Source organism: Dendrobates tinctorius, unplaced genomic scaffold (genome assembly GCF_039654945.1).
Source record: "Dendrobates tinctorius isolate UK_male_01 unplaced genomic scaffold, ASM3965494v1 ptg000158l, whole genome shotgun sequence".
In the NCBI taxonomy this organism is placed as follows: domain Eukaryota; kingdom Metazoa; phylum Chordata; class Amphibia; order Anura; family Dendrobatidae; genus Dendrobates; species Dendrobates tinctorius.
This window is the reverse complement of record NW_027361825.1, coordinates 4481837-4751302: the sequence shown is the minus strand read 5'-3', so window position 1 is coordinate 4751302 and position 269466 is coordinate 4481837. Positions and strand designations below refer to the sequence as shown.

General features: G+C 46.1%; 2 protein-coding genes and 1 pseudogene across 2 annotated transcripts; 2 read left to right on the top strand and 1 right to left on the bottom strand.

The window, feature by feature from the left end:
* The first annotated feature begins 63390 nt into the window (after positions 1 to 63390).
* On the top strand, positions 63391 to 83589 carry LOC141051782 (V-type proton ATPase subunit G 2-like). The gene is made up of 3 exons (XM_073548803.1): positions 63391 to 63613; positions 64378 to 64478; positions 83183 to 83589. The coding sequence occupies exons 1-3, from the start codon at positions 63532 to 63534 to the stop codon at positions 83357 to 83359; spliced, it is 360 nt and encodes a 119-aa protein (XP_073404904.1). The 5' UTR covers positions 63391 to 63531; the 3' UTR covers positions 83360 to 83589.
* A 4468-nt stretch (positions 83590 to 88057) lies between these two features.
* Positions 88058 to 88482, top strand: LOC141052173 (V-type proton ATPase subunit G 2 pseudogene; annotated as a pseudogene).
* A 39679-nt stretch (positions 88483 to 128161) lies between these two features.
* LOC141051780 (N-acetyllactosaminide alpha-1,3-galactosyltransferase-like) lies at positions 128162 to 258282 on the bottom strand. The gene is made up of 6 exons (XM_073548802.1): positions 258202 to 258282; positions 190488 to 190625; positions 185050 to 185123; positions 151624 to 151761; positions 149654 to 149924; positions 128162 to 131712 (listed from the first exon to the last, which is right to left on the bottom strand). Exons 2-6 carry the CDS (start codon positions 190488 to 190490, stop codon positions 131305 to 131307), a joined length of 894 nt encoding a protein of 297 aa, XP_073404903.1. The 5' UTR covers positions 190491 to 190625; positions 258202 to 258282; the 3' UTR covers positions 128162 to 131304.
* Between the last annotated feature and the right edge of the window lie 11184 nt (positions 258283 to 269466).

Here is a 269466-nt window from a genome sequence, read left to right as displayed (position 1 = left end):
CTCTGTCGCTGATAGCCAATCACGGCGCAGCCGCTAAGCTCCGCCCCCCCTTCTTCCAGCACAAGGATTTCCTGGTTTTTCACTCCTTCCTGCGCTGCTTGGGGGACACTTCGGCGTTTCTTCTGCTGCTCACAGAATCTCGGTAGGCTCGGCTCTGGCACAGGGATTAGCTCTCCTCGGCAGTTTTTTCCCTAATTTTTGCGGCCATTCAGTGCAGTTCACTTATGCCCAACCCTTCAGGGGATCTCTGCTTCAGGCCCACCGCTACCTATTACGCCTGTGCGCGCTGTAAAAAGAAGTGGGCATCGGGTCAGTCGTCCCCATTCGGCCCCCCCTGCAGTCCTTCCAATATGTCAGCATGTCAGGAACGCACAAAATCCCGGGCGGAGGGCGCTCTTCCCTCCTCTCTCCCTCCGGAGTGGGCCGTTACAATGTCAGTCTGTTTCTGACTTGACAAAAGTATCACAGTCGCTGGTCCAGGTCTTAGAACGATTACCTCAGCTATCCTCAGCCACCTCTGCCCCGACCACCTCTCGGGGTGAGTCGTCCGCACCTGACCGCGACCTTCAGAGAGACAGACAGGGAAGGACTTCTCGGAAGCGGGCTCTGTCCACTTCGTCTTCGAGCTCGCAGGGCCCTTCCGCTCCCAGGCCTCCTTCTCCTTCCTCGGAGGACAGCCTTCAGTCAGGCGATGATTCTCATTCGGAAGCTAGCTCAGAGGGGAACAGCGTTTCTAAAACGCGGGACATGGTCGATAGTCTTCTTGCAGCTATCTTCCAAACACTAAAGCTTAAACAGGATGAGGCTCCAGCTCAGGAAAGCTCGGTTCTCCTTAGACGAACCAGACCTCCGTCTCGAACATTTCCCAATCACAACGATTTCGATACTACCTTATCCAAACACTGGGAGCGCCCTGAGCAACGTTTCTCAGGCCGCAAGTACTTGGACGTTCTGTACCCCTTTGACGCAGAACTGCTCTCTAAGTGGTCCAAGGCTCCAGAGGTAGATCCTCCAGTATCCCGGATAGCCTCTAAAACTGTGCTCTCGCTGCCCGACGGGGCATCGCTCAAAGATCCTACTGACAGGCAGATTGAATCTCTGGCTAAATCTATCTTTGAGGCATCTGGCGCCTCTCTCTGCCCTATTTTCGCATCCGCCTGGGTGGCGAAGGTCATTTCCGCTTGGGCAAAAATTCTTCGCAGAGGCATCTTAGCGTCAGCTCCTCAAGACGAGTTGGCAGATCTTGCAGATCAGATTAACCAGGCGGGAAAATACCTTTTGGCCGCCTCCTTGGACGCGGCCGGCTGCGTAGCAAGGGCTAACAGCAACATAGTAGCTGTACGCCGAGTCCTTTGGCTAAAGTCATGGAATGCGGACACGACTTCGAAAAAGTCGCTTACCAATCTGCCGTTCCATGGCTCTAGGCTCTTTGGAGCAAAGCTGGATCAGATAATTTCCGATGCCACTGAAGGTAAAAGTACTTCGCTTCCCCAGTCTCGACCAAAACGTCCCTTCAACAGAAGGGGGTTTCGACCATTCAGGCCCTTTCGTCTCTTCCCTGCCACGGAGAGAGTCACTCAACAGGATCGGCCGCCTGCCACCAGGGAGCGGGATCAGAGGAAACCTTCCTACAAACCCGCTCCTCGCTGGAGATCTAGAGGACAATATTCCAGATCTGCAGGAGCCAATTCCGGCAGATTTTCATCTAAGTGACGGGTCACCCCCACCTGGAATTTCTTCCAGGGTGGGCGGCAGACTTTCCTTTTTCGCGGATGCTTGGCTGTCCGTTGTAGACAACGCTTGGGTCAGAGAACTCGTCGCATCCGGTTACAAGATCGAATTTGCTTCACTCCCGAACAGACGGTTCTTCCGGTCTCGGCCTCCGCGACAGCGGGCCCAGGTTCCGGGTTTTCTGCAGGCCATTTCCTCCCTCCTTTCCGCCGGAGTCATTGTTCCCGTTCCCTCAGACGAACGGTTTTCCGGGTTCTACTCCAATCTCTTTGTAGTCCCGAAGAAAGACGGCTCTCTTCGTCCTATTCTGGACCTCAAATTGCTCAATCGCCACGTGAAGATTCTTCATTTCAAGATGGAGTCTCTTCGGTCGGTGATTGCTTCCATGGAGCCCGGGGAATTTCTCTGCTCGGTGGACATTCGGGATGCCTATCTGCACATTCCAATATGTGTGCAACATCAGAAGTATCTTCGATTTGCGTTTCAGGGAGACCACTTTCAGTTCACAGCTCTCCCTTTCGGCCTAGCTTCAGCGCCCCGGGTTTTCACGAAGGTGATGGCGACCGTCATGGCCATCCTTCGCTTCAGAGGGATCCTCATCATCCCTTATCTAGACGATCTTTTGATCAAGGGTTCGTCTCGCCAGGACTGTCTCCGGAGCCTTCAGATAACCCTGGACACTCTCAGCCGCCTAGGTTGGCTGGTCAACAAGGAGAAGTCCATTCTGATCCCCACCCAGCGTCTGACCTTTCTGGGTATGGAATTCGACACGGAGCTAGCCCGTGTTTTTCTTCCAAAGGAAAAATTTACAACTCTGGCCAAGGGCATCAGAACTCTCAAGAGGCCTGCTCCCATTCCCATTCGGTTCTGCATGAAGGTCCTGGGGAAGATGGTGGCCTCCATGGAAGCAGTGCCCTTTGCGCAGTTTCACCTTCGCCCCCTTCAGCTGTTTCTGCTTTCAGCCTGGGACAAGACCACGAGGTCCTTGGACCGTCCTATTCGGCTTCCTCTCAGTGAGGCAGTCTCTCACTTGGTGGCTACGGCCAACGTCAGGTCTCCAAGGGAGGTCTTTCCTTCCGCCTCAGTGGCGAATCATCACCACCGATGCGAGCCTTCTAGGATGGGGAGCCTGTGTTCCATCAGAAAGCGGCCCAAGGCCGCTGGCAGCCACAGGAGTCTCTCCTTCCAATCAATCTTTTGGAGATCAGGGCAATTTTCCTGGCCCTTCTTCACTGGTAGCCCCTCCTCTCCGGCAAGCCGGTCCGTATTCAGTCGGACAACGCCACGGCCGTAGCGTACATAAACCATCAGGGGGGCACGCGCAGCAAACAGGTAATGTCAGAAGTGGCCAAGATACTACGCTGGGCAGAACGTTACGTTCCGACAATCTCCGCCGTCCATATTCCAGGGGTGGAAAATTGGGCAGCCGACTTTCTCAGTCGCCAGGGCCTAGCGTCCGGCGAATGGTCCCTGCACCCCGCGGTTTTCTCTCAGATATGCGACCGTTGGGGCACCCCGGATGTCGATCTCATGGCATCTCGGATGAACCACAAGGTGCCGCAGTTCGTAGGCAGGTCCAGGGACCCTCTAGCCGTCGCATGCGACGCACTGGTGACTCCGTGGTCCCAGTTTCAACTTCCGTATCTGTTCCCGCCTCTGGCATTGATCCCTCGGGTGGTCAAAAAGATAAAATCGGAAGGCGTACCAGTGATTCTAGTCGCTCCAGATTGGCCAAGATGGCCTTGGTACGCGGAACTGGTCAACATGCTCGCGGACGTTCCCTGGAGGCTTCCGGACCGTCCAGACCTTCTCTCGCAAGGCCCCCTTTACCACGAGAATTCTCAGTCTCTGAATTTGACGGCATGGCCGTTGAGACCGCAATTCTGAAGGAATCAGGTCTGTCCAGTCAGGTTATTCAAACTATGATCAGAGCCAGGAAACCAGCCTCTTCCCGCATTTACTATAGGTACTGGAAGGCTTTTTTCCGTTGGTGCGATGATAGAAGAGTCTTCCCAATGTCGTTTTCTATCCCGTCTATCCTAGGGTTTCTTCAAGCTGGGTTAGACGCGGGTCTGTCCCTCAGTACGCTCAAGGGCCAGGTTTCCGCTCTCTCTATCCTCTTCCAAAGAGAGCTAGCTTCTCTACCACAGGTCAAGACCTTTCTACAAGGGGTTTCCCACGTGGCTCCTCCTCATCGTTCGCCAATAGACCCGTGGGATCTCAACCTCGTCCTTAGCGCGCTCCAGAAGGCGCCGTTCGAGCCTCTCCAGGACATTCCTTTGTCCCTTCTCTCTTGGAAGGTCACCTTTTTGATCGCCATTTCATCCATCAGAAGAGTTTCTGAATTGGCGGCCTTGTCATGTCGTTCTCCTTACCTCATTCTTCATCAGGACAAAGCTGTCCTCAGGCCCGTTCCTTCTTTTCTTCCAAAGGTGGTTTCCGCTTTCCATATCAATGAGGATATCGTCCTTCCTTCTTTTTGTCCGGCTCCATCTCATCCTCTTGAGAAGTCTCTCCACAAACTGGACGTAGTTAGAGCCCTGCGTGTCTATCTTGCCAGGACCTCTTCCTTTCGTCTGTCCGATTCCTTGCTGATCATCTCTGAAGGTCGCCAGAAGGGCCTTCCGGCTTCCAAATCCACGATCGCTCGCTGGATTCGTTCTACCATTCTGGAAGCGTATCGTCTTCAGGAAAAGTGGCCCCCTCCGGGAGTAAGAGCTCACTCCACCTGGGCTGTGGCGGCTTCGTGGGCTGCTCGTCACCAGGCCTCGGCCATGCAAATTTGCAAGGCTGCAACCTGGTCATCTTTGCACACCTTCACGATGTTCTACAGGGTTCATACCCAGGCTTCGTCTGATGCTGTGGTTGGTAGGAAGGTTCTGCAGGCGGCTGTGGCGCACCGGCCGACCTGAGCCTTTCGGTTACTTTCGTTCCTTTTTGCTGTTCCCACCCTTGGGACTGCTTTGGGACGTCCCATGGTATTCTGTGTCCCCCAATAAGGCGATAAAGAAAGATGGATTTTTGGTTCTTACCGTAAAATCTTTCTTGGAGCCTTCATTGGGGGACACAGCACCCTCCCTGTTTAAGTTGTACCGTGTTGGGTCTTAGAGTCCCTTGTTGGGTTGGTACATATGTTTCGAGTTTTTTCTCGTTGCTTCTCCTACTGCTTTTTCACCAACTGAGGTGCTTGGTGCCTGTCGGTGGGTGTATACTGCCGGGGAGGAGCTAATTTTCTGTTTTTGCATAGTGTCAGCCTCCTATCAGCAGCAGCATACACCCATGGTATTCTGTGTCCCCCAATGAAGGCTCCAAGAAAGAGATTTTATGGTAAGAACCAAAAATCCATCTTTTCCACCCTGATCCTACACAGTTTCAGTGCGGTGTCTGTTAAATGGCCATAAACAAGGAATTAGCCTTATAAATATTCTTGGTTTCAAATCTACTGTTTGTACCCAGTCCCTATTCAGACCTATGTGTCTCCATGGTTACAGACTGCAAACAAACATTTTTGTAGTCGCAATTCAATTGATCTGTCTTTTACTTGGTAATCTGAGTGTGTGCTGGCAAAGGGGACAATGGATGGGATATTGAAATGGTTACAAAGGCGGACATACCCTCTAAAGCTTCTTCTTACCTGTTTATCTGGGCTCATATCCCTTGGACTTTATTGAAACAGGAAAGATGTATATCTTTGTACCGTGTTAGCCAGCATATAGAAAAATATTCAAACTAGCTGAAGAGCCTGGTGCTGCCCGGGCATAGTAACTAACTACGGTTAGTTATAACAAATTATAAAATATATAATATATATATATTATTACTGTGTAGAGCCCCGCCCACTCCGCATAGCCACATTCACTATAATATCCCACATCCTCCCTATCGGCCAGAGCCACCAGACTGCTACCTCTAATATCCCACATCAGCCAGAGCCACCGGACTACTACCCCTAATATTCCGTCAGCCAGAGCCACTGGTCTACTACCCACTAATATCCCACATCATCCCGTCAGCCAGAGCCACTGGACTACTACCCCTAATATCCCACATCGTCCCGTCAGCCAGAGCCACCGGACTACTACCACTAATATCCCACATCATCCCACCAGCCAGAGTCACCGGACTACTACCACTAATATCCCACATCCTGTCAGCCAGAGCCACCGGACTACTACCCCTAATATCCCACATCATCTCACCGGACTACTACCCCTAATATCCCACATCATCCTGTCAGTCTGGGGTCAGAACCAGAGCGCAGAGTGGATTTGCCCTTGCATACCAATGAGCCCTTTAATAGAACTCTGGGGTCAGAATCAGAGCGCTGAGGGATTTGCCCTATCTTCCATACAGGAGATCCCTTTAAGAGAGCCTGGGGTCCGTACCAGAGCATTTGAAGGCAATTGCCCTGACTTACATACCTGGGCTCCCTTTAAGGCTATGTGCACACGTAGCGTTTTAAAACGCTTACTAAAAACCGGACTCCTTCCCAGAAATCGCGCGTTTTTTTCCGCGCGATTTCACCGCAATTTTACCGCGATTATGATCGCGATTTTGCCGCGTTTTTCGCGTGCGTTATTCAAGCACTTTCCAAGCGATTTGAAGCATCGCTTGGAAAGTGATTGACAGGTTGGTCACACTTGTCAAACATAGTGTTTGACAAGCGTGACCAGGTTTTTACTATTGAGGCCGCCTATGCGGCATCAATAGTAAAAGATAGAATGTTAAAATGCTAAAAAAAAAAAAAAAATCGGGGTATATTTACCTTCCGGCGTCCCGCGCTGCATTCCCGGCCTCAGCGTTCCCAGTAATGCCTTGCGAGACCTGTGATGAGGTAGTCTCGCGTTGCTATAGCGATCTCACAAGACCGCTAGAGTCACGCGAGACTACGTCATTACAGGGCCTTGCCGCAAGGCATTACTGGGAACGCTGAGGCCGGGAATGCATCGCGGGACGCCGGAAGGTAAATATACACCGTATTTTTTTTTTTTTTTTTTTTTTTTTTTTTTTTTTTTTTTTTTAAATTCTTTTTTTACAGGGGTATGGTACCCAGGGCCTGGAGGACAGTCTCCTCTCCTCCACACCGTGGGTACCAACCGCACATGAGACGCTTAACTTCCCGCATGGTGGGCATAGCCACATGCGGGAAGTAAGCGATTCTCATGCATTCCTATGGGTGCGGAATCGCGGCAATTCTTTGCGATTCCGCACAAAGAATGAGCATGCTGCGATTTTTTTTCCGCGATGCGATTCCGCCGTGGAAAAAAGCGCAGCATTAGCACAGCATGTGCGGAATGCCATAGGAATGCATGGGGTGCGTTCTGTACACGATTTTTAAGCGTTTTCGCTCCGAAAATCGCAGCAAAAACGCTTAAAAATCGCTACGTGTGCACACAGCCTAAGAGAGGCATGGGGTCAAAACCAAAGCGCTGGATGGATTTATCCCGACTTCCATACCGGAGATCCCTTTAAGAAAGGCCTGGGGTCAGTACCAAACGCAGAGTGGATTTGCCCTAACTTCCACACCAATGATCCCTTTAAGAGACCCTGGGGTCTCTCTCTTTCCCCTTTTCCAGAGTTGTGTTCCTTTAAATTTCATACACTGGCTGCTGCTGCTGGATCCGGTGCATCAGTTTTTTGCAAATCTGCAATGGATCTGATTTTTCACACTTTGACAGTTTGGTATAGAGGGTGTGTGATGGGGTATATAGGCACAGGAGGGGGGATTCATTTGTCATGTGCTCGCTGCTCCTTTCTGGGGGGCAGACAATGGCTGGGAGCTTATGTTCCCAGGGATGCTAGATTTCTCCTACCATGTCAGTGACTGCTGAGGCATTGTCAATTGGGAAAACTTGCTCATAGCAACCAATCACAGCTCAGCTTCTTTTGAACAGCTGTGGTGAAATGAAAGATGCTTTGTGATTGGTTGGTGATACACATACATTTATATATATAATTTCTTTTTTTTCACAGATGGTTTAGTTTCCTTTTATATTATCATTTGATTTACTGTGATGAAAATTTGGTCCCCCCCCCCCCCCCGGTCACCGAACGTTGATTTCTTACTGACCTCGTGCAGAGCTTCTGCCTATACACAGCTGCCAATCTAAACAAGCAGAGCTGCAGTGTAAATAATGGAAAACAAGCAACGCCAGAAGGATAAATCACAGAAGTGTTACTCAAAGGTAGGGATTCCTGTATGCCATGTGAGGGCTAAGGCCATATCCTTCCCTTCTATATTAATATTTGGCTATCCGGGCCCTCGAGTAGAGCTGCTGCCCAGATGTCAGGCAAACTTATTGTTGCCTCAACTTTGGAAAAAATAGTCATTGCTTCAGAAAATTTAGTTGTATATCTATTAAGTGTTAAAAACTTTCACAAAAATTTAAAATATCCAATAAATTTTGCGCAACTTCACAATTGTGTCCCACTTGTTGTTGATTCTTCACCAAAAATTTACATTTGGTATCTTTATGTTTGAAGCAGGATATGTGGGAAAAGGTTGAAAAGTTCCAGGGGGCCGAATACTTTCGCAATGCACTGTACATATTAATGAGCTCACGTCACTTTCCATCATTTTTTTTTTACCTTGTGTAAAAGACGCTGTTTGCCTGAATCCAACAATGTTTTTGTTTTTTTCCTGCGCCGCCTCTTTCCGGTCAAGTGGACCTCCTCTTTCCGGTCAACAAGGGACTCTGTTTTAAGTCAAGTGGGCGTGGTCAGGAAAATCCCACTGGGAAGAGTTGAGGATCCCGCCCACTTAATTGACTTTAAAAAAAAAAAAAAAAAATTATATACAGAAAAAATAAAAAAATTACACCTTTTTTAGCAAGTGACGGGTCCCCTTTAATAGCATGAGATCGCAGGAAAAATGGAGGCCCAAGATACACGAGAATATTTTTAACCTAAAAGTTATAAAAAGGATGACTAAAAAAAAAAAGCCGGACTACAATACATGTAATCATCCAGCAACGTCGCCAACTGTATATAACAGCATCGACCAGTCAGGTCAATGAAATGATCACGTTATGTGGTATGCGCATGGTCGAGAAAGTGTGACCTATAGATACTATACAGGTAATGTCGAGTACCAGTTAGCACAGTTCCTTTTACATAGCACCTATCCACAAAGCAGAATACTGAGGGTGTAATCAGATGCCAATATCATAAATCCACATGGTGTGCTATACCCAGCTTATCCACAAGATGGTGCACTAATGCTGTATGTATAAAGCTCTGGCAAAAGAGACCACTGCGAAATTTTTCAGTTTGTCTGATTTTTCTCTTTATAGGTATATTTTTGAGTAAAATGTAAATTGATCTTTATTCTATAAACTACTGACAACATTACGAATTTCCAAGCACTAAATTTTGTGTTTATTTTCGGAAAATGAGAAATGGTCAAAAGAACAAAAAAATGCAGTGCTTGTAGACCTCAAATAATGGTAAGAAAACAAGTTCATAATCATTTAGAAACAACAATACTAATGTTGTAACTCAGGAAGAGTTCAGAAATCAATATTTTGTGGAATAACCATGATTTTTAATCATAGCTTTCATGCGTCTTGGCTGCTTTCCACCAGTCTTTCACACTGCTTTTGGGTGACCTTATGCCACTCCTTATACAAAAATACAAGCAGTTCTTTGTTTGTTGGCTTGTGACTATCCATATTCCTCCTGATTACATTCCAGAGGTTTTCAGTGGGGTTCAGGCCTGGAGATTGTGCTGCCCATGACAGGGATTTGATGTGGTGGTCCTTCATCCACACATTGATTGATCTAGCTGTGTGGCATGGCGCATTATTGTCCTGCTGGAGAACCAAGTCCTCAGAGTTGGGGAACATTGCCTGAGCAGAAGGAATCAACTGTTTTTCCAGGATAACCTTGTATGTGGCTTGATTCATACGTCCTTCGCAAGGATTAACCTGCCCAATTCCAGCCTTGCTGAAGCATCCCCAGATCATCACCGATCCTCCACCAAATTTCACAGTGGGTGCAAGACACTGTGGCTTGTACGCCTCTCCAGGTCTCCGCCTAACCATTAGACGACCAGGTGTTGGGCAAAGCTGAAAATTAGACTCATCAGAGAAGATTACCTTACTCCAGTCCTCTATGGTCCAATCCTTATGGACTTTGGCAAACTTCAGCCTGGCTCTCCTTTGATTCTCATTAATGAAAGGCTTTTTTCCAGCTTTACATGACTTGAGCCCTGCCTCTAGGAATCATAGAATCGTAGAGTTGGAAGGGACCTCCTGGGCCATCTGGTCCAACCCCCTGCTCAACAGTAAGATACGCTAAATCATCCCAGACAGATGTTTGTCCAGCCTCTGTTTGAAGACTTCTATTGAAGGAGAACTCACCACCTCTCGTGGCAGCCTGTTCCAATCATTGATCACTCTATCAAAAAGTTTTTTCTAATATCTAATCTGTGTCTCCTCCCATTCAGTTTCATCCCATTGCTTCTAGTCTTTCTTTGTGCAAATGAGAATAAATATGATCCTTCTACAATGTGACAGCCCTTGAGATATTTGTAGACCGCTATTAAGTCTCCTATCAGTCTTCTCTTCTGCAAGCTAAACATTCCCAAATCCTGCAACCTTTCCTCATAAGACAGGGTTTGCAGACCGGTCACCATTCTGGTTGCTTTTTTCTGAACTTGCTCCAGTTTGTTGATGTCTTTTTTTAAAATGTGGCGCCCAAAACAGGACACAGTATTCCAGATGAGGGCTGACCAAAGAGGAGTAGAGGGCAATAATGACTTCACATGATCTAGACTGTATGCTTCTGTTAATACATCCTAGAATTGCATTTGCCTTTTTTGCTGCTGCATCACACTGTTGACTCATATTCAGTCTGTGATCTATTAGTATACCCAAGTCTTTTTCACATGTGCTGTTGCTTAGCCCTATTCCTCCCATTCTGTATATGCTTTTTCATTTTTATTGCCCAGATGTAGTACTTTGCATTTTTCCCTGTTAAAAACCATTCTGTTAGTTGCTGCCCTCTGCTCCAGTTTATTTATATCTTTTTCAATCTTCTCTCTCTTCTCTAGTATTAGCTATCCCTCCTAGCTTTGTGTCATCAGCAAATTTAATCAGTTTACCCTCAATTCCTTCATCTAAATCGTTGATAAAGATGTTGAACAATACAGGGCCCAGGACAGAGCCCTGTGGTACCCCACTTGAGACATTCTTCCAACTGGATGTGCAGCCATTTACGACCACTCTTTGGGTCCGATCAATAAGCCAGTTATGAATCCACCTAACAGTTGCCTTGTCCATTCCATACTTAGCCATTTTGTCAATGAGGATTGTGTGAGATACTTTGTCAAATGCTTTGCTGAAGTCAAGATATACTAGATCTACAGCATTTCCCTGATCCACCCAATCAGTGATTCTGTCATAGAAGGAAATTAAGTTAGTCTGACATGACTTATTAGTTACAAACCCATGCGGACTCTGTTTAATCACTTAATTCTTATCCAGGTACTTGCATACATGTTTAATAATTTGTTCAAAGATCTTCCTGGTCTAGAAGTCAGACTCACTTGCCTATTGTTGCCTGGGTCCACCTTCCCCTTTTTGAAGATAGGAACAACATTTGCTCTTCTCCAATCTTCTGGGACTTCTCCTGTTCTCCAAGATTTTTCAAAGATTATGGAGAGGGGTTCAAAAATTTCTTCTGCTATCTCCTTCAGTACTCTGGGGTGAAATTCATCTGGAGACTTGAATTCATTTAGGATAGCTAAGTGTTTCCTCACTATATTTCTGTTTCTAGATATCCTGGATTCTTCTATTCCCTTAATAGGACAGTGAAGAACCGTTGATGTTACATTTCCTTTCTGTTACAAACTCTTCTTGCCATGCACTTCACCCCAGCTGCCATTTGCCATTCCTTTTGTAGGTCACTTGATGTAATCCTGCGGTTGCTGAGTGACATTCAATTAAGATGACAGTCATCCCAGTCAGTGGAGAGTCGTTTTCGCCCTCTGCCCGGCTGTAGCTTTGTTGTTTCCGATGTCTGCTGCCTGATCTTGTTGTAATGGACTGCCTTTTTAGAAATTTTAAGGATGGAGGCAACATGACGCTTACTGTATCCCTCTGCTAGTAAAGCCCAAATTGAGCCCTTCTTTTCCTCAAGACTTTTCTTTTCAACTCCTTTGGCATGGTTAAAAGTTATTTTTCATTCCTATTACTTTTGGGATATTACTAGCACTTGTTTTGCCATCCAGTTTGTCCTATTGCAAGAGGATTGTGAACCCCACAGCAGGGTTTTTTTTATACTTTCCTTCATTAAATAAGATTTGGTTCAGGTGATCACCTAATCAGAAACACATTAAGTAGAATGAGGTGTACTCTGGTTGGAATTCAATTGACACTGGAATGGAATGGCTGTCAGACATGTAGAGAGGCTGATTTTTATAAAACTGTGCAGTGGTCTCTTAATTTTTTGCCAGAGCTGTAGTTCTCCTGGTGTGCCTAAGTGAAGCATGAACCTTCATGAACTACTGTGCACTGAAACAAAGCAATATATATAGCCTGTTGCAACTTCCAGATGGATGCAGATGTGATGCTTGTCCCTGCTGTCCCAATGCACGTTTCAACCTCTTTCTTCATCAGGGGGCCTGACTATCGGGACTAAGGGGTTGGTGTGTGTGTGTGTGTGTGTGTGTGTGTGTGTGTGTGTGTGTGTGTGTGTAATATATATAATTTTTCCCAGTCTCAGCTGCGGTCACGTGCAGAGATGTTAATGAGGTGCGTCATGAATGGCGCACGTGTGTATGAGCATCCTTCTATGGGATACTTCACTTAACGTCACTGTAAAACACAAGCGGTCCACCATTGCCAAGCAGCGGTGGTTGCGCATGCCCCCTTTGTTTCATTGTACAGTAGTTCATGAAGGCGCATACTCCACTTAGGCACACCAGGAGAACTATACATACAGCATGAGTTCACCATCTTGTGGTGAAGTTGGGTATAGCACACCATGTGGAGTTATTACATTGGTATCTGATTACATCCTCAGTATTGTGCTTTGTGCATAAGTGCTATGTAACCGGGGCTGTACTACATTGAGCTTAAAGGGGTATTCCCATCTGTACGATCCTATCCCAATATGTAATAGGTGTAATAATAATATATAAGCAAATACCTCCAATTAGAAATGTAGTATAGTTCTTCTGATTTGCCATATCTCTTTCCTTATGTGCAGGGCATGGCAGGACCTTAGGTATTCATGGTTACGACCACTCCTAATGAAACTTAGCTAGTTGCTAGTGGTTGTAACCATAGATTCCTGAAATGCCCCGTATATAGCTGTGATTGCATGGGCTCACGCTGAATGCCATGGCGATCAGGTACAGGTGTCAGCTCTATGTAAGAGCTGACATCCTGCATCTACACCCATGATCGTTTAACCCCTCCACTGCCGCTGTCAATACTGACGACATCAAGGAGCATTGCACAGGGAGTGGGCTCTCTGCTCCTGTCAGCACAACGCGATGCGATCACATTATGCTGATGGTCTCCATGGTGACCCTGGGCCGCAAGATGGCCGTGGGGTCCTTACGGGAGCAGCAGTGAAGGTGGCTTGTGAGCGCCTGCTAAGAGCATGAGCTGGCATGCCTCCTTCCCTGCCTGTCAGACGCTGCTCTGATGCTCTGCACTGCAAAAGCATTGCATTGTATCAGATCAGCGATCTGTCACTGTATAGTGATGTCCTATTCTGGGACAATGTCGGCAAGTAAAAAAAAAAATAAAAATAAAAATATATATTTTATATACGTTATCATACCGCCAAAAAGCCAAGTTCAATAAAACGTGATCAAAAAGACGGATGTAAATAAAAATGGTACCGCTGCAAACATCATCTTGTCCCGCAAAAAACAAAAAAAGTTATAACTCTCAGAATAAAGAGATGCAAAAAAAATAATTTTTTCTATAAAGTTTTTATTGTGTAATCTTACTGACCCGAAGAATAAAGCTGTCTTATCAATTTTACCACACAGAGAATGGTATAAAAAGAAAAGCACAAAAACCATTCCTGAATTTGTTTTTTGTTCATTCTGCCTCCCTTAAATTGTAATACAAAGCGATCAAAAAAATCTCATGTGCCTGAAAATGGTACCAATAAAAACGGCAGCTCGTCCTGCACAAAACAAGCCATCACATGACTCTGTTGGCCAAAATATGGAAAAATTATAGCTGTCTAAATGTGGTGATGCAAAAACTAGTTTTTGCAATAAAACGCGTCTTTTAGTGTATGACAGCTGCCAAACATAAAAATTCGATATAAATCTGGTATCGCTATAATCGCACCGACCCAAAGAATAATGTTGTGAAATCACTTATCCCTCACGAGGAATGGCATAAAAATAAATAAAACCAATTCTTCACCTGCTGTTGATTTGTTCATTCTGCCTCCCAAAGATCATAGTAAGATTCGGCGAACATTTATCCTGCGCTCTGCGCTGAGTGCTTACACCAGAGTTTCCATGTAAATCTCTGAAATACGTGATTCAGACAGAAGATTCCTTATATCGAGGCAGATGGAAGCACTGTGGATGCTGTCTGACTTGTGATCCAGCAGTGTCCGTCTTTTAGGATTGCATAAAAGTGCCGTCGGCCTCAGTTTTGTGCACTTCTGAAAAAGACACCGCTAACTCTGCTGCCTAATTATGGTGAATGGATCTCTTGGGGAGCTTTCATCTGTCACATCACTCAGAGATTTAGATGGAAAATCCAAAGTAAGTGCTCAGCGTAGTGCATCGGATAAATGTGATCGTAAATGTTCTATAAAATGTTCCCAATAAAAGCTTCAATTCAATGCACAGAAAAGCAAGTCCTCACTCAGGTCTCTTATCAGAAATATAGGGACCTCCATGTTACTGCTAGCACAAACGCTCTGGAAAAGCAAAATGGCTCCTCACCCGCCAAAAGAAATTCAGCAAATTCTGCGCTCCCAAATCCAAATGCCTCCCCCCTTCTGGGCCCCAGTGTGCCTAAAGCATATTTAGCGCCCACGTGTTTGGCATTTTAGTGATGAGAGTCCGCCTAATCTACTCGTGCGTGTCTCCAGAAGCATGAGCTGGGCATAATGTACTGGCCACTACAAAAGCAGTTTGCAATTTTCACTCAGCAACATCCACTGCGGCCTGTTTCTGGAAAATACCCATGGAGTCAAAATCGTCACTACACCTGTAGATAAGTTCCCCAAGGGGTATAATTTCCCACATGGGGTCATTTGAAGGGGGTTTCTGCTTTTCTAGCACTTAGGGGCTCTGTATATGGAGTCCGCAATCTGTTCTATGAAAATCTGCGTTCAGGAGGCAAATAGCGCTCCGTCCCTCCCGAGTCAATCCGAATGACAAAGTAGTACTGTACAGCCACATATGGGGTATTTCTACGTTCAGCAGAAATTGTGGGACAAATTCTGGTGCCATTTTTACCTATTTCCCAGTATGAAAAATCTGGGGCTAACACGCATTCTTGGTGGTAAAAATGTAATTATTTTTCTTTACTGCACAATGGCATTAAATTCTGTTACCCACCAGGGGTGTCATTATGATCACTGCACCCCTAGAAGAATTAGTTGAGAGGTGTAGTTTATAGAATGGGGTCTGTTATGAATGGGTCACCGAGGAGGATGGCAGGAACAGGCTAAGGCTTCTTTCACACATCAGGTTTTCGGCGTCAGGCGCGATCCGGCGTCGCGCCGGAGCGCCGGATCCGGCAAATGTTTCGTAAAACCGGATGTGACGGATCCGTTTTTCTGCCGGATCCGTCTTGCTCTTGACAGACAAAACTGGATCCGTCTCATCCGGTTCATCCGGTTTTCGATCCGTTTTTCGATGGATTACGACGGATCCGGTTTTTAAAATCGCCCCTTGTGGCCTTCCGAACGGGATTGGCTACTGAAAAACTATATATAGCATGTTCCTACAGCCCTTCTTTGACAGGTTATAGAGGAGAAAGTGCAGGTTGGAGAGAAGAGCAAGTTACTGGCGAAGATGGATGTTATGATTGGAAATATTTTGAAGAATTTGGCGGATTTTACAGCGGAGGCGAATCGTTTGAGGGTGATTGTTCTGGAGAAGGAGAGAGCGAGACAGCAGCGCATCAGGCATCGTAGACGACGTTTGTGGATCCACCCCATCACAGCCAAGAGAATGACGCGTGGGGTCTATTCTACACTCTGCATGGACCTTAGACGAAACCCGGATAAATTTTTTGGATATGTTCGGATGAAAATGGAGAATTTTGATTACTTGGTGGAGCGCATTGCACACCTCATAAGAAAATCGGACACCTATTGTCGCTTCTCTGTTTCACCCGCAGAGCGTCTGATGGTGACTTTAAGGTAAGCCACATTTATTGGATATGCTCGCATCAGAGCACACTTTCACTGCAATCTTGTTGGTGGTAGTTTGTATCTCCAAGTGTTATAGCTGAGTTTTGGTATGTAATGCTGTGATTTAAAACTAATTGATTGTTTTTTAATTCCCCACAGATTTCTTGCAACTGGAGAATCCCTTTCGTCACTGCATTTCCAGTACAGACTCGGGATTTCCACCATATCTGGAATAGTGAAGTACACATGCCGTGCACTGTGGGACTCCTTAGCTGAAGAGTTTTTACCAGAGCCCACAACAGAGAGGTGGATTGAAATTTCAGAAAAGTTTCAACAGATATGTCAGTTTCCGAACTGCTTGGGCGCTGTGGACGGGAAACATATCCGCATTGTAAAGCCAGCCGGATCGGAATATTTCAATTACAAGAAATATTTTTCAATTGTCCTCATGGCCATCACTGACGCGGAATACAAATTTATTGCTGTTGATATTGGGGCCTATGGCCGCTCCAATGACTCTCAAGTTTTCAAACTGTCTGCCATGGGGCGTAAACTGTATGGAAACACCTTCCAGTTCCCACCCCCTAGACCGCTGTCGCAAACATCTGGTCCACCTATGCCATTTGTCTGTGTAGGGGATGAAGCCTTCCAGCTGTCAGAACACCTTTTGAAACCGTACGGTAGCAGAGGATTGTCAAGAACAAAACGCATTTTTAATTACCGCCTCACAAGAGCAAGAAGAATGGTTGAATGTACCTTTGGTATTCTGACAGCCAAATGGCGGGTCCTATTGACTGCGATCAACCTCAAGACAGAAACTGTGGACGAGGTGATCAAAGCTTGCGTGGTACTCCACAATTTTGTTATCTGCAAGGAACCCATTTCCATTGAGGACATCTCTGAAGAAACCACCTTGCAAGATTACCATGACATTACCACTAGAAGTTCTGTGACGGTTTCAGTAATGAGGGACAGTTTTGCACTATACTTTATGTCACCTCAAGGCAGAGTACACTGGCAGGATGACAGAGTGTGAAAGATTTGTGCCCTTAATGTGTACCTTCTGTACCAACAGTATATACCTTTGCCAACCAAAGTTGGCCATCTTGTCATGGTCTTACTATTTTTACCTTTAGGCCACAGGTGTGTACCTGGTTGTGTTTTATGCAAAGTATTTCACCTTTTAACAAAAGTTGTGTACATTGTTAGGAAATCACCAACAATAAACACAACTTTTTAGGTGAAATACTTTGCTTCAAACACAACCAGGAACACAACTGTGGCAAAAAGCTAAAATTTACCCACAGTTATATACCTGGTTTTGAATACCTTTTTACCTTTGAAATACCCTGTATTTAACCTTTTTTTTAAACATAGTTCGCCGCAGAAAGAAATGACAGACAACCATTGTGAAACGATAAAAGTTATATTATTTAAAATATTTTTTTTTTTTTTGTAAAATGTTTTTAAAGTGCAAAAAACTTTTTTAATAAAGGTTTTAAACCCAATGGGCATTTTTATTAAAAAACACACATTACAAATCTGTGTAGTGTGGGGTGGAAATACTGCTGGAGGGGCTGCGGGACACTTCGACACTGGGAGTGTGGAGAGAGGACTGGGATCGTGGTGGGGAAGGAACAGTTAGAGGTGAAGGTGTGGAAAAAGCTACAGAATGGGTGGACATGTGGGAGGCAGAAGAGGTGGTGGGCGGTGGAGTGGAGGGTTGGGCAGGGACTGTAGGAGCAGATGATGTTGATGGCAAGTTGTATGGGGAAGGAGTTTGGTACGGGGAAGGAGTTTGGTACGGGGCAGGTTGCTGGAAGTGGGGAGATGTCTGGTACTGGGGAGGTTGCTGGTACTGGGCTGGGGAGGTTGCTGGTACTGGGGAGGTGGCTGGTATGTAATAGGAGGGGGAGGATGGAAAGTGGCTGGAGGGGGTGCAGGTGGAGGAACTACTGTGGTGGGAGGAGGAGGTTGGGAGGTAACGTGCTGGAGAGCACCGTGGCATGAATGCATTACATGCATCTGCTGGGTAGGAGACAGCGTTTCCATGCGCTCCACAACAGACCTGAAAAAGGGGTGGTTTGGTGAAGATCTTGCTTCTGAATGCATGGTTTGCAGAAGTGTCTTCACCTCCAGAATGCTGGAGTTGATCTGCTGAAAGCCTGCGGCGATTTGCTCTGACAAGACTTTTAGACAGTTCTGGAAAGATGCATTCAGATGCAAGAACTCTGGCGCATAAGTCTTTTCCTGACCCCTCTGCCGCTGCCGCCCAGTACCCGCAGGTGTACTAGAGATGGCAGGGGCCGAAGGGTGGGGTAAAGGGAAAGCGATCTCCTCACCAGCAGCTTCATGTAATGTAGGCGGCCACAATGCTTCTGTGCTGGTGGATGGGACAGATGGGTCGAATGTGTGGGAAGGTGCAGATGTACCGGGGCGGTCGAAGTGTCCCTCGGTGCCGGTCTCAGGGATCGCCTCAGGAGGGTGCAATCATGCAGGCTCCCGAGTGCTGCTCACCGTGCTGTGGAATAAAGAGAAAAAAAAACAATTAAAATAGTGACAAGGCATGGCCCTGGCTGAAAAAAAATTGTTACATCTAAACATTTTTTTTTCACATGTGGTGTGTAATATTTACCTTCTGGTGACCATTGTATCCCGGAGGAACGACAGGGCTCGTGCGTACTTGTACTTGCTCCTGCGTCCTCCAGATCCACTCGGAGCCCGCATCTCTTTATTGAACTCCTTGAAACGATCCCTCACAGACCGCCACCGCTTCACAATTCTGTCCCCTGAAACGAGAAAGGACAAAGTGGTTAGTATACAACATCAGTGTTTCCCAAACTCCAGTCCTCATGGTCCCCAGGGGTCATGTTTTCAGGATTTCCATAGTAAATAGAAATCCTGAACACATGATCCGTGGGGACCACGAGGACTGGAGTTCGGGAAACACTGGTTTACATCAAGCAACCGGTACTTTATATACTTACGCTCTTTAATCTGGGCCCGAGCATCGAGGTCCTCCCAGCGGTCCACAAGGAGCGAACAGATTTCCTCCCAGAGTCGTCGGGTAACGATCAGGTCAGCATGGCGGCGGTCAGCCATATTCCATAGCGGCTCCCTTTCTCTGACGAGATCGATGAGGTGGTCCACATCAATTCCTCCATCCTCACCGTCTGAGTCGGGAGCACGCTGTGATGGCTGTTAAAGTAAAAGAGAAAAATAGCAAAATTAGTCACCACACTTAAGACATGAAATAAAAAGTGTACCAAAATTTCACTTAAATATTATACTTACACGCTGGTGACCGCCGCGTTGCTGTCGCCGACGACCCTGGGAGGCACTGCGAGGACCTCTTGGCCGAGCACCAGATTGGGAAGACTAGAGAAGAAAAGAAAAAAATTTGTGTTTGGATGTAGGCATTTGTTTGCTGTGTGTGGTCTGCAGAACATTGTTTTCTATGTGTTGTGTGTAGTGTGATGTTGTGTTTCTGCGTTTGATGCAAAACACTTACCAATTGTGAGCCCACTCCAGGTGTCTGTCCACCCCTTCCTTCTTCTTCTGGGAGCTCCCCTTCAGCTTGTGATTCCTGTTTTGAAATAAAAGGCAATGAATAGACATATATTACAGAGATGATGGATTTTGGAAATAAAAACTTACCGTCAAACGCTGACGATGCGAGGGAGGGCTCCCAGAAGAAGATGTGCTGTCTTCCTGCTGGCCAGACTCCATGCCTGTGGGTGGTGCTGCTGCTGCAAGTGCTGCCGGTGCTGCCACTGCTGCATCTCTTGGGCGGCTGTTGAATAAAGAGAAACAAAGGGCCAATGAATATCTTGATATTCCATGGCCCTAGTTTGGAGGAATGGGGGATTTGATAATTACTGTCTCTCATCTGCTGCTGGACTCCCCTCCCGTTGTTCAGCATGCTGCTCCATTTGGGGTGGTGGTGGTGCTGATGGTGCTGCTGCAGTAGTCTCCTGCCTTCTCCTGCGCCTGGTTGCTGTCTTGGGTGGCATGTTGGGTGTGGCTGAGGGTCCCACTGTCATGCTTTTATATGTGTCTTGTGGGCAGAGCTACTGAGCATGCTCAGACCAAAAAAAACAGATCCGGCGCATTGCGGCGCTCATAGACTTTCATTGTGTGAAAAAGCCGGACACACCGGATCCGGCGTGTCCGGCTTTTTCGCCGGAGACAAAAAAAACATTACAGTAGCCGTTTTTTCCAGACGCCGGATTGCGACACATTGCCGGATCCGGCAAAAACCGGACGAAACGCATGGCCATTCGGCACGATCCGGCGCTAATGCAAGTCAATGGGGGGGAAACCGGATCCGGCATTGCATTTCGCCGGATACGGTTTTTGTCAAAAGTGCCGGATCGCGCCTGACGGCGAAAACCTGATGTGTGAAAGAGGCCTAAGCCATCAGAAGACCAGAGAGGTTGGTAACTAAGTGGATTGCAGACCCCTGATCCTATCAACACAATTAGCAGTAGCCGTGGAGCATTCCTACGATGCCCTAGACGCTTCGTCACAGCCGGAGGACTAACTAAGCCTAAAGACAGAAAGATGAAATCTAAACTGCCCCGGAGCAGATCCCCAAAGGAATAGACAGCCCCCAAACATATATTTTCGGTGAGACAAGATGAGACACAAACACAGGCAGAGAACAGACTGAGCAAATGGTGGGGCCCAAGCTGTCTAGACAGGACAGGACAGAAAACATACTGTCTGCAATCACACACAAAACCCTGAAAAAGTCCAACACTTCTGATATACAAAAAACCTGAGGTCACACAACCTCTCCCCCGCTAGATCAGCACTCTGGTATAAACTGGCAGCAAAGCAGAAAGATACTAACATAACAGGGGACTGAACAAGCTGCAACATATGAAGCAGGGCCCAGCGCTGCCCCCAGCAGGGAGCACGCTGAACCCTAGCAGCAAAACAGAAAGCAAAAATAGACAGAACCAGATTAGATGCAAAGGATTAGCAAAAGAATCACTTAGCTGAACCATGCAGATCAGGCAGGGGACAAAAGAACTCCAAATGCACACAGAGGAAATCACCAGCAAACTCCAAGAACAGCCAGCTCAATTATATGCTCCCAGCCAGTAATCCCAGGTTCCCAATTATTGTCGTCAGGTGGAGAACTTCCATCCACCTGGCCAGCTCCACTACTCTCAATAACCACCAGAGGGAGCAGAGGGAGCTTCGGCTCAGAACTTCGAGCAAGGGAATTCACAACAGTACCCCCCCCTTGAGGAGGGGTTACCGAACCCTCATCCACACCACCAGGCCGATCAGGATGGGCCTGGTGAAAGGCACAAATCAATCTCTTGGCATGGATGTCAGAAGCAGAGACCCAAGAATTATCCTCCTGGCCATAACCCTTCCACTTGACCAAGTACTGAAGTCTCCGTCTAGCCAGACAGGAATCCAATATCTTCTCTACCTCATACTCCAAATTACCCTTAACCAGTACAGGGTCAGGGGGCACTGCCATGGGAACGACTGGCTCCACAAACCTTTTTAACAAAGATTTATGAAAGACATTATGAATCTTAAACGTAACTGGAAGAGCCAAACGGAAAGAAATGGGGTTAAGGATTTCCAAAATCTTATAAGGTCCAATAAACCTTGGCTTGAATTTTGGAGATGCAACCTTCATGGGAATATTTTTTGAGGACAACCAAACCATATCACCCACTTTAAACTGGGGACCAATGATCCTATGCCGGTTGGTAAACCGTTGGGCCTTTTCCTGAGAGAGGGACAACTTATCCACTGCTTGGTCCCAAATCTGCTGCATTCTCTCTACCACAGAATCCACACCTGGGCAGGCAGAAGCTTCTACCTGCCCCGAAGAAAATCGAGGCTGAAACCCAAAGTTACAAAAGGAAGGAGACATCAAAGTGGCAGAGCTAGCCCTATTGTTTAGTGTGAATTCGGCCAAGGGCAAAAATGAGACCCAATCATCCTGATCACCAGATATGACAAAAGCAAGAGAAAAGACCAATACATAAAAATAGCGCACACCTAAATAAGAAAAAAGAAAAATATATCTAATATATAAAGCTCAAGTGTGTGTGTGTGTGTGTGTGTGTATATATATGTCCGGGATTGGCATCCACACCGTCACAGCTACAGCCACAAAATTTGGCACAGTCACACGTCTGGACCCCGAGAGCGTCATGGGCTATGTTGTGAGGCGAAATTTTAACACCGCGCCTTCCAATTCACCAAACAATTTTGCCCCTATCTACATAATGGGGAAAAAGTGTGTGTATCAAGCCCCGCCCCTCATTATGATGTCATAATAGTTGCCATGGCGACGCTGATGTCATCATAGGTTGCAAGCCCCGCCGCTCATTATGATGTCATAATGGTTGACTATGGGAAGGAGGATGTGTGATGGGTATATGGGCACTGGACTATGGGATGGAGGATATGTATGACGGGTATATGGGCACGGGACTATGGGATGGAGGATGTGTGATGGGTACATGGGCACTGGACTATGGGATGGAGGATATGTATGACGGGTATATGGGCATGGGACTATGGGATGGAGGATATGTATGATGGGCATATGGGCACGGGCCTTTGGGATGGTGGATATATATGATGGGTATATGGGCATGGGACTATGGGATGGAGGATAATTATAATTTGTTATAACTAACCATAGTTAGTTACTATGCCCGGGCAGCGCCGGGCTCTTCAGCTAGTTTATATATAAAAAAAATAATTTTATTCAAATACCAGACCACAAGAAGACACATACATGATAAAACACCATTAAAAAACTACAGTGACAATAACACATCACCCAAGGTCCCATGCTTAATCAGGTGGTGCATAATCCTGATCCTACATGACACAGACATATTGTATGTATGATAAAATGACCAAAACACATGAAAATATGAATACACTCCAATAAATGAACCTTATGTTAGCATATGAATAAGTAATCCAAAATTGGGCGTCCCCAAGATTGGAAAAAAAAAAGTGTGCAAATGACCCTGTAAACCTAACAAAATAGCTCTGAACGAGGAGAATGTGATAATCAAGGATAGTGATAGACCGCTAATAGGAATATGCAAATAGTCCCGGGACCTGAGGTGAGTGGGTTAGAGGTGAGGTGAGGTCCCCGGGACCTGAGGTGAGTGGGATAGGGGTGAGGTGAGGTCCCGGGACCTGAGGTGAGTCATGATAGAAAGCTTCCCACTCACCTCAGGTCCTGGGACCTTGCGTTCTATCATGACTATTTTCTGACAGCCTGACTGGACTGTGGTAATTTGCCCTATAGCCTACTATCCATACACACATTTATTGTGCTTGGATGCTATTTTATGCTAGACCATTTGCATATTCCTATTATTGGTCTATCACTAGCCTTGATTATCGCATTCTCCTCGTTCAGAGATATTTTCTTAGGTTTATAGGGTCATTTGCACACCTTTTTTTTTCCATTCTTGGGGACTCCCAATTTTGGATTACTTATTCATATGCTAACATAAGGTTCATTCATTGGAGTGTATTCATATTTTCATGTGTTTTGGTCATTTTATCATACATACAGTATGTCTGTGTCATGGAGGATCAGGATTATGCACCACCTGTTATAAGCACGGGACCTTGGGTGATGTGTTATTGTCATTGTAGTTTTTTAATGGTGTTTTATCATGTATGTGTCTTCTTGTGGTCTGGTATTTGAATAAAATTATTGATTTATATATATATATATATATATATATATATATATATTTTTTTTTCTTATTTAGGTGTGCGCTATTTTTATGCATTGGTGTTTTCTCTTGCTTTTGTCCTTGCTATTTGTACAATGCATTATGCAGCACCCTATCAGCTAGTATTACCCCATTGGTAGTGCACCTTATATATTTACTGTTCAGATCAGCAGATATGAAACATCTCAAATAGGACTCCAACGTCTGGTTTGTTCTCTCAGTCTGCCCATTGGTCTGAGTATGAAATGCAGAGGAGAAAGACAACTGAATTCCCAGTTTGGAACAAAAAGCCCTCCAAAATCTGGAAACAAACTGGACCTCTCTGTCCGACACAATGTTCTCAGGAATCCCATGCAAACGAACCACTTGTTGTAAAAACGAGGGCACCAACTCAGAAGATGATGGCAACTTTGGGAGTGGTACAAGGTGGATCATCTTAGAAAATCTATCACAGATCACCCAAATAACAGTCATTCTCTGAGAGACAGGGAGATCAGAGATAAAATCCATTGAGAAATGGGTCCATGGCCTCCTGGGCACCGGCAGGGCCATCAACAAACCACTTGCACGAGAACAGGGTTTAGACCGAGAACAAGTCCCACAGGACTGCATAAAATTCCTGACATCACGAGATAAGGCAGGCCACCAAAAAGACCGACTCACCAAATCTCTGGTACCAAAAATACCTGGATGACCAGCCAACGTGGAGCAATAAATTTCAAACATTACTCTTTTCCTCCACTTGTCAGGGACATACAATTTTCCCATAGGGCATCGATCAGGTTTATCCTCCTGAAATTTCTCCAGGGCACGTCTCAAATCAGGCGAGATGGCGGAAAGAACTACACCCTCATTTAGAATGGTAGGCTCGGTCACGTCAAGAAAATCCGAAAAGAAACTCTCAGAAAGGGCGTCCGCCTTAGCATTCTTAGTGCCCGGAAGAAAGGAGACCACAAAATTAAAACTCGTGAAAAACAAGGCCCACCTAGCCTGTCTAGGATTCAAGCGCTTGGCTGATTCAAGATAAATCAAATTCTTGTGATCGGTGAGGACCACAACTTAATGTCTAGCTCCCTCCAACCAGTGTCTCCACTCTTCAAATGCCCACTTCATGGCCAATAATTCCCAATTCCCCACGTCATAGTTACGTTCAGATGGAGAAAATTTCCCAGAAAAGAAGGCACAGGGATTCATCTTAGAGGTTACCTGATCTCTTTGAGACAAAACGGCTCCTGCACCAATCTCAGAAGCATCTATTTCCACCTGAAATGGGACTGAAACATCAGGTTGCCGTAGAACCGGAGCAGAGGTGAATCTCTGTTTAAGCTCCTGAAATGCCGCGACTGCCTCTGGAGACCAATTCACCACATCAGCCCCCTTTTTGTCAAGTCTGTCAGAGGTTTAACAATACCAGAAAAATTACTTAGAAATTTAAGGTAGAAATCAGCAAAACCCAAAAACTTCTGAAGAGCCTTCAGAGAAGTGGGCTGAACCCAATCATAAATGGCTTATGGCTTGTACCATGGCCAGGTCCATTTCAATAGCAGATGGGAACAAAATGAATCCCAAAAACGAAATCCTCTGTACACCAAAAAGACACTTCGATCCCTTAACATACAGAGTATTGTCTCTCAAAATCCGGAACACAGTCTGGACATGTTCCACATGAGAATCCCAATCATTTGAAAAAATCAAAATATCAGCCAGATAAATGATCAAAAACTTATCCACAAGATCCCGGAAAATATCGTTCATAAAAGATTGGAAGACGGAAGGGGCATTAGTGAGCCCAAAAGGCATCACCAGGTACTCAAAATGTCCCTCCGGAGTATTAAACGCCGTCTTCCATTCATCCCCGTGCTTGATGTGAATAAGATTATATGCCCCCCTAAGGTCAAGTTTGGTAAACCAACAAGCACTTTTAACTCTGGAAAATAAATCAGAAATCAGGGGTAACGGGTACTGATATTTAACAGTGATTTTGTTAAGGGAACAATAGTCAATACAAGGCCTTAATGAGCCATCTTTTTTGGCCACAAAGAAAAAACCAGCACCCAAAGGCAAAGAGTATGATCTGATATAACCCTTCTCCAATGATTCCTTGATATAAGATCGCATAGCATCATGTTCAGGTATAAATAAATTGAAAAGCCTACCTTTGGGAAATTTACAACTGGGCATTAACTCAATTGCGCAGTCATAACTCCTATGAGGAGGCAAAGATGCGGACTTACTCTCACTAAACACATCAGAAAAATCAGCCAAATAGTCAGGAAAGTCTTGAGACTGGGGAGAGGTGGAGAAAACAGGAGTGTCACCAAGAACACACTGACAACCCCAACTCACCACAGACAGAGATTTCCAGTCTAAAATAGGATTATGGGTTTGGAGGAAGGAAAGGAAAACCCAGTACAATAGTATCATGTAAATTGTGCAGCACCAAAAGTTTACAATTCTCTTGAAGGTCCGGGGTGACCCGCATTACCACCTGGGTCCAAAACTGGGGTTTATTCTCCGCCAAATGGGTAGCATCAATCCCCCTCAAGGGAATAGGGTTTCTCAGGGGCACCATGGGGAAACCACAATGCTTGGCAAAGTCAAGATCCATCAGATTCAAAGCTGCTCCTGAATCAACTAAATTATGTGGGCAAAACTAAGAGATGATGAGTTTGTGATTTGATCTTTATCTCTCAATGGGAGATCGATATGCTGGAAGGTTGCCAGATTTTGGTCTGAGGCCTACTCGAGTAGCGGAGAACAAACACACACAGAGACAGGGTATGTATCTGCAGGATGTTCCCCCTTTCCTGATTTAATTAGGTAGCTTATATGCTCATTTGAGTAGGCGGTAACATTACATCATCACATTTCATTGGACAATTGATCATTCAACAGTAAGCATAAATGGTTCCAACCAATCATATTCATATTCGTTAACCAATCAGATTGTACTCGGCTGTTAATTATTAGTATTTGTGTAGACGTGCTGAAAGCTTTAATAGGTCTTGGGTAAATCACACAAGACCCCAATATCATTCTCATTAATCTAGCCTCATGACAGTTATAGCTCCATTAGCCTCATTAACCTGTCTTACTAAGTATTCATGGCCCCAGTATCTACCTAATATGTGGACGTGTAGTTTCAATGTCCAACTGGGTGCAGTAAACAGTTTATCCATCACGTACAAGTTCTTATGAAGAATAAGGTTATAGGTAATCATTATCATGAGACAGCATTTTCATATACAGAGTATGCATGTAAGACCCCAGAAATACATTGATATTAAAAGGACATACAGAATTCCCTGTCAGTCCCCCCTTTTGAGAACAGATATGACTCTACCATTCACATATAGGTACATTCAAAGGCCTAATGCCAGTGTCGGACTTCCTAACCCTTCTTCTGCCGAATTCCCCATAGGGAAAGGGAGATCATATCTAATTCTCAACCTCAAACCATTTGCTCATAATCATTATTGTAAGGTTTCATTGTAATATACATAGTTTTAGTAATAGACGCATCAATCAGTCTTTGAAGTAGTCCTCTGATACATGGTATGCAGCAGCATCCACAGGTCACAAGTACTGCTGCTACTACTGCCAGAGAGATGAGGAGGCTGGACACAAGATGACTCCATCTACCGAACCAGGATTCCAACCAGTCCATGAAGGGATTGTTGATACCCGAATTTTCTGCCAATTCTTCGGACAGGGATGTAAGACCCTCCAACGCCTTGGTGATACTCCCATCTGGACTTGTATTATTGGGGATGAAGGTACAGCAAAACGTTCCAAACATCTTGCACACGCCCCCTTTTTCCGCTAGCAACATATCCAAAGCCATCCTATTCTGATGTGTCATTAAAGAAGTTGGGCCTAATTGTTCAGCTATCCCTTTTACTGCATCCCTTGTGTAATTTATAAACCTTTGCTGATTATAGTAAATATAATTTATCCAATCCACATTTTTATTAATTGTCACCCACCAAAAGAAAATTGATTCAAAACCTGCTGCTATCTGGTTCCTGGCCTTGTACTCATCCGGTACCCCTCTGGGTACCCCTATATTGTCTATATAAACTCTAGGATCAAAGGACCCAGCAGGTACTGACCTTCTATTTCTGTGTAGGGTTTCAACATTCATTCCACCTCCTTTAATCTCTTCTGATGAAATTATTTTAAATGGCATGAGCACTTGAACTAGAGCACAGCTGCCAACCCAACTTGGTGGCAACCTAGGCCTCAATTTCATATCTCCACATAACCACCATATGTCACTCCTTGCTATAGTTTGGTTTTGAAACCAACTGGCTTTAAAACCTCCTGTATCTGTATTTATTGGGATGGTGTTGTGACAAAATTCTGAAGTTAGATTTCCTACCCATCTTCCTGGTCCTGTTCTCAGGAAGCAAGTGTAGTCACCTGGATATGCATAAACTCTAGGTGGTACCTGATCAATTTTTGCTATTGGATACCGGACTGATAGAGATTGACACAGAACATTATCACTAGGGTCATATGTGGCATTATACAAAGCTAGAATACACTGTAAGTCTACTTGATCCTGTTCTGAATATCTGAGGGGAATAGTCCCTAAATGGGGCCTAGCGGTTGCACATGCAATACAATCAGTTTTGTTATTTTGCTCTGTAGTATACTTCATCCATAGCAACCATTCATTCCTCTCTGTGTAGCCTGTTTCTACGGCTAACTTCTCCTCATAGCCTAATTCTCCAATTCCATCAACATCCAACATTTCTCCTGACCTTTGGGGTTTGTCCTCCTCTTGTTCCTTGTCCTGTGCAGGAACAGCTTTTAACCAAAATGTTCCCTGCTGAACCTGTCTACCTGGGGTATACAGTCCCAATACATAGAGACCTTCATCTCCAAGAGAGGGTTCATCCAGTGTTATGAGGAGAGGATTGCAAGAGAATCTCCAGTCCAAAACCTCTGGATCACAACCCCATTTTGGAATGGGTACAGCAATATTCATCCTCTTGAGGAGAGGCTTTCCTGATGAACTAACACGAGTCATGGCTTCCTCTGGCTTATACCCCCATGACGTTCCCGTGTTCCAAGCTGCATCTGACCAAGAATTACAGTTCTCATTTCCAGGTCTAGTTACACAGATATATATACCACCGCCCCTTCAACTCCTGTTAGATATTTATAATTGGGGTTGCTACTCTTCTTCCCAAATTTAAGATTCCATTGACACTTCACTATCTGACACAAGTCCACCCTAAATGTAGCTGTTGCTGCCTTGGTGTCAAACCACAAGGTTACTGATGTGCTGTTCTGAAGTGTCTCGTCCATTTGTCCTTCTTGCAGTAGAGCTGCCAACATCATCAGGGACAGGACCCATATTCTTCCACTCCAGGACCTCATAGTAGCTTGTGTAGACCGGTCTTCCGTTTAACTCTACGGATGTGGCTTAGCGGGGACCATCAACCAGTGGCTCCAGTGGTCTTCGTGTCTTTTGGTCAGCAACCAATGTCTGGATTAACTAAAATAGAATCAAAAAAACTTATTTGTACACAAATGGGAGTCTCTTCTGGACTCCGGACCTACTGCAGGGGTTGTCAAATAGTTACAACATCTATGTGGACAAAAGAGTACCTCAGTTGTGGTAGCTTCTGACATCAGGAAGGCCTCCAGTCCCCTGAAAAGAGATCAACACACACGAGCACATACTTCATACATCTTACCTTGGGCAGCCTGTATGAAGTCAATCTGCAGTCATTGAAACGGATAGGAGGGCCCAGGCGCACGTGTATGTCTATGGCATCTTTCTAGTCTATCTGTGTTGTGCGCATCTAATCTATGTTAATGTAAAGCTAAACAGGTGGACCCAGCATCTTTCTTCAGAGGACATAGTTTTTGTCTTCACTCACGTGCGTTGAGTCATGAGCCATCACATGGTGCAAGGATTTTGGCAAACATACCCACTGTCCCACCATCCACGGTTCTGAGCTCCAGCTTCCGACCAGACTTCAGTCTCTTCCCCGGTTGGTGACCGAGTCAGAGCCTGTAAGATACTTAAGTCTAACTGGTTATCTTTAATGCTCACCATGACCAGTGGAGGCGCCTCAGGGGTCTCCCAGTGCCTTGGTCTTCTGGCTGATTCCCAGCCACTTTGTTTGCTTCGTGCTCCACGGGTTCCTTCTCATATGTACCCTCACTTCCACTATGGCAACCTTCTTCCAGGGCCTGTTGGTGTAAGAAAAGACCTTTCCTCCCCATATGGGGCTGCAGTTGTGGGTTCACCTGAAAACAATGACTTGTATATGTGGTGTCTTGCTTACCTTAAAGCCCCCTAAACGCCTCAATGAGTGCCGTCAACTCCACCTCCCCTGTAGAGTTATGAGGGAGGAGTGGTTCTGCTTTCTACTATCTCATGCTGTGTGATCGCCATACAACCAGGTTCTTGGACCTTCCGGAAAGAAAAACTCAAAATCCAAATTAATGAGAGATACCTTTATGGATTAAAAATATTTAAAAAAATAGCTGACTCTCCTCTCTTCTCCCCCCCTTTGGAAATCACCATATTAATACCGAATAGGTGGCAGAGTGGTGGATTTCCATTACACATATAACGGGATTTCCTCTTTTTTTTTTTTTTCCTTTTCCTCTTTCTAACACATACTAAAAGCATTCCTTATCTTTACTACCTGACAATTGCCTTCCATGGATATCTAACACTGCTTCAAGTCAAAGGCAACTTTGTACCTTGAACCATCTGCCTCTCCTTTTTTTTTTTTTTTTCTTTTCCTTATCAACATGCATTCTAAAAAAAAAAAACTTGACATTATGAAAAACTAGCTGTATACCTTCTTCAAATACGTATTATGCTATAATGTGAATCCAGTGAGCAAAGCAGCAAGCTGCGCTTCAACCAGGTACGTCTCTGGTTGCCCGTTATTTAATGGACATCTGACAAGATTGTAATTTTCTATGTCACTTAATGAAATTCCGTCGACCCAGGGAATTTCAGGAATACCATGCACATTGAGCCTAAACACTTTATACTCTGGAAATCTGTCTGACAGAAATCCAAAACCAGTGAGCTGTTGGATATACCCTCCTGGTATAATTTTGACAATTCTCCAACCTTCAGGAGATATAAGCAACATTAATCCAAATGTGCAATTAGGGCACGACATTTTCTCATGGAATAGCTGGCTCACACACACCCACACACACGGCAAGCAATACAACAGAATTTCACACATGAGATCATGCACTTCCACTTATCAGCAGAGAGTCTCAAAGGTCATTCACATTCCTTCACACAGATTCAGTAAACTGTTAACTGCTTAAGCTTATCACCTCCTGGTGCTCCTGCTAAAAATCCTATCTATGTTTTCTGGTTGATACTTGACTGTATTGGGGCGAAAAATTCTCCTGGCTTGTCCTAAAGTGTAAAATGCCTATGGCTTGCGGACCCGTACTGACTGCACTTCGCTAACTCAATGTACAGGCCGCACCTAGACCGTATCTCTCTATCTGCCTCTTTCTCTGGTTGCTATTCACTTATTCTCTTAATATACGCTATTACTGTGTGCCCACATCTCAACAAGTCTACTTCTTCTTTATCACTCCTGCTTAGCAATATCTATGCCGACATAGACTGCATCCCGTTGTTATATGAGGTTCCCGCTCAATGTTTGAACTTGCGTGTCCTAAACTGAAACTGGTCAGTTGATAGGCATCAAACCCATGGGAACCTTGATAAGAAGGTTAACTATTTAGTGGTCTGGCCATGACCCTCCTGGTCATTTAACACTAAATCTCTACGTACTCAGTATGAGATGGCACTTCTCTACAGAGTTAGTCCTAGCGTATTCAGCAATTCTATATATCAACCAGAGAGCAAATCCAATTAACTATAGGCAGACTAATATGACCCAAATTTTCTTATTAGCCCAGTAAAAATCTTTTCCCTCAACTAAACCTGCTGAGCCTTGTATACTCAGAGATCTTATTTATCAACCAGAAGACTAAAGCTATCATTAGTATGCAGGCTAATGTAATCCCTATTACCTCAAAGTTCTTTAGCACCATTAGAGGGCAGTTTGTGCGTATCAGACAGAATAGAAGGTGGATAGACCTATCCTGTCTGTAACGGCGTTTTAACACCGTAATAGTACCTCTAGCACTCTCCAAGAGGACGTACGCAGCCTTCTTTATGCGTATGCCGCCAGAGACGTGTCCTCACATGAATCCTGGCAAGCCAGTTACCATGGAGAGACGCTCCCAAGGGGCAAAAGCACAGTAAAGAATTCCTAGTACCCTCAAGGTTGGTTCAATCATTCATGCGCAATCATACGTAGCAGCTTTTAGGTTTCTCCCTCCAGCATACGTATTATGTATCACAAGGATATTCTACGGTTCTTAACGCTGGTATGTAAGAAGACAGACTATACTGTACCCCAAAAGCCGGTTCAGAGCATTTAGCAGAGGGGAGACACAGAATTTGTAAGAATCAATGGCTCTTACCTTCACCGGTGATTTTGATCTGTGTGTCCTCTAGGCCGTCAGTCTGCGGGTGCCGGATTTCAGGATACTGGGGTCTTCTGTTGTAACCAGCCCACCCAGGGACGCCAACTGATGAGTTTGTGATTTGATCTTTATCTCTCAATGGGAGATCGATATGCTGGAAGGTTGCCAGATTTTGGTCTGAGGCCTACTCGAGTAGCGGAGAACAAACACACACAGAGACAGGGTATGTATCTGCAGGATGTTCCCCCTTTCCTGATTTAATTAGGTAGCTTATATGCTCATTTGAGTAGGCGGTAACATTACATCATCACATTTCATTGGACAATTGATCATTCAACAGTAAGCATAAATGGTTCCAACCAATCATATTCATATTCGTTAACCAATCAGATTGTACTCGGCTGTTAATTATTAGTATTTGTGTAGACGTGCTGAAAGCTTTAATAGGTCTTGGGTAAATTACACAAGACCCCAATATCATTCTCATTAATCTAGCCTCATGACAGTTATAGCTCCATTAGCCTCATTAACCTGTCTTACTAAGTATTCATGGCCCCAGTATCTACCTAATATGTGGACGTGTAGTTTCAATGTCCAACTGGGTGCAGTAAACAGTTTATCCATCACGTACAAGTTCTTATGAAGAATAAGGTTATAGGTAATCATTATCATGAGACAGCATTTTCATATACAGAGTATGCATGTAAGACCCCAGAAATACATTGATATTAAAAGGACATACAGAATTCCCTGTCAGAGAGAACTAAGGTGACGGATCGGTGACCATTTGGGTGACATACGTCACGCCAGGGATACCTCAATCTCCAGACATATTAGAGAGACACATCAGGGTGATCTGGACTCATCCTCATTTTGTGTCATTGAAGTTATCTCACCATCAATACGTTGTGGTGATTGGAATAAGAAAATCTTGCAAAAAGAATTAAGGTGGATTCATAGATTGGAGACAGTGTCTCCAAAGGGTTTGAATGAACAAATACAATTTAATTGCTTCCTTTAAATACACGGTCTGTTATATGTCTTCTGTCGCCATTGCCATTTTACCATACTGGACCATAGGATAGTTTTGTTCCGCCCCATGTCTATCGGCCTGAAGTGGCCATCATGGTTATATCTGCTCCTAATATAGGAAAATTGTATCTTGGGTTTCCACAAAAACCATGGAGGAAATATTTTGCCACTATAGAGTATGATAAGTGATCTTGTCTGTCTTGAGATCTCTAAATGCTACATGAATGGTTATATTTTATAAGCAAGGGACAAATATTTTGGTAGACTATTTGTTAAATCATCACTCTATAAGGGATCTCTATTATAATATCAAGGTAATTAGGGCTTAATTTTTGTGAAAAATATCAGCTATACATCTTAATCTGGTATATCTTCACAGAATACATGCCTAGAAGAGAAATATTGACTATCTCTGTGCATTAGCATAATTATTATGTAGATCCTGGCTGTGCTACTGGGTTCATGGATCAGGGGTGATGCAGGTGTGACAGACATACGTGGTCCACAGTCCGAATTCTGCTGTGGCTGGGGACATGGATGGATATATGGCCGGACATGCACAGCTCTGTGGTGCTTGTTATTGTTATGCATGGCGTTAATGGACATGCGCAGATTGCGGTTTGAGTCCTCACATGAGACGGGTATTGGCCTGGTGGGGACTCATTTCCGGTCCTGCGCACATCACGGAGGCATAACGCTGACATCTTAGTCCATGCGCAGTTCACGGTTTGAGTCCTCACATGGGGCAGATATGGGCATGGTGAGGACGTATTTCCGGTCCTGCACACATCAAGGAGGCATGACGCTGACATTTCAGTCCATGCGCAGTGGTGCTAAGAGGACTTGGACACCTCCCAATACACGTCGTTAATGGACATGCGCAGATTGCGGTTTGAGTCCTCACATGTTATTGTTATGCATGGCGTTAATGGACATGCACAGATTGCGGTTTGAGTCCTCACATGTTATTGTTATGCATGGCGTTAATGGACATGGGCAGATTGCGGTTTGAGTCCTCACATGAGACGGGTATTGGCCTGGTGGGGACTCACTTCCGGTCCTGCGCACATCAAGCAGGCATAACGCTGACACCTTAGTCCATGCGCAGTTTGCGGTTTGAGTCCTCACATGGGGCAGGTATGGGCATGGTGAGGACATATTTCTGGTCCTGCGCACATCAAGGAGGCATGACGCTGACATTTCAGTCTGTGCACAGTGGTTCCAAGAGGACTTGGACACCTCCCATCTGCAGTACTATCGCACGGTAAGCAGGGTTATACACTTCCGGTCGTAGGTATACACATAGTGTGGCCATTAATATCCTGAAACCGAAAGCAAAATACAGCATCCAACCAGCTGATATGCATGCTGGATAAACAGCTGATACGCGTGTCACATCAGCTGTGATTCACCCTCAGCACTTTATAAAATAGCGGACAGCGGTCGCATACTCTGTGCATCATACCAATACAGGGGACTGTCCCAGACTATCAAACTGCATCCTCCATCACTGCATACAAAAGCTAAGTACTCCGTTTTATCATCTCACTCCTGATGAACCTCGGAAGAGGGGAAACGCGTCGAGTTTACTTTTGGAGTCATGTTTGCTTGCTTTCTTTTTTTGAACTATTATCAAGTTGCTTAATTCAATGATTACATGCAAACCGTACTACTCTTTGTATCATGGGTGAGCTATCTAAACCCTCTTGTACTGTGAACCGCATGATTGCGTGCAAACCAGATCTCTACAGCTAGAATCTATCTTCAAAGTGATGGTTGGTAATCCGTTCTAGAATCTAATGTGTTTCAGTGTTAGGAACCGTACAAGCACATGCAAACTATACCAATCAGAGGCTATTTTATTTGTTTTTGACTGGGCTATTCAGCCTTGTCTTGCCATGAATCGCATGATTACATGCAAACCATATTATCATATCTATATGCTCTATTTTGTTGTGGACATGTGCTACTATTTTGATTGATGTACACAATGCAGGTTTGATGAATTTGTCACAGGTTTAGGGTTTTTTTTGTTTTCGGTGTTTTATACACTAATATATTTATCAGTGATTTGTGTGCCTCATACCTGGGGAGATATTTGGATTGGCTATTTGATATCTGATATTCTCTTGGCAGATATTTTATATGTCCTTATAATACCTACTGTATACCACTGAACAAATGCTTATTTGATCGCAGGGGGGCGTTATTGAGTATTTTATAGGCTCAGGAAACAGGGCATTAGATACGTAGGATCTTCATCAATATAGGTATCCACAAGAAGAAGATTTGTTTATTATAGGGACTAAGATAGATTTATTGATTCTGACAACATAGTAAGTAGAAAAACATCTCTGAAGATAAGCCAAGAAGATCTCATCAAGACAATTCTCTTCTTTCTCACCTAGCTATGCAACCTCTTATCAAATCCCTGCCACTATAGGGCCCTATAGGGGTAGCAGGGAGAGCCATCGTGGAGTGGGGGGGCCAATTGCGCAGGTCCTAGGGCTCCAACCTCTGCTGACAGGATGGGACACACAGGCCACAGTAGGGACAGGCACCTCCCAATGGTGGTCATTCCTTTTGGGTATGATGTAATACCAATTTTAGTGTTATTTAAGTTATATTTTTGCAATAAAATTTGATATTTTAAAAAGGTACATGAGACAACTGTGAGCCGTTGGATTTTGATCTCGTACCAAACCTATTTTTGGATACTGTGAGTGAATCAACAAAGGCCTTAGCAGAAAAAGTAGACAAGGAGCAGATCAAGGTAACTGCCAACAGGAACTTAGGCTGTACACTGCCCACCGCAAATGCGTGAGCAAAGCGTTTTTCTCGTTTAGGGCAGACAGAAATAACATAAGAGGCGTCTCCACAAAAGAAGCATAACTTATTACGCCTTCTGAACTCTTGACGTTGCGCCCTAGAAAAAACCTCATCACATTGCATGGGTTCAGAAGTTTGTTCAAAAGGCAACACCGCCTCTCGCGTACCTTTACGTTCACGTAAACGTCGATCAATTTGAATGGCTAATGACATGGAGTCGTTAAGACCAGAGGGGACAGGAAATCCCACCATAACATCTTTTACAGTTTCTGCCAGACCAAAGAGAGCTGCTATGGCATCATCATTCCATTTAGTAAGGACCGTCCACTTTCGGAACTTCTGGCAATATAACTCCGCAGCATCCTGAACCTGGTTCAATGCTAATAAGGTTTTCTCAGCTTGATCAATAGCATTAGGTTCATCATACAACAACCCCAGGGCCTGAAAAAAGCATCCTCACTAGCCAGAATAGGATCTCCAGGTTTCAGAGAAAAAGCCCAATCCTGGGGATCGCCGCGCAGCAGGGAGATGACAATTTTAACCTGCTGCACCAAGCTCCTGATGAATTAGGCTTCAAAGCAAGAAATAGTTTACAGTTATTCTTGAAAGTCAAACATTTTGACCGATCCCCCGAAAACACATCAGGAGTAGGGATCTTTGGTTCTACTGCAGATGATTGAGCGAGATAGGCAGAAATTCCCCGCACTTCAGCAGCGAGCTGCTCAACACGATCAGACTATTGTTTAGTCTCCATTAAAGAAAAAATCCTCCTACGGCCCCAGAGAAAAAGAGGAAAAAATATCTAAAAAAAATTCTGACACTTTTTTTTTTTTATTCTTTCCTTCTTTTGAGTACCCTAGAGTCTGCGGTTTGGCTGGTGATTCTGTTATGAATGGGTCACCGTGAAGGATGGCAGGAACAGGCTAAGCCACCAGAAGACCAGAGAGGTTGCTAACTAAGCGGATTGCAGACCCCTGATCCTATCCACACAACTAGCAGTAGCCGTGGAGCGTTCCTACGATGCCCTAGACGCTTTGTCACAGCCGGAGAACTAACTAAGCCTAAAGACAGAAAGATGAAATCTAAACTGCCCCGGAGCAGATCCCCAAAGGAATAGACAGCCCCCAAACATATATTGTCGGTGAGGCAAGATGAGACACAAACACAGGCAGAGAACAGACGGACCAAACGGTGGGGCCCAAGCTGTCTAGACAGGACAGGACAGAAAAGATACTGTCTGCAATCATGCACAAAACCCTGAAAAGTCCAACACTTCTCATATACAAAAAACCTGAGGTCACACGACCTTTTCCCCGCTAGATCAGCACTCTAGTATAAACTGGCAGCAAAGCAAAAAGATACTAACATAACAGGGGACTGAACAAGCTGCAACATATGAAGCAGGGCCCAGCACTGCCCCCAGCAGGGAGCACTATGAACCCTAGTGGGTCGCCCTTCCAGGGCTGTGGGGTACTCGGTACCGGGCCGGTATCAGTGGGACGAATCACAGCAGTGGTGACCCGGACCGTGACCCTGGGCGCCCAAGTAATGGGGGAATGTAGTGGTTTGAATGTATAGTTTGTGACGCCACCTGTGGTGCTCGGCAAGGGAGTGGTTAATCTGACGCTGCATGCAGATCCACTGGGACTGATGGTATGGTGCAGCAAAGATGTAAAAGCTCCCCACAGGTGAAGCTATAGTCCCAGGGCAGTGTAGATGTGGTTGTTACGGGGATGTAGCAGTGCCGGAAAGGTAGGAAGCAGACAAGACACAGCGGGGTGCAATTTCTGTACCTTTACTTGATAACTGCAGTCCAGTGTCCTGATTACAGATGGTATTGGAGCAGGCTAGCCTGGAAGCAATTCAGGGATTCTCTCTCAGCAGACAGGCTGTGCAGTCTCCTTACTAGCGCTTGTTTGCGGGATCTCCAGTACCGAGTTACACTGAAGTTCCTCCTGTCAGATGTTCTCAAGAACCTCACTTGCACGGCAGACAGCTGTAGCCTATCTTGGGGACTCTCTACTCCTAAGTCCCAGCTCACTATCCAAGCTGCTGTTGTGCCCTCAAGTCTTAGATGGGAGTAGGGCATTTTTAGCCTCCTACTCCTCTGGTGTCTGTTGCAGGACCGTTAGTATCCGTACAATCGTGGAGACCAGGCTTCAGTTCATGCGCTCTCTCCAGAGATGAGCTCTTCCTCTCAGCTCTATCTCAGCGCTCCTTCCACACATCTGCACACTTCACCCTCCGCAGACTAACTCCTCACTTCTTCCTCTTGGCCCTCAGAGAGCACTCCTCCCCTTAATCCTGGTTCAGAGTTCCCCCTGCTGGCCTGGAGTGGAACTGTGTTGCATGCATAGATTGACTGCGAGAGAGACCCATCATTGCCTCCAAGCCTGGCATTACCCTCCCCTGGAGGAAGGCAAAGCCACTGTGGTGACCATACCCCTGGGGGCACCACATTCCCCCCTAGTGCAAGTTAGCACTCCTGGGCTGATGAAAACATGAAACAGATAAACAGTTAGACAATAATAATTGTACAAGAGTTAAAAATTAAAAAGTTACAAAAACCAAGTGCTTCAAAAATGGTCCTATGATGACAAGTCCAAGCATCAATGTCCATGGTCCATTCCTGGGCAAATGGTTAATTATTTACAAGTTGGTGACCACACAAGTCCTGTGGTACAATGTCCATAAAACAAACTGGCAAATTTAAAGGAAACTCTTACAGGTTACCTGTAGGCACAAAACTTGAAAAACAGTTACATATATACACATACAATTTCAACATTTACATTCATCTATATACGATATCTAATGGGTGGTATCCCTTGTGTAATGCGGGTAGACCTGCGTAATGCTGGTGTAGTGGGTAATGTACTGGATACACTACTGGGGGTTCTGCATTGCACAGGGATCCTGGATTGACTGTGAACTCTTAGACTCACCAGGGGCATAGCAGGTTCACCACTGGCATGGCGAGGGTTCTCTGGCTCCACTGCTGGTATGGCATCTGCTGCCTGATTTTCCTGATCCTCAGGATTTCCTTGAGTCACGTCTTCCTGTGCTGCCAATTGGGGAAATGTCAACACCGGCACCACTATAGCATCATTCACTTTAGTCCAATTCACAGGGAATTCCCCAAGTATTGTGCTGACCTTCTCTTCTTTCTCTATGGGTTGGATGTTATCTACTTCTTCCACTCTTTCCTTCAGCAGGTCAGGACATAGTTTCAGGTGATCTCTTGATATTGCTGCTGAGGTTTCTCCTCCATCTTTGCTAATAAGGCATACATTGGTATTATCAAAGTTCGAGGGAAGAATGATATAAGGTTCAGCTTTCCATTGATCATCTAATTTGTGCAATCTTCTCTTCCTTTTTAAGACTTGTTCTCCCGGCGACAAAGGAACGGCAGGTGCATTTTGATTGTAAAGCTTTTCCTGCTTTTGTCTTGCCTGGGTTAGACTCTTTTCCTCGCATTCTTGAACTCTTCTGTACTGTTGTTGTCTTTCTGTATCCCAGTCAGCATCTGGTGACGTTACTTCGGGCGTAAGGACTCCCATGTCCAAGTCAATAGGCAGTTTACCAGGTCTTGCTCTCATTAAGTAGGCTGGGTTACAGTTGGTGGAGTTCACTGGGATATGGTTGTAGAGGTCCACCAGATCTGGCAACTTCTCTGGCCACAGATTCCTCTCCTCCAAGGGCAAAGTCTTCAGGAGGTCAATCACTACCTGTTTCATCTTCTCACACATGCCCTTGGTCTGTGGGTGATACGGTGTTGTCCGGATCTTCTTACAACCATACAAGTTACAGAATTCTTGGAACACTTCTGCCTCGAAAGCTGGACCTTGATCTGTCAGCACTCTTTCAGGATATCCATGTGGTCTACAGAAGTGCTGTTGGAATGCTCTGGCTGCTGTCCTGGCTGTCTGATCTTTGACAGGCACAACTACCATGAATCTTGAGTAGTGGTCCACAATGGTAAGTGCATAGGTGTAGCCTGATCGGCTTGGAACCAGCTTCACATGGTCCAGGGCTACCAACTCAAGGGGCTGTTTGATGATGATTGGCTGTAGAGGAGCTCTCTGGCTGTTTCGATCCTTTCTGCGCAGGTTACATTGTCCACACTCCCGCCACCACCTCTCAATGGCTTTCCTCATACCAGCCCAGTAGAACCTCTCCCGGAGCAATGCTTCCAACTTCTTCCATCCGAAGTGTCCAGCTCCATTGTGGTATGCTTCCAGGACCATTGATGCCTCTCTCTTTGGGACTATCACCTGCAAGACCAGCTCATGAGTACGGGCATTGATACTCCTCCGACACAGCTTTCCTTCATAAATGAACAGCCGGCCTCTCTCCTTCCACAACTGCTGGGTTTCTTCAGGAGCATCTGACTCTGGGCGTGAGTCAGCTTGTGACAGTAGCTCCTTCACCAGGCGGACTGCAGGGTCACTATCTTGCGTTTCTGCCTAGTCATGATGGGGCGATGGATTCAGGGTGACCTCCTTCAAGCCAGACCGTCTGTTTCTCACTCCTTGAGCACGCTGGGCCGCAATTGGCCGGTGGAAGGGAGGCAACTCTATTTCCTCCAGAGCCTCAGGGTCTTCTCCTGCATCTGGTAGGTTAGGCATTCTGGACAGCGCATCAGCATTGCCATTCTTGTGCCCTGGTACTTAATGGTAAACTCATAGTTAGATAGCCGAGCCATCCATCGCTGTTCCAGTGCACCTAGTTTTGCAGTGTCCAAATGTGTCAACGGGTTGTTGTCCGTGAAGATAGTGAACTTGGCAGAGGCTAGGTAATGTTTGAACCTTTCGGTGACAGCCCAGACTATGGCAAGGAACTCCAGCTTGAAAGAACTGTAATTATCAGGGTTCTTTTCAGTGGGGCGCAGCTTCCTGCTGGCATAGGAGATCACTCTTTCTTTCTCATTCTGTACCTGCGACAGTACTGCTCCTAGTCCCATGTTGCTGGCATCAGTGTACAGCACAAAGGGTTTGTCATAATCTGGGTAGGCCAGAACTTCATCTCCTGTGAGAGCCATCTTCAATCTGGTAAAGGACCTTTCCAACTCTTCAGTCCATTCAAAGGTGGAATTTTTCTGTTTGGTCTTCTTGGACTGCTCCACCAGAAGATTTTGCATAGGGGTGGCTATTTCAGTAAAGCCTTTGATGAATCTTCGGTAGTAGCCTACCAGTCCAAGGAATTGGCGTACTTCATGAAGGCTGCTGGGCTTCGGCCAGTCCCGGATGACTGTGACCTTATCAGGATCTGGTGCCACACCTTCTGCACTGACCACTTGACCGAGGTACTGCACCTTGGGCTTCAGGAGGTGGCACTTGGAGGGCTTCACCTTCAGGTCAAAATTGGACAAAGTTTCAAACACTTCAGCCAGGTGTTCCAGATGATCTTCACAGGTTTTGGAGAAAACAATGACATCATCCAGATACAACAGGACCGTCTCAAAGTTCATGTGTCCCAGGCAACACTCCATCAGCCGTTGAAATGTTCCTGGGGCTGTGCAGAGCCCGAATGGCATATAATTGAATTCACAGAGACCCATTGGAGTGGTAAATGATGTTTTCTCCTTGTTTGATTCTACCACGGGAACCTGCCAATACCCACTAGTGAGATCCAAGGTGGAAAAGTAGTTAGCCGTTTTAAGTGCAGCTACTGATTCCTCAATTCTAGGTAATGGGTAGGCGTCTTTATGTGTAATGCTGTTAATTTTTCTGTAATCCACACACATTCTCATGGTACCATCCTTTTTCTTTACAAACACTACTGGAGCTGCCCAGGGGCTACAACTGTCTCTGATGACTCCTGCCTCCTTCATCTCTCTCAACATACTCTTAGCACATTGGTATTGTGTTGGGGGTATAGGTCTGTACCCTTTATGGGTGGATGGTCTCCAGTGGGGATATGATGTTGAACCCCTTTTGCCTGCCCAAAATCTAGTGGGTGTTTGCTGAATACCCGCTCATACTCTTGTGTCACTCTGTAAACCCCATTTTTTTGGTAGGAGGGCGTAGAGTCAGTTCCCATCTACAGTTGCTGGAACCACTCCTCCATCTGCTTCACAGAGCCATTGTCCTCCACCTGCTCGGATGAGACCAAGGACTCTGCTGCCTGCAAAGAGTTGTTATTGACAGTGAGCAGCTTAGCAACTGTGGCGTACCGAGGTATTGTGGCCTCCTCCTCCCCACAATTCAAAAGGCGTACAGGTACTCTCCCTTTCGTACATCAACCACCCCTCTGGCTGTCAGGACAGTGGGCCTGCTCTCGGAGTATACTGGTTCTACCAACGCCTGGTAATCTCTCCCTCTAAGACCTATAGCTGCCCGACACCAAACCAACATTTCACATCTGGGGGGTATTGCAATGGGGAAGGGGTCACTCACTCTGACACTACCAATTTCTCCGCCAGAGAGTTGTACCTGTTGTCTTTGCATCAGGGCTCTGATCTCCTTCTGCTGGACTCGTTGTTCACTGGAACCAGCAGTCTCAGCCACCTGTTGCAACAAGACAATAACCTCAGACAGACAGTTTTCAATTACATTTGTACCAAGAGTCATCATGGGATTACATTCACGTCGATCAATATCAACAACTATTAGACCTTGAGACTTTAGCTCTACCCGCCCCACTTTAACAGTAATTTCTTTACATCCTATCTGCGGCAAAGACTGACCATTACTGGCAACTACTGTTAGTTCATCAGTTGGGCCATGGGTAAGTTCTGAATCAGCCCAATACCTCTTGTACAGAATGTATGGCATAGTGGTCACCTGGGAGCCAGTGTCCAGCAAAGCGTTCATGGGGATACCGTCAATCACCACTGGAAGGATTGGTCTCCCTCCAACATACTTGGCTCTCCAGTTCTTTGGGCCTTGGGATCCTATACCTGGGGGTTGGCCTCTGCCCCAGGGGTTGCTCGTTTAAAGGACAAAATCTTGCAAGATGACCGGCCTTGTAGCAGCGACGACAGATGGACGTCCATCCTGGTCATAGCGATCGTTGTTCCTCCCTCGAAGTGGCGGGGCTCTCATCCTCCGAAGCCACGGGACATCCTCTGGACTGGAAACAAGCTGGATCTTTTCCTTGGAGGACACCTGCAGGGACTGCATGGTTTTGGTAAGTGCAGCCATCCCTTTGGTTAACTCCTGGACCTGAAGACGCAGCTCCTCAGTTGGATCTTTATCCAGAGTCTGTGCATCAGCCTCTACCGGGAGGGAAGGGAAAGATGTTGCTTCCTGATGGTAGGTGATCGCTGGGCGCCTAGAGGGTGCTGGAAGGCTGTCAGTGGACTCCTGCAGTACCCGAATAGCCCTGTCCTTAAAATCAGCAAAGTCCAGATCAGGGTTTTGCAGGGTTATAATACGCAACTGTCCTCTGTGGGTACTGGATAGGAGTCCTTCAATGAACTGCTCCTTTAACAGCTTATCCTCGTCCTTCACACTATCAGGATTAACTTGCTTAACTGCTCGCAGCACCTCCTGCAGGTTGAGCGCATAATCCCTTATACTGTCCTGCGCCCTCTGTTTACAGCCAAAGAACCTCATCTTGATTTCAGCTGCAGGGCGAGTGTCAAAGGTGCTTCTCAGCTTGGCCAGGATCTTTGCAACAGTCTCTTTATCAGTGTCCTGCCAGGCTTTCACTTCTCTCTGCGCTGTACCCGTTAGCTGTCCAATCAGGATATTCACTTTCTGGCTTTCAGACAGAGGGTAGACTTTAAACAAACTGCATAGTCTCTCCTTAAATTCGCTCAGGGTATGTGACTCACCCGAGTACTGCGGTAGCCAGGCCGCTCCCGGTATGTAAGGCATAGACAGCGGCATTATGGGGACCACTGCGGCAGGCGCTCCTCCTTGCGGCGCGGCCAGGTTCTCTTTCTCTTCCTCCCCCCTAGTTAACGTTAGCCAGGGCCGGGGGTTGTGTGAGCTCACCGGCGGCCGCTTCGCAGGCCCAATGCTCCGGGCTGTAGGCCTCAGCTCCTCCCCTTCTCACGCGCTGTCTACTCTTCCCGCGCGGCACTTCACTTCTTCGCGCTCTGTGGCAGGCTCTGCCCACGAAGGCCTTCCCGCGCACGCCAAGCAGCGTGGCAATGGCGGCAACTGGCGCCAATTTCGCACACAGTCTTTTGCACAAACACAGTCTATGGCACACAGGACCCGGGGGGTACCGGGCTCCGTAATCCTGTTCGTGACGCCAAGTTGGGTCGCCCTCCCAGGGCTGTGGGGTACTCGGTACCGGGCCGGTATCAGTGGGACGAGTCACAGCAGCGGTGACCCGGACCGTGACCCTGGGCGCCCAAGTAATGGGGGAATGTAGTGGTTTGAATGTATAGTTCGTGACGCCACCTGTGGTGCGCGGCAAGGGAGTGGTTAAGCCGACGCTGCATGCAGATCCACTGGTACTGATGGTATGGTGCAGCAAAGATGTAAAAACTCCCCACAGGTGAAGCTATAGTCCCAGGGTAGTGTAGATGTGGTTGGCATGGGGATGTAGCAGTGCCGGAAAGGTAGGAAGCAGACAAGACACAGCGGGGTGCAATTTCTGTACCTTTACTTAATAACTGCAGTCCAGGGTCCTGATTACAGATGGTATTGGAGTAGGCTAGCCTGGAAGCAATTCAGGGATTCTCTCTCAGCAGACGGGCTGTGCAGTCTCCTTACTAGCGCTTGTTTGCGGGATCTCCAGTACCGAGTTATACTGAAGTTCCTCCTGTCAGATGTCCTCAAGAACCTCACTTGCCCGGCAGACAGCTGTAGCTTATCTCGGGGACGCACTACTCCTAAGTCCCGGCTCACTATCCAAGCTGCTGTTGTGCCCTCAAGTCTTAGATGGGAGTAGGGCATTTACAGCCTCCTACTCCTCTGGTGTCTGTTGCAGGACCGTTAGTATCCGTACAACCGTGGAGACCAGGCTCCAGTTCATGTGCTCTCTCCAGAGATGAGCTCTTCCTCTCAGCTCTATCTCAGCGCTCCTTCCACACATCTGCACACTTCACCCTCTGCAGACTAACTCCTCACTCCTTCCTTTTGGCCCTCAGAGAGCACTCCTCCCCTTAATCCCGGTTCAGAGTTCCCCCTGCTGGCCTGGAGTGGAACTGTGTTGCATGCATAGATTGCGAGAGAGACCCATCATTGCCTCCAAGCCTGGCATTACCCTCCCCTGGAGGAAAGCAAAGCCACTGTGGCGACCATACCCCTGGGGGCGCCACATTAGCAGAAAAACAGAAAGCAAAAATAGACACAACCAGATTAGATGCAAAGGATTAGCAAAAGAATCACTTAGCTGAACCATGCAGATCAGGCAGGGGACAAAAGAACTCAACAACAATTGCACACAGAGGAAATCACCAGCAACCTCAAAGAGCAGCCAGCTCAATTATATGCCCTCACTCCTCTTGGTATTTGTTATAATCTACTGTATGTGATTATTGTTATGCTGTAATGTCTATTGTCTGTACAAATCCCCTCTGAAATGTAAAGTGCTGCGGAATATGTCGGCGCTATAAAAATAAAATTTATTATTATTATTATTATTATTATTATATGCTCCCAGCCAGTAATCCCAGGTTCCCAATTATTGTCGTCAGGTGGAGAACTTCCTGTTGGCATATGCAACAGAAATGGACTTATTGTTTATGTGAAGGAGGACTTAACACTAGCATGACAGCAGATATGACAGCAGATGGCGATAGTGTGAACTTATATGTTTGCTGTATTGTGGGGAGGGAAGCTCTCTTGTTGTTGCTACTTTTTACTTTCACTTTTGACTGTATTATGCCAGCAGCACGGGCTGTGTGCTTCTGAATTCTTATCTCATGTTTACCCATAAGAAGTAAATGCTGTTCACTCAAGACTCCTGTGTACAGGTGGATTCTCAAAAGGTACACTCTGCTACAGGTTATGGGCCCAGGTGTTGTGAATTCACTTTCTGGCCTACCTCTGGTTACTAGTGAAGGTAGTGGAGCTGGTTATATTGACAAAGTGGTCACAAGATCTCTTTCCGGGCTCCCTCTGGTGGTTACTGGAGGTAATGGAGCTGATCTAATTAACAGAGGCCTGCCACCTGATAATAGTCACGCGCCCCGTCCTGTGAGACACGACCAGCAGGCTGGTAACTAATACAACAAGACACAGGGGATAGGGAAACATTTACAACAGTGGGCCCTGCGATAGGGAACGGGGAATGTGGAGAACTCCTGCTCTCCCCTGAGTCAGTGTCCATAACACTCCTAATGTTCCCTATACAGGCTCCTCACCTGTCGCCGATCAGGATACCTGTCACCCTAGCTCACCCTACACTTATTCCTTACTAGGGAGCTGGGTGGTGCAGGCACTGGCCCCACTGCTGTACTAACATCAACATTAGGAAAAGTGACAAACAGGGAAACACTTAGCTTTGCTCTGATGCACTTGCTCCAGGCAACAGAGTCCAACACCTGAGTGCATCTTCCTCCCACCGTGTCCAACACCTAGGCGCACTGTCCAGCAATGGAGTCCAGCACCTGAGTGCAGCTGTCCAGCAATGGAGCTCAGCACCGGAGTCCAGCACCTGAGTGAAGCTTCCAGCAAAAATGAGTCCAGCAACTGAGTGCAGCACTACACCATAGCTGCCACTCCACCAAGCTTTGCAAGAATTCTTCACTGACACCATAGCTGCCACTCCACCATGCTTTACACGAACTCCTCGCTGACACCATAGCTGCCACTCCAGGACTCTGACTGAGCTGTCATGGACTCTCCTCAGCTCCTTCCTTCACCCAGCATGGTTGGAAAAGACCAACAATATCACCAACGTCAGTGAGCACAACTGACACACCTTTATTGAGTAAACACACCTGTTAGTGATTCCCGTGCAATTACACTAACCACCACTGGGGGCAAAACTATCTCTAAACACACCAGTGCAATGACCATACTGGCCACCAGTGCAATGACCATACTGGCCACCGGGGCAAAACTATCTCTAAGCACACCAGTGCAATGACCATACTGGCCACCGGGGGCAAAACTATCTCTAAGCACAAAGCTTAGAGAAAGGAAAAAAAAAGGTTACCAGTGCTCTTATCTGACATGATCCAGCATGGATCATGACAGTACCCTCCCCTTAATGAGGGGCCTCTGGACCCTCAAAACCGCTCCTCATCAGGTACCACCCACAGAGGGGACACCCAGATCCAGAGTTCCCTCCAGACCACCTGCACTTCAGGTTTATGACAAACGCACCGCTGGTATTGGCAATATAAGTTCTGGAGGCACCACACATCTCCAAAGCGCCGTCCTGGGGAACGAGTTATTTATGTGTATGTTTGATATGAGCTGGTAAGACTCCACAACACATTCCCACTAGATGTTTTTTTTGGTGGGACCCATACACACTCGTTCACACACAGGTCCGGACCTGAACGTTTATTGCCACACATTCGTTTGTCAATAATCGGGGAACTCTCTCTGTGATTGACAACAGAGGCATCCCCCTGTGTCACCACCCCCCCGCACTCCACCAAGGGGTACACCCCCCCCAACCCTTTCCAACCATGAGGTCTGCCTCCAGGGTTGGCTAATGGCGAGGGTAGAGACTTGCCCCTACTCCCCCGCAGCGCACCTGCTGCTCACACCGGTGAGGGAGGGGCCTGGGATATGGAGGAAAAATACACTCCCTGGTCGCCTTCCTCCACACGACCAGGAGGGGGCGGCTTCTTCGGTGGTATGGAAGATTTGGCGTGAGCCCCACGGACTATAACACCAGTCTGCTCACTACCGGGACGTACCCCTTCACCTCGGGGAACCCCAGACAGCACCATGGGGACACCAACTCCACCCACCTGTCTGGGTGCGTCCGCCTGTATGTGCAAGTCCCGCTCCCCAGCAGCGACTCTAGGGGGCTTCATTGCCAGCCGCTATTTGATCTTCTGGATGAGCCAGAGGCTGGGCCCCAGACCCTGATTACTGCTGCTGGAACTGCTTCAACACACCATGCAGCTCCTCATTCACCTCAGTGAGGGCCAGCAGCAATTGCTCACAGGTCTGAACATGGCCCAAGGCTCACTAGAGAAAATGTATGGTTGGTGATAAATTTATTCATAAACAACCTGAGGCACAAACAATTTTTAATTTTGCAGAAAAATATTTATTAAACATGGAACATGAAAAATACAGACTCCCTAACGTTTCGGCTAAACTAAGCCTTTATCAAGGGTTTATCTATAAAAAAGAATAACCATAACATATAATCAGCAAAATATGTTTGGAAAATTTTCATTGTCATACAAAATCAATTCATTAATCAGATTATGTAGATAATTTTTTTGCCAGCATAAATAAGAAAAAGGGAAAAGAAACAATTCCATCCAGTAGGTGTGTCATAATTTTCTGTTAAGAAGAAAACACATCACATATGTAAGTATATGCGCACATATAAAAAGTAAAAATGTATATAAAAAAGCAAAAAAATAAGGTGAACGCCAAAATAATACCTGTATAATCAAGTGTTCCACTCTTAAATGTTCTAAAGGACAAAACAAAAGGAAGAATTCTAAGTGTCAAAATAAAGATATAGCCCAAAAAAGTGAAAGAAAGATGCCATAAACAGACCTGTATTAAATGAAAACACTGAGTACAGGGGACCACGCCGCCGTCTTGGTAGGAAGGAATGTGTACCAGACGGGGAGGAGGTTAATTTATTTAAAGCTACGAAAATCACCAAAATCGACTGCAGCTGAGAATTAAGTGATCACATATTGTGATAAAGTCATGTGCCCCATCCTGTGTGACACGGCCAGCGGGCCGGTAACTAATACAACAGGACATGGCACGTGTAATTGTCCAGTGTGATGTGGCCCGCAGGCCGGTAACTAATACAACAAGACACAGGGGATAGGGAAACATTTACAATGGTGGGCCCTGCGATAGGGGACGGGGAATGTGGAGACCTCCTGCACTCCCCTGAGTCAGTGTCCATAACACTCCTAATGTTCCCTATACAGGCTCCCCACCTGTCGCCGATCAGGATACCTGTCACCCTAGCACACCCTACACCTATTCCTTACTAGGGAGCTAGGTGGTGCAGGCACTGGCCCCACCGCTGTACTAACATCAACATGAGGAAAAGTGACAAACAGGGAAACACTTAGCTTTGCTCTGATGCACTTGCTCCAGGCAACAGAGTCCAACACCTGAGTGCATCTTCCTCCCACCGTGTCCAACACCTGGGTGCACTGTCCAGCAACGGAGACCAGCCCCTGAGTGCAGCTGTCCAGCAACGGAGCCCAGCACCTGAGTGCAGCTGTCCAGCAACGGAGTCCAGCACCTGAGTGCAGCTCTACACCATAGCTGCCACTCCACCAAGCTTTGCAAGAATTCTTCACTGACACCATAGCTGCCACTCCACCATGCTTTACATGAACTCCTCGCTGACACCATAGCTGCCACTCCAGGACTCTGACTGAGCTGTCCTGGACTCTCCTCAGCTCCTTCCTTCACCCAGCATGGTTGGAAAAGAACAACAATATCACAAACGTCAGCGAGCACAACTGACACACCTTTATTGAGTAAACACACCTGTTAGTGATTCCCGTGCAATTACACTAGTCACCACCGGGTGCAAAACTACCTCTAAACAAACCAGTGCAATGACCATACTGGCCACCAGGGCAAAACTATCTATAAGCACACCAGTGCAATGACCATACTGGCCACCGGGGGCAAAATTATCTCTAAGCACAAAGCTTAGACAGAGGAAAAAAAAGGTTACCAGTGCTCTTATCTGATATGATCCCGCATGGATCAAGACAATAAAGAAGAGGATGACTGGAGATCTGGAGTTTCTGACTGGATTTAAGACAGCCGACTCCCTCTATCCCTGCTGATGATTTTTTCCTGCCTCCTGAGGTCCTAGTTTCCAGCTCAGTCCCTGCTTGCTCAGCTAAGTGTTCTTTTGTTATTGTTCACATTTGATCTGGTTTTGTTTATTTCAGTTTTGTGTGGTCAGCCAGCTCTGGCTGGGGCTGTGCTGAATTTCCACAATTATGTTACTGCTTTTGTTTTTGTCCCTTATTAGATTGGCCTCTTTTTGCTCTGCTTTCAGAATATACCAGAGTGCTGATATAGTGGGCGAAGTCTAGTGACTTCAGTATTTTTCTATCAGACGTGTTGGGCATTTCTTGCAGGGTTTTTTGCGTGATTGTAGACAAAGTCTTTCCTTTCCTGTCCTGTCTAGTTAGTGTGGGCCCCATCGTTTGCTCAGTCTATTTTCCTACCTGCGTTTGTGCTTTCATCTTGTCTCACCGACAATATATGTTTGGGGGCTATCTATTCCATTGGGGTCTGCTCTGGGGCAGTTTAGATCTCCCCTTTCTTGCCTTAGACTTATTTAGTTCTCCGGCTGTGTCGAGGCGTCTAGGATCATTGTAGGTACGCTCCACGGCTACTGCTAGTTGTGTGGATAGGATTAGGGGTCTGTAATCCGCTTATTACCAACCTCTCTGGTTTTCTGTGGCTTAGCTTGATCTTGCTCTCCTCCTCGGTGACCCAATCATAACACCCAGTCACCCAGGACAGAGACACGCAGGAGATTGTCCCAGAACACAGAATCCCAGAAGATAATTACAAGCAATAACCTCAGACATGGAGAAGCAGATAAGCTCTGTTAACAGAAGGAGATAAAACCCAGTGAATGGAGACTGAAAAAAAAATCCAGATACAGAGGGACAAAGGAATTTATTTTCCAGGAACTGGATGACCGCACACTGGAGATCACTACAGAGAATCAACACACTCAGAATATACAGGAACTCTAAAGAAGAAGAATATCTTCATAAAACAAATAAGATGATATAAAAATGATGTGCAGCACTGAGCTGAAACTCACAGTAGCTAAGCTGAACAGTGAAAATGATCAGTTATGGAAATTCAAAGTAGAGATGTTGTTATCTAAAGATCATTTATGGGAAGTGATCGTTACAGATAGACCTGATGAAGATAATCAGACATGGGATAGAAAGAATAGAAAAGCTAGAGCCAACATTAGCTTATTAGTGGATGATGCTCAATTAATACACATAAGGAATGAAGAAACAGCGAAAGGAATGTGGGACACATTGAAAAAGCTATATGAAAGATCTAGTTTCAATCACAAGTTATTTCTATTAAGAAAGCTTTACAGTATGAGATTGAGTGCAAATGACGATATGCAGAAGGACATATTCTCAATGATGGAAGTAATATCACAGCTAAGGTCTATTGGTGAAGACATTAAAGAAAGTCATGTAGCAGCAATATTATTGTGCAGTTTACCAGATTCGTATACAGCCTTGATAAATGCCCTAGAGACAAGACCAGAAAAAGACATCACATTAGATTTTGTGAAAACCAGACTAATAAATGAATATCAGAGAAGAAAAGAACAGGCAAATGATTCTTCTACTGAAAAGGACAGTGGAAATGCTCTTAAAGCTACAGAATTTAAAAAACCCTATAATAAAGAGACAAGAGAATGTTTCAGATGTAAGAAAAAAGGTCATTTAAAGAAAAACTGTACTATATGGAAAGCAGATCAACAAAAATTACAACATAAAGAGCATACACAGAAAGTGAAAAACACAATTTCCGATTCATGTGAGAATAACTGGAATAGCATATTTAAAGTAACAGACAAGAAATCATCACTTGGTTGGTTTATTGATTCAGGAGCAACGAGTCATATGACAAGTGACAAGAATTTCTTCACTGATCTTGATTTAGATAAGAAAGAAGCCATTTATCTCGCAGATGGGAACAAAATAACCACAGAATGTATAGGACAAGGTATGATAAACTGTTCAAACAAGTTCTGACAAGATTCAAAGATACTTGTACAGGATGTGTTGTATGTTACAAAATTGGAAGGCGGATTGTTATCTGTGAAGCGTTTAACAGCCAATGGACTCACTGTAAAATTCAAAGACAATGAGTGTGCAATTCTAGCAGCAAACAAGGTGATAAACAATGTCAAGGCAGATGAACAATTATATCATCTTGACACACCAAAGGAACAGATGAAGGTATGTACACATGATCACAAGAACTGTATTCACGTGTGGCATAGACGTCTACAACACAGACATCCTGACAGTATAAGAGAACTACAAAGAAAAGAATTGACAAAAGATCTAAAGATATCAGACTGCTCAATTGCCGTAAGATGTGAATGTTGTATAAAATCTAAAGCCACAAGAATATCTATTCCAAAAGAAAGTGAGATGAAAAGCAAAAGACCACTTGATTTGGTGCTGTGATAAAACACTCCGGGATCGCCTTTGCTGGGGTCAAAGGTCACGTGCGTTCAGCATGAAACTCAGGCGCACAGGCGCAGGCTGGGTATAACTGACACTGGGTCAGGTTTATTAACGGTGAAAGCAATGCATAAAGAAAAAAACATAAAACAAATCCTTGCCTGTCCGGCACTAACTAAACAAAGGACACCCTAACTACCAACTGGCGGGCTTCTCCCGTCAAGCCAAACCACAGTTGCAGTGGGCACTGCTTTCACTTACGTGTGTCTCTCACACAGACAGGCTCTCTGTGTTCCCAGGCTGAGACACTCACACAACGACCTGGCATCCTTTTATATACGCCTCCCATTATTCATTAGCAACCAGGTGCGATACTGACCAGACTAGGCCACATAGGAAAGGTATTTGGGCGAGATATACCTGCCCTCATCCACTATTCCCACATGATTCTCACATATCCCCCCCTCTGCTCAGACCACTCTGGTCGAGCAATGACACCTGCCAAACAGTGCACTCGTGACAGGGCATCTGCATTCCCCATCTGTACCCCTGGGCAGTGCTCCACCGTAAAAGTGTAGGCCTGCAGGGCAAGGAACCACCGGGTCACCCGGCTATTCCATTCCTTGTTCAAGTGCATCCACTTGAGAGGGGCATGGTCAGTGATCAGCCTGAACTTTCGGCCCACCAGGTAATATTTGAGGGCCTCTAGAGCCCACTTAATGGCTAGGCACTCTTTTTCTATGACTGCATACTTTTGCTCATGTTTGTTCAGCTTCCTGCTGAGATAGAGGACTGGGTGTTCCACTCCGTCCCTCACTTGTGACAGTACGGCCCCGATACCGGTATCAGAGGCATCCGTTTGTACCACAAACTCGCTGCAGAAGTCCGGAGTCACCAGTACTGGTTGAGAGCAAAGTGCCCGTTTTAGGCTATGGAAGGCTTCTTCAGCCGCTAAACTCCATTTAATCATGACGGAGTCTTTCCCTTTTGTAAGATCCGTCAGGGGGGTAGCGATGGCTGCAAAATTGGGTATGAACCGGCGATAATAGCCGGCAATCCCCAGAAAGGCTTGCACCTGCTTCTTGTTGACAGGTTGCGCCAGTCCTGAACCGCCTGAATCTTATCGAGCTGGGGTTTAACAATACCCCTCCCAATTACATACCCCAAATACCGGGCTTCTTCTAGCCCGATGTGACATTTCTTGGGGTTGGCGGTTAGACCTGCCTCCCACAGGTCGTCAATCACAGCTTGTACTTTCTGGAGATGAGTCTCCCAGTCCAAGCTGTAAATGACAATGTCATCCAAATAGGCCGAAGCGTACTGCCTATGTGGCCTCAGGACTCGATCCATCAGTCTCTGGAAGGTCTCCGGTGCCCCGTGCAGTCCCAACGGCATATACACATACTGAAATAAACCTTCCGGCGTAGCAAATGCCGTCTTTTCTCTGGCAGCCTCCGCCAGAGGGATCTGCCAATACCCCTTTGTTAGGTCTAGGGTCGTAATATACCGGGCTTTTCCTAACCGATCTATTAACTCGTCGACCCGGGGCATAGGGTAGGCATCAAATTTTGAGACTGCATTCAGTTTCCTGAAGTCATTGCAGAACCGGATGATGCCGTCCGGTTTAGAAATTAGCACAATCGGGCTGGACCAAGCACTGTGCGATTCCTCAATGACTCCTAACTCTAACATTGCCTTCACTTCTCGGGAAACGGCTTCACGGCGCGCTTCCGGGATTCGGTAGGGTTTTACGTGAACTGTGACACCAGGTTCCGTTATGATGTCATGTTTCATTAGCGTAGTCTGCCCGGGTTTTTCTGAGAAAAACTTTTGGTTGTGAAGTAGAAACTGCCTGACCTCAGTCTTTTGCCGCTCCGAGAGATTCTCTGCAACCCGTACCTCCGGTACGGTATGCGAGCAGACGGGACGGGCCAGCTCCGCTGACAAGGCAGACCGATCTTTCCAGGGTTTTATCAGATTTGCATGATAAATCTGTTCAGGTTTCCGTTTACCTGCCTGGTATACTTTGTAATTTACTTCACCAACTCTTTCCTTAATCTCAAAGGGGCCCTGCCACTTTGCCAGGAACTTACTGTCCACCGTGGGGACCAGGATCAACACACTATCTCCGGGTGCAAACGTACGGATCTTGGCGCCCCTATCATAGATTCTTTTTTGGGCTTCTTGAGCCTGCATCATGTGTTATTTGACGATAGGCATAACAACCACAATACGGTCCTGCATTTGTGTGACGTTATCTATCACCGTTTTAAACGGAGTGACCTGACCCTCCCAGGTTTCTTTTGCAACGTCTAACAGTCCGCGAGGACGTCGGGCGTACAATAACTCGAAAGGCGAGAATCCCGTGGAAGACTGGGGTACTTCCCTGATGGCAAAAAGCAAATACGGAAGTAAATAGTCCCAGTTCTTCCCATCCTTGTCTATCACCTTTCTCAGCATCTGCTTCAGAGTTTTATTGAACCGTTCGACCAACCCGTCTGTTTGAGGGTGATACACGGATGTGCGTAACGGTTCGATTTGTAACAATCGGCAGAGCTCCTTCATTACCCTGGACATAAAGGGGGTCCCCTGGTCGGTGAGTATCTGTTTTGGTATACCGACCCGACTAAAGACATGCACCAGTTCCTTGGCAATCGTCTTGGTGGCCGTGTTACGCAAAGGGATGGCCTCTGGGTAACGAGTGGCATAATCCAAGATGACCAGGATATGTTGGTGTCCACGTGCAGACCGTGGAAGGGGCCCAACTAAATCCATCCCAATCCTTTCAAACGGGACTTCAATAATAGGTAGGGGTACCAAAGGGCTACAGAACCGGGGCTTAGGTGCAGAGGCTTGGCAGTCAGGACAAGACTCACAATATACACGAATATCGTGATGCATGCCTGGCCAAACAAAACAGTGTAATATCCTCTCGGTGGTTTTCTGGACTCCCAGGTGACCTCCCATCACATGTCCGTGGGCCAGGTCCAGCACCTGCCGCCGGTAGGGTTTTGGCACTACTAATAGTTGCACTGTGTCTTCCCCCTTTTTCTCTATCTGATAGAGTAAATCATTCTCCAGGACCATGTAAGGATATGCCAGCCTAGAGTCAGGTTCTACGGGTACCCCATTTATCACTTTTACATTTGTCCTAGCCTGAGAAAGGGTAGGATGCTTTATTTGCTTGCTTTGGAAGTCATCTTTCTGAACTTCTAAATCCGGCAAACGGGGAGGTGGACGGCTGTCGGCCTCCTCCTCTTCCCTGGTCTCCTCCGTATCACCCGCCATGACTGAAAACGGGAACTGCAGGTCTTTTCCAGCAGACTCTTCCCCCAAGTCTTCCGAGGAGACCTCTTCCAGGGGTTTGGGACCCACACGCGCCCTGGGAGAAGAATTATGTACACTATTACCCGAGGGCATCAACTGATTCTCCCACAATTGCCAGAAGTGGGGAAAATCCCGGCCCAAGATAACATCATGCAATAATGCAGAGACGAGTCCCACTTTATGTTGCACAGACCCATAGGAAGTAGTAATGCATATGACCGTGGTGAGGTACGAACAGGTGTCTCCATGCACACACGTTACAGAAAATTTGTCTGATGGTCCAGTCGGGGCTGACACCAGACTGGCGTTCACCAGAGTCACCACACTTCCCGAGTCTAACAATGCCACCACATTTTTGCCATCAACAGTTAAAGCACACAAGTGTTTTTCCACATCCTTTTGACCGGCATTCACACTCACTACCTGTGCAACCATAGACATGCGGTTTTTAGAGTCTGTGACGTCGCACTGCATGGGTTCAGTAGTGACCGGACAGTTCGCAGCAATGTGGCCCATCTCTTGGCAGCGGAAACACCTAACGGGCCCCTTGCTTAGACCATAGTTCGTTACTCTCGGCCTCGCATTGCGGGCAGTCCCGGTTTCCTCCCCCACTGTCTTAGGGATTTTTCCTTCTCCCCTACTCCCTGGAACAGTCTTACCGGTTCCACGTGGAGATGATGAAAAACGAGGCGGGGTAGCGTCGTTTCGGAGTCCTTCCGCCATGGAGTAATGTTCAACCAGATCCACCAGTTGATCTGCCGTCGTAGGATTTCCATGGCTTACCCACTTCCTCAGGGCTGGCGGTAGGGCTCTCAGGTATTTGTCCATGACGACTCTCTGGATTATCTCTGGCGCTGTCAACACCTCGGGTTGAAGCCACTTCTTCGTCACGTGGATCAGGTCGAACATCTGTGACCGCGGTGGTTTATCTGGCTGATAAGTCCATTGATGCACTCTCTGTGCACGGACAGCGGTCGTCACTCCCAGCTGGGCCAAGATCTCGGCTTTCAATTTGTCAAAGTCCTGCGCAGCTTCAGGTTCTAAGTCATAATACGCCTTTTGGGCCTCACCGGAAAGAAACGGGGCAATCAGGCCGGCCCATCGTGCCTTTGGCCATTTTTCTCGCACCGCCGTCAAACGTGGTCAGGTATGCCTCGACGTCATCTTCGGGCGTCATCTTCTGCCAGTACCGACTCACGTGAATCACTCTCGACTCTGCTTCCAGGTTAACCTCAGGTAAGCTTGCCAGGCGCTGCGCCACCTGCTGGAGAAGCGAACGATCGGTAGCTGTTATGTCCACCAACTCCTTCAGCAGGGCCATCATCACCCGATTAGCTTCTTGCTGGACGGCGGTGGACTGTACCAGCGCTTTCACCACGTCCTCCATGCTCATGCTTCCAACGTGATGCCCGCATTCTCCACCACAATGTGATAAAACACTCCGGGATCGCCTTTGCTGGGGTCAAAGGTCACGTGCGTTCAGCATGAAATTCAGGCGCACAGCCGGGGTCTGGGTATAACTGACACTGGGTCAGGTTTATTAACGGTGAAAGCAATGCATAAAGAAAAAAAACATAAAACAAATCCTTGCCTGTCCGGCACTAACTAAACAAAGGACACCCTAACTACCAACTGGCGGGCTTCTCCCGTCCAGCCAAACCACAGTTGCAGTGGGCACTGCTTTCACTCACGTGTGTCTCTCACACAGACAGGCTCTCTGTGTTCCCAGGCTGAGACACTCACACAACGACCTGGCATCCTTTTATATACGCCTCCCATTATTCATTAGCAACCAGGTGCGATACTGACCAGACTAGGCCACATAGGAAAGGTATCTGGGCAAGATATACCTGCCCTCATCCACTATTCCCATATGATTTTCACAGTGCATACTGACGTATGTGGACCCATGAAAGTGACTACATCAGGAGGAAATAGATACATGGTGACTTTCATAGATGACTACTCAAGATACACACATACTTAATTAAGAACAAAAGTGAAGTTTTTGATAAACTTGTAGACTATGTAACAAGGTCGAGTGACAAATTTTAAAGGAAGCCAATTGTCATCAGAAGTGATAATGGAGGTGAATTTACAGGTCACAAAATAGAAAACTACTTAAGACAGAATGGACTAGAACACCAGAAAACTGTTCCGTACACACCTGAACAAAATGGAGTAGCAGAAAGAAAAAACAGAACTCTGACAGAAATGATGAGATGTATGCTGACAGATTCCAAACTACCAGAGAAATATTGGGGTGAGGTAGCAATGACAGCTACATATCTACAGAACAGACTTTTTTTTTCCAGAAAACTGAAGAAAACTCCATATGAACTGTGGCAAGGTATGAAACCAGGTGTCAATCATTTAAAAGTTTTTGGATTTAAAGTTGTTATATTCATTCCAACAGAAAAACGTTCCAAACTTCAAAACAGATCCATGGAGGGAATATTTGTTGGATACAGTGAAAATTGCAAGGAATACAGAATCCTTGATCCCAAAACAGACAGAGTCACGGTGAGTAACAGTGTGACATTCATTGAGGATCTAAATGAAGACACTATGATTTCAATTGACACAAAAAATGAGAAAAACAACAGTGATATAGCTGAAGAGATATCTGATGAGAAAGTAGTTGAAATTGATGAAGAACAGAATACTGAAAATGAAGAAATACAACTAGAAACAGACACAGAACCAAGATGTTCAATGAGAGAGAACAAAGGTAAACCACCAAAATGTCTCTCATACAAGAAAAGCACAAGTAAAATTTATGAACCTACCTCTTGGGAAGACATAACTCCCTAAAGAAGAAGCTAATAAATGAAGCAACAGAAGCATAAATGAAATCCATGCATGACTCAAATACATGAACACTGACAGATTTACCAGAAGGAAGAAAAGCCATAGGATGTAAATGGTTTTTAAAGTAAAATACCAAACAGATGGCACACCTGAAAGATACCGATCAAGACTCGTAGCTAAAGGGTATTCTCAAAAATATGGAGAAGACTATTATGAGACATTTGTATTATGAATGGGTCATGAGGAGGATGGCTGGAACAGGCTAAGCCACAAGAAAACCAGAGAGGTTGGTAACTAAGCGGATTGCAGACCCCTGATCCAGCCAGAGAGCTAACTAAGCCTAAAGCAAGAAAGGTGAAATCTAAACTGCCCCGGAGCAGACCCCAAAAGGAATAAATAGCCCCCAAACATATATTGTCAGTGAGACAAGATGAAGCACAAATACAGGCAGAAAAATAGACTGAGCAAATGATGGGGTCCGAACTGACTACATAGGATAGGAAAGAAAAGACACTGTCTGCAGTCACGCAAAAACCCTGAAAAATCCAACACATCTGATGTACAATAAGCACTGAAGTCACACGACTTCGCCCCCAATATATCAGCACTCCGTTATGAACTGGAAGCAAAGCAAAAGAGACCAATGTAACAGGGGACTGAACAAACTGACACAGGCTGTAACATATGGAGCGATGGTCCAGCACAGCCCCCAGAGGAGCAAGCTGAACCCGCACAGCAAGCAGAGAGAGACAAAACCAGATCAGATGCAAATGATTAGCAAATGAACCACTTAGCTGAACAATGCAGGATGAGGGCAGGAGACATCAGACCTCAGAATGCACAGGAAAGCAATCACCAGCAGGGATTGAAGGAAGTCTGCAGACTTAAATACTCCAATCAGTAACCCCAGATCTCCAATCGTCATCATCATCATCAGGTGGTAGACCTCTGTCAATCTGGCCAGCTCCACTACCTCCAGTAACCACCGGAGGGAGCAGGGGGAGCTTCGGCTCAGAAGTGTGAGCCAGGGAATTTACAACACATTTGCTCCAGTTGTCAAACATACTACAAGAATTTACTTACAGTTGCAGCAATGAAACAGATGGAACTGGTACATCTGGATGTAAAGACAGCTTTTTTGAATGGAGATTTAACAGAAATCATTTACAAAGGAACAACCTCCAGGATTCAAAGATGAAAGAAATTCAAAGTTTGCAAACTACAGAAAACCATATATGGTTTAAAGCAAGCAGCTAAAGCGTGGAATGACAAAATCACAGAAGTGCTTACAAATGAAAATTTTCCAAGAAGCAAAGCTGATCCATGCTTGTACACAAAAAGGCTGATGAATAGATGGATTTATGTTCTCATATATGTAGACGACATTTTGATTTGTTCGGAACAAGAAAGGGATAAAGAAAACATTCTAAAAGTCCTGAAGCGACTTTTTAAAATCAAAGACTCAGGAAATGTGAAACAGTACCTAGGAATACAGATAGAAAGAGAAGACGGAAGTGTCCTACTGAATCAAAATCACATGATTCAAGACATAACAGAAAAGTTTGGATTGAAGGATGCAAAAACAGTAAAGTCTCCAATGGAAACTAATTATCTTAAAGAGATGAATAGTGAGAAAAATATGCTACCTAATAATGAAGAGTACAGAACAGCAATAGGAAAGCTACTGTATCTAGCGACTGTAACAAGGCCAGACATCGCAGCAGCAGTAGGAATCCTGAGTAGAAAGGTGTCAAAACCAATTAAAGCTGACTGGAAAGCTGTAAAGAGAGTAATGCGCTATTTGAAAGGAACCAGCAACGTTAAGCTCAAACTACCCACAAGTGATAATTGCATTTTAACAGGATACGTTGATGCAGATTGGGCTGGAGATCCAAGTGACAGAAGATCTACCAGTGGACATATTTTTTTCCTCTCTGGTGGACCAATAAGTTGGACAAGTAAGAAACAGTCAATTGTGACACTGTCTTCAACAGAAGCAGAGTATGTTGCCGCAGCACATGCAAGTCAAGAAGTTCTGTGGTTAAGACAATTGTTGACAGACTTAGTACAACCACAGTTGGAACCGACAAAATTGAAAGAGGACAATCAAGGATGTCTTGTTCTTGCTCAGTTGGAAAGAGTCAATCCAAGAACCAAGCATATTGATGTGAAGTATCATTTCTTGAGAGATCATCAGGAACAAGGAGTCTTGAAGTTAGAATATTGTCCTACTGAAGAAATGACAACAGACATCACGAAGACGTTGAATGCTGATAAACACCAGAGACTAAAAAAAAGTTGGGTTTGGCTGAATAAGTCCTTAATGTTGAGAAAGGGTGTTGGCATATGCAACAGAAATGGACTTATTGTTTATGGAAAGGAGGACTTTACACTAGCCTGACAGCAGATGGCGATAGTGTGAACTTATATGTTTGTTGTATTGTGGGGAGGGAAGCTCTCTCGTTGTTATTTTTTACTTTCAATTTTGACTGTATTATGCCAGCAGCACGGGCTGTGTGCCTCTGAATTCTTATCTCATGTTTACCCATAAGAAGTAAATGCCGTTTACTCACGATAACTTGCTCAGTGAAGTTCTCCTGTGTACCGGTGGATTCTCAAAAGGTACACTCTGCTACACTTCCATCCACATGGCCAGCTCCACTACTCTCAGTAACCACCAGAGGGAGCAGAGGGAGCTTTAGCTCAGAACTTCAAGCAAGGGAATTCACAACAGGGGTCACTTATGGGGGACTCTGCTGGTCTGTCACCTCAGGGACTCTACCAAACCAGTCCAGCAAAATCCAAACTCCAATATGGCGCTTCTTCCCTTCTGAGCTTTGCACTGTGCCTCAAAAGTAGTTTTCAACCACATATGGGGTATCGGTGAACTCAGGAAAAATTGCACAACAAATTTTGGGGTCCATTTTCTCCTGTTGTCTTTGTGAAAATGCAAAATTTGGGGCTGAAAAACATTATTGTGAGAAAAATTAATTTTTTTTTTATTTTTACGGCTCTACGTTATAATCTTCTGTGAAGCACCTGGGGGTTCAAGGTGCTCACCTAACAGCTAGATAAGTTCCCCGAGGGATCTAGTTTCCAAAATGATATCACTTGTGGTGTGTTTCCACTGTTTAGGCACATCAGGGGCTCTCCAAACACTACATGGCATCTACTAATAATGCCAGCAAATTTTACATTAAAAAGTCAAATTGTGCTCCTTCCCTTCCGAGCCCTGCCGTGCGCCCAAACAGTAGTTTTCTCTGACATACGGGGTATCGGCGTACTCAGGAGAAATTGCTCAACAAATTGTATTGTCCATTTTCTCCCGTTACCCTTGTGAAGGTAAAAAAAATTGGATCTAAAGGAAAATTTTGGTGAAAAAGTTTATTTTTTCCTCCTTCCACGTTCCATTAATTCCTGTGAAGCGCCTGAAGTGTTAATAAATTTTTTTAATGTGATTTTGCTGTACCTTGAGGGGTGCAGTTTTTAGAATGGTGTTACTTTTGGATATTTTCGTTCATATATAAAGTCACTTCACAGAATGCAAAAATTCAAAGAAAAAACACAAACATTTTTCTGTATGCATTTTGGCCATATGAACATACATTTATATGCTGCATGTGTACCAACTCAAACCAAGCTCAATTTTTGTGTTTTTTCTTTGTATTTTTGCATTCTGTGCAAGCTGGGGTGTGGCCTCCCTCTCCTGAGCTGGAAATTGTATTTAAAGGCTTCCCCTGACTGGTGTCCACTGGTTGGGACCCGGTCCTTGTCTGCCCTTATTCACACAGACATCAACTTTGACACATGATAAGGTTATTATTACTAGACAGTGTAGGACCTCCTCGACCACAGAGTCACCTTGTCGATGGTGGGACGGCTTTTATGCTATGTTTGATCAAATACAGTATTACTAAGAACTCTGTATGATTTAAATGCACTTTTGCTTTTTACTTATTTAATTATAGGAGGGGTTTTTCACTTTGTCTTTTGTAGGTCTTTTATACAGTTGGCAATATTACCGGATGATTACTTGTAATGTGTTCTTGCTTTATTAGCCGCACTCTTCTTTTTGACATTATGGTTTTTAGTATACCATTTTTTGGAATAAAGATTATTTTAGGTTAAAAATACTCTTGTGTTTCTTGGGCTTCCATTTTTGCATGTGATCTCATGGTTGAATTTGAGCTATTGACGATAATACAGATAAGGCTCCACATGGGAAATTGTTGTATCTTGTTTAGTACCAGTAGATTCCGAATGAAATGAATGTTCCTTTAGGTGTGTTGTTTGGGGGTCCCAGAACTTGTCCATATATTAAGTGTATGTAATTATATACTCCAGTGTGACATGTGTAATGCTTCCCGTCCCCTGTGGTGGCGCTGTTGCTTTCAGGTTTCTCCAAAAATTGCAACTGATAATTAGGAATAATCATTTTATTGGGTATGGCTGATGTGTATATAGAGGAAGGAAAAAAGTCTGTATCTGTCCGTGCATAGCTGCCTTGTGGGCACTAAAATATAAGCAGCAACCATCATATTTTATCGATTTCTAATTACTGCAGAAATGTAGTAAATTTCTCTGTAATGCAATGTAGAAGAATTGATGCTACCTGTCTGCAGACATCTTGGTGTGGGGGCGGGGGTGTGTGCAGCTGCAGAGCGGTGATTGTTTCCACATAATATGTATAAAGATGGTGGCAGCTGAGCAACCGTGATACCCAGATGTAGAGGAAGATGCTGAGGATGGAGGGAGGTTCAGTGTATAAGAGGAGGGGGGAGGGAGAGGATGATGCTGAGGAAGAGGAGGAGGAGACGTGTGTGACTGCAGCGAAAGCAGAGGACACCGAGCAGCAGGAAAATACACATCACAACCCGCAGGCCGCTGTATCTGTATATATTCTATATACCCTGCAGTGACGCCATGACCAGTCAGTCCCAGGGCATCCAGCAACTGCTGCAGGCAGAGAAGAGAGCGGCCGAGAGGGTGTCTGAGGCCAGGAAACGTGAGAGCATTAATCTATATATTATCTATCTATCTATTTATCTATTATCTATCTATCTATTATCTATTATCTATCTATTATCTATCTTCTTTCTATCTATTACCTATCTATCTATAGATCTATTATCTATCTATTGCCTATATACTGTATCTATCTATTATCTATCTATTATCTATCTTCTTTCTATCTATTACCTATCTATCTATAGATCAATCTATCTATCTAGAAAATCAGAAAAAAACACAGGAAGCGCTCCAAAAATTAAAGTGAAAAACCGTGGCTTTACTGATTGATTTGCAGCAACGTTTTGGCAGATTTCTCAGCGTTTCTCAAGCTTTCTCAAGACTTAAGAAAGGCAGAGGAATCTGCCGAAACATTGCTGCTAATGGATCAGTAAATTTTTGGAGTGCTGCCTGTTTTTTTTTTCTGATTTTCTATTTTGGACGTTTGGACATCACCTTAATAGGTTTTATTTCACTCGGTTTCTTTTGGAAGTGCTGCCAAATTTTCTTAAGTTATCTATCTATCTATGTATCTATTATCTGGTCAGATGAAGTAACATTGGTCTTGTGGGTCTCCCTTGACCTCCTCCATCATCTCCCAGGTCAGGAGGTCTCCTATTAATCACCAATCAGCCGCTGCGTCCACTATTTGCCCCACATTTCCCGTTCACCCTGTGTTATTTGTGGGCAGCTAATATTTATCTCCTGTGCTGAATTGTGATGTGGGACCATTGGTTCTAATTCTTTCATTATGTCCTATAGGTAAGGCCCGGAGGCTAAAACAAGCAAAGGAGGAGGCCCAGGGGGAGATCGAACAATATCGGATAGAAAGAGAACGAGAATTCCAGAGCCAGCAGCGCACCGTATGTAGACGGCGGGTATTACTGACTAGTTGGCGGTAGTATGTCAAGTGCATGTGGACAAAAAAAAACTCCCAATTCACAGCAGTAATCTAATCTGAGGCTGGTCCTTGGATTTCTGCCCTGGATTTGCAGTTAATGGGTCAAACCAAATGTGGTTCCCAATAAGGGTCACTTATTTTTTTTTTTATCATTTTGTGGTGGGAAACAATAAATGACAGGGTGATAGTGCACACTGATTTCCCACAGGTTTATCAGAGAAATTAACTCTGTGGGAGCTTATTAAACAACAATGATATAAGATTACTAATGGATCCTTGCAGACACAATGAAAAATACCAGTATTGCTCAAAGTAGCATATTTTATTTACTAAAAGACCGAGCCCCATAGCGGCCCCATAGTGCGAACCTGGTCAGTGACGTTCTTTGGACACTTATCTCCTGTCCTCAGTATCTAATAACTTTTGGAAGCAATTCCCCTTCTTAGACATTGAGGCAGAATTACCAATACTGGTGTAAAAAGTGCGCCACTTTAGATCATAAGTCAGTGTTCACATTTGGAGAAAAGGTTTGTTCTATTTACCATTAGTTGCAATTCTTATATATATTCTTTGTGACTTTTTGGTGAAATTGTGAAATTGGACATATGTACATTTTAATCATTTAACATCGCCCTAACCTTAGCTCTTACTCTAATTAGGGATAGGCCTACATAGAGTTAGAAAAACAGAAAATACAGTAAAAAAAATGTATATCTCTTGTACGTGGATACACTACTATAAGGCTATGTTCACACATTGCGTTTTTGTTGCTTTTTTTGCTGCATTTTTCAGGATCCCAAACTTCTGCTATGCTTCCACCACAGAAGCATGAACACAAGTCACCAATGCAAGACATATATGAAACCAGTTTGGAAAAAAAGGGCAATTTGATCAAATTATTTAGTGGCAAAAGAGTTTTATGTCTGGAAGAAAAATAGTGACTATTCTGAGCAAAAAAGTTCATGAAAAAATACAGAATTACAAATGTAACGGGGGGGAAGTTTTACATAAGACATGGACAGAGCATTGAGTTTGTAGGACATGGTTTACTTTCAAACTTTATTCGGCCCTTGAGTTGGCTAGGCATTGCTCAATTTCACACCTTGGTTGGCCAATGTTTACTTTGCACATATCACATATTTAATTAAATTGTACTAACCCTAATTGCCATTCTCAGGTGAGGAGACAAAGACATTATGGTTTAAACTTGGGAAAATCACAAAAATAAATGAATTTCACATACGCTGTACCTGTTTTTTTTTTTTCCACAAAAACACAGAAAAACCTTATACCTGCGCTCAGGGCTGCCACTAGGAATTTCGGGGCCCCATACTGGCAACATTTTAAGGGCACCCCTTGAGACTCCACCCAGGCTCCACCCAGCCCCGCCTCCACCCCTCGAACTGTCCACAGTTCCACCGCTCTCCCTTGGAAAAACTCCACTTCTCACCAATCACACATTAACAGTTTCAATCACCAGATCACAGATATAGCAAGCAGCTTTTGTTTTGGCCAAAAGATTTTTTTAATCTGCCACAATGACAATGTAGACTCTTTTGACCGGGCCTTACTCTACTCCAACCTTTTAAGCATTTGTTAAAATATCCAATACAATTTAGGTATATTTTTATTTATTTTTCAATTTTTAAAATGACCAATAATACCACATACAAGGGACAAATACCACCGCACCATGACCAGACACCATATTATCATCACACAGTGACCTATAATACCATCTACAAGGAACAAATACCGCCACACCATGTCCAGACCACATATTACCAGCACAGTAACCAAAAATAGCACATACAAGGAACAAATACCACCACACCATGACCAGACCACATATTACCACCACATGGTGACCAACTACATACAAGGAACAAATACCAACACAACATGATCAGACCACATATTACCACCACACTGCAGTGACCGAATAATAGCACATACAGTACAAGGAACAAATACTGCCTCACCATGGCCGGACAACATATTACCACCACATTGTGACTGAATAGTACAATACTGATCATTAATAATAAAAAAAAATACTATCACCATAAGTGCCATTATACACAGGAGATCTGTACTTAGTATGCAGTGTCTGTGTACAGGTAATACAGTGAAAACCGGTGACATTATACACAGGAGCTCTATATATTTTCTATTTATTCCCCTCTGAAATGTAAAGCACTGCGGAATATGTCGGCGCTATAGAAATAAAATTTATTATTATTATTATTATATATTTCTTTTCAAAGTGGTTTATGATGCATGTAGGCCTGGACATTGGTTATCTAAGCCCAACATTTATTGTACCCTGCTGTCCTAGTTTAGTTTGATTGATTGTTAACGAGAAGAGAGGAGAAAAAAAACAGATCTAAGCCTTAGGCTCCTATATATTCAAACCTAGCTTGGGGAAGGCATTTATGGCAGGGGGCATTTATGTACATTTATTCGAAGTACATTTAATCAAAATATGAAGCAGTTATAACATGGCAGTTAGACAGGGCAGGAGACAGGTAAGACATTTATATACGTTTATTCCCTGTACATTTGGATTACTACACTTTTACCATATGCATTTCTATAATTTATATCCTAGCCGCTGCATTCATTCACATCCACCGCCCTGGCATTAATGCTTTACACTCCATCCATTTTGGCCCCTCAGTCCTTTCCTCTCCTATGTATAGCACTCACGCTCTTTTCACATAGCTAAACAGCACAGATCCATTCAGTCCCACCATTCAACATCAGAGACGCTCTCACAAATCACTTAACCATCTGCTCACTCTTTCTATCCTCCTTCTCCTAGTCGCAGGAGTCATTGCTCCCAACCCTGGTCCCCATGTTATAAAAAGTCAAACCCCCCAACTGCTACACTCAGAAACCCCTCTATTTGTATTAATGTTCCCTGCATGCCTTCTGTCTCTCTTAATTTTGCCCTTTGGAATTCTCACTCAGTGTGTAATAAACTCTCCTTCATCCATGACCTCTTCCTTTCGAATTTTCTTAACCTTCTGGCTCTTACTAAAACCTGGACCTAGCAATCAGACACTACTGCTGCTCTTTCATATGGGGGACTTCATTTTTCTCGTACTCCAAGATCAGACAATCATAGAATCATAGAATCATAGAATCGTAGAGTTGGAAGGGACCTCCTGGGCCATCTGGTCCAACCCCCTGCTCAAAGCAGGATTCGCTAAATCATCCCAGTCAGATGTCTGTCCAGCCTCTGTTTGAAGACTTCCATTGAAGGAGAACTCACCACTTCTCGTGGCAGCCTGTTCCACTCATTGATCACTCTAACTGTCAAAAAGTTTTTTCTAATATCTAATCTGTGTCTCTTCCCATTCAGTTTCATCCCATTGCTTCTAGTCTTTCCTTGTGCAAATGAGAATAAAGTTGATCCTTCTACAATGTGACAGCCCTTTAGATATTTGTAGACAGCTATTAAGTCTCCTCTCAGTCTTCTCTTTTGCAAACTAAACATTCCCAAATCCTGCAACCTTTCCTCATAAGACAGGGTTTGCAGACCGGTCACCATTCTGGTCGCTCTTTTCTGAACTTGCTCCAGTTTGTTGATGTCTTTTTTAAAATGTGGTGCCCAAAACTGGACACAATATTCCAGATGAGGTCTGACCAAAGAGGAGTAGAGGGAAATAATGACTTCACGTGATCTAGACTGTATGCTTCTGTTAATACATCCTAGAATTGCATTTGCCTTTTTTGCTGCTGCATCACACTGTTGACTCATATTCAGTCTGTGATCTATTAGTATACCCAAGTCTTTTTCACATGTGCTGTCACTTAGCCCTATTCCTCCCATTCTATATATGCTTTTTTCATTTTTATTGCCCAGATGTAGTACTTTGCATTTCTCCCTGTTAAAAACCATTCTGTTAGTTGCTGCCCACTTCTCCAGTTTATTTAAATCTTTTTGAATCCTCTCTCTCTCTTCTCTAGTATTAGCTATCCCTCCTAGCTTTGTGTCATCAGCAAATTTAATCAGTTTACCCTCAATTCCTTCATCTAAATCATTGATAAAGCTGTTGAACAATACAGGGCCCAGGACAGAGCCCTGTGGTACCCCACTTGAGACATTCTTCCAACTGGATGTGCAGCCATTTACGACCACTCTTTGGGTCCGATCACTAAGCCAGTTATGAATCCACCTAACAGTTGCCTTGTCCATTCCATACTTAGTCATTTTTTCAATAAGGATTGTATGAGAGACTTTGTCAAATGCTTTGCTGAAGTCAAGATATACTATATCTACAGCATTTCCTTGATCCACCCAATCAGTGATACCGTCATAGAAGGAAATTAAGTTAGTCTGACATGACTTATTAGTTAGAAACCCATGCTGACTCTGTTTAATCACTTCATTCTTATCCAGGTATTGACATACATGTTGTTTAATAATTTGTTCAAAGATCTTTCCTGGTATAGAAGTCAGACTCACCGGCCTATAGTTGCCTGGGTCCACCTTCTTCCCCTTTTTGAAGATAGGAACAACATTTGCTCTTCTCCAGTCTTCTGGCACTTCTCCTGTTCTCCAAGAATTTTCAAAGATTATGGAGAGGGGTTCAAAAATTTCTTCTGCTATCTCCTTCAGTACTCTGGGGTGTAATTCATCTGGACCTGGAGACTTGAATTCATTTAGGTTAGCTAAGTGTTTCCTCACTATCTTTCTGTTTATAGATATCCTGGATTCTTCTATTCCCTTAATAGGACAGTGAATAACAGTTGATGTTGCATTTCCTTTCTGAGAGAAAACAGATGCAAAATAGGAATTTAAAAGTTCAGCCTTCTCAACATCCTGTCTTACCATTTCATCATTTTCATCCTGTAAAAATCCTATAGCATCTTTGACTTTTCTTTTACTTTTGACATATCCCCAAAATCCTTTATTATTGCTTTTGACATCTCTTGCAAGCCTCAGTTCATTTTCAGCTTTAGCTAATCTGATTTGTGCCCTGCAGGTTCTGCAGACAGCATTATATTCTTCTTTAGATATGCCTCCCTCTTTCCATTTTATAAACATTTTTTTCTTCCTTTTTAGCATGTGCTTAAGTTCTGTGTTCATCCATCCTGGTTTCCTTAAATGCTTCCTATTCTTCCCTCTTTTCGGAATTGTTAACAACTGTGCTTTGAGAATTTCATTTTTCAAGATTTCCCATCCTTCCTGGACATTTTTGTCTTTAAGGATATCCAGCCATTGGATCCCTCCAATTCTCTTTCTGAATCCCTTAAAATCTGCCTTTCTGAAATCTAACCTTGACGTCTGAGTCTTCACAGGTCTTCCACCTCTAGTTATCCAAAATTCTAAAATAGCATGGTCGCTACCTCCTAGGGTCCCGGCCACTTTTACCTCCTCAACCATTTCCTCCCTGTTTATAAGGATTAGATCCAAGGTAGCAGTTCCCCTTGTTTTCTCCCTTACCTTTTGGAAGATAAAGTTGTCAGCAAGAGAGGATAAGAATTTCCTTGACCTGTTAGTTTTGCCTGAGAGAGATTCCCAACAAATGTCTGGATAGTTGAAATCTCCCATGACAACTATGTCATATTTTTTGGAGAACTTGGCCATCTGATGCATAAAGAGTTCATCTATATCTTCGGCTTGCACAGGCGGCCTGTAGTAAATGCCTACAATGGTGTCCTTTCCATTGTTCTGTCCTTGTATTCTTACCCAAACAGTTTCCACAGAACTCCCAGTCTCTGAAGCTTCAATCTCTGTGCAGATATACGCGTTTCGAACATACAATGCGACACCCCCTCCTCGTTTATCAAGTCTGTTTCTTGAAAATAAGTTGTATCCTTCTAGTCTTGTATTCCAATCATGTGTATTGTCCCACCAAGTTTCAGTGATTCCAATTACATCATATTTCTTTTCCTGTGTTAGTAGTTCCAATTCTCCTTGTTTGTTGCCCATGCTTTGTGCATTAGTATAGAAACATTTTAGTTTGTGATTGGTTTCTCTTTCTCCAATATTTTTATTAATTAGATTCTTTCGTCTTTGTTCTTCCTTTCCACTTCTAATAGCAGAGTTCTCAATAGCATTTGTCAGGTGTATGGCTTTTTCTGGTCTTTTGCTTCCCTTCCCATGTTGTTCTAGTTTAAAGCTCTCCTTACAAGTGTAGCAAGGCGACTTCCAAATACATGCTTTCCAGTCTTCGTAAGGTGCACCCCATCTCTAGCAAGTAGTCCATCGTATAAGTAGTTCACTCCGTGATCCAGAAATCCAAATCGTTGCTGACGGCACCATCGACGTAGCCAGTTGTTCACCTGCAGAATCTTATTCCACCTCCTTGTTCCATGGCCATCCACTGGGAGGATGGAAGAGAAGACCACCTCATCGAGCATGTGGAGGCAGTGATCTGCTCCTATCACCAAAATGTACCTTTCAGGTTATCCCTCAAGTACCCTCACATGTCTTCCCTTCTTTTGAGGTCCATGCCATCAGACTCTACACCCCCTTCTCCATGCGAGTGGCGGTGATGTATCGTCCTTCCGTCCCCTCCCATCAGTTCCTGAATCATTTTGCCACCTGGCTTCCACATTTTCTCTCCTGTGACATCCCCACCCTCATCATGGGAGATTTCAACATCCCCATTGCTCTTCCCTTCTCCCCATATGCTACTCACCTTTTATCTCTAACCTCCTCTTTCGGCCTCTCACAGCTTACTAACTCTGCACCACATGAAGACGGAAACTCCCTCGACTTGGTCTTCTCTCGGCTTTGTGCAGTGGATGATTTGGCAAACTCCCCTCTCCCACTCTCTGACCACAACCTTCTTTCATTCTCTATCAAGAACTGCCATCCTGCTCAGGTCACCCCCAGTGTCCATACATATAGAAACATACAGGCCATTAACACCCAGAAACTTACGATGAACTTGCAGTCATCATTGGCCCCTATCTCCTCCCTCTCATGACCTGATTCTGCATTGAAGCATTACAATGAAACACTTCAAAGTGCCCTGGATGAAATTTCACCTCCTATACATAGAACAACACGACACAGACGGCGACAACCCTGGCACACCCTACAAACACGTTTCCTGCAGCGGTGCTCCAGGTGTGCCGAACATCTGTGGAGAAAATCCAATCTACACGAAGATTTCATCCATTATAAGTTTATGCTCAGAACATACAACACTGCCCTTCACCTCTCCAAACAAACCTATTTCAACACCCTCATCACCTCACTGTCCAATAACCCTAAACGTCTCTTTGACAGTTTTCATTTCCTACTGAACCCAAGCATGCAGGCCTTAACCACGGAGCTTAGAGCTGACGATCTGACCAATTACTTCAAAGAAAAAATTAACCATATCCGACAGGAAATTATCTCCCAATCCCCTCATACCATGCACTGTCCTCCCTCCCCCACTGCATCTTGATCACTCTCTGATTTTGAACCAGTCACAGAAGTAAGCAGGCTCCTTGCATCTTCTCGCCCAACCACTTGCACCAGTGACCCCATTCCATCACATCTCCTCCAGTCCCTTTCCCCTGCTGTCACCGCCTACCTGACTAAAATATTTAACCACTCTCTCTCTTCTGGTATCTTTCCCTCCTCATTTAAGCATGCCATCATACATCCACTACTTAAAAAACAATCCCTCGACCAAAACTGTGCCGCTAACTATAGACCTGTCTCAAATTTTCCCTTCATCTCTAAACTCCTGGAATGCCTGGTCCACTCCCGTCTTATCCGCTATCTCTCTGATAACTCTCTCCTCGACCCTCTCCAATCCGGTTTCCGCTCTTTACACTCTACTGAAACTGCCCTCACTCACTAAAGTCTCAAATGATCTACTAACAGCTAAATCTATTGGTCATTACTCCATGCTAATTCTCTTGGATCTCTCTGCAGCGTTCGACACTGTGGATCACTTGCTCCTCCTCACTATGCTCCACTCCATCGGCATCAAGGACACCGTTTTCTCCTGGTTTTCCTCCTATCTCTCTGACTGCTCCTTTACTGTATTTTTTGCTGTCTCCTCCTCCCCACATCTTCCACTTACTGTTGGGGTTCCTCAAGGATCGGTTCTAGGCCCCCTCCTCTTCTCTTTGTACACTGCCCCTATTGGTCAAACAATCAGTAGATTTGGTTTCCAGTACCATCTCTATGCTGATGACACCCAATTATACGCTTCTTCTCCTGACATCACGACTGCCTTTTTAGAAAACACCAGCGATTGTCTAAAAGCTGTGTCTAACATCATGTTCTCACTATATCTGAAACTGAACCTGTCAAAGACTGAACTTCTTGTTTTTCCTTCCTCTACTAATGTACCTATGCCCGACATTGCCATTTCTGTGTGTAGTTCCACTATTACTCCCCAGCAACATGCCCGCTGTCTTGGGGTCATACTTGACTCCGAGCTTTCATTCGCCCCCCATATCCGATCACTGGCTCGCTCATGTTATCTGCACCTCAAAAACATTTCTAGAATTTGACCTTTTTTTACTTTTGACTCCGCAAAAACTCTTACTGTTTCTCTTATTCATTCTCGTCTGGACTATTGTAACTCTCTTCTAATAGGTCTACCTCTTACCAAACTCTCCCCCCTCCAATCTGTCTTGAATGCTGCAGCCAGGATCAAATTCCTCGCCAATCGTTACACTGACGCCTCTACCTTGTGCCAGTCCTTACACTGGTTACCCATCCACTCCATAATCCAGTACAAACTTATTACCCTCACCCACAAAGCACTCCAGGGCTCAACACCACCCTACGTCTCCTCCCTCGTTTCAGTCTACCACCCTACCCGTGCCCTCCGTTCTGCTAATGACCTGAGGTTAGCATCCTCAAAAATCAGAACCTCACACTCCCATCTCCAAGACTATACACATGCTGCGCCAATTCTTTGGAATGCACTTCCCAGGTCAATACGACTAGTCCTCAATTCCTACAATTTTAAGCGTGCCCTAAAAACGCATTTATTCAGACTGGTCTACCGCTTCAACACGTTAACTTAACTATCCCGTGTGGCACAGTCAAAAGTTTTAACATAACCAGGTTCCCCGCATCATGTTCCCACATGCTTTATGCATCTATTAGCCCTCTGTGTCTGTACTATTACACACTTAACATTATTGCTGGTCCGAACAATGAAGGCAACTGTTACCACCCACCTTTCATGACTACCTTTTTTCCTCATAGATTTTAAGCTTGCGAGCAGGGCCCTCATTCCTCATGGTATCTGTTATGATCTATGTGATTATTGTTATGCTGTAATGGCTATTGTCTGTAGAAGTCCCCTCTGAAATGTAAAGTGCTGCAGAATATGTTGGCGCTATAGAAATAAAATTATTATTATTATATAATGTCAGTGACAGGTTATACAATGATCACCAGTGACATTATACACAGGAACTCTGCATATAGTGTATAGTGTACAGGTAATAGAGTGATCACCGGTGACATTACACACAGGACCTCTTTATACAGTATACAGTGTATAATGTCAGTGTACAGGTAACACACTGACTCACCAGTGATGTCTCTAGCTGAAGTCCTTCATCTTTGCATTTCTTTTTAATCCAGCGCAATCCCGCCATCACTTCTTTCGGCCAGGACTCGTCTCTGCATAAAATAACAGTTATCTAGAGTACCGCTTCCAGAGCACATTTCCCACTTTTTCCCTTCTACACTACACATCTGAATACAGATGTTCACCCACCATTAATATTGGTTATTATGCAACCCACCATTCCAAATATGAATAATAATCCACAACTGTGCACCCACTAACTGTAAATAGCCACTTTCCCTATTTAATATATAAATTAATTAGCACTTGTACTCTTTCCCCCAATTCATTACCAGTCACTTTATCCTCAACGCCCCCACTATGTACCTCCTGCTCTAACCCTTACCCCGATTCATTATAGTTACATGCCTCTTCTGCCCCAATTCATTGTCATGTCTTCTCTCTCCCACCCTCTATTCATTATCAACTGCTCTTCCCCATATTCAATACATCATTTACTCACCCACCCTCAAAATTCATCATTATTTGCTCTCCCCACCTTCAATTTACCATTTGCTCTCCCCACCCCCAATTCAATTGCTGGCCCCTGTCCCTCACACTCACTTCATTTGCAGTCCCCATCACCCCCACTTCATCATTTGCAGTCCCAATCACCCCAACGTCATCATTTGCAATCCCCATCACCCCCACATCATCATTTGCAGTCCCTAGCACCCCCACTTCATCACTTGTAGTCCCCCTCACCCCCACTTCATCATTTGCAGTCCCCATCACTCCCACATCATCATTTGAAGTCCCCATCACCCCCACATCATTTGCTGCCCCCATCACCCCCACTTAATCATTTGCAGTCCATATCACCCCCACATCATCATTTGCAGTCCCCATCAACCCCACTTCATCACTTGTAGTCCCCCTCACCCCCACTTCATAATTTACAGTCCCCATCACCCCCACATCATCATTTGCAGTCCCCAGCACCCCCACATCATCATTTGCAGTCCCCAGCACCCCTACTTCATGATTTGCAGTCCCCATCACCCCCACATCATCACTTGCAGTCCCCATCAAACCCACTTCATCATTTACAGTTCTCATCACCCCCACTTCATCATTTTCAATCCACCTTACTTCATCATTTGCAGCCCCCTATCATTTCATCATGTGCAGTACCCCCTCAAACACACTAAAACGTTTTTTATACTTACCTCAGCCGTTCCTGGGGCGTTTGGTGTGTTTTCAGCAGTGAAGCAGCTAGAATGTAAGGTGTTATGATTGGGTCACCGAGGAGGAAAGCAAGCCCAAGCTAAGCCACAGAAAACCAGAGAGGTTGGTAACTAAGCGGATTGCAGACCCCTGATCCTATCCACACGACAAGCAGTAGCCGTGGAGCATGCCTACGATGCCCTAGATGCCTCGGCACAGCCGGAGAGCTAGCTAAGCCTAAAGCAAGAAAGGGGAAATCTAAGCTGCCCCGGAGCAGACCCCAAAGGAATAGATAGCCCCCAAACATATATTGTCAGTGAGACAAGATGAAAACATAAATGCAGGCAGGAAAATAGACTGAACAAATGATGGGGCCCACACTGACTAGATAGGACAGGAAAGGAAAGACACTGTCTGCAATCATGGAAAAAACCCTGCAAAAAGGTCCAACACGTCTGATGCAAAAAATACTGAAGTCGCACAATTTCGCCCCCACTATATCAGCACTCTGGCCTCTTTTTGCTCTGCCTTCAGAATATACCAATCTAATAAGGGGCAAAAACAAACTGGCACAAGCAGTAACATATGGATGGTGATTCAGCACAGCCCCAGCCGGAGCTGGCTGACCACACAAAACAGAGATAGACAAAACCAGATCAAATGTAAACAGAATAGCAAATGAACACTTAGCTGAACATGCAGGGACTGAGCTGGAAACTAAGACCTCAGGAGGCAGGAAGAAAATCACCAGCAGGGATAGAGGGAGTCGGCTGTCTTAAATCCCAGTCTGAAACTCCAGATCTCCAATCGTCGTCCTCGTTATCAGGTGGCAAGCTTCTGTTAATCAGATCAGCTCCATTACCTCCAGTAACCACCAGAGGGAGCCTGGAAAGAGAACTTGCGACCCCTCTGTCAATTTGACCAGCTCCACTACCTTCAGTAGTAACCAGAGGGACACCAGAAAGTGAATTCACAACAGTAACCCCCCCTTGAGGAGGGGTCACTGAACCCTCATCCATGCCACCATGCCAATCAGGATGGGTCTGGTGAAAAGCACGAACGAATCTTTCGGCATGAATGTCAGAAGCAGAGACCCAAGAATTATCCTCCTGGCCATAACCCTTCCATTTGACCAAGTACTGGAGTCTCCGTCTAGCCAAACGAGAATCCAATATTTTCTCTACCTCATATTCCACATTGCTTTTAACCAATACAGGGTCAGGAGGAGCCGCCATAGGAACTACTAGCTCTACAAATCTCTTCAACAAATATTTATGAAACACGTTATGGATCTTAAACGTCACTGGAAGAGCCAATCGAAAAGAAACAGGATTAAGGATCTCCAAAATCTTATAAGGTCCAATGAATCTTGGCTTGAATTTTGGAGACACAACCTTCATAGGAATATTCTTTGATGACAACCAAACCATATCACCCACTTTAAACCGGGTACCAATGGTCCTATGCCGGTTGGAAAACCGTTGGGCTTTTTCCTGAGAGAGGGACAACTTATCCACCACCTGGTCCCAAATCTGTTGCATTCTCTCTACCACAGTGTCCACACTTGGACAGGTCAAAGATTCCACCTGCCCTGAAGAAAATCGAGGATGAAACCCAAAGTTACAGAGACAGGGCGACATCAAAGTGGCAGAACTAGCTCTATTGTTTAGCGCGAATTCGGCCAAGGGCAAAAATGAGACCCAGTCATCCTGATCAGCAGATATGAAACATCTTAGATAGGACTAAGTCTGGTTTGTTCTCTCAGTCTGCCCATTGGTCTGAAGATGAAATGCAGAGGAGAAAGATAACTGAATTCCCTGTTTGGAACAAAAAGCTCTCCAAAATCTGGAAACAAACTGGACTCCTCTGTCCGACACAATGTTCTCAGGAATCCCGTGCAACCGAACCAACTGTTGTAAAAAGAAAGGCACCATCTCAGAAGAAGATGGCAACTTTGAGAGTGGTACAAGATGGATAATCTTAGAAAATTTATCACAAATCACCCAGATAACAGTCATTCTCTGAGAGACAGGAAAATCGGAAATAAAATCCATTGAGATATGGGTCCATGGCCTCCTGGGCACTGGCAAGGGCATCAACAACCCACTAGAACGAGAACAGGGCTTGGACCGAGAACAAGTCCCACAGGACTGCACAAAATTCCTGACATCATGAGATAAGGCAGGCCACCAAAAAGACCAACTCACCAAATCTCTGGTATCAAAAATACCTGGATGACCAGCCAACACGGAGCAATGAATTTCAGACATTACTCTCCTCCACTGGTCAGGAACATACAATTTTCCCATAGGGCAACGTTCAGGTTTGTCCTCCTGAAATTTCTCCAGGGCATGTGTCAAATCGGGTGAGATGGCGGAAAGAACTACACTTTTAACTCTGGTAAATAAATCAGAAATCATGGGTAACGGGTACTGATATTTAACAGTGATTTTGTTAAGGGAACGATAGTCAATACATGGCCTTAGTGAACCATCTTTCTTGGCCACAAAAAACCCCCCAGCACCTAAAGGTGAAGAGGATGGTCTAATATGACCCTTCTCCAACGACTCCTTGATATAAGATCGGATAGCATCATTTTCGGGTACCGATAAGTTGAAAAGCCGACCCTTGGGAAATTTACACCCGGGCATTAACTCAATTGCACAGTCATAACTCCTATGAGGAGGCAAAGATGCAGACTTACTCTCACTAAATACATCAGAAAAATCAGCCAAATAGTCAGGAATATCATGAGACTGGGGAGAGGTGGAGAAAACAGGAGTGTCACTAAGAACACACTGACAACCCCAACTCACCACAGACACAGATTTCCAATCCAAAACAGGATTATGAGTTTGCAACCAGGGAAAACCCAGAACAATAGTATCATGCATATTGTGCAACACCAAAAATTTACAATTCTCTTGGTGGTCCGGGGCAACCCGCATTATCACCTGGGTCCAAAACTGGGGTTTATTCTCCGCCAAAGGAGTAGCATCAATACCCCTCAAAGGGATAGGAGTCCGCAGGGGTATCATGGGAAAACCACAATGTTTAGCAAAGTCTAAATCCATCAGATTCAAAGCTGCTCCTGAATCTACAGAAAATGTAGACAAAGAGCAGATCAGGGTAATTGCCAAAAGGAACTTAGGCTGTACACTGCCCACAACAAATTTGTGAGCAAAACTCTTTTCTCGTTTAGGGCAGACAGAAATAGTATGAGAGGCGTCCCCACAGAAAAAACACAGCTTATTACGCCTTCTAAACTCCTGACGTTGCGCCCTAGACAAAACCCTATCACATTGCATGGGTTCAGACGGTTGTTCAAAAGGCGGCAACGCCTCTCGTGTAGTTTTACGTTCACGTAAAAGACCAGAGGGAACAGGAAATCCCACCATAACATCTTTTACGGTTTCTGCCAAACCCTTCCGAAAGAGAGCTGCTAGGGCATCGTCATTCCATTTAGTAAGGACCGCCCACTTTCGGAATTTTTGACAATATAACTCTGCAGAATCCTGACCCTGTTTCAATGCCAATAAGGTTTTCTCAGCTTGATCAATAGCATTAGGTTCATCATACAACAACCCCAAGGCTTGAAAAAATGCGTCCACATTGGCCAGAATAGGATCTCCGGGTGTCAAAGAAAAGGCCCAATCCTGGGGATCGCCACGCAGCAGGGAAATGACAACCTTAACCTGCACAGAGCTCCCTGAGGAGTTAGGTTTCAAGGCAAGAAATAGTTTACAATTATTCTTAAAATTCAAAAATTTAGACCGATCCCCAGAAAAAACATCAGGAGTAGGAATTTTTGGTTCAACAGCAGATGATTGAGCAAGATAGGCAGAAATTCCCCGCACTTCAGCAGCGAGCTGCTCAACACGATTGGACAATTGCTTAATCTCCATTAAAGAAAAAATCCCCCTACAGCCCCGGAGAAAAAGTTGAAAAAATATATAAAAAATTCTGACACTTTTTTTTTTAACCAATTCTTTCCTTCTTTTGAGTACCCTAGAGTCTGCAGTTAGGCTGGTGATTCTGTTATGATTGGGTCACCGAGGAGGAAAGCAAGACCAAGCTAAGCCACAGAAAACCAGAGAAGTTAGTAACTAAGGCCTCTTTCACACTTCAGTTATTTGCATCAGTTACAATCCGCCAAAAAGGCAGACAAGTGGATCCGTTCTCAACTGATGTGAACGGATGGCACAGGATCCGTTTTGAGACGGATCCTGAAAATGAGGACATTTAAAGGAGAGAGAGAGAGAATTTTTTTTTTTTGGGTCCGGCACCCAGACAGATTTTGGGGTTAATTCAGTGTCTGGAGGATCCGCCGGCAAAAAAAACGTTGCAAGCTCCGTTTGGAAGTCTTTGAGGATGTTGACGGACACTAACTTTGTGGTGGATCCTCAAAAAAACGGATGCAACGGACGGCAATCAGTCAGGATCCGCCAATAATGAAAGTCAATGGGGAAAAAAACGGATCCGCAAAGAAAAATGACGGATCCGTTTTTTAAAAAAATTGGCGGATCATGACTGATTGTCAAAAACGGAAGTGTGAAAGAGGCCTAAGCAGATTGCAGACCCCTGATCCTATCCACACAACTAGCAGTAGCCGTGGAGCGTGCCTACGATGCCCTAGACGCCTCGGCACAGCCGGAGAGCTAACTAAGCCTAAAGCAAGAAAGGGGAAATCTAAAGTGCCCCGGAGCTGACCCCAAAGGAATAGATTGGCCCCAAACATATACAGTTGTGGCCAAAAGTATTGACACCCCTGCAATTCTGTCAGATAATACTCAGTTTCTTCCTGAAAATGATTGCAAACACAAATTCTTTGGTATTATTATCTTCATTTAATTTGTCTTAAATGAAAAAACACAAAAAGAATTGTCCTAAAGCCAAATTGGATATAATTCCACACCAAGCATAAAAAAGAGGGTGGACAAAAGTATTGGCACTGTTCGAAAAATCATGTGATGCTTCTCTAATTTGTGTAATTAACAGCACCTGTAACTTACCTGTGGCACCTAACAGGTGTTGGCAATAAGTAAATCACACATGCAGCCAGTTGACATGGATTAAAGTTGACTCAACCTCTGTCCTGTGTCCTTGTGTGTACCACATTGAGCATGGAGAAAAGAAAGAAGACCAAAGAACTGTCTGAGGACTTGAGAAACCAAATTGTGAGGAAGCATGAGCAATCTCAAGGATACAATTCCATCTCCAAAGACCTGAATGTTCCTGTGTCTACCGTGCGCAGTGTCATCAAGAAGTTTAAAGCCCATGGCACTGTGGCTAACCTCCCTAGATGTGGACAGAAAAGAACAATTGACAAGAGATTTCAACGCAAGATTGTGCGGATGTTGGATAAAGAACCTCAACTAACATCCAAACAAGTTCAAGCTGCCCTGCAGTCCGAGGGTACAACAGTGTCAACCCGTACTATCCGTTGGCATCTGAATGAAAAGGGACTGTATGGTAGGAGACCCAGGAAGACCCCACTTCTTACCCCGAGACATAAAAAAGCCAGACTGGAGTTTGCCAAAACTTACCTGAAAAAGCCTAAAGCGTTTTGGAAGATTGTTCTCTGGTCAGATGAGACAAAAGTAGAGCTTTTTGGGCAAAGGCATCAACATAGAGTTTACAGGAGAAAAAAAGAGGCATTCAAAGAAAAGAACACGGTCCCTACAGTCAAACATGGCGGAGGTTCCCTGATGTTTTGGGGTTGCTTTGCTGCCTCTGGCACTGGACTGCTTGACCGTGTGCATGGCATTATGAAGTCTGAAGACTACCAACAAATTTTGCAGCATAATGTAGGGCCCAGTGTGAGAAAGCTGGGTCTCCCTCAGAGGTCATGGGTCTTCCAGCAGGACAATGACCCAAAACACACTTCAAAAAGCACTAGAAAATGGTTTGAGAGAAAGCACTGGAGACTTTTAAGGTGGCCAGCAATGAGTCTAGACCTGAATCCCATAGAACACCCGTGGACAGATCTAAAAATGGCAGTTTGGAGAAGGCACCCTTCAAATATCAGGGACCTGGAGCAGTTTGCCAAAGAAGAATGGTCTAAAATTCCAGCAGAGCATTGTAAGAAACTCATTGATGGTTACCAGAAGCGGTTGGTGGCAGTTATTTTGGTTAAAGGTTGTGCAACCAAGTATTAGGCTGAGGGTGCCAATACTTTTGTCTTGCCCATTTTTGGAGTTTTGTGTGAAATGATCAATGTTATGCTTTTTGCTTCATTCTCTTTTGTGTTTTTTCATTTAAGACAAATTAAATGAAGATAATAATACCAAAGAATTTGTGTTTGCAATCATTTTCAGGAAGAAACTGAGTATTATCTGACAGAATTGCAGGGGTGTCAATACTTTTGGCCACAACTGAATTGTCGGTGAGACAGAATGAAAACGCAAATGCAGGCAGGAAAATAGACTGAACAAATGATGGGGCCCACACTGACTAGATAGGACAGGAAAGGAAAGACACTGTCTGCAATCACGCAAAAAACCCTGCAAAAAGGTCGAACACGTCTGATGCAAAAAATACTGAAGTCGCACGACTAAGCCCCCACTATATCGGCACTCTGGTATATTCTGAAAGCAGAGCAAAAAGAGGCCAATCTAATAAGGGACAAAAACAAACTGGCACAAGCAGTAACATATGGATGGTGATTCAGCACAGCTCCAGCCGGAGCTGGCTGACCATACAAAATAGAGATAGACAAACCAGATCAAATGTAAACAAAATAGCAAATTAACACTTAGCTGAACATGCAGGGACTGAGCTGGAAACTAAGACCTCAGGAGGCAGGAAGAAAATCACCAGCAGGGATAGAGGGAGTCGGCTGTCTTAAATCCCAGTCTGAAACTCCAGATCTCCAATCGTCATCCTCATTATCAGGTGGCAAGCCTCTGTTAATCAGATCAGCTCCATTACCTCCAGTAACCTTCAGTAGTAACCAGAGGGAGGCCAGAAAGCGAATTCACAACAGTAAGGGCTATGGTCTGGCCCTGCCAGGTGTCCATACATTCTAGCTACAGCTGAGCAGGAGCTGCACTGCCAACTAGGTTAGACAGCTGTGGGCAGCTCCAAAAAGGCTACGGGCTCCAGCGCTGACGTGCACGTCGCAGTGCACAGTATTTTAGCAGAAGCACAAGAGTGGGGCCCCGGACCTGCAGGCCCCTCTGTACTTCTGCTAACCGGGCCCCATACAGCAGTAAGGGCAATAATACCCTGATGGCGGCCCTGCCTGCGCTTTTTGCTGCATTTTTGAACTTACTGGATGCTTTCTATGTGTGAAAATACGCTGCAAAAATGGTGCAAAAACACTGAAAAAAGGGACATGCTGCAAAAAGCAACTTTAAATTTGCATTAAAAAACACAGGAAAAACTCAACATGTGAACATAACCTTATTATGGTGCAATTTGTATCACTTTCTTTGGAGCAAATTCAGTGACACCAGAGATGAGCTAGACCGGTATGGGGACTCCAGTGTATAGGGTGAGATCCAGTTTGCCCACAGCAAGTACTGTACGTTACCAGTTCCTCTCTCCATGAGTCATCACATGTTAGCAAACAGAGAAGGATCAAGTTGCCAACTTTCTAACATGGGAAATATGGGAGGCCAACAAATGCCATGTTCTCCGCAGTAAGGTGAATCAATCAACTATAGAAAGTGGACCCCTTTATAAAAAAAGTCTCACTTTTGTCTTAAAACGCGTCACATTAAAAAATACCACTGAAATTTTACTCAATTTGAGATTTGCAAAAAAAAAAACAAAAAACCCCTGACATTTGGTAAAAGTGTCTTTTCATCAATCTGTATAAAACATCTGGATAAGTAAAGTTGTTGGGGGGAGGGGGAATTTTGATTATTGGTTGGGTCTCTTCTACTCTATGTACTGTCCATCTTGTATCTCATCTGTGTTCTGATTGGCATCTTGTACACAGGCTTTGGGCACCCAGGGTGACCTGTCCTCTGAGATCGAGGCCCGAACCCGACATACGCTTCAGATGGTCCAGAGCAGCCATGGGAAAAATAAGGAGGCCGTGCTAAGGAGGCTACTGAGCCTAGTGTGTGACGTGAAACCCGAATTGCACGCCAACTACCGCTTCACCAACTACTGAGTGCCCCGCCAGTAACCCCTGTGCCCATGTGTATGTGGAGTGCAAGTGTCCATGTCGTGTATAGCAGGAGGGGCTCAGTGCCCACGCTGCTGCAGTCTCAGAAGACCACATATCCCAGTGGGAAGATTTTGAGAAGAAGCCCTCTTCCCTCCGGTCGCTGCTGTATCTTTACCCACAATCCTCTGTGTTATTAAATTCAGAAACAATAAAGGCACAACTTGTCGTGTAAACCTCTCGTAGCACTCCATGTCCATGACATAGGAGCAAAGACCCCGCTTGCATCTAATAATCTCACTGTTAAGGGTTTGTTTCAGTTTCGGAGTCTGATGGGCCCCTGTGCAACATTCGGACCGGGACCCCCCATCCTATTGTGTACATATATATATATATATATATATATATATATATATATATATATATATATACAGCTCTGGTAAAAAATAAGAGACCACTGCAAAATGTTCAGTTTGTCTGATTTTTCTCTTTATAGGTATATTTTTGAGTAAAATGTAAATTGCTCTTTTATTCTATAAACTACTGACAACATGTCTTCGAATTTCCCAGCACTAAATTTTGTATTTATTTTCAGAAAATGAGAAATGGTCAAAATAACAAAAAAATGCAGTGCTTGTAGACCTCAAATAATGCTAAGAAACCAGTTCATAATCATTTAGAAACAACAATACTAATGTTTTACCTCAGGAAGAGTTCAGAAATCAAAATTTTGTGTAATAACCATGATTGTTAATCACAGCTTTCATGCGTCTTGGCATGCTTTCCACCAGTCTTTCACATTGCTTTTGGGTGACCTTATGCCACTCCTGGTACAAAAATGTATGAATCCAAATAACCCTGAGGATAGAGAAAAAAGGGAACAACGCCACGCACGATCTAAGTGCAGTAGAAACTAGGTGTAAATTGCACGCTTATATAATTGCACTCACCTAGTCAAAGGCAAAAATTAAGCATTGAAAGGGGATCCGACAGGAATCCAAGGATAATGGTCTGCAGGAGAGAGAGAGAGAGAGAGAGAATTTTTTTTTTTGGGTCCGGCACCCAGACAGATTTTGGGGTTAATTCAGTGTCTGGAGGATCCGCCGGCAAAAAAAACGTTGCAAGCTCCGTTTGGAAATCTTTGAGGATGTTGACGGACACTAACTTTGTGGTGGATCCTCAAAAAAACGGATGCAACGGACGGCAATCAGTCAGGATCCGCCAATAATGAAAGTCAATGGGGAAAAAAACGGATCCGCAAAGAAAAATGACGGATCCGTTTTTTAAAAAAATTGGCGGATCATGACTGATTGTCAAAAACGGAAGTGTGAAAGAGGCCTAAGCAGATTGCAGACCCCTGATCCTATCCACACAACTAGCAGTAGCCGTGGAGCGTGCCTACGATGCCCTAGACGCCTCGGCACAGCCGGAGAGCTAACTAAGCCTAAAGCAAGAAAGGGGAAATCTAAAGTGCCCCCGAGCTGACCCCAAAGGAATAGATTGGCCCCAAACATATACAGTTGTGGCCAAAAGTATTGACACCCCTGCAATTCTGTCAGATAATACTCAGTTTCTTCCTGAAAATGATTGCAAACACAAATTCTTTGGTATTATTATCTTCATTTAATTTGTCTTAAATGAAAAAACACAAAAAGAATTGTCCTAAAGCCAAATTGGATATAATTCCACACCAAGCATAAAAAAGAGGGTGGACAAAAGTATTGGCACTGTTCGAAAAATCATGTGATGCTTCTCTAATTTGTGTAATTAACAGCACCTGTAACTTACCTGTGGCACCTAACAGGTGTTGGCAATAAGTAAATCACACATGCAGCCAGTTGACATGGATTAAAGTTGACTCAACCTCTGTCCTGTGTCCTTGTGTGTACCACATTGAGCATGGAGAAAAGAAAGAAGACCAAAGAACTGTCTGAGGACTTGAGAAACCAAATTGTGAGGAAGCATGAGCAATCTCAAGGATACAATTCCATCTCCAAAGACCTGAATGTTCCTGTGTCTACCGTGCGCAGTGTCATCAAGAAGTTTAAAGCCCATGGCACTGTGGCTAACCTCCCTAGATGTGGACAGAAAAGAACAATTGACAAGAGATTTCAACGCAAGATTGTGCGGATGTTGGATAAAGAACCTCAACTAACATCCAAACAAGTTCAAGCTGCCCTGCAGTCCGAGGGTACAACAGTGTCAACCCGTACTATCCGTTGGCATCTGAATGAAAAGGGACTGTATGGTAGGAGACCCAGGAAGACCCCACTTCTTACCCCGAGACATAAAAAAGCCAGACTGGAGTTTGCCAAAACTTACCTGAAAAAGCCTAAAGCGTTTTGGAAGATTGTTCTCTGGTCAGATGAGACAAAAGTAGAGCTTTTTGGGCAAAGGCATCAACATAGAGTTTACAGGAGAAAAAAAGAGGCATTCAAAGAAAAGAACACGGTCCCTACAGTCAAACATGGCGGAGGTTCCCTGATGTTTTGGGGTTGCTTTGCTGCCTCTGGCACTGGACTGCTTGACCGTGTGCATGGCATTATGAAGTCTGAAGACTACCAACAAATTTTGCAGCATAATGTAGGGCCCAGTGTGAGAAAGCTGGGTCTCCCTCAGAGGTCATGGGTCTTCCAGCAGGACAATGACCCAAAACACACTTCAAAAAGCACTAGAAAATGGTTTGAGAGAAAGCACTGGAGACTTTTAAGGTGGCCAGCAATGAGTCCAGACCTGAATCCCATAGAACACCCGTGGACAGATCTAAAAATGGCAGTTTGGAGAAGGCACCCTTCAAATATCAGGGACCTGGAGCAGTTTGCCAAAGAAGAATGGTCTAAAATTCCAGCAGAGCATTGTAAGAAACTCATTGATGGTTACCGGAAGCGGTTGGTCGCAGTTATTTTGGCTAAAGGTTGTGCAACCAAGTATTAGGCTGAGGGTGCCATTACTTTTGTCTTGCCCATTTTTGGAGTTTTGTGTGAAATGATCAATGTTATGCTTTTTGCTTCATTCTCTTTTGTGTTTTTTCATTTAAGACAAATTAAATGAAGATAATAATACCAAAGAATTTGTGTTTGCAATCATTTTCAGGAAGAAACTGAGTATTATCTGACAGAATTGCAGGGGTGTCAATACTTTTGGCCACAACTGAATTGTCGGTGAGACAGAATGAAAACGCAAATGCAGGCAGGAAAATAGACTGAACAAATGATGGGGCCCACACTGACTAGATAGGACAGGAAAGGAAAGACACTGTCTGCAATCACGCAAAAAACCCTGCAAAAAGGTCGAACACGTCTGATGCAAAAAATACTGAAGTCGCACGACTAAGCCCCCACTATATCGGCACTCTGGTATATTCTGAAAGCAGAGCAAAAAGAGGCCAATCTAATAAGGGACAAAAACAAACTGGCACAAGCAGTAACATATGGATGGTGATTCAGCACAGCTCCAGCCGGAGCTGGCTGACCATACAAAATAGAGATAGACAAACCAGATCAAATGTAAACAAAATAGCAAATTAACACTTAGCTGAACATGCAGGGACTGAGCTGGAAACTAAGACCTCAGGAGGCAGGAAGAAAATCACCAGCAGGGATAGAGGGAGTTGGCTGTCTTAAATCCCAGTCTGAAACTCCAGATCTCCAATCGTCATCCTCATTATCAGGTGGCAAGCCTCTGTTAATCAGATCAGCTCCATTACCTCCAGTAACCTTCAGTAGTAACCAGAGGGAGGCCAGAAAGCGAATTCACAACAGTAAGGGCTATGGTCTGGCCCTGCCAGGTGTCCATACATTTTAGCTACAGCTGAGCAGGAGCTGCACTGCCAACTAGGTTAGACAGCTGTGGGCAGCTCCAAAAAGGCTACGGGCTCCAGCGCTGACGTGCACGTCGCAGTGCACAGTATTTTAGCAGAAGCACAAGAGTGGGGCCCCGGACCTGCAGGCCCCTCTGTACTTCTGCTAACCGGGCCCCATACAGCAGTAAGGGCAATAATACCCTGATGGCGGCCCTGCCTGCGCTTTTTGCTACATTTTTGAACTTACTAAATGCATTCTATGTGTGAAAATACGCTGCACAAATGGTGCAAAAACACTGAAAAAAGGGACATGCTGCAAAAAGCAACTTTAAATTTGCATTAAAAAACACAGGAAAAACTCAACATGTGAACATAACCTTATTATGGTGCAATTTGTATCACTTTCTTTGGAGCAAATTCAGTGACACCAGAGATGAGCTAGACCGGTATGGGGACTCCAGTGTATAGGGTGAGATCCAGTTTGCCCACAGCAAGTACTGTACGTTACCAGTTCCTCTCTCCATGAGTCATCACATGTTAGCAAACAGAGAAGGATCAAGTTGCCAACTTTCTAACATGGGAAATATGGGAGGCCAACAAATGCCATGTTCTCCGCAGTAAGGTGAATCAATCAACTATAGAAAGTGGACCCCTTTATAAAAAAAGTCTCACTTTTGTCTTAAAACGCGTCACATTAAAAAATACCACTGAAATTTTACTCAATTTGAGATTTGCAAAAAAAAAAACAAAAAAACCCCTGACATTTGGTAAAAGTGTCATTTCATCAATCTGTATAAAACATCTGGATAAGTAAAGTTGTTGGGGGGAGGGGGAATTTTGATTATTGGTTGGGTCTCTTCTACTCTATGTACTGTCCATCTTGTATCTCATCTGTGTTCTGATTGGCATCTTGTACACAGGCTTTGGGCACCCAGGGTGACCTGTCCTCTGAGATCGAGGCCCGAACCCGACATACGCTTCAGATGGTCCAGAGCAGCCATGGGAAAAATAAGGAGGCCGTGCTAAGGAGGCTACTGAGCCTAGTGTGTGACGTGAAACCCGAATTGCACGCCAACTACCGCTTCACCAACTACTGAGTGCCCCGCCAGTAACCCCTGTGCCCATGTGTATGTGGAGTGCAAGTGTCCATGTCGTGTATAGCAGGAGGGGCTCAGTGCCCACGCTGCTGCAGTCTCAGAAGACCACATATCCCAGTGGGAAGATTTTGAGAAGAAGCCCTCTTCCCTCCGGTCGCTGCTGTATCTTTACCCACAATCCTCTGTGTTATTAAATTCAGAAACAATAAAGGCACAACTTGCCGTGTAAACCTCTCGTAGCACTCCATGTCCATGACATAGGAGCAAAGACCCCGCTTGCATCTAATAATCTCACTGTTAAGGGTTTGTTTCAGTTTCGGAGTCTGATGGGCCCCTGTGCAACATTCGGACCGGGACCCCCCATCCTATTGTGTATATATATATATATATATATATATATATACAGCTCTGGTAAAAAATAAGAGACCACTGCAAAATGTTTAGTTTGTCTGATCTTTCTCTTTATAGGTATATTTTTGAGTAAAATGTAAATTGCTCTTTTATTCTATAAACTACTGACAACATGTCTTCGAATTTCCCAGCACTAAATTTTGTATTTATTTTCAGAAAATGAGAAATGGTCAAAATAACAAAAAAATGCAGTGCTTGTAGACCTCAAATAATGCTAAGAAACCAGTTCATAATCATTTAGAAACAACAATACTAATGTTTTACCTCAGGAAGAGTTCAGAAATCAAAATTTTGTGTAATAACCATGATTGTTAATCATAGCTTTCATGCGTCTTGGCATGCTTTCCACCAGTCTTTCACATTGCTTTTGGGTGACCTTATGCCACTCCTGGTACAAAAATGTATGAATCCAAACAACCCTGAGGATAGAGAAAAAAGGGAACAACGCCACGCACAATCTAAGTGCAGTAGAAACTAGGTGTAAATTGCACGCTTATATAATTGCACTCACCTAGTCAAAGGCAAAAATTAAGCATTGAAAGGGGATCCGACAGGAATCCAAGGGGAATGGTCTGCAGCTCGGCCAACTGGGCACACGGAAAAGGATCTCAGACATCCGTGGTAAAACAATACATAGCTAGGAAAATCCCAGTATGTAGCCGGTGCTCCCGTATAGAGATTCTCATAGATAAATATCTGCTTTATTGAGGTAATAATAAATTACAGTACAACGTGTTTCAACTCCTACACCCTGGCGTCTCTTTCAGGTCATTAAAAAATAAATAATATGAAAAGATCAGCCACACTCTCTTTTTATACATTCAACTTCCAAAAGGATCAAATAGGGTGGAGTAAAGGGGGAGCGCTAAAGCCCCACCCAGATAAATGAAAAAACCACCCTATACCAAAGGGACAAATCCTCCCAGGACATGTTCTCATTAATGCACTAATTTGCTTGTGTCTGTATATACACTGTGTATAAGGAACTACCATATAAAATACCCAAAAAATAAAAAGCCAAAAAAAAAATAAAAATGTTCTCAAAAAAATTTATTTTTTTTAAACCCCCCCAATTTTTTTTTCTTTCACTCATCCGTTCTTTGTCTTAACTTTTCTCATTTTCTTTCTTTCCTTTTCTCTCTCCTTTCAATTTCTCAAAAACAAGCATAACTATTTATAATAGCAAAATAATCATAAAAAGAAGTATTCAACCAATATGAAAACCATTATACTGTCCCTTCTACAACATTATTCAGACTTTCTCTACCACATCATTCAAACCACTGGGAAACAAAGTTTGGAGCTGATAAATCCAGAAAGATTCTCTCCTGTTTAGCACTTGATTCCGATTTGGTATACATTATTTTCAGGAACATGTTCTACAGGAATCACCGTAATATTAAACTTTTTTTGATGTTTAATTAACAAGTGTCTAGATAAACTGTGTTGGACTAAGCCTACTTTAGTGTTGTGGCGATGTCCATTCATTCTAGCACGTAGGGTTTGGGTCGAGTGGCCGACATTGTAGGCCACACAAACAGATGACTACATAAATCACAAAAGTGCTTTCACAGGTTAAATGTTGCTTTAACATAAATTTATCTCCTGTATATATTTATTGTCTATCCTAATATATATATGTTCCCTTTCCTGGATGCCATCCTGGTATAGATGTCCCTTATCCTAGTCCCCATCCTGGTATATGTCAGCTCCTGGCCTCTTATTGGCTGGCAGTGTTTATTGCCACCCACAGACCTGACGGGTCTATGCGCCACAATACATTTCAACTAAATGTGTGTCCGAGGACGCACATCCAGTTGAAGTTTGTTCTGTGTCGGCGGGCGCCCACCTGATCCAACCCAGTCGTGCTCACAAACTCTGCAACTGCGGTCGTTACTCCCCTGCCCCTATCCATGAGATTGCTGGGGGTCCGACTTCTGGGACTCCTGCCGATCCCAATAACCGGGGCTCTGTTGATCACTGGAGATAACTGATCACTAAATTCGGTTGATCTTCAGCAGTCCCATAAAAAAATTATGGAGCAATGGTGCCTGTCATCGTCCACCACTTATTTCACATGGAGCTCTTCGAGTCCCAATTTCTTGGGATCCCTGGGTGTCCTTTTGGATCCCTCTGGGTTCCAGGGCCCAGATCTGACTGCAACCTTTGCACCTAGTATTTGTTATGCCCATTTGGATTAACTAGACAAGATACAACTGCAGCAAACCCTCAGATGTGAGAAGGATTAGAACTACACAGATAATGTAAGAGAGAATGTTTCCATTCACTGACATCAAGTGCAGCGCTTGAAAATGGTCAGTAACTGAAATACAAATGGGAAGATAAAAAGGTTTAGGGACAATAGGTTATGTGTGCCATTCAGGAGTCTAGGGAAAGTTGGGTATCAGCCGTGATGCTCTCCATGGTGGTTGTTGTCCAACTTTCCCAGATACATATGTAACTGAGAAACAAATACATATAATAGAAGAGGGCAACTCAGGCGAATATGTACCAGGAAATACGGTATACCCGCAGTCTGTACTTCTCTGCCCCCTTGAGGTAGAATGAGGAATTACACAAACTATAGACTGATCTCTATCAGGCTGACACTGAACAGAATTCAAACGCCTTTATAAAAAAACTCACATTCTTACAGTGCAGCGGGGTACAGGCTATTGTTCTTCGTTATCAGATGCGGTTATAGTAGTGCTGCATTTTTATAAGGCGTTCTCTTTCAAAGTCCAAATCTTGGTTTTTGCATTGACGAACAATGCAGTAATCTAATATATAAAGCTCAAAGTGTGTGTATGTATGTATGTATGTATGTATGTGTCTGTGTATGTGTGTATGTATGTGTGTGTATGTCCGGGATTGGCATCCGCACCGTCGCAGCTACAGCCGCAAAATTTGGCACAGTCACACGTCTGGACCCCGAGAGCGTCCTAAGCTATGTTGTGAGGCAAAATTTTAACCCCGCGCGTTCCAATTCACCAAACAATTTTGCCCCTGTCTACATAATGGGGAAAAAGTGTGTGTGTGTCAAGCCCCGCCCCTCATTATGATGTCATAATGCCCCTATCTACATACTGGGGAAACAGTGTGTGCGTATCAAGCCCCGCCCCTCATTATGATGTCATAATGGTTGCCATGGCGACGCTGATGTCATCATAGGTTGCAAGCCCCGCCGCTCATTATGATGTCATAATGGTTCACTATAGAATGGAGGATGTGTGATGGGTATATGGGCACGGGACTATGGGATGGAGGATGTGTGATGGGTATATGGGCACTGGACTATGGGATGGAGGATATGTATGACGGGTATATGGGCATGGGACTATGGGATGGCGGATATGTATGATGGGTATATGGGCATGGGACTATGGGATGGAGAATATGTATGATGGGTATATGGGCATGGGACTATGGGATGAAGAATATGTGTATGATGCGTATATTGGCACTGGACTATGGGATAGAGGATATGTATGATGGGTATATGGGCACGGGACTATGGGATGGCGGATATGTATGATGGGTATATGGGCACGGGACTATGGGATGGAGGATATGTATGATGGGTATATGGGCATGGGACTATGAGATGAAGGATGTGTGATGGGTATATGGGCACTCGACTATGGGATGGAGGATATGTATGATGGGTATATGGGCACGGGCCTATGGGATGGAGGATGTGTATGATGGGTATATGGGCACGGGCCTATGGGATGGAGGATATGTATGATGGGTATATGGGCACGGGCCTATGGGATGGTGGATATGTATGATGGGTATATGGGCACGGGACTATGGGATGGAGGATAATCATAATTTGTTATAACTAACCACAGTTAGTTACTATGCCCGGGCAGCGCCGGGCTCTTCAGCTAGTACAAGAATAAAGGGCTCAGTCAGATCAACGGTCACACCCAGGCCGTACCCAAATCTCCGATAATGCAGGAGCCATGACCTCAGATGCTCAAACACTTTGGGTAGAAGTCAGCAGAATGTTCATTCGGGTGAGTCACATTCGACCGCTATACACCCACAGAAGAGTACGGACGCTATGGAGAAACATATTCAGGCAGACGTCAGGATCACTGAATTCGGGGTTTCACTCAGCACCATTGTCCCTTGTGTATAACATCAGACCTCTCCTGCCTGGTGTATAACATGCAAAACCACTGGTCCTGGTGTAAAACATGCGGCCCCTCATCCGCGGAATATAACACCCAGCCCCATTGTCCCCTGTGTATAACACCCTTCTCCTCATCCCTGGTTTATAACATCCGGCCCCTCTTCCCCTGGCCCCATTACCCTTGATGTATAATACTCGGCCCCTCTTCCCCAGGTGTATAACACCTGGCCCCATTACACTTGGTGTATAACACCTGTCCCCTCTCCCCCGATGTATAACACCTGGCCCCATTACCCTTGGTGTATAATACCCGGCCCCTCTCCCCCGTTGTATAACACTTGGCCCCATTACCCTTGGTTTATAACACTTAGCCCCTCTTCCCCCCAGTGTATAACACCTGACCCCATTACCCATGGTGTATAACATCTGGCCCCATTACCCTCGGTGTATAACCTCCGGCCCTCCACCAAGTTGTCTGCCTTTACTACCATGTGACAGAATGGCCGGTGATGCAGAGTTCCTTGATCCCAGTGTAGGTAACAGCAGGTTCGCAGGATGCAGTGACGAGACGCAAGACTGGTTGAACTTTGAAAAGCAAACTTTTATAATTTAAAGCCGCTAGGGCTATACTAAGCAACCAAAAAGGGATAACAACAGTTGTCCTCGCAGGGACTCAGTACAATCAAATACTATTTGAAAAGAACACGACTAACCCGGCCGAGGCCGGTTACTATGGGGCCACGGTATGGCCGTCTACGGGTCCTTATACTCTATAATGTCACTTATCCATCCTGACGTCCCTCGGCGTCTCTGTGGAAGCTGCGTTGCTGGTGAAGCTGCTTTGGCGTCTTTGAGGAGGCTGATGTGGTGTCTTTGATGAGGCTGCTGTGGCGTCTTTGATGAGGCTGCCTTGGCGTCGCAGTCGCTGGGCCCAGCTGCTGAAGATTTGGAGTAGTCTTCGGGCGTTCCAACGCCCAGGAGGAGTTGGGGCACAACAGGCCCTGATGGAGTCTTGAGATGAAGTAACCACCTGTTGTAACAGTGGGGTTGCGTTTGTTAGCGAGTACAATGGGACTCCTGTCCCCAAGCAGGGTTGTGTCGCAGTGCTCAAGAGAGGCGGTTTACTGGCCACGCGCACAGCCTGGGGCTGTGTGCAGAGTGTCTCTGTTGACGAGTAACAGGCCCCCACTGCCGACTGCAGCGGGGTGAAGGCGGCTGTGAGCGGTGATAGACAGGCCGCAACCACGGGCTGAAGTGAAACGGCAGCGTACGTGGGTGGCAGCGGGCAGGCCGCAACCGCGGGCTGAAGGGGGATGGCAGCAGCTGGGAGAGGGAGTGGACAGGCTGCGGAGGGCTCGAGCTCAGCGGTAACGGTCGAGGATGACCTAGGGCAGATCGTTACCCGGGATTGGGGTGAAGAGGCAGTCCCCTGTCGGTAAGCTCGGCGCCTCCTTCCTGAGGGCCACTGCGTATCTACCCTCTGCTGCTGGTCTCTTCTCTGAACTGTCAGTGTCCTTCCCGTTCTATCACGCCTCCTCCGTCTCCTGCTCCGTGTCTGACATATCACCAACTGCCTCCTCTGCGCGCTCCCTGCCCCTTTTATACTCGCCCCTCCCCTTGCTGTCCTGTCACTCTCAGCAGTCTACTCTCCTCCTCTGTCCCCCGGGTACTGTTTCCTTAGGAATGCAGATGGCGGTCCCCTTGGTTCCGGCCCGGACACTCTGTGGGGGTCCTCCTCCCTACACCAGTGCGGACCTGTGATAGGAGCCACTGGGGTAACAAGTCCGTCCATGATATTTCTTCCTCCTGAATCTTCCCTCATCACCTGTGAGTGATATTATTAAGAAGTGGAAGGAACAGCAGGAACTCAGCCACGAAGTAGAGACCCCGTAACATTACAGAGCGGGGGTAGAGTGCTGAGGAACAGAGGGCAGAAAATTCACGACCACTCTGCTGACCCCATAACTGCAGAGTCCAGACCTCCTCTGGTATTAACATCAGCACAAACACTGCACCTCTGCCAGGAGCTTCATAGCTGAGCAGCTGAATACAGCCGTACATCACCAAGCACAATGCTGAGCATCAGATGGAGTGGTATAAAGCCACCACTCCCAGAAACATAGAAGCTGTTATATCTGCAGAAGGGCCTACTCCATATTAATGTCTATGGATGCTGGATGAGGGGTCAGAAAAGCTCCTCTAGGTGATTGTGATGGTGTTAGAGACGAGCAAACAGTTTCATGGTACCCAGGGCCATATTTGGCCCTCATGCTGCCCTAAGCACTTTAACTGGTCACGCTCTCTACTGATTATTCAGACTAATGGTATGTGCATACAGAACCTCTGTCAATACATTAATACATCACTAGAAGCACCATCAGTAAAGTAAATCACCAGAACCACCTTCAATACAGTAATACATTGCCAGAACCTACAACTCCAAGTGTGTCCTTAACAATGGTAAGGAGATGTTTGAAGTTGTTCTTGCCAGTCATCATCAGACTGTGGGCCATATAGAAACTTACAGTACTTCTTGGTCCTAAGCAGGGCCGGTTTTAGACAAAGTGGGGCCCTAGGCAAAAGTTTAAAGTCAGGCCCCAAATGCTAACATTGTAAAATCACACATTTAGGTTACATTACATGAGCAGGATATGGATACAGGTGGCAGAGGGGCCTGTGCTGGCACTGTGGCCCCCATATTCAGGGGCCTTATATCAGCCAATGGGTCTGGGGGATTTGGAGTGGGGGGTACATAATGTGTGGGGCATTTGGGAGTGGGGATGGGGGGTTATTTAATGTGTGGGGGATTTGGAGTGGGGATGGGGTTAATGTGTGGGGGATTTGGAGTGGGGGGTACATAAAGTGTGGGGGGATTTTGGGAGTGTGGATGGGGAGTTATTTAATGTGTGTGAGGGATTTGGAGTGTGGATGGGGGGTATTTAATGTGTGTGGGGAGATTTGGAGTGGGGATGGGGGGATTTAATGTGTGTGGGGAGATTTGAGGACACAGAGTATGTATGAGGAAACAGTATGGGGGTTGGGTGCAGCCAGTATGGGAAGCGAACGGGTTAATGTATGTGGACACAGTATGGGGAGTCGGGTATTTGTGAGCAGACAGTATAGATAGTGAGGGGGTAAATATATGAGGAGACAGTATTGTGAACAGAGGGATGATAGAAGAGACAGTATGAGGAGGGAGGGGAATAGTGTGAGGCGACAGTATATTGCAGATATTTTTATTCAGGAGCATTATAATGACACTTCTATCTTTAAGGGCATCGTGTGGAGATTTGCTGCAGAAGACCGGAGAAGATGGACGTCTGCAGAGGCCGCTGTGGATGAGAAAACTCATTATGGGGTCAGGACAAGAAGAAGAAAAGGAGAACGACTGCAGAGACGTCATCTATAAGGTACTTGGATGTAAATGTTATTTGTGCTACTGACTAATTCTCATGTTTTTATTTGTTAGGAACATTAAAGGGGTTGTCCAGGTTTGTGCTGAGTCTGCAGTCATTCTATGTGACTGCAGACTTCTGAATTCTCACAGTGCTCACTGAACGCTGTCAGGATTCTCTCGTGCCGGTAATTTACATACATACGGTCACATGCTGACTAGACATGTGTGGCCTCACTCAATGAAAATGAACGGAGCGAGGCCGGGCACGTCTAGTCGGAATGTGACCAGAAGTATATAAATCACATACTTGTGCTGACATGACTGTACATCGGCAAGGGAGAATCCTAAATGTGTGCAGTGCATTTGTTGTGAGAATTCAGAAGCTGCAATGTCAGGATTCAGCTCTGCAGGTTCCAGTAGTCATCACACGGACACTTCACTCATATGCGATTTTCATACTTGACAACGAGCTTCTCTTCCTGCTTTCAGTTTTTTACTGAACATTGAGAGCATTAGGGAGAGCGGCTCGTGGGTACATGGCTAAGTGTGCAAGTCTCATACAGTCATATGTTAAAGTTTGGGCACCCCTATTAATGTTAACCTTTTTTCTTTATAACAATTTTGGTTTTTGCAACAGCTATTTCAGTTTCATATATCTAATAACTGATGGACTCAGTTATATTTCTGGATTCAAATGAGGCTTATTGTGCTAACAGAAAATGTGCAATCTGCATTTAAACAAAATTTGACCGGTGCAAAAGTATGGGCACCCTTATCATTTTCTTGATTTGAACACTCCTAACTACTTTTTACTGACTTCCTGAAGCACTAAATTGGTTTTGTAACCTCATTGTGCTTTGAACTTCATAGCCAGGTGTATCAAATCATGAGAAAAGGTATTTAAGGTGGCCACTTGCAAGTAGTTCTCCTATTAGATTCTCCTATGAAGAGTGGCATCATGGGCTAGTCCTCAAAACAACTCTCAAATGATCTGAAAACAAAGATTATTCAACATAGCTTTTCAGGGGAAGGATACAAAAAGTTGTCTCAGAGATTTAACCTGTCAGTTTCCACTGTGAGGAACATAGTAAGGAAATGGAAGAACACAGGTACAGTTCTTGTTAAGCCCAGAAGTGGCAGGCCAAGAAAAATATCAGAAAGGCAGAGAAGAAGAGTGGTGAGAACAGTCAAGGACAATCCACAGACCACCTCCAAAGACCTGCAGCATCATCTTGCTGCAGATGGTGTCACTGTGCATCGGTCAACAATACAGCGCACTTTGCACAAGGAGAAGCTGTATGGGAGAGTGATGCGAAAGAAGCCGTTTCTGCAAGCACGCCACAAACAGAGTCGCCTGAGGTGTGCAAAAGCACATTTGGACAAGCCAGTTACATTTTGGAAGAAGGTCCTGTGCACTGATGAAACAAAGATTGAGCTGTTTGGTCATACAAAAAGGCATTATGCATGGAGGCTAAAAAACACAGCATTCCAAGAAAAACACTTGCTACCCACAGTAAAATTTGGTGGAGGTTCCATCATGCTTTGGGGCTGTGTGGCCAATGCCGGCACCGGGAATCTTGTTAAAGTTGAGGGTCGTATGGATTCAACTCAGTATCAGCAGATTCTTGACAATAATGTGCAAGAATCAGTGACGAAGTTGAAGTTACGCAGGGGATGGATATTTCAGCAAGACAATTATCCAAAACACCGCTCCAAATCTACTCAGGCATTCATGCAGAGGAACAATTACAATGTTCTGGAATGGTCATCCCAGTCCCCAGACCTGAATATCATTGAACATCTGTGGGATGATTTGAAGCGGGCTGTCCATGCTCGGCGACCATCAAACTTAACTGAACTGGAATTGTTTTGTAAACAGGAATGGTCACAAATACCTTCATCCAGGATCCAGGAACTCATTAATAGCTACAGGAAGTGACTAGAGGCTATTATTTTTGCAAAAGGAGGATCTACGAAATATTAATGTCACTTTTATGTTGACGTGCCCATACTTTTGCACCGGTCAAATTTTGTTTAAATGCAGATTGCACATTTTCTGTTAGTACAATAAGCCTCATTTGAATCCAGAAATATAACTGAGTCCATCAGTTATTAGATATATGAAACTGAAATAGCTGTTGCAAAAACCAAAATTGTTAAAAAGAAAAAAGGTTAACATTAATAGGGGTGCCCAAACTTTAACATATGACTGTATGTACTTGGTGTGGGGGGGGGCGCCGAACCAAATTCTTGCCCCGGGTGCCAGGAAGCCTAGATATGCCTCTGATGTAATGCCACAGATAGTCTTACTCTGAAACGCTATGGCTATGTTCACATGCAGCATTTTTTTCAGTAGCCAAAACCTGTTCTATTGGCAGTAAAATGTTGCGTTCAAAACACCTGTTTTTCAGCTTGTTTTCTGGTGTTCTTTACACTTTTTTCAGCTTTTTTAAAGTGAGGATATTTGCTTTGTTTACAGTATGTTTAAGGCCACGTTCACACGTTGAGTATTCGGTCAGTATTTCACATCAGTATGTGCAAGTCAAAGCCAGGAGGGTGAGAAATCCAGAAGTAGTGACGTGTTTCTACTATACTTTTCCTCTGATTGTGCCACTGCTGTTTCTGCATTACAAATACTGATGTGAAATACTGACCAAATACTGAACGTGTGAAAGAGACCTAATAGTTTAATTCACCAAACCACTTAAAAAATTGCAGCCAAAAATGCTGTTGCAATATCTGCAGCTTTCTTTTTTTATTCTTTCATTGCTTTCTACGGGTGAAAACACACTGAAAGAAGTGACACGCTGCAGATTTAAAAAACGCTACAGTTCTGAAATTCAGTCAGAAAAAAAACAAGCGCATGCTGGAGATTTCGGAAATCTCATATGTTTTGCTGGCACTTTAAACAGCAGCTTTTGGCCACGCTGATATGCAGAATTTTTGCAGGTTTTTCTTCTGCAAATAAGAAATTTACAGCATTTTATAGCACAAGCAAAGACTGAGATTTTCAGAGATCTCCTGCACACCCTTTTATTTTCTCCTGACTGAATTTCACAACTGCAGTGTTTTATAAATCCGTAGCGTGTCACTTCTTTCAGCAATATTTTTCACCCGTAGAAAGCAATGAAAAAGTTTTAGAAAAGCTGCAAATGTCGCAACATTGTTTTTCACTGCGTTTTTGGTGAATAAAACTAACTTTATTAAACATGTACTGTAAACAAAATGAATACTATACAAAAAAACAGCAAAAGCTCTAAGGGTATGTGTCCCCAATCAGTAAACTCTGGATGCTGCGTACATCCACAGTGTTGAGAACTCATTTTCTGGTTTACCTCTGGCTTCTGGTGAGGGTGCTGGAGCTGGCTGTATTGACAAAGGAGTCGTGAGTTCTTCATCCGGGCTCCCTCTAATGGTGACAGTAGGTAATGAAGCTGATCTAAATGGCAGAGACCTGCCACCTGAGGAGAGGACTGTGAGTGGACATCAGGAGTCTCTGACTGGATTTAAGACAGCCGACTCCCTAATTTTGTGCTGGTGATTTTTTCCTGCCCTGAGGTTCTGGTTTCCAGTTCTGTTCCTGCCTTCTCAAGCTAAGTGTGCTCTGCTATTTTTTCACATGAGATTTGGTCTGGTTTACTCAGTTTTTGTGGTCAGCTAGCCCCTGCTGGGGCTGTGCTGAATTTCCATTCTTATGTCTCTGTTTATGCCAGTTTGCTTTTTGTCCCTGATCAGATTGGTCTCTTTTTGCTCTGTCTTCAGAATATACCAGAGTGCTGATATAGGGAATTGAAGTCTAGCGACTTCAGGGTTTTTGTTATCAGAAAGTGTTGGACATTTTTTTGGCAGGGTTTTGTGCGTGATTGCAGACAGCATCTTTCCTTTCCTGTCCTTTCTAGTTAGTGTGGGACCCATCGTTTGCTCAGCCTATTTTTCTATCTGTGTTTGTGTTTTCATCTTGTCTCACCTTCAATACATGTTTGGGGGCTGTCTATTGCTTTGGGGTCTGCTCCGGGGCAGTTTAGATTTCCCCTTTTCTTGCTTTAGGCTTATTTAGTTCTCCGGCTGTGACGTGGCGTCTACGATCATCGTAGGTACACTCCACGGCTACTGCTAGTTGTGTGGATAGGATCAAGGGTCTGCAATCTGCTTAGTTACCAACCTCTCTGGTTTTCTGTGGCTTAGCTTGTTTTTGTTTTTCCTCCTCGGTGACTCATTCATAACACCGCAGCATCCAACCCGCAGCAGCCAGATGTTACAGCATAGTGGATGGGATTTCTAGAAATTCTAGAAACTCCATGTCCACTATGCGTGCACATACGCCCGCACCTCACCCGCAGAGATAGACATGCAGCACGACTCTCCAGACCGCAGCATGTCAATTTATCTTGCATAGATGCGAGTCTCTGCAAGAGAAATCTCACCTGTACAATGTATAGGATGCGGTGATTCCGCACTGCTCAATGAACACATGGGGAATCACCTGTGTAAGATGGCAGCATTTTAGACAGAGCACATGTCCGCTGCATCCAAAGTGCTGCCATTTCTGGATCGACTGCACATACCCTAAAAAATGGGCGTTTTGAAAGCAGTGTTTTTACTCCAAGAGAGCAGGCTTTAGCAGCAAAAAAAAATGCACCAAAAACGCTGATTCCTATGCACACCTGTACTATATATATGTGTATGGTTTACCCTTATTATTTCACATGGGAATTCATTTATTTCTATATCATAAATCCCCTGATTCAGCAGACAATATCCCTGTCTTGTGTCATCCAGACAGTAGTGACAGGAGGTCGCCCTGTCACGTTACAAGCAGTGATTAATGACTGTGGTCAGAGCTGATGCTGATCGCTGCTGTATGTGGCTGTGAATCTTGATCCTACAGCGATCAGCACAGAGCTCCGGACCACAGTGAGTAAATCACTGCTCTCTGACCTGTTATTGCTGCTCTTGCCAGGTTCTGTGGCTTCTCTAGGCTAGGGTTAGGCATCTTAGGCATATCCATTCTCAGGACATTGATCAGGACTCAGGAGGAGACAGAGCTTCAGGCATCTTGCTGGCTGTCACTGTGCTCTAATAGGCCCCTCCCCCTCACTCTCAACTTTTAACCTGACTGCAGGGAGAAAGAGACAGGGGGGCTCAAGGGGCTGTGCGAGAGACACTCCAAGACTTCAGAGCAATGAACAGCATTATTCACTGCTGTACACCCTCTGGGCACTTCATAAATGGAATGCAGATGCAGGGGGCCCCCTTTGTAGGTGGGGGCTCCAGGCATCTGGTGGTCTGCTTGGTCCAAATGCTGGCCCTGGTCCTAAGCATGAGCTTTTTCAACATTTAAAGAGTAACTTAAATTTTGGAAGATATCTTATATGTTTTATGTCCATTAATTCTCAGCAGATTGGCATGAGTCTGAAGTTGGCTCAGTGTGAATAAAAGGCATCATGGGGTGGGGCCTACCTGAGATCCATACCGATTGCTCAAAAGACCTCTTAGGCTAGTTTCACATTAGTGTTTTTAGCGCAGCGCTTCGTGCGCGATAGAAACGCATGCAAAAAACGCATAATGCATTTTGCATGCGTTTGCTATTTTTAGGCGCATGCATTTTAACCAGTTTCTAGCCATGTTAACTTTTAAAACGCATGCGATTTTAAACGCAGGTGTGCGCATATCCATGCGCACGCCTGCATTCCCATAGACTGTAATGTGATTTTTTGGCGCATTCCGTGCGCATGCGTTTTTTTGACACAGGTTGGATGGACCAAAAATGCAACAGGTTGCGTCCGGAGCGCCTAGGTGCACACTACAAAAAAAATATGCACACGAAAACGCATACGAACGCGTGCAAACGCTAGACCATGCGCCTCCATGTTAAACATAGGGGAGCATGGCGCATACGCATGGACGCACACGATGCGTTGCGCTAAAAACGCTAGTGTGAAACCAGCCTTAGAAGAGCACAGCTCAGGAGACAAGACTGTGACTTTCTACTCACTGGATCCATTCTGCGCTGTGTGTATGCTCTCCTGAGCTGCAGTCTTCTAGGACAGGGTTCCCCAACTCCAGTCCTCAAGGCCCACCAGCAGATCATGTTTTCAGGATTTCCTTAGTATTGCACAGGTGAAGCAATTATTACCTGAGCAGTACTAAGGAAATCCTGAAAACATGATCTGTTGGTGGGCCTTGAGGACTGGAGTTGGGGACCCCTGTTCTAGGACATCTTTGCTTAGAGACTGGTGGGAACCTCAGAACTAGGTGACCCACGATTTGTTCAGAATGGGTATAAAATATAAAAAAGATCCCAAAAGTTTAGATACTCTTTAAATTGGATATCTCAAGTTAGAAAATTATTTCTTATTCGCAGGATAGGGATTTATTTTTAAATCACTGGGGGTCCAAGCGCCTTGGTTCCCACTGATCCTGAGAAATTGGGATCTTAAGAGTCCCAGTTGAATGGAGCAGAGGCATCCGCACTACTGCTCCATTCATTCTGATGGGAATGAGAGCAAACAGCAGGAAAGCAGGATGCAGTGACAAGCAGGAGGCAGATCAAGGGTTAACGGGTAATTAATACAGGTGTTACTTGACATAGGGAGATAGATAGGTAAAAGAGGGAATTTGGAATTCAACACGGGTAAATATTCAACAAAAAGGTAAACTTAGCAGTCTGATGTTTTCAGAGGGTGGAGGCTTGAAGATCCCACGGTGGCGTCGCTGACGACGGGTGAAGTCTCTTGCCTGGTCCTGGAGAATCTGAGGCACTGTCTCCTGACAGTCGCAATGTGTCCTGACTCTCCTATACGTGGCTTCGCCGTCCCGGAGCAAGGTGTAGATGGAGAAGTAGCCTTTGGGGCCTCTTTGGATGGATAAAGTTCAGCGGTGGATGTCAGGAGTATACTGTCAGACCCCACGTGATCCCCCCGGTCAAGCCAGCAGCCTGCTCTGTATACAGTTAGCGGTGTGGTACGGGACGTCACTTCGGTCTCGGAAGTGAGCGAGCCCAAAATCATAGGCTGCTCGCGGTCTGTCAGCGTCTGGGATGGCAGTAAAGGGGGTTTTACACATAGCGATATCGCTAGCAATATCGCTAAAGCGTCACCGATTTTGTGACGCAGCAGCGATATTGCTAGCGATATCGCTACGTGTGATACTTACCTCCGACCGGCTCCCCCGCTGTTTGTCGCTGATCGCGGGAGATCGGCCGGGTCCATTTCTCGTCGGGCGCTTCCTGCTGGCGCCGACGAGCGACATGTGGACGCGGGCGGGAGGACGTCAGCATCGCTGCGTGTGAAAGGTAAGTAACGACCGCTGCTGCTTCGCTACATCGCTAGTGAGATCTGCCTGTTTGACAGCTCACTAGCGACCATTTAGCGATGCACCAGCGATCCTGACCGGGTCGTATCATGGTCGGATCGCTGGTGTATCGCTAAATGTAAAGGGGCCTTAAGCAAAACGGCTTGGCCTTCTGATATGGTGCTGCGGGGAGTGAGCAAACCTTCCCCTGCTATGCACGCTGCCTTCCCGTCAAAGACCCCGTCTTCCCACGCTGAGAGATTTTTATCCCTGACCCGCCCCCTGCAGTCAGGTGCCCAGTTCTGTCCTGGTCAGAAAGTCTCCCTCCTGGCAACAAGGGTGATAGCCCCAGTAGTTCCAGCCCCGAAACAAGAGAAGCACTGCCGGATGTATCACTAGGAATGTTGCTGAGAGAAGCACTGCCAGATGTATTGCTGGGGATGTTACTGGCCCAGTCCATCTCCCTACATTCCCCCTCCCCTTTTGCTCGCCATTCCACGGGCAAGGGTTTCGATAAAAAACATGAAAAGCCTTTCTCTTGAACAGTCTGCCACCAAACAAATTGATCTTGATTGTAGCGATTCTGGGGTATTCCATCTGTAGTTCGCTCGGAGTGCCGTAAGTCAGAAGGAATAGTTGAGTCTCCTAGAAAGGTCGAGTCTGGTTGCATAACAGCAGCAGAGGATGTGTCAGTTTCCACCGGGGTAATTTCTTTGAGAACTTCAGGTACTTGTCTTTCCTGTAAATTTCCAGGTGGTTGCTCGAAATCATCTTTCTCTTCACATTTTTCTACAGCTGATGGCGAAACTTCGGGGTATCTGGAGTTTCCTCCTGTTGAACGGGATCCCTTGACAAACAGGGCTGAAGCATTTTATGGTGGACTACTTGAGTAGTGGAATTCTCCTTTTCCTCGGATTGAATTTCATATACTGGGCCTTCAGCACTAATTCGCCATCTTATACGACACAGATTTTTCTCCCACCGGGGCTCCAGTTTGTCCCGAGGGCGTTTTTCCCGCAATAGCACACGGTCACCCGTCTGAGCATCTGTTCCCCTTGACGGGGCCTGTCCTGCATGCTTCAACTGCTGTAATTTGGTCTGCACTAGACGATGTAAAGTCTGTAACCGATGGCGATGTTCTCAACCCCAGGTGGACACCCCCGTCCGTGGGTAGTCCTCCTCTGGGTCCAGCTCCAGTTCGGTGATCCCTTTTCCTTCTTGACCAAATAACAAGGTGTAGGGGTGTATCCAGTGGTTCAGTGTACCCATTTATTGTACACTCACACTAATTCCGCAACATACTCCGGCCACCTGGCCTTTCGGTCTTCCACCAGAGTTCTTAGCATTTGAATTAACGTCCGGTTGAACTGTTCGCATGCTCCATTGCCCTGCGGTTGATATGGCGTGGTATGGGATTTCTTGATTTGGTACATCCGATGAAGTTCTTCCATTACTTTTCCTAGGAAGCAGGCCCCCTGGTCCAAATGAATACGCTTTGGGCACCGGTAAACCTGAATGAAATTTTTGGAGATGACATGTGCAGCGGATTCCGCAGTGTGATCTCGAGTAGGGGTCACGACGGTGAACTTCTGAAGTGGTCCACCATTACTAGACAGTGTTCATACCCCTGATGGGCCGGTCCGATGGTCAAATAATCTATCATTAACAGTTCTAGCGAGGCAGATGACATGATCGTTTGAATGGGAGCTCTCTGTTCTGGCGGTTTCGCTACTTCAGAAGTTCTGCAGTGCTGGCAAACCTCTTCCACTACAGCCTTCAGTTTGGGATGGTAAACAAACCACTGCAACCACTGAAAGGTCTTCTCCAGACTGAAATGTGCTCCCCTTTCATGCGCCTCGGTGGCCACCTCGAGTAGTAGTGTTTCTGGGATTACTACCTGCCAAGTGGCTTCCAACTCCTTCTGTAACTGGATTTTACGGTACATCAACCCATTCCTCATTCGGAGGCGTTCCCACTGTCGATTAATCTGTAGGGTCTCTGATGAAAGGGCATTTCTTTCCCCTAGACTGGGAAGTTTCTAGGATGTTTCTCATTGCCTCACGAGGGCCAGCTTCGTATTCTCCTGTTGTAACCGGACCCAAACATACCTTTCTGCACCTGAACTTGTGTCTGCTTCTGCGTCGCCACCACCGTCCTGGCAGGGTCCTAGAACATGGGGATTTCCCCATCTTCCAACTCCTCATCTCTATCTTGACCTGGTTTCACATGTTTCACCCTAAATAAGGCGCCGGCATGAGTATTTTCAGCCACTCTTTTATAAGCGATCTTATACCGAAACTTTGCCATTCTGGCTACCCATCATTGTTCCATAGCTCCCAGTTTTTTTCCAGGTGGGCCAATGGATTGTTATCAGTACGCACCAGCACTTCAGAGCTGGACAAATACTCCACGAACCTCTCTGTCATAGCCCACACCAACGCCAGCAGCTCCAACTTGAAGGAACTGTAGTTGTCCGGATTTCGTTTGGAATTGTGAAGGGACCGACTTGCATAAGCGATCACCCTCTCTCTCCCATACTGTATCTGTGACAATGCAACCCCAAGTCCATGCATGCTTCCGTCGGTGTGGAGAATGAACGGTTGAGAGAAATCTGCGTAAGCCAAGACCGGGGCTTCCGTCAGTGCTCTTTTCAGTTCCTGAAAGGTCTTTTCTTGGCGTTCTCCCCAACAGATGGCCCTGCTCTTTGCGCCTGAGGGCACTCCTTTCCAAAGTTCTAGCAGTGGATTCACTATGCAAGTAAAATTCTTCACAAAATGCCTGTAGTACCCAGTCAGTCCCCAGAAGACCTGGACGTCTTTCACCGTCTCTGATGTTGGCCAGTCCTATACCACAGCAATTTTCTCTCGGGATGGTCTTACTCCTTTGGCAGAGACAACATGGCCCAAGTACTCAATCTGTGTGAGTAATAAGTGACATTTTTGAGGTTTCACCTTTAGTCTATGTCTCTGAAGATGGCTCAACATATGTTCCAGTCTGTGTAAATGGTCCTCAAAGGAATCGGCGTATACTATTATATCGGCCAGATAGATAATGGTGGCCTCAAAGTTTAGGTCACTTAAGAACCTCTCCATAAGCCTCTGAAATGTTTCAGGGGCAGTGGCTAATCCAAACAGTATTTGATTGAATTCAAAGAGTCCCATCAAGAGTATAAAGGACATTTTGGGTCGATCTTGTTCCGACATCGGTACTTACCAGAATCCACTGGCAAGGTTCAAGGTTGAAAATAATTTGGCTTTCCCCAACGCCGATAAGGACTCTTCAATTCGGTGTAGCGGGTACGCATCTTTCACAGTACAGGCATTGAGCTTCTCATAGTCCACGCAAAAATATAGTGTGCTGTCCTTCTTCCGCACCAGTACTATAGGGGCAGCCCATGGACATTGACTCTCCCATATGACGCCCGTCTGCAGCATCTGACTAAGCATACTTTTCACCTCTTGGTGTTATGAATGGGTCACCGAGGAGGATAGCAGGCCCAGGCTAAGCCACAGAAAACCAGAGAGGTTGGTAACTAAGCGGATTGCAGACCCCTGATCCTATCCACACAACTAGCACTAGCCGTGGACCTTACCTACAATGATCCTAGACGCCTCGGCACAGCTGGAGAGCTAACTAAGCCTAAAGCAAGAAAGGGGAAATCTAAACTACCCCGGAGCTGACCCCAAAGGAATAGATAGGCCCCAAACATATATTGTCGGTGAGACAAGATGAAAACACAAATACAGGCAGGAAAATAGCTATGAGTAAGGACCCTCTAGTCCGAAACGCGTAAGCATCTGTCACATTGGTGAACCATATGTTTTTTATGCATCTATTCTGTTTTTAATCATTTTTTTGGAATAAAGTCTTTTGATTTTAACCATCCTTTGGTCGAAGTTGCTGGAACATCTCCCAAGTATTGTGCCTACAAGATTTTCCGGAATCCAAGTTCCCTGCACCGCCCAGGATTGATTGCATTCCTCCAGACTTCGCATTTGCTACGGTTTGGTGAGCTGACAAAAAACTTTTTCCTTTGTGTACAGGCAGGAAAATAGACTGAGCAAATGATGGGGTCCACACTGACTAGACAGGACAGGAAAGACACGTCTGATGCACAAAAAACACTGAAGTTGCACGACTTCGCCCCCACTATATCAGCACTCTGGTATATTCTGAAAGCAAAGCAAAAGAGACCAATATAACATGGGACAAAACAAACTGGCAGAAGCAGTAACATATGGGCAGTGATTCAGCACAGCCCTATCCGGAGCTGGCTGACCCGCACAAAGCAGAGATAGACAAAACCAGATCAAATGCAAACAGAATAGCAAAGGAACCACTTAGCTGAACCATGCAGGGACAGAGCAGGAGACATCATACCTCAGGAGGCACAGGAAGAAAATCACCAGCAGGGATAGAGGGAGTCAGCTGTCTTATATCCCAATCTGAAACCCCAGATCTCCAATCGTCATCCTCATTATCAGGTGGCCAGTCTCTGTCAATCAGATCAGCTCCACTACCTCCAGTAATCACCAGAGGGAGCCCAGAAAGAAAACTCGAAACCCCTCTGTCAATCTGACCAACTCCACTACCTTCAGTAATAACCAGAGGGAGGCCAGAAAGAGAATTCACAACATCTTGGTACAGCTGTGGAGGAATTTGTCGATACCGCTCTGGTATGGGCGTGGTATTTCCCACTGGTATCTCATGGGTTATGGTGGTAGTGCAGCCATAGTCATCCTCATAACGAGCAAATACTTCCCGATAACGCCCCAGTAGAACCTCCACCTGCTGTACCTGTAACAGGGTAAGTTCGGACAGCTCAGCTCACATCTGTTCCAGTATCTGTCGCCCTTCCTGAATATGCTGAGGCTCTGGTGCCAGAGAAGCATCTGCCGTCATGGTCCAAGGGTCTCCTTGAGTTACTGTCAGTTGTACAGCCTGAGGTGGTGTCACTTCTTCGGGCATGTCCACCATACGGGCTACTTCACTTCTAGAGGAGATTGCAATGTTTTGTTCTCCTAAGCTGAGGCAATGTACGGGAACCATTCCAACATGGACAGTGGCTAATGAACGGGCCCCCAGGAGCCCCTTTAGCAGTTGCTCTGAACCTGATGGTTCAATTTGTACCGCTACTCCTTCAAGCGGTGTGCGGGCAGGGTGAGTTCAGTCTGTCTTGGCGTCAGGACAAGCTTGGCCAAGGCTGGTACGATCACTTTCCCCAACATCCCCCCGGCACTGGAGGACTCTTGGGCATGCGCCCCGCAGATCAGCTGTTGGAACTTCTCTTCTCTCGGGAGTGTGCCGGCTCCACTGCTTCAGAACCCCTCCCGAGAGTTGATTAATGGGGAGGCTTCCGAACTCCTTGAGGACATCCATTCCCAGAGTGACGGCATGTCCGCTACTCACTTCTCCATGTGTCATTACCACCCCCTTTCGTCCCAAGTCCTTACCACAGATGGTTATCTGCATCAATACCACTCCTGCGACTGGAATGGGCAAGTGATTGGCGGCTGTCAACTTTATCACCGGGCCCCATTCAGGCCGCATAGCTTCCGGATAATGCCGAAGGAAATAGGCTTCCGGCATCGTGGTCACCTTTGAGCCTGTGTCTACCAGACAACGCACTGTTCGACTGTCCCTTTCGGCCCAGACCAAAGGACACGTTGAGACTGAATTTTCAGGATTGCAACTACTCCCTCGTGACTGTTCAGGTTTCGGGCAGCGTCAGCCATGCTTGGAGCCTTCTAGTTTAATGGAAGGCATTGTTGGGGCCTTCCCCAATATGTACACTCTCTAGCCAAATGTCCAAACTCCCCACAATTGAAACAGGTGTGCGGTCTCTGTCGACGGAACATTCTTGTTTCTTGTTGGGGGACCGGACCATCTCTGCTCTCTGACGGATTCGGGGGGTTTCCAGACTTCTTTACTTCAGCCAACTCCCCTATTATATCCTGAAGCACTTTCCACAGTTCTTCCACCCATTGAGGTTCAGTGATCTTAGTTACGGATACCTCTCCGCTCTGGACTTTCCCTACCGGGACTGTCACCCCCTGTTCTTGTTCCCGGGTGCGGGCTTTGCTCCCTATCTCAGAAAAGGTCAGGCGGGGTTTCATCCGCAATCGCTCCCATAAGGCCTGTTTTGTCAGCACATCCCGCAAGCCCGTCACCAACTGTTCCCGCAGCATTATGTCAGTGGGGCCTACACCCATGCCGTCCTTTCTAACAATGGCAGTGTGTAACTCTTGGAGAGCATTCATGTACTGAGTCACCGTCTCCCCTCTGCATACAGCTAAAGAGATGCATTCTCAGTTCCCCTACATCCATGGGGTCACCATGGGTCTCTTCTAAGATTAGCTGCACCTTACTAAAGGTATCTCACTCTCTGGGGGGTCGTAACATGACTGAGTCTCTGGCCTCCCCGTCTAATGCCATTATGACCACTTCGGCCTCCAAAGCAGGGGTCATGGGATGCATTCTCATCATCCCCCTAATGCATTCAGTCCAGCTCCAAAACATGGCATTGTCCCCATGAACTTAGGGAGATTGTTCAACATCGCTCCCAGGGAAATGCTGGACCTAGGGCCGACCCCATCAGCTTGATCTGCAGCCTTCATGCTAGTAGACTGCATCCTGCCGACTACACCAAATGAGAGCAAACAGCAGGAACGTGGGATGCAGTGACAAGCAGGAGGCAGATCACTAATGGTACACGGTCTCCACACTATTTTCTCCTATAAAGTACTCCTGGGTCGCCCTCCCAGGGCCGTGGGGTACTCGGTACCGGGCCGGTATCAGTGGGATGTGTCACAGCAGCAGTGACCCGGTACTTGGCCCTGGGCGCCCAAATCAATGGCGGTTGCGGTTTGTATTGTAATAGTTTGTGACGCCACCCGTGGTATTCGGCAAGTGGGATGTTAGGCCGACGCTGCATGCAGATCCTCTGGGGCTGGTGGTGTGTTGCAGCATAGATGGTGTAGCTCCCCACAGGTGAAGCTGTAGCCCCAGGGAAGTGTAGTATTAATAGATGAGGAGAGGCACAGGCAGTGTAGGAGCTGGTACCCAGATGTAGTGGTGCTGAGGGTGTAGGCGCGATAATGAATGGAGGACACCAGGGTCTGTAGTTCCAACGCTTTACTCTCAGTCAGTAGGGCACACAGGTGCCTGCCTCCATGCTGTGTCCTCCGGGTCAAGGACTCAATCAACCCCCAGGCAAGATGGAAGGCTCCTCTCCAACACTCCGCCAACATGTACCTTTCTGAACGTCTCCTCTATTGCGCCTTAAAGTGTGAAGATCTCCTAGCACTAAGTTACGCTGGAGTTCCTCCTTACAGATGTTCCTGTGTTCTCTACTCGTATGGCAGACAGCTGTAGCCTGCTTCGGGGACTCCCTTCTCCTGAGTCCCGGCTCTCTATACTGATGCTGTTGTGCCCCAAGTCTTAGATGGGAGTAGTGCATTTACAGCCAACTACTCCACCGGTGTCTGCTGCAGAACCATAAGTGTCCATACAACCTCGGGGACCGTGCCCCGGCCTTGCGCTGAGAACCTATAGGCAGGGTTCCTCTTCCAACCCACTTCTGTTCTCTACTCCTTCGTTCCGTACTCGACTCTCTTTCTTATGGAAACTTAGGTTACAGTTCTACGTCTTTCTCCTTTCTCTCCTCTCCCGTGCCAGCTGGCTCAGGTCACTGAGGCATGTGTGGGGTGCGAGTGTTGGAGCATGGAAAGGAGTTCCCACCTTACCTGGATGGTGGGGCACTACACCTTAGAAGAAGGTGCAGTACCTCTGTGGCGACTGAGCCTAAGGGTGCCACACTCCCACCACACTGTCCTTTCCATATTGAGCCCCCATGTTCTCCATACACACAGAGTCCCCACTCACCATGTTCTCCATACATACAGAGTCCCCACTCTCCATGTTCTCCATACATACAGAGTCCCCACTCTCCATGTTTTCCATACATACAGAGTCCCCACCCCCCATGTTCTCCATATGTAAGGAGTAAGACCTGGCTGCGGGTATCTGCATTGAGCTGGATCCAGAACTGTCAAGGCTACGTCCCATGTTGCCCGGGGGAAGGAATAGGGGACTGGACAGGTCCCATGACCCGGGAAGACTGGATGTGGTTAAGCCGGAAATAGAGCTGAAAGCACACGAAGCGGCAGGGAGTTTCCCGCCGTCAGTGAGAGTGCAGCAGGGTGAGCAGCGCGCTCCGCATCCAGCGCAGCGGAGCTGAGGCGTGCTGTGACCAGGCTTACCCGCACGCTCCAGCGGGATTGTGACTGAGGAGAGTGCCGTGTGCCCGGACAAACGTCGGGCAGCACTCACACGGAGAAGTATGGGCATGCCGTTCCCTCTGCCGACAAGCGCAAATCAGCCTACGCTTTATACAGGGACTCCTGCAGCTTCCCTCACTTTGTCTGCTCAGGCTTATGGACTATGGGCTCAAGGGGTAAAACCGGAGACCGCCCGCTGCCACCAGAAGTTGGACTGTTGACAGAGGACCTCTTCTGAGGACTCTACGCCGGCCGTTGCTGGTACTACAACCCCCATCGGATTGTATATCAAAAAGGACCAGCGGGAGTCACGATAAGTGCTTTTTAAACCTGAAACTTTCTCATTAATTCTTACTATTTCTTTAATTCTTGTTTACTGTTTATTAAGTCCCTGCGAGGAGATTACTCTCATCTTTACTGCTAAATTAAATAATATTGTTAGACCGCATTGCTCTGCAATACCTGTGTACTGCATCTCGGCATCTGCTTACACATACATACAGAGTCCCCACCCCTCATGTTCTTCATACAGAATTCCTTCCCCTATGTTCTCCATACAGAGTCCCTCTCCCCATGTTCTCAATATGGAGTCCTCCCCTGACCTCTTCATGATGTTCTCCATACAGCGCAATCCCACCTCTCATCTCCCCCATTTTTTCAATATGGAGTCCTCCCTTGACCACTCCATGTTCTTCATATAGCACAATCCTCCCTCTCCCTCCCCCTGTATTCTCAATATGGAGTCCTCTCCTGACCCCTCATGTTCTCCTTACATCACAATGCCTCCTCTCATCTCACCCATGTTCTCCATACAGCACAATACCCCTTCACATCTCCCCCATGTTCTCAATATGGAGTCCTCCCCTGACCCCCTCATTTTCTCAATATGGAGTCCTCCTCTCATCGCTCCCATGTTCTCCACACAGCACAATCACCCCATCCCTCTGCATCTTCGGTCTTGTGAGCGCTTACCTTCTCCAGGCTCCGGCTTGTCCTCCGCGGCACTCTGCACTGATGTCTGCAGCGTGATGAAGTCTCATCATGCTGTCATGACGTCAGCAGCGTACGCTTGCTTCCGTGTAATAACGTGCAGGAGGAATATATGTCACCACGGAGCAGGCAGACCAACAGTAAAAGGGGAGGTTTATTTATAGGGAGTAATACTGGTAAACATACAATATAACAGAGAAAATGCTGTAAAAGGTTATATCAGAAACTGGAGAAATAACAGAGGTGCAAAGCAACAGGAAGTTATTCTCTTATGGGGAAGAAACTTATCAGTTCCTGGAGGTCTTGACTGCAGAGATCACCCTTTTCCCACGTAGGCACCGAGGCACAAGTGGTGCTTGATATCCTCTGTCTCTGGGGTGCTAGGTATAGTCCAACTGGCGTATGGTTAACGTGGGAGCCCAAGGCGCTCTCTCACCAGGGTCAGGGGCTCTGCCTTGGATAGTCTCTTTTGGCAGGTCAGTGTCACGTTACGGTACGTCCCTTGGTCACAGGGAAGCGTCTCAGGGTAAGGCAGGTTCTCACTGCAGGGGAGCGTCGTCTTGTCAAGGCACGCGGTCAGTCGGTGTGGCAAAGTCTCTTACCAGGAGAGGAGCGACCAGCCCTCCAAGTGGTGCAGTGACAGGCTTCTCATACTCAGTCTCGTGCTCAGTGTTCACCGCCTGTGTCTGCGGAACCTCTATAGCCTCCAACTCTTCATCCCGGCTGGGCGCTGGGGGGGTGGTAATCTACTCGAGAAAGGGCATCCGCATGAGTATTCTCCACTCCTCTTCTGTAGGAGATCCTGTACCGGAATTTTGCCATTCGTGCTACCCAACATTGTTCTAAGGCCCCTAGGTTTGCTGTTTCGAGGTGGGCTAACGAATTGTTATCCGTACGCACGTGGACTTCCGAGCCGGCCAAATACTCTGCAAACTTTTCAGTCATCGCCCACACCAGCGCCTACAACTCCAGCTTGAATGAGCTGTAATTTTCCGGATTTCTTTCTGAATCATGTAAGGAGCGACTGGCGTATGCGATGACACGCTCCTTCCCGTTCTGCATCTGTGAGAGTACTGCCCCGAGTCCTTGTAGACTTCCGTCAGTGTGCAAGACGAACGGCTGCGTGAAATCAACATAGGCCAACACCGGGGCCTCAGTCAGGGCCTTCTTCAGGGCCTGGAATGCCTTCTCCTGTTGCTCTCCCCAGTGTACGTTCCTGTTCTTCGCACATGAGGGTACTCCTTTCAGCAATTCCAGGAGGGGGTTTGCGATGCGGGTAAACTCCTTCACAAAGCGCCGGAAGTATCCTGTGAGTCCCAGGAACGCTCGTACATCCTTCACGGTTTTTGGGGTCGGCCACTCCTGCACCGCAGCGATCTTCTTCTGCGGGGGCTTCACTCCCTCGGCGGAGACCACATGCCCCAGATAGTCAATTTGTGTTCGGAAGAGGCGGCACTTCTGGGGTTTCACCTTCAAGCCATATTTTTGTAGCCGACTCAGAACTTGCTCCTGTCTCCGGAGATGTTCTTCAACAGTGGGAGCAAAGATGATTATATCGTCCAGGTAAATCAGGGTGGCTTCGAAGTTCAGGTCCCCCAGACACCGCTCCATGAGATGCTGAAATGTTCCTGGGGCGTTGGCCAGCCCGAAGAGCATGCGGTCGTACTCAAAAACTCCCATCGGGAGAATGAAGGCCGTCTTGGCTCATTCTTGTTCAGACATGGTAACTTGCCAGTACCCGCTGGCCAGGTCCAGTGTGGAAAAATATCGGGCATTTCCCAGTGCTGACAGCGACTCCTCTATCTGTGGTAGTGGATATGAATCTCGCACTGTGCAAGCGTTGAGCCGGGGGTAATCCACACAGAAACATGGAGTTCCATCTTTTTCCGCACCAAGACGATGGGGGCAGCCCAAGGGCTCTGGCTCTCACGGATCACTCCCTTCTTCGGCATCTGTGACAGCATCCCCTTAACCTCCTGATACATTTGTGGGGGTATCTGGTGATATCTCTCCCGTATCAGTGCCGCGTCCCCAGTGGGTATCTCATGGGTAATGGCCATCGTGCGCCCAAAATCATCATCATCCTTTGCGAACACCTCCTGGTACTTCCCCTGCAAGGCCTCCACCTGGGGAACCTGATGAGAGGGAATTTCTGAGAGTTCTGCCCGCATTTGCTCTAGTATCCATCGGCCTTCGTGTAACACCCGGGGATCTGGGGCGACCTCCGCTTTCACCGTCACCAACCAGGGGTCTTCCGCTTTGGCAGTCAACTGCACTGTTTCGAAGGGCACCAGCTCGTCTGGTACGCCTAGAATGTGGGCCAGTTCTGCTCTGGGAGCCAGGGTCACATCTACGAAAAATTTTTTCTGGCATGGTGGTCACAAGTGAACCGGTGTCTACCAGGCATCGCACAGCTCTCCCGTTGATTTCGTCCTAGACCAAGGGGCACATGGAAACAAGGCTGGTGGGACTATTTTCACTCCTCCTCTGTTCTTCTCGCTCCGGGAGTTGTCCCTCGCGCTCAGAGCCCCCTAGTTTAACGGGAGCTGCGGGGATGGTTGGCTCCGCTGGGGACACCACTGGGCAATATGACCGGGCTCTCCACAAGTATAGCATGTGAGAGGGCATCTTCTCGGGGTAGCTGTAGCTTCTCTTCGGGGAACAGCAACTCTCCCCGCGTCCGTGGTTCGGGCCCCTCTACCTAGGTTCTCCTGGAAGTCGCCATTTCTTGACTGATCTCCATCCTCACGTCTTCCACCCATCAGGGGGGACTTTGTCTTCAGTGCTAGTTGCCTCCCCGCTCCGCACCTTTCCCACCGAGCCTGTCACATCCTGCTCTTGCTCACGCGTGCGCGCCTCACTACCTACTTCAGAAAAGGTCATGCCTGGCTTCACCCGCAGGCACTCTTGCATAGCCTGCTTCATCATTCCGTCACGTAATCCCGTCACCATCTGGTCTCTGAGCACCACATCTACTGACCCTACACCTACCCTGTCCTTTCTTTTGATAGCAGTGTGAAGCTCTTGTAGGGTGTTCATAACCTGGGTAACGGTCTCCCCCTCTCTTTGCACTCGATGGAACAGTCGCATCCGTAGTTCCCCTACGTCAGTGGGGTCCCCATGTGTCTCCTCTAGGATACGTAACACTTTCTGCAAAGTATTTCTTTCTAGGAGGGGTCTATGCATGACAGAGTCCCGTGCCTCCCCCTCTAGGGCCATAAAGGCTATTTCTGCCTCTAGTGCTAGTGCCAAGGGGTGCATCCACAATAACCCCTGAATTCTCTCCGTCCAGTTCCATAACATCACATTGTTCCCCGTATACCTCGGCAGATTATTCAACATGGCTTCCAAGGAGATGCTAGTCTTGGGGCCTTCCCTGACTGCTTGGTCCGCTCTGTCCGTGTCTTCGTGTGACATCCTGCCGACTACGCCAAGTGTAATAAAGTGCAGGAGGAATATATGTCACCACGGTGCAGGCAGACCAACAGTAAAAGGGGAGGTTTATTTACAGGGAGAAATACTGGTAAACATACAATATAACAGAGAAAATGCTTTAAAAGGTTATATCAGAAACTGGAGAATTAACAGAGGTGCAAAGCAACAGGAAGTTATTCTCTTATGGGGAAGAAACTTATCTGTTCCTGGAGGTCTTGATTGCAGAGATCACTCTTCTCCCACGTAGGCACCGAGGCACAAGTGGTGCTTGATGTCCTCTGTCTCTGGGGTCCTAGGTAAAGTCCAACTGGCATATGGGGGGTTAACATGGGAGCCCAAGGGTATGCGGACGGTGGTATCCCCCTGTACTCAAGGTCCTTCCCTCTGCTGCGGCAGCGGCGCTCTCTCACCAGGGTCAGGGGCTCTGCCTGGGACAGTCTCTCTTGGCAGGTCAGTGCACGTTACGGTATGTCCCTTGGTCACAGGGAAGCATCTCAGGGTAAGGCAGGGTCTCACTGCAGGGGAGCGTCTTGTCAAGGCACGCGGTCTGTCGGTGTGACAAAGTCTCTACCAGGAGGGGAGTGACCAGCCCTCCAAGCGGTGCAGTGACAGGCTTCTCGTACTCAGTCTCGTGCTCAGTGTTCACCGCCTGTGTCTGCGGTCCCTCAGTGTTCAGTCGCTGCACCTGTCTCCTCTCCTCTCCTGTGTCGGCGTCCTCTCTGCTCCCGTCCCTGCGCGGCTCTGCTGAAAGCTAGCGCAGTTCTCCCGCTCCCAGTCCTGCCCTGTTCCTGGTTCTAGTACAGTTCCCTAAAGCATCCCCTGGGGAACCTAATGCCCTGCTCGATGGTTCCGGGCACGGGGCTAGGAAGGCAACTCCCCCTCGGCTCGTTCGGTGCTTCACCCCCTTACATCCGCACGTGGGGTCAGGGAGCTGACTGAAGCTCCACTACCCCGGAAGTGCCGCTGAGCACGGAGGTTCATTTATATTCACATTTTAAGACACAAATTTAAATGAATGCGCCGCTCCCCATCCCTCTCCAGAAAGACGCCGGTTTTGTTAACGAGTCTGGAGGAGGAAGGTTGATTTAAATTTTTTTTTATCTTGACCCTGGCACCGCCCCTTGCAACCCACAGCCCTAGGACTGGACCTACAGTGCCTAGTGACAAATACGGGCCTGTATAAGCATAAAAAGTCCCAAAATATAAAAGTTCAAATCACCGCCATTTTTCAGAATAAAAAGGGTTGTGAGAACAATGAAAACAAATTATAACCTATCCACAAGATACGTGATAACTTACTGATTGGTGGTGGTCCGACTGCTGGGACATCCATCGGTTGCAGAAGAGGGAATTTTTATCCCCATTAGAATGGAGTGGCAGATCGGATGCTTGATTGCAGCTTCATTCATTTCCTATGGGATTGCCTAAGAACGTTGAGAGCTCAATGCAGCGCTTGGCAGCCCCTTATTCAGTGAAAGGAGCGGCGGTCGAGCATCCAATCTCTCACTCCATTCTAGCTGGGATAAAAGTTCACCTTTCTGCCAAATACAGGAGATCCCAGCAGACGGACTCCCACCAATCAATAAGTTATCACCTATCCCGTGGATAGGTGGTGAAGGGCTTGTCCAGTATTAAAAAAAAAAGAAAGAAAGAAATGACATATTTGGTATCTCGGTGTGTAACAAAACATACAATATGATAATATATGAACCATATAGTCTGTTTTGACACTTCGCCCCCAATCAAATTAAATTAAGAAAGATCAGAAAGTCATATCAAGCTTCAAATGGTATAATTTAAAAAAATAAGTCTCGTCCCACTAAAAACAACTCTATCGACTGAAAGATAAAAGAATTATGGCTCTTAGACTACAGTCTCACAAATTCATTTTGTTCATCACGAAATTTTAAAATTGGGTTATTCGCAGATGATCTCTTCCTCACACTTCTTGATCCCGCAAATTCCATTAAAGCCCTTTCAGATGAACTAGAAAAATTCTCTAGAACATCCTATTTTAAGATAAACCCACACAAATCCAAATTTATAACTCTGAACATGAAACAATCCGAAATTAACGAAATAAAGACTCAAACCCAGTTCATTTGGGAGGAGAAAGAGATTGTCTATCTAGGGATTAGAATAGCTGGATCAATCCAAGCCACAGTTAGGGCCAATTTAGACAGCATTATAAAGACTATTACAGGCAGGGGTGCTCCAGGTGCGCCGAACGTCTGTGGAGAAAATCCAATCTACACGAAGATTTCATCCATTTTAAGTTTATGCTTAGAACATACAACACTGCCCTTCACCTCTCCAAACAAGCCTATTTCAACACCCTCATCACCTCACTGTCCAATAACCCGAAACGTCTCTTTGACACTTTTCATTCTCTACTCAGGCCCCAACCAAGGAGCTCCGAGCTGACAATCTGGCCAATTACTTCAAAGAAAAAATTGACCAGATTCGACAGGAAATTATCTCCCAATCACCTCATACCATGCACTGTCCTCCCTCCCCCACTGCATCTAGCTCACTCTCTGATTTTGAACCAGTCACAGAAGAAGTAAGCAGGCTCCTTGCATCTTCTCACCCAACCACTTGCACCAGTTACCCATTTCCGTCACATCTCCTCCAGTCCCTTTTCCCTGCTGTCACCCCTCACCTAACTAAAATATTTAACCTCTCTCTCTCTTCTGGTATCTTTCCCTCCTCATTTAAGCATGCCATCATACATCCACTACTTAAAAAACCATCCCTCGACCAAAACTGTGCCGCTAACTATAGATCTGTCTCTAATCTTCCCTTCATCTCTAAACTCCTGGAACGCCTGGTCCACTCCCGTCTTATTCACTATCTCTTTGATAACTCTCTTCTTGACCTTCTCCAATCCGGTTTCCCCTCTCTACAACCTACTGAAACTGCCCTCACTAAAGTCTCTAATGATCTACTAACAGCTAAATCAAATTGTCATTACTCCATGCTAATTCACTTGGATCTCTCTGCAGCATTCGACACTGTGGATCATCAGCTCCTCCTCACTATGCTCCGTTCCATTGGCCTCAAGGACACCGTTCTCTCATGGTTCTCCTCCTATCTCTCTGACCGCTCCTTTACTGTATCTTTTGCCGGTTCCTCCTCCTCTCACCTTCCCCTTACTGTTGGGGTTCCTCAAGGATCGGTTCTAGGCCCCCTCCTCTTCTCCTTGTACACTGTCCCTATTGGTCAAACAATCAGTAGATTTGGTTTCCAGTACCATCTCTATGCTGATGACACCCAATTATACACTTCTTCTCCTGACATCACGCCAGCCTTTCTAGAAAACACCGGCGATTGTCTAAACGCCGTGTCTAACATCATGTCCTCACTATATCTGAAACTGAACCTGTCAAAAACTGAACTCCTGGTGTTTCCTCCCTCTACTAATGTACCTATACCCAACATTGCCATTTCTGTGTGTGGTTCCACTATTACTCCCCAGCAACAGGCCCGCTGTCTTGGGGTCATACTTGATTCCGAGCTTTCCTTTGCCCCCCACATTCGATCACTGGCTCGCTCTTGTCATCTGCACCTCAAAAACATTTCTAGAATTCGACCTTTTCTTACTTTTGACTCCACAAAAACTCTTACTGTTTCTCTTATTCATTCTCGTCTCGACTATTGTAACTCTCCTCTAATCGGTCTCCCTCTTACCAAACTCTCCCCTCTCCAATCCGTCTTGAATGCTGCAGCCAGGATCATATTCCTCACTAATCGTTACACCGATGCCTCTAACTTGTGCCAGTCATTACACTGGCTACCCATCCACTCCAGAATTCAGTATAAACTTATTACCCTCACCCACAAAGCCCTCCATGGCTCAGCACCACCCTACATCTCCTCCCTTGTTTCAGTATACCACCCTACCCACGCCCTCCGTTCTGCTGATGACCTGAGGTTAGCATCAATAGTCAGAACCTCCCACTCCCGTCTCCAAGACTTTAAACGTGCTGTGCCAATTCTTTGGAATGCACTTCCCAGGTCAATACGAGTAGTCCCCAATCCCCACAATTTTAAGCGTGCCCTGAAAACGCATTTATTCAGACTGGCCTATCGCCTCAACACATTAACCTAATCTATCCCTGTGTGGCACAGCCAAAAGTTTTACCATAACCAGATTCCCCGCATCATGTTCCCACATGCTTTATGCATCCATTAATCCTCTGTGTTTGTACTGTTACACACTTAACATTATGGCTGGTCCATACAACCAGGGCAACTGTTACCACCCACCTTTCGTGTCTACCTCTTTCCTCATAGACTGTAAGCTTGCGAGCAGGGCCCTCTTTCCTCTTGGTTTTTGTTATAATTTATGTGATTATTGTTATGCTGTAATGTCTATTGTCTGTACAAATCCCCTCTGAAATGTAAAGTGCTGCGGAATATGTCGGCGCTATAGAAATAAAATTTATTATTATTACTGGCAATCTATCCTTTTTGGCTCAGTTAGAGACTTCCATTTTTGGGAAGATACTGGCAGTCAAAGCCTTTATCCTTCCCAAAATTTTATACATATTTAGGACTTTGCCAGTTAGCTTTCCATGCCAATCCATTGATAAAATTCAAGAGCTCATCCAACTATTTATTTGGAAAGATAAGAAAGCAAGAATATCTGCAGACTTACTTTATAAAAATAAAAAACATGGGGGCACAGGACTGCCCAACATATACGCTTATTATCAGGCCTCGCTCATTAAACAGAGCTGGCACTGGTTTACTGAAAACATGACGCATCCAGCTTGGTATGGCTTGGAGAGAGATGCTAGTGATAGAGGTTCCACGTGAAAGCTTTTCTTTTACTTCCTTCTGCAAAAGCCCAGTGCAAACTCATCGCATCCTATATTTCGGTCGATAAACTCAGCCCGGAGGGAACTCATTAAGCGGACTAAAAATATCAAAAAAGCAGAGCAAATCTTAAAACTACCCCTATCTTCATTTGCACTGATGGATGATCTCCCGATGCCGGAGGTATGGGGGAAATCTGGAATCAAAAGGTGGGGGATGTTTTTAGTGGAGTGGAGTTCTTGAAATTCAGTGAGATCAAGGCTAAATATAATCTACCATCATCTGAGCTAGTCTTTTACACCATGTTGAAAGACAGAATTTTGAAAATCATAAAAGGGAAGACTTTAAATTATGAAATGCTAACTTCACTGTTGTGCAACCTTAAAAATAAAAACCTCTGGAGTCTGCGTAATTTGTATAGATCTGTCGTCAAGGACCTAACGAGCCACAAAAACATATACATGAAGAGATGGGAGTCCGATTTAGGTGCTGATATCCGTCTCGAGAACTGGAACGATGCCATCAAATTCACTTACAATTCCAACATTTCAATGGGTCTTCACGAGGGTTATTTTAAACTGTTAAATAGGTGGTACTATACCCAGACAAGGTTATCACATTTTAACACAGAATTATCTTCCTTGTGCTGGAGAGATTGTGGACATCAAGTGAACCTCTACCATATATTTTGGGGTTGTTCAAAGATCAAAAACCTCTGGTTCCAGGCAGTGGCGGATCTTAATAGGGGCGGATGGGGCGGTCGCCCCGGGCCCAAGGTTTTTTGGGGGCCCAGGGGCAGGGGCGGGCTGGGCTGAGTGTCAGAGAGGCAAATGCCCCCCGGGCCGCTCCCCCAGCACCTGTACAGTGCCGGCCGTGCCCTGTGCTGTGACGCCGCCGGCAGCAGACAGCCGCCCACGTCACATTCTATGAGGCCGGGGCCGAGAGCTGTGCACGGCCTTCACCTTGACGGCTGCTCAGCTCCGGCTCCCTCCGGCTGTACATCCGGGTCAGATGTCGGGCGTGCGCGATGACGTCATCCTGCACGCGCCGACATGTCCCGGAGGATGCTGAAAGCAGAGGCGCTGCTGGGGAGCGAGCCGGCTGTGAGGTAAGTATGGGGAACTTTATTTATTTTTTTTTATTTATAAAATGAATTAAATGGGGGAGGGGGTGAGTGGGGGCTGTACACAATGAAGGGGGGGTGACTGGGGGCTGTATATGATGAAGGGGGTGAGTGGGGCTTGTACAGGATGAAGGGGGGTGACTGGGGTTGTACAGGATGAAGGGGGTGACTGGGGTTGTACAGGATGAAGGGGGGATGAGTGGGGGCTTCACAGGATGAAGGGGGGATGAGTGGGGGCTTCACATGATGAAGGGGGGTGAGTGGGGCTACACAGGATGAAGGGGGTTGAGTGGGGTTGTACAGGATGAAGGGGGTGACTGGGGTTGTACAGGATGAAGGGGGGTGACTGGGGTTGTACAGGATGAAGGGGGGATGAGTGGGGGCTTCACAGGATGAAGGGGGGATGAGTGGGGGCTTCACATGATGAAGGGGGGTGAGTGGGGCTACACAGGATGAAGGGGGTTGAGTGGGGTTGTACAGGATGAAGGGGGGTGACTGGGGTTGTACAGGATGAAGGGGGGTGACTGGGGTTGTACAGGATGAAGGGGGGATGAGTGGGGGCTTCACAGGATGAAGGGGGGATGAGTGGGGGCTTCACATGATGAAGGGCGGTGAGTGGGGCTGCACATGATGAAGGGGGGTGAGTGGGGCTGCATATGATGAAGGGGGGTGAGTGGGGCTGAACATGATGAAGTGGGGGATAAGGGGGACTGCACATGATGAATTAAGGGGTAAGTGGGACTGCACATGATGAATTAAGGGGTAAGTGGGACTGCACATGATGAATTGGGGGTAAGGGGGACTGCACATGATGAATTGGGGGTAAGGGGCACTGCACATGAAGTGGGGGTAAGGGGGACTGCACATGATGTGGGGGTAAAATTAACTGCACATGATGATGGGGGAGTGGGGCTGCACATGAAGTTGGGGGGGAAGGGGACTGCACATGATGAAATGGAAGGGGAGATAAGGGGCTGCAAATGATGAAGCGGCACTGCAGATGAAGTGAGTGGGTGATAGGGGACTGCAATGGATGAAGTAAGGGGACTTCAAATTAAAGTGGGGACATTAAAGTGGATCCCCTATGGCCAGCATCACGTTGGGCGATTTTGTGCGTATTGGCCGTAGGCCTACAGCTTATGTGCAACGTCTTTTTAGGCCATGTCCACACGTGGTGGAATGGTGGCGGGTTTTCCGCATGGACCCGCAGCAAACCAAGTGCTGCGGTCCGTACGGCTGTCAATTCCCGCACGGGGACCGCAGCGCTCAGGTGGGAAGGGGGGTACAGGGGCCCAGGTTTTATGAACAGCCCCGGGCCCATAGTCCACTTAATCCGGCCACTGGTTCCAGGTCACACAGCACATTAACCTCATTGCTAAGGACTTCACAGTTACGCCTGAAAGAGCACTTCTTTCATTAGACATGGAACAATTTGATGATTCGGTAAGACATATTATCATCCACATCCTCTTAGGCTAGTTTCACACTAGCGTTTATTCCACGCAACGCACAGCGCAGCTAAGCCCCGCCCCCTGCCGGCTCTCTGCCCGCCCCATCCGGTCATCGCCGCCTACTGTCGCACATGGACGCTTGCGATCTGCGCACCCTATCTTTAGCATAGGGTGCGCAGATCGTGCGCTAGTAGGATTTTGGCGTGCGCTGCGCACTTTAGAAGGTGCGCCGAGCGCGCCGAAATGCAACATGCTGCGTTCGGCGCACACGGGCGCACCTTCAAAAGTGCGCAGCGCACGCCAAAATCCTACTAGCGCACGGCCAGCGCACGATCTGCGCACCCTATGCTAAAGATAGGGTGCGCTGCGTGGAATAAACGCTAGTGTGAAACTAGCCTTAGTGACTAAGACCATGTTAGCACAAAGGTGGAAGAAAGTCTAGGTTCCTAAGTTTTCGGACATACTTGATAAAATAGGCCAACATAGTGATTTAGAACTCAGATTTGCGATTAACTATAATCACATCCACAAATATACAAAAAATGGAAGACTTGGAACAACAAATTCCATATCAAATACACCTATTAAGAGGTATTATATTTTGAGGCCTAAACATGGCCGTTGTAGTACCGGGATGTTGTATCTCCTTCCAAGAATGTTACCCCATAATAAGGGTTGGCGATTTTCTTTTCCTTTTTTGTTGTTATTTGCTATATGCTATTTAATGCCTATTTGTGGGTTCTCTAGTTTTAAATTTTTTCCGTACCTGTACAAGGTTCTTTACTTCCCATTCCCTTTCCTCCCTTCCTACCTTCCTTCCATTACCCTGTTTAATGACTGAAAACCAATAAAATTATTTGAAAACAAATCCATTTTGTTTTAATTCATTTATTTTTTTAGGTAACGAAACAAAAATTAGATATAAAGTAGATACAGTAAAGACAAAAACTAATAAAAAACAATAACAGAAATAGTGTTTTTCTTGATGTTGTCAATGTTTCTTACATGGTATTTTTTTCTTGCTTTTCGGAATATTAAATGGTAAAGTGAATTGTGTCATTCAAAACTACAACTCACAGAGCAATAAAGGTTAAGGAGCCTTCAGGTTTAACAATAGAACGTCATCTGAACTTGGCAAGTTTTGCAGAACCGACTGATGATCTAATGTGTGTTTGGGGTATAACAAGTCTACCCCAATGGCCAGATGTTAGGAAAAAAAAGGGTTTGGCAGTCAGAATTCCAATATGCCTGATGCCTTTGATCTCAAGGATAATAACCAGCCCCAGAAGTTGCCAGACAGCTTACTCATTAAATTGGGGGGATGAGAGGAACAGCTGTCAGAAGAGCAACTGTCCACAATGCACTGGATGTAGTTTTTATGTGAACTATGTGGCTGGAGTAACCAAGAAAACAACTAATGTCATACAGATTAATATCATGGGTTTGTTTCATCAGGGATCATCTGTACACAAAGAGGTCTTATTGTTGTCTTCTAAATCTCCTACCTTGCAGAACATCATAGACTTCCTGCAAGAAGGTTTTGCCAAAGATGTCAAGCCTAATAATATCAGAGTGCAGATATTTGCCCTGTTAGCAATACTGGGGAGAAAATTGTCCCAGGAACCACTTATCAAGGAGTTTATGAAAGCGGTTCAAGGAATTCGGCCTACAATCATAGACCCAGTTCCCAGTTGGGAGCTATGTCTTATCTTGGATCAACTTTGTAAAGCCTGAACCTCTAAACCTCTGAAATTGGCAGATATGAAGTATCTATCCCTCCAGACCAGTTTTCTTGTAGCCATTACGTCTGCAAGGAGAGTGAGTGATATTCAGGCGCTGGCTTCAAGAGAGCCTTATCTTACATTTCTACAGGATTGAGTCCTATTAATAACACCACCTTGTAATAGATTCCATCAGATAGAGCTGCCAGATTCTTACATGGGTCCCTCTTACGATGAAGAGAGAATCCTGCATTCCCTGATGTTGGCAGAACTCTAAAGTCCCTTCTCCCTCTTACAGACATAACTTCATTACATGACACAGATGCTGCTGCCACTTTATATAACACAATAACAGTAACACTCGATTCGGCCGCCCCCTCACGCACAGCAAAACTTGTACAATCAACAGGCAACCCTGGTTGACCAGCCTGACCAAAGAACTGAGACGGGCTTCCAGGGTTGTTGAGCGAAGATGGAAGGGATCCCATTCTGCTGAACACTTTATCGCATACAAGCAGTCCCTCGCCAGCTTCAAGTCCACGCTCACTGAAGCAAAACAAACTTACTTCTCATCTCTCATATCTTCCCTGTCTCACAACCCTAAACAGCTTTTCAACACTTTCAATTCTCTACTCCGTCCCCCAGCACCTCCTCCCTCTCCTCTCATTTCTGTTGCAGACTTTGCCTCTTTCTTTAAGCATAGGATTGATAATATCAGAGAAAGCTTTGGCCCGCTGCCCCCAATCCCCCTCTTCTTAACTGCTCAGTCCTGTTCTTCCAAAACCAGCTTCTCCATCATGACAGAAGATCATCTCTCCACCCTTCTGTCAAGATCACATCTCACCACATGCACGCTTGACCCGCTCCCTTCTCACCTCATCCCTAACCTTGCCACAGTCTTCATCCCAACCCTAACACATCTCTTCAACCTTTCACTTGCAAATGGTATCTTACCCTCATCCTTCAAACATGACTCAATCACACCCATCCTCAAAAAGCCCTCCCTCAAGCCACCCATCCTCTGTGTCTAGCTATCACCCGATATCACTTCTCCCTAATGCCTCAAAACTATTGGAACAGCGTGTCAATCTTGAACTGTCCTCCCACCTCTCCTCCTGCTCCCTCTTTGACCAGTTACAATCTAGCTCCCGACTGCATCACTCAACTGAAACTGCCCTAACTAAATTCACCAATGACCTACTAACTGCCAAGATCAAGCGACACTATTCTGTCCTCCTTCTCCTGGACCTCTCTTCTGCCTTTGACACTGTGGACCATTCCCTCTCTCATCTCTTGGCATCACAGATTTGGCCCTATCCTGGATCTCGTCATATCTAACATACCGGATATTCAGTGTCTGCTTTCCCACACCACCTCCTCACCTCGCCCCCTGTCTGTCGGTGTTCCCCAAGGCTCAGTTCTAGGACCCCTACTCTTCTCCATCAATACAACTTCGGCCTGGGACAGCTCATAGAATCCCACGGTTTGCAGTATCATCTCTACACCGATAGTATTCAAACTGGACAGTTTTGTGGTGAAAAACCCGTGCTGCTGTACAAATCATGGTCCAACAGTAAAGATGAAAGTGATGGTTTATTTTCTTTCCAAAGTTTCAAGGACTGCTTCTTCAGAAGATAGTATCATCTCCTGAAGAAGTCTTTGAGACTTTGAAATGTGTAGAGAAAGAAAATAAACCATCACTTTCATCTTTACTGTTGGATCGTGATTTGTACAGCAGCACAGGTTTTTCACCACGAATCTTTTCCAATTTGAATACTATTGTTTGGTCATTTGCCTGACCAGTGGTCCTGCTGCAGCTGTCGGCTCTGATGAGCTATTACACACCCGCATACTTAAGAAGGTGAGTGCAATCTGATTTTATATCTTGTCTTCACCACCGGATAAGATCCTATTTGAGCTTTTATCTCTCTACCATCTTATAATATATCTCTACACCAATGACACGCAGATCTACCTATCTGGACCTGACATCACATCCTTACTGACCAAAATCCCACAATGTCTGTCCGCTATTTCATTTTTATTTTCTGCTTGCTTTCTAAAACTGAACTTGGACAAAACAGAATTCATCATCTTTCCCCCATCTCACTCTACCCCTCCACCAGACCTATAATAATCTTTATTTTTTTATATAGCGCTAACATATTCCGCAGCGCTTTACAGTTTGCACACATTATCATCACTGTCCCCGATGGGGCTCACAATCTAAATTCCCTATTAGTATGTCTTTAGAATGTGGGAGGAAACCGGAGTACCCGGAGGAAACCCACGCAAACATGGGGAGAACATACAAACTCCTTGCAGATGTTGTCCTTGGTGGGATTCGAACCCAGGACCAAGGCTGCAGCGCTAACCACTGAGCCACCGTGCCGCCCCACCTATCCATCAATGTCAATGGCTGCTCACTTTCCCCAGTCCTGCATGTTCGGTGCCTCGGAGTGATCCTCGACTCTGCCCTCTCTTTCAAGCCCACATATCCAAGCCCTTACCTCCTCCTACCAACTCCAACTCAAAAATATTTCCCAGATCTGTATTACCTGTACACTATATATAGAGCTCCGGTGTATAATGTCACCAGTGATCACAGTATTACCTGTACACTGACAGTAAATACAGAATTCCTGTATATAATGTCACTTAGTATTGTGGTTTTTTTTTTCTTTTTTATTAATGATCAGTATTGTAGTATTCAGTCACTATGTGGTGGTACTATGTGGTGTGGTCATAGTGTGGTGATATTTGTTCCTTGTATGTGGTATTATTTGGTCACTATGTGGTGGTATTATGTGGTCTGGTCATGGTGTGATGGCATTTGTCCCTTGTATGTGGTATTATAGGTCACTATGTGGTGGTATTATGTGGTCTGGTCATGGTGTGACAGTATTTGTCCCGTGTATGTTGTATTAATGGTCATCAAAAAAAAATGTATGTGAATCATTCCCTTAAAGAAAAATGCATAAAAATATATTTATATTTAATAAGTTAGAATAAAAAGAGTCTACCGTGTCGTGGTGGTGGCTTAAAATATCTTTTGGCCAGAACAAAAGCTGCTGGCTATGTATGTGATCTGGTGTTTGATGGGAACTGTTAATATCTGATTGATGAGGACGTGGTGGAGAAATTGAGTTTTTCCAAGAGTGAGCCGTGGGACTGTGGAAGGTTCGAAGGGTGGAGGCGGAGCTGGGGTAGAGCCTGAGTGGAGTCTCAAGGAGGCCCGAAAGTTTTGCCAGTATGGGGCCCTGAAATTTCTAGTGGCAGCCCTGCTGCTCAGTACCACTTTTCCTGTCCTGTATGCACAGTACCCCTCCTTTCCTGTTGTTGGAGAGGTGACATTAGTCTTTGGGAGGGTTAATATTGGTTTATTATTTTCAGGAATACTATGGGAAAATAAAAAATACCGTATTTTTCAGACTATAAGACGCACTTTTTTCCTCCAAAATGTGTAGGAAAATGGGGGTGCGTCTTATAGTCCGGATGAACTGGCAGTGGTGGGGAGGTGGGCGAGCAGCATCGGCGGAGCAGTGGGTTAGAAAGGCAGAAGCCGGCGGCTGCAGCTAACTCCTGTGCCCGCTTCTAAAGAGAAATGAATTTTCACTGCATTCCACCCCCATGGGCCTGGAGTGCAATGAATATTCATTTCGTTTTAGCAACCCAGTATGATTGGCCCCCGTCCTGGTCCTGGTATGATTGGTCCCATCCTTATTCTGGTATGATTGGCCCCCACCCCCATCTTGGTATGCATGGCCCCATCCTTATCCTGATATGATCCTTTCCTTATCCTAGTATGCATGGCCCCATCCCTATCCTGGTATGCAGGGCCCCATCCCTATCCTGGCATGCATGGCCCCCATGTCATCCTAGTATGCATGGCTCCTCATCCCTATCCTTGTATGCATGGCCCTCATCCCCATCATGGTATGCATGCCTCCTCTTCCCTGTCATACCAGGATAAGGATGGGGCCATTCATACCAGGACTGGGATGGGGGTCAATCATAACAGGTAAAGGATGGAGACCTGCATACCAGGATAGGGATGGGGCCATGCATACTTGGACGAGATGGGGACCCTGCGTATCAATATAGGGATGAGGGCGCTCAGTCCTGCCAGGATAAGGATGAGGTGGACCATTCCTACAAGGTTAGGGAAGAGGAGCCATGCATACTAGGATGAGATGGGGCCCTGCATACCAGGATAGGGATGGTGCCCTGCTTACCAGGATAGGGATGGGGCCATGCATACTAGGACGAGATGGGGACCCTGCATATTAGTATAGGGATGAGGGCGATCATTCCTGCCAGGATACGGATGAGGAGGCCATGCATAACAGGCCAGGGATGAGGGTCATGCATACCAGGATAGGGATGAGGGAGCCATGCATACCAGGATAGGGATGAGGGGGCATGTGTATCAGGATGGGGATGAGGGGACCATATTTACCAGGATAGGGGATATTAAGTACAGAATTGACCACATTTTTTGCTTCAGTTTTTTTTCCCCTAATTTCCTCCTCTAAAACCTAGGTGCGTCTTATAGTCCGAAAAATACGGTGTATATATTGGAAAAACCATTTAAATGGATTAAGCAAAGTAATCCCCTATCCCGAGACCTATGTAGTCGCTGGGGTCCGACCGCTGGGACCCCCATGATCCCGAGAACCGGTGCTCTAAAGAAGAGGTCAATCATGCGCACTGCAGCGGCATTCACACATGGCTCTTCAAATAACGCCTTTAAGAGGAGTGTTGAAGGGCACAACAAAATATAGCAAAATCCACTGATCGGATGTGGGGGGAGTGTTATAGTATGTGGGCTGGTGGGATTTTTGTGGCAGGACTGCTTTTTTGTCCCAGTCAGGCCCTGGCCTGCTCCCTGTAAAACTGTTTTGTCTCTCTGGCTTTCCTGACCTGAGCTCGTGTATTGTAATTCGTCTCTGACTTCCCTTTGTCATACTGTGCCATTTCCTGGACCTGACCTTGGATTATTTGATATCCCTTTACTTACAGTAAGTAGCATATATATTTACTGTCGTGACTCTCGTCACAGCAATGCTATGTGGACAATATATGGAAGTATTGTTTTGATGTTCTGTAACGGCATTATTTGAAAACAAACTGATAACTCTATTTGGGCAGTATTTAGAGAGCACTTTGAGGCAGTGATATGAGGACAGTATATGGTGTGAAGGGTTAAACTAAGGGCAGTATATGGTGTGAAGGGTTAAACTAAGGGTTAAACTAAAATCAAAACCATTTTTGCGCTTATAACTCTATCTTGTTGTTTACGAGATAAATTCTGTTAGCTGTTATGACTAGTTCACACCAGTATGAACAAAGGGGGTTGTTGTGTAGTGGCCTTGACTCATGAAGTTCTGCAACTTTTTTCCATGTCACGTAGCTAGGGACATATTCCGGTTTTCTTGCAATACTATTGGCTTATAAAGTAAATGCATTACGATGCTATTGGTAGCTGTGTACTTTGTATAACTAAGCAAAATACTATAAAAGAGGTGACATAATAAACGGGGTTAGCGATCTGCCTTGATCCTCCCAAACAGAGACACACGTCTCCGTCTGGTCATTCTCAGTTGCTAGCAACATCCTGTGGATTAATTTGGAAATCACTTGGTCAACCGTGAAGGGTCACAGATCCTCCCTCAACAATGGGAGCACATACTAGACAATTCTCCCAGAACATCTGAGCAGCTTATTGAAAAAAAAGGGAGATCTCTCAAGTTCCCATAAGGATTTGACAAATATCCTCAACCCTACCCAAATTTTTACATAGACAAAAATAAAACAAAATCTAAAAAAATGTGTAAAAAGTAAAAGAGATCTTAGCTTCTTGGTATTGTAGAATTTTCATGTTGATGTCAGACAGTAACAGACATAACTTCCTTCTATAGGTGCCCATCTGCATAAGCACGGTCCATAATTTACAGCAAGGAGCTATCTTGTGGTTCCATGAGTCTGGATCATATTCTTGTTTTCTCATAATTTTTCTGTGCCCAGCTCAGTTTGTGATACTTCAGCCATAACCTGTTGTCCCAGCAATACTCAGGTGATAGCACCTTGGATGGTAAATGTTCCAAAGTTAGGTATCTGTTGAGGTGGCTTTCATCATGCCAGATAGCTTCTACGCCCCTTTTCTTGTCTTCTAAGATGCCCTCCAGGCATCTCGAGGTGAGGTTGGTGAGATGTGAAGGCTTTCCACCGAATACTGCCCCATGGTAATAAAAAGTACCCTTCCATGGAGGTATGAAAGACGCAGATGAAGGGTTCCTCTCAAGTGGAAATTCCTTTCTGTTTGCTAAGTAATATCCAGAATGTAGCTGAGCCACAAGGTCACCAAGAGTCTCTGGTCCATAATTGGAGTTGAATATCTAAAGGTATGAAGAAAAGAAAGAAAATGTAAGGGTATAGTTCATTGCTTGTCTATCTACAGTTGTGTGAAAAAGTGTTTGTCCCCTTCCTGATTTCCTCATTTCCTATTTTTCTGCATGTTTGTTACACTTAAATGTTTAAAATCACCAAACAAATTATTAATATTTATTTATATAGCACCATTGATTCCATGGTGCTGTACATGAGAAGGGGTTACATACAAATTACAGTAAACAAACTAACAATGACAGACTGATACAAAGGGGAAAGGACTCTGCCCTTGCGGGCTTACATGCTACAAGATGGTGGGGAAGGAGACAGTAGGTTGGGGGTTGCAGCAGCTCCCGTGTTGGTGAGGAGGCAGCGGGGTCATTTCAGGCTGTAAGCTTTCTTGAAGAGGTGGGTTTTCAGGTTCCGTCTGAAGAATCCGAATGTGATTGATAGTCGGACGTGTTGGGGCAAAGAATTCCAGAGGATGGGGCATATTGGGGAGAAGTCTTGGAGGTGATTAGGTGAGGAGCGAATAAGTGTGGAGAAGAGAAGGAGGTCTTGGGAGGACCGGAGATTACGTGAGGGAATATATCGGGAGATTAGTTCAGAGATATATGGAGGAGACAGGTTATTGACGGCTTTGTAGGTCAGTATTAGTAATTTGAATGGGATACGCTGAGGAAATGGGAGCCAGTGAAGAGATTTGCAGAGGGGAGAAGCGGAGGAGTAGCGAGGAGAGAGATGAATTAGTTGGGCACAGTAGCGTAGCTACCGGGGGGCAGAGGGGGCGGTGGCCCCGGGCCCCGCGCTCTGATGGGGCCCACCCGAGCTATGCTATGTAACTATATCGGCGTGCAGATCGAGCCGATACAATTACATGCTGCAGCAGGGAGTGAGTCATGTGACCGCTCTTCTGCAGAGGAGAGGGGGAGGGGAGGTCACTCACCCAATCCTGGCTGAGCGCGCTCTCCTTGAAAGCTCCCTGCTGCAGAGAAGTCATCAGCTCCAGCAGCAGCCTGGACGCAGGGGGCTCTGCCTGTGAGCTGAGTTCATTGTCTGCTCTGCACTCGATTGCTTCTGACTGAGAGGAGCCTGAAAGCTGAGGAGCGTGCTGCTCCAGGACCAGTGGACACTGCACAGAGCATGGGAATTGATGAGTATCTATGTTAATTTCTATTTGAAGTGTCTAATCTGTTGCTTTGGATATATACATATAACTTACTGCTATTGAGGTGTAATATTCACTGCATGATGCTCTCTTTACGTGTTACATAGTTTCCAGGCACTTTGCAGCGGTCAATGATGCGCTATATGGCGAAGCTTTGTCTTGGCCTGGGAATTTACTGCACTTTGGGACTGAGAGAAAACCAGGAAAAGTGCAAACTAGAGATCGCACTGCTGGCTGCAGTCATTGAGCTGTGCAGAGAAAGCGGCGCATCCTCCCTGGCAGGCAGAGGGAGGGTTAAACCAGTGTATCGATCACCTTATCTCGCTGTTTGTGCTGGCGTGTAAATATTAACCTACCCGTTACCAGGCTGACAGCGAGTCCTAGAGGATTAGGGTATGTGCACACGTTGTAGATTACTCTGCGGATTTTTCCGCCCGGATTTGGCCAAATCCACAGGTCAAATGACCTGCGTCTTACCTGCGGATTTAGTGCAGATTTTGTGCGGATTTCCCCTGTGTTTTTACACCTGCGGATTCCTATAATGGAGCAGGTGTCAAAACGCTGCGGATTCCGCACAAAGAATTGACTTACTGCAGATTTAAATCTGCAGAAAATCCGCAGCATGTGCACTGTGTTTTTCATTTCTCATAGACTGTACTGTACAAAGCAGCAGAAACTGCTGCGGATCCGCAGGACCAAATCCACTGCAGATCCGCAGCAGAATCTGCAACGTGTGCACACACCCTAACTAATGTTTGCTGCTCCCAGAGTGCTCCTACTGGGAAGTTAAGTCTGGCACTTGTAGTGCCACAGCAGCAGTTAGTGCTTGATGACAAATAGCTGTGGAATAGTGTTTTTCTATACAGCGATTGTTAGTGGCATGGACATTTTACTAGTGTGATATAATATATTAGTATCTGTAATGCAGGTGACTTATTGTTGGAGTGAATCCTACAATGTGGTGAGCTACAGGGGGGAGGGAGGTCACCCCGAGACCAGCGCTTTGAGGGGACCCACCCACAGCACGCCGATAGTGTTACATTCTGCGGCAGATCAGGCAGAATCGATCTCCCTGCTCTGCAACCCGGCCGCTATGGGGCCCGTGAGCAGGCGCAGGGGCCGGTCCCCACCTGTCATTGCAAAATCAACTGTGTTGGCTACATTGATGCATTATGCTCCCTCTCCCATCATCCCCCTATCATCAGCTTCTCATGTCACTATCGCCAACACTGACAAGGGGTCGCAATGACGTCACTACTCGGAGCCTACAGTCTGGAGATGTGTGGGAGCTCGCAGCAGTGAAGAAACCAGGAGGAAAGGTGAGTTTTGGATTTATTTTTTATGAGGCTGCCTATGGGGTGCATTATATAAAGGGCTGCATTATTCTATAGGGTCTGCCTATGGGGAGTGCATTATACTATATTGAGGACTATAGTGAACTTGTCTGGCACATTATATTATATGGAGGCTATCTAGTGGGCCATCATACAGTGTGGAGATTACAGTGTTGGAGCTATCAAACAATTTGGGGAATAATAAGCAGTCAGTATATATACAGTGAGGGGGGATTAGACTGTGTATAAGAGAGCATCATACTGTGTATAGGGGAGCATGATAAAGTGTATAGGGGAGCTGTACAGGGGGGAGACTCATGACATTATTAAATGTAAAATGGGCACTTATTGTTGTACTGAACTCAGGTAACTGTGACTGTCAAAGGGGCACAAATGGCGCTATTACTTTCTGGGGACAAAATATGGGCACTGTTTTCGAGAGTTGCTTTAGAATTTAGAGGGCACAGAGAACCACACAGCAGGTACAGTTAAAGGGACACATACAGCAGCAGCGGCTCAGCATTGGGGTATCAGCAGGGTAAGGAGTTTGTGCAGGTAGGGAGTAGTCCCATTGGTGACAGTGCTGAAAATATGAGACATGAAATGAATCTTTGTTGTAATCTCTGCAGACGAGTCCTGGCTGGAAGAAGTTGTCATGTTGGTCTGGGCCAGATGGAAAAGTTAACGATTCCATCAGAAAGAACATCAGCTGTAAGTTACCATCTGTAACTGTGCTGTGATCTCTTATACGGTATGTTGTGTAGGACAGGTATCTACCACTCACTATATGGCGGTAATATCAATATTGGTCTTTATTTAGAAATTATATTCAGCAACAGAGCGGTCCTCTGCTGAGGTTCTCCTCCACTATTATTGTGCGTCACGGAGTTGTAATCAAGGTTACCTGGTTGGGGGCCCACTCAGAAGTTTCGCCCCCCCCCTGAACCAAAACCCTAGCTACGCCTCTGGTTGGGCAGCAAAGTTAAGGATGGAGTGGAGAGGTGCGAGAGTGTTAGCAGGGAGGCCACAGAAAAGGATGTTGCAATAGTCGTGGCGGGAGATGATGAGGGCATGCACAATCATTTTAGTAGATTGAGGGTTGTTAAAAAGGACGGATTCTAGAAATATTTTTTGAGCTGGAGGAGACAGGAGGTGGGAAGAGCTTGGATGTGCAGCGTTTTGACTAACAGGACAGAGTCAAGGGTTACTCTGAGGCAGCGGACTTCTGGTACGGGGGAAAGCGTGATGTCATTTATTGTGATAGAGAGATCAGGTAAGGAAGATCTGTGAGATGGAGGAAAGATGAGGAGTAGAGTTGAGCGAAACGGGTCGAAAAAATTCAAAAGTCGCCGACTTTTGGCAAAGTCGGGTTTCATGAAACGAAACCCGACCCTAGGATGAGGTCGGCCACGAGGTCGGCGACTTACGCGCCAAAGTCGCGTTTCAAAAGTTTGTTTTGCGCTCTTTTTCAGCCAATCAGGATCCACGGACACTGTGGGCAACGTGATGACCTAGGCACGGGTCACCACCATCTTTCAGAAGGGCATGCAAGTGATTGGCTTGCTTTGGTGGGCGTCACAGGGGGTATAAAAGGGCGTGCACGCCGACCGCCATCTTACTTCTGCCGATCTTAGTATAGGGAGAGGTTGCTGCTGATTCTGTAGGGAGAGCGTTAGGCAGGGAAGAAGACAAAAAAACTGCTTCTGCTGCTAGCGATTTGGCCTGCACAACACACAAGTCACTGTGTGTGCAGCGCAAGGGGAGGCTATATAGTGGTGTATCAGTGGTGTTGGTTGGGCTGCCTTTTAAGGCTTCCTGACATGCTGGCATTGCTGTTTACCCACTGCTCCGCAAACTGCTTTTTTAAAAGCAATCCAATCTCCCTTATCCTCTAGTCACTTTTGTCACAGCTGTGCCATCGAGCCTGTCACATAGCGCTCAGATATCAGTGGGCCTCACACAATCCATAAGTGTCCAGTGTCCAAAAGTGTGCGCAGAGATTCAAAATCTCCATTATCCTCTCGTCACTTTTGTCACAGGCAGCTGTGCCATCGAGCCTGTCACATAGCGCTCAGATATCAGTGGGCCTCATACAATCCACAAGTGTCCAGTGTCCAAAAGTGTGCGCAGAGATTCAAAATCTCCATTATCCTCTCGTCACTTTTGTCACAGGCAGCTATGCCATCGAGCCTGTCACATAGCGCTCAGATATCAGTGGGCCTCACACAATCCACAAGTGTCCAGTGTCCAAAAGTGTGCGCAGAGATTCAAAATCTCCATTATCCTCTCGTCACTTTTGTCACAGGCAGCTGTGCCATCGAGCCTGTCACATAGCGCTCAGATATCAGTGGGCCTCACACAATCCACAAGTGTCCAGTGTCCAAAAGTGCGCGCAGAGATTCAAAATCTCCATTATCCTCTCGTCACTTTTGTCACAGGCAGCTGTGCCATCGAGCCTGTCACATAGCGCTCAGATATCAGTGGGCCTCACACAATCCACAAGTGTCCAGTGTCCAAAAGTGTGCGCAGAGATTCAAAATCTCCCTTATCCTCTCGTCACTTTTGTCACAGGCAGCTGTGCCATCGAGCCTGTCACATAGCGCTCAGATATCAGTGGGCCTCACACAATCCAAAAGTGTCCACTGTCCACAAGTGTGTGCAGAAATTTTAAATCTCCCCTGTCCTATAGACACCTTGTACCTTGTTTTACATTACTATATAGTTTGTTGGATTTTGTCTACATTTCTACCAAAAATGAGGAAGGCTGGTGGAAGAGGCCGTGGAATTGGGCGGGGGTTGGCAGCTGGTAATGATGGTGTTGGTGGTGGATCTGATGGTAGTGGCAAGAGCAAAATAGGACCGAATGCAGGAGGTGCTGACCCTGCGTCATCGTCTGGCTACATAAGGCCTCGAACGCTTAGTTTTCTAGGAGTTGGCAAACCGCTTTTAAAGCCAGAGCATCAGGAAAAAGTTTTGTCTTACATTGCTGACTCAGCCTCCAGCTCTATCGCCTCCTCTTCTTCAGTTGTAAAAAGTAAAAGCACTGAGTCGTCATTGGAGGCTCATGTTCATGAACCACACCTTTCCTTGTGTCCTTCACCCCAACCAAGATTGAAGGATGACGCAGGCCATACTACTGATTACTCCATGGAGCTGTTTTCACATACCATGCCTGGATTATCAAGTGAAATGGTGAATTACCCAGGCCAAGATGAATCTGACATGGAGTGCACTGATGCACAGCCGCTGATGGATGATTCTGCTGGTACATTCACTCAGAGCACTACATTGTCCTCGCAGTGTACAGAGCCAGATTCTGACCCTGATGAGACTCAGGTGCCCCTTCCCGCACACTATACCACCATACACGGTGACACAGAGGAAGGTGCACATGACATAGAAGAGGAGGTGATGGATGACCCAGTTGTTGACCCAGATTGGCATCCATTGGGGGAAGAGGGTGCTGCTTCCAATAGCTCAGATGAGGAGCATCCACAGCAGACATCGACATCGCAACAGCTGTTATCTGGCAGGCCCGGAGCACTCCAAAGACAGGTTCCAAACATCAAAAGAGTTGCTGGACAGCTTGTCCAGAGGGTCAAAAGATCACAGCGTGCTAGGCCGCAAAATGTCTGCCAAAGTAGGAAGAGTGCAGTGTGGCACTTTTTTGAACAAAATCCTCATGATCAGGCCAAGGTTATCTGTAAGAAGTGCGCAAAGACCTTTAGCCGAGGGAAAAATCTGAAAAATTTGAATACCAGTTGCATGCTTAGACATTTAACCAGCATGCACTTGCAAGCGTGGACACAACACCAAACCTCAAGTGCCACATGTGCAACTGATCACAACGAAGGTAGTCAGCAACGCTACATTGTTTCCCCCACTGTAAGCCCACCGGTTAGCACAGCAGCAAATGTTGAGGTGTCGTTGCAAGACCACAGCAGTCAGGGAATCCCACTGTTATATCAACGAAAGACTGATTCTAGGCCATCAGCAAGAACACCAACTCCATCACCATCATCAACCCTCTCTCAGTCCGCCCTGTCCACCGCTACTTCCACCATATGCAGCTCTCAAGTCCAGCTCACCCTCCCAGACACTATGAGTAGGTCAAGAAAGTACTCAGTCTCTCATCCGCGTACACTGGGTTTGAACGCCCACATTGCCAAACTAATCTCGTTTGAGATGATGCCCTTTCGGTTGGTGGAAAGCACAGCTTTCCGCGAACTCATGGCCTATGCAGTACCACGCTATGACCTACCCAGTCGCCACTTCTTCTCTCGCAAAGCCATCCCAGCCCTCCACCATCATGTGAAAGACCGCATTGTCCATGCACTCAAGCAGTCAGTGAGCGGAAAGGTGCACCTCACAACTGATGCATGGTCCGCTCGGCATGGCCAGGGCCGTTACATGTCCATCACTGCGCACTGGGCTAATGTGGTGGATGCAGGGTCCACAGGGGACAGCGGTGGTGGGACAGTGCTGCCTAGCCCACGGTATAGGAAACAGTTGGCTGTAGGCGTTCGACCCTCCTCCTCCTCCTCCTCCTCCAGAAGCGAAAGCTCGTCCACAGAGCGCAGTCGTACGAGCACTCCATCTGCAGCTGCCACTGTTGCACACGATGTGTCCCCCTATCGAGCAGCTAGTGGAAAGCGTCAGCAGGCTGTGTTGCAGATGATGTGTTTGGGCGACAGACACCGCCGAGGTGCTGGCCGAGTACTTGAACCGACAAACTGAGTCATGGCTGGGCAGTGTACATCTTGAGGCAGGCAAGGTAGTTAGTGATAACGGCCGTAATTTTGTGGCAGCCATAGCCCTTTCAAAACTCAGCCACATACCTTGCTTGGCTCACACCTTGAACCTGGTGGTGCAGTGCTTCCTCAAAAATTATCCGGAGTTAACAGCCCTGCTCCAGAAGGTGCGAAGACTGTGCGCGCACATCCGCCGGTCGCCTGTACACTCCGTTCGTATGCAGAAGCTGCAGCGATTGCTCCACCTTCCCAACCACCGCCTCATTATCGACATTGCAACAAGGTGGAACTCCACCCTGCACATGGTGGAGCGGCTGTGCGAGCAGAGGCAGGCCATAATGCATTTGTGGGAGGATACACGGCCAGGCACTTTGAGAGCAGACATGGAGTTGACAGGCGTGCAGTGGTCGAAGCTGAAAGACCTTTGTAAAGTCCTTCAGTGTTTTGAGGAATGCACACGGCTGGTAAGCGCAGACAATGCCATCCTAAGCATGAGCATCCCACTTATGCGTCTGCTCATGCAAACTTTGACGCACCTTAAGGAGCAGGCGTCTGCAGCCAATGTTGATGAGGAGGAAGAGGAGGAGGGAATCCTTGATGACATTCAGCCATTGTCTGCTCAGGGACCTCTCCTGGACGAGGTGGAGGAAGAAGAGGAGGAGGAGGAGGATGATGGGGATGATTACTTAGGGGAGCAGGATGCATCTCGTGGGGCAAGTGAAAATGTTGGCGTGGCAAGGTCTGGTACAGGGTTTGTGCGTGACTGGAGGGATGTGGATTTGCCAGAAAGTGCTCCTCCACCCAGCACTCGCAGTGCATTATTGACACCGGGAACATTGGCCCACATGTCAGATTATGCCTTGCGGATCCTAAAAAGGGACCCCCGCATTGCCAAAATGATGAACGATGACGACTACTGGTTGGCCAGCATCCTGGATCCACGCTATATAGGCAAATTACAAAACATCATGCCACAGGAGAACCTTGACCTAATATTGGCTAATAAACAAGCAACTCTGGTAAATCGGTTGCTTGAGGCATTCCCAGCACACAGCAGCGGTGATGGTTCTCACACGAGCCGTACGGGCCGGGGGCAGCTTGGCAGAGGTGTTCGTGGTGCACACAGCAGAAGTGGCGTTGGAGACAGGGGTTTCATGACAATGTTGTGGACTGATTTTTCAAATACCGCTCACACAACTGGTAATACTGCATCGATGGAAAGTGACAGGAGACAGCAGTTGTCAACTATGGTTACAAACTACTTTTCCTCCCATATCGATGTTCTCCCACACAGGTCATTCCCCTTTGACTATTGGGCCGCTAAACTGGACACCTGGCCTGAATTGGCCCAATATGCCTTACAGGAGCTCGCTTGCCCAGCTGCAAGTGTGCTATCGGAAAGAGTCTTCAGTGCAGCTGGATCAATCCTGACAGAAAAAAGGACCCATCTGTCAACCCAAAATGTGGATGATCTAACCTTCATTAAAATGAACCACGCATGGGTTTCCAAGGATTTTGTCCCACCTTCCCCTGATGACACATAGGGTGACAGAAAAATGGCTTGCTTTGGTCCACCTCTTCCTGGTACTTCACTCATTTCGCCTTTTGCATCAGCTGAATGTCCAACATCAACATATGCCACTTTCTAAAACTCCCTAACTGTGCTGCCTCCCCCCCATGGCCGGGGTCAACACCTAGCGCACGACACCGTGCGAGTGCCGTTGCCCTGGACAGGTGGGTAGGCCGACTCTTGGGCGCGGGCACTGGCACAGGGTCCCTCATAGTGCAATCAAGTGTCTCTGACGGTGGTGGTGCACACCCGCCGTCAGACACACCGCTGTACTATGAGGGGCCCAGTGCCAGTACCGACGCCCATGAGTGGGCCCCCCTTGCTTGGGCAGGGCCCCAGCATTTGCAATCTTTACCTCTCCCTGCTCCTCCGCTGTGTAATCTGGGCTGTCAAATCCATACTGGGCCTAACACCGTCTGAGCCTGCCTCCTGAGACATATATTTTGAATGTGTACGCTATCCATACATGTTATCCAGGGATACGGTACCCTTTCTAACCTTTGTGCAATCACGTGCAATCCATACTGGGCCTAACACCGTCTGAGCCTGCCTCATGCTGTATAGACATATATTTTGAATGTGTACGCTATCCATACATGTTATCCAGGGATACGGTACCCTTTCTAACCTTTGTGCAATCACGTGCAATCCATACTGGGCCTAACACCGTCTGAGCCTCCCTCATGCTGTATAGACATATATTTTGAATGTGTACGCTATCCATACATGTTATCCAGGGATACGGTACCCTTTCTAACCTTTGTGCAATCACGTGCAATCCATACTGGGCCTAACACCGTCTGAGCCTGCCTCATGCTGTATAGACATATATTTTGAATGTGTACGCTATCCATACATGTTATCCAGGGATACGGTACCCTTTCTAACCTTTGTGCAATCACGTGCAATCCATACTGGGCCTAACACCATCTGAGCCTGCCTCCTGAGACATATATTTTGAATGTGTACGCTATCCATACATGTTATCCAGGGATACGGTACCCTTTCTAACCTTTGTGCAATCACGTGCAATCCATACTGGGCCTAACACCGTCTGAGCCTGCCTCATGCTGTATAGACATATATTTTGAATGTGTACGCTATCCATACATGTCATCCAGGGATACGGTACCCTTTCTAACCTTTGTGCAATCACGTGCAATCCATACTGGGCCTAACACCGTCTGAGCCTGCCTCCTGAGACATATATTTTGAATGTGTATGCTATCCATACATGTTATCCAGGGATACGGTACCCTTTCTAACCTTTGTGCAATCACGTGCAATCCATACTGGGCCTAACACCGTCTGAGCCTGCCTCATGCTGTATAGACATATATTTTGAATGTGTACGCTATCCATACATGTTATCCAGGGATACGGTACCCTTTCTAACCTTTGTGCAATCATGTGCAATCCATACTGGGCCTAACACCGTCTGAGCCTGCCTCCTGAGACATATATTTTGAATGTGTACGCTATCCATACATGTTATCCAGGGATACGGTACCCTTTCTAACCTTTGTGCAATCACGTGCAATCCATACTGGGCGTGAGAACGGCTGGCGAGCTGTTAAGCAAGCTACAGCACCTGTCCAGACAAGTACAGGGATTCCCTAGCGAGGAGACTTATTTGATTGTTTTCAATGTTGGGACAGCAATTTTTGGGGAGCCCTATACTCTGGAGAATGATAGATGGGGCCCACCATACACTGGAACATTCCAAAGGTGGACATCAGACACTGGAGCAGCATTTACAGGGCCCATTATACACTAGAGCATTAGAAATGGGGCCCATTATGTTTGGAGCATTATTTGGGCCCAAGACAGTGGAGCTTCATCCATGGGGACCAACATATACTGTAGCATTATGTGGAGCTCATCATATACTGTTTCAAACATTATATGGGACCAATGATTCTGTATGGAGAAATAGATGGGCCTCGTCATGAGATGTAAAAAGTGAGGTATTTTTCATTGTACTATACCGCTATTTATCTGCCGTATCGGAGCATGATGAGTTGTGGTATGTGTTAAAGGGGCGCTCTTTCGCCCAGGGCACATGAAAACCTGCAGCCAGCCTGTGACATCGGCGGCCGTGCCCGCCGATGCCCCTTCAGCGGCGGTGCCCGCCGCAGCTTCCTCTCACCTGCGTCCCCCTGTCCGCGCGCTCTTCCGCGCTGCTCACCGCTCTGCTACGGGTAACCGCGCCGGCCTTAGGCCGCGCATGCGCGTTCCCCCGGCCTCTTCTGTTGGTAGGGGGCGTCGCTAGGGGAGGGTCTGTAGGGCGCACTTCCGGTCTCCGCATATATCAGGCGTCCGCTCTATTTTGAGGGCGCCTGGTGATTGTTTGTGACTTGCAGCACCCATCGGCCATACCTTTCCCAGTGTACCCTGCCTATCCTTGCCGTCCCCATTGTCTGCCCTGTTCCTGGTCCATTTCCGTCTGTCTGTCTCCTCCCCGTGGTTCCCGCTGAACCTTTCCTGTAGTCTCCTAGCCATTACCTTCCGCCTTTCCACCCCGCTATTCCTGCTCTGTCTGCCTGTCCTCCGAGTCGTCCCTGCTGGCTCCGGCTGTCGCGGTTCCGCCCCCTGCGGTCCTGCCCCTAACGATCCCTGTACAGGGGTCGGTCTTCACCAGGTGCGCTCGGCCCAGGGGCTCCGGATCCGCGATCCAGAGGGTCCACTCTTGGACGTATTAGCCAGAGGCATCACAGTATCACCAGGCCATGGATCCCGCCGGTGCCGCAGCCGCCACACAAAAGGAATTGCTTTTTCTTCGTGAAAATCAGACCCGGATAATGTCCTTTATGAAGTCTATGGACACCCGGTTGTCCGCCCTGCAGACCTCTGACCCCGGGCACGCTCCCCTCTTAGTCAGCCTCCAGCAGGAGCTCGCGCAGCAGCGCGACGCTCAATCCCACATCTTAGGTTACATGGCATCCGTGGATGATCGATTGCTTGCTCTGCAATCCTCTGCTGCCGCTGCAACTTCCTCCCCGGACGTAGTCTCTACTCCGGCTCCCCGTCTGGGTAAACCCCCCAGGTACAGCGGAGATCCCAAGTTATGCCGGGGTTTTCTAAATCAATGCAGGCTACATTTCGAGCTTGCCCCCCTTCAGTACCCCACTGACCGCGCCAAGGTGGCGTTCGTTGTGTCCCATCTTGAGGGTGAGGCCCTGTCCTGGGTGAACCCCTTGTGGGAGAGAGATGACCCCGTAGTGTTAAGCTCCACTTCCGGCCCGGCAGTAAGAACATCAAAGCTGATGCGCTTTCCAGGTCTTTGCAGCCACCGGAGAAAGAGGAGGATCCATCATATATTATCGAGCCGGCTAAAGTTATCTCCGTGGTCCCCGTGAGGTTCTCTACCCTTCCGCCTGGCAAGACCTTCGTCCCTTCAAACAAACGTCTGGAAGTACTGCGCTGGGGACATTCTTCCAAGGTTGCTGGGCACGTTGGGATTAAGAAGACTCTTTTGCTTCTTTCCCGGTATTACTGGTGGCCCTCTCTCCACCAGGATGCAAAGGACTTTGTAGCCTCCTGCAGGACTTGTGCTCAGAACAAGGTTCCAAGGACTCTGCCCTCCGGTCTCCTTCATCCGTTGCCTGTGCCAGAGGCCCCTTGGCAGCAAATCGCCATGGATTTCGTGACTGATCTGCCTCGCTCTGCTGGATGTACTACCATCTTAGTCGTCGCAGACCGCTTTTCCAAGATGGCCCACTTTATTCCCTTGGTCGGACTGCCATCTGCTCCAAAGTTGGCCGAGATCTTTATCCACCACGTGTTCAGGCTACATGGTCTTCCTCTGCGAATCGTGACCGATCGAGGGGTCCAGTTTACTTCCCGATTCTGGAGGGCCCTCTGTCGGCTCCTGGGCACGTCTCTCGACTTCTCCTCAGCGTATCATCCTCAAACCAACGGCCAAGTGGAACGGATTAACCAAATTCTGACCACCTACTTACGCCACTTTTCTAACGCCCATCAGGATAATTGGGTCTCTCTTCTACCTTGGGCGGAATTCGCTCATAATAATCATTCCAGCGAATCAACGTCCAAGACACCGTTCTTTGTGGTAACTGGGCTAAATCCTGGGGTTCCATTGCCCTTTTCCGCATCGTCTGGAGTTCCTGCAGCAGACACTCTCGCCAAGGAGTTTTCGCAAATTTGGAAGGAGACCAGAGAGGCGCTCGAGCTAGCCAACATCCGAATTAAGAAACACGCGGACAAAAGACGAAGGGATCTACCCCCGTACCATCCCGGGGACAAAGTCTGGCTTTCTACCAAACATATCCGCCTGAAAGTCCCTGCTTACAAATTAAGTCCTCGGTACATCGGGCCTTTTGAAGTACTTGGGCGCATTAACAAAGTAGCCTACAAATTGAGGTTGCCGGCATCACTCCGGGTCCCTAACGCCTTCCATATCTCGCTCCTTAAACCTGTGGTCTTGAATCGGTTCCAACCAACCTCCATGTCCCCTCCCTCGCCAATTTGTTCTAACAATGTCTTTGAAGTAAAGGACATTCTGGCTATGAAAAGGGTCAAGGGTAAGACTCTTTTTCTTATCGACTGGAAGGGTTTTGGCCCAGAGGAGAGGTCCTGGGAGCCCCGAGAGAATGTCGATGCCCCCCTTATCATGAAAAGATTTCTGACCAACCTCAGAAGGAGAGGACATATGGGAGGGGGTACTGTGACATCGGCGGCCGTGCCCGCCGATGCCCCTTCAGCGGCGGTGCCCGCCGCAGCTTCCTCTCACCTGCGTCCCCCTGTCCGCGCGCTCTTCCGCGCTGCTCACCGCTCTGCTACGGGTAACCGCGCCGGCCTTAGGCCGCGCATGCGCGTTCCCCCGGCCTCTTCTGTTGGTAGGGGGCGTCGCTAGGGGAGGGTCTGTAGGGCGCACTTCCGGTCTCCGCATATATCAGGCGTCCGCTCTATTTTGAGGGCGCCTGGTGATTGTTTGTGACTTGCAGCACCCATCGGCCATACCTTTCCCAGTGTACCCTGCCTATCCTTGCCGTCCCCATTGTCTGCCCTGTTCCTGGTCCATTTCCATCTGTCTGTCTCCTCCCCGTGGTTCCCGCTGAACCTTTCCTGTAGTCTCCTAGCCATTACCTTCCGCCTTTCCACCCCGCTATTCCTGCTCTGTCTGCCTGTCCTCCGAGTCGTCCCTGCTGGCTCCGGCTGTCGCGGTTCCGCCCCCTGCGGTCCTGCCCCTAACGATCCCTGTACAGGGGTCGGTCTTCACCAGGTGCGCTCGGCCCAGGGGCTCCGGATCCGCGATCCAGAGGGTCCACTCTTGGACGTATTAGCCAGAGGCATCACACAGCCCTCCCCCCCCCACAACTTTAGCCAAATAACCCCCATTTTTCAGTGCGTAACTTGTATTATGAAGTTAATTAAGGTTGAATAGCTTAAGTAAGAAGAATTGATGCTTTTGGCATTCAAATGGGCACTGTAGGTGTGTTTCCTGTCCTCCTCTCACTGCCGACTTTTATTCCCCATTGACTTACATTGGGTTTCGTGTTTCGGGACGACCCCGACTTTTCCCTATAATCGGACGATCTTGCTCGACCCGACTTTTGGAAAAGTCGGGTTTCACGAAACGAAACGCGACCCTAAAAAACCAAAAGTCGCTCAACTCTAATGAGGAGTCCAGGAGGATATGGCTGAAAGATACTCTGGGATTCTAGACAGCAGAGAGGTGACATCTGGGTCAGGGAGGTAGATATACAGTCATATGTAAAAGTTTGGGCACCCCTATTAATGTTAACCTTTTTTCTTTAGAACAATTTTGGTTTTTGCAACAGCTATTTCAGTTTCATATATATAATAACTGATGAACTCAGTTATATTTCTGGATTCAAATGAGGTTTATTGTACTAACAGAAAACAATACAGCGCATGCATAACGCCTTTTTGTATGACCAAACAACTCAATCTTTGTTTCATCAGTCCACAGGACCGTCTTCCAAAATGTAACTGGCTTGTCCAAATGTGCTTTTGCATACCTCAGGCGACTCTGTTTGTGGCGTGCTTGCAGAAACGGCTTCTTTCGCATCACTCTCCCATACAGCTTCTCCTTGTGCAAAGTGCGCTGTATTGTTGACCGATGCACAGTGACACCATCTGCAGCAAGATGATGCTGCAGGTCTTTGGAGGTGGTCTGTGGATTGTCCTTGACTGTCCCAACTATTCTTCTTCTCTGCCTTTCTGATATTTTTCTTGGCCTGCCACTTCTGGGCTTAACAAGAACTGTACCTGTGTTCTTCCATTTCCTTACTATGTTCCTCACAGTGGAAACTGACAGGTTAAATCTCTGAGACAACTTTTTGTATCCTTCCCCTGAAAAGCTATGTTGAATAATCTTTGTTTTCAGGTCATTTGAGAGTTGTTTTGAGGAGCCCATGATGCCACTCTTCATAGGAGAATCAAATAGGAGAACTACTTGCAAGTGGCCACTTTAAATACCTTTTCTCATGATTTGATACACCTGGCTATGAAGTTCAAAGCTCAATGAGGTTACAAAACCAATTTAGTGCTTCAGGAAGTCAGTAAAAAGTAGTTAGGAGTGTTCAAATCAAGAAAATGATAAGGGTGCCCATACTTTTGCACCGGTCAAATTTTGTTTAAATGCAGATTGCACATTTCCTGTTAGTACAATAAACCTCATTTGAATCCAGAAATATAACTGAGTCCATCAGTTATTAGATATATGAAACTGAAATACCTGTTGCAAAAACCAAAATTGTTATAAAGAAAAAAGGTTAACATTAATAGGGGTGCCCAAACTTTTACATATGACTGTAAGTGTCATCAGCATAAAGGTGGTACTGGAAACCATGGGACTTTATGAGTTGTCCCAGGCCAAGTGTATAGATTGAGAATAGTAGGGGTCCTAGAACAGAGCCTTGGGAAACTCCAACAGAGAGAGGGTGGGATGAGGAGGTAGTGTGGGAGTGGAAAACGCTGAATGTGTGGTTGGGAAGGTATGAGGAGATCGAGGATAGGGCGAGATGTTTGATGCCAAAGGAAGAGAGGATCTGTAGTAGGAGGCAGTGGTCAACTGTGTCGAAAGCAGAGGACAGGTCTAGAAGGAGGAGTATAGAGTATTGTCTGTTAGCTTTGGCTGTAAGTACATTGTTAGTAATTTTGGTCAGGGCAGTCTCAGTGGAATGATAGGGATGGGAAACATATTGTAGATTGTTAAAGAGCAAGTTAGATGAGAGGTGGGAGGAAAGTTCAGTGTGGACATGCTGCTTTAGGAGTTTGAAAGTGAATGGGAGCAACGATATTGGGCGATAGCTGGACATAGCGGTTGGGTTGAGGGTTGGCTTTTTAAGGATAGGCGTGATTGTGGCATGTTTGAAAGCAGAAGGGAAGGTACCAGAAGTTAGTGATAGGTTGAAGAGATGGGTTAAGAATGGGATAAGTGTGGTGGTGAGGTTGGGGAGGAGGTGGGATGGGATGGAGTCTAGTGCACAAGTGGTGAGGTGTGAACAAATGTAAATTTTATACAAAGGTAACACAACTAACCACAAAATGCAGTTTTTAAATGCAGGTCTTTATTAGTAAGGGAAAAAGAAATCCAAACCTCCAGGGCCCTGTGTGAAAAAGTGATTACTCCATAAACATAACAACTAGTTGGGCCACCCTTAGCAGCAACAAATGCAATCAAGCTTTTGTGATAATGGGCAATGAATCTTTTACAACACTCTGGAGGAATTTTGGCCCACTCATCTTTGCAGAATTGTTATAACTCAGCCACATTGGAGAGTTTCTGAGCATGAACCACCTTTTTAAGGTCATGCCATATCATCTTAAACCGATTAAGGTCAAGACTTTGATTAGGCCACTCTAAAGTCTTAATTTTGTTTTTCTTAAGCCATTCAGAGGGGGACTTGCTGATGTGTTTTGGAACATTGTCCGGCTGCATAACCCAAGTGCGCTTTAGCTTGAGGTCACGAACAGATGACCAGACATTCTCTTTCGAGACTTTTTGGTAGACAGCAGAATTCATGGTTCCATTTACCACAGCAAGTCTTCCAGATGCTGAAGCAGCAAAGTAGCCCCAGACCATCACACTACCACCACCATATTTTACTGTTGGTATGATGTTCGTTTTCTGAAATGCTGTGATACTTCTATGCCAGATGTAATGGGACACCTTTCAAAAAGTTAAACTTTTGTCTTGTCAGTCTACAAAGTATTCTCCCAAAAGTCTTGGGGATCATCAAGATATTTACTGGAAAAGGTGAGCCCTTATGTTCTTATTGCTCAGCAGTGGTTTTCGTCTTTGAACTCTGCCATGTAGGCCATTTTTGCCCACTGACCTTAACTGAGGTAGGTTCCTACAGTTCTTTGGATAGTGTTGTGGGAGTTTTTGTTACCTCTTGGATGCGTCGTTGCTGCATTTTTGGGATAATTTTGGTCGGCTGTCCACTCCTGGGAAGGTTCACCTCTGTTCCATGTTTTCAACATTTGTGGATAATGGTCCTCACTGTGGTTCGCTGGAGTCCCAAAGCTTTAGAAATGGCTTTATAACATTTTCCTGACTGATAGATCTCAATTACTTTGTCTCTCATTTGTTCTAGAATTTCTTTGGGTCATGGCATTATGTCTTGCTTTTGAGGAACTTTTGGTCTACTTCACTTTGTCAGATATGTTCTATTTAAGTGATTTCTTGATTAAAAACAGGTGTAGCAGTAATCAGGCCTGGGTGTCGCTAGAGAATTTGAAGTCAGCTTCTCAAAGATGTGATAATCCAAAGTTATTTTATGTTTTAAAGGGGGGGCAATCACTTTTTCACACAGGGCCCTGTAGGTTTGGATGTTTTTCCTTAGTAATAAAGACCTTCATTTAAAAACTGCATTTTGCGTTTACTTGTTTTATCTTTGTCAAATATTTAAATTAGTTTGGTGATCTGAAGCATTTAAGTGTGACAAACATGCAAAATAATTGGAAATCAGGAACGGGCAAACACTTTTTGTCACAACTGTATATATCTATTATCTATCTATCTATCTATCTATCTATCTACAGTATCTATCTATTTCTTATGTCCTAAAAGTTCACCAGGTCTCGTTTTCAGAGTGCCAAATTGTAGACCACTGATCAACAAAGTAAACTTACCTGATCAACATCCATACAGAAAAGGTAATCCACTTGATCATGAGCCAGTGGCAACACAAAATCTCTTAGATCCATCATACGCAGCATTGAAATGTCCTGCCAATGTGCTCGTTTTGTCACTTGGAGGGTCGTTATGGACATACCGTACCGTTCATGGATTCTGGGCACATCCAATGGACGGTCAGTGAGGATATAGACTATACAAGGCAAACCAGGCATAAAGAAACGATTGGCAGAGACAAGAAAGTCTTCAAGGTAGGTGTCAAGATACCTGAAAAGACAAGAGTGGAGATGACCTTTGTCTTCTAGTAACCTACAGGTGCTTTTCACAAAATTATAATACCATCAAAAAGTTAATTTCTTTCAATTCTTCAATGTAAAAAGTGAAACTCATATATTATATATAGTCATTACAAACAGAGTGATCTATTTCACATGTTTATTTCTGTGAATGCTGATGATTATGGCTTACAGCCAATGAAAACCCAAAAGTCATTATCTCCGTAAATTTGAATAATTAACAAAAAACACCTGCAAAGGCTTCCTAAGCGTTTACAAAGGTCCCTTAGTCTGTTTCAGTAGGCTCCACAATCATGGGGAAGACTGCTGACATGACAGATGTTCAGAAGGCAGTCATTGACATACTCCACAAGGAGGGTAAGCCATAAAAGGTCAGTGCTAAAGAAGCTGGCTGTTCACAGTGTGCTGTATACAAGCATATTAATGGAAAGTTGAGTGGAAGGAAAATGTGTGGTAGAAAAAGGTGCACAAGCAACCAGGATAGCCGCAGCCTTGAAAAGATTGCTAAGAAAAGGCCATTCAAATATTTACAGATGATTCACAAGAATTGGACTGCTGCTGAAGTCATTGCTTCAAGAGCCACCACACACAGACGTATCCAGGACATGGGCTACAAGTGTCGCATTCCTTGTGTCAAGCCACTCATTGCCAATAGACAATGCCAGAAGTGTCTTACCTGGGCCAAGGAGAAAAAGAACTGGACTGTTGTTCATTGGTCCAATGTGTTGTTTTCAGATTAAAGTAAATTTTCCATTTCATTTGGAAACCAAGGTCCCAGAGTCTGGAGGATGAGTGGAGAGGCCACAATCCAAGCTGCTTGAGGTCTAGTGTGAAGTATCCACAATCAGTGATGGTTTGGGGAGCCATTTCATCTGCTTGTGTAGCTTCCCTCTGCCGACAAGCTTATTGGAGATGGAAATTTCATTCTCCAGCAGGACTTGGTACCTGTTCACACTGCCAAAAGTACCAATACCTGGCTTATAAACAACAGTGCTTGATTAGCTAGCAAACTCGCCTGACCTTAAACCCATAGAGAATCTATGGAGTATTGTCAAGTGGAAGATGAGAGACACCAGACCCAACAATGCAGACAAGCTGAAGGCTGCTATCAATGCAACCTGGACTTCCATAACACCTCAGCAGTGTCACATACTGATTGCCTCCATGCCACACCGCATTGATGCAGTAATTGATGCAAAAGGAGCCCCGACCAAGCATTGAGTGGATTTACTGAACATATATTTCAGTAGGCCAACATTTCAGATTTTAAAATCATTTTTCAAGCTGGTGTTATAAAGTATTCTAATTTACTGAAATAATGACTTTTGGGTTTTCATTGGCTGTAAGCCATAATCATCAAAATTAACAGAAATAAACACTTGAAATAGATCACTCTGTTTGTAATGACTCTATATATTAGGAGTTTCACTTTTTGTATTGAAGAACTGAAATAAATTAACTTTTTGATGATATTCTAATTTTGTGATGAGTACCTGTATCAACTTTGCAGTCTGCATAAACTTTTACTTGCTCTTTCCTTCTTCCACCTTGCTACCCACCATGACTGTCGAGCTTGTGAATATTATTTTCTCTATCTCGGAATAAACTGCCACATGATAGCCCACATACGTCATGTATGTTGCACTGGAAAAGAAATCATGAACACTCACTTTCCAATTGCAAATACTGAGAGACCAACCACAGTTCTACGAGCCCGATGAAGAAGATTTTCCTCCTCAGGATCAAATGTTCCTTCCCACACGATGGGAGCTCCCCAAGACGTCACAGAAGGCTCCTTAGGAAAGCATCTGTAAGAGAACTGAGCGTGAACTAAAGTTTTATACATGTGCATATAAAATCAGTCTAAGGCTAGTTTCACACTAGCGTTTAAACGACACGCGCACGGCGCCGCTAAGCCACGCCCCCTGCCGGCTCCCTGCCCGCCCCTTCCTGTCAGCGCCTCCTCCGAGCGCACAGGGCTGCATGCGTTATGCGCACCCTATCTTTAGCATAGGGTGCGCAGGCCGTGCGCAACTATGAATGTAGCGTGCGCTGCGCATTTTTGAATGTGCGCCGTGTGCGCCAAAATGCAACATGCTGCGTTCAGCGCGCACGGCGCACCTCCAAAAATGCGCAGCGCACGCTACATTCATAGTTGCGCACGGCCTGCGCACCCTATTCTAAAGACAGGGTGCGCATAACGCATGCAGCCCTGTGCGCTCGGAGGAGGCGCTGACAGGAAGGGGCGGGCAGGGAGCCGGAAGGGGGCGTGGCTTAGCGGCGCCGTGTGCGCGTCGTTTAAACGCTAGTGTGAAACTAGCCTTATTGTGACATTTAAATCGCCATCTAAAGCTATTACTCTATGACAATCTTTGGTCTTGGTATTTGTTTTCGTTCTGAAGGATAATATTAATGTCAGGGTGACTCCCAATTATAAAGAAGTATTGCTGTTGAGACTTAGTCTATATATCATTCTCTTTTTTATCTACAGGCATCAAACATTGAAATGTTTCCCCTCCCGAAATGCAGTAAAAACATTCAGTCACCAAGTGCAATTCCTCCATTTTTTTAGGGCGCCTGGGAAAGGATTACTTGGTAACACGATTCTCTAAGTCAGTACAATTATGGTGATGCCAAGTTTGTATTGTTTTTTCTCTTCGTCTCTTTAAATGTTCAGAAAAAAAATCAGAGTTAAAAAATAATAATAAAAAAAATTTGTTTGAATCACCATTTTTACTGATAACATTTTCAGTTCCATGCGATGATTTGATTGTTGTTTGTTGCATTTTTTTAAGGAGGTGCATGCAAAACACCACAATTCTGGCATTTCTATTATTTTTCTGTTTATGGCATTTACTGTAGGGGTTGATTAATTTTATATTTTGATAGAACAGATGCAATAATCACAATTAATATTACTTATTTTATTTTCTAAATTTTAGTGGGGGAAGGAGGTTAATTTGAATCCTATTTATTTTTATATACATTTTGTACATTTTTTTCTTTCTTATTCTTTTTCTATGCTGAGTGCAGCAGTCAAATCTTCACGGCTTCTGCACTCTGCACACATACGCAGCTCTTCACAATCAGTGTAAAGCCTCATTCAGACATCTGTGAAAGACGTCACTGGTTTCTGCTCTCTGTACATTGAAGTTCAGCTCATTAGCCGGTCACTTAGTTGTGGCGCCCCTGAGGCTCAGTCGCCATAGAGGTACTGCACCTTCTCCTAAGGTGTGGTGCCCCACCGTCTGGGTAAGTTGGGAGCTCCTTTCCACACTCCAACACTCGCACCCCACACAACAGGGTAGTTCTGCACAACCACATTGCGGCTCAGTACTTGGAGAGTAGCAGACCACCTCTGGTGGTTCCCTGCTTGGAACACTGGATGTCTTGGGAGGTGGGTGGAGTTTAGATCCATATAAAAGATTGGGAAGGTTTAGAATTACAGGTCAGACTGGGGTGAGTCCCAGAGGAGGAGGTCGGTCTGACAGAAGGACAGTCAGTCAGGAGTCTGAGGACGGGTTCTCAGCGCAAGGCCGGGGTCCGGTCCCCGAGGTTGTATGGACACTTATGGTTCTGCAGCAGACACCGGTGGAGTAGTTGGCTGTAAGTGCATTACTCCCATCCAAGACTTGAGGCACAACAGCAACACAGATAGAGAGCCGGAAGTGAGGCGTCCCCGAAGCAGGCTACAGCTGTCTGCCATGCAAGTAGAGTTCTAGGAACATCTCTTAGGAGGCATTCCAGGGTTACTAAGTACTGGAGTGCTTCACACCACAAGGCGCATTGGCGGAGTCGTTCAGGAAGGTACATGTTGGCTGAGTGTTGGAGAGGAGAGCCCTGACTTGCCCGTGAGGTTGGCTGAGTCTTTACCCCGGAGGACACGGCACGGAGGCAGGCACCAGTGTGTACCATGAACTGTGAGTAAAGCTTTGAAACTGCAAGCTCTGGTGTCCTCCATTGATTTGTGCGCTAACACATTCAGCACCGCTACATCTGGGTACCAGCATCCATACCATCCTGTGCCTCTCCGGATCCATAGCACCAACACTGCCCTGGGACTACAGCTCCACCTGTGGGGAGCTACACCATCTTTGCTGCACCACACCATCAGTCCCAGCAGATCTACATGCAGCGTCGGCTTAACACCTCCCTTGCCGAACACCACAGGTGGCGTCACGAACTATTCACATAAACTACATTAAAACCACCATTGATTTGGGCGCCCAGGGCCACGGACCGGGTCACCGCCGCTGTGACACATCCCCCTGACACCGGCCCGGTACAGAGTACCCCGCTGCCCTGGGAGGGCGACCCATAGTCATCTCATCTGACGCACCTGTAAGGAGGTGGCGGAGAACCTCATTGCTGCCCCTCTCTCCTTCATGCTGGTCCCGTGCACTTTATGCGGTACCCGGATGGTGAACCTACAGTATGTGTTAAAACCTTATTGTAAAATGTTTATGTATTGTCATGTGTTTTATGCTGTTGTGTAATGTTATGTACCACTTATGCTGTAATGTTATCCCCTTGTGTGTTACACTGTTAAATGAGCTGTGTCATGTATAACTGTTGTGCTGTGCTTGTAAAGCACATACTAGAGGCAGGGACAGAAATGGTTAACTGAGGGGGCTGGACTTGCAGCCTCAAGCCAGCAGGAAGCTCCTGCTCCTCACTCAGTCACAAGGGCAGGTTTGCCCTGGGCAGAAGCTCAGCAACAAACGGGACATTGCCAGACCCAGGAGGGGACAGAATCTGCTGCCCCGGACCCACAGGCAGTGAGATGGGCACAGGACTGTGCGAGTGCCCCGCCGAAGGGACTGCAAGCGTCCAGATTCCGTCGAGTGAAGTTTCACTACCTTTGCTTATGAACGGTGACCGCTGCTGTGGCTGATGCCGAGACGCTAGTGAGTAAGAGTAGGGAAAGAGCAGGAAGTCGCTATCGTATTTTCCCCAATCACCTATTTCTACCTCGTTTATCCTCGTTTATCCTACAAAAATTAAAGTTATCTTTGTTGGATTACTCCTGTGACCCTGGATAGTGATTGCCTGGACTGTAGTGACTGGGAAAAAAGAAGCAACTCATGAGGGGAGCTGTGTCCATCCTGTGTTTCATGTACAAGGGGCAGGGGTGTCTGTGGACTGTGTTTTTTGGGTGAACTCGGTCAGGAATACCACCCTTGTCCCCCTTGTTACACGCCTTCCAGAGGCAGCAGTAAAGCCTCATTCAGATGTTTGTGGATCATAATTGTCTTAATGAGGCTTTACGCTGCCTGAGCCGAGCTGATACAGTGTTCAGAGACGTTTGAACGCTGAAGTGGTAATCGCAGTGGTGAGGACATGTCTGTGATCTGACCTGTAAGAAGTCCCTGCCACAGCACCGTTCTCTCCGCTATTTACACTAATGAGAACAAGGCGGTGGCAGTGACCTAGTGATGAGAACAGTATGGTAGCCTGCCATTAGTCATACAATGTCCGGCTTCTCCACATGTTCTCACCACCGCTGCCCAAACCTGCTGTCACTGCTGCTTTCCTGATGCCCGGACATCCTGCCACCTCTCACCGCTATAAATAACGGTGACACAGGGATATTGCAGCTCAGCGTACAGTGCTGGGCTACAATAAAACTGCCTCGCCCCCCACAGCCGTAACCTGCTTGTGCCGGGAGATGTGCACAGTTCCCACTGACACAGCCATGGTATGTCAGATGCGGCTGGTGTACGATCGCAGTCTCCTATGTGTCTGCTGTGTGTGTCGTACATTGACATTTACACATGAGCAAGTAAAAATGGCCGCCCCAGTGCCTGATGCAAAAAAATAAATGCTAATACAGTTAATTTTATAGTACGTTAAAAATAAATGTTTAGATGTAAAATTCAAGTTGGTGATCAGTTTAAGTTTTCTAGATCACAAGGGTTGTCATTCATTGTTGGTAAAGAGGACAAATCATATCTTCTCCTATGTTGCATAAAAGTTGGCTAAGTGTTAAGGGCCTGTCACACTAAGCGATATCGCTAGCAATATCGCTATAATCTGTGACGTTATAGCAATATTGCTAGCGATATCGCTGTGTCTGATACTTACCTACGACCGGCTCCCCCGCTGGTTATCGCTGATCGCGTGAGAACGTCCTGGACTGTTTCTCGTCGGCCCGGACACTCGACGGGGGCCGTTCCTCCCACACTCCCCCACCCTGTATGCTCGCCAGTCCTCGGGCGAGGGTTTTTGTAGACTTGGGTTAGTCTCTTGAGACAACAGTCCTTGTCGCCATACGAACTGGTCCTGTTCGTAACGTTCAGGGGGTTTGCCAGCTGTTGACCGCTCGGAGCGTCGAAGCTCGGGTGTAGTGGAGTCTTCTGGGGTGGTGGAGGGTGGTCGACTAGTTGGTTCTGGTGGGATTTCCGGGTCTACTGTACTGCTACTGCTGGGGCGCCCCGCAGATGTGACAGGGAAGTCCTCTTCGTCATCCAGGTCCCAGACCGTAGGCAGGGGGTTAGGGACCTGGGGGTTCGGTTCGGGTCGCGGGGGGGGGGTCGGTAGACGTACATGGTCGTAACATGTTACGGTGCACAACCCGTTCGACAAGCTTCTTCTACGGCAGCGTGCAAGCGTGGGTGATACACTATCTGCTGCAACCATTGTAAAGTCTTTTGAGCACCAAAGTGAGCCCCCTTTTCATGGGCTTCCCGGGCCAGTTGGTTGAGATGGGCTCCGGGCACGATCACCTGCCATATCATAGCTGACGTGGTTCGTGACATGGCCTTTCGATATAAAAGTCCCTTTTTGATGATTAGTTTTTCCCACTGGCGCAGCATCAGCAACATATCGTGGGTCAAAGTCTGTCTCTGCGAGCCCATGGGCAATTTACCGGTGGCCACCCATCGGCGCAGGAGTCCAATTTCTGCATCTTCTTGTTGCTGCTGGATCCAGTTGTTGCGGGGTTGTCCCAGCATCCCTCCTAGGAGTCCCGGATGAGGCACTTCTTGCATGTTGACTGTAAGCGCGGCGGTGGTGAGGGCAAATGGCGTTTCATCTGCTTCTAATTCATCGTCTCGGTTTCTCCCTGGGGTGGTGTGTCGGATTCTGGAGAGCACGTCGGCGTGCACGTTTTCAGCTCCCCATTTGTAGATGATCTTATAATTGAATTTGGCCATCCGAGCCACCCACCACTGCTCTAGGGCCCCCAGTTTGGCATTCTCCAAATGGGCTAACGGTCCGCACTACTACTTCGGAGCCTGCCAGATACTCTGCGAATCACTCCGTCATTGCCCACACTACCGCGAGGAGCTCAAGCTTAAAGGAGCTATAATTGTCCGGGTTGCGTTCTGAGTCGTGCAGCGACCGGCTACCATAGGCTATCACTTTCTCCTGGCCATCCTGCACCTGTGACAACACAGCTCCTAGTCCCTGGAGGCTCCCGTCGGTATGCAGGATAAACGGTTGCGAAAAATCCGCATATGCCAGTACTGGGGCGTCCGAGAGAGCAGCTTTGAGGTCTTGAAACGCATCTTCTTGCTGTTGCTGCCACTGGATCTTCCGTCCATTCGCTCCGGCGGGAGCCCCCTTCAGCAGGTCTTGCAGGGCTCGGCGTGCAAAATTCTTCACGAACCGACGGTAGTAGCCGGCCAACCCCAAGAAGGCCCGCACATCCTTCACCGTCTCGGGGGTAGGCCACCCCTGGATGGCAGCGACCTTCAGGGATGGTCGAACGCCCTCTGCCGAGATGGTATGCCCCAGGTACTCGATCTGGGTGTGGAACAGGTGGCATTTCTGGGCCTTTACCTTTAACCCGTACTTCTGCAGCCGGCCGAGCACCTGCCCCAACCGCCTCAGGTGGTCCTCGAACGTGGCGGAATAGATAATGATATCGTCCAGGTATATCAATGTGGCTTCAAAGTTGAGGTCTCCTAGACACCGCTCCATCAACCGCTGAAAAGTTCCAGGGGCGTTGGCCAGCCCAAACGGCATCCGATTGAACTCGAACAGTCACATGGGAAGGATGAATGCCGTCTTAGCTCTGTCTTCCTCCACCATCGGCACTTGCCAGTACCCACTGGCCAGGTCAAGGGTCGAAAAGTACGTTGCATTCCCCAGGGTGGACAGAGACTCTTCTATGCGGGGCAGTGGATACGAATCCTTGATGGTGCAGGCGTTCAACTTCCGATAATCCACGCAAAACCGCAACGTGCCATCTTTTTTCCGAACCAAGACAATAGGGGCCGCCCAAGGGCTTTGGCTTTCTCGTATGACCCCCTTGCGGAGCATTTGGGCTAATAGAGTTTTCACTTCCTGATATAGCTGCGGTGGTATTTGCCGATACCGCTCCCGGATGGGGGCCGCTCCTGCTGTGGGGATCCCATGCGTGATGGCCGTGGTACATCCGAAGTCGTCCTCGTGGCTGGCGAAGACACAAATATTGCCCAAGGAGTGTCTCTACTTGGAGAAGCTGGGCTGGCGCTAAGCTGGAAAGGTCAGCCCGCATTCTCTCCATAATGACTCGACCTTTTTCTTGTGCCGCGGACGCGGCAGCCTGTTGAGTTCGTACCGTTACTGCCCAGGGATCTTCGGGTTGCACCCGCAACTGGACTGCAGGGTCCGGCAGCAGCTCCTCCAATGGCCTTACTAGTGTGGCCATTTCGGCCCGGGGCTTCAGGGTGATATCCTGATCTTCCAGGTTGACACAGCGTACCAAGACGGTCCCCTCCCGCACTGTGGCTGGGGAGCGGGCCACCAGGATGCCAGGGTGCAGGCGCTCTGAGTAACATGGTTCCACCTGCACCTCCACTCCCTCCAGTGGTATCGGGGCGCGGATCTGCAGAGCCACCACCGTCTGCCCCAAAGCAAGCACGAGTGGGGGGGCCGCCGGCGCGATGACCTTGCCCAGCGCCTCACCCTCCTGACACTCCTGGAGCACTCGCGCCTCCTGCACCAACCGCTGGAAGACCTGTCCCTGGGCCGTGCGAGAACCTCACTGACTTAGGGTCTCCTGCGTGGAATCGTTGAGGAGTAGATTGCCGAACTCCCGTGGTACATTCATGCCCCAGATGATCGCATGACGGTCGTTAGTCTCTCCTTGAGTCAAGACCACTCCCCGGCGACCGAGGGATTTTCCACACAATGTCATCTGAAGCCACACCACCCCGGCAACAGGTACCGGCAGTTGGTTTGCAGCCACTAGTCGTATTATGGGCCCCCACTGGGGCCTTGCCACTTCCAGGAAATGCTGCCGGAAGTACGTTGCTGGCATGGTAGTCACCTGCAACCCCGTATCCACTAGGCACCGCACAGCACGACCCTCAACTTCGGCCCATACTATTGGGCACTTTGTGACCAGTCCTTCGGGACTTCCACCACCCCTCGTTGTGGCTTCCGGCTCCGAGCGGCGTCCCCCATGCCCGGAGCCCTCTAGTTTAATGTCCGCCAGGGTGGGTATCTCCCACGCCGCGGACACTCCCGTGTGAAGTGGCCCAGTTCTACACACTCATAACACCGGGGCGGTGAGGCTCGGGCACTCCGGGTATTGCGAGGCCCCCAAGGCCCGGAATTGTAGCCAGGTCAGCCAGGCGCGGGCTCCGTTCTTTTTTTTCACTTCGGCCAGCTCTCCCCGGATACTCTTCAGTTCTTGTCTCATTTCCTCAATCCATTGGGGTTCTTCGACAACGCTTACGGAGGACTCCATGCCCGGGCCTTCCCCAAAGGAGCCGTCATCCCCTGCTCTTGGTCTTGCACCCGGGCCTGACTCCCCACTTCAGAAAAGGCTAACCGCGGGTTCACTCGAACCTGTTCCCGCAATGCCTGCTTGATTAGCGGGTCCCGGAGCCCAGTCACTAGCAGGTCACACAGGGTAATGTCGATGGGCCCTACCCCTATTCCGTCCTTCCTTTCTATGGCGGTGTGTAGCTCCTGGAGGCCGTTCATATACTGGGTGATGGTCTCCCCCTGCATCCGACTGAACAACCGGGTTCTCAACTCTCCCACATCTGTTGGATCCCCGTGGGTCTCTTCCAGGATCTGCAGGACCCTGGCGAAGGTGTTACTACGCCCCGGGGGTCTCAACATTACCGACTTCCGGGCCTCCCCATCTAGCACCATAAGGGCCACCTCAGCCTCTAAATCGGGGGTCATGGGGTGCATGTGGAAAAGGCCCCACATACGTTCTGTCCAGCTCCACAACAGCGTATCAGAGCCAGAAAACCGGGGCAGGTTACTCAGCATAGCCCCCAGGGAGATGCTGGACCGGGGACCCCCGTCATTCGCAGCGCCCGCAGCCCTACTCTGATCAGGCACACCGCTGTCTGCGCTCGGAGACTGCATCCTGCCGACTACGCCAAATGTGGTATTCGCAGGTACGCAGGATGCAGTGACGAGTCGCGAGACAAACTGGTGCTCTCCAAAATAACTTTTATAAGACTGGGGGAACTTTCCTCAGTCACGGCTTGAACACAAAAAGGGTAACATGTGTTGCCCTCGCAGGGGCTCTAGACAAGCAAACACCAATAAGTAGAACACGACTACTTCCGGCAATAGCCGGTCACTATAGGGCCGCGGTTTGGCCCACTACGGGTCCTTAATTGAAAAGTCAACTTAGCTGCTGTCCAGACATCCCTCGCCATTCGGGTTGGTGGTCTTTCGGCGTAGTAGTTGCTGGGCCCAGTTGCTGAGGCGTTAATGGAGACTTCGCGCCCTCCAATGCGCTGGGAACACTGGAGCCCCACAAGACCCGGCGAAGTCCTTGGACGGGTGGGCCGCAGCCCCCAGACTGGGGCCAGCGGCAGCGATGTGCGGTGGCATATGACAGGCCACCTGCGCAGCTAACGGCTGCGACGGGGAGTCCGCAGTCAGCAGAGGCCCGGCCCCTGCTGCGGGCCGGAGCGGGATGGTGGTGGCCGCCGACGGCGCGGTACTTGCCACGGCCACGGGCGAGAATGGGGCGGCTGCGGGTGGTGGGGAACAGGCCGCAGCCGCTCGCTGAGGAGAGGCGGCAGCAGCCGAGGGTGACTGCGGGTAGGCCGCAGCCGTGGGCTGAGAGGAGGCGGCAACGGCCGCGGGTTGAACTGGGGCCGCAGTGGCCGCGGGCTGGAGCAGGGCAGCAAGTCTCGGACTATCGCCTTGGCACCGTCCCTCTGGAGTCCTCAGTGAGCGTCCTCTATCGCACTGGTGAGTCGCTCTAGCTTCCCGTCGCTCCCACTCTCTCCAGCAGTCTCTGTCCCGGTCTGCTGACTCATCGTCCGGGGAATTCCCCGCCTCTTTTATACTGGTCCCTCCCCCAGCCCATCTGTCTGTCAGAACGGTCCGTCCCCGAATTCTGTCCCCCGGGAAGAGTTTCCCCTGGAACCCGGATGACGGCTCCTTTGGTTCCGGCTCGGACACTCGACGGGGGCCGTTCCTCCCACACACCGACACATGTACCGGAACTACGTTTGCCAGCACATGCACACTTCTCTTTTTTGGCTTTGCCCACAGTTGGGCAAAGCATACTGCGCAGGTGCAAAACGCAATATTTCTGACAGGTGAGAGATGTCGCATGGTGCAAGAGGCGTTATCCATGAAGTAGGATGGCGAGCAACAGCTGATGGGAGTGAGGTAGAGGCACGAAACCTCGCCCATCGGACCGGACTGAGAAGATTGCCATACAGCGTTTGAGACATTAAAAAATATTTTCGTAAGTATACAAGGGAAGTCAGGGGGTTCTATAAGGATGTAGGGAATGCATAGGGTGCCATTATAGGAATACGTAAGGAAATAAGGGGATTACCAAGTTGGGAGGGGTAAGAGTGTGGAGAGTGATTTAGGAGAAGGTAGAACAGGCCAGAGGGTCACACAGTACGGGTCGGAAAGGCACAGAACGCTTGAGAAAAGCAGAATGATGTTGACCGCCACTTGGTATGATGGTATCCCTTAGAGAATTTGGGGCCTATGGCTCGAATCATGACAGAGAAACCTTTTTCATCTCCCAGTGAAGGGGAGCTGGAGTGGGAACCAGTAAGGGAAAGTAGGAGCAGGAATATGGGGACCTCAGAGCCAGTATGAGCATCTTAAAGGCTAGAGGAGCCAGCATTGAGAAGGAAAGCTCAGGTTGAAAATGGAACCACAGAGCCAGGACGAGCATCTCAGAGGCTACAGGAGCCAGCATTGAGAGGGAAAGCTCAGGCTGAATATGGGACCGCAGAGCCAGGACGAGCATTTCAGAGGCTAGAGGAACCAGCATTGAGAAGGAAAGCGCAGGCTGAGTTATGGGACCGCAGAGCCAGGAAGGGCATCTCAGTGGCTAGAGGAGACAGCATTAAGAAGGAAAGCTCAGGCTGAGTTATGGGACCGCAGAGCCAGGAAGGGCATCTCAGTGGCTAGAGATGCCAGCATTAAGAAGGAAAGCTCAGGCTGAGTTATGGGACCGCAGAGCCAGGATAAGCATCTCAGAGGCTAGAGGAACCAGCATTGAGAGGGAATGCTCAGGCTGAAAATGGGACCGCAGAGCCAGGAAGAACATCTCAGAGGCTAGACGAGCCAGCATTGAGAGTGAAAGCTCAGGCTCAAAACAGGAACTTGTGCTGTACTGAAACTGCCATGCATTATTTGTTATCAAGTAAACTTACATTGTTAAAGAGTAAGACAGTGTCTGTTCCTGAGTGTGTGATATCGTCTGGAGACGGGACTATGAGATCAGCAGGATCTGCAAACGTGATGGAACATTATGTTTTCTTTGCAATGTGCCAGGGTGTGGGAACACCTCGCTATGACTACCACCCTGGCCACGTCACAGTTACAAACATTCATCACTTCCCACTCCCAGACAAAGTATGTGATTCTTTCACATTTTTCTTGTGTTTTCATAATTAAACATCATGTGAGTGATTATTATTTAATTATATATTTGCTATTAAAGAATAAAAATAGGCATTGGTTGGATGGTCACCGATGCCCGAGATATTAATGATAGCTTTTAATGATGTTAAATTGATTGTCCAGGCAAAATAAAACTTTGCCTAGGGGCTGGAATTTGTGCAAAATAACAAACCCATCCATATTCTAATGGCACCCTGCATTACATACTGACCATCACGTCCGTATCAATTCACCTGACCACTGCAGGCAGCCACATGATGCAGCAGTCTGGCTGGTGGAGTGGTGGCATCTCTACTTTTTGCATAAATCATGGCGTGGTTTACACTATATCTGGCTGAGTTTGGCTGAGTTTGTTCTTTTTTTAACATATCCCATTTCCTGGGCAAAGTTTTTTTTTACTTGAACAACTCCTTTAATCCTCCTAAGGGCTCATACTCACTTGCGAGAAACTTGCATAATTCTCATGCGAGTCTCTCGCATGAAAACCTGGCACTGCTGCCGGCACTGGGACCAGAGTGTGCGGCTGCATAGAAATACATGTAGCCGCACGCTCCGGTCTCAGTGCCGGCGGCAGAGCCAGGTTTTCATGTGAGAGACTCACACAAGAATCGTGCGAGTCTCTCGCAAGTGAGTATGACCCCTATGAGGCAATGTTGAGTGACCATGTGTTGCAATAGGTTTGGTGAAACAACTCCATTCCTGTCTATGAGTGTTTAGTTGCTAGATTTATATGCTGTTTATAAAGTAAAAAAAAAACTCCCAGAGGCTCACACAGGGAGAGCATGTGACTGTGTTTTCCTGGTTTTCCTGTGTCTGTGAGAAGCAGCCTGCTGTACTGACGCCATGTCACGTTTGGAGAGCCCCTGATGTACCTAAACAGTGGAAACCCCCCACAAGTGACCCCATTTTGGAAACTAGACCCCCCAAGGAACTTATCTAGATATGTGGTGAGAACTTTGAACCCACAAGGGCTTCACAGAAGTTTATAACGTACAGCGGTACAATTAAAAAATCATATTTTTTCCACAAAAATGATCTTTTCACCCCCAATTTTTATTTTCCAAAGGGTAACAGGACCCTAAAAGTTATTGTGCAATTTGTCCTGAGTACACTGATACCCCATATGTGGGTGTAAACGACTATTTGGGCGCATGGCAGAGCTCGGAAGGGAAGCAGCGCCATTTGACTTTTTTGGCTGGAATTGAGATCGGACACCATGTCGCGTTTAGAAAGCCCCTGATGTACCTAAACAGTGGAATCCCCCCACAAGTGACCCCATTTTGGAAACTAGACCCCCTAAGGAACTTATCTAGATGTGTGGTGAGCACTTTGAACTCCCCCAGTGCTTCACAGAAGTTTATAATGCCCGGGCGTGAAAATAAAAAAATCATATTTTTTTCCCACAAAAATTATATTTTTGCCCCCAAATTTTTTATTTTCCTAAGGGCAACAGGAGAAATTGGACCCCAAAGGTTGTTTTGCAATTTGTCCTGAGGAGGCTGATACTCTATATGTGGGGGTAAAACACTGTTTGGGTGCATGGTAGAGCTTGGAAGGGAAGGAGCACCATTTTACTTTTTCAATGCAGAATTGGCTGGAATTGAGATCAGACGTCATGTTGCGTTTGGAGAGCACCTGATGTGCCCAAACAGTGGAAACCCCCAATTCTAACTCCAACCCTAACCCCAACATACCCCTAATCCTAATCTCAGCCCTAACCCTAGCCCTAACCCTAAAGGGAAAATGGAAATAAATACATTTTTTAATTTTCTTATTTTTTCCTAACTAAGGGGGTGATAATGGGGGGCTTGATTTACTATTTATGGCGGTTTTTGTGTTTGGCAGCTGTCACACGCTAAAAGACGCTTTTTATTGTAAAAATAGTTTTTGCATCACCACATATTGAGAGCTATAATTTTTCCATATTTTGACCCACCGAGTCATGTTAGGTCTTATTTTTTGCGGGACGAGTTGACGTTTTTATTGGTATCATGTTCAGGCACGTGACATTTTTTGATCGCTTTTTATTCCGATTTTTGGGACGCAGAATGAACAAAAACCAGCGTTTCATGAATTTCTTTTGGGGGTGCGTTTACACCGTTCCGCGTGTGGTAAAATTGATAAAGCAGTTTTATTCTTCGGGTCAGTACGGTTACAGCAATACCTCATTTATGTCAATTTTTTATGTTTTGGCGCTTTTATGCAATAAAAACAATTTAATATAAAAAGTAATTATTTTTGCATCGCTTTATTCTGCGAGCTGTAACTTTTTTATTTTTTCTCTGATGATGCTGTGTAGCAGCTCATTTTTTGCAGGATAAGATGACGTTTTCAGCGGTACCATGGATATTTATATGCGTCTTTTTGATCGCGCGTTATTGCACTTTTTGTTCGGCGGTATGATAATAAATCATTATTTTTTGCTTTGCTTTTTATTTTTTAAGGGGTTCGCTAAAGGGATTAACTAATGGGCCAGTTTTATAGGGCAGGTCGTTACGGACGCGACGATACCAAATATGTGTACTTTTATTGTTTTTTTTTTATTTCCAAAAAATGAATCAGGGAATTTTTTTTTTTTTTTTTATTTATTTGGCGATTTTTAAAAAATTGTTTTTACACTTTTTTTTAACTTTATTAGGTTGTCCCAGGTGGGACATCAATTTCCTATGACAGATAGCTGATCTGTCACATCACAGATCACTGTGACAGATCAGCAATCTGTCACAGGCAGTGTGCAGGTTTCCTCCTTGCCTGCGCTTTGCAGGCACTGAGGAAGCCATCTCCCTGCAGCTCTCCGAAGGTCCCCGTCGCCATCTTGGATCCGGGGACCTGCAGGGAAAGAGCCCCCCGCAGCAGCGCTGCACATTGCGCTGCTGTGGGGGGGCTCAGGGAAGCACGAAGGGAGCCCCCTCCCTGCCGATGCTTCCCTTTAACCCCCGGTACACCGCGATCGTGCTTGATCGCGGTGTGCAAGGGGTTAACATGTCGGGGCGGTCCATGACCACCCCTGACACATATTGCCGGGTGTCAGCTGTGATAATCAGCTGACACCCGGCCGCGATCAGCGGCGCTCACCACGTGGGCGCCGCTGATCGCGCTAGACGTACTATCCCGTCCATGGGCATAGGGGCCCGGGTCCCATGGACGGGATAGTACGTCTGATGTCAGAAAGGGGTTAATCATTGTTTTCAGTATCATAGATGTGTGTGTGGTTTCTTTTTGTGTGTCCTTTTTTGTATACGCAGGGTGGTCTAGGGCGGTACTAGGGACGCCGACGTTGAGCCGGGGCGCCATGTCATCTACAATTAGGGTGCCAACCTCCGCGGTCAGGAAGGGCTGTATTACGGTATAATAGGGTATTCTAGCCCATTGCCCCTCTGATATATATTGACTTTTGAAAATGGACATTGTTTGATTGATATTGGACCCCCTGGTATTTTGTGACTTCACATATATATGTCTCTTTTAATCATTAAATTAAAAGTTATATTTTAGGGGTTCTTCTTTTTCTGCTTTCTGGTATACTACTTGATTTTTTGAACCCTAAATTATTCTCTTTGAGGTTTAGAATTAGAGTCCCGCTAGACCCACTAGTGCTCGGCGCCGCAGCTGTGGTGCCAGGGAGAGACTACGCTAATAGATTTAGCGTACTACTTGCGTGCAGCACCGCTCTGGCGGACGCCACTAACCACCCTAACTAGGGCTTGGAAAGTGCACAAATTGCGCACGGCACCACACTGGCGGTCGCTGCTGATTTGACGCAGTATACTCGTGCCTAGTGCTGGATTGCACAGTCTGGCGCTATTTAGCTCAAACACCCTTCTATATGCACAACCAGAGGGTAGGGGATCATAATGTGTCAGTCACTAGACATTCATACATCCACACACACACAAGTAAAGTTTTATACTAGCACATGGCCGGGCGGCTATGAGAACCTTTTATAGTTGCAGCCTTCCGGGACCTTCCCAGGGGTCCAATCGAAGCAGCAATAGGACCTGAGCATGTGACCTCTGACCTCCAATGAGAGGTCATCCCACGAGCATGCTCAGTAGGCCGAAAGAAGGACTTGGTCCCAAGAGCTGCTCGCTGCTGGCTAGTGCGTGTTGCTATAGCTGAACCAGGGGTGGCAGCAGCCAGGCTCGGTCTGGCCTGGCGGGGTACCGGGTAAATGCCCGGTGGGCCCTGTGGGTCGCTGGGGGCCCTTTAAAAATGCTGCCCCTTTAAGTGTGGGGGCCCTTTAAAAGCGCGTCCCATAATTTGCAGGGACGCGCGCGTACACATACCATAGCGCTCAGGCCTGGCGTACCCCCGTCTGAGGCGCTGACGCGGCGTCCCCTTTGCTGGCTCTGGCTCCAGCTCCACTGACTCTGATGACTCACCCCAGGTCCCAGGACACTGCCGCAATGCCGCATGACGTCGCTGTTCTTGATGGGCGGTGACACGCCCCGCACTCTGCTTCTCGGCTCTGTAGCTGGCTGCTGGCTGACTAATAGCGTAGCAGCGTGTGAGACAAGAGGACACCGCCGAGCTCTGCTCTCCTTGCTGCTGCTCCCACTCCTACTCTGCTCGCCTCAGACTCTGTGTACTGCGCTCCGGTCCGGTGAGTAGAGTCTAGAGTGAGTGGGTGACGGGTGGTCTGTGTCCCTGGAGAGGAGGGGGAACAAAGAGTCTCCATGGAAGAGGACAGAGGTATCTGGGGGAGGAAGAGGCCAGAGGGGTCCGGAGGATGAGGAGGAAGAGGCCAGAGGTATCTGGAGGAGGAAGACGCCAGAGGGGTCCAGAGGATTAAGAGGCCAGAGGGCTCTGGAGGATGAGGAGGAAGAGGCCAGAGGGGTCTGGAGGAGGAAGAGGAGGGAAGAGGGGTCCGGAGGAGGAAGAGGCTAGAGGGATCTGGAGGATGAGGAGGAAGAGGCCAGAGGGGTCCGGAGGAGGAAGTGGAGGCCAGTCCACTCCTCAGAGTCAGGCAGCTCTGCTCTGCCAGCTCCCGACTCCCGCTGTCCTGCAGTGCAGGCCCGGCTGTGTGGTGGTGTGTGTGCTGTGTGTTCTCTGCCAGGCTCCCTCTGTCTGACTCTGACTCCTGCCCTGCGGCCTGCCCTGTGTAGAGCTGGCTAGCCTGGCATGGTGAGCTGCTCTGCTGTCTCTGCACCCTCCCTGATGGGTCCCCAATGTGAGGAAAAATAGGTTTCTGGGGCCCCCTGCTGTATAACAAAGGGGGGCTGTGCTGTATAACAAAGGGGGGCTGTGCTGTATACCAATGGGGGATGTGCTATATACCAATGGGGGGCTGTGCTATATACCATGTTGGGCTGTGCTGTATACCATGAGGAGCTGTGCTGTATACCTGTGCTGTATATTATGTGGGGCTGTGCTGTATACCATGGTGCTGTATACCATGTGGTGCTGTGCTGTATACCATGTAATGCTGTGCTATATATCATGTGGGGCTGTGCTTTATACCATGTGGGGCTGTTCTGTATACCATGGCGCTGTGCTGTATACCAATAGGGGGCTGTGCTGTATACCAATGGGGGGTTGTGCTGTATGCCATGGTGCTGTGCTGTATACCATTTGGGGCTGTGCTATATACTATGTGGGCTATGTTATATGCTATGTGGCTGTGTTATATACCATGGGGGTACATTATATTCAATGGGGGGAGGCTGTGTTATATAATATGGTGTGCTAGATTATATTCTATGGGGAGGTGGGTTATATTCTATTCTATTCGGGGCTACATTATATTCTATGGGGGGCTGTATTATCTTTATTATATTCTATGTGGGTGATCGCATCATACTCTATGAAGGGGCTACATTATACTATATGAGGAGGCTACATTGTATTCTACGGGGGGCTGCATTATATTTTATGGAGGGCTAATTTATATTGTAGGGGGCTTTATTATACTTTGAGGGGGCTACATTATATTCTATTGGGGCTGCATTATACTATATGAGGAGGGCTAAATTGTATTCTATGGAGGGGCTACATTACACTATATAAGGGGCTGCCATATATTCTATGGAGTGGTTGCATTATACTATATGAGGGGGGGCTGCATTATATTCTATGGGGGGTTACATTGTATTCTGTGGGGTGGCTACATCATGCTCTCAGGGGTGGCTGCATTATACTATAAGAGGGGGGCTACATTATATTCTATGGGGGTTACATTATATTGTATGGCGGAGCTGCATTATACTCTGTGGGGTGGCTGCATTATACTATGTGGGCTGCATTATACTGTATCGAGGACTATGGGGAATACATTATACTATATGAAGAACTATGGGGTGCATTATACTATGGGAAGTGAATTGTACTACATGGATGACTGGCGGTGTATTATACTATATGGAGCTCTATGAGGAGTGTATTAAACTATATGGAGGACTGAGCAGCGTATTTTAATATATGGAGGAGTGTATTATATTATATGGAGGACTGAGTGTATTTTAAAATATGAAGGACTGAGGAGTGTATTATACTATATGTAGGACTATGGGGCAGATTATATATGGAGGACTATGGGGGACATTATATTATATGGAAGACTATGGGGTGTAAACTGTAGATATGCTGCTGATAACGTGATACTGTATGGGGACAGATTGATCCATTAGTGATCGTTCTGCCCCATCATTCTTTCTCAGATGGTGGAAAGAGGCCGGGAAACAAGCGTTGAACGACTTCAATATTGTTGATCGCACTCATTTAGCGTCTTGAACTCAGCGCATGTAACTACAACCGAAATGCTTCTGTGTGATGTGCAATATGTTAGCATTTGGGGCCCCATTTTAAAATTGGCCTAAGGCCCCACTTGGCCTAAAACCGGCCCTGCTCATACACATGACATGATGCAGCATCACAGATCACAATCTCTGCTTGTGCCTCCTATACAGTCATATGTTAAAGTTTGGGCACCCCTATTAATGTTAACCTTTTTTCTTTATAACAATTTTGGTTTTTGCAACAGCTATTTCAGTTTCATATATCTAATAACTGATGGACTCAGTTATATTTCTGGATTCAAATGAGGTTTATTGTACTAACAGAAAATGTGCAATCTGCATTTAAACAAAATTTGACCGGTGCAAAAGTATGGGCACCCTTATCATTTTCTTGATTTGAACACTCCTGACTACTTTTTACTGACTTCCTGAAGCACTAAATTGGTTTTGTAACCTCATTGAGCTTTGAACTTCATAGCCAGGTGTATCAAATCATGAGAAAAGGTATTTAAAGTGGCCACTTGCAAGTAGTTCTCCTATTTGATTCTCCTATGAAGAGTGGCATCATGGGCTAGTCCTCAAAACAACTCTCAAATGATCTGAAAACAAAGATTATTCAACATAGCTTTTCAGGGGAAGGATACAAAAAGTTGTCTCAGAGATTTAAAATGTCAGTTTCCACTGTGAGGAAGATAGTAAGGAAATGGAAGAACACAGGTACAGTTCTTGTTAAGCCCAGAAGTGGCAGGCCAAGAAAAATATCAGAAAGGCAGAGAAGAAGAATGGTGAGAACAGTCAAGGACAATCCACAGACCACCTCCAAAGACCTGCAGCATCATCTTGCTGCAGATGGTGTCACTGTGCATCGGTCAACAATACAGCGCACTTTGCACAAGGAGAAGCTGTATGGGAGAGTGATGCGAAAGAAGCCATTTCTGCAAGCACGCCACAAACAGAGTCGCCTGAGGTATGCAAAAGCACATTTGGACAAGCCAGTTACATTTTGGAAGAAGGTCCTGTGGACTGATGAAACAAAGATTGAGTTGTTTGGTCATACAAAAAGGCGTTATGCACATTGGAGGCTAAAAAACACAGCATTCCAAGAAAAACACTTGCTACCCACAGTAAAATTTGGTGGAGGTTCCATCATGCTTTGGGGCTGTGTGGCCAATGCCGGCACCGGGAATCTTGTTAATGTTGAGGGTCGCATGGATTCAACTCCGTATCAGCAGATTCTTGACAATACTGTGCAAGAATCAGTGACGAAGTTGAAGTTACGCAGGGGATGGATATTTCAGCAAGACAATGATCCAAAACACCGCTCCAAATCTACTCAGGTATTCATGCAGAGGAACAATTACAATGTTCTGGAATGGCCATCCCAGTCCCCAGACCTGAATATCATTGAACATCTGTGGGATGATTTGAAGCGGGCTGTCCATGCTCGGCGACCATCAAACTTAACTGAACTGGAATTGTTTTGTAAACAGGAATGGTCACAAATACCTCTATCCAGGATCCAGGAACTCATTAATAGCTACAGGAAGCGACTAGAGGCTGTTATTTTTGCAAAAGGAGGATCTACGAAATATTAATGTCACTTTTATGTTGAGGTGCCCATACTTTTGCACTGGTCAAATTTTGTTAAAATGCAGATTGCACATTTTCTGTTAGTACAATAAACCTCATTTGAATCCAGAAATATAACTGAGTCCATCAGTTATTAGATATATGAAACTGAAATAGCTGTTGCAAAAACCAAAATTGTTATAAAGAAAAAAGGTTAACATTAATAGGGGTGCCCAAACTTTAACATATGACTGTATATGATACACACAGAACACACTCTTATATGGCCTAATATGTCATATACAGACCACACTATCATCCTCCTATATGCCGTACATAGGCAGAGAGTGCGGTCTGTACAGTATCTAAGAGGGCGACAGTCTGTATGTCTTATAGGGGGCCTAATAGGAGGCCGACACTCAGTATGTCTTATAGGGGGCCTAATAGGAGGCCGAGACTCTGTATGTCTTATAGGGGGCCTAATAGGAGGCCAACACTCAGTATGTCTTATAGGAGGTCAACAGTCTGCATACCTCCCAACTTTTGAAGAAGGGAAAGAGGGACAAAGGTTGCGCAAATTTTAGGCCACGCTGTTATGAATGGGTCACCGAGGAGAAAAAAAACAAAACAAGCTAAGTCACAGAAAACCAGAGAGGTTGGTAACTATGCAGATTGCAGATCCCTGATCCTAACCACACAACTAGCAGCAGCCGTGGAGCATACCTAAGATGGTCCTAGACGCTTTGTCACAGCCGGAGGACTAAATAAGCCTGAAGCAAGAAAAGGGGAAAACTAACTGCCCCAGAGCAGACCCCAAAGGAAAGACAGCCCCCACACATGTATTGACGGTGAAACAAGATGAAAGCACAAACACAGGCAGGAAAATAGGCTGAGCAAACGATGGGGCCCAAACTAACTAGAAAGGATAGGAAAGACACTGTCTGCAATCTGCAAAAAACCCTACAAAAATAAAGTCCAACACTTCTGATAGCAAAATTAACCCTGAATTCACTAGACTTCTCCCACTATATCAGCACTCTGAAATATTCTGAGACAGAGCAAAAAGAGGCCAATCTAATAAGGGACAAAAAGCAAATTGGCAAATACAGATAAATAAGAGTGGAAATTTAGCGCAGCCCCAGCCGGGGCTGGCTGACCACACAAAAAAACTGAATAGACCAACAAAATCAAGTGTGAACATTAGCAGAAATACTTAGCTTTAGATGACTGGAACAGAGCTGAAAACCAAGAACTGACATGCCAGAAGGAATCACCAGCACCAGACTAAGGCGCCGGCTGTCTTAAATCCAGTCTGAGATTCCTGAGGTCCAATCGTCATCCTCATTATCAGGTGGCAAATTTCTACTGATTAAATCAGCCTCACTACCTCCAGTTACCACCAGAGGGAGCCTGGAAGGAGAACTCACAACTGGTGGACCGAAAAATGAGCTCACAACAGTACCCCCCCTTGAGGAGGGGTCACCGAACCCCCCATCCACGCCACCAGGCAGATCAGGATGGGCCCGGTGAAAAGCACGAACCGATCTATTGGCATGAATATCAGAGGCAGAGACCCAAGAATTATCCTCCTGGCCATAACCCTTCCATTTGACAAAATACTGGAGTCTCCGTCTAACCAAACGAGAATCCAGAATTTTCTCTACCTCATATTCCATATTGCCTTCAACCAACACAGGGTCAGGAGGTGCTGCCATAGGAACCACTGGCTCAACAAACCTCTTCAACCGAGACTTGTGAAATACGTTATTGGTCTTGAACGTAACTGGAAGAGCCAATCGAAAAGAAACAGGATTAAGAATCTCCAAAATCTTATAAGGTCCAATAAATCTTGGCTAAAATTTTGGAGATGCAACCTTCATAGGAATATTCTTTGACGACAACCAAACCATATCACCCACTTTAAACCGGGGACCAATGGTCCTATGCCGGTTGGAAAATCACTTGGCCTTTTCCTGAGAGAGTGACAACTTATCCACCACTTGGTCCCATATCTGCTGCATTCTCTCAACCACAGTGTCCACACCTGGGCAAGACGAAGATTCCACTTGCCATGAAGAGAATCGAGGATGAAACCCAAAATTACAGAAAAAGGGTGACATCAAAGTGGCAGAATTAGCTCTATTGTTCAGTGCGAATTCGGCCAAGGGCAAAAATGAGACCCAATCATCCTGATCAGCAGATATAAAACATCGTAAATAAGACTCCAAGGTCTGGTTTGTTCTCTCAGTCTGTCCATTGGTCTGGGGATGAAACGTGGAGGAGAAGGATAACTGAATTCCCAGATTGGAACAAAAGGCTTTCCAGAATCTGGAAACAAACTGGACTCCTCTGTCGGACACAATGTTCTCAGGAATCCCATGTAACCGAACCACCTGTTGTAAAAACAACGGCACCAGCTCAGCGGAAGATGGCAATTTTGGGAGTGGTACAAGATGGACCATCTTCGAAAATCTATCACAAATCACCCAGATAACAGTCATTCTCTGAGAGACAGGAAGATCAGAAATAAAATCCATTGAGATATGGGTCCACGGTCTCTTGGGCACCGGCAGGAGCATCAGCAACCCACTAGAACGAGAACAGGGTTTAGACCGAGAACAAGTCCCACAGGACTGAACAAAATTCCTAACGTCACGAGATAAGGCAGGCCACCAAAAAGAACGACTCACCAAATCTCTGGTACCAAAAATGCCTGGGTGACCAGCCAATGCGGTGCAATGAATTTCAGACATCACTCTCTTTCTCCACTGGTGAGGAACATACAATTTTCCCATAGGGCAACGCTCAGGTTTATCCTCCTGAAATTCCTCCAGGGCACGTCTCAAATCGGGCGATATGGCAGAAAGAACTACCCCCTCACCTAGGATGGTAGTAGGCTCGGTCACATTAAGAGAATCGGCAAAGAAACTCCTAGAAAGGGCATCTGCCTTAACATTCTTAGTGCCCGGAAGAAAAGAGACCACAAAATTAAAACGCGTGAAAAACAAGGCCCATCTAGCCTGCCTAGGATTCAAGCGTTTGGCCAACTCCAGATAAATCAAATTTTTGTGATTGGTGAGGACCACAACTTGATGTCTAGCTCCCTCCAACCAATGTCTCCACTCCTCAAATGCCCATTTCATGGCCAACAATTCCCGATTCCCCATGTCATAGTTGCATTCAGATGGGGAGAACTTTCGAGAAAAGAAGGCACAGGGATTCATCTTAGAAGTCACAGGGTCTTTTTGGGACAAAACAGCTCCTGCACCAATCTCAGAAGCATCTACCTCCACCTGAAATGGAATTGAGACATCAGGTTGCCGTAAAACTGGAACTGAAGTAAATCTCCACTTAAGCTCCTGAAATGCTGAGACAGCCTCAGGAGACCAATTCAGCACATCAGCGCCCTTCTTGGTCAGATCAGTCAGTGGTTTGACAATACCAGAAAAATTACCAATAAATTTACGATAGAAATTGGCAAAACCCAAAAACGTCTGGAGGGCCTTCAAAGAAGTAGGCTGAACCCAATCAAAAATGGCCTGTAGCCTGGCCGGGTCCATTTCAATAGTCGATGGAGACAACATAAATCCCAAAAATGAAATCCTCTGTACACCAAAGAGGCATTTTGATCCCTTAACAAACAGGCAATTCTCCCTCAAAATCCGGAACACAGTCCGGACGTGTTCCACATGAGAATCCCAATCACTAGAAAAGATCAAAATATCATCCAGATAGATGATCAAAAACTTATCCACAAAGTCACGGAAAATATCATTCATAAAGGACTGGAAGACAGAAGGGGCATTAGTGAGCCCAAAAGGCATCACCAGGTACTCACAATGTCCCTCCGGAGTATTAAACGCCATCTTCCATTCATCCCCGTGCTTGATGCGAATAAGATTATACGCCCCCCTGAGGTCAAGCTTAGTAAACCAGCAGGCACTCTTAACGCTGGAGAATAAATCAGACATAAGAGGTAACGGGTACTGATATTTAACAGTCATTTTGTGAAGGGAACGCTAATCAATACAGTCTTAATGAACCATCTTTCTTGGCCACAAAAAAACCCCAGCACCTAAAGGTGAGGAGGATGGTCTAATATGACCCTTCTCCAATGACTCCTTAATATAGGACCGCATAGCATCATGCTCGGGTACTGATAAGTTGAAAAGCCGACCCTTGGGAAATTTACACCCAGGCATCAACTCAATTGCACAGTCATAACTCCTATGAGGAGGCAGACGCAGACTTACTCTCACTAAATACGTCAGAAAAATCGGCTAGATAATCAGGAATATCATGAGACTGAGGAGAGGTGGAGAAAACAGGAGCGTCCCTAAGAATACACTGACAACCCCAACTCACCACAGACCCAGACTTCCAATCCAAAACTCGATTATGAGTTTGCAACCAGGGAAAACCCAGAACAATAGTATCATGCAAATTATGCAGCACCAAAAATTTACAATTTTCTTGGTGGTCTGGGGCAATTCGCATTATCACCTGTGTCCAAAACTGAGGTTTATTCTCCGCCAAAGGAGTAGCATCAATACCTCTCAAAGGAATAGGCGTCTGCAGAGGCGTCATGGAAAAACCACAGCATTTAGCAAAGTCAAAATCCATCAGATTCAACGCTGCTCCTGAATCCACGAAAGCCTTAGTAGAAAACGTGGATAAGGAGCAGATCAGAGTAATTGCCAAAAGGAACTTAGGTTGTACACTGCCCACAGCAAATGTGTGTGCAAAACATTTCTCTCATTTAGGGCAGACAGAAATAGTATGAGAGGCGTCTCCACAGAAAAAACACAGCTTATTACGCCTTCTAAACTCCTGACGTTGCGCCCTAGACAAAACCCCATCACATTGCATAGGTTCAGACGTTTGTTCAAAAGGTGGCAGCGCCTCCCATGTAGTCTTACGTTCACGTAAACGCCGATCAACTTGAATGGCTAATGACATAGAATCATCCAGACCAGAGGGAACAGGAAATCCCACCATAACATCCTTTACGGTCTCTGATAAACCCTTCCGTAAGAGAGCCGCCAATGTACTATCATTCCATGTAGTAAGGACCGCCCACTTCCGGAATTTTTGACAATATAACTCTGCAGAATCCTGACCCTGGTTTATTGCCAATAGGGTTCTCTCAGCTTGATCAATAGCATTACGTTCGTCATACAACAACCCCAAGGCCTGAAAAAATGCATCCGCATTAGTCAGAATAGGATTTTCAGGTGTCAGAGAAAAAGCCCAATCCTGGGGATCGCCACGCAGCAAGGAGATGACAATTTTAACCTGCTGCACAGAGCTCCCTGATGAGTTAGGCATCAAGGCAAGAAATAATTTACAATTATTCTTAAAATTCAGAAATTTAGACCGATCCCCAGAAAACACATCAGGAGTAGGGATCTTAGGTTCAGCAGCATGTGACTGAATGAGGTAGGTGGAAATTCCCTGCACTTCATCAGCAAGTTGCTCCACATGATCAGACAATTGCTTAATCTCCATTAGGAAAAAAAAAATCCTCCTACGGCCCCAGAAAAAAAGGAGGAAAAAATAAATACAAAAAAAATTCTGATACTTTTTTTTTTTCCTTTTTTTTTTTTAACAACTTTTTCCTGCTTTTTGGCTGGTGATTCTGTTATGAATGGGCCACCGAGGAGAAAAAAACAAAACAAGCTAAGTCACAGAAAACTAGAGAGGTTGGTAACTATGCAGATTGCAGATCCCTGATCCTAACCACACAACTAGCAGCAGCCATGGAGCGTACCTACGATGGTCCTAGACGCTTCGTCACAGCCGGAGGACTAAATAAGCCTGAAGCAAGAAAAGGGGAAAACTAACTGCCCCAGAGCAGACCCCAAAGGAAAGACAGCCCCCACACATGTATTGACGGTGAAACAAGATGAAAGCACAAACACAGGCAGGAAAATAGGCTGAGCAAACGATGGGGCTCAAACTAACTAGAAAGGATAGGAAAGACACTGTCTGCAATCTGCAAAAAACCCTACAAAAATAAAGTCCAACACTTCTGATAGCAAAATTAACCCTGAATTCACTAGACTTCTCCCACTATATCAGCACTCTGAAATATTCTGAGACAGAGCAAAAAGAGGCCAATCTAATAAGGGACAAAAAGCAAATTGGCAAATACAGATAAATAAGAGTGGAAATTTAGCGCAGCCCCAGCCGGGGCTGGCTGACCACACAAAAGCCTGAATAGACCAACAAAATCAAGTGTGAACATTAGCAGAAAAACTTAGCTTTAGATGACTGGAACAGAGCTGAAAACCAAGAACTGACAAGCCAGAAGGAATCACCAGCACCAGACTAAGGCGTCGGCTGTCTTAAATCCAGTCTGAGATTCCTGAGGTCCAATCGTCATCCTCATTATCAGGTGGCAAATTTCTACTGATTAAATCAGCCTCACTACCTCCAGTTACCACCAGAGGGAGCCTGGAAGGAGAACTCACAACTAGTGGACCGAAAAATGAACTCACAACACCACGCCCCGACCACACCCATTTCACAACTAGTCACACCCATGTCCATGCCCAGTCGCACCCATTTAGCACTGCTGATCACACTGACTGCTATTAGGGGCAAAGTGGCTGGCATTATGGGCACAGTGGCTGGTACTAAGGAAAAGAAAGAAAACAGAGAGAGAAAAAGAAAATAGAGAAAGAAAGAAAGGAGAGCGAGAGAGAGAGAGAAAGAAAGAACAGAGAGAAGAAGAGAGAGAGAAAGAAGAAAGAAAGAGGGGAAAGAAAGAACAGAGAGCGAAAGAAAGAACAGAGAGCGAAAGAAAGAACAGAGAGCGAAAGAAAGAACAGAGAGCGAAAGAAAGAACAGAGAGGGAGAAAGAAAGAAAAGAGAAAAATAAAGAGGGGAAATAAAGAAAGAACAGAGAGAGAGAAAGAAAGAACACAAAGAAAAAAGCGGGGAAATAAAGAAAGAACAGAGAGAAAGAAAGAGGGAAAAGAAAAAAGAACAGAGAGAGAGTACAGATAGAGAGAAAGAAAGAGGGGAAAGAAAGAACAGAGAAAGAAAGAGGGGACAGTAAAAAAGAAAAGAGGGAGAGCGAAAGAAAGAAAGAAAGAAAGAAAGAGGGGAAAGAAATAAATAATAGAGAGAGAAAGAAAAAGAAAGATAGAGAAAAAAAGAAAGAACAGAGAGAAAAAGAAAGAAAGAAAGAAAGAGGGGGAATGAAAGAAAGAGGGGGAAAGAAAGAAAGAGGGGGAAAGAAAGAACGAAAGAGGGGAAGAAAGAACAGAGAGAGAGAAAGAAAAAGAAGATAGAAAGAGAAAAAATGAAAGAAATAACAGAGAGAAAGAAAGAGGAGAAAGAAAGAAGAGAGAGTGACTGAGAAAGAACAGAGGGAGAAAAATAAAGAAGTAAAGAAAGTACAGAGAGAAAGAAAGGAAGAGAGGAAAGAAAGAAAGAAAGAAAGAGGGGAAATAAAGAACAGAGAGAGAAAGAAAAAATAAAGAAAGATTAGAGAGAGAAAGAAAGAACAGAGAAAGAAAAAGAGAGGGAAAGACAGAACAGAGAAAATGAGAAAGAAAAAGAGAGAAAGAAAGAACAGAGAAATAAAGAAACAGAGAGAGAGAAAGAAAGATTCTATAAAGGTACTATAGCAGCCCGACTCCCATTGAAGTGCCCACCTGAGCCTCCTGGTGCAGGACATATCATGATCCACTCACATGGCCGGCATCCCCGATTCCAAGGCGATCCTGCTGTCCACGCTGTCAGAGGAGGACACGGTGATGGATCTGAAGCATTCCTGGTTCCGTCACAATCTCCTAATGAAATTACCTCATTTCCGGTCAGCTTCCAGCACATCACTTCCGGTGGAACGTCATGTGCGAGTTTTAAAGTGCTCCTTGGGGCTTCGCCATGTACTCCTGTGTCCGTGGGAAATGCCCACTTTGTATGCCTTGTACACACTTGGCTCCGCTCCGTACATCCAGTACACATTTGGCTCCACTCCGCACACACGACTCCGCATACCCCATACACACGTGGCTCCGCTCCGTACACCAAGTACACACGCGCCTCCGCTCCGTACATGCATGGCTCCGCTCCATACACATGCGACTCCGCACCGTACGCCCCATACACGTGCTGTTCCACTCTGTACACCTCGTACACATGCGGCTCCACTCCGTACACCTCGTATACATGCGGCTCCACTCCGTACACCTCGTATACATGCGGCCGGCTCCACTCCGTACACATGCGGCGCCGCTCCCCACACCTTGTACACACATGGCTCTATACACCTTGTACACGCGCAGCTCCGCTCTGTACACCTCGTACACACGGGGCTCCGCTCCGTACACCTCGTATACGTGTGGCTCCGCTCCGTACACCTCGTACACGTGTGGCTCCGCTCCGTACACCTTGTACACGCGCAGCTCCGCTCCGTACACCTCGTACACGTGCGGCTCCGCTCCGTACACCTCGTACACACGGCTCTGCTACATCCACACTGTAAACCTCTCCTGACCCCACACAGAAACTTTACCTCATCCAGTATGACAACCAGCAAGCAGACCAGACTCCTGCAGAGTGCAGACAGACATGGAGGCAGACACAGCCCATGATCATGTGACCCCTGACTCCTCCCCTCTCACAGGTTCTCTGCGCACAGACAGACCACACACAGACCAGCAACATCATTGCAGGCTCCGGTGGATCTATCTGGGACGGAGAGCATGGCAGCTCAGTGCAATGCAAGAAAAATACCGTCCCGGACAGGACGCGGGAGGGGGTGTCAAAATCGGGACGCTTGGGAGCTATGAGTCTGTATGTCTCACAGGAGTATAAAGAAAATTCTCCAAAGAAGCATTTTTAGTCCATTACTGTAAGTACAAGAATTATGCCTCATGTAGTCTCAATCAACAGAGACGACTCCCACTAAATAGGAAAGAAACAAAAGAATGCTGGAGTCCAGATCTATCTAAAGCAGTACAAAATTTTATTGACAAAAAACAGGCACATATAGAGTAACAGAACAATCATGATAGTATAATAAAAAGGCAATAAATGAATGCCCGGAGCCCACTGAAACAGACAAATCAGCAACAAATAAATTTGTTATCATGTGAAAAGCACTCAGGCCCTTTGTAAGGGAAATGAATTAGTGCAAGTAAAAAGTGCTGGGGAATCTGCACTGAAAAGAGTTAATCCACAGAAGTATATTGCACTAGACTCTGGCAGTATGAATCTATAGTGCTGTGGCAATGAGTATGACCCCCACTGATATCTAATTGTTACGGCGGCGGAACATGCTTAAAAAAATATAAATAAACGTGTTCGCCGCCCGGGGTCCACCGTGCGGCAGGTGTAATAACCACTGCTGAAAAGGCAGAGCACCAGGACGGTAATGTGCACAGGAAAAACTGAACCTGGTGCACAAAAGCAAACTCTGTTAAAACTCACAGAGCTGTACCGAAAACACAAATTCAAAAAACGCTGAGTCTGTATTAGCCTCACCGACACTCAGCGGCACACGTGCGGTAGCCAAAGCCGGAGTAGTTAAGAACAGCACTACACCCGAATGGACTTACCGTAGGTAGGCGTGTGCACGGCGTCGCAACTGCGAACGCCAAAAGCAGGCTGCAAGCGCGATATAGCAGGCGCGAAGTAGGACGCTGGCTGCTGCAACTGGCGGAGCTTGAGCGCGCTGGCGCTAGCGCGCACACTGGCTGTATCCCTATCACTCACACATTTGTATTATCAGAGGGAAGGCGTTTCATAATAAGTCATTCACCAGTCCAAGCATCCATCACAAAAACACACAGCAGCAAGTATGGAAAATACTAGCACATGGCATAGCGGCCATGCACACTTTTTATAGCGTACGGGACCTGCCGGAAATCTCCAGAGTCCCGAGCGTAACCAATCAAATCAGGAGCAGGACCTGAGCACCTGACTCCTGAACTCCAGTGAGAGCTAGTCCCGTGAGCATGCTCAGAAGCAGGGAAAAAGGACTTAGCCTCTGGAGACAAATGTGAGAATCTGGGTTGCTGCATAAGCATAGAATGACCCAGATTCCTAACACTAATTCGCTGTGAACAATCTAATCTGAAAATGCAGCATATCATAAGGGGGGCAATAAGACATAACTGCCGAACCAGCGTCCCCGCAGTAGTGAGTGCAGTACAATCCAGGCAGAAAAACGATCAGCACTATATATCATATCTATTGCACAGATGCCCAAACGAAGGGGAAGAGAAATATCATTGTGTGTACATACCCATCATGTCCTGGTGCAAAGAGAGCGCTGATTTGTGCACCCCAACACGTGTTTCGCAGTGAAAATACTGCTTCCTCGGGGGAGGCCTAATAGTAGGCTGACAGTCTGTTTGTCTTATAGGAGGCCTAATAGGAGGCCAACAGTCTATGTCTTATAGGGGGCCTAATAGGAGGCCGAAAGTCTGTATGTCTTATAGGGGGCCTAATAGGAGGCCAACAGTCTGCATGTCTCATAGGAGGCTTAATAGGAGGCAGACAGTCTGTATGTCTTATAGGGGGCCTAATAGGAGGCCAACAGTCTGTATGTCTCATAGGAGACTTAATAGGAGGCCGACAGTCTGTATGTCTCATAGGAGACTTAATAGGAGGCAGACAGTCTGTATGTCTTATAGGGGGCCTAATAGGAGGCCAACAGTCTGTATGTCTCATAGGAGACTTAATAGGAGGCAGACAGTCTGTATGTCTTATAGGGGGCCTAATAGGAGGCCAACAGTATGTATGTCTCATAGGAGACTTAATAGGAGGCTGACAGTCTGTATGTCTTATAGGAGGCCTATTAGGAGGCTGACAGCCTGTATGTCATATACGAGGCCAATATGCCATACATATCACAATATCGGCATGCTATATACTGTACATACGACACTCTCAGGCTCTTATAGAAAGTATCTGTTATAGGAGACCGAGAGTGCGGTCTGTATGTGATATAGGATGCCAAGAGTACGGTCTGTATGATATATAGGAGGCTGAGAGTGTTCTCTTTTGCACACTGTACAGCTTGCTAAATGGCACATGTTTTAGTGGGAGAGGCCAAAAAATGAACACGTAATAAAACCGTTTATAGTAGCCGTAGGGTGGGCCCCTAGAGTCAATTCCCCTGGTGGGCCCTAGGCACCCCAGTCCGACCCTGGCAGCAGCAACAAACCTGACAGCAGTAGCCTGAGCAAGACGCCGGGTGCGACGTCTCTGCTGAGCAGCCTCCTCTGCGGTCGAGACTGGATGAGAGGCCGCAGAAGGCAAGGCTCGAGATTCCTCCTGTGCAGAGGAAGAAACCCGACGCCTAACAAACAGCAACTTATCATTCATTAAACAAACTGCACAATTTATTATATAGAGATATAGGTAACTTTGTGATCTAGGGTAGTGTAATATTTGTATGTAGATGACAAGTGGGCTCCCCACAAAGTCAATGCTTCTGGTGGGTCCTCTCAAAGTTAATGTTACTGGTGGGCCCTTGGCACCCCAGTCCGACACTGGGTATATTACTATGAATATTACCCTGGATAGAAGAAAGCAAGATTTAATACAAGTCCAGTGGCCTGCCGGGGTAAGTGACGGAGTCAGCGACTTTGTGCTCTGTCACAACTCTTAACAGTATTGGGGTCTTAAGAAAAATGATTCTGCTAAAAACGTAGCAGAACCAGACAAGGCAGCCCACAACCAGTCAGGCCCTTCTGGCATTTGCCAGAATTGCCAAATGGCCAGTCCGGCTCTGGTGCCAGGTAAAGCCATACTGGTGGGTCCTCTCAAAGTTAATGTTACTGGTGGGCCCTTGGCACCCCAGTCTGACACTGGGTATATTACTATGAATATTACCCTGGATAGAAGAAAGCAAGATTTAATACAAGACCAGCGGCCTGCCGGGGTAAGTGACGGAGTCAGCGTCTTTGTGCTCTGTCACAACTCTTAACAGTATTGGGGTCTTAAGAAAACCGATTCTGCTAAAAACGTAGCAGAACCAGACAAGACAGCCCACAACCAGTCAGGCCCTTCTGGCATTTGCCAGAATTGCCAAATGGCCAGTCCGGCTCTGGTGCCAGGTAAAGCCACAAATAAAACTCCATATGAGCTATGGAACTGCAAGAAGCCTAGCCTGAAGCACCTCAGGATATTTGGAAGCAAAACGTTTGTTTATGTTCCCAAAGAAAAATGTTCCAAGTGGGAATCACATGCAAAGCAAGGAGTCCTGGTGGGCTATAGCGAAACGAAAAAAGAGATACAGAATCCTGCACCCAGAGACCAACAGAGTAACAATCAGCAGAGATGTAGTGATTGATGAAAACTCTGTATTGCTCAAATTCCATGAAGTTACACCAGTTATTCAACCTAACAAGCAAGAACAAGAATCTCAATCACCAAACCCAGATGCCGAAAAGGAAAACTCTGAAGTGTGGATAAGCTCTAAAGCCACCAATGAAGACACAGAAGAACCAAGTCAACTTCCAGTCAGGAGATCCGAAAGGCCAAACAAAGGTATCCCAGCTAGATGCCTTTCTTATATGGTCAGAACACTTCCTAAACCAGTTTGGAATGTCAGAAGCCAAAGGTGCGTCAAAACCAATGGATCCATCTTACTTAAAGTTGGAAGGAGATCTGCTACCCATCAATGAGAGTTACAGAGAAGCAGTGGGGGCGCTTCTGTACATAGCAACCACAACTTGTCCGGATATCACAGCCACAGTTGGAATTCTCTGCCGATGTGTAAGCAAGCCATGCCAAAGAGACTGGAATGCAATTAAGAGAATTCTTCAATATCTTAAAGAAACTTAAAGGCTACATCTTAAGATATCTGCATCAGGAGATCTCACTCTCAGAGGTTATGTGGATGCAGATTGGGCTGGAGATTCAAGTGATCGGAAATCAACAAGTGGTTACTTGTTCAAGTTAGAAAGTTCAATTACTTGGTCCAGCAGAAAACAAGTGTCAGTCGCATTATCTTCTAAAGAAGCAGAATATATGTCAATATAAGCTCAACCAACAGTTATCTATGAAGACAACCAAGGATGCATTAAACTTGCCAGCAGTGAGAAGATTAGTGCAAGGACTAAGCACATTGATGTAAAACATCACCACTTACCTGACTTAGTGGAACGTGGTGTACTCGAGTTTGTTTATTGCAAGTGTGACAAGATGACAGCTGATGGCATGACAAAGCCATTATCAAGAGCCAAGTTTGTGGATTTCAGAACCACAATGGGACTAACAGGATAAGGAGTTGCTGAGTGGGGGTGTTGGAATATGTTTGGTGAAACAACTCCATTCCTGTCTATCAGTGTTTAGTTGCTAGATTTGTATGCTGTTTATAAAGTTAAAAAAAAAAACTCCCAGAGGCTCACACAGGGAGAGCATGTGATTGTGTTTTCCTGGTTTTCCTGTGTCTGTGTATGAGAGAAGCAGCCTGCTGTAGATGCTGTAGAGATAGAGACACACAAATGATTTATTCCTGATCCATTAAGCATATTGTTCCTGATTGTTCCTGAATTAAGAAGCTCTGTTTTCACACGCTTGGAGAGTATCCTGAATAATCCGCTGCCAACATCATGGCAAACTGGTGAAGTCTGAATCACAAATATTCCGATATCACAGTTGGATGTGGTGGTGTGGTCTGTCCACTATCTTGAATGTTCACTACTGGGAGTCATGATGCATAATTTGTGTAAAAACTATGGGACGCCACCTTGGTTAAAATAACTTATTTCATGTCTTCTCCCCCATTTTTTAGCCCTTTTTTCTTCTCTAGCCCACCCCTTTCATTTCCTTCCCTGCATGCCGCCATTCTCCTCTCCTAGAGTTCACTTTTCTCAGTCTTCACAGCAGCTGGAGAATATTACTGATGCTGCAGGCCACCCCAGCACTAAAGTACTAACACTGGAGCCCTGATATACATATTTGAATTATTTTTATACTTACATTAAGGACCTTATGTAGATGACATAGCTTAGAGTCAGAAGTGATGCGCACCAAAGTACCTGTTGCTTGGTAATCTGTATAGAGAGATATCTTGATAAAATAAAATTTTTCCCCAAATTTTAGTCCAAAGACACAAATACAGACATGATGGATTAACCGAATGGGCACTAAGTTGACACACTATACAACCCCTTTGCTGAAAAAAAATAATTTAAAGGAAGCGGACAGTGATGGCTTCCAGCCGATCGTGCAACACAAATTTCCAATGCAAATGGTTGGTGGATGTGGTGCACAGCCCCACAACCTCTAAATGGTGGCCATTATCAGAACCAATTAAAGAGGTTATCCTCTACTTTTTCATCCTTAGGATGGACCATCAATATCGTATAATATGTTAATTTTATTTGGTCATCAATAAAAGAAAAAGTAGTGGCCAACCCCTTTAAGTCAAAATGAAACACAAATATATATGATGTGTCCCTTCCTTGATAATCATTTTCTTGGGTGAAGAATAATAGAAAAAAATGAGTCTCTCATGAGTAAGAAAGTGAATTTAAAGGGAACCTGTCAGATATTTATTATTAAGCTCCACTTTTCCTATGCTAATAAGACCTTTGGGTGGGATAACATGATTTCAAAGAGTCGATGTGATCGTCAGTTCCCAGCAAATCTTGCGCATGCGCGTGGTTCTATTCGGCAGCGTAATTGCACCACTGAAACTTAGTGTATGCTTCCCAGGTTCTGAGGCACGGTGCACAACCAGAAGCACAAATGATGTACGTGAGCTATCTTCTGCACTTCCGGTCATGTGCAGTGCGCCTCTAAAGCTGGGAAACTTACACCCAGTTTCAGAGGTGCAATGATGCTGCCAAATAGAACCACACGCATGCGCGAGATTTGCCGGGAGCTGGCGATGACTCCTTCACTTCGAAATCATGTTATCACACCCACAAGGGAGTGATAACATGCAAAGAGGGCCGACTAGTCTGGGGAAACTAACTCTCCATCAACTCTGTAAAATACCGCAAATCATAGAAAAAGCATAAAAGCCATCACACCATGACAAGGTGTACCCAATTGGGATGGTCCTGTTTCTAATATTAAACCTCACCCCATTTCAGCAGACCTCAAAATTAGCATAGGAAAAGCAAAGGTTTTTTTTAAATTTTTCACAGAAAAGGAAATTCACAGAAAATATTTTACTATTTTTAAAATATAACTTTTATTAGATATCTAATATATAAAGCTCAAAGTGTGTATGTATGTATGTATGTATGTATGTATGTGTGTGTGTATGTATGTGTGTATGTCTGGGATAGGCATCCGCACCGTCACAGCTATAGCCACAAAATTTGGCACAGTCGCACGTCTGGACCCCGAGAGCGTCCTAAGCTATGTTGTGAGGCGAAATTTTAACCCCGCGCGTTCCAATTCACCAAACAATTTTGCCCCCATCTACATACTGGGGAAAAAGTGTGTGCGCATCAAGCCCCGCCACTCATTATGATGTCATAATGCCCCTATTTGCATACTGGGGAAACAGTGTGTGCGCATCAAGCCCCGCCCCTCATTATGATGTCACAATGGTTGCCATGGCGATGCTGATGTCATCATACGTTGCAAGCCCTGCCGCCGCTCATTATGATGTCATAATGGTTGACTATGGGGTGGAGGATGTGTGATGGGTATATGGGCACTGGACTATTGGATGGAGGATATGTATGACGGGTATATGGGCACGGGACTATGGGATGGAGGATGTGTGATGGGTATATGGGCACTGGACTATGGGATGGAGGATATGTATGACGGGTTTATGGGCTCGGGACTATGGGATGGAGGATATGTATGACGGGTATATGGGCACTCGACTATGGGATGGCGAATATGTATGATGGGTATATGGGCATGGGACTATGGGATGGAGGATATGTATGATGGGTATATGGGCATGGGACTATAGGATGGAGGATATGTATGACGGCTATATGGGCACGGAACTATGGGATGGCGGATATGTATGATGGGTATATGGGCATGGGACTATGGGATGCAAAAATAGCAATAAACCATAAATCACAATAGACGTAAATAGATGAGTATTGAAAAAACAAAAACAAAACAAAAAACCCATATTACATTATATATTGCAAATCTGATCTATAATTTAAAGCTTTCGGTGCACGAGCATCAAGAAGCAGGATCCATTTAGCCTCAGCTGATAATAGTGCAGCAAACCAATCACCAGATTTGCAATATATAACGTAATATGGGTTTTTTTTTTTTTGCAATACTTATTTATTTACGTCTATTGTGATTTATGGTTTATTGCTGTTTTTGCATGTATTCATTTATGTCTGCAAACATATATTTCTTATTTATATGTTAGCTTTGTTTAGCAGCATTAATTGCTTAGGTCTGAATAGGGAGGAGCTAATTAATTACCTGAAACTGGGTGTTCACTCTGCAGTCTCCTCATTTATTTAAGCTTCCTAGTTTTGATAAGATATACCTATGACTAAGGACATGTAATATCTGTCTGAAACGCGTAAGTAGCCTTGCCTGTCATGGTGGCTTATTAATATGATTTTAAAACCTTCCTAATAAATGTGAGTTTTATCTTTTTTCACTAATTTTGGTGCTGGAGACCCCCTCTTTTTTCCTTTGGATTTAAAAAAATTAGTAAACTATTCTTAATCCGTAAGTGACGGAACCCTAGTTTTTTTAAATCTGACTTGTCGTTTTGGGTGGTAATAATTCTGGAATGCTTGTTCATGTCCCAACGATTCTGAGATTTATTTTTTCATGACACATTGTGCATTATGCTGTTGGTAAATTTAGGTCAATGTGTTTTGTGTTTATTTTTGAAAAATGGTTTAAATTTTAGAGTCCTCAGTGGTTCAAACCTTTTAATGGTTGACTGAAAAGATCGTAATAAACAGCAGCTTTACAGACAACGCCAATCTTTTCACCAGGCATCAGGTATAGCGCTATATCTGAAAATTCACCTATTTATACACAACTAGACATATAGCAGTGCAGTAATAAGACAAGTGACGTGAAGCAGAATGACCATTATGGGGAGATAAGAAAACAGTTATGGCAATATATATTTGGATGAGTTCATAGATAAGGAGTGTAAAGTTTTATTGTCCCCTGATTGAGATCTGGTCCAGGGCTGTGATGATCCCTTGAGGTCTGAGGGAGACAGTACTTAATTGATCTAGAAAGTCATAAATCTGTGTGACCCCTTCACTCCTGATCCGAGTGAGTCCCAAGTTGTCTTTACCTGGGATTTAAACAAATGAGGTAAAGGATGAGCAGATAGCATGCAATAGATATGGTTTCTGGGAAACATCACCCATAGTGTGGTATAAGGTAAGTGACCATATTAGACCGTATGCCTGCTGGATAATTGGAAATACCAATAGGAGAAGAACCAAGCCATTAAGAAAAAAACAAATAAGTGGTCAAAGCATGAGATACTGTGAAATAAAATACATTTCTTATAATTACAAGTGGGTAAGTGGTGGCAAAGAGAGCGCGCACACAATAAAATAACATAAAAAAAATCTACTATGTATATACAGAAATGATGATACTTCAAGTAGAACCAGCAAAGCAGAGTCAATCAGCTTAATTGATATAAAAGGTCATATCACACTCAACAATTATAATTAGAGTGGGATATAGTGGATAATAGGATATAGGGGCATGATATAAAGATGAAATATAGCTGTAAGGTTCCAACATAGAGTGTGGCGCTCACCCCGACGAGTGTTTTGGTATGTACCTTCGAAAGGGGGTACCTGAGAATTGAAGTTTACTTTTAATACCAACATTTTAATATCCATAATGCTAAGATCAGAGCTGCAAAAATGTTTGGCCACAGGTAAGATCTGTCCTTTTTTCTCTTATTCTGTGGTGTTCTAAGCTTTTGTGCGGTTTCTCCTACATAGGCCGGAATCACACTTGCGAGAAACACAGCGGAGTCTCGCATGTTAATACCTGGCACTGCCCCAGGCATTTGGGAGCGGAGCATGCGGCTGCATAACAATACATTCATTGTTTCTCTCATGTGTGAATCCGGCCATAGACTGTGTTCACATCCATTATGTTTTCTGCAGCAGAAACCTGCTCTTTGTCAGTAAAAACATGAGCAAATGCATGTTCTGCTGTATTACAGCAATTTTTTTTGTGGGTGTGGATTACATATTGGCTTTGTCTACTGTGAACATTTAAACCCTTCATCCTCAAACCATTTTTTGTTTTTGTTTTTACCTCCCCTCCTTCCAAGAGCTATAACTTTTTCTTTTTTTTTTACTTTGTTCACTCTTCAGTGAAACTATCTATGATTCTCCAATTTTCGGGATATAAGGCTGGGTGAGGACTTAATTTTTGCACACTGAGATTTCCTTTTTTTTTATATACTATTTTGGAGTAGATATTATTTTTGATCGTCTCTTATTGCATTTTATTGCAATGTTGCGGGCTAATCTGTGCAACTTCACAGGCTATGATTTTTGACAAAACACACTTGGGATTTTTTGTCGTTTTTCAGTTTTCACATAATAAAATGAATGGTGTCATTCAAAAGTACAACTGCAGAAAAATAAAAACGTTAAGGCTCTTGGAAGAAGGGGCGAAAAAACTTAAAAACGGAAAATGGCCACAGCGTGAAGGGGTTGGAAAGGCTTCAGTTCTCGAATTGTCAAGCAAAAATGAAAAAAACGAAACAAGTGTAAGCATGAGATTCCTGAAATCACTTATGTTTGACTGGTACTGTAGAAGCGGCTTTTAATTTGCTTAAAAAAATGCTGCATGTGAACATAACCATATAATCTGTATCTTGCCTGTGGTTATTATATGTGGATTGGTCTTAGCAGGGGCGGACATATTATTGGTGCAGCCAAACGAAAATTGTGCAATTTTTCAACTTTGTTTATCCCCTCAATCCAAATAGTCATAGCACGCAAACTAGTTAATAAAAAATATAGCTCCTTTATGTCATTGTTATTTTTAAAACTGATTTTCAGGACCAATATATCTGGAAAATTTCCTAAAGTGATATCATTTAAAAGCAGCACCTCTGAAAGTTTTCAGAACTGTTGTCAGGAAGTAGTTTGTTAACCCCCCATAGAGTTATAACTAGTTCTTCCAAAAACTCCTTATTTTTATCACAACAGAAAAAAAAGTTTTTAAACAGTTGGTTTGAGTATGTGAAAGAGTAATTCATTCAAGGGTCTGGCTTGGCTCCTATCTTCAGCACTTCCAACGTTGCAACATTCAGACTCTTCTCGAGTAAAAAAAGAAAAAAAAAACTGAAAAAGTTCAGAGAAACATCGGAAAATTTTGATAAAAATCCTACACAAAACAGAATCAGGGATCTGGTGTGTGAAGAAAGCAGGAGAATTTCAAGTACATGCAAGAACACTCACCATGGTCCCGGAGCCGATGTTGACAGTTTTGCTCGAAGTTCTTCATAGCTTTGGAAATATGAGAATGAGTAGAAGGCGCTGCCTCTGCATGCCTCAGGCACTCCACACCTTCCCTAATAAAATCAGCAAATTTTTCAACTTTTTTTTTTCAGTAGGAGATGTCGATGTATAAAACATGAAAAATATATCTTCCTTGTACCTTAGGCTATGTGCACACGATGCATTTTTGATGCGTTTTAGTGGCTTTTTTTACTCTCGGAAATGCTCTAAAAATGCAACAGAATACTAAAGCAAGGAGATGCAATGACAATCCTGAAGTGTTGGGCACATGATCCATTAATTTCCCTCCTTATTTGCAGCATTTTATTTTCTGCAGCATGTCAATTCATTTTGCATTTCTGCAGCATTTTTGACTCATTGACTTCAATTGAGTCAGTCAAATCTGCAGCATAAATGCATGTGTAATAAGGTTTGCGCATTTGCTACAGATTTGCTGCCAAAAATGCTGCAGAATTGTCAAAGGAAATTATGTCAGAAGGAGGAAGAGTGTGTGGAATATGTGTGTGTGTGTCTCTGTGTGTGGGCGGAGAATATGTGCGTGTCTGTCTGTGTCTGTCTGCATCTGTTTGCGTCTGTCTGCGGGTGTTTGTGTGTCTGCCTGCGGGTGTTTGCGCCTGTTTGCGGGTGTCTGTGTGTGTGTGTGTACCCATGCGACGAATAGCTCATAATGATTGTACTTAGTCTTCGTCTGATGGGACTTCTACTCCCATCCGGCTACGTGTTTTGTCACATATGCACTGAGACCGCATGAGCCAATGATAGGTGTCACGTGGACCCATCCTGTGTGACACAGCTCACAGGCCGGTAACTAAAACAACAGGACGCGGCACGTGATACTGTCCTGTGTGACACGGCTCGCAGGCCTGGTAACTAAAACAACTAGACAAGGGGTAGGGAAATGGTGGGCCCTGCGATAGGGAAAGGGGATGTGGAGACCTCCTGCACGCCCCTGAGTCAGTGTCCCTAACGCTCCTAACATTACCTATGCCGGTTCCGCACCGGGCGCCGATCAGGAACCTGTCGCCCCTAGCACATCCTGCACCTATCCCTTGCTAGGGAGCTGGGTGGCGCAGGCACTGGCCCCACCGTTGTACTAATACACACTAAGGAAAAACACAAACAGGGAAACACCACTTAGCTTTACTCTGTTGCACTTGCTCCTGGCAACAGAGTCCACCACCAGCATGCAGCTCTCCTACTGAATCGCAGCCACCAAGCTCTGTCAGAGCTGCTCTCCAGCTCCTTCCTCCACCAAGGATGGTTGAAATGAACACTATCACCAACACTGATTGCAACACCTGTGACTCTTTTATTGCAGAGCCAGCAATCACACCTGTATTATAATCATGTGTACTTAACTAAAGAAACAAGAGTGCAATGACGCTCACCACCACTGGGGGAAAACTTGGAACAAACGACACCACAGTGCAATAATCCTAATGGCCACCGGGGGCAAAAACCAACCTTAAGCACAGCTTAGGAAAAAAAAAGGTTACCTGTGCTTTTATCAGTCCTGATCCAGCATGGATCATGACAGGCAATGGGGGCTGCGGGCCAAAGCTTTATCTGATCGTATCGATCTTCTGCTTAAAGAAGGAGGCAAAGTCTTCAGCAGAAATGAGAGGAGATGGAGGAGGTGCTGTGGGACAGAGTATAGAGTTGAAATTGTTGAAAAGCTGTTTAGGGTTGTGAGACAGTGAGGATATGAGCGATGCAAAGTAAGTTTGTTTTGCGGCAGAGAGCGTGTACTTGAAGCTGGCAAGGGACTGTTTGTATGCGTTGAAGTGCTCGGTAGAACGGGTTTTCTTCCATCACCGCTCAGCGGCCCTGGAAACCCATCTTTGGTCAGGCTGGTCAGCCAGGGCTTCTTGTTGATTGTACAAGTTTTGCTCTGCGTGAGGGGGGCAGCCAAATCAAGTGTTGCTGTTATTGTGGTGTTATAAAAGGTGGCAGCAGCATCTGTATCATGAAGGGAAGCTATGTCTGTGAGAGGGAGAAGGGACCCAGAGAGTGATTGTAAATTGAGGTGTTTGAGATTTCTGCGAAGGTGAGCAAGTTTGTGGAGAGGGGGTTGCGCAGTCGGAGAGGAGAGGGAAGAGAATGTCTGTAGGTTGTGGGAGGGGAGGGGTGAGTTAGTGAGATTAGTGAGGTAACAGAGACGGGTGAAGATAAGGTCCAGCGTGTGACCATCTTTGTGAGTGGCCGCAGAGGACCATTGAGTGAGGCCAAAGGAGGCAGTCAGTGATAAAAGTTTAGAGGCAGCTGAGGTGGATGTGTCAATAAGGATGTTGAAGTCACCCATGATGATGGTGGGGATATCAGCAGAGAGGAAATGGAGTAGCCAGGTGGTGAAGTGGTTGAGAAAGGTGGAGATGGCTAGTTCTGGGGGGTGGTAGATGACAGCCTGTTGGAGGGGGAATATATGCGGATGGAGTGCACCTCAAATGAGGGAAGAGTAGCAGAGGGTGGAAGTCCCACACCACGTGGATGAACTCATTGAGTGACTGGGGCCCGCGAGGTACATTACAACCCTCGACTTGACGAAGGGGTACTGGCAGATCCCCATGTCCCAGACCGCCAAGGAGAAGACGTCCTTCTCGATGCCGGATGGGTGTTTCCAGTACACAAGGATGCACTTTGTGCTGCAGGGGGCCCCAGCTACCTTCCAGAGAGCGATAGATCAAATTCTGGCTCCACACAAGAAATATGCCGCAGCCTACTTTGATGACATAGTCATTTTCAGCCCTGACTAGAGTTTGCACCTGCCCAATATACAGGCGATCCTCGATGCATTGAGGATCCTCTGTTTTCTCTGCATCCTCTGTTTCTGGGGGGGAAGCAGAGGGAAGGAGGAGAGAGATGGAACTTCCTGCTCACCCAGGAGAGTCGAGAAAGCGAGCGAGCACCGGTGTGGCAACGGGGTGTATAGAAGGAGCCCCCGTCGCCTGTACAGCCGAGCCATGTCAGCAGAGCGAAGCCATGCAGAGCCATGCCAGCAGAGCAGAGCTAAACCAGTACCCGGTGTGATAGTGAGTACAGCACACACTCTGCCCAAGAGTGACCACATACTTGACAGACCCCTGCGTACAGGTCCATCGTTTGTGGATGATTGACTGTCAGCTCCCCATTACCCTCCATGCTAGGAGGTGACCCTAGTGAAGGCAGAGACTGCACTGTGAGTGCAGCGCAGAGAGAGAGAGATAAAGATGGCTAGGACAGAGCCTCGCTACCAAGGACTTGTGTACACTGCGGAGCGAAGTCCCATTCTGGCGTTCCCCCACACTGAACTCGGTACCGTGCTAGATATGTTTTAGCACGGGAAATCTTCCTGCCTCCCAGAGACTTCGCAGAGACATCCCGCGCCTTTGTTGTCGGTGCCACCGTTGGATCCACGCCTGTTACAGAAGTCTCCGAGACGTCACGTGCCGCTGTTGTCGGTACCACTGTTGGAACCCCGAGAAGCTGCACCCAAGAAGACTACAGAATCATATTTCACCTCTTTATTACTGAACTTTCGTTCGTCCCTGACCTACCCTGCCACTCTTCCAGTTCTGCCCCATTCCTTACCATCACACTACAATCCCTCAATCCCTGCGTAGAGTACATTCCCCTGTAAATATAAATAAACCTGTTTAACCCTTGCTCTGCCTCCCCGTGTGTGACTGCATCCCGCGTTCCTGTGATTTCTACAGTAATGACACCCAGAACCCCTTATTATTGGTATAATGACAGCTAAAGCTTTTAAACTAAATTAAATCAAGGCAGTATGCCAAGCTCCAGGGTTTCCTATCTTACCACCATTCAGATCTGCTCTTTTGTGCAGGGTACACACAAAAGACACCATCTTGAGATCTGCTCTTAATAGCTGTTTGTTACACCTGGTGCTAATGATCCAAGTTGGCAGACAGTCACGAGCCACACATCACGGGCCCATGAGGCACATGTGGCTATCGAGCTACAGGATGGTGACCACTGTTCTAAATCATTTAACCCAGCCCAATTGCTGCAGACCCTTACTAATGAGATTAGGGGGCTACGCGGAGGGTTGGTGCGGCAGCTGCGGCTGTTGGTGGGCTCTGGGGGCTTGGTCCAAGAACAGGCTCAGACAGAACCCAAGATATCCCTCCCTGACAGATTTTCTGGAGGGAGAGATCAATTCTTGGTTTTTCAGCAAGCCTGTAAATTGTATTTCAGGCTGTGCCCTCGTTCATCAGGGAGTGAAGAGCAACGGGTGGGAATCATTATGTCCCGTCTTAAAGGGGATCCCCAATCCTGGGCCTTCTCCCTACCGGACGATTCTCCATCTTTAGAGTCCGTGGACGAGTTCTTTGCAGCTTTGGTGCTTGTGTATGGGGATCCTGATGGCGTCGCTGAGGAATACTGCTCAGAGTTTAGGAGATGGGCCACTAATACTCAGTGGAATGACTCTGCACTTAGGAGTCAATTTGTGCAGTTTGTTTGAGTTGTATCCTCTGTCTGAAAGCCAGAAAGTGAACATCCTTATTGGGCAGCTAACTGGTGCAGCACAAAGGGAAGTAAAAGCCTGGCAGGACACTGATAAAGACTGTTAAAAAGATTCTGGCCAAGCTAAAAAGCACCTTTGACACCCGCACTGCAGCTGAAATATAGATGAGGTTCTTTGGGTGTAAGCAGAGAGTGCAGGACGGTATACGGGACTATACACTTAACCTACAGGAGGCGCTGCGAGCCATAAAGCAGATTGATCCAGACAGTGTGAAAGATGGAGACAGACTGTTAAAGGAGCAATTTATTGAGGGACTCCTATCCAGTACCCACAGAGCACAGCTGCGCATCATAGCCCCACAAAACCCTGACCTAGACTTTGCAGACTTCAAAGACAGGACTATTCGGGTGCTGCACGAACCAAATGTCAGACATCCAGCGCCCCCTAGGCGCCCAGCGATCACATACCATCAAGAAGCAGCATCTTTCCCTCTCAGCCCTGTGGAGGCTGATGCACAGACTCTGGACAAAGACCCATCTGCCGAACTGCGTCTTCAGGTCCAGGAGCTGACCAAAAATATGGCTGCACTTGCCAAAACTGTGCAGTCCATGCAGGTGTCATCAAAGGAGAAGATCCAGCTGGCCTCCAGTCCAGAGGATGTCTCGTGGCTACGGAAGAAGAGGATCCCGCCACGCCGAGGGAGAGAAAACGATCGCTATGACCTGGACGGACGTCCCATCTGTCTTCACTGCCACAAGGCAGGACACATTGCAAGGTTCTGTTATTTAAACGAGCAACCCCTGGGGCAGAGGGCCAACCCCCAGGAGTAGGACCACAAGGCCCAAAGAACTGGCGAGCCAAGTATGTTGGAGGATGACTGGTCCTCCCAGTGGTGATTGACGGCATACCCATGAACGCTTTGCTGGACACTGGCTCTCAGGAGACAACTGTGCCATATATCCTTTACAAGCGGTATTGGGCTGACTCTGAACTTACCCGTGGCCCAAGTGATGAACAAGTAGGATGTAAAGAGATTACCATTAAAGTGAGGCGAGTAGAGGTAATATCTCAAGATCTGATAGTTGTAGACATTGATCGACGAGAATGTAACCCAATGATGACCATAGGTACTAATGAGATTGAAAATTGTCTTGCCGAGGTTATTGCTTTGTTGCAACAGGTAGCCGAGACTGCTGGTTCCAGTGAACAACGAGTCCTGCAGAAGAAGATCAAGGCCCTGATGCAAAGACAGCAGGTAATACTGTCTGGCGGAGAAATTGGCAGCGTCAGAGTGAGTGATTCTTTCCCCATTGCTATACCCCCCAGATGTGAAGTGTTAATTTCGTGTTGGGCAGCCATCAGCCTCAGAGGAAAAGATTACCAAGCATTGGTAGAGCCAGTGTACTCTGATAGCCAGCCCACTGTCCTGACAGCCAGAGGGGTAGTTGATGTTCGCAAAGGGAGAGTACCTGTACGCCTCTTGAATTGTGGGGAGGAGGAGGCCACAATACCTCGGTACGCCACAGTTGCTAAGCTGCTTACTGTCAGTAACAATGCAATATGGGCAGCAGAGCCCTTGGTTTCATCCGACCAGGTGGAGGACAATGTCTCTGTAAAGCAGCTGGAGGAGTGGTGTCAGCAGCTGCAGGTGGGAACTGACTCCACCCCTTCATACCAAAAGAGTGGGGTTTACCGAGTGACTCAGGAGTATGAGCGGGTATTCAGTAAACACCCCCTAGACTTTGGGAAAGCAAAAGGGGTTCAACACCATATCCCCACGGGAGATCATCCCCCCATTAAAGAAAGGTACCGGCCTATACCCCCAACACAATACCAATGTGCCAAAAGTATGTTGCGGGAAATGAGGGAGGCTGGGGTGATCAGAGACAGTTGTAGCCCCTGGGCAGCCCCAATAGTCTTTGTGAAAAAGAAAGATGGTACCATGAGAATGTGTGTTGATTACCGAAAAATTAACAGCATTACTCATAAGGATGCCTTCCCATTACCCAGAATTGAGAAGTCATTAGCCGCACTTAAAACTGCTAACTATTTCTCCACCTTAGATCTCACTAGTGGGTATTGGCAGGTTCCCATGGCAGAGGCAGACAAGGAGAAAACAGCGTTTACCACCCCAATGGGTCTCTGCGAGTTCAACTACATGCCGTTCGAGCTCTGCACCGCCCTTGGGACATTTCAACGGTTAATGGAGTGCTTTCTTGGACACAAGAAATTCGAGACAGTCCTGTTATACCTTGATGATGTCATTGTTTTCTCCAAGACTTATGAAAACCATCTGAAGCACCTGGCTGAGGTGTTTGAAGCCTTGTCCAACTTTGGCCTGAAAGTGAAGCCATCCAAATGCCACCTCCTGAAGCCCAAGGTACAGTACCTGTGTCATGTATTGAGTGCAGAAGGTTTGGCACCGGATCCTGACAAAGTCACTGTCATCCGGGACTGGCAGAAGCCCAGCAACCTCCATGAAGTACGTCAATTCCTCGGGTTGGTAGGCTACTACCGAAGGTTCATCAAAGGCTTCACTGAGATAGCCACGCCTATGCAAAATCTTCTGGTGGGCCAGCCCAAGAAAGCCAGGAAGAAGAGTCCTACATTTGAATGGAATGAGGAACTGGAGAGGTCCTTCACTCGACTGAAAATGGCTCTCACAGGAGATGAAGTTCTGGCCTACCCAGATTATGACCAACCATTTGTGTTGTATACTGATGCCAGCAACGTGGGACTGGGAGCAGTACTGTCACAGGTACAGAATGGCAAAGAAAGAGTGATCTCTACGCCAGCAGGAAGCTTCGTCCCACTGAAAGGAACCCTGACAACTACAGTTCCTTCAAGCTGGAGTTCCTCGCCATAGTCTGGGCTGTGACTGAAAGATTCAAGCATTACCTAGCTTCTGCCAAGTTTACCATCTTCACAGATAACAACCCGTTGACTCACTTGGAGACTGCAAAACTAGGTGCACTGGAGCAGCGATGGATGGCTCTGCTGTCTAACTATGAGTTTACCATCAAGTACCAAGCAGGGCACAAGAATGCCAATGCTGATGCGCTGTCCAGAATGCCTAATCTGCCAGATGCATGAGAAGACCCTGAGGCACTCGAAGAAATAGTTATCTGCCTTCCACCGGCCAATTGCGGCCCAACGTGCCCAAGGAGTGAGAAACAGACGGTCTATCGTGAAAGAGGCCACCCTAAATCCATTGCCTCATCATGACTGGGCAGAAACGCAGGATAGCGACCCCGCAGTCCACCTGGTAAAGGAGCTACTGTCACAAGCTGGCTCATGCCCAGATCCAGATGATCCTGAAGAAACCCAGCAGTTGTGGAAGGAAAGAGGCCGGCTGTTCCTCTATGAGGGAAAGCTGTGTCGGAGGAGTATCAATGCCCGCACTCATGAACTGGTCTGGCAGGTGGTAGTCCCAAAGAGGGAGGCATCAATGGTCTTGGAAGCATACCTCAATGGAGCTGGACACCGGATGGAAGAAGTTGGAGGCCTTGCTCCGGGAGAGATTCTACTGGGCTGGTATGAGGAAGGCCATTGAAAATTGGTGCGGGAGTGTGGACAATGCAATCTGCGCAGAAAGGACCGTAACAGCCAGCGAGCTCCTTTGCAGCCAGGCTACATTTATGCTCTTACCATCACTGACCACTACTCGAGATTCCTGGTAGTCATGCCTGTCAAGGATCAAACAGCCAGGACAGCAGCCAGAGCATTCCAACAGCACTTTTGTAGACCATACGGATATCCCGAGCGAGTGCTTACAGAACAAGGTCCAGCATTTGAGGCAGAAGTGTTCCAGGATTTCTGTAACTTGTATGGTTGCAAGAAGATCAGGACAACACCGTACCATCCACAGACCAATGGCATGTGTGAAAAGATGAATCAGGTTGTGATCGATCTACTGAAGACCTTGCCTTTGGACGAGAGGAATCTGTGGCCAGAGAAGTTGCCAGATCTGGTAGACCTCTACAATCACATTCCTGTGAATTCCACCTTGGTCGCCCTCGCACACCCAGGGCAGCGGGGTACTCGGTACCGGGCCGGTGTCAGGCGGGAATGTGTCACAGCAGCGGTGACCCAGTCCGTGGCCCTGGGTGCCCAATATCAATGGCGGTGATGTAGTTAATAGTAGAATAGTTCGTGACGCCACCCGTGGTGTTTGGCAAGTAAGGTGTTGAGCCAACGCTGCATGCAGATCCGCTGGGACTGATGGTGTGGTGCAGCAGAGATGGTATAGCTCCCCACAGGTGGAGCTGTAGTCCCAAGGCAGTGTAGGTGCAATGGATGAGGAGAGGCGCAGAATGGTATAGATGTTGTTACTCAGGTGTAGCGGTGCTGGAATAACTGGAGGACACCAGAGTATGCGGTTCCAAAGCTTTACTCACTGTTTGCAGTTCACTCAACTGCCTGCCTCCATACTGTGTTCTCCAGGTCAGGGCTCCAGCCAACCTCCATGCAGGTTAGGATTCTCCCTTCCACACTCCGCCAACATGTACCTTACTGAACGACTCCTCCAATGCGCCTTTAGGTGCGAAGCACTCCAGTACTTAGTTACCCTGGAATGCCTCTCTAGGTGTTCCTAGTCTTTACTTGTATGACAGACAGCTGTAGCCTGCTTCGGGGACTCCTCACTGCGTCCCGGCTCTCTATTCAGTTGCTGTTGTGTCCCAAGTCTATGATGGGAGCAAGGCGTTTGCGGCTCACTACTCCTCCGGTGTCTGTTGCTGGACATAAAGATCCAATCAACCTCGGGGACCGGGCCCCGGCCTTTGCGCTCTCTGGACTGGAAGGGTTCTCTCTCTTTCTCAACCTGCTTCCCATAGTCCTTCTATTCTTCGTTACGAACTGTTCTCTCTATCTTATGGAAGGTTAGGTTATCAATCTTATCAGTCTCTTTCTCTGGTCTTTCTCATGCCAGCAGCCCAGATCACTGGGACCTGCTGCAGCAAGTCCCTCAGACACCCATCTTCTCTCATCTCTCTCCTCTAACCAACTAACTACTAACTTTCTCTCTTCCCACTCTTTTGCATCATCTCTCTCCACCCGCCTCCCAGCACATCTCGTGTTACGAAGCAGGGTTCCACGAGGGGTGCTCTGCTAACCCCCAGCCTGAAGCTGTTAGGTGGACCCCACTGAACTATCCTGTGTGTGAAATGCAGGTGTGGAGCGTGGTCAGGAGTTCCCACCCTACCTGGATGGTGGGGCACCACACCTTAGGAGAAGGTGCAGTACCTCTGTGGCAACTGAAGCCTCAGGGGCGCCACACACCAACTGCACACCAGCCTACCTAATGAGAGCGAGGCCTGGCAAGCTGCCTATTGATTTGGATATGGGAGTCCTTAAACCTGAGGTGACAACACCAGATGCTGACTGGGATACAGAGCGGCAGCAGCAGTACCGTAGAGTACAAGAGTGCGTAGAAAAGAGTCTAGCTCAGGCGAGACAAAAACAGGAAAAGAACTACAATCAACATGCACCTGCAGTTCCCTTGTCACCAGGAGAACAAGTCCTAAAGAGGAAAAGGATGCATAATTTGAATGACCAATGGGAAGCTGAGCCCTACACCGTCCTACCATCAAACTTCGACAACACCAAAGTGTGCCTTATCAGTAAGGATGGAGGAGAAACATCATCAGTAGTATCGAGGGATCATCTGAAACTGTGCCCTGACCAGCTAAAGGAAAGGATGGGAGAACAAAAGAACAACCTTCAACCCATAGAAGAAGAAGACAAGGTCAGCACTGTACTCAGAGAATTTCCTGCAAATTGGACAAGAATGGATCAAGCCATCGTAGTTCCTGTCCTAATCTTTCCCCAGCCTACTGCAACTGAAGTAGCAGAGACTCAAGAGAACTCTGAAAATCAGGAAGTTCAGGCAGCGGATGCTACACCAGCAGTGGAGTCAGAGAATCTTTGCCCTGCCAGTGATGAATCTGTCATGCCCACAGTGAGTCTAAGAGTTCTCAGACGGGTACTAGCCAGTTTACCCAGACCAGTGCTACATAGGTCTGTCCGGAGTACCCAAGGTATTCGACCCCTAAGGTTCCGCATATAGATAAGTTTTGTAAATGTTAATCTGTAAATATGCAACGTTTCAAGTTTTGTGCCTACAGAGACTCTGTAAGACTTTTTGGATATTTTATTTTGTTTCAATGGACAATTGGGCCACAGGACTATGTGTGGCCAAAACTATCTTGTAAATAGTTTACCAACTTGCTCAGGAATTGGACCATGGACATTGACGCTTGGATAATAGAAGGTGCACAGAGTCGCCTTACAGTAAAGAATATAAAAACACTGGCCCTGTTAGACTCACAGGATAACCAGCGGGTGGCGTTGCGACCGCAACCACCAATGGACACTGCTATTGCAGCGCGGCAATAACTACAGCCGCTAGACGCCGCCGCCGGAGAACGGACACCGTCGGACGCTAGTGTGCTGTACAGGGAGCACAGTGGCGCTTAGCTTGCCACTAAAGGTAGCTGACTATACCAACACTCTGTCACCATTCGTAATATCAAAGGGAAGGGGTTTCTTAATAAGTCAGTCACCAGTCCATGCATCCATCACCATACACACACAGCATAATATGCTACACTAGCGCATGGCCGAGCTGCCATGCGGGCTTTTTATAGCCATGCGCTTCCAAGACCTTCCAGTACCCTGGAAAGAACCAATCAGATCTGACACAGGACCTGAACATGTGACTCCTGCTTTCCAGTGAGAGGTCAGCTTGTGGGCATGTTCAGTGGCACGGCACGAGGACTTAGCCTCTGGAGCGGTTCCCTGCAGAGCAGGTTGCGCTACCATTGCTGCACCAGAGGTGGCAGCAACATCCAGACTGTCAGAGTGAGTCTGAGCAGCACACCTGGCTCGCCATGATTGCTGAGCAGCACCCGGAGCGGTCAGAGGAGAATGGGAGACCGCAGAATGTCTGGCTCTGGATTCCCGCTGTGCAGTGTCAGGAATCCGACGCCTAACAGCCACAGTGGCATTGCCTTCCTCCTAGGGAGTGTGATATCATGCTTGGAAGCAATAAAGGATCTCTCTGCCAGTTAACCACAACACACAACACAGTTTCCATTCCAGGTCAGCAGAAGGAGCTCTGAACCAAAACTGGGGGAGGAGCTACTCTCTGGGGGCCAGAAGGGAAAATTAGAGGAAGTTCGTGTGAGGAGGGCAACGTGTGTGGATGTGGAGGAGAACAGCTGGGAGATTGAGCAGAGAGTTCAGGCTCATTCCCAGCTATAGTGCATGATCTGGAGTCCGGTCTCCAAGGCTGTATGGACACTGATGGTCCTGCAACAGAAACTGGAGGAATAGGAAGCTGTAAATGCTCTATTCCCACATAAGACTCGGAGGCACAACAGCGACATGTGAGCCAGAAGAGGAAGGCTACAGCTGTCTGCCATACGAGGGAGTTCTAAAGAGAATAAGCAAGTGGAACTTCAGTGTAACACAGTACTGCAAGTACCTAAAAATAAGTGCTAGGAAGGAGACTGCACAACCCATCTGCATAGAGAGATTCCTAAGTTGCTTCCAGGCTAGCCAGCTCCTGTGCCATCTGTAATCTGGACCCTGGACTGCATTTGCCAAGCAAAGTAAAGTTAAAGAAACTGCACCCTGTTGTGTCCTTGCCTTCTTCCTGCAACCCTGTCAGCACTGCTTCATCCCTGAGCCAGACACTGCACCCTCTTCCTCAATACCTACCCTCACTGCCCTGGGATTACTGCCCTACCTGTGGAGGGCCACAACATCATAGCTGCACCACACCATCTGTCCCAGAGGATCTGTCTGCAGCGTTGGCTTAACATCTTCATTGCCGAACACCACAGGTGGCGTCACAAATCATTCACTCATAAACTTTATTCCATCACTTAACCCCTTTTACATGGGCGCCCAGGGCCACGGACTGGGTCACCGCTGCTGTGACATTCTCTTTTGAGAGACTGGCCCGGTACCGAGTACCCCACAGCCCTGGGAGGGCCACCCAGGGGCACTCGTGTGAGGGCTGCTGCCTAGGAATTACTGTCTCTGCTGTCTCTCTTCAACGGACCCCTTCCTCTCTGGTGAGGGCAGCAGATGTGCTGCAGGAGAGTAGGGGCAAGTCTCAACCCTCGCCATTGGCCAACCCTGGGAGACCTCGTGGTGGAAGGGGTTGGAGGGTGGTGTACCCCTTGGTGAGGTGCGAGGGTGTGAATGTGGTGACACAGGGGGACGCCTCTGTTGTCAATCCCAGAAAGAGTTCTCCAAGTGGTGACAAACGAACGAGTGGCAATAAACGTTCAGGTCCGGACCTGTGTGTGAACGAGCATGTATGGGTGGCCACCGAAAAACATGCAGTGGAAGTGTGTTGTGGAGTGTTACCAGCTCATACCAAACATATACATACACAACCCGTTCCCCAGGTCAGAGCTTCGGAGATGTGTGTTGCCTCCAGAACATACGTTGCCAATTCCAGCAGGCTCGTTTCTCATCAACCTGACATGCAGGTAGTTGCTGGGGTGAACTCTGGGTCTGGGCATCCCCGCTGTAGGTGGTTCCCTGATGGGGAGAGGCCCCTCATTAAGGGGAGGGTACTGTCATGATACATGCTGGATCAGAACTGATAAAAGCACAGGTAACCTTTTTTTTCCCTAAGCTGTGCTTAAGGTTGGTTTTTGCCCCCGGTGACCATTAGGATTATTGCACTGTGGTGTCGTTTGTTCTAAGTTTTCCCCCGGTGGTGGTGAGCGTCATTGCACTCTTGTTTCTTTAGTTAAGTGCACATGATTATAATACAGGTGTGATTGCTGGCTCTGCTATAAAAGAGTCACAGGTGTTGCAATCAGTGCTGGTGATAGTGTTCATTTCAACCATCCTTGGTGGAGGAAGGAGCTGGAGAGCAGCTCTGACAGACCTTGGTGGCAGCGATTCAGGAGGAGAGCTGCATGCTGGTGGTGGACTCTGTTGCCAGGAGCAAGTGCAACAGAGTAAAGCTAAGTGGTGTTTCCCTGTTTGTGTTTTTCCTTAGTGTGTATTAGTACAGCGGTGGGGCCAGTGCCTGCGCCACCCAGCTCCCTAGCAAGGGATAGGTGTAGGGTGTGCTAGGGCGACAGGTTCCTGATCAGCGCCCGGTGCGGAACCGGCATAGGGAACGTTAGGAGCGTTAGGGACACTGACTCAGGGGAATGCAGGAGGTCTCCACGTCCCCTTTCCCTATCGCAGGGCCCACCGTTGTAACTGTTTCCCTACCCCTTGTCTTGTTTGTTATCGGCCTGCGAGCCGCGTCACACAAGACAGTATCACGTGCTGCCACTCAAAACACCACATGTAAGTGGCTGATACACTTAGCTGCTTCCTCAGGTAGACACAGGAACAGTTCAGGTAGAGAATCACCTGCTGGTTTATTGTGGATAGCATAAACCTTGGCAGGGTTCAGCAAAATAAACAGAGCCTTGCTGGCATAACGGCAAAACAAACAAAACACAGTCCATGTGAGCCCATTCCCTGCAGGGTTCACCTGGAGTAATCCTGTACAGTCCTTTAGCTCCTCCGGGAACCATGTGGGAGTTCCTGCTCTCCCAACACACACTGACTCTCATGGCCAGGTATTTGGAGATACAGTGTATAAGAAAAAAATCCGGAGCTGTGGAGCTGTGAGGATCGCCACGTGCAGAAAAACATGCGCTGTCAGTTGTATGCTGCCATAATAAGAAGAGCGCACTTCTTATTATGGCAGCATACAACTGACAGCGCATGTTTTTCTGCACGTGGCGATCCTCACAGCTCCACATGTCTGAAGAAGGTCCATTATAGAGACCGAAACGTTATTGAATGTACATCATGTGGATTATTAAGCTGTGAAAAATAAAAAGGAACTTCTTTTTGCATTCGGGAGTGCCGGATTTTTTTCTTATATGATTTATTGGGACTGGTATCCTGTTCTGAGCACCCCTCATCTAATTATCGGAGTGACGTGTCTTTTTGTTATTTTGGAGATACAGTGGACATCCGCCCACCCGCTCTATGGAGGTCCGCTAAAACATAACATAGGTTCCCATTAACCCTCTCAGCACTTAGCGTGCTGGAGGAAAAAACATCACTGTATTTGCAGTGACACGTATATCCCTTCACATACTATGCCAGTGACTCTGTCACACTCCCTAGCTACAAGGGAGATGCGAGTGGCTTAAAATACTTAAGAGACAAAATTCAAGCCAAATTTTGGTTATACCCCATTACTAAAGAACAGAAGGTGGAAGTTCTAACAGGGCAGTTGAGAGGAGTAGCACTAAAAGAAGTGAAATCCTGGTCACCGAATGAAAAACAGACTGTTGTGCAAATCTTTGAGAGGCTGAGTATGACCTTTGACACCAGCACTCTTTCTGAAATGAAAATGCATTTCTTAGGAAGAAATCAACAACATGGTTTGTCACTAAGAGACATTGTCCTGTATTTGCTGGAGGAATTACTAGGCATCAAGCAAATGGATCCTTATGAAGCACAGGATACAGACAGATACCTGATATACCAGTTTGTTGAAAGGCAACAGCCCCTTCTTTCTTGGACTAATTAGAGTGCACCACATTACCTCTCAATACCAAGGAGCAAAGGATAATTAAGTGCACCCTGGTGTCACAAATCCTTTCCTCTTGTTACTGCCATGGCGGAGTGGTAATTTCTGCATATCAACAAGGTATTAGAAAAGGCTTGCCAAAAGCTCTCTATTCTTCAAGAATTTTCATCTGTATCTGCGTGATGGAAGTATTGCCTGTTTGTAGACCCAGATGAGCCCTGTTGGAAGCAGACATGGGCAATATCTGTAACATCAAACCCTAGATATAATGTTTAATCATTGAATTCTAATTTAGTCCAAATGTCAACAAAAAGACTTAAAACATCAAAGTGATGGATAAAAGCAGGACTGAGGATGGTGGATAACAACAGGTCTCAGGACGATGGATAACAGCAGATGTCATAATGTCCCTTGGGATCAATAAAGTGTATCATATCGTATGTCAGGACGATGGATAATAGTAGGCCTCAGGATGATGGATAGCAACAGCTCTCAGGAGGATGGATAACAGCAGGTCTCTGGATGGTGGATAACAGCAGGTCTTAGGATGGTGGATAACAGCAGGTCTCAGGATGGTGGATAACAGCAGGTATCAGGACGATGGATAGCAGCAGGTCTCAGGACCGATGGATAATAGCAGAATTTAGGGCTATGAATAACAGCAGGACTTAGGATGATGGATAACAGCAGGACTCTGGACGATGGATAACAGCAAGATGATGGATAGCAGCAGGATTTAGGACAATAGCATAAATACCTCCTCTAAGTGCTGAATAGTTTTATTAGTGGGCACTCCTATGCTTGGAATAGACAACTGGCTTCAGGCCTTTGTCATAAAGAACTTTCCTAAGTGCAAGGAAAATGATGACCACTGTTATCATATTTGTAAATGATTCTTGAATCTCTAATCCATTTTGGACCCAAGAGCACCAACTTTAGGAGAGTCTCAGCATCAGCAAAAATGTGTATGTTGCTGGAAAACTCAAAGACAGCAACCTGATTTGATGGTACCATTATATGGTTGGGTAACAGGGAGAGATAGTGTAATCTGCTATGCCTGAGAGTGTGGCTGATGTAAATTACCCACAAAAGTCTGAACACACCGGTTCATGCAATGGTTTTCCTTCTGTCCTGTTATTATTGAAATGCGCCATTGTAGATTCTCTGAAGGCAGCAAATCCTCGAAGTAACACATATAAAAATAAATGAAATGCCTCAATGTTGGAGATTACATTAATATTTTCACAATGTGATGTGTTCTTGAAATATGCCTTTAAATACTTGACTTATTGCACTGGTTTATTGTGTAGTGCTCAGCACACACTAAGAGTTAATGTCACAACTTATTTGATATCTAATGAAGAGTTGGGAGGTTGGAGTTTAGTTGATAAAATGCTGAGTAGTAGCAGTGGGGCAGCCACAGCAAAGATGTAGGAGAGCAGCTCTCTCTTCCTTTTCTAGTAGGCTGAAACAGCAAAAGTATCTGAAGAAAATGTAATGCAGTACATGTAATGACAAATATAAGGTGCTGAGAACTGGGCTGTGGCTGCTCTCTGACTTCCTATTTGTTGTGAATTCCCTGGCTCAGACTTCTGAGCCAAAGCTCCCCCTGTTCCCTCCGGTGGTTACTGGAGGTAGTGGAGCTGGCCAGATTGACAGAGGTCTGCCACCTGATGATGATGATGATGATGATGATGACGATTGGAGATCTGGGGTTACTGATTGGAGTATTTAAGTCTGTAGACATCCTGCAATCCCTGCTAGTGATTGCTTTCCTGTGCATTCAGAGGTCTGATGTCGCCTGCCCTGATCCTACATTGTTCAGCTAAGTGGTTCATTTGCTAATCCTTTGCATCTGATCTGGTTTAGTCTTTCTCTGCTTGTTGTGTGGGTTCAGCTTGCTCCTCTGGGGGCTGTGCTTGACCACCGCTCCATATATTACAGCCTGTGTCAGTTTGTTCAGTCCCCTGTTATATTGGTCTCTTTTGCTTTGCTCCCAGTTCATACCGGAGTGCTGATCTAGTGCGTGGCGAAGTCGTGTGACTTCAGTTTTTTTTTTTGCACATCAGACGTGTTGGATTTTTCAGAGTTTTTGCGTGATTGGAGACAGTGTCTTTCCTTTCCTGTCCTGTCTATTCAGTTTGGGCCCCATCGTTTGCTCAGTCTATTTTTCTGGCTGCGTTTGTGTTTCATTTTGTCTCACCGACAATATATGTTTGGGGGCTATCTATTCTTTTTGTGGTCTGCTCCGGGACAGTTTAGATTTCACCTTTCTTGCTTTAGGCTTAGTTAGCTCTCGGGCTGTGCCGAGGCGTCTAGGGCATTGTAGGTACGCTCCACGGCTACTGCTAGTTGTGTGGATAAGATCAGGGGTCTGCAATCCGCTTCGTTACCAACCAACTGGTTTTCTGGTGGCTTGGCTTGTTCCTGCTATCCTCCTCTGTGACCCATTCATAACACCTATTTATGTACAATACATCGGAAGGTGGGAACAGTGATGCCAGCATTGATTGGACATAGGGCCCAGGTGACGTAACAACCTCATAGAATGTGAGTGCTGTCACCACTGGAAGAGTGCTGTCACAGCAGGTGAGTATAGGTGTTTTAATTTTAATGAGGCCAAACATGAGGAATTTGAAGGGGTTGTCCAAGTAGTGGACAGCCACTTTAAAGCTGTGCTGCCTAGTAGATGTGGCCGGCATGGCAGGAGCGTATTCACACACAGATGGTACACTTCTGTTTTACAACACCATTGGTGTCTTTCCTGTTTCCCCTCTACATCACTATCATGAGGTATGCCAAAGACCATCCAACCACAATGGAACAGGAATGCCAGCATCACCCCAGCACAACCACAAACATGCTCACCACTGCATCAGTGTGCTAGGCACTGGGCACGGCCACAACCAATGACACCACACCACTGTTGTCTTTCCTGTTTCCTCTCTACTTCACTATCATGGGGTATGCCAAAGACAATCCAACCACGAAGAAGAATTCAGCATTAGTGCGCTAGGCATCAGGCATGGCCCTAATCAATGACACCAGGGATCCAACCCATGTACTGGGTTTTTTGCTCCCTGCATAAGAAGCAAAGAAACATATGTGAAACAAACCAGAATAGGTGTTAAACATAAATTCCTCAAAGTCCCTATTCTACTTTTGTGAGAGCAGTATTTATATTTATCTATCGTGACTCTATTGTGGATAATCTACATATATTCTTTCTTTCCTTGCAAGATGGAGTCTACGATCAGATAAGGGTCTCAGGAATGTCTTTATCTAACAGACTTAGAGAAAATATAGGAAAGTTGGATAAACGAAACCTTAAGGCCCCTTCTCACATAGCGAGATCGCTGAAGCGTCACCGATTTTGTGATGTAACAGCGACCTTGCCAGCGATCTCGCTACGTGTGACACGCAGCGGCAACGGGCCCTGGCTGCGATGTCGCTGATCGTTCTCGAATGCCCTGGGACATTTTTTGATTGTTGGCGTCCCGCTGGCCAGCATGCATCGCTGTGTTTGATGCCCTTAATCAACGACGAGCGACCTTGTTGGCGACTCAGAACTCTGCGACGCAGGCGTGATTTTGCTTTTTCTTTTCAACGCCCTCTCAGCTACGATTGGTGGCCACTACTGAGACCTCATCATAAAAAACAACGTAGCAGCACAGCCCCCCATTGGTATACAGCACAATATATAGCTGTTTTAATGTCTATACACCTATGTTAACAATTAGATGTATAGAGACCCATACAAAACAGCAACAGTGCACACACCAGAGTTCCCGTCTAACCACAGACGCTGTATTGAGGAAGCAACACTTTGCGAACGCAGTTCCGTCTCCGATCAGGCGGATACGCTGAATTTATGGTTGCTTCCCTTCGAGGACGCATTAGCGTCCCCAACGGCGTCGAACGTACGTCGTGACGTCACAACGCTCTGGTGGGCATCGTTGATGCGGTGTGGTGCCCCTAGCTGTTTTAACCCCTTCACGACCTTTGACGCCACATAGGCGTCATGAAAAATCATGCCAAAATGACCCATGACGCCTATGTAGCGTCATGACTTTAAAGCCCCCCTGCGGGTCGGGTGACCGGGGTCACTGAAAGGTCACCCGACCTGCAGATACAGGGGGCTTTGTTCTTCACCATAGGGGGCGTGACTTTGCCCCCACGTGGCTACGATCGCTCTGATTGGCTGTTTCACTTTTAACAGCCAATCAGAGCGATAGTAATATTTCATCAATGAAAATTGATGAAATATTACAATCCAGCCATGGCCGATGCTGCAGTAGCATCGGACATTGCTGGAGACCGTGATCCGACCCCCCCCCACAACTTACGGGGCCGATTGGCCCCCGATACCGACTGACGGCGGCAATGTGCCGCCGCCGTCATCGTGCTGCCGCCGTCATCATCTGCTCCCCTCCCCCTTCTCTGGGCTCCCCCACTTTCCGACCCCCCCCTCATCCCCCCAGTACCTGCGTTGTCCCTCTCCTGCTCCCGGTGTCCCGCAGTCCTGCTTCATGGGGGCCGCCATCTTGGAAAATGGCGGGCGCATGCGCAGTGCGCCCGCCGCCTGCAGATTCATTCATTCTATTTTGATCACTGTGAGAGTTTATCACAGTGATCAAAATAGAATGAAAAGTAATTAAACCCCCCGTTTATCACCCCCATAGGCAGGAACAACTAATAAAATAAAGAAATTATTTTTATTTTTCCATTAGGGTTAGGGCTGGAAAGAGGGTTAGGGTTGGAATTAGGGTTAGGGTTGGAATTAGGGTTAGGGTTGGAATTAGGGTTAGAGTGGAGTTAGGGTTAGGGTTAGAACTAGGTTTAGGTTGGAATTAGGGTTAGGGTTGGAATTAGGGTTCGGGTTGGAATTAGGGTTAGGGAGAGGGTTAGGGGTGTGTTGGGGTTAGGGTTATGGTTAGGGTTGGGATTAGGGTTAGGGATATGTTGGGGTTAGGGCTGTGGTTAGGGGTGTGTTGGGGTTAGGGTTGGAGTTAGAATTGAGGGGTTTCCACTGTTTAGGCACATCAGGGGGTCTCCAAACGCGACATGGTGCAACCATTGATTCCAGCCAAATTTGCATTGAAAAAGTCAAATGGTGCTCCCTCCCTTCCAAGCCCCGACGTGTGCCAAAACAGTGGTTTACCCCAACATTGCACAACAACTTTGGTGGCCTAATTTCTCCTGTTACCCTTGGGGAAAATAAAAAATTGGGGGCTAAAAAAATATTTTTGTGGAAAAAAAATGATTTTTTTATTTTCACCTCTCTGCGTTATAAATTTCTGTGAAGCACTTGGGGGTTCAAAGTGCTCACCAGACATCTAGATAAGTTCCTTGGAAGGTCTAGTTTCCAAAATGGGGTCACTTATGGGGGGTTTCTACTGTTTAGGCACATCAGGGGCTCTGAAAACGTAACGACGACTGCAGACCTTTCCATCAAAGTCTGCATTTCAAAACGTCACTGCTTCCATTCTCAGCCCTTACGTGCGCCCAAACAATGGTTCCCCCCCCCATATATGGGGTATCAGCGTACTCAGGACAAACTGGACAACAACTTTTGGGGTCCAATTTCTCCTGTTATCCTTGTGAAAATAAAAATTTGCGAGCTAAAAAAATCATTTTTTGAGGAAAAAAATGATTTTTTATTTTCACAGCTTTGCGTTATAAACTTCTGTGAAGCACTTGGGGGTTCAAAGTACTCACCACACATCTAGATAAGTTCCTTGGGGGGTCTAGTTTCCAAAATGGGGTCACTTGTGGGGGGGTTCCACAGTTTAGGTACATCAGGGGCTCTGCAAATGTAACATGACGCCCGCAGACCATTCCATCAAAGTCAGCATTTCATAATGTCACTACTTCCCTTCCGAGCCCCGACGTGTGCCCAAACAGTAGTCCCCACCCACATATGGGGTACCAGCGTACTCAGGACAAACTGCACAACAACTTTTGGGGTCCAGTTTCTCCTGGTACCGTTGTGAAAATAAATAATTGCGCACTAAAAAATAATTTTTTGAGGGGAAAAAAGATATTTTTTATTTTCACAGCACAGCGTTATAATCTTTTGTGAAGCACTTGGGGGTTCAAAGTGCTCACTATGCATCTAGATAAGTTCCTTAGGGGGTCTAGTTTCCAAAATGGGGTTATTTGTGGGGGTGCTCCAATGTTTAGGCACACAGGTGCTCTCCAAACACGACATGGTGTCCGCTAACGATTAGAGGTAATTTTCATTTCAAAAAGTCAAATGGCGCTCCTTCTCTTCTGAGCCCTGCCGTGCGCCCAAACATTGGTTCCCCCCCACATATGGGGTATCGGTGTACTCAGAACAAATTGCACAACAACTTTTGTGGTCCAATTTCTCCTGTTACCCTTGTGAAAATAAAAAATAGCGTACTAAAAAATCATTTTTGAGGAAAAAAAATGATTTTTTATTTTCACTGCTCTGCGTTATAAACTTCTATGAAGCACCTGGGGGTTCAAAGTGCTCACCACACATCTAGATAAGTTCCATAAGGGGTCTAGTTTCCAAAATGGTGTTACTTGTGGGGGGATTTCACTGTTTAGGCACACAGGGGCTCTCCAAACGCGACATGGTGTCCGATAACGATTGGAGCTAATTTTCCATTCAAAAAGTCAAATAGCGCTCCTTCCCTTCCGGACCCTGCCGTGTGCCCAAACAGTGGTTTATGACCACATATGAGGTATCAGTGTACTCAGGAGAAATTGCCCAACAAATTTTAGCATCCATTTTATCCTGTTGCCCATGTGAAAATGAGAAAACTGAGGCTAAAAGAAAATTTTTGTGAAAAAAGTCCTTTTTTTAACCGATCAATTTGTGAAGCACCTGGGGAGTTCAAAGTGATCATTATGCATGTAGATAAGTTCCATGGGGGGGTCTAGTTTCCAAAATGGGGTCACTTGTGGGTCGAGCTCCAATGTTTAGGCACACAGGGCCTCTCCAAACATGATATGGCAACCGCTAAATATTCCAGCATGTTTTCCATTCAAAAAGTCAAATGGCACTCCTTCCCTTCTGAGCCCTGCCATGTACCCAAACAGTGGTTTATGACCACTGTGGGGAATAGATAGCTCAGCTGGGATCTTTGCTTTGGCACAAGCGTGTGGCTATGGAGTCACTACAGCAGACTAGCAAGTTCCACATGGATAAGGACACGGCATATTTATTGTGCACACTTGTTATTCAATGTTACACATGCCAAACATGAAATAAAACATCAAAGGCCGTCTGGCCCCTAACTAACAATAGCAGGCTAACTACAAAATAAACCTATATAACAGCAAAGAAGTCCATGTAATCTTACTGTGTCAGCTCCCAGCTCAGCAGGAGAGAGAGAGAGAGAGAGAGAGAGGTCCCAGCTCCTCCTGATTATATCAGCTGGACCAGTCGGGAAACCAAAACCTGGATTGAATAAGTGGAGGGGGAACTACCAGTCCTTTCCATGCTGATCACTAAGGAAACCAGGACTGGATTACAGTGAAATAAGCTGGCTTCATCATCAGTACAGGGAGACATATGAAATGAAACGGAGAGAAATATACCTGCTTTCTAGTACCTCTCCCCTTGGCACTTCACACACCCCCCTCCTCTGTTCGAGACCGTGGGGTCGGACACGACGAGTCACCAAGCAGTGCGTTCTAGACAATGCATCTGCATTTCTGTGCGCTGTGCCCGCCCTGTGCTCAACAGAAAGCTTAAACCCTTGTAATGCTAAGAACCAGCGTGTCACCCGCGCATTGCCCTCTTTTGCCCGGGACATCCACGTTAGGGGGCGAATGGTCCGTCACTAGCCTAAACTGGCGACCTAGTAAATAATAGCGCAAGTTGCACAAGGCCCATTTCACAGCCAGGGCTTCCCGCTCAACTACACTGTAGTTCTTTTCTGCCCTTGTAAGCTTTCTGCTTAGATAGGCCACTGGGTGTTCCTCGCCATTCACTTCGTGAGACAAAACTGCGCCGCGGTCCACCCCAGAGGCATCCGTTTGGACAATAAACTAACGTTTAAAGTCTGGTGCAACCAACACTGGTTGGTCACAGAGGACCATTTTCAATCATTGAAAGGCCTCCTCTGCTTCTGCGTTCCACTTTATTGTGACAGATTTCGACCCCTTAGTAAGATCTGTGAGAGGAGCTGCGATGGTCGCAAAATGTTTGATGAACCGCCTATAATAACCAATGATCCCTAAAAAAGCTCCAACCTGTTTTTTGGTTACCGGTCGTGGCCAATTTTGAATAGCATCCACTTTATTGGCTTGAGGTTTCACAACGCCTCTCCCTATGCTATATCCCAGATAGCGAGCCTCTTCCAATCCCAACGTACATTTCATGGGATTAGCAGTCAACCCAGCTGTTTTTAGGGAGTCTAAGACGGCTTGTACTTTTGACAAATGCGTGTCCCAGTCATCACTAAAGATAATGATGTCGTCCAAGTATGCGAACGCATACTGGCCATGGGGTTTTAGGACAGTATCCATTAGACGTTGGAAGGTGGCTGCGGCACCATGCAACCCAAATGGCATATCTCGGTACTGGAATAATCCCTGGGGCGTAACAAAGGCAGTTTTCTCTTTGGCTGATTCCGTGAGGGGAATCTGCCAATAACCTTTTGTTAAGTCAATAGTGGATATGTATCTGGCCGAACCCAGTCTCTCTATCAGTTCATCGACTCTTGACATCGGGTAGGCATCGAATTTCGATACTTCATTTAATTTCCGAAAATCATTACAAAACCGGATAGTCCCATCGGGTTTGGGCACCAGTACGATAGGGGTAGCCCAATCACTCCGGGACTCTTCAATGACCCCGAGCTCTAACATCTTCTTCACTTCCTGGGCAATGGCTTGTCTCCGAGCCTCCGGAATTCGATATGGTTTTAGCCGTACCCGCGCCTGTGGATCAGTAACAATGTCATGTTTAATTAGGTGAGTCCGGCCAGGAAGTTCCGAGAAAACATCTGCGTTCCTCTGTATGAAATCCCTGGTCTCTCGTTTTTGGCTTTCGGATAGCGTGTCTGCAATACCCACTTCTGGCGGAGCTACCTGGGGGTCCTTTACTTTAGAAGGTGGTGCCCCTCGAGGCCCACCCTCAAGGGCAGCTCCTGCCACCAGACTCTCCCTGACCCGCCAGGCCTTAAGCAAGTTTATGTGGTATATTTGTTCGGGCTTTCTCTTGTCTGGTTGGTGTATCTTATAATTTACTTCACCTATTCGTTCCAGCACTTCGTATGGTCCCTGCCATTTCGCAAGAAATTTATTTTCTACGGTAGGTACCAATACCAACACCATGTCTCCGGGTTGAAAGACTCGTGTTGTAGCCGCTCGGTTGTATACCGTGCTTTGGGCATGTTGTGCGCGCTCTAAACACTGTTTAACTATTGGCATAACTGCTGCAATTCGGTCCTGCATAAGTGTTATGTGTTCAATTTCACTGCGATAAGGAGTCACCTCTTGTTCCCAAGTCTCCTTGGCAATATCTAACAGGCCTCTAGGTCTTCCCTCGGAGACCTTTACATTTTCCCACGCCCTTGCTAGAGTAGGATCCTGGTGCTGAGTGGTCCCGAACTTACCACGGGCCACCTCAAGATCAGGCATTTCTAAAACATCCTCTAGCTCATCTGCCTCGCCTGAATACACAGCCAGTGGAGAGTCCACAGATTCTGGTACTTCCTCTGAGATGAGTTCTCCGTCGTCTTGCTGCAATGGTTCAGGGGCTTGGTTCATGCCACTTTTGAAGTTCCACAAGTCCCAAAATAAGGGAAAGTCTCTCCCCAGGATTACACTGTGTCCCATAGACTTTATGACTGCCGCCTGATGTCTTTTGGTTCCTACTGGCATGGCAAGAGTAACCCAGGCAGTGGAGTAGTTCTTAGTATTCCCATGGATGCAACTAATGCCCACAGTTAAGTTTGTTAGGGTGCTAGAGTCCACCAAACTGGCATGTACCAAAGTTACTTGACTGCCGGAATCCAAGACGGCATTCACACTATAACCGTCAACCTCGACGTGGCACACGTGGTGTTCATTTCCCGTGAGGGTCTCCGCCACACAGACTGACTGCACATATAACGAAAAATGCCTCATAGCGTTGCAGTCCATTGGCTCTGTAGTCATTGGGCAGTTAGCTGCTACATGGCCAAGCCCACGACATCGACAACATTGTATAGGCCCTTGCCTCCTCGATGGAGATCCCAGACAAGGTCTGCTGGCTTGCTGTGAGCCCGTACCACCTCCATAGTCCTTTGTACGTCTGCTACCCTTCATTGTGACGTTCTCTTCTCTTGAAGATGAAGTAGGTTTCGCAGGACTCTCCAGCGATTTCTTGGGGAGCCAGTGGGGTGCTAACGTCCTTTGGAGTAGGCTTTCAGAAGCATTGTAGCGTTCGACCATATTCACCAACTGGTCAGCGGTAGTTGGGTCACCCTGTCCAACCCACCTCTGTATCTTAGCGGGTAAGGACCGCAGGTACTTGTCTAGAACAACACGTTCCACCATCTGTGCGGACGTCAAAGCCTCTGGTTGCAGCCATTTTTTTACTAGATGAATGAGATCATGCATTTGTGAGCGGGCTGGCTGATGCTCCACAAAAGTCCATAAATGCACCCTCTGTGCCCGTACATACGTGTTTACTCCCAGCCTTGCCAGGATTTCGCCTTTGAGTTTGATATAGTCCATAGCATCCGCTCCACTCAGATCATAATAGGCCTTTTGTGGATCTCCGCTCAGAAATGGAGCAACTACCTCAGCCCATCTGTCCAGCGGTAAGTGCTCACGTTCTGCAATATGTTCAAACACGGTGAGGTATGCTTCCACATCATCGTCTGCAGTCATTTTAAGCAAAGTCTTCTGTACGGCTTTCTGCGCACTAGCAATGCTTTGTGCACGGTCTCCCTCATCTCGGGGTTGCCGAACCAAGGTCTGCTTTATTGCCTCCAACTGCTCTTGCTGCATCTGGTGTTGCTGCTCCAGAGCATTCTGGAAGCAAGTATTAGTCTGCTGTTGTTGCACATTTGCTTGCAATAACTGCTTCACTAGTTCCTCCATATTACTGGATTCTTGGCTTTTCAAAAGCGCAGAAGCTTTCAGCCAGGACATACACAGCGTTTTCTCTGCAGTCACAGTCCAGCAGCCACAGTTGTCTGCATTCGAAACACCATTTGTGGGTGAATAGATAGCTCAGCTGGGATCTTTGCTTTGGCACAAGCGTGTGGCTATGGAGTCACTACAGCAGACTAGCAAGTTCCACATGGATATGGACACGGCATATTTATTGTGCACACTTGTTATTAAATGTTACGAGAGAGAGAGAGAGAGAGAGGGGGGAGAGAGAGAACCAGGACTGGATTACAGTGAAATAAACTGGCTTCATCATCAGTACAGGGAGACATATGAAATGAAACGGGGAGAAATATACCTGTTTTCTAGTACCTCTCCCCTTGGCACCTCACACCACATATGAGGTATCGGTGTACTCAGGAGAAATTGACCAACAAATTTTAGGATCCATTTTATCCTGTTGCCCATGTGAAAATGAAAAAATTGATGCTAAAAGAAAATTTTTGTTGTAAAAATTAAAATGTCCATTTTTTCTTTCCACGTTGCTTAAGTTTCTGTGAAACACCTGAAGAGTTAATAATCTTCTTGAATGTAGTTTTGAGTAGCTTGAGGGGTGCAGTTTTTAGAATGGTGTCACTTTTGGGTATTTTCTGCCATATAGACCCCTCAAAGTGACTTCAAATGTGAGGTGGTCCCTAAAAAAAATGGTTTTGTAAATTTTGTTGTAAAAATGAGAAATCGCTGGTCAACTTTTAACCCTTATCACTTCCTAACAAAAAAAAAAATTTGTTTCCAAAATTGTGCTGATGTACAGTAGATATGTGGAAAATGTTATTTAGTAACCACTTTGTGTCACATAACTCTCTGGTTTAACAGAATTAAAATTAAAAATTTGAAAATTGCGTAATTTTCTAAATTTTTGCCAAATTTCTGATTTTTTCACAAATAAATGCAAAAATTATCGACCTAAATTTACCACTAACATGAAGCCCAATATGTCACGAAAAAACAATCTCACAATCGCTAGGATCCGTTGAAGCGTTCCTGAGTTATTACCTCATAAAGGGACACTGGTCAGAATTGCAAAAAATGGCCAGGTCATTAAGGTCAAAATAGGCTGGGTCGTGAAGGGGTTAAAGATGGTGGCCAGGCGTTCTGCTCAATGGGGGGATGCAGTGGTGCGCTTTCTAGTCCGGGAGGTGGATGCACGGGACTACGAATGTGCTGCGCATGAACATCCCATGCTTCACAAGCAAAAAGTCCTCCAGAGAATCCAGAGAGGCCTTTTCCGCAGATTTGGAGTTGAGCTGTCCACAACCCAGATCCGCAAGAAGCTGGCGGACCTGCGCTTCCGGTCCAGTGAGCGCATCGCCAGCATCCGTGCGCAAAATCAAAGGGATCGTGGTGAGTGTGTTGAGCGGATCTGGAGAGGTTCTGTTTTGTTGGTTATCTACCTGTGCCAAACAAGAGCTGTCAATTTTATTTAAATTCAGACATTCGGGTCATGTTTGTCTCTTTTTTCTACATTCATGTTTTTGTCACTGTCATTTTTTCAGGCTATACTGGTGGAAAGAAAAAGGATTTTTATTGTTTTGTTTTTCTCATTTTGTTTAATGACCACACAGGACCACTAAAATATCTACTATATAATCATCTAATTCTGTCTGTCTGTAACAGAAATCCCGCGTCGCTGATTGGTTGCGGCCGGCCCGGCGCGACCAATCAGCGACGCGGCATTTCCGTTACAAACAGAGAGACAGACAGAATTAGACGATTACCTCCCCCCTGCTTTGCCCGGTCTCAAGCTCCTTCCTTCAGTGGTCACATGGTACCGCTCATTAAAGTCATGAATATGCGCATATTTATGACTTTAATGAGCGGTACCACATGACCGCTGAAGGAAGGAGCCTGAGACCGCGAGAAGCAGGGGTGCTGCAGAGACCGCGCCAGGAGGGGGTAAGCATAAGCTATATTCACCTGTCCCCAGTCCATCGCTGCGAGCTGCTGTCCTCTCCTCCACGTCCTCTGTCTGTGATGTTCAGGTCAGAGTGCGCGGTGATGTAGTTAGTGCGTGCCGCACCCTCTGCCTGAACGTCACTGACAGAGGGACCCGGCAGACAGAGTGACACGCAGCCAAGGAGCAGGGATCAGTAAATATTGCCAGTGCCGGGGTCCTGAGCCAGCGGTGACATCAGAACCTGTCACCGCCTGCTCAGGACACCGGCACCGGGCCCCCAAGAGAGGTGAGTATGTAATTTTTTTTTATATTTGCAGCGGCAGCAGCAGCAATATATGGGGGGCATAATCTATGGAGCAGCATATGGGGGCGTAATCTATGAAGCAGCATATGGTGGCATAAACTATGGAGCAGCATATGGGGGCATAAACTATGGAGCATCTTATGGGGACATAATCTATGGATCATTTTATGGGGGCATAATCTATGGAATATCTTATAGAGCCATAACCTTTATGGGGCAGCATATGGGGCATATTATTCTATGGAACATCTTATGGGGGCATTATTAACCTTTGTGCAGCATTATATGGGGTGTATTTTGTACGGAGCATCTTATGGGGCCATCATGAACTGTATGGAGCATTATATGGGGCTCCTGATTCAATATGGATATTCAAAAACATTTAACCAACTGATATCAATAGAATTTTTTTTGCTATCACTAGGACCACCATCTCCACTGGCACAAGAGTCTCCGCCAGCACCGCCATCTCCTACCACGGCTACCCCTTCATCTGCTGCTGTAACCCCATCTCCAGATGGTACCCTAACTCTATCTTCTTCCTCCCCATGATGTTCTCTCCAGCGTCACTCTGTGACACTGATGCAGGCTCGCCTTCCAGTAATTTAAGCACATAATATAAGCTCCCTACAAGTTGGAAAGGATAGTTGGGTGTTAATAGGATGGAGGGCTGTGATGTAATATTAACTTTTGTGTGTTTCCCTAGCTGATGGTGCCACAGCATCTGGGTGGCCTGTAAGCGCCTCATCAGAGGAAACACAGGCGCCCCAAAACCGTAAGTTGTTAAACAACTAACATGTACCTTTAGTTAGATGTTGCAACAAAATTAGCCTGGTTAACTTTAACCATTCTCTCAACAGAAATCCCCACCACACAGGACCTGTTGACATCACACAGGAGGCTGATGGCAGCTATGCATCAACATGAAGTGATGCTGAAGAGGTACGTGGCGGGCCTCCAACAGGGTGGCAACCAAAAATAGTACCATTATTTGTTTACCATTTTTGTTATTTGTTTATTTGTTAAAGTTGACAATTATTACATTATAAAATAAAAAACAAAATATATTACTTTTATATATATATATATATATATATATATATATATCTATATATAAAAATGAATGTGTATGTATGTATGTGTGTATCACCAACCAATCACGAAGCATCTTTCATTTCACCAGAGCTGTTCAAAAGAAGCTGAGCTGTGATTGGTTGCTATGAACAACAGTTTTCCTTGCAAACAATCACTAAGCATCTCTCATTTCACCAGAGCTGGTTAATAGAAGCTGAGCTGTGATTGGTTGCTATGTCCAACAGTTTTCCCACTTGACAACACCTCAGCAGACACTGACATGGTAGGAGAAATCTAGCATCCCTGGGAACATAAGCTCCCAGCCACTGTCTGCCCCTCAGAAAGTAGCAGAGAGCACATGACAGATATAAATCCCCCCTCCCGTGCCCATACACATCCTCCATCCCGTAGGCACATTTTCCCTCTTAAAGGGATCATTGGTATGGAAGTCAGAGCAAATCCATCCAGCACTTTGGTTTTGACCCCAGGACTCTCTTAAAGGGATCCCCGGTATGGAAGTTAGGGCAAATCCACTCAGCTCTGTGGTTCTAACCCAAGTCCCCTCTTAAAGGGATCCTCGGTACGGAAGTGAGGGAAAATCCACTCTGCACTTTGGTACTGACCCCAGGCCTTTCTTAAAGGGATCTCCGGTATGGAAGTTAGGGTAAATCCCTCAGCACTCTGATTCTCACCTCAGGCTTCTATTAAAGGGACATATATGATAATGCCCAGTATCAGAGAACGAGACAAGGCGGTGACCATGGTCCAAAAACGCCTTGTGCATGGATTACCACTCCATATGCTAATCTTAAAAAGGAGAAAACGGAGTAACGGATACAAAATATATGCAAAAGTATAAATTTTATTAGTACTCACATCAAGTGCTGACAAGTATACAAGTTGACTAAAATAGGGGGGATAAGCCCCAATGATGCAACAATCAGGACAGACAAGGACAGGGTAAATAAAATGATACCAGTGCTCAAAATCTACATGGCACAACGTTCAGTCAGCCCATGGGCATTGCACATAACAGACATATGTCTAATGGTAAAAGATAGTCAAATATGGCATACTCAATTAAATGTGTATTGTACATAGTTGTACATGTCTAGAGCGCCTTGTCTCGTTCTCTGATACTGGGCATTATCATATATGTATTGATTGTATCTGTGTCTTTCACAGAATTTTCCTGCCCGAATATGGATTTTCGTGCACGCGACACGACGTGGCGTGCGCAGCTTAATGATGCTTTCCAGGACAGTAGTGGCGGGGACACTGGTGGTTGCAGCGGTGATATGCAAGCAGCTATGTTGAAATTCAGAGATCTGCTCAGGAAACGCACACGCATATGGTGGAACCATGAATTTCTTGACAAATATATTCAGAATAATCTTATCCCTAGGGGTCTGCGTATCCAGGTCTTCCCCTCTTTCCCCATTCAGGATGATGATTTCAAAGCCAAGTGGGAGGAGTTGGCCAATGTATGTTCTATGGGTTTTTTGGACCTATTGAAAACACAAAATAAAAAAATGCTTACTCTTCTTGAGAGTGAGATCGAAATTATTCAATTGGATTTACAAAAAGGCTTAACTGGGGAATCACTCAAAAAGTTTAATGATGAACTTGATGTTGACCTCCAAAAATGGGCCCAAGAAACACAAGCAACCAAGACGAAGAAACTCAAACGAGATATACAGGATAAATTAACGGCCCATGTGTACAGATGGCGCCATCCTCCTGATAGATCCAGACAGTTACATAGGAGTATGTCACGTTCTCGATCTAGATCTACATCTATTAAATCCACTGTTTCTGTTGACGACGAGGCATCGGTGCAGCTGTCTCATCCAGGTGGTACCCTCAGCTCCAGCTCTGACCCCGTAACTAAACGTGTGGTTACACGGCAATCTGCCAGAAAGAAGACATATACACCGGACGCAATTTTACTGATTACTCAGCTGGTGGCCTTCAGGTAGTTAACCTCTCAACACATGCTCTTACACAACCCCAGTTGGAGGTTTTGAGTCGTGGACTGACTTTCTCCCCCACTAATCCTTTTAACTTTTTTGTAGCACTGAAGGATCTTCACCTGTTCTCCAGAAAGCTACTATTACGCAAGCTACACCATAAGAATATCTCTCAGGAGTCGTTGACGGAGAGTGAGATGGAGGCACTTCGAGTTTTGGAGGATCTTCTCGATGAGCAGACACCACCAAGTAGGAGTAAGTTTCCTCCACACGTTTTGCCGAAATCCACGAGATTCCCCCCCCTGTCCCTCAGTCCCGCCATCGACATTTTCACAAAACTAGTCGCAGAGGATTTCAGAAAATTACCATCTAGACGTAAATTTGACAACCTCACATGGAGACAGCGGAAGGCTATCTCCGAATTACAATCACTTTCGGGGGTGGTTTTCAAACCTGCTGACAAGGGGGGGAATGTCGTGGTATGGCCTACACATATGTATGAACGTGAGGCACATAGGCAATTGAGAAACCGTAATACTTACGAAAGGTTATCCTATAACCCGACTGCCTCCTTCTCGCTCTCCCTTCAGCGTATTCTTGTTCGAGCTTTGGAGGGGGGTATTATAACCAAAACGGTCTTTGAGGGGCTGATGGTCCGAACCCCAAAGACACCCACCTTCTATCTCTTGCCTAAGATCCACAAGGACGCCGTCGAGCCGCCTGGCCGTCCGATTGTGTCTGGTATTGAAGGGCTCTGTGACCCAGTATGTAAATTTCTTGACTTCTACCTCAAACCACTGGTTGAATTATTACCATCTTACATTAAAGACACAACGGACATCCTCACGCGGGTTGACGGCGTCCTTGTGGACGGTCATACCTTTCTGGTGACCGCGGACGTAGAGTCCCTTTATACATGTATTGACCATACCCTCGGTTTGGATGCGGTCCGCCTCTTCCTGGGGATGTCCGACCTGGACGGCCCGATGTGTGGACTACTCCTTGAGCTGCTGCAGTTTGTCCTTACCCACAATTTTTTTGTATTCAAAGATCAATTCTATCGTCAGCGGTGCGGCACGGCGATGGGCGCGGCCTGTGCGCCCTCGTACGCTAATCTCTTCTTGGGTGCCTGGGAGAGATCCATCTTTGGCGACGAGGGCGCGCCGGCCGCTTCCCATGTGCTGTGCTGGCACCGCTATATCGATGATGTTTTATTTTTTTGGGACGGGACACTTCAGCAGCTCGGGGACTTCATGGCATGGCTCAATGTTAATACTTTTAACATTAGATTGACATTTAAATATGATCTTAAAACTATTGACTTCCTGGACGTCACACTGGAGATCGACGATACACGCCGGATCCAGACTGACGTGTACAGGAAGCCCACTTCTGTCAACTCTTTACTCCATGCCGAGTCCGCACATAACACCTCTACCATCAGGGCCGTTCCTGTCGGTCAGTTCCTCAGGATGAGGCGGATCTGCTCCACCGAGGATGGTTTTGAAAGGCAAGCTAGGGACCTACAGACTCGTTTTCGCAACCGGGGATATAGTAACAGGAGCATACGAAAGGGTTACAGTAGAGCCAGGGCTACTGCCCGTAGGGACTTGCTTTATCCGAGGCGTGATAATACTGGGAGATCTGCTAAGTCAGGTGGATCTGCCCCAATACGTTTCATCTCTACCTTCAATCATGAATGGGAACACATGAGGAGCATTTTGGCCAAACACTGGGCAATTCTTGGCTCGGAGCCATCTCTGGGCCAGGTTATCGGTGATCGTCCTCTGATGACTTCAAGAAGATGTAGAAACTTGAGGGATTTTTTGGTCAAGAGCCATTACATCGCGACGACAACGAACCCCTTTGGATCTACTGGTCCAACTCGGGGGTGTTTTCCCTGCGGCCACTGTGTTGCCTGCCCGAATGTCCTTCGCTGCTCCTCCTTTCAGTCCTCCGATGGTGAAAAAGATTTTCACATCAAACAACACATTTCCTGCAGTAGTACTAATGTCATATACTACGCGACATGTGGGTGCCCACTGATATATGTGGGCCTCACATCAAGAGAATTACGTGTGAGAGTTCGTGAGCATGTTAGGGACATTCGGGCGGCCAAGACAGTGGTCGATCCTACTACCCTTAAGACCATCCCACGTCACTTCAGATCCTCCCATGATTGTGACCCGGGGTCCTTCATGGTAAGAGGTATTGAATGTGTACACTTGGGAATCCGAGCTGGAAATTACAAAAAGGCGTTGGCCCAGAGAGAGGCTAAGTGGATCGTCGCTCTGGATACTATGACCCCCAAAGGACTTAACGAATCTCTGAGTTTCTCCTCATTTTTATAGCTTCTGCTGTCTCCGCTGCACTCACCATTGTTTTATTTTTTTAGGCCCTATCAACGTTCGGTTTGTATGATTTTAACTTTTTGTCTTTTTATATATTTTTTTTAGTTTCCCTGTGTTTTCTGTGTTGGCTACATGTGGACTCACTGGTACCATTGTGTGGTGTGGACCCCTCTATTCTGGATGTCCGTACCCACGCCTGCGTTTATTATCTGTTGGATCTGGAAAGAATATCTACCTTCATCATCGTTTCACGGCATATTGATATTATGGAGAATGCGGACACTCCATCGTGTTCGGGTCACTCGTCTATTACTATATAAAAAGAAGAGAAAAAAAGAGGGAAGAAAGGGAGAAGGAAAGGAAGGAAAAGGAAGGGGAAAAAAGGAAAAAAAGGAGAAAAAAGAGAAAAGGAAAAGGGAAAAAAAAGAAAAGAAAAAGGAAAGAAAAGGAAAAAAAAAAAAAAAAAAAAAAAAAAAAAAAAATTCTCTGGACTGTTGCATCAATCTTATTGTGTGCCTTTACAATCCTTACTGGTGCTCTGGATTTTTGGTAGCACACACTATCATATAATGTGTTTTATATTGTTTGCCCCAATTATGATTGATATCACTATCTTTACTGTATTTCCTCCATGGTCTGTTTTCGTGACCTTGGTTTATTATTTATTTATTTATTTATTTTTTTAATTTTCTTCTCCTGATTCTTTATGCTGTGACCTTAGTGCGCATACCTGCGCTCACCCGTTGCTCCGATATGGGTTTGGGCGTCTGCCCGCCTCAGGTTATACACGGGGTTAAATTCCCTCTGTTTTCCCTGACGCGTGACGCCTGCCCCATTTCCTGGAGGACTGAGGTGTTGCACTGAGTATGCGCCGCTATTATGGTCTGATTACATCTTTATCATTCATTGAGCTCTGACACTTTTTGTCAACGCAATACACTGCGCAGGCGTCTAGGGTAACGATGCTATCTAGTTTTTATATGAGTGCGGTTTTGTCCCGCCATTTTTTTTTTTTTTTTTTTTTGTGACCATACTATTGATCACTTCCTGGTTTGAGTGAGCTGCACTGCGCATGCTCTGTCCGCTGCCTTTGGTTGGTAGACCTGCCCCATGTGACCGCTTTCAAGTGGGAGGTCTTTCTGCATAAAAACATGGTGGTTCACCTCAGTCAACACTCCCTTGATAAAGCGCCTGTGGCGGGCGAGAAATGTACGTCGGGTGTCGTTGCATGGGCCTTCACCTCCTCTGCTCCCCGGTAAGCAGCCTGCCTTTACTTGTTTCCACACTTCGGTCATTTGGACCGCTGGGCGGGTCGTCTCCTGGGTTCTCTCTGGCACAATTGCGCAGTTTTGATATGCTGATACATATGTTATTTACTATTTAAGAATCCTTTCACATGTCATTGATTCATTTATGTTCAGTGTCCATTGGACTTGCACATTGACCCCTCTGGATGTTTTTTTTTTTTTTTTTTTTTTTTGGTGCTCTAGACATGTACAACTATGTACAATACACATTTAATTGAGTATGCCATATTTGACTATCTTTTACCATTAGACATATGTCTGTTATGTGCAATGCCCATGGGCTGACTGAACGTTGTGCCATGTAGATTTTGAGCACTGGTATCATTTTATTTACCCTGTCCTTGTCTGTCCTGATTGTTGCATCATTGGGGCTTATCCCCCCTATTTTAGTCAACTTGTATACTTGTCAGCACTTGATGTGAGTACTAATAAAATTTATACTTTTGCATATATTTTGTATCCGTTACTCCGTTTTCTCCTTTTTAAGATTCTATTAAAGGGATAATTGTTATGGAAGTCAGGGCAAATCCACTCAGTGCTCTGGTTCTGACGCCAGGCCTCTCTTAAAGGGATCCCCAGTATGGAAGTTAGGACCGTTCCAATCTGTGATCTGGTTCTGACTCCAGGCTGACGGGATGATGGGGGATATTAGTGGTAGTAGTCCGGTGGCTCTGGCTGATGGGATGATGTGGGATATTATGGGTAATATTTTCGTAGCTCTGGCTGATGGGATGATGTGGAATATTAGTGGTAGTTGTCCGGTGGCTCTGGCTGACAGGATGATGCGGGATATTAGGGATAGTAGTCCGGTGGCTCTGGCCGATGGGATGATGTGGGATATTATGGGTAGTAGCCTGGTAGCTCTGGCTGACGGGATAATGTGGGATATTATATTGAATGTGGCTATGCGGAATGGGCGGGGCTATACACTCAGCTATATATATATATATATATATATATATATAGTTAATCATTATAATTTGTTATAACTAACCGTAGTTAGTTACTATGCCCGGGCAGAGCTGGGCTCTTCAGATAGAGAGAGATATATATATATATATATATATATATATATATATATATATATATATATATATTAATTTAGTGTGATTGATTAACGAGAAGAGAGAGAGCCCAAAAAAAAAAAAAAAAAAAGTTCTAAGTCTTATCCTCCTATATATTCAGACTTAGCTTGGGGATAGCATTTATGCAGGGGGCATTTATGCACACTTTATCCAAGTACAGTTTATCAAAGTACTGGCAGTTATAACATGGATGAATGTGACACGCATCTCTATTCTCTTCATACAGGTAACCAGCTTTTCCAATCTCTGCTCTGAATCCACTCCTGTGTCTCCATTCAATGTCAGCAAGCAGTTAATCCTGAATGCTATCTCTGTGTTTTCAACTCTGCAAGCTTCTATATGGTAACCAGCTTTTCCAATCTCTGCTCTGAATCCACTCCTGTGTCTCCATTCAATGTCAGCAAGCAGTTAATCCTGAATGCTATCTCTGTGTTTTCAACTCTTCAAGCTTCTATATGGTATATAGTTTTTTTCAACTTACTCTGCTTGTCCCCTTATGTTGTGAGGTCAAGAAACTTTTCAAAGTGCTTTATGATCCATGTAGTGCTGGACATGTGTTTATTTGACCACAACATTTTATTGGGTCCTGGTGTCTCAATTTAGTGTTATTGATTAACGAGAAGAGAGAGCCCAAAAAAAAAAAAAAAAGTTCTAAGTCTTATCCTCCTATATATTCAGACATAGCTTGGGGATAGCATTTATGCAGGGGGCATTTATGCAGACTTTATCCAAGTACAGTTTATCAAAGTATTGGCAGTTATAACATGGAAGTTAGACAGGGCAGGAGACAGGTAAGACATTTATATACATCTACTCCCTGTACATTTGGAGTACAACAAATATATACCATATGCATTTGTGTAATTTTAATCCTGGCCGCTGCATTCACACACATCCACCGCCCTGGCATTAACTCTCTACACTCCATCCACATTGGCCCCTCGCTTCTTTCCTCTCCTATGTATAGCACTCATGCTCTTTTCACGTTGTTAAACTGCACAGATCCAGTCAGTCCCACCATTCAACATCAGAGACGCTCTCACAAATCACTTAACCATCTGCTCACTCTTTCTATCCTCCTTCTCCTAGTCGCAGGAGACATTGCTCCCAACCCTGGTCCCCCATGTTATAGAAAGTCAAACCTCCCGACTGCTACACTCAGAAACCCCTCTAATCTTATTAATATTCCCTGCATGCCATCTGTCTCTCTTAATTGTGCACTTTGGAATTCTCGCTCAGTGTGTAACAAACTCTCCTTCATTCATGACTTTTTCCTTTCTAATTCTCTTAACCTCCTGGCTCTTACTGAAACCTGGATCCAGCAGTCAGACACTACCGCTGCTGCTGCTCTTTCATACGGGGGGCTTCACTTCTCTCATACCCCAAGATCAGACAATAGAGCTGGTGGAGGCGTTGGTCTGCTCCTATCACCAAAATGTACCTTTCAGGTTATCCCTCAAGTACCCTCACTTGTCTTCCCTTCTTTTGAGGTCCATGCCGTCAGACTCTACACCCCCTTCTCCATGCGAGTGGCGGTGGTGTATCGTCCTCCCGGCCCCTCCCATCAGTTCCTGGATCACTTTGCCACTTGGCTTCCACATTTTCTCTCCTGTGACATCCCTGCCCTCATCATGGGTGATTTCAACATCCCCATTGCTCTTCCCCTCTCACCATCTGCTACTCACCTTTTATCTCTAACCTCCTCATTTGGCCTTTCGCAGCTTACTAATTCTCCAACGCATGAAGACGGAAACTCCCTTGACTTGGTCTTCTCTCGGCTTTGTGCAGTGGATGATTTTGCAAACTCCCCTCTCCCGCTCTCTGACCACAATCTTCTTTCATTCTCTATCAAGAACTGCCATGCTGCTCAGGTCACCCCCACTGTCCATACTTATAGAAACATACAGGCCATTAACACCCAGAAACTTATGAAGAACTTGCAGTCTTCATTGGCCCCTATCTCCTCCCTCTCCTGTCCTGATTCTGCATTGAAGCATTACAATGAAACACTTCAAAGTGCCCTGGATGAATTTGCACCCCCTATAAATAGAACACCACAACGCAGACGGCGACAACCCTGGCACACGGTGCAAACACGTTTCCTGCAGCGGTGCTCCAGGTGCGCCGAACGTCTGTGGAGAAAATCCAATCTACCCGAAGATTTCATCCATTTTAAGTTTATGCTTAGAACATACAACACTGCCCTTTACCTCTCCAAACAAACCTTTTTCAACACCCTCATCACCTCACTGTCCAATAACCCGAAACATCTCTTTGACACTTTTCATTCTCTACTCAATCCAAGAGTACAGGCCCCAACCACGGAGCTCCGAGCTGACGATCTGGCCAATTACTTCAAAGAAAACATTGACCAGATCCGACAGGAAATTATCACCCAATCACCTCATACCATGCACTGTCCTCCCTCCCCCACTGCATCGAACTCACTCTCTGATTTTGAACCAGTCACAGAAGAAAAAGTAAGCAGGCTCCTTGCATCTTCTCGCCCAACTACTTGCACCAGTGACCCATTTCCGTCACAGCTCCTTCAGTCCCTTTCCCCTGCTGTCACCCCTCACCTAACTAAAATATTTAACCTCTCTCTCTTCTGGTATTTTTCCCTTCTCATTTAAGCATGCCATCATACATCCACTACTTAAAAAACCATCCCTCGACCAAAACTGTGCCGCTAACTATAGACCTGTCTCTAATCTTCCCTTCATCTCTAAACTCCTGGAACGCCTGGTCCACTCCCGTCTTACCCGCTATCTCTCAGAAAACTCTCTTCTCGACCCTCTCCAATCCGGTTTCCGCTCTTTACACTCCACTGAAACTGCCCTCACTAAAGTCTCTAATGATCTGCTAACAGCTAAATCAAATGGTCACTACTCCATGCTAATTCTCTTGGATCTCTCTGCAGCATTCGACACTGTGGATCATCAGCTCCTCCTCACTATGCTCCGTTCCATTGGCCTCAAGGATACCGTTCTCTCCTGGTTCTCCTCCTATCTCTCCGACCGCTCCTTTACTGTATCTTTTGCCAGTTCCTCCTCCTCTCATCTTCCCCTTACTGTTGGGGTCCCCCAAGGATCGGTTCTAGTTCCCCTCCTCTTCTCCTTGTACACTGCCCCTATTGGTCAAACAATCAGTAGATTTGATTTCCAGTACCATCTCTATGCTGATGACACCCAATTATACGCTTCTTCTCCTGACATCACGCCAGCCTTTCTAGAAAACACCGGCGATTGTCTAAACGCTGTGTCTAATATGTCCTCACTATATCTGAAACTGAACCTGTCAAAGACTGAACTCCTGGTGTTTCCTCCCTCTACTAATGTACCTATACCCGACATTGCCATTTCTGTGTGTGGTTCCACTATTACTCCCCAGCAACAGGCCCGCTGTCTTGGGGTCATACTTGATTCCGAGCTTTCCTTTGCCCCCCACATTCGATCAATGGCTCGCTCTTGTCATCTGCACCTCAAAAACATTTCTCGAATTCGACCTTTTCTTACCTTTGACTCTGCAAAAACTCTTACTGTTTCTCTTATTCATTCTCGTCTCGACTATTGTAACTCTCTTCTAATCGGTCTCCCTCTTACCAAACTCTCCCCCCTCCAATCTGTCTTGAATGCTGCAGCCAGGATCATATTCCTCACCAATCGTTACACCGATGCCTCTACCTTGTGCCAGTCATTACACTGGCTACCCATCCACTCCAGAATTCAGTATAAACTTATTACCCTCACTCACAAAGCCCTCCATGGCTCAGCACCACCCTACATCTCCTCCCTTGTTTCAGTATACCACCCTACCCGCGCCCTCCGTTCTGCTGATGACCTGAGATTAGCATCCTCAATAGTCAGAACCTCCCACTCCCGTCTCCAAGACTTTACACGTGCCGCGCCAATTCTTTGGAATGCACTTCCCAGGTCAATACGATTAGTCCCCAATCCCCACAATTTTAAGCGTGTCCTGAAAACGCATTTATTCAGACTGGCCTACCACCCCAACACATTAACCTAATCTATCCCTGTGTGGCAGAGCCAAAAGTTTTACCATAACCAGGTTCCCCGCATCATGTTCCCACATGCTTTATGCCTCCATTAGCCCTCTGTCTGTACTGTTACACACTTAACATTATGACTGGTCCATACAATCAGGGTAACTGTTACCACCCACCTTTCGTGTCTCCCTCTTTCCTCATAGACTGTAAGCTTGCGAGCAGGGCCCTCTTTCCTCTTGGTATTTGTTATAATCTACTGTATGTGATTATTGTTATGCTTTAATGTCTATTGTCTGTACAAATCCCCTCTGAAATGTAAAGTGCTGCGGAATATGTCGGCGCTATAAAAATAAAATTTATTATTATATATATAAATTTATAGTTTATAACTGCTGCAGTGTCAACTTATTTCAAGACATTAAAACAAAAAAGTTTAAACAACCCCCCAAAAACCCTTAGCATATACATTGAAATAAAACTTTTGAAAAACTTAAAAAAAACTAATAAAATAAACTAATAAAAACACACCCATTATATCTGGGCATCTTTAGCTTGAGTACTGCCCTGATGGCGGCAATAAGGGGTAGTATGACACCTAGCTGGGTGTCAACAGTGTTAACTTAGCCAATGAGAAGTATGTATGCTAATGCCAGTACATATTTATGGATAAGATGAGTCAATTATATTGTTACAATCACAAACAGAGAGCACAGAATGACAATTGTGCAGAAATATCCTGCAGTAAAACATATAACAGTAGTCAGCAAGTGCTGATGAAAAGATGATAACAAATACAGGGTATTTAGTCGATAGGTTTTTTTGCAAAAAAAAATGTATACCAAGCTGCTTCACCTCGTCAAGGTAACCCTATTGAAGCAGTGCCTATGCATGATTTGAGAGACCCCACCCCTCTCGTGTGACATGCACATAAGGAGCTGGCTTACACCACGTCCCCATACTAGTAAGCAGCCTATCTTCATCCTGTTCATTTAGACACTGTTCACATGTTCAGGTTTTAAATACATTAAATAGGGACTTCTTCAATAGGGTTACCTTGACGCGGTGAAGCAGCTTGGTATACTTTTTTTTGCAAAAAAATATATCGACTAAATACCCTGTATTTGTTATCATCTTTTCATCAGTACTTGCTGACTACTGTTATATGTTTTACTGCAGGATATTTCTGCACAATTGTCATTCTGTGCTCTCTGTTTGTGTTTGCGTCAGTGGGTGGTATGAACAGTGTCCTACCGACTTGTTCATATGTGTGCATGTCACATGTGTTTTTAATCCAGTTATATTGTTACAATGCATGAATACTACTGTAATAACCTATATAAAGACTGACCGGATGATGTAATGAAGAGAGATCTGCTTTGATTCTTAATGTATTAGAGTGGTTCTTCCGTGGATATATTTAAATTTTACAATTTAATTTGGAACAGGCACAAGGTCTCTGAATGTCCCACATTATGTGGCGAAGACACTTTGACAGCTTGTTATCCATCCTTCCTTCTTCCACTACGCTTTTACACCTTCTTTTCAATTTTCTTGTATCCTTTTCTCTAACTTAGGACACCCTTTTGTACTTTTGAATACCCTATTTATAATAACCCCCCTTTAAAAATACAGTAGGTATTGTTATTAACTGGCTCCCCAAAAACTCAGGAAAGTCTACAGGCCCCTTTCCCTTATGGGCCGATTATGCTTGCAAGCTCATTACACCACTGATGAGTAGTTTCTCTAAAGCCTCATGCACACTAATGTATTAACAATCAGATATTAGAAAAAACTTTTTGACAGTGAGGTTTATCAATGAGTGGAACAGGCTGCCACGAGAGGAGGTGAGTTCTCCTTCAATGGAAGTCTTCAAACAGAGGCTGGACAGACATCTGTCTGAGATGGTTTAGTGAATCCTGCATTGAGCAGGGGGCTGGATACGATGACCCTGGAGGTCTCTTCCAACTCTAGGATTCTATAAAGATCTGTGTTAGGCCGGGGTCACACTTTAAAATCGGTCCAATTTTGATGCAGGAGAGTCGGACGAGTGTAATGCATGTCATGCGTTTTTTGCGAGTACAATTCGATTTTTCACACCTAGCATCCGATTTACATCAGAATGCAGTGCGATCACTATCTGATTGCAATGAGATTTTAACATGCGCATTTACATACAGAAATTCTCTGTCATTTACACATCGTTTTCAAACAAAATATTCTTCAAAACACACACACATATGATAAATAGACAGACAGATTTAAAGCCAGCAAATGATGTGCCACGTACAGTATAATCACAGAGTAACAGATTAGAATAGCATTGTTAGGAACGGCAGAACGCACTAAATAAAAATAATAATAAAGTGCGTTTGCTGCTCGGGGTCCACCGTGCAGTAGGTGATATAACCGCTGCTAAGTGGTGGCAGGAGCAATATGGCGCACAGGGTTAAACTTCACCCAGGTCCGCAGAGCAATCTCTGTTAATTCACAGAGATGCCAAATAAGTACACAAAAGACTGAGCCTGTTGAGGTCACAGTACTCAGTAAAAACGCACACACGGTATCAGGTCACAGGAGTAGCCCAAGACGGCGGCACTATGTCCGTCTAGACCTACCGTGTGCGGAGCGCCGCAACTGCGGACGCTAAGGAGAGCTGCTACTGCAGCACGGCGTGGACACTGCCGCTAAGCGACAAGGCTAAGGCGCAAGTGCAATGTTGGATGCTAGCAGCTGTGGATGTTGCAGCAGAGGAGTGCTGGCGCTGATTCTAACTCAGTCCCTAACCACATACGTAATATCAGAGGGAAGGGGTTTTATAATGAGTCATTCACCAGAATCATACATCCGTCCTCATACACACAGCAGCAAGTAAGTCTATACTAGTGCATGGCGGAATAGCCATGCGCGCCTTTTATAGCAGCCAGGACCTTCCGCAAGCTTCCAGATCTCTGAGATGGACCAATGAGATCTGGAGCGGGACCTGAGCACATGACTCCCAATCTCCAATGGGAGATCGTACCATGAGCATGCTCAGTAGGAAGACAGAAGGACTTAAGGGGGTTTTACACATAGCGATATCGCTAGCGATATCGCTATAATGTCAACGATTTTGTGACGTTATAGCGATATCGCTATGTGTGATACTTACCTCCGACCGGCTCCCCCGCTGGTTATCGCTGATCGCGCGCGAATGTCCGGCTCCATTCCTCGTCGTGCGCTTCCTGCTGGGCTCCCTGCTGGCGCCGACAAGCGATGCATGGAGGCGGGCGGGAGGACGTCAGGATCGCTGTGTGTGAAAGGTAAGTATCGTCCGCTGTATCGCTGCTGCATCGCTGTGAGGTCTGCCTGTGTGGCAGCTCACTAGCGATCATTTAGCGATGTACCAGCGATCCTGACCGGGTCGGATCGCTGGTGCATCGCTAAATGTAAAGTGGCCTTTAGCCTCAGGAGCTCAGGAGAAATTTGCTGCAAGGCAATCTCCTCTGCAGTAGATAAACAGCAGGAGCCTGCAGAATGTGAGGGTCTGGATTCCTGCGGAGTAAACACAGAACTCCGACGCCTAACAAGAATAGATAGACTGCATATATACACATAATAAAGTAGATGTGTATAAGACGCCCCCATTACTAACCCCATAGTCACATTGTAAAAAAACACAGACACCCAGAATAAAGTCCTTTATTTGAAAAAATGACACAGACTGCTTTAATATTCTTAATTAAACCATACTTGCGACCTCACCTAAATCCTGTAACGCCCTCGATCTCCTGTAATAAAAGTAAAATAAAGAACCAACAATATACCATACCTGTCCGTTGTTCTGTCCCACGCCATAATCCATGTCTGAGGGATATACAGTTTTCAACCTGGACAGCGCCAAGATGCGCCCTTGGAGTAGGCTTTCAGAAGCATTGTAGCGTTCAACCATATTCACCAACTGGTCACCGGTAGTTGGGTCACCCTGTCCAACCCACCTCTGTATCTTAGCGGGTAAGGACCGCAGGTACTTGTCTAGAACAACACGTTCCATCTGTGCGGACGTCAAAGCCTCTGGTTGCAGCCATTTTTTTACTAGATGAATGAGATCATGCATTTGTGAGCGGACTGGCTGATGCTCCACAAAATTCCATAAATGCACCCTCTGTGCGCATACATACGTGTTTACTCCCAGCCTTGCCAGGATTTCGCCTTTGAGTTTGATATAGTCCATAGCATCCGCTCCACTCAGATCGTAATAGGCCTTTTGTGGATCTCCGCTCAGAAATGGAGCAACTACCTCAGCCCATCTGTCCAGCGGTAAGTGCTCACGTTCTGCAATATGTTCAAACACGGTGAGGTATGCTTCCACATCATCGTCTGCGGTCATTTTAAGCAAAGTCTTCTGTACAGCTTTCTGCGCACTAGCAATGCTTTGTGCACGGTCTCCCTCATCTCGGGGTTGCCAAACCAAGGTCTGCTTTATTGCCTCCAACTGCTCTTGCTGCATCTGGTGTTGCTGCTCCAGAGCCTTCTGGAAGCAAGTATTAGTCTGCTGTTGTTGCACATTTGCTTGCAATAACTGCTTCACTAGTTCCTCCATATTACTGGGCTCTTGGCTCTTCAAAAGCGCAGAAGCTTTCAGCCAGGACATACACAGCGTTTTCTCTGCAGTCACAGTCCAGCAGCCACAGTTGTCTGCATTCGAAACACCATTTGTGGGTGAATAGATAGCTCAGCTGGGATCTTTGCTTTGGCACAAGCGTGTGGCTATGGAGTCACTACAGCAGACTAGCAAGTTCCACATGGATATGGACACGGCATATTTATTGTGCACACTTGTTATTAAATGTTACGAGAGAGGGAGGGGAGAGAGAGAGAGAGAGAGAGAGAACCAGGACTGGATTACAGTGAAATAAACTGGCTTCATCATCAGTACAGGGAGACATATGAAATGAAACGGGGAGAAATATACCTGTTTTCTAGTACCTCTCCCCTTGGCACCTCACACCACATATGAGGTATCGGTGTACCCAGGAGAAATTGACCAACAAATTTTAGGATCCATTTTATCCTGTTGCCCATGTGAAATTGAAAAAATTGATGCTAATAGAAAATTTTTGTTGTAAAAATTAAAATGTCCATTTTTTCTATCCACGTTGCTTAAGTTCCTGTGAAACACCTGAAGAGTTAATAATCTTCTTGAATGTAGTTTTGAGTAGCTTGAGGGGTGCAGTTTTTAGAATGGTGTCACTTTTGGGTATTTTCGGCCATATAGACCCCTCAAAGTGACTTCAATTGTGAGGTGGTCCCTAAAAAAAATGGTTTTGTAAATTTTGTTGTAAAAATGAGAAATCGCTGGTCAACTTTTAACCCTTATCACTTCCTAACAAAAAAAAAAAATTTGTTTCCAAAATTGTGCTGATGTACAGTAGATATGTGGAAAATGTTATTTAGTAACCACTTTGTGTCACATAACTCTCTGGTTTAACAGAATTAAAATTCAAAATTTGAAAATTGCGAAATTTTCTAAATTTTTGCCAAATTTCTGATTTTTTCACAAATAAATGCAAAAATTATCGACCTAAACTTACCACTAACATGAAGCCCAATATGTCACGAAAAAACAATCTCACAATCGCTAGGATCCGTTTAAGTGTTCCTGAGTTATTACCTCATAAAGGGACACTGGTCAGAATTGCAAAAAATGGCCAGGTCATTAAGGTCAAGATAGGCTGGGTCGTGAAGGGGTTAAAGATGGTGGCCAGGCGTTCTGCTCAATGGGGGGATGCAGTGGTGCGCTTTCTAGTCCGGGAGGTGGATGCATGGGACTACGAATGTGCTGCACATGAACATCCCATGCTTCACAAGCGAAAAGTCCTCCGGAGAATCCAGAGAGGCCTTTTCCGCAGATTTGGAGTTGAGCTGTCCACAACCCAGATCCGCAAGAAGCTGGCGGACCTGCGCTTCCGGTCCAGTGAGCGCATCGCCAGCATCCGTGTGCAAAATCAAAGGGATCGTGGTGAGTGTGTTGAGCGGATCTGGAGAGGTTCTGTTTTGTTGGTTATCTACCTGTGCCAAACAAGAGCTGTCAATTTTATTTAAATTCAGACATTCGGGTCATGTTTGTCTCTTTTTTCTACATTCATTTTTTTGTCACTGTCATTTTTTCAGGCTATACTGGTGGAAAGAAAAAGGATTTTTATTTTGTTTTTCTCATTTTGTCTAATGACCACACAGGACCACTAAAATATCTACTATATAATCATCTAATTCTGTCTGTCTGTAACAGAAATCCCACGTCGCTGATTGGTTGCGGCCGGCCCGGCGCGACCAATCAGCGACGTGGGATTTCTGTTACAAACAGAGAGACAGACAGAATTAGATGATTACCTCCCCCCTGCTTTGCCCGGTCTCAAGCTCCTTCCTTCAGTGGTCACATGGTACCGCTAATTAAAGTCATGAATATGCACATATTTATGACTTTAATGAGCGGTACCACATGACCGCTGAAGGAAGGAGCCTGAGACCGCGAGAAGCAGGGGTGCAGCAGAGACCGCGCCAGGAGGGGGTAAGCATAAGCTATATTCACCTGTCCCCAGTCCATCGCTGCGAGCTGCTGTCCTCTCCTCCACGTCCTCTGTCTGTGATGTTCAGGTCAGAGTGCGCGGTGGTGTAGTTAGTGCGTGCCGCACCCTCTGCCTGAACGTCACTGACAGAGGGACCCGGCAGACAGAGTGACACGCAGGGATCAGTAAATATTGCCAGTGCCGGGGTCCTGAGCCAGCGGTGACATCAGAACCTGTCACCGCCTGCTCAGGACACCGGCACCGGGCCCCCAAGAGAGGTGAGTATGTAATTTTTTTTTTTATATTTGCAGCGGCAGCAGCAGCAATATATGGGGGGGCATAATCTATGGAGCAGCATATGGGGGCGTAATCTATGAAGCAGCATATGGTGGCATAAACTATGGAGCATCTTATGGGGACATAATCTATGGATCATTTTATGGGGGCATAATCTATGGAATATCTTATAGAGCCATAACCTATATGGGGCATATTATTCTATGGAACATCTTATGGGGCATTATTAACCTTTGTGCAGCATTATATGGGGTGTATTTTGTACGGAGCATCTTATGGGGCCATCATGAACTGTATGGAGCATTATATGGGGCTCCTGATTCAATATGGATATTCAAAAACATTTAACCAACTGATATCAATTGAATTTTTTTTGCTATCACTAGGACCACCATCTCCACTGGCACAAGAGTCTCCGCCAGCACTGCCATCTCCTACCACGGCTACCCCTTCATCTGCTGCTGTAACCCCATCTCCAGATGGTACCCTAACTCTATCTTCTTCCTCCCCAGGATGTTCTCTCCAGCGTCACTCTGTGACACTGATGCAGGCTCGCCTTCCAGTAATTTAAGCACATAATATAAGCTCCCTACAAGTTGGAAAGGATAGTTGGGTGTTAATAGGATGGAGGGCTGTGATGTAATATTAACTTTTGTGTGTTTGCCTAGCTGATGGTGCCACAGCATCTGGGTGGCCTGTAAGCGCCTCATCAGAGGAAACACAGGCGCCCCAAAACCGTAAGTTGTTAAACAACTAACATGTACCTTTAGTTAGATGTTGCAACAAAATTAGCCTGGTTAACTTTAACCATTCTCTCAACAGAAATCCCCACCACACAGGACCTGTTGACATCACACAGGAGGCTGATGGCAGCTATGCATCAACATGAAGTGATGCTGAAGAGGTACGTGGCGGGCCTCCAACAGGGTGGCAGCCAAAAATAGTACCATTATTTGTTTACCATTTTTGTTATTTGTTTATTTGTTAAAGTTGACAATTATTACATTATAAAATAAAAAAACAAAATATATTACATATATATATATATAAAAATGAATGTGTATGTATGTGTGGATCACCAACCAATCACGAAGCATCTTTCATTTCACCAGAGCTGTTCAAAAGAAGCTGAGCTGTGATTGGTTGCTATGTCCAACAGTTTTCCCACTTGACAACACCTCAGCAGACACTGACATGGTAGGAGAAATCTAGCATCCCTGGGAACATAAGCTCCCAGCCACTGTCTGCCCCTCAGAAAGTAGCAGAGAGCACATGACAGATATAAATCCCCCCCTCCCGTGCCCATACACATCCTCCATCCCGTAGGCACATTTTCCCTCTTAAAGGGATCATTGGTATGGAAGTCAGAGCAAATCCATCCAGCACTTTGGTTTTGACCCCAGGACTCTCTTAAAGGGATCCCCGGTATGGAAGTTAGGGCAAATCCACTCAGCTCTGTGGTTCTGACCCAAGTCCCCTCTTAAAGGGATCCTCGGTACGGAAGTGAGGGAAAATCCACTCTGCACTTTGGTACTGACCCCAGGCCTTTCTTAAAGGGATCTCCGGTATGGAAGTTAGGGTAAATCCCTCAGCACTCTGATTCTCACCTCAGGCTTCTATTAAAGGGATAATTGTTATGGAAGTCAGGGCAAATCCACTCAGTGCTCTGGTTCTGACGCCAGGCCTCTCTTAAAGGGATCCCCAGTATGGAAGTTAGGACCGTTCCAATCTGCGATCTGGTTCTGACTCCAGGCTGACGGGATGATGGGGGATATTAGTGGTAGTAGTCCGGTGGCTCTGGCTGATGGGATGATGTGGGATATTAGGAGTAGTAGTCCTGTGGCTCTGGCTGACGGGATGATGTGGGATATTATGGGTAATATTTTCGTAGCTCTGGCTGATGGGATGATGTGGAATATTAGTGGTAGTTGTCCGGTGGCTCTGGCCGATGGGATGATGTGGGATATTAGGGGTAGTAGTCCAGTGACTCTGGCTGACGGGATGATGTGGGATATTATGGGTAGTAGCCTGGTAGCTCTGGCTGACGGGATAATGTGGGATATTATATTGAATGTGGCTATGTGGAATGGGCGGGGCTCTACTCTCAGCTTTATATACATTATATATATATATATATATATATTAGTTAATCATTATAATTTGTTATAACTAACCGTAGTTAGTTACTATGCCCGGGCAGAGCTGGGCTCTTCAGAGATATAGATAGATAGAGATATATATATATATTTATAGTTTATAACTGCTGCAGTGTCAACTTATTTCAAGACATTAAAACAAAAAAGTTTAAACAACCCCCCAAAAACCCTTAGCATATACATTGAAATAAAACTTTTGAAAAACTTAAAAAAAACTAATAAAATAAACTAATAAAAACACACCCATTATATCTGGGCATCTTTAGCTTGAGTACTGCCCTGATGGCGGCAATAAGGGGTAGTATGACACCTAGCTGGGTGTCAACAGTGTTAACTTAGCCAATGAGAAGTATGTATGCTAATGCCAGTACATAGTCTCTGGGCTCCCAATTGCCCAGAGACTCCATTACAAAACCCTAACCATGACATACAAAGCCATCCACAACTTGTCTCCTCCATACATCTGTGACCTCGTCTCCCGGTACTTTCCTGCACGCAACCTCCGATCCTCACAAGATCTCCTTCTCTACTCCCCTCTTATCTCCTCTTCCCACAATCGCATACAAGATTTCTCTCGCGCATCACCCCTACTCTGGAACTCTCTACCACAACATATCAGACTCTCACCTACCATCGAAACCTTCAAAAAGAGCCTGAAGACCCACCTCTTCCGACAAGCCTATAACCTGCAGTAACCACCGATCGACCAAACCGCTGCACGACCAGCTCTACCCTCGCCTACTGTATTATCACCCATCCCTTGAAGATTGTGAGCCCTCGCGGGCAGGGTCCTCTCTCCTCCTGTACCAGTTATGACTTGTATTGTTTAAGATTATTGTACTTGTTTTTATGTATACCCCCCTCACATGTAAAGCGCCATGGAATAAATGGCGCTATAACAATAAATAATAATAATAATATTTCTGGATAAGATGAGTCAATTATATTGTTACAATCACAAACAGAGAGCACAGAATGACAATTGTGCAGAAATATCCTGCAGTAAAACATATAACAGTAGTCAGCAAGTGCTGATGAAAAGATGATAAGAAATACAGGGTATTTAGTCGATAGGTTTTTTTGCAAAAAAAATGTATACCAAGCTGCTTCACCTCGTCAAGGTAACCATATTGAAGCAGTGCCTATGCATGATTTGAGAGACCCCACCCCTCTCTTGTGTGACATGCACATAAGGAGCTGGCTTACACCACGTCCCCATACTAGTAAGCAGCCTATCTTCATCCTGTTCATTTAGACACTGTTCACATGTTCAGGTTTTAAATACATTAAATAGGGACTGCTTCAATAGGGTTACCTTGACGCGGTGAAGCAGCTTGGTATATATTTTTTTGCAAAAAAAGTATCGACTAAATACCCTGTATTTGTTATCATCTTTTCATCAGTACTTGCTGACTACTGTTATATGTTTTACTGCAGGATATTTCTGCACAATTGTCATTCTGTGCTCTCTGTTTGTGTTTGAGTCAGTGGGTGGTATGAACAGTGTCCTACCGACTTGTTCATATGTGTGCATGTCACATGTGTTTTTAATCCAGTTATATTGTTACAATGCATGAATACTACTGTAATAACCTATATAAAGACTGACCGGATGATGTAATGAAGAGAGAGATCTGCTTTGATTCTTAATGTATTAGAGTGGTTCTTCCGTGGATATATTTAAATTTTACAATTTAATTTGGAACAGGCACAAGGTCTCTGAACGTCCCACATTATGTGGCGAAGACACTTTGATGACAGCTTGTTATCCATCCTTCCTTCTTCCACTACGCTTTTACACCTTCTTTTCAATTTTCTTGTATCCTTTTCTCTAACTTAGGACACCCTTTTGTACTTTTGAATACCCTATTTATAATAACCCCCCTTTAAAAATACAGTAGGTATTGTTATTAACTGGCTCCCCAAAAACTCAGGAAAGTCTACAGGCCCCTTTCCCTTATGGGCCGATTATGCTTGCAAGCTCATTACACCACTGATGAGTAGTTTCTCTAAAGCCTCATGCACACTAATGTATTAACAATCAGATATTAGAAAAAACTTTTTGACAGTGAGTTTTATCAATGAGTGGAACAGGCTGCCACGAGAGGAGGTGAGTTCTCCTTCAATGGAAGTCTTCAAACAGAGGCTGGACAGACATCTGTCTGAGATGGTTTAGTGAATCCTGCATTGAGCAGGGGGTTGGATACGATGACCCTGGAGGTCTCTTCCAACTCTAGAATTCTAGGATTCTATAAAGATCTGTGTTAGGCCGGGGTCACACTTTAAAATCGGTCCAATTTTGATGCAGGAGAGTCGGACGAGTGTAATGCATGTCATGCATTTTTTTTGCGAGTACAATTCGATTTTTCACACCTAGCATCCGATTTACATCAGAATGCAGTGCGATCGCTATCTGATTGCAATGAGATTTTAACATGCGCATTTACATACAGAAATTCTCTGTCATTTACACATCGTTTTCAAACAAAATATTCTTCAAAACACACACACATATATGATAAATAGACAGATAGATTTAAAGCCAGCAAATGATGTGCCACGTACAGTATAATCACAGAGTAACAGATTAGAATAGAATTGTTAGGAACGGCGGAACGCACTAAATAAAAATAATAATAAAGTGCGTTTGCTGCTCGGGGTCCACCGTGCAGTAGGTGATATAACCGCTGCTAAGTGGTGGCAGGAGCAATATGGCGCACAGGGTTAAACTTCACCCAGGTCCGCAGAGCAATCTCTGTTAATTCACAGAGATGCCAAATAAGTACACAAAAGACTGAGCCTGTTGAGGTCACAGTACTCAGTAAAAACGCACACACGGTATCAGGTCACAGGAGTAGCCCAAGACGGCGGCACTATGTCCGTCTAGACCTACCGTGTGCGGAGCGCCGCAACTGCGGACGCTAAGGAGAGCTGCTACTGCAGCGCGGCGTGGACACTGCCGCTAAGCGACAAGGCTAAGGCGCAAGCGCAATGTTGGATGCTAGCAGCTGTGGATGTTGCAGCAGAGGAGTGCTGGCGCTGATTCTAACTCAGTCCCTAACCACATACGTAATATCAGAGGGAAGGGGTTTTATAATGAGTCATTCACCAGAATCATACATCCGTCCTCATGCACACAGCAGCAAGTAAGTCTATACTAGTGCATGGCGGAACAGCCATGCGTGCCTTTTATAGCAGCCGGGACCTTCCGCAAGCTTCCAGATCTCTGAGATGGACCAATGAGATCTGGAGCGGGACCTGAGCACATGACTCCCAATCTCCAATGGGAGATCGTACCATGAGCATGCTCAGTAGGAAGACAGAAGGACTTAAGGGGGTTTTACACATAGCGATATCGCTAGCGATATCGCTATAATGTCAACGATTTTGTGACGTTATAGCGATATCGCTATGTGTGATACTTACCTCCGACCGGCTCCCCCGCTGGTTATCGCTGATCGCGCGCGAATGTCCGGCTCCATTTCTCGTCGTGCGCTTCCTGCTGGGCTTCCTGCTGGCGCCGACAAGCGATGCATGGAGGCGGGCGGGAGGACGTCAGGATCGCTGTGTGTGAAAGGTAAGTATCGTACGCTGTATCGCTGCTGCTTCGCTGTGAGGTCTGCCTGTGTGGCAGCTCACTAGCGATCATTTAGCGATGCACCAGCGATCCTGACTGGGTCGGTCACTGGTCGGATCGCTGGTGCATCGCTAAATGTAAAGGGGCCTTTAGCCTCAGTAGCTCAGGAGAAATTTGCTGCAAGGCAATCTCCTCTGCAGTAGATAAACAGCAGGAGCCTGCAGAATGTGAGGGTCTGGATTCCTGCGGAGTAAACACAGAACTCCGACGCCTAACAAGAATAGATAGACTGCATATATACACATAGAATAAAGTAGATGTGTATAAGACGCCCCCATTACTAACCCCATAGTCACATTGTAAAAAAACACAGACACCCAGAATAAAGTCCTTTATTTGAAAAAATGACAGACTGCTTTAATATTCTTAATTAAACCATACTTACGACCTCACCTAAATCCTGTAAAGCCCTCGATCTCCTGTAATAAAAGTAAAATAAAGAACCAACAATATACCATACCTGTCCGTTCTGTCCCACGCCATAATCCATGTCTGAGGGATATACAGTTTTCAACCTGGACAGCGCCAAGATGCGACCGTCCCGGCTGAAAACCACTGGTGAATGAGATGCTGCGAGCGCAGCCTCAGTGACTAGCGGTGACGTCTCTGAGGCTGCCTTCCAAGCCAGCCTGAACTGCGGTGACCTCTGAATTGTGGGAAAATGCCAGTGATGAGGTAACCGCAGTTCAAGCTCAGTGTCTTCACGCAGATCATTGTGAAAAATTGAAAAGAATTGAAAATGTAGAGATGATAGATAAGATCTCGCCTGTAGCCAGGAATCTGCCGAACAGAAAATGAGAAAAAAAATAAGTACATGGCTTTTCAAACAATAATACTAACGACGTCTTTGTTTTTCAAAATTACGTACCTCCGGGTCACCAACAGATGTTCCTCCTGTTGTAGCTGTTTTTGTTCTGACCCAAAGTCAGGCATGCCAGATCACCAGTGAGGACAAATTAGGAGGTTATGCCCTTAATTGACAAGCACGCTTGGAGACAAAGGATACTGCACACAGGTCGTGGGCAAATCACGTTATCTGACATAATGAAAAACAAGGCAATATTTTATACCATTTACAACAAATGTAACTCTATGCAGCTCATGTAGCCCCCACCATTACCCAAGGTCATACCTTGTTTACAATGTACCCAGAACATGTTGCTGACTATTGAGAACATATGATAGCAAGTATAGTATTCTTGAACAGGAGACTGATAGACTGCTGCGTCATGAGAATAAATTCTAGCAATGAAAGGCAAAAGGCAATTAAAGAATTAAAGGCAGTTAAAGGCAAACCATTAACCCTTCTATATCAATTTCCCCCTTTTGTAAATGGTATAACCTTTGCCTCGGGATCAGCTGATGTCCACAAAGGAGCTGCTATCAAGTGGGTCTAGTACCCATAAAGGGGCTTCCTACCTGCTTCGCCCATCCACCCTCATTGTGGACACTCACTTTCCCCATCAGCAATGGCTACCTGGGGTCTATGATACACTACAGAAGGTTCAGCCTTAGATTCTTTTTTCATGCATACATTATTCAGTAGCTTAAGTAATACATATATTAGCGCTTTTACGGCTACATAAAACAATAAGCAAAACAACAAAATTTGCATACAAGTCTGTACAATGCCAATAATCCATCCTGCTAGGCCATTAATCCAATTTGCTGTATTTAAAAAAGAGAATGTGTTACCCCACCAGGAGTCTCTGCTTGCACTGTGTTGTTTTAACCATTGGTCTCTAAGTTCACCTATTTTGTCTATACTGGCCCTGATCTGGAGATTTCCAGCAGGGTCGATATAATTACAACAGGTGGGACCAATTATTTGACACATTCCTCCTTTTGCTGTCAGGTAATCTAGTACTATAGTATGTTGGTTAGTAACTATGATTAATTGTCATAATAATTATACATCTTGCTCGTTCTGCACTTGGGTAGAACGAACAAGATGTATAATTATGTGCCTAATTGTAAAACACTGGCCAAAACTGTCACTGAAAAAGACCTGGGTGTATGGGTGGATGACAAACTCACATTTAGTGGCCAGTGTCAGGCAGCTGCTGCAAAGGCAAATAAAATAATGGGATGCATTAAAAGAGGCATAGATGCTCTTGAGGAGAAAATAATTTTACCCCTATATAAGTCACTAGTGCGACCACACTTAGAATACTGTGTACAGTTCTGGGCTCCGGTGTATAAGAAAGACATAGCTGAACTGGAGCGGGTGCAGAGAAGAGCGACCAAGGTTATTAGGGAACTAGGGGGTCTGCAATACCAAGACAGGTTATTACACTTGGGGTTATTTAGTTTGGAGAATCGAAGGCTTAGGGGTGATCTTATTACAATGTATAAATATATGCGGGGACAATACAAAGACCTTTCTAATGGTAAATTCTTACGTCTGGAGGAAAGAAGGTTTAAGCATACTCAGACGCGGATTCTTTACTGTAAGAGCAGTGAGACTATGGAACTCTCTGCCATATGATGTTGCAATGAATGATTCCCTACTAAAATTTAAGAAGAGACTGGATGCCTTTCCTGAAAAGTATTAAATATTACAGGGTATATATACTAGTTTCCTTAATATTGCGCTGATCCAGGGAGCTAGTCTGATTGCCGTATGTGGAGTCGGGAAGGAATTTTTTTCCCCAATGTGAAGCTTACTGTTTGCCACATGGTTTTTTTTTGCCTTCCTCTGGATCAACATGTTAGGGCAAGTTAGGATAGGATATGAGTTGAACTAGATGGACTTAAAGTCTTCCTTCAACCTTAATAACTATGTTACTATGTATGTTACTATGTTGCTATGTTTCTGTATTGTATTAGTTTCATTAAGAACTTCAAGAATCTGGAAAATCTGACCATCCAGGTAGTCGGTAGCTTCCACTAATTTATCCCACAGTTGTGTTATGAAGGGGTATATTAGCATACTATGGAATATTTTATTTGTTATCCCCATTTCTACTAGATGCGGCCTACCATTTGGCCGGGGCTTATTGTCTGCAGCCCTTCTATACAAAGTATGAATTGGGACTGCTGCTGTGTCTATTTTACTATGAGGAACTATGAAAGTGGCTGGTGTTAGTTTGGCAAGAGTGCAAACCCCTCTTATGTCTGGGTTCACCCACCTGTAAGCACGATGTCTGCAAACCAAGAATACTCCTTCGGGGAGAACACAAATGTGACCAGGGGTCTGTATACATTGGTAGAAACTCAAAAGTCCTGACATAGGTTTATGGGCACACCAAATATCATTAATTTGTTTTCCGTTTATACCAAATGTACATTTACCCCTTTCTTTCCTTATTATTTTACCCATAGATGCTTTAGAGCCTTCAACACCATCCTGGTACACCGTCTCATTAACTGTTTGATCATGAGTGTATATGCGGAAGCAATTATTGTCCTCACCACAGGTATTTGCTCCAGTGTTTTGAAGACTGAACCACAGTCCATCATTGGGAATAGGGTCTGAGTGAGGGATTTCAGTCCTCCTCCTGACGACCATATTTCCGACCTCTGAATCATATTCCTGCCACCACATTTGTACCTTAGGCCACGTTATATTAAACTGAAACCAGGGATTAGTGACCCATCCGATTATAGACAATGAGGCAGATATATCACAGGGCACATCTTTTCCCCAAAACCTAGATTGAGTCCAAGTCTCATTGTGTATGCGGTGTGGGGTTAATACCGCCCATGGCTCCAGAGGTAAGGCTAAATATGGCATAGTCCTTGCAGATACTGGGCTGCGTGTACAGATCCAACAGTCTTTCGGTTTCTGTCCTTCCATGTCCTTTATAAGAAGAGCATGATGTCGAATAAGTTTGTTGTCCCAGTCAGCATTTAAGAGTTTGTCCTGTGTCTCTGTAGAGTGCAGTAACCCTGTCATTGCCAGCAAGGTGATTAGGCGAACAGTCATTCTGCTGTTGAAAAAACCTTCTTGCAGTGACTAGCATGGATCCAGGTGGGCTTTTCCTCAAGTTTTACTGAGGTGGATGTGGTCAGCTGGACTTGGAAGGGGGCCGTCAGATCAAGGGTGCAGGCTCCTTCTCACGTGTCTGCGTATAACCACCCAATCACCTGGATTCAGCTGATGCACATCTGCACTTTCATTAGGCTCTGGAATGGATGAGAACACATGTTTATGCACCACATTAAGTCTTTCCTGCAAGGCCTGGACGTAGGCTGTCATAGCACCGTGTTGCATTTGTAGCACCTGTGGGAAGTACAGACCAGTCTTTGGTGCACTACCAAACAGGACTTCAAAAGGGGACAAACCTGTCTTTCTATTTGGAGTGTGTCTGGAAAGAGTGCAAGAGGTAAGCACTCTACCCAGCTCTTTCCTGTGTCTGCCATGGCCTTCTGAATTTTCAGTTTAAGTGTTCCATTTAGTCTTTCCACTTTCCCACTACTTTGTGGCCTATATGGTGTATGAAATGAAGTGTGTACCCCTATCGCTTTCTCTGGTTTCTGGGACACCATGTCTGCAGATTAGTTCTTTCATCAGTTTGTCTACAGTCGTTTTAGTACTTGCACATTTTACCGGATAGGCTTCCGGCCAACCAGAGAAGAGATCTACACATACTAGGACATTTGCATACACTCCTACCTTGATAGCTGTATGTCGTCAATCTGCAGTCTCTGAAATGCGTAGAGAGGCCTAGGTGTATCTTTCTTAGGGACTTTTACTGTTTTACCTGGGTTGTGCAGTGCACAGATGAGGCATGATTGTACAAGTTTCGCGCCCGCGTAACTGAAACCAGGAGCGATCCAGAAGGCATCTACCATGGCACACATGTGACTTTTTGAGGCGTGAGTGGGGCCATGTGTTGCCTGCGCCATAATTGGGGACAGGGAATTTGGTTGGCACAATTTATCTTTACTCTCCCATACTCCATTTGAGTTCAGTTCAGCTCCTAGTCTCCCCCAGTGTTCCTTCTCTGTTTGGGCAGCCTGTTGCTGGAGAAATTTCAGGACATCTAGGCTCAGTGTGGCTGGAATACGCTGACTCCCTGCCTCCGTCCACTGCTCCCTAGGCCGCCTTGCTGCTACTTTAGCAGCCTCATCTGCCCTTCTGTTGCCCTCTACCTCCACGGAGTCACTGTTCGTGCGTGCCTTTACCTTGACAATGCCAATCTGGACTGGTAACATCAATGCCTCCATTAATTGTTTCACCAGCTCTACATTTTCAATGGGCTTACTGGCTGTTGTAAGAAAAGCTCTGCTTTTCCAGATAGGGCCATAATCATGGGCTATTCCCCATGCATAATTTGGATGTGTAAATATTAGCGACTTTACCTCCAGCGGCTCTACACGCCTCAGTGAGTGCCTTCAACTCTGCCTCCTGTGCCGACATTTGAGGAGGGAGAGGTTCAGCTCGGATTACCTCATGTGAGGATACTACTATCCAGTGTAGAATCATCCATCCTGGTGGTATCTGGAGCCATCCACAAAAAACTCAAAATCTGCATTGGGAACAGGTTTTTCATGAACGTGTGCAACCCCCACTGTCTCCTGACTCATCAGTTCTATGCAGTCATGTTCATGAGTCATGTCAAAGTATTCTTCCTCACTTGCTAATACGGTCACCAATTCCCCCTTTTCTGAATCCACAGGCAGGAGGGTGGCTGGATTCAGAACGTTACATCTTTTGAGGGTGACATACTCAGGAATTAGTAGAGCACATTCAAGTCGGAGCTGTCTGGCCATAGACAGATGTTTTGGTTGAACTTGTACGAGTATAGAATGGATGTCATGTGGGGAATAGATTTCCAAAGGAAAAGTCAGTGTGATCTCACATGCCTTTCCTAGTAGTAGTGCAGCTGCTCCTACCGCACGGACACACGTAGGTGACCGTCTGATCACTGGGTCTAATTGTGCTAAGTAGTAAGCTATTGGTCTCTGTTTCCCTCCATGTTGTTGTGTCAGTACTGCGGTAGCATGTCCTCCCTGCTCTGTGCAAAACAAGAAAAGTGGCTGGTCATAATTTGGAATGCCTAAGGCAGGGGCTGACACAATGAGCAGGTTGAGAGAATGGAAAGAATCAATTGCTACTTGAGTGAGATCAAAGGGGTCTGATAACAAGCAGTCATAAAGTGGTTGCATCATTTGTGAAGTAGACCTTATCCAAGGCCTACAGTAGGTCACCAAGCCTAGGAAAGTGCCTAGATGCTGATGTGACCTGGGTAGAGGGAGATTTTGAATTGCCTGTTTCCTGTCTTCAGTCAGGTGTCTTGTACCTTCAGCAATACAATGTCCCAAAAATGTCACCTTTTGCTTGCAATACTGTAATTTGTCACGAGAGACCTTGCAACCCTTTTCTGCCAAAAAACATAGCAATGAAATTGTAGCTTCCTTGCAGGACATCTGGTTCGGGCAGCAGAGCAAAAGGTCATCCACGTACTGTAATAGTACTATCTGTGGGTGAGGTGGTTGCCATTGCTCAAGGACCCCTGCCATTGCTGTTGAATAGATGTAATAGAGCAAGAAAAATCAAACCCATAAAAGGGAGCACCTCAATTGCATAAGATATATATATATATATATATATATATATATATATATATATATATATATATATATATACACACCAAATATAAGTGTAATACAAAATTTGAATTTTTATTATTCACCAAAAAAATACATACAGAGACAGAACAAAACACATATAGTATAAAAACAATTAAAATTGCATCTGTGTGCAAAGGAGACTCAAGACCAAATGCCACGCCTCAGTATAAAGGCAATGGCAAACCACAGCAGGCTCCCATAAAAGGCGCTGAATGAATAAATATAACTGGCTTTAGAAATGTATGCCTACAAATGTACAAGCATGTATCACAAAAAACTTATATAAATATAATATGCGCAAAAAAATTGCATATATATGTGGGGAAGGTGACTTGACGGACGAACTTGACTGAAAGGAGAAGGGATGGTTTGTGGCCTGTAGATGGACGTTTATAATAATAGACGGGAAACAGCTGGGGGAAAGTGGAATAGGAGTGCAGTACCTAGATTTGACCACAAGATGGCGGGGGGAGCATGAGAACAGGACTTGTCAGCAGCTTAAGGCTACGAAACTGCTTAGTCATGGGGAGCAGGGAGATAGGAACCCAGGAGGGAAATTCCCGAGGAAGGGGATAAATAGGACAGGTTAGGGTTCCAGGCAGGACTAGTCCCGGGAAGAGCTCAGCAGGAGAAGACTCAGTACGAAGGACTGACAACGGTGGAGAGCTCGACCAGGGGACTGACAAGAAGAGACAGTCAGGGGGGTGGCCCCTGACACAAAGAACCGCAGGACAGACGAGGCCACGGGGGTACCGATTGGACAATGACCTCTGACAGGTGAAGCGCTGGCGGTAGATAGGTCTAGGACAGCCCCAGAGAAAGATCCGCGAGGAACGTCACTACGACTGAAGGAAGGTGAAGGTACCCGGGCCTGAATACGGAGAGCTGTAAAGGAGCTGCGGTGTATGGCTACGGTCGCCAGGTGGACGGCCAATAAACTCGGACCTGTTGCAACTAAAATCTGCCTCCGTCTTGTGTCTGTGTCGTCTGATCGCGGTAAGCAGTGGACCACCCCCCCAATTCGGGCCCTTACTACATATAGAGAGTGACAAATGACAAAATTTAACAGTGAGTATACAATACCAAAAGAGGGTCCAACAGCATTCGTGATCAAAAATTAGTTTGAAAAAATATCCAGTTGCTAATATGAAACAATGGTAACCCCTCAAAGTGGGGAATTTTATCACTGAGTCAAATGTGAAGGACATATAACGAAATGTCCTAGAGATTGTAAGACTGAATAGGTGTGTAAAAACACACTAAGGTGCAGAGAAGCTGAGAATCAGGGCAATGGTATGTCCCAGAAACATGAAAAAAAGCCAGCAGCGCCACCAGGGAAAAGGGGAGCCAGTGTGTGGGATGAGATCCCACACGTATCGCCACACAAGAGGTGGCTTCCTCAGGGAAAAATAGCTGATTCTCAGCTTCTCTGCACCTTAGTGTGTTTTTACACACCTGTTCAGTCTTACCATCTCTTGGACATTTCTCTTCGTTATATGTCCTTCACATTTGACTCCATGGTAAAATTCCCCTCTTTGAGGGGTTACCGTTGTTTCATATTAGCAACTGGATATTTTTTCAAACTAATTTTTGATCACAAATGCTGTTGGACCCTCTTTTGGTGTTGTATACTTATTGTTAAATTTTGTCATTTGTCACTCTCTATATATACAATTTTTTGGCACATATTATATTTATATAAGTTTTTTGTGATACATGCTTGTACATTTGTAGGCATACATTTCTAAAGCCAGTTATATTTATTCATTCAGCGCCTTTTATGGGAGCCTGCTGTGGTTTGCCATTGCCTTTATACTGAGGTGTGGCATTTGGTCTTGAGTCTCCTTTGCACACAGATGCAATTTTAATTGTTTTTATACTATATGTGTTTTGTTCTGTCTCTGTATGTATTTTTTTGGTGAATAATAAAAATTCAAATTTTGTATTACACATATATTTGGTATATATATATATATTTCTTATGCAATTGAGGTGTTCCCTTTTATGGGTTTGACTTTTTCTTGCTCTATTACATGTCTACTTGCATACCCTGGTGAGACCTCTTGCTCTTACATATAAATATAAATTTTTCTGGTGGTGCCCTCCATTTACTGTGTATGCTGTTGTATAGATGGTATGGGAGTTCTTTCCCCCTTGTGGGAGGACTGTTCAACAATATTGTTTACCTTCATGAGTAAAGGAAAAAAGATACTGACAGTCAGGGAGCAGGGGTACAGAGAAAAATGCAGTCACCAAATCAATGACTGTGAAACATATTGACGCTGCTGGGATCTGTGACAGTATTGTGTGTGGGTTAAGAATGATTGAGGTCACACACTCTGTAACATCATTAATAGCCCTTAAGTCATGAACCTTTCTGTAAGTGTCAGGGGAGCCCTTGGGTCCTTTTTTCTTAATGGGATACAAAGTGGTGTTGCAGGGGGAAGATCTTTGCACCAGAACCCCTGCCTTTAACATACTCTTTAATATCTCTGCTCAGGGCCATTGGTTTGGCTAGGCTCAATGGGTATTGCTTTAAACAAGGAGGAGTGGGTCCTTCTTTCAATTTAATCATGACAGGGGGAATGGGCAGCCGACCCACATCAGTTTTTCCCCTTGTCCAAACAGTGTCTGGCACCTTTCCCATTTCCCCTTCCTCAGGCATTTTGATGTCGGGTGTTAAGGCCCCGTTACACATAACGATGTCCCAGCGATCCCACAAACGATCCAACATGGATGGGATCGCTGGGACATCGTTAGGCTAATCGCTGGTGAGCTGTCACATAGACAGCCCCTCCTGCGATCAGGACCAGCGAGCAAGCTGGTTTCCAATGTAAACAGCTGGTATCTAAGTGCCGCGCTGCTCTTAGATACCCGTTGCTTACATTGGAAACCAGCGTCCAGCGTCGCTGATCGCTGGTCTCTCGCTGCCACACGCAGCGATGCGCACTGGCAGCAGGAGACCAATGATCAAAAAATGGCCCAGGACGATCAAGCGCAATCAGCGATACCCGGCAGGGGGGCCGGTCGCTGATCCCCGTCATGCACAGCGATAACGCTGGCGAGATCGCTGTGGCGTCACAAAATCAGCGATCTCGCTAGCTATATCGCTGTGTGTGACAGGGCCTTTTAGTTTCACTGCTTTTGTCATTTACACCATTGCTGCAATCTTACACAAATGTTTATCTGAGAAGGGACTTGTGACTGTAATACCCTTAGGAGAGTACTGTATGGTGGCCTGGATAGCACTCAACACATCTGCTCCCAGTAAATTCATAGGGGGATTGTCACTAACAATAAGCTTTGTAAGCACCTTTTGGCTATCTATCACGTAATTTTAGTCTTATTTGTTCAGTCATTAGGGCTTCTGTCACTTGTCCCTCTACCCCCACACATTCCACAATCTCGTTAGTAATCATGTCTGGCATTATCAAGTCTTTGTGTACCACAGTGCCAATCAAAAATTCTGCCTCTCCCCCCCCCCCCCCCCCCCCCGGCATTGTTATGGTGGTCATCAAGGCAGGGCCAGGTTCGGAGGGGACAAGAAAAGGGTACACATTTGTCACTGCATTTCCAGTTTCCTAGTCTGAAGGTGAAGGAGGTGAAAGATCTGTCTTCTTAGGGCCCCGTCACACTAAACGATGCACCAGCAATCCCGACAACGATACAACCTTGTCAGGATCGCTGGTGCCTCGCCACATGATCGCTGGTGAGCTGTCAAACAGGCAGATTTCACCAGCGATCAGGACCAGCGAGGATGCTGATATCCAAGGTAAATATCGGGTAACTAAGGCCTCTTTCATACTTCAGTTTTTTTGCATCAGTTCAAATCCGCCAAAAAGTCAGACAAGCGGATCCGTTCTCAACTGATGTGAACGGATGGCACAGGATCCGTTTTCAGACGGATCCTGAAAATGAAATTTAAAGGAACCGCTGGGAAGAAGAGAGAGAGAGAGAGAGAGAGAGAGAATGAGAGAGAGAGAATGAGAATTTTTTTTTGTCCGGCACCCAGAAAGAATTTCGGGTTAAATGAGTGTCTGGAGGATCCGCCAGAGAAAAAAACATTACAAGCTCCGTTTGGAAATCTTTGAGGATGGTGACGGACAGCAACTTTTGGCGGATCCTCAAAAAAAACGGATGCAACGGACGGCAAACCGTCACAATCCGCCATTAATGCAAGTCAATGGGGAAAAAAACGGATCCTCAAAAAAAAATTAAGGATCCGTTTTTTTCAACCCCTGGCGGATTGTGACTGATTGTAAAAAACTGAAGTGTGAAAGAGGCCTAAGCGAGCATGTCGCTTAGTTACTCGCTGTGTACCTTGGACATCTGCGTGCTCGCACTGGGCGCTGATATCCAAGGTAAATATCAGGTAACTAAGCGCGCGTGTCACTTAGTTACCTGCTGTGTACCTTGGATACCAGCTCCCAGCGCCAGCACGCAGGTATCCAAGGTACACAGCGGGTAACTAAGCGACGTGTGCGCTTAGTTACCCGATATTTACCTTGGATACCAGCTCCCAGCATCTGCTTACAGCGCTGGGAGCTCTCCCGCTGCCACACGCAGCGATGCCTGCTGGCCAGCGGGAGTCCAATGATCAAAAAATGGCCCAGGACATTCCTACACAATCAGCGATACCCGGTGGGGGGGGCCAGTCGCTGATGCGTGCCACACACAGCGATATCGCTGGCACGTCATAAAATCAGCGATCTTACTGTGGGTGACGGGGCGTTTAGTCTCCTTAGTAGGATTTTTATAGTGGGGGGGGGCGCGTAATGTCCATTTCCTCCACTTCACTGTTTCTAGGTCCCCTACTACGTCTCCACTGTTTTCCTTGTGCTTCAGCATACATGATAGGTTGTCTTATCGTCCTTGTTTGCTCAACGCCTTTAGCTACCTTAAGGAGGTCTTTCAGATCTACATGTCAACATTCAGGTCTGGCTGTCTGTACTGCATCTCGTAAGTCTTTGTTCATACCAGCAATGAATGCATTCACCAGTATTTTAACATCAAGTGGGTTCATCCGACTGTACCCCATGTCTGCCCATTTCAGCTGTAACGGTCCAAAGTACATCTCTACCCTCTCTCCTTTTTGCTGTGTCACGTTAGTCAGGAGTACAGACTGCTCTGATTGTTTCACTGTAGCCCATTGTTTTAGTGATTCACAGTACATCTCCCCAGACCATGCAGATTTATCATCCATGCCCCAAGCCTGATTCTTTGCCACACCTGTATGTGTCTTAATTATGTGTCCTAGTTGTTAGGCATCAGATTACTGCAGCTGCACAGCAGGAATCCAGAGCCATACATCCAGCGGTCTCCCATTCCTCTCCGACCGCTCAGGGACCTGCACAACAATATCGCGATCCAGGCGCCCTGCTCAGACCAGCCCTCTGGGTCTGGATGTTGCTGCCACCTCTGGACCAGCAATGGTAGCGCAGCATGCTTTGCAGGAAACCACTCCAGAGGCTAAGTCCTCTCGCCGTGCTACTGGGCATACCCACGAGACGATCTCCCAGTGGAGATCGGGGGTCACGTGCTCAGGTCCTTGTCCTGATCTGATTGGCCCATCTCAGAGGTCAGGAAGGTCCCGGAAGCACATGGCTATAAAAGGCCCGCCATGAGCTAGTATAGACTATTCTTGCTAGATGTGTGAATGGTGACAGATGTATGATTCTGGTGACTGACTCATTTGAAACCCCTTCCCTCTGATATTACACATGTGGATAGGGAATTAGAGTTATAGTCAGCGCCAGTCAGTGGCAAGCCATACGCCACAGTGCATACCGCACCGCTACACTAGTGTCCGATAGTGTGATGCCTCACGGCACTGTTGTACAGTAGTTACTGCCGCGCTGCAGTTAGCAGCACTTACTGGCGTCCGCGGTAGCGACGCCGCACGCCCGGTAGGTCAGGACGGACACCGATCTCGGCCTTGGGCCGTGTCCTGTGACCGTATACCGTGTGCACGCCAGCTGAGACCTGTGAAGCTAACAGGCTCAGTGTTTATGCTTTATTTGTACTAAAGCGCCTCTGTGAGTTTAACAGAGTCCGCTCTGCGCACCTCGGGTGACGTTTAACCCGAGCCCAGTATACCGCCATATAGCTAGTTTGCCATTACTCAGCAGCGGTTCTTACACCTACTGCACGGTGGACCCCAGGCGGCGAACGCACTTCCTATTATTTATATTTAGTGCATTCCGCCGTCCCTAACACTAGTACGTCACCTGCCTTTAAACTCACCAACCTCAGTAGGCCTGCTCAGGTACACTTATATGTCCACTGTATTTCATTTGTCTATAAAATGGGAAAGGTTGGTTTTCAGGGTCAGGCATCTGCTTCAGCATAGCTAGCTGGTCAGAGGGGCTCCAGGGATAACACTCTTGCATCTTTCTTACTCTAGTCACCCTTCTAGGTCCTGATGTGGTTGGTCGTCTGGTGTCTACTGTCAGCTTACTCCCCAAAGGTCAATGTCCCCACTAACCACACTATTATGTCAGCTTCTTATGTCACTACATATGATCTTGTCCAGACAGGATTTGGCGCAACTCGCTTAGGTCAGTAGCACAGGTCACACAAGTAGCTATTCAGTCTGGGTTTATCTGAGTCTGACCACAGTGTTTACAAGTCCATCTGTTTTGTCTGGGTCTCTGGTTAAACTTTGTCAATCAAAACATTCATAATACACCTTACTTCCATACTGCTGCACATTCTCAAACATTATTTATTCACTTGCTATTTTCTTTCCTTGTCTGTGCCTTTTTTTGTAAATCCAAACATTCACACTCTGGCATTTTTGCTTTTTTCAATATTGGTCCCAGATCTTTCACTGCTTCCTTTCCTCTCTGTCTTTTACAATCTGCATAGCTGTCTTGGATCCCATTGGGGGCACCGACTGTACACAGAACAAGTTGCCCATGGCTTCAACTTATTCTCCCGACAGCTCACCTTTATTCTGAAATGCCCTTCTAGTGTGCCTGGACCTTGTCTTACAGGCCACATGTAGCAAGTCAGAGCGAGCCTGCCAAGGTGTAGCTGGAAGTCTCTTGCCTTTGCTTCTCACCCACAACAAAAAAATCCGCTGACTAAAGTAAGAAGGCCCAGATGTGATAGGCCTCTAACCTACTAGATCAACCGTACAGTTGGCTACCTCCTTTGTTGATCCACATATCAACCACTTAACTTGAAGCAGGTGAATTTTTTACCAATCTTTCAATCACACTGAAGATCAAACAATCTTTCACTGTTGCTTTAAATGCACAAATCTCCGAGCGAGCATTACACCAAGGACAGAAATATAGAGAATCCGCACAGTGACATCATTCACCCCTCCCATCAGAATTTTAGAAATTTAGTGTCCTTCACACAGTAAGGGAATGCAGCAGCTCTTAGACCTAATCAAAATCTACAAAACCCTCAAATCATGGGATAACTGTAAGAGCAGATAACTGTATAATGTGAGTAACCGAGCCTTGCTCTTTTCCGGTCAAATGCATCCAGGAAACTTTACAATGTAATGCTACATATAACACAAGCTATATCATTACTCAATTCATTCAATCTCAGATGTAGATTGAAATATCTGTAATGTATCCATCCTGGACCTCCCACAAGAACTGGAAGGGTAACAATATTAGGAGTCCATGGAAAAAATCTGTAGGGCTCTGCCCCTTGACTCAGTACCCCTAGAACTCCTCTGCATCCTTCACAGAATGGTGATGATCATTCATGCGTGCTCATTTAGGGATTTTTTTCCCCCTTATCTCAATCGCTCCGCCTGATTCAGCTCAAAGTGAGTTGAATAATATCCTCTGTCACATACAGAGGACCACACCTAACGGAACCCCTCATCAATCAGGGATTTATTTATATCCCTTATACTCAATTACTCATCTCTCATCTCATTCAGAGGTTCTCATAGACATACATACAAGGACTCACACAGCCTGCCTATTTTGCATGTTGGAATTAGCACAACTTATGAAACTACAGCAGTGTCCACTGACACTCTGACAACACCAAAGCCAACTTCTTAAACAACAAGAACAACAAAAACCACAAAAACCAAAAACCACAGCCCTATACAAAATACAGCCTCATATGATTTACTGACAATCCAAAATGACCAAAATAACAACACTGCACGGAGTCTATCCCAGCTCTGTGCTACACAGTGCACAACCAGTTAGCATATTGACATATTGACAGATAATACAGATGACAATTATCTTATTACTCTATTATTCAACTCTCATACGGACATACTCACTGGTGATGTAGGTTCTTTTTAACTGTAGTACAGCCTTTACCCAGAGATATGGAGAGATCCAGAGAGATTGCAAGTGCAAAATAGTGTAAGCATAAAATTTCTCACCTTGCTGCAGCTGGATTTTGCATGTCTAGCCTCCCAGGAAGCTCCCACATACGGATTCCAAATAGGCTGGTTACCACGGCCCCACGTTGGGCGTCAAAACTGTTGTAGCTGTTTTCCTTCTGACTCAGTCAGGCATGCCAGATCACCAGTGAGGCCAAATTAGGAGGTTACGCCCTTAATTAACAAGCACGCTTGGAGACAAAGGAGACTGCACACAGGTCGTGGGCAAATCACTTTATCTGACATAATGAAAAACAAGGCAATATTTTATACCATTTACAAGTGTAACTCTATGTAGCTCATGTAGCCCCCACCTTTTACCCAGGGTCATACCTTGTTTACATTGTACCCAGAACATGTTGTTGCTGACTATTGAGAACATATATGATAACAAGTATAGTCTCCTTGAAAAGGAGACTGATAGACTGCTGCTTCATGAGAATAAATTCTAGCAATGAAAGACAAAAGGCAATTAAAGAACAAAAGGCAGTTAAAGGCAAACCATTAACCCTTCTATATCACTCCGCAGGAATTGCTTGACGTAGTTGTGTGTCCTGCCTGGTGATGGATCCTCGAACACGTTGCAGCAACTCATTAAAGCTCTGTTCCGCATTCTCGTGTACTCGAAAAACTTCTCAAGGTTTTCATGCAGCTCTGTGTACAACGAATGGTAGGCTCCACGGCTCTCTTGAACTTCTAAGATGGGGTGTTGCCAGTAGCAACGATGACGTCTTCTCCGTCTTTCTCTTCTTCTTTCTTCTTCACAAGCCACAGCAAAGGCAACAGCCAATTGCAATTGCAAATCAAGATTATTAAGGAAGCTTACCAAGCAAAGATCCATCTTGCAGTTGGATACAGCAGCAAAAGACGAAGATTTCATCTGTGCAGTGTATCTATATACAGAAATCCCAGTAGACATGCCCATTGGGTGTCTGGTGTCAAGGCGACTCTACTGAAAAAGCATTGGTAATATCCAACGCATGCGCAGAAACAACGCAAACGCATGTACACGCTGTGTTTTTTGCTGTCATGCGTAAGATGATACGGATAAAAAACAATGCGTAAACATGCATTTGCATGCGTTTGTGCATGCAGATGATACGCTGCGTACAGAACGCTGTGAATCTAGGCTTAGCATCTTTCATTTCACCAGAGCTATTTGAAAGATGAAAGCTGAGCTGTGATTTGCTGCTATGAGCAACAGTCCCATATCAACCAATGACTAAGCATCTTTCATTTCACCAGAGCTGTTTAAAAGATGAAAGCTGAGCTGTGATTGGTTGCTATGAGCAACAGTTTTCCTTGTAGACAGTTGTGCTATTATTCTTATCATTTCTGAGGTGTTATCGTCCTTCTGTAAAGCTGGAAATAACACAATTTATTACCGTGCCGACACAGACCACCCTCTGACACAGTCAGCAGGGGGAGCCTAGTGTCACACAGGATAGGATTCGATACACAGCTCAGCAGGCAGTATCACACAGGACAGGATTAGATACACAGCTCAGCAGACAGTATCACACAGGATAGGATTAGATACATAGCTCAGCAGACCTTATCACACAGTATAGGATTAGATACACAGCTCAGCAGACAGTATCACACAGGATAGGAATAGATACACAGCTCAGCAGACAGTATCACACATGATACAATTAGATACACAGCTCAGCATTCAATAACACAGGATAGTATTAGATACACAGCTCAGCAGACAGTATCACACAGGATAGGATTAGATACATGGCTCAGCAGACAGTATCACACCGGATAGGATTATATACATGGCTCAGCAGACCGGATAGGATTAGATACATGTCTCAGCAGACCGTATCACACAGGATAGGATTATATACACAGCTCAGCAGTCAGTATCACACAGGATAGGATTAGGTACACAGCTCAGCAGACTGTATCACACAGGATAGTATTAGATACATAGCTGAGCAGACTGTATCACACAGAATAGGAGTAGATACACAGCTCAGCATTCAATAACTCGGCTCAGCAGACAGTATTACACAGGATAGGATTAGATACATGACTCATCAGACAGTATCACACTGGATAGGACTAGATACATGGCTCAGCAGACCGGATAGGATTAGATACATGGCTCAGCAGACCGTATCACACAGGATAGGATTATATACACAGCTCAGCAGTCAGTATCACACAGGATAGGATTAGATACACAGCTCAGCAGACAGTAACACACAGGATAGGAATACAGTAGATACACAGCTCAGAAGACAGTGTCACATAGGATAGGATTAGGTAGACGGCTCAGCAGACAGTATCACACCGGATAGGATTAGATACATGGCTCATCAGACAGTATCACACCGGATAGGATTAGATACACAGCTCAGCAGTCAGTATCACACAGGATAGAATTAGATACACAGCTCAGCAGACAGTAACACACAGGATAGGAATAGATATACAGCTCAGGAGACTGTATCACACAGAATAGTATTAGATACATGACTCAGCAGTCAGTATCACACAGGAGAGGATTAGATACACAGTTCAGCAGTCAGTATCACACAGGATAGGATTAGATACACAGCTCAGCAGTCAGTATCACACAGGATGGGGTTAGATACACAGCTCAGCAGATAGTATCACACAGGATAGGATTAGATACAGGGCTCAGCAGACGGTATCACACAGGATAGGATTAGATACACAGCTCAGCAGATGATATCACACAGGATAGGATTAGATACACAGCTCAGCAACAGGATGTGCCAAAAGAGAGCACATTTTCATTCCAAGAATTTGATTTTAAACGCCTTCAGTTTTCATTTCGACTGGCATTTGCAATGTCCATTAACAATGCTCAGGGACAGTCCTTGAAAGTAGTAGGGATCGATTTGCAATCTTCATGCTTTTCTCATTGGCAGCTTTACGTGATCTGTTCAAGAGTTGGAACGGCTAAAAATCTGCTCATCTTTGCACCGGAAGGAAAAAACAAAAATGTTTATCAAAAGGCTCTTGAATGAGTTGAAAATAAAATACTATCAATAGTAGTTAATTTGTGTTTCAGATCTGTAGTGTGAATATATTATGTGAAATTATAATTTGTTATAGCTTATAGTTTGTTACTCGGGCAACGCCGGACTCTTCAGCTAGTACTATATATTTTAGACCTGTAAGAACGAGAAATAAGGAGGCCACTCCATTCTTACCCATACTTTACTTGATTATAAGAGTAAAACTGTGATCTATAGAGGGGAGTATGGCTCCTATGTACATGTCTACAGTTGTTTATCTCTCAACAAGGTCCTAAGTAAAGTAATTTTTCTGGTAGAATTGTTTTGTAGTGATTTTGGTTCACACAGTTACCAAATACTTTCACGTTTTTTGTTCCATTTCTAGTGAGGCAGCTTTGTGGTTCTCCACTTTTGCTTGATCGTGCAGGAAATGGTTCATTTTCATAGCAGTTAATGACCCTTTAGAAGAAATGTAATCCCCTTCCCCACGCACATCTTACTTTGTAACGACCTGTTCTCACACCGAACAGACTTTGCTATGATGGCAAGTTGAGTCTTGCCAAATGCTCCATCTACAAAGTAGCAGTGGAGCTTGGAAGTACTTTGAAAAATCCAAAAGGCTTCTCTAAGAATAGGTTTTCTCTTATCCTCATGTATCAATGTTAAATGTTACCTTACCCTTGTCATGTCCTGGTGCTTTTTCCTTTCTCTACTTCACACTCTTCAATTGTACTGTCAGATTTCAGCTTGATGGAGCTTCTAGTGGAGGAAAAGGAAGTGTGTCGGCACATCCATCCAGGATATAAGTAAAATCTTTCTTTATTGAAAAATAGATTAAAACATGGTAAAAACATGGTAAAACCCATAGGTTTCCTGAAGTTTCATTTTACCATGTTTTAATCTATTTTTCAATAAAGAAAGAATATCCTTATATCCTGGATGGATGTGCCAACACACTTCCTTTTCCTCCGCTATTTGTCCGTGGTCACCAGCTGGTGCGGCACCCTCAGGATGAACTTCAGCTAAACCATTGATGCAGGGATTCACAACATGGTAAGCTTCCAAACCTCCCTCTCCCTCCGCCCCATCACTATTACATTGATGGATCTTTTACTCCATATTATAGCCGGTATGCTTTTTCATGATGGACGGGGAGTCCCAGGAGCTACAGACGTAGCCTGAAGTTATGCAGGGTGGTATGATAATCAGCGGAGGGTGCCGGTCCAGCTGGTGAAGGCAGCCACAATGAGGAAAAGAGAAGGATTTACCTGGCACTCCTATCCTGATAAAATGGTAATGTTTATTGATTCAGATAAAAAAACATAAACGTGACGTATTTCTGGCACAGAAAAGTGCTCTTAATCACAGGATAGAGAACAAAAAATAAGCAGGAACATATAACGAAAGCTTTGGCCAATCCTGGACTTTGCAGGTCACACAGCCAATACAATAAACCCTTTATTTTGTATCACAATTGATGAAAGAACCAATAGTGTCTATTATTAGGACAAACGATCAGGAAACTGAAACAGTGAGTTGCAGAGCGCATCGCCAATATTAATAATAAAAACAGCGCTTATTCTGGGGCATGCAAATATTTTGTTTCTGTTCACAACAGTGATTTGTCCCACTTTGCGTTTTTTAGAGAAGCCTTTTGGATTATCCATCTAGACACTAAACAACCAAGTGTAAACTATAATTTAGGCACAATGCTCGAATATCAATCAGCATTAGCGTGAACAAGGGAAGAAGATGCATATTTTTTCCTAAATGTAATCCCTGCCTATGTAAGAGGGTCATGGCCTAGCCCTGTAAATGTTGATGCTACTTTTTGCTTGTACATGATTGCCATATTTGTATGTCTCATATTTACGTATCTGTGCATTATGTGTAAGCTGTATTTACGTGTTTATTGCCATATTGTGATTGATAAGTTGGGGACAGTGCAGTTAGTCACTGATTACACTCATAATGAGCACAGCTTTAGGACACATTAGAGGTTAATTGTGGGAGTGGTAGCTGGGAATTAGCTAGAGTCTTTTCCTGGTTATAAGCAGTCGGGGTGGACCCTGTGTGCTGCTCAGATGGCCCTTTTCCTGAGCTGTGTCGCTGCCCCACAAAGTGTGAAGTGGAATCCCTAGCCATCCATAGTAGATGGGGGAGAATTGTGCAGAGCAGAGAAGAAATGAAGTATATGGTATCTGCAGCAGTGAAGAAGCCAGTGAAGAAGTCACTGAGGAAATGTCAGCCTGAGTCTGGGTGCTGATGAAGTAGTCGAGTGGACCACCAGCGAGTGCACAGGCAGGATAACCAAAAGGGGGTGGACCACCTAGTAGAAGAATATTTCCGTGTCAGGACTGAAGTCGGTTCCAGGGAGTTAGATTGAAGTGCCATTTTCACCGGGCTCCTCGTCCCGCTGTTACTTTGTGGTCCATTCTGGTGTAGGTGAAGAAGCTAGGGAAAGATGAGAAGATGTATTGCTGGTACCGTGTCAAGTGTGCTAAGTGTGTATTGGGTGTGCTATGTCCTGAGGAAAATAAATCTTTACTCTTTGACGTTATCCTGGACTCTGCCTCCGATTATTTGAACTCCAGGAGGAATGTGGGATGCCCCAGGGAAGAAGCAGCTGACAGTACAGTAAGTACAGATTGTGCTGATGAGTTCACCCCCTTTATTATTACAAGTGGCATAGACGGCAGGATCTCGCTGCCCCATATGGCAGTGAGACCACAGCAGAGATGAAGTATATGGGAAGAGTCAGGGCCGGTTTTAGGCAAAGTGGGGCCCTAGGCAAAGTTAAAAATGGGGCCCCAAATGCTAACATACTGCACATCACACAGAAGCATTTCGATTGTATTTACATGCACTGAGTTCGGGCCGCTAAATGATCGTCAAAATTGAAGTTGTTCAATGCTTGTTTCCCGGCCTCTTTCCACCATCTGAGAAAGAATGATGGGAACAGAACGATCACTAAGGGTGTGTGCACACGTTGCGGTTTTTGCTGCGGTTACGCCGCAGTTTCCATGCAGTTTACAGTACAATGTAAACCTATGGAAAACCAAATCCGCCGTGCACATGCTGCGGAAAATTCCGCGCCGATTTGCTGCGGTTTATTTTCCGCAGCATGTTACGTCTTTTTTGCGGGACCGCAGCTGCAGTGTATGTTCCAGGACATACAAATCAATCTCTCTCTCTCATTCACACTGCCAAACCGCACTAGAACCTGCATCAAATCCGCTGTACACATGCTAGGAATCCGCAGAAAAAATGCATGTGTTTTACCCTGCAGTTTCTGCCAAGAGATATGGATTCTCTGCAGAAAAAGCCGCAGACTAATCCGCAACGTGTGCACACACCCTAAGGGTGGTTTCACATTAGCGTTTCAGGCCGCAGCATCGGCCTGCACACGGCCGCTGCTAAGCCCTGCCACCTGCCGCGCCTCCTCCGGTAGCTCCGCCTACGGGCGCATGACGCTGCATGCGTCCTGCGTCCCCTATCTTTAGCATTGGGGACGCAGGCCGTGCGCAGATATGCGTTTGGCGGCGCATGCGTCCTTTTGACGGTGCGCCGACCAGCGCCAAACGCAACCTGTTGCAATTTGGTGCGCTCGGCGCACTGTCAAATGGACGCATGCACCGCCAAACACATACCTGCGCACAGCCTGCGTCCCCAGTGCTAAAGATAGGGGATGCAGGACGCATGCAGCGTCATGCGCACATAGGCGGAGCTACCAGAGGAGGCGCAGCAGGTGGTGGGGCTTAGCGGCGGCCGTGTGCGTCCACAGTGCTAAAGCGTCATGCGCCCGTAGGCGGAGCTACCGAAGGAGGTGTGGCAGAGAGCGGGGGGCTTAGCGGCCTGCAACGTTAATGTGAAACCACCCTAACAGATCACCATACAGTATCATGTTATCAGCAGGACATCTACAGTTTACACCCCATAGTCCTCCATATAATATAATCTACCCCAAAGTCCTCCATATAGTATAATACACTCCTTATAGCTCTCCATATATTAAAATACACTGCTCAGTCCTCCATATAGTATACTACACTGCTCATAGCCCTCCATATATTAAAATACACTGCTCAGTCCTCCGTATAATACACTCCATATAGTATAATGCACCGCCATAGTCACCCATGTAGTACAAATCACTTCCCATAGCATAATGCACCCCATAGTTCTTCATATAATGTATTCCCCATAGTCCTCGATACAGCATAATGCAGCCCACATATAGTATAATGCAGCCACCCCACAGAGTATAATGCAGCCCCGCCATACAATATAATGCAACCCCCATAGAATATAATGCAGCCACTCCACAGAATATAATGTAACTCCCCATAGTATATAATGCAGTCCCACCCCCCATATAGTATAATGCAGCCCCTCCATAGAATATATGGCAACCCCCTCATGGGATATAATGAAGCCCCTTATATAGTATAATGTAACCCCTCCATAGAATACAATGTAGCCCTCCTCATATAATAACTATAATACAGCGTCCCCCATAGAATATAATACAGCCCACCTCCCCATAGAATATAATGTAGCCCTTCATATTATTTAACACAGCCTCCCCCTATAGAATATAGTGTAAAATGTACCCTACATGGTATATAACACACCGCATAGTATACAGCCCAGCCCACCATGGTATACAGCCCACCATGGTATACAGGCTGTATACCATGCTGGGCTGTATAATACAGCCCAGCATTGTATAATATAGCCCGCCCAGCATGGTATAATACAGCCCAGCATGGTATAATACAGCCCAGCATGGTATAATACAGCCCAGCATGGTATATAGCACCCCAGAATGGAATAATACAGCCCAGTATGGTATAATACAGCCCAGCATGGTATATATCCCCCCAGCATGGTATAATACAGCCCAGCATGATATATAGCACCCCAGAATGGAATAATACAGCCCAGTATGGTATAATACAGCCCAGCATGGTACTGTATATAGCCCCCCCCCCCAGAATGGTGTAATACAGGCCAGCATGGTATAATACAGCCCAGCATGGTATATAGCACCCCAGAATGGAATAATACAGCCAAGTATGGTATAATACAGCCCAGCATGGTATATATCCCCCCAGCATGGTATAATACAGCCCAGCATGATATATAGCACCCCAGAATGGAATAATGCAGCCCAGTATGGTATAATACAGCCCAGCATGGTACTGTATATAGCCCCCCCAGAATGGTGTAATACAGGCCAGCATGGTATATAGCCCCCTCCCCAGAATGGTATAATACAGCCCAGCGTGGTATATAGCCCCCCCAGAATGGTATAATACAGCCCAGCATGGTATATAGCCCCCCCAGAATGGTATAATACAGCCCAGTATGGTATAATACAGCCCTGCATGGTATATAGCCCCCCCCAGAATGGTATAATACAGCCTAGCATGGTATATAGCACCCCAGAATGGAATAATACAGCCCAGTATGGTATAATACAGCCCTGCATGGTATATAGCCCCCCCAAAATGGTATAATACAGCCCAGCATGGTATATAGCTCCCCCAGAATGGTATTATACAGCCCAGCATGGTATAATACAGCCCAGCAAGGTATATAGCCCCCCAAAATGGTATAATACAGCCCAGCATGGTATATAGCCCCTCAGCACGGTATGATACAGCCCAGCACGGTATAATACAGCCCGGCATGGCATATAGCCCCCCAGCACGGTATGATACAGCCCAGCACGGTATAATACAGCCCAGCATGGCATATAGCCCCCCAGCATGGTATGATACAGCCCAGCACGGTATATAGCACCCCCCAGAATGGTGTAATACAGGCCAGCATGGTATAATACAGCCTAGCATGGTATATATCCCCCCACAGAATGGTATAATACCGCCCAGCATGGTATATAGCCCCCCCAGCATAGTATAATACAGCCCTGCATGGTATATAGCCCCCCCAGAATGGTATAATACAGCCCTGCATGGTATATAGCCCCCCCAGAATGGTATAATACAGCCCAGCATGGTATAATATAGCCCAGCATTGTATATAGCCCCCCCAGCCTGGTATAATACAGCCCAGTATGGTATATAGCCCCCCCCAGCATGGTATAATACAGCCGAGCATGGTATGATACAGCCGAGCATGGTATATAGTCCCCCCAGAATGGTGTAATACAGCCCAGCATGGTATATAGCCCCCCCCAGCATGGTATGATACAGCCGAGCATGGTATATAGTCCCCCCAGAATGGTGTAATACAGCCCAGCATGGTATATAGCCCCCCCAAAATGGTATAATACAGCCCAGCATGGTATATAGCCCCCCAGAATGGTATAATACAGCCCAGCACGGTATAATACAGCCCAGCATGGTATATAGCCCCCCCCCAGAATGGTATAATACAGCCCAGCATGGTATATAGCCCCCAGCACGGTATAATACAGCCCAGCATTGTATATAGCCCCCCCCAGCCTGGTATAATACAGCCCAGCATGGTATATAGCCCCCCCAGCATGGTATAATACAGCCCAGCATGGTATATAGCCCCCCCAGCATGGTATAATACAGCCGAGCATGGTATATAGCCCCCCAGCATGGTATGATACAGCCGAGCATGGTATTCATATAGTCCCCCCAGCATGGTATAATACAGCCCAGCATGGTATATGGCCCTCCCAGCATGGTATATAGCCCCCCAGCATGGTATATAGTGCCCCCCAGCATGGTATATAGTCCCCCCAAAGTGGCCCCACAGTCTAGTACTCGCACTGATTTAAAAAAAAAAAAAAAAAAACAACACTCCTCACCTTCTCCTCATGCCCGCGCTGCTGGCTGCTCCTGTCTCCTCCTGCACACAGTGAGAGCGCGATGACGTCATTGCGCCCCCGCTGTGTCAGAGGCAGAGCGGGGAATTATGGGAGAGGGAGCGTCAGCTGGGGGCAGGCGGGCCCTCCTGCCTCACAGGGGCCCCATAGTGGCTGTGTGATGTGCCGCTGGCTGGGGGCCCCTGGAGGAGCGGGGGCCCTAGGCAGCTGCCTGGTCTGCCTGCCCATAACGCCGGCCCTGGGAAGAGTGAAACTGAATGCAGTGACCCGTAATGTACAGATTGAAGAATGTGACAAAAAATATTTCAAATTGGACGTGACTAAAGTACCGGATTTGACTGAAGAGGAACTGGAGAGTGATCCTGTAGACCCCAAAATGGCGACTGCCAAAATGGAGAGCTGTGGCACCAAAAAGGACTGTCCCTTTCAACAAGGTGCGCTTCGTGGGCGTGACAGCGTCTGAATGGCGTGAAATGTGAGCTGTCAACAATGTCGGGTTCGCCCATGGAAGGAGTGGTATGTGCAGATGGATGTTCGCCCTTTCCCACCGAATGCACGAAAATGGGTGGAGAGGCCGGAGAGGGCCCCACCCTGGAATGGGAGGAGCCCAGAAACAGAATACCTGGCGAAGGAACCTAGGAGGCTGCTGGGATCTGGGCCTCAATGTCAGGAGCCAGAGCATCTCTCTCCTTCGCAGGCGTCAGTGACTGCGCCAGCAGGGCCCCGACCAAGAAGACGTGCCGTGCCGGAGTCACAAGAGGAAGGAGAACAGTTTTGGAGACATCAGGAGTCCGTGCAGAAACTACAGTGGGAGGCGGAACCTTTGTCTCCGGAGCAAGTTCCACAACACCGGGGAGCCAAAGCGGTAGCCAAATCTGAGGAGACGAGGCCGGAAGAACAGGCCGTGCTGGAACCAACGTGCCCAGAAGCTGTTCCCGTCGGACCACCAGGGATGGAACACAGGTGCACCCTGGAAACAAGTAACGGCAGTGACCACGAGCTGACAGAGCCCACCCGTCCGGAGGAGGATGTCGCTGCCATGTCCGAGAGTGCTGCTGACATCCGTGAAAAAGAGGAAGTAGAGCCGGAAGAAACCCCGGCCTCCCGCATAAGGCAGTACCTGCAGGAGATGAGGGCCAGCTTGAGCGCGACAGCAAGATCGCTAGCGGTGAGTGATCCTTCACCCCAGCGCGCGACGGGTCACACAGCCCCTGATCCATCGCTTTCCCAGGGCAGCGCCGATACTAGGCCCAAGACCCGCACCACCTCGCCCCCGCACTCATAGCATAACATAGTAACATAGTTTTGAAGGCTGAAGGAAGACCTCATGTCCAT

What these genes read in the sequence shown, in the direction of transcription:
- LOC141051780 (XM_073548802.1), bottom strand. An exon ending in TCAGTATTTGCAATTGGAAA is followed by an intron (nt 149,925 to 151,623) that starts GTGAGTGTTCAT and finishes TTGTCTTTTCAG; the next exon opens with GTATCTTGACACCTACCTTG. An exon ending in TCTGTATGGATGTTGATCAG is followed by an intron (nt 131,713 to 149,653) that starts GTAAGTTTACTT and finishes TCATACCTTTAG; the next exon opens with ATATTCAACTCCAATTATGG.
- LOC141051782 (XM_073548803.1), top strand. Translation starts at nt 63,532, where the DNA reads ATGACCAGTCAGTCCCAGGGCATCCAGCAACTGCTGCAGGCAGAGAAG. An exon ending in GGTGTCTGAGGCCAGGAAAC is followed by an intron (nt 63,614 to 64,377) that starts GTGAGAGCATTA and finishes TATGTCCTATAG; the next exon opens with GTAAGGCCCGGAGGCTAAAA. An exon ending in TCCAGAGCCAGCAGCGCACC is followed by an intron (nt 64,479 to 83,182) that starts GTATGTAGACGG and finishes TCTTGTACACAG; the next exon opens with GCTTTGGGCACCCAGGGTGA.